The 288,358-nt window shown below is 38.6% G+C and overlaps 21 protein-coding genes and 1 long non-coding RNA gene across 28 annotated transcripts in view; 11 read left to right on the top strand and 11 right to left on the bottom strand.

The window, feature by feature from the left end:
• The window catches only part of LOC106083087 (probable serine hydrolase), a 3,630-nt gene extending 2,790 nt beyond the window's left edge, over positions 1-840 (bottom strand). Inside the window, exons 1-2 of the mRNA XM_013245931.2 lie at positions 289-840; positions 1-29 (exon numbers count right to left, since the gene is read on the bottom strand). The exon at positions 1-29 is cut by the window's left edge and continues 43 nt beyond it. Coding sequence (XP_013101385.1) covers positions 1-29; positions 289-421 — 162 coding nt within the window. The 5' untranslated portion in view covers positions 422-840. The remainder of the gene's footprint in view (positions 30-288) is intronic.
• Positions 841-1,656: 816 nt separating this feature from the next.
• Positions 1,657-3,486, top strand: LOC106083073 (ragulator complex protein LAMTOR3 homolog). Its single transcript, XM_013245903.2, has 3 exons — positions 1,657-1,816; positions 2,793-2,985; positions 3,048-3,486. Exons 1-3 carry the CDS (start codon positions 1,752-1,754, stop codon positions 3,183-3,185), a joined length of 396 nt encoding a protein of 131 aa, XP_013101357.1. The 5' UTR covers positions 1,657-1,751; the 3' UTR covers positions 3,186-3,486.
• On the bottom strand, positions 3,274-9,269 carry LOC106083072 (glucosidase 2 subunit beta). The gene is made up of 2 exons (XM_013245901.2): positions 8,005-9,269; positions 3,274-4,177 (listed from the first exon to the last, which is right to left on the bottom strand). The coding sequence occupies exons 1-2, from the start codon at positions 9,068-9,070 to the stop codon at positions 3,546-3,548; spliced, it is 1,698 nt and encodes a 565-aa protein (XP_013101355.1). The 5' UTR covers positions 9,071-9,269; the 3' UTR covers positions 3,274-3,545.
• A 1,259-nt stretch (positions 9,270-10,528) lies between these two features.
• LOC106083052 (protein cornichon) lies at positions 10,529-11,773 on the top strand. The gene is made up of 5 exons (XM_013245876.2): positions 10,529-10,635; positions 10,698-10,931; positions 11,073-11,185; positions 11,259-11,402; positions 11,501-11,773. Exons 2-5 carry the CDS (start codon positions 10,782-10,784, stop codon positions 11,526-11,528), a joined length of 435 nt encoding a protein of 144 aa, XP_013101330.1. The 5' UTR covers positions 10,529-10,635; positions 10,698-10,781; the 3' UTR covers positions 11,529-11,773.
• A 1,639-nt stretch (positions 11,774-13,412) lies between these two features.
• On the bottom strand, positions 13,413-19,418 carry LOC106083076 (serine/threonine-protein kinase TBK1). The gene is made up of 9 exons (XM_013245906.2): positions 19,076-19,418; positions 17,958-18,984; positions 17,742-17,893; positions 15,063-15,190; positions 14,648-14,723; positions 14,443-14,567; positions 14,192-14,369; positions 13,835-14,116; positions 13,413-13,770 (listed from the first exon to the last, which is right to left on the bottom strand). Exons 1-9 carry the CDS (start codon positions 19,157-19,159, stop codon positions 13,654-13,656), a joined length of 2,169 nt encoding a protein of 722 aa, XP_013101360.1. The 5' UTR covers positions 19,160-19,418; the 3' UTR covers positions 13,413-13,653.
• Positions 19,419-22,224: 2,806 nt separating this feature from the next.
• On the bottom strand, positions 22,225-61,885 carry LOC106083086 (conserved oligomeric Golgi complex subunit 5). Of its 2 annotated transcripts, none has more exons than XM_059365320.1 (4): positions 61,761-61,885; positions 24,516-24,675; positions 24,001-24,450; positions 22,225-23,938 (listed from the first exon to the last, which is right to left on the bottom strand). In XM_059365320.1, the coding sequence occupies exons 1-4, from the start codon at positions 61,868-61,870 to the stop codon at positions 22,271-22,273; spliced, it is 2,388 nt and encodes a 795-aa protein (XP_059221303.1). In that variant the 5' UTR covers positions 61,871-61,885; the 3' UTR covers positions 22,225-22,270. The 2 variants fall into 2 exon arrangements, with proteins under 2 accessions (XP_059221303.1, XP_013101383.1); XM_013245929.2 differs by lacking the exon at positions 61,761-61,885 and adding an exon at positions 24,727-24,802.
• LOC106083056 (WD repeat domain-containing protein 83) lies at positions 25,977-27,384 on the top strand. Its single transcript, XM_013245881.2, has 3 exons — positions 25,977-26,136; positions 26,374-27,096; positions 27,174-27,384. The coding sequence occupies exons 1-3, from the start codon at positions 26,058-26,060 to the stop codon at positions 27,302-27,304; spliced, it is 933 nt and encodes a 310-aa protein (XP_013101335.1). The 5' UTR covers positions 25,977-26,057; the 3' UTR covers positions 27,305-27,384.
• Positions 28,596-68,022, top strand: Adf1 (Adh transcription factor 1). Of its 3 annotated transcripts, none has more exons than XM_013245879.2 (4): positions 28,596-28,724; positions 29,125-29,493; positions 41,918-42,233; positions 66,526-68,022. In XM_013245879.2, the coding sequence occupies exons 2-4, from the start codon at positions 29,405-29,407 to the stop codon at positions 68,020-68,022; spliced, it is 1,902 nt and encodes a 633-aa protein (XP_013101333.1). In that variant the 5' UTR covers positions 28,596-28,724; positions 29,125-29,404. The 3 variants fall into 3 exon arrangements, with proteins under 3 accessions (XP_013101333.1, XP_059221305.1, XP_013101334.1); XM_013245880.2 differs by lacking the exons at positions 28,596-28,724; positions 29,125-29,493 and adding exons at positions 40,215-40,471; positions 40,558-40,680; XM_059365322.1 differs by having other exon boundaries at positions 28,596-29,493.
• A 54-nt stretch (positions 68,023-68,076) lies between these two features.
• LOC131996041 (putative uncharacterized protein DDB_G0272516) lies at positions 68,077-79,974 on the top strand. Its single transcript, XM_059365466.1, has 3 exons — positions 68,077-68,548; positions 68,684-69,057; positions 79,876-79,974. Exons 1-3 carry the CDS (start codon positions 68,077-68,079, stop codon positions 79,972-79,974), a joined length of 945 nt encoding a protein of 314 aa, XP_059221449.1.
• Positions 79,975-87,254: 7,280 nt separating this feature from the next.
• Positions 87,255-92,272, top strand: LOC106083088 (A-kinase anchor protein 10, mitochondrial). The gene is made up of 3 exons (XM_013245932.2): positions 87,255-87,377; positions 87,605-87,970; positions 90,205-92,272. Exons 1-3 carry the CDS (start codon positions 87,341-87,343, stop codon positions 92,142-92,144), a joined length of 2,343 nt encoding a protein of 780 aa, XP_013101386.2. The 5' UTR covers positions 87,255-87,340; the 3' UTR covers positions 92,145-92,272.
• An 11,636-nt stretch (positions 92,273-103,908) lies between these two features.
• Positions 103,909-105,417, bottom strand: LOC106083051 (probable cytochrome P450 303a1). Its single transcript, XM_013245874.2, has one exon. The coding sequence runs from the start codon at positions 105,415-105,417 to the stop codon at positions 103,909-103,911; it is 1,509 nt and encodes a 502-aa protein (XP_013101328.2).
• A 10,897-nt stretch (positions 105,418-116,314) lies between these two features.
• On the top strand, positions 116,315-116,940 carry LOC106083049 (uncharacterized). Its single transcript, XM_013245871.2, has 2 exons — positions 116,315-116,325; positions 116,397-116,940. Exons 1-2 carry the CDS (start codon positions 116,315-116,317, stop codon positions 116,938-116,940), a joined length of 555 nt encoding a protein of 184 aa, XP_013101325.2.
• Positions 116,941-123,650: 6,710 nt separating this feature from the next.
• On the bottom strand, positions 123,651-129,848 carry LOC106083082 (ubiA prenyltransferase domain-containing protein 1 homolog). 3 transcript variants are annotated; one of them, XM_013245923.2, is made up of 4 exons: positions 129,783-129,848; positions 129,135-129,725; positions 128,621-129,076; positions 123,651-124,928 (listed from the first exon to the last, which is right to left on the bottom strand). In XM_013245923.2, exons 3-4 carry the CDS (start codon positions 129,065-129,067, stop codon positions 124,290-124,292), a joined length of 1,086 nt encoding a protein of 361 aa, XP_013101377.1. In that variant the 5' UTR covers positions 129,068-129,076; positions 129,135-129,725; positions 129,783-129,848; the 3' UTR covers positions 123,651-124,289. The 3 variants fall into 3 exon arrangements, with proteins under 3 accessions (XP_013101377.1, XP_013101376.1, XP_059221766.1); XM_013245922.2 differs by having other exon boundaries at positions 129,135-129,241; positions 129,299-129,842; XM_059365783.1 differs by having other exon boundaries at positions 129,135-129,842.
• An 866-nt stretch (positions 129,849-130,714) lies between these two features.
• On the top strand, positions 130,715-153,324 carry LOC106083064 (uncharacterized). The gene is made up of 9 exons (XM_013245888.2): positions 130,715-131,420; positions 137,751-138,673; positions 138,738-138,914; positions 138,981-139,141; positions 146,465-146,606; positions 146,674-147,579; positions 147,643-147,802; positions 152,509-152,798; positions 152,869-153,324. Exons 1-9 carry the CDS (start codon positions 130,715-130,717, stop codon positions 153,319-153,321), a joined length of 3,918 nt encoding a protein of 1,305 aa, XP_013101342.2. The 3' UTR covers positions 153,322-153,324.
• LOC106083065 (ubiquinone biosynthesis monooxygenase COQ6, mitochondrial) lies at positions 132,103-133,706 on the bottom strand. The gene has a single exon (XM_013245891.2). The coding sequence runs from the start codon at positions 133,672-133,674 to the stop codon at positions 132,277-132,279; it is 1,398 nt and encodes a 465-aa protein (XP_013101345.2). The 5' UTR covers positions 133,675-133,706; the 3' UTR covers positions 132,103-132,276.
• LOC106083066 (E3 ubiquitin-protein transferase MAEA) lies at positions 134,048-135,544 on the top strand. Its single transcript, XM_013245892.2, has one exon. The coding sequence runs from the start codon at positions 134,145-134,147 to the stop codon at positions 135,324-135,326; it is 1,182 nt and encodes a 393-aa protein (XP_013101346.1). The 5' UTR covers positions 134,048-134,144; the 3' UTR covers positions 135,327-135,544.
• A 5,608-nt stretch (positions 153,325-158,932) lies between the features above and the next one.
• Positions 158,933-190,702, bottom strand: LOC106083050 (SET domain-containing protein SmydA-8). Of its 2 annotated transcripts, none has more exons than XM_013245873.2 (4): positions 190,246-190,702; positions 159,991-160,320; positions 159,693-159,919; positions 158,933-159,635 (listed from the first exon to the last, which is right to left on the bottom strand). In XM_013245873.2, the coding sequence occupies exons 1-4, from the start codon at positions 190,590-190,592 to the stop codon at positions 159,043-159,045; spliced, it is 1,497 nt and encodes a 498-aa protein (XP_013101327.2). In that variant the 5' UTR covers positions 190,593-190,702; the 3' UTR covers positions 158,933-159,042. The 2 variants fall into 2 exon arrangements, with proteins under 2 accessions (XP_013101327.2, XP_013101326.2); XM_013245872.2 differs by lacking the exon at positions 190,246-190,702 and adding an exon at positions 173,819-174,213.
• A 3,026-nt stretch (positions 190,703-193,728) lies between these two features.
• Positions 193,729-210,489, top strand: LOC106083068 (voltage-dependent anion-selective channel). Its single transcript, XM_013245894.2, has 3 exons — positions 193,729-193,835; positions 208,924-209,471; positions 209,541-210,489. Exons 2-3 carry the CDS (start codon positions 208,924-208,926, stop codon positions 209,839-209,841), a joined length of 849 nt encoding a protein of 282 aa, XP_013101348.1. The 5' UTR covers positions 193,729-193,835; the 3' UTR covers positions 209,842-210,489.
• A 1,323-nt stretch (positions 210,490-211,812) lies between these two features.
• On the bottom strand, positions 211,813-213,173 carry LOC106083067 (aurora kinase B). The gene is made up of 3 exons (XM_013245893.2): positions 212,898-213,173; positions 212,341-212,826; positions 211,813-212,277 (listed from the first exon to the last, which is right to left on the bottom strand). Exons 1-3 carry the CDS (start codon positions 213,029-213,031, stop codon positions 211,923-211,925), a joined length of 975 nt encoding a protein of 324 aa, XP_013101347.1. The 5' UTR covers positions 213,032-213,173; the 3' UTR covers positions 211,813-211,922.
• Positions 213,174-216,418: 3,245 nt separating this feature from the next.
• On the bottom strand, positions 216,419-217,427 carry LOC106083085 (probable elongation factor 1-delta). Its single transcript, XM_013245928.2, has one exon. The coding sequence runs from the start codon at positions 217,310-217,312 to the stop codon at positions 216,518-216,520; it is 795 nt and encodes a 264-aa protein (XP_013101382.1). The 5' UTR covers positions 217,313-217,427; the 3' UTR covers positions 216,419-216,517.
• A 1,491-nt stretch (positions 217,428-218,918) lies between these two features.
• Positions 218,919-229,766, top strand: LOC106083057 (leukocyte receptor cluster member 8 homolog). Its single transcript, XM_013245882.2, has 7 exons — positions 218,919-219,151; positions 219,267-220,862; positions 223,015-223,741; positions 223,803-224,004; positions 224,089-224,296; positions 224,401-229,160; positions 229,368-229,766. The coding sequence occupies exons 2-6, from the start codon at positions 219,511-219,513 to the stop codon at positions 224,555-224,557; spliced, it is 2,646 nt and encodes an 881-aa protein (XP_013101336.2). The 5' UTR covers positions 218,919-219,151; positions 219,267-219,510; the 3' UTR covers positions 224,558-229,160; positions 229,368-229,766.
• A 2,543-nt stretch (positions 229,767-232,309) lies between these two features.
• LOC131995827 (uncharacterized) lies at positions 232,310-233,306 on the bottom strand. The gene is made up of 5 exons (XR_009397641.1): positions 233,002-233,306; positions 232,798-232,882; positions 232,648-232,740; positions 232,463-232,572; positions 232,310-232,401 (listed from the first exon to the last, which is right to left on the bottom strand). It is a non-coding gene; the product is annotated as an uncharacterized LOC131995827 (long non-coding RNA).
• Positions 233,307-288,358: the final 55,052 nt, after the last annotated feature.

Here is a 288,358-nt window from a genome sequence, read left to right as displayed (position 1 = left end):
TGAGTCTTCATTGCGAGTTGCTTGGCCATCTGCAAATATTAATTAAAATATTATTAACATATAAATGATGAATGTCGACAATTTTAAATTTAGATGTTTAGTTTCTTTTTTACTTTTTTTTTACGCGACACATGTCTTACACTAAACATTCGTCAGTATTCAATGCCCCGTTTTTTTGACTATGCAAATAGGATGAAAGCACAAGTCACCTATAACAGGTTCACTATTAAACGAACTTTGTGCTTTAATTCATAGCTTCTTCATTACCTGGGATCTTCTCTTACTTACTTGCACGGTGGCCGATTAAACCCTTCAACACCGTCATTGTGTTATTTCCGTTTGTCATAGGTGTTTGTGATTTGTCCACGCCATTCTTCTCATTATCATCCCCAACAGTAGAAGCACGTTCTTGACTTTCCATATTGTATTGTTTACAATAATATATTATACTTTATATTATGTCGTTTTGCTTAGATCAAGATAATATAAATTGCTCGCTCGTTTTATATATATGTATATATTATTCGATCACAATAAGCGCAATTCAATTCCTCTAATCGCTGCACTAATCTATTTACACAACCATTTCAGCAAAATAAGGTATGACAAATTAATTTAGACAGCAACGGAGGGGACGAAATTGGTGACAATTTGTCTATTCCCACTTTGTTGAAAATATTAATACTAAACTGTATCGGGGGGGAAAACACAAATACGAAGACCAAACGTACACCCTCCTTGGTGTTCTGTTGCGAAATAAAAAGTTGTTAATAAATAATTTGAATGTAAACACAGCAAAACATATGGTTGCAGCTATTTTCTAAACAGCAGGGTATACCAAACAAGATAATAGACTGATTTGGTCTAAAGGTGGGTATTAATTTCATCAAGCTGACCGATTTGTGTGCGTATGTGTATACATCAGAAGAAAATATGCGAGAGAGAAGATAACAACAAAGAGAATGCAAACAAAAACAAAAACTGACATTTTAATACCATCAAACCCAGTGTTCACTATAGAAGGTTAAGTCGAATGCCCAGCAGCATGGCGAAACAATTAAAAGTGATCTCATCTGTACAACAAGCACAAATCATATGGTGCAATCCGGCATGTTGTCATCAAGCTGATCTACGTTTAGCCAACACACACAAAGAAAATTGTGTGAGCGTGTGTATAGGTGTGCGTACATAAGCAGAGAATATGCGAGAAAAAAGATAACAACAAAGAGAATGCAAACAAAAATCTGTCACCTTAAAACCGTCAAACCTGGCCGGCTGTTCGCGTTAGACCACCATTTCAAATCCGCCTTGGCCCAGCCGAAGAAATATAGCAAATTTCAGAGTTGTATCCAAATACACCCTTATGTCAAAATCCCCGTTTACACTGTTCGTTAAATCCGGATTTAAGGCTCTCGTCAGCTGAATTTTTTAAAGGAAAAACAGATGATCGATTTTAAAGTTGTTTTCCACATCTTGTTAATTTTTCACATTTTTAATGTTTTAATTAATACGTTTGTAATCACAAATCTTTTAATTTTTTGGCTGATTAATATGTCTATGCCTCAAAGAATCTGCCTTCAATTTGCCCCTTTTTATTTACTGTACGGTACGTTTACGAGAGTTTAACCAGGCATTTGCTAATCGTTATTTAGTAAAAAACATATGTTAACAAAACAACGTCAAATGTGTCATCAAATGGAAAATATTACTGAAATATTTAATTTTCTTTAATTTTACTGCAGAAATTATTTATGGATACACCATCGCTAGTAATGTCCAAGGATATCAATAATTATTTTGAGGGTCTTTTGAAAAAGTAAGTTCATATTTTGAAAAATGACTAAATATTATTTATACTTGCTAAGTTTTGTAGCTGAAGTTTTAGGAAGAAAGGTCCAATTTATCGCCTGAATTAACCTTATGACGATTTCGTTGGTAGATCTGGCTGTAATGGGGACTATTTGGTTGCTGTGGCACTGTATTGCGCCTTTATTTTGGTTCTGTAAATATCGAGATCAAGTATATCTGCAATTAAGAGGTGTTTCTAGAGTATAGATGGACAGCATAAACATCCGCACATAAATTCTTATGCTTGCGGGCATAGAACAGTATAAACAACTTTGTGCGGTTCGTTCGGCTGACTCTATTTCAAAGCTATTCCATTTAGTTAATGTTTAATGATACTCACACAAACACTGCTTGGTATTTTCAACAGTGTTAGTGTGTCCATCACTGATTCAGAGTGACGTTGAGTAAGTCCTGTAGGAAAGTTTCCCAGCACTTTAAGAGATAAACTTCAGGAAGCTCTACGTGCAACAGCAAAGTGGGCTACCGAAAGGGGTCTGGGTATAAATCCGTGCAAGACAGAAATAGTTCTTTTCGGCAGGAGATATAAGTTGCCTACAGTGGCAGACTGAAGGTTGCCAGCAACGACTTGCAGAAGCTGTAGGGACATCGAGGATGTAGAGACTATAGAACCCCTTCTGTGTATGTGTCCCGCACTAGCAATTAGGAATTCGTTCCACTTTGGGTTTTCATTTCTTTGAGAACCTGTCTGATTTAGCGGATGTGAACATTCGCAAGTTATTTGGCTTTATAAAGCGATCTGGATTGTTCAACGGTAGGAACTAGAAGGCATATTCCTTCTTCCTTCAACTTGCTTCTCTATACGTTGCATAGCTCTCATTATGGCATCTCTTTATTACCTCTCAATTCCCCTTAGGGCCTTAATATACTTCGCAATTCTTATTTAACGCGTGTTGTTGTTATTATTTTATTTAAATAAATTGTAGGATTAATGGTCTGTATATTATACAAATCACCGACCGCGATGGTGCTCCCGTGATGCGCGTAAGCCAGGATAAAAATGTTGACTTTACCCTGACGTCCTCCTTCATATCGACATTTACAACGGCAAGTGATCAAGCGGGGAAATTGGGTCTTGGACGCAACAAAACCATTATATCCATGTACTCCAATTACCAGGTGATCATGCTACGAAACAACGAACACATTATAGAAAGATGTATAACACATTTTCTTTTCAGGTTGTTCAAATGAATAAGTTGCCATTAATTTTGACTTTCGTTGGCTCAGAAAACTGCAATACCGGATTAATTTTAGCACTTGAACAACAACTAGATGGATATCTAGAGGATATGAGACTAGCTGTTAGCGAATCTTAGTGTTAAACTCATCCCTTATTAAACATAAGTCTAAAAAATAAGAAATTTTGATGTGAATCTTTATAATTTTCCTAGTAAGACAGAAAAATATTTTTTTTCCATTTATTAAAAAATCATTATAAATACATTGAAAAGGAATGATAACTTTGAAAATAATTTTCAGAATCTACTTTAAGTATATTTATAAAAAAATCAATTTCAGATCCAAAACAAAAACACGGACAAAAGTCAAATATAATAGAGTTACTAAATTGGCTAGTCGCTCAATGTAAACTTATATAATAAAACTTTAAAAAACGTTTCGGTCTTGTGTGAATAACTGCCCCTACACTTGTTTAAGCTTTCCAGTTTTTTTTTATTTTACAATTCATCCTTAAAACGCTGTTCTTCGGCATGGAATGCTTCTTCGTCACAAGCAGCTGGCGTCTCAAACTCAAAGAAATATTCACAACGATTTGGCTCACTAACCGATGTAATTTTCGATTCCAAAGCACATCTCAACTGTACTATTGCAGAACGCTGTGGTCCATTCCAGCACGATGCGCCATGTGCGTACTTTTGTTTTGTGTATTTTCGTTCGCCCTCGTGCAACCACTGATCCCATCTGCCAAGTGTCGTTTCGCCACCACCGCCACGACCCTGTTGCGATGCCCTTTCGAAGGGACACAATGTATAGACATATTCACGATCTTCAAACTTGAAGCATTCTCCTTCGAGTGTTGCATACTCATCGTGGGGTCCATAGTCTTTAGAATCTTGATCATCTATTTCTTTGATCTCTTGCTCAATCTCGCGAATACTTCGTTCAACTTCGGAAAATGCATTACGAGCTTCATTGGCCAATTGAATTAGGTGTTTGGTTCCCTCATCATATTCTGGTTCTGGGGTGTTGGTATTTTCTACAGTACCTTCGCCTACATCAGCCTCGTCATCTTCGTAGGCTTCCTCCTCCTCTTCTTCTTCTTGTTGGTAAGTTGGTTTTCGAGTAATTTCTAAAAATTATGAGAGAGAAATTTTGTTATTAAATGCAAATTTATTAACACTGAAATAAAAATGTATTTATTAAATTTTTTGATGGATACGCTTAAAGAAATTTATCTGCGTATTTTTAGCCATGCTACGCTACTGGAGAGCATTGCTAATACGTCCCTTTGAACAGTTTAAAAAGTTTGTGCGGTGGTTTTCAGGTAGATTATGCAATTCAGCCAGGCAGCCATTAAATCCCTTAAGAACGTATTTCTGAACAGAAAAACCGCCCTCGACTGTCGCAAATCTCTCAACGAGATGGCTGAACAGTTCAAAATTCACCTCTTCTGGGTGCCGGGCCACAGAGATATCCCAGAGAGTTGTAAAGCGGACGAGCTTGCGAGACTAGGAGCTACCTTACACATTCCAGGGATACTGTAATCTGTGGATATGCCTCTAGTGACATGTAAGTTAAGTTTTCAGGATCAGGCCCGAACGACAACGAATGATGGAAGGTCACCAACTGTAGGCTGTGAGCATTCCAAAACTATGTGGCCTAATCTAGAATTGAAAAGGTCTACTACAGACGTCTCAGTCATCGTGTCCGTCATGACAGGTCACTGTCTAACCGGAAAACATGCTGACAGACTGAAGGTTGCCAGCAACGACTATTGCAGTAGCTGTGAGGACATCCAAGAAGAAGAGACTATAGAACACCTTCTGTGTGTGTGTCCCGCACTAGCAATCAGAAGGAGTTCCACTTTAGGTTCTCATTTCTTTGAGAACCTATCTGTTTTAGCGGATGTGAACATTCGTAAGTTATTGGGCTTTTTAAAGCGATCTGGATGGTTAAACTATAGGAACTAGTAGGCATCTTCCTTCTTTTGTTCCTGTGGTATCGCAAAGGACGAAAACGTCTAAGTGAGTCCAACACCTAACAGCATTTAATTTTCCATGAGCCGACTAATGTCAAACCAGCAAGCTCATGAACCAAAGCAATTTTTTTTTATTTTCTGCATTTTTTAATTTTAAAGCTCTATAACTCTGCGAGCTTATATGATTTTAGTACCAAAAAAGTTATCAAACGTCGAGATGTCTTGCTTAATGAAAATATTATGCCTGGTGATGGTTTCAAAGAAGAAAATAAAGAGTATCTCATTTAATAATTGTCAAAATTCAAACAACAAAGATGTCATCTCAAATGAAAATTCCGTAGAAAATCTAAGAGCAAATGAATCTGGAGAAAATGCATAACCAGAAGAAAGTGAACTTGTCATTAACCCTTCTGATGAAGATAGTTTTACGACACCGTCTATCCGTCCGTCTGTTGAAATCACTCAACAGCCTTCAAAAATTGAGATATTGAGCTGAAATTTCGCACAGATACGTCTTTTTGATGCACTTCTTGTTCTTGAACGGGCCAAATCGGACCATATTTGGATATAGCTGCTATATAGACCAATCTGCCGGTAAAGTGTCTAATGCCAATAAATGCTTTATTTTCTGATGAAGATAGTTTTTACGACACTGAAAAGTTGCGTGGAGTTTCATCAAATGAGGAGGAGCAGATGGCAGAAGTAGATATCAGACGAAGCGCCGGAAGACCTCGCTTTCTAGGAAAGAAAAAAATTTGGTCGACCAAGAAAAATGTCAAAATGCAAAACTAATTGAATAGTGTAGTAGAGGAAAGTATACCTTTGAGTTACAAAGAAGCATTATCCAGCAAGTCAAGTCAAAATTGGAGAGACGCAATGGAGAAGGATATGCATTCATTAAAGGAAAAGAAAACATGAAATATGTAAGACCTCCTAAATGCAATTGGGTATACGCTTTGAAAACGAATCAGATAGGAGAAATACTCCACCATAAGGCAAGGCTTGTTGCAAAAGGTTGCATCCAAAAAATATATGGTTAATTATAAAGAAACTTTTTCTCGCATCGTTAGGTATGCCACGATCAGAATGTGGCTAGCACTGGCAATTCTGCACCAGATGCATTTGCACCAAGTATACGTCGTGAATGCATATCTAAACACGGGACTGACCGACGAAGCGTATAGAACAACAACCAGAACAAATCGAACAAAGTGCTAAAGTTACAAAAATCGTTATATGGAGTCAAACATGCAGGAAGAGAGTGGAACTCGAAATTCAACGATTTTTGGTGTAAAATTGGGTTACAAAGATATAATAATGAACCTTGTCTATACATGATGGCTCGAAACAACACGTGCAAAGAGAAAGCAGAAATCTTGCGAAATAGTTAACATGGATTGTTAAAGCATATTTTTGGTATTGAAGTCAGCCGCGAAGCAAAAACAGGTCAAATAGAAATTGACGCAGGCATAGATATTAAAGAACTATTAGAAGAATATGGAATGATGGATTGTAATCCTGCGTCATTACCACTGTCGCCTCTATTTCAAACATCCTGCAATGAAAGTTGTGGCAAAGTAGATCAAACGTGATACCAATTCATAATAGGTGCACTTGTATAAATGGGTATAACAGGTATTTCATTCCGTTTCCAAGTTTAAAAGGAACACAGCATGTTCAGTTGAAATTTTCTAAAGGTAATAGAAACCTAGTGTGGTACGCTGATGAAGACTGGGGAGGCTGTGCGATAGATAGAAAATCATGTTGTTGTTGTAGCCACATTTTCATGTGTAGGTGGCGATCCTTGTCAAGCTTTTGTAGGTGAACAAGCTTGTACTGGTCCAAAGGACCGATCGCCGCGGGAACAATGTTGCAAATGGTTATTTTTAAAAGCGCCAATAACTCGCCTTGTCATATCAAACATCATAGGCACTCAGTATTTGTGCACTGAGACTCTCCGCCCGATACCACTGATTGTTCGCGACTGCAAGTAGAGCTACTCCGTATTGAGCATTCCACTATCCGCAACCTGTGGACGCGCCCCTTAGCTCACAGATAAGTTCTCGTGACAGCAATGAACACCGCACAGATTGGAACTCAAAGTTCCTGCTTGTGTGGTGCTCAAAGCTCAAAGCCCGAGCAGATAAACAAAATAGAGAAAGTTGGGAAACACAACTTTGAGATAGTTAGCAACTTTACCTACCTATGCACAACCGTAACCAAAACGAATAAAACTAGTTTTGAAATAATGCGAAGAATAATGATGGTAAACAGGTGCTACTTTTGATGAAGCAAGTAGCTTAGAAAAAATGGCCACCCTTCACAGATAAAAATTATACCATCGATTTGCTACAAATACGTTCCAAGTATTTCGGGCCAAACTTGGAACGTATTTGTAGCAAATCGATCGAAAACTTTACATTGCTCTCATATAAACCGATCTCCCAATTGAATTCTCCTATGACCTTTACCCTACATGCCAAATAAGGCTTAATCGGTCCATAACCTGTTTTGGCCCCAAGTAAACACATTACCAGATTTTACTTCTTCTACCCTAAAATTTTTCTCAAAGACTTCTACTATGGTCTCCATCATCCAAACGAATACCGACCCAACGAACCGATATGGCTCCAATCTATGACAGCCGGTTGTACGTACCGGATTGACACGAAGAAGTGTACAGCACACTGATACAACAACCACAACCAAACACTTTAGCCAATCAACGGTTTTGAGTAAAGTTGGAGTCTGATTGAAGACGAATTCACTTTCCCGAAGTGACCAGGCCTATGGGTACTTTTACATGCGAATATGTGGCTACAACAGACTGCTATTGGTTTAGCAGTCTGTTGTAGCAAAAACCTTTCAACATTCCCAAATACCTTAATTAAATGGATCGAAATTCCCTTACTCTGTTCTCTTATTTTTCTATGGAGTATTAACATAATTTTTATGGTAGATGCAATTTATGTACATACCTTCACCACGTTCATTATATTCCTTTAACATGTCATCCAATTCGGCATTTTGGTAATGTTCAGTGTCTGTTCCTGCATCTGCTTCTTCTTCATCGTCGTCTTCCGAGGAATGTGGAGGCTTGAATATACCTTGAGCTACCATCAACATTGGCTTAATACGTGGCCATGATAATGCCACAAATGATTCGAGATCGATACGATCACGTTCATCTAAGTAGTATTTTGCCTCTTCACTACTAACCATTCCGTTGCGATCTCTATCTAAATTTATATCGACTTGCAGTTCAATTATTTCCACATAACCATCTTTGTTTGTATCGTAGCGCGAGAAGAGTTGTGCAGCTTCGCTTAGTAAAGAATCTTCGGGTTTTGCTGTAGCGCTTTCAGTTGGAGTGTCAACGACAGCAGCTTCTGATTCTTTATGGATTTCTTTAAAAAAGGCCACAGCCTCCGCTTCCATATATTCGGCATAGCTCTTCAATTCTTCCTTCTCTTTTTTTAAAGTCTCTTGCTCTTGACGACGTTGTTCCAATTCTTGGCGACGTCTTTCTCTTTCCGTCTTCAGATGTTGACCCTTAGCCACCATTTCAGAACGCTTAGCAGCACCCCTTCTTAACATTTCCGCTTGTGATTTCCTCTGCTCACGTTCAGCCCGTCCTAATTCATCACATTGGTTGGGACATCTAGTGACTTCATATTCGTCGCTACCATCACAGCAGTCGCATATGCCATCGTTAACACGTGAACTTGGTAAGTCTTGTGAACGATGACCCTGATTTACACAGTGGAATGTTGCTTGAGGACAAGCCGCAGTTCCTGGCTCATCGCTGCCATCCGTACAATCGCAATAGTCATCATTAATTTGCACATACTTTAACGTTTTGCTGCCGTCCAAACACTCCCAAGTATCTCCCGAACCTGGTTTATATAAAGTGGCTTTCGTCAAAGCAACGCCAAGCGGACGTGGTACATCAGCTTGGGATTGTTCGCACAAAAGAGTTCCAATCGCAATAAACCAGATGAGATTCGAGATACTATTAAATCGTCTTTTGGAACTAGTTAACATGTTTGGATATTTTCTACAGATCGGTGGTATAGGCAAATTTGGAAACTGAAAAACACACGCACTTACGTGGTTTTTTTCAACAAGTACACGGTACTTCTCTTTAGTGAATAAAGATCTATTGTAAATTGTAAATTTTCGTGCGAGTGGCTAAAGATAAAGAAGTGAATGCCGGTGGGTGCCGGGATCCAAAAGTCGACTTTTTGCGTAAAAAGTCGAAGAGTCGAAGTCGACTTTTAGTGGATTAAAAAATCGAATAGTCACCGGCATTTTAATATGAAATTAGTACTTGACGTAGCAACGTTAGTACTGCCAATGCGAGGTTTAGAAAGTGCATCCAAGGAGTATGGAGCATTCCACTATCCGCAACCTGTTAACCTAATCAAATTTATACAAGGTTAAGTCACAAGCACAGCAGATGGAATTTTCCAATATCAGAGTTGTATCAAAATCCCACTTGAACTTCAAATGCTTTGTTCGGTTTTTTACATTTTGTTTCTTTTTTCATATTTTTATTCATTGAAATATAAATTTAAAATTTTGTATTGATACATCTTTTAATCTTGTGGCTATAAAATAAAAACAACAATGTAAATTTGACAGTGTACATAAATTTGGCAGCCTAGTGGAAATTTAGGCAAATTTATACAAGATACTTTGATACTTGATTTCTCAATTCTACCAATCTTTTAACCTTACAGCTGCTGCCCAAACAACTGTCAAAACGCTTTATAAAAAAATTGTGACTAAGAAAATGCGAACACATTCCGTTGAAATGGTATTGAGTTCTAAGGGTTGATACTCTATTCGGGTTTTCTCTTGAACAACTGTCAAACTCCATATAAAAACCATGTGCAATTTAGGCTAATGATTTAAAAGGAGCACTTAAAAACAATTAATCCTAGTGTTATATGAGTGTAAGATTGAGTTAGTACAAAAAATTTAATGTTATTATGTTAAAAAATATAACATTTATAACAAGTTTTGCGCAACAATTCCGAAAGCTGAAGAATTTTCTGCTTAAATAAAAAGTTCAATGTCAATTTGACAGCGTACAGAAATTTGGCAGCGCAGTGGGAATTTGCGTCATCAACCCCACAAGGTTCTTTTGTCGATTTCGTTGTAGTATGGGAATTGACTTTACCTTCTTAAGGCTGGTACTATATTCGTTTTCTGTCTATTTTTCGCTGATTACTTTTTTTTAGAAAATAGATTTTAAAGCAAAAAGAAAACTTGCTGATATCATTCAGTAGGACATTCCCTCATAACTTATGTTTAAATTTTAACAAATATTTGTGAAGTGTTTCAAAGAAGTAATCTCGAAAAACATGAGTTTTCAACGAAAAACGAACATAATACCAGCTATTAGTTCTACCAGATGACAAGTTTGTGAATAAATTTAAGTTGTTAATAGCACAGAGTACTTGAGTACCCCTTTTACTGCCCACAGTCTCTGGTAAAGCAACCCTGTTATGTCATAACTGTCAAAAATCATGACAAACCTTCGGACGAACTAAATACAAGGGAATTTATAGAACAAAAAATAAGGTGTTTTTCTCCAGTAGGATGTAAGGCTTAAGTACTTTATTGTTTCCTGTTTATTTGTTAATGTCTCATTTGTTAACTTTAGATCTATTGAGTGTATTGCGAGGAAGATACACACCATCGTAAAACATTTTCATACCCGCCTTTTTATCTTGGTCAGGCAGTAGCAATGGCATTCAACTTCACGGCTTTCACATATATAATTGCTTTAATAGGAGATGCATTTTTGATATTCTTCGCTATATTTCATGTTATCGCTTTCGACGAATTGAAAACTGATTATAAAAATCCAATAGACCAATGCAATAGCCTGAATCCGGTAAGCATGCTTTTGCTGTCCATACAAAGGGGTTGGTTAGCTGAGTAAAGGGCGAACAAAACAAAAAAAATACATAAGCCAGAACCCTATACATATAAGTATGTAAATATTGATCAGTATATTTATTTGTTCTATATTTAGTTGGTGTTACCGGAATATATACTTCACATATTCCTTAATTTATTATTTTTGGTTTGTGGCGAATGGTTTTCATTGTGCATCAATATACCATTGATTGCATATCATATATGGCGGTAAGTGAGCTTTGGTCTTTTGGGTATGGCAAATGATGTCATTACATTAAAATTTGTCTTGTCTCAATTTCAGCTACAAAAATCGTCCCGTGATGTCTGGGCCTGGCCTGTATGATCCCACAACAGTTTTATCTTCAGATAACTTGACCAAAAATATGCGTGAGGGTTGGATCAAATTAGCTATATATTTAATTTCATTCTTCTACTACATCTATGGGTATGTATGTTCTTATACAAGCACGGTTCTTTAACAATCTTCCAATGCCATGGGATTTATTAATTATCACGTGTATTTATTTGTTTATCTATTTTTAGCATGGTATACTCTCTAATCTCAACGTAGATGCATAGAAAATTGAAAGATACCGTTCATCATAGCCTCGTCTCGTCCACACACATATTGAAATCACAAAAAAATCATCCTAGCCGTTTCAATGATTTGTGTGTAAATTCACAAACACACCTGTCTATGTCATTTTCCCTTTAATTTAATATTATAATTTCATTTATTATTAATATAGCAAACATATAATTAATATTTGTTTCAAGATCTAAAATAATAAAAGAGAGATATTTAATTTAAGACAACGCAAAAAATGCCTAGTTTATGGCGAAAACCTACTACTTTAAGATAGCGATATCTTAATAACATTGAGTTCACATGTTACCAGATTTTCTTATATCCACGGCAATAGGACTAATGAACAAGAAAAAAGATAACATCCTAAATTTTACGGGTCGAAGGTCAAATAATATAAACGCTGGTACTTTATCGTTTTTCATCGTTGAAGACCCATGTTTTTCGCGATTACTCATTTGAAACACTACACAAATATCAATAATAAACTTTTGCCATAAGCAATGGGGAATATCCTACTGAATGAAATCAGCAAATTTTTTGCATTTAAATTTATTATTTAAAAAAAGTTATAGACGAAAAATTTCACGGAAAGCGAAAATTTCAAAGAAAATTTTCAAATTTTGCCTGTACGAGAAAACAGACAATAATATATTGAGGTAAATCACTCGCCAAGTCAAGAACATGGTAGCACCAGATATCCACATCCTTAAATTTACAAGACTACATGGTTGTCCAGGAGGCCACCGTAGCGCAGAGGTTTGCATGTCCGCCTATGACGCTGAACGCCTGGGTTCGAATTCTGGTGAGACCATCAGAAAAAATTTTCAGCGGTGCTTTTTCTCCTCCTAATGCTGGCAACATTTGTGAGGTACTATGCCATGTAAAACTTCTCTGCAAAGAGGTGTCGCACTGCGACACGCCATTCAGACTTGGCTATAAAAAGGAGGCCCCTTATCATTGAGCTTAAAATTTGAATGGGACTGCACTCATTGATATGTGAGAAGTTTGCCCCTGTTACTTAGTGAAACGTTCATGGGCAAAATTTCCAAATTACATGGTTGTCTTGCTGTAATCGATGGAGAGGCATTCATCCAGCGTTTTAGACGTACAATCGATCAGAGTAGTGAACATAGATTCAGATCACTGCATGGTTGCAGCAAAGGGCTTGCACATAAAAAAAATTAACGGCATACTTCACTCGACTAACTCAACTGCTTGATGAAAGCAATTCTGGTCTCGATGATATTGCAGAATATTATACGAGATACAGATGTGAGTAGGTATGACATACTATGACCGCCTATGACCACATCCTGCTCGCCTACGCCGACGACATTGATATTATGCGTCGAAAATCAGCAACTGCAGCCTTTGAAAGTATCGAAACAGAGTCAGCGAAAGTCTGTGCCAACAGGCCTCTCACTGAGACTCTCGATACCACCGATTGTACGCGACTACCGTTGCAGGCTAAGCTTCTCATGAAAGCAATGAACACAACACCCGGTATGTATGCAGTTGCGTTGAAATTTTTCTCACTTTAGTTCAATATCAGTGTTTGAGCATTCAGATACTAAGTTAATTTGAAAAACCATAGGCCATTTTATACAGAAATTAGAATTTATATAACAAATTTGGACGTTGGCAACTCAACTGAAGTTGGGTTGCATTTCATAATCGACTCATATGGTATTTTTCTTTGTTTTGTCTTCGTCGTTTGAAAACTGAAGTCAGAATTTCAAGAAGCAACACAAAATTATGTATGAGTAACTTAATAAGGTATCCCTAAAACAAGGTAGGCAGAAGATAAAGAGTTTGAAAATTTTTGAGATTTTTAAATGCAAAACAATAGTTTTGTAAGCATTTCAATAACGTTGTTAAAATTTAAACATATATATTTTATCACATAAAGAATGTAACTTCATTTGCAAAAATCAGGCTTTTCAACAGTGGTTTCTCTTAACAATGTACACATTAAAACATACACTTAAATCTAAAATACCGTAGCCAATTATTTTTGGTATCTTCATAATGTAAAAAAAAAGCGAAATCGTGCAATTCTCGGTTTAACTTATGAATGACGGCAGATATAAAATATTATAAATAAGGTTTATGGTTTTAGCTTTTGATGGGGTGACATGCCTATACCCAATTCTTGCAGCATAGAAATCAACTGATTGTTTTGTTGCATTATAGCAAGAACATCCTGTTGTTGTTGCTGCATAAACTAAAACAAAAATATCATCTTATGAGAACGATTTCATTTCTAAGAAGAACTACTGATGGCTTACCCGTAAACGATTCTTCTGTTCTATTTTTGACAACTGATTACTGTTGTTCACCATCTTAGCATCTAAATCTTTTTGCATTTCAGTTTTCAATCTATACAAATCATCCCTAATTCCATGTAAATTACGCTCACACTCCCGAACATCTTTCTCCAAGATTTCGCTTTTTAAGTAAACAGTTTGGGCTAATTTATACCAATCTGCAAGGCATTCGGCCATTTGGGCAACTGCTGGCTTTGTATCATCCAAAAGCAACGACTTTAAACGTTTTCCATTGCGATCCACCTAAATAAATACACACGAATTATTATTGCAAATAATTGAAAGAAATTTGAATGTCTTGCAGTAAGCTTGCATTACCTTAATTTTTTCCAAGGCATGAAACTGTTCGTCATTATAGGTAAGTGTACGAGTAGCTCGATCCCGCAGCAGATGTTGCCAAGAGTCGCGCAAACGCTCAACTAAATATTTAGCTTGGGGACTGGCTCTTGTTCGGCAAGGACATTTTTTTCCATGCATTTGGGATGTCCATTGATCACTAAAACAATAAAAACACTTAAATGTTAGAAGCATATCTGTATTTATATGTGTTCTTAGTAATGTGATTTTACTTCAATTGATCTTCCAATATAAAGTTAGTATGCAGTTGCATTATGACATCGGCAGCGCCATCAAAATCACTTTTAAGGTTCTCCAAATTGTGTAAAATTGTTTTGAACTCTTGATCACCTTTAGTCTTAAAACAAATAACAAACATTATTTTTATACATGTACATAGCATGATATGTAACAATCATTGTGTATTTATATACATACCATTTTTGCTATACTTTGAACAGAATCTGCATAATCCATAACTGTCATAAGAAGTTTGTCAAAGTGTTTGGTTTTCCTTAAAGAAAGAAAAGTGAAAGTTACTTTGGTTTTTGTTCTGCCTAGTTTTGGCTTCCACAATAAACTGGAATTGTGCTTTTGTGAACTTAAGGCAGGAGGTTATTGAGAATCGAGGGTATATATATATACATAAATAAAATCTATCAATATTTTTAACTTAAACATTTCGGTTGATGATAAAACTCGGCTTTACTTATATGGCTGGCCTTGCATCAGCCATATGTGCTCTCAAAATTTTGTGAACCGGAATCCTTATACTCAATATTTGATTAATCAGGAATTTTAGCAAACGTCTAGTTAGGCTATCCTATATAATTATAAGCCTAGATCAACTTACTTTACAAGCAATGTTATGGTTGTCAACAATGTCTCGATGAATTGATGAACAGCTTTTTTGATTAATATGTCAATGGTTGTAAATGTATCCACACGCCGTTTACATTCATGTCCCACGCTGCATGCGGCCTGCAATTGTCGAATTAAAAAATAAATTTATATTTAAATTTATATTGGAACTTTAAAAAACAATAAATAACACGTAAGCCATGAGAGTAGCTCACGCACACAGGTGTACATTTCGGGTGGCCATATCGCGAAAACTCCTAGGCAGTGACTATTTAGGGCTTAAGATGTTGCTGAAAAGCAAACTGTCTAAAGTTGTTGGCAACGACTGAATCTAAAGTGATGGAGGAGCAAAATGCCCGATAAAAACTACCAATATGTGTAGGTTAAGTTCGGTTGACTAGAGGGTGCCACAGCCCCTTGCCACTTTGGACATACACCTAACACAGCATTGCATCTCCTGATCTCCTGAGTGACGTATCCTGGCAAGTCGTAATTTCTTCCGACCACCCGACTTTATAACCTCTGAGCGCTGGGCGTTAACCAATCATAAAAACCCGATCGGGTCGGCTTCATAAAGTACACCAATCGCCGCTTGCGTGATTGATTGATTCACCCTCCACAAATGTGCATGTTGCTGAGAGGAAATTCCGAGATATCGTTAATGCTGCAGCCTCTCGCTTTTACCAGCCGGTCGAATACACCAATTGCGGCCCAATTTCCCGGCTCAGGCAGTGGTATTCTCGAACGAGCGTATGGGATTCGTTGCACGGACCTCGTTGAACGAACCCAGAATCAGCGAGCTGAATATGAAAATGAATGGGATAGTCAACGAACATAAGTGGAATATGTGGCTGGAACACTTGAAGCAATTAACTTAGCTCACTCTCGAAGCCAGGAAGAACGGATGACAGGACCTCAGGAAGTTACGAATGTCATCCGTGGGTGTTCGTCCCCGACGGATTATCTACACTGGTGATGAAGAATCTACATTTGTTGTTGTTGTAGCAGTGTGTTGTACCACGAGGCGGCAGGCCTTGCAGATGAAGGACTCCATTGGTTCAATCCGGTACGTACAACCGACTGTCATGTTGTTGTTGTTGTAGTCAGATTTGCATATGGAGGTGGCGATCCTACTCAAGCTCCTGTAGATGAGCAAGGTCGTTCCGGTCAAAATGACAGATAGCCGCGGTAACAGGGTGGCTATTGGTTATTTGAAGGTGTCATGATTCGGTCTTTCGTACCTGTTCACTATTCCACAGTGCTACATGTGCTTTCGTTAGTCAAATGCGCCAATCACTCGGCTTGTCATATTGAGCATCATAAGCGCTCAGTATATAAGCAAGAGACAGTGCCATCCGGTCTCTCACTGAAACACTCCAGTCGCGGACTACTGAGTAAGGACCATTCCACCATCTCAGCTAAGCTTCTCGTTGTTGTAACCACAGTTTCACGTGGAGGTAGCGATCCTCCTCAAGCTCCTGTAGGTGAGCAAGCTCGTTTCGGTCCAAAGGACCGATCGCCGCGGGAACAGGGTAGCCATTGGTTATTTAAAGGCGCCAATAACTCGCCTTGTCATATCGAGCATCGTAGGCACTCAGTATTTGTGCAGTATTTGAGACTCTTCGCTTGATACAGCTGATTGTCCGCGACTGCAGTTACAACTACTCCGGATGGAGCATTCCACTATCCGCAAGCTGTGGACGCACCCGGTAGCTAGCAGCTAAGCTTCTAGTGACAGCAATGAACATCACACAGTTCTCGTTTAGACCATCTCTATCAAGAGACAGATATCTTACCAGTGCGTAGACCCAAGTACATCGGTATATACTATGTTATGACAGCATATAAATCACTATATTGTGGATAGGCAGCCACCGCCCAGACACCTCAGATTGAATATTCGTGATCTATAGTGAGAAATGTTGCTCAATATACGATTGTATAGTGGCATGAGTAGGTTCCTTGTCTTCCACGAAAAAAGACCTATTTTGCAGCTCTCGCCAATTTCATTTATTTTTTTTTTCATCTTAATTTTCATTTTTCCACAGGATATGAAGTACACAAATTTTGTATTTGCGTCGTAAAAATCTACTATAATTTAGAGATGTCCCAGTGACTGCCTATTGTTTTTACTATAAAGTCTTAGAAATGAAACTGGACACAGATATTTTTTGTCCATAGGCAGATTTAGTTCGAAGATGATCTATATAAGACTTTATTATTGTGATATTACTTTTGTTGTTGTTGTTGTTTCAGTGGGTTTTTACACACCGGTACATACAACCAGCTGACACGGGTAGCTTAGTAATTCGAAGATGCATAAGTATGTCAATTTGATTTATTTTCAATATAGACTGATACAGCCTTCATAGGAATCAAACTAATGTGGCTTCATCATTTATCACTTCACGGAATTCGTGGTTGCGTTTATAGAAAGTTCCACCTGGAACCACCAATTTGTAATCACAAATTTTATGTACAAAAATTTGTGATTACAAATTGTGGTTTATTTGTGGTCGTTAAATGTTCTTTAACACAAGACTAAACCAAAACTGATTTGAGTTCTCTCTCATCAATAATATAGCAAATGGTCTGTAAGCAAGCCTAGCTATTTCTCGATGTGCTAATATTTCAGAAACAATGCTTTTTCAATAAATTTTAACAATCCTACCTTTGCCAAACTCGCATCATTTTCCACCGAAACGTTGCTAGGAAAAACTGGAAATTTGGGTAACTCCAATTGTTGCGGCAATTGAACATTATTGTCATCATTACTATATAAAAATATGGGTGTCTCTGTAGTTGTTTCTGGGAATCCATTTGCTACAAGATCAAACTTGTGTTTACTAAACAATAAAATTTTATGAATAGTCTTTCGTGTACGGACCTGTGGTATGCATTGTTATACGTTTTTCCAAATGTTCATTATTGATTAATAGAATTTGTTTTTCCAAAGGCACTTTAGTTTGTACTAAAATCCTTTCGCGAAAATGTTCTATTTGTTCTTCAGGTTCTAGGAATACTTCAATTGATGAAGTACGATTTGTAAAAAATACATGTACCACACGTTTTCTCAATATAATTGTAACCTCCTGAAAGAAACGATCAAAGGACCAAGTTTTTTCACGATTCTCTTCCAAGAGACCAGCCAACAAAGGGGTAACCAGAGTTTTTAAGCCTTCACTAAGATGGCAGTGTTGTGGCAAAGTAGTAGACCATTCAATAGGTCCATTCTCGGACAATTGCGTTCCGGATATAACCCCAGAGGCTTTTTGTGTCGTAATTTGGTGCATTGTTTCTCGGTTTTTTCGCCCACCAAAAGGACGAAATGGTAAATTACCGGTTGCCACATGGAACAAAGTAACACCAATGGACCATAAATCAACGTTGGCGGTAAACGATCGATTAATGGATTTACGCAAAACTGCTCTTTCATATAAATCTGGATGTAAATATTCCTCTGTACCATAAAGGGATGCAAATGGTTGATTATCTTCCAACTCTCGGGCAGCACCAAAATCGGTCAATTTGTATATAGTTTGACCATCTTCCGATATGAATTTCATTATATTGCCGGGCTTCAGGTCTCGATGCACCAACTTATTATCTCTTAAATGTTTCATGCCTGCGCACAAATGTTCCAACACCAATAAAAACTCCTTTTCAGAGAGACCATATGAATTCTCTGGATCATCCAGAATATTAAACAAACTACCACCAGTACATAATTCCATGACAATTACTTTGCCTCGGCCTTCTTGATCTTCTTCTATGGCTAGTAATTTTACTATATTCTCATGGTTAACCTTTTTCAATGCCTCAAATTCACGCATTTGTACATCCGGTGGACGCATATGGCTATAGGGATTGAATGTCTTTACGGCAACCGATTCTCCAGTTATTTTGTTGACACCCTGTGAAAGAACACATCAACAATTAAACAAACATGAGTGGAATGTAGACACATCATATCAATATTTTTTTTTTTGTGTATGGGGAATTTACCTGAAATACAGACCCAGTCGCCCCTTTGCCAAGAACACTGGTCGTGCACCAGACATAATTTAATGAACCCCTTAAAAAGGACATTTTACTTTTACTAATCTTTACGGAGATTGTAGTTTTGGTGATTTCCCTCAAGTTGTTAAGCGGCTAAATGTCTACACTTTCACTTTATAGGAATCTCAACGTTTTGTTTTATTTTCCTCTACAAATTTTTAAACCAAAAAACTGATATATGCATTATATATATTTTATAGACTATATTTTATTTAAGCTGGTTTTTATATCGAATATTGTTATTTTTTTAACCACTGACTAATTATTGTTTTCACAGTTCAATAGAATAAACTAATTGACAGTAGCAAAATGAACAAAAGAGTTAGTATACAATGGGATGTTTACACATTTAGATTTCGATGGCTTAATATAAAAAGGGGCTAACTCATTTTTTCCAAAAAGACGTTTTTTGTTATTGGCTGATACTATGTTCGCTTTTCATAGTTGAAAACACATATATTTCGCGAATCCTTTTTTGAAACACTACGAAAATCTTAATGATAACAAAATGGTTTTATCATGGTACAAGAACGGTCATGCGAACAGTTGAGTGCAATTTTTCTAATTTGACGAATTTCCTAATGTCAATCATTGATGTATGTGTGTGTATGTGTGTTGTTTACACGAAAACAAAATACTTTGAAAACGAAATACTGAGCGTTAGTTGTATTTTTTTTTATTCAGGTTTGGTTTTTGCAAATTAAAAAAGTTTTGAGAAATTGGGAAAATGAGAGAAATGCATGTTCGTTTTACGGTTTTTTGTGGTTGTGTTCGTGGCAATAACAAATCGTCAGCCATCACAATTTTCACATGTGTATTTTATTGTTTTCGCAATTGATTCGGCTTCTATTTCTTGATGTGGTGTTACGTTTATGAAAGGTTGTTCGTGGTTATGAGTATAAAAAAGATGCATTGATTTGGTTCATCCACGTTTGGTTAAACTCTATGTGAACGATTATAAGCCTTGTAAGCGAATGAAATACTTGTTATTGTTGTAATCATAGTTTCATGTGGAGGTGGCGATCATCGTCAAGCTCCGATCGCCGCGGGGACAGAGTGGCGATTGGTTATTTAAAGGCGCCAACAACTCGTCTTGTCATATCGAGCATCATGTTGTTGTAGTAGCAGTGTGTGGTACACTGAGGCTGCAGCCCTTGCCGATGAAGGAATTCATCGGGTCAATCCGGTATATACAACCGGCTGCCATGGGATTGAGCATCATAGGCACTCAGTATTTGTGCAAGAGCCGGTGCCACCCGACCTCTCTCTGAGACTCTACCCTCGAAACAGCTGATTGTCCGCGACTGCCGTTGCAGCTACTCCGTATGGAGTATTCCACTATTCGCAATCTGCGGACGCGCCCGGTAGCTCGCAGCTAAGCATCTCGTAACCAGCTTATGTGGTGCACACAGCTATCCCGTGCCGGGAAATACTTTAAGAGGCCCATGAATTCTGTTAATCCCATTGATCTGAGGCTGCGCAGAAAATAATAAACCTTATTTTTGGATTTATAAAATTTTTTGAATTTGGGTGTTCTAACACAGTTGTTTTTGGATATTAGGCATAATGGAATGTTAAAATATCAAAATATCCCAATCCAAAACTTGGGGTTTGCCACATTCATTTGGCGTGCTAAAAAAGACCTGACTAAGGAATTATAAAATCGAAACCATTGGCCTAAAACCTAAATCAAGCTTTCGGGTTTTAAAAATAATGTCGGTTCGTAGCTTTCAAGGCCAAACAAGGCGGCTGAAGCTGGAATACAGATGGTTTCATGCATTTTGACTTCGTTTGGCGTAAGGGCAGAGATAAGACTGGTATTGAAATATTTGGCTTTATGTGGATTGTATCTAGCCTCTCATACACTGGTGCTTAAAATTAAGGACATTGTTTGTGGCAAAATTCTAGCATTGAGGGCGTTATTTTTGTAAAATTTTAACTTATTGGTGCCTATGTATTTGTTTCGGAGACCACCGTAGCGCAAAAGTTAGCAGGTCCGCCTATGATGCTGAACGCCTGGGTTCGAATCCTGGCGAGACCATTAGAAAAAATTTTCAGCGGTGGTTTTCCCCTCCTGATGCTGGCAACATTGGAGGCCACCGTATCGCAGATGTTAGCATGTCCGTCTACGACGCTCAACGCCTGCGTTCGAATCCTGGCGAGGCCATCAGAAAAAATTTTTAGCGGTGGTTTTTCCCTCCTAATGCTGGCAACATTTGTGAGGTACTATGCCATGTAAAACCTCTCTCCAAGGAGGTGTCGCACTGCGGCACGCCCTTGGGACTCGGCTATAAAAAAGGAGGCCCCCTATCATTGAGCTTAAATTTGAATCGGACTTCACTCATTAATATGTGAGAAGTTTGTCCCTGTTCCTTAGTGGAATGATCATGGGCAAAATTTGCATTTGCATGTGTTTGTTTCATAAAGGTAATAACGCGTGAAAGGCCACCGACGCAAAGTTGGTGGAATAGCAAAAAACTTTTACCATATAACAGAGTGGTGTCCAATCGAAGTTTTAGCTCAATAAAATACTTAAAGGACGCATTGTGGTGAATTTGTCCAAAAAGTGGCTCTTCATTGCACGACAAAATTTGTACCAAATTTAGTTTGGCACAAATCACAGCTCCATCTTAAAGAGTGGTACTGTTTGATTTTCGCGAAATTTCTTGGTGATTACTTTTTAGATTTTGAAACAGAAAAACTTGCTGATTTAATATTGGAAATCTTAATTTATGCAACAATTTTAATAAAAGTATTATGTCGTCATTGGCATTTTGTAGTGTTTCAAAAAAATTGGATGTTCCATATGAACAGACAGAACATATTGAGATCTCTTACAAAATGGAATGATCGCCCACTTAGCCGAGTTGGTAGCGTGCTCGGATTCCTCCCAGACTTCACTCGGTCAGTCGCTACTGCTGCATCACAAAATTGTCTGAGTTTCTTTAGAAAAACGACTGCTCATCTCACGTACAAATGAACTTTTTCGTATGCATAAAGAGAGAGTTGTGTCCCCATTTTAAATTGTGGTGAAATCTATTTTATACTGTACTCTGGGCAACATGCATGCCCTATCTATTGTAGAATGTTAATACTTAGTTATCATTATTTTTATTCAAGCAATTATAATTTTGGTTAAAACTAATGGTCAACCTTAGAGGCTTTCTCAAAATATTCCACCATTAAAGGATACACTTCATCATATTGTTCACTTTTCTTGCGACGAACACTGTCGCGATATCGCTGTAGGGCACCTGAAATCAGCTCAAGCTTCTCACGTTCGTTAGTATGTCCCTCCAGCCATTCAATGAAACGTTCATTAGACCAATTCACCGTTGTGTGAGGTGATTGAAGTTCCTGACCAGCATAACCGAATAGCAAAAGCAAAATGATATATGAAGGTACCAAAGAATCTGTACCTACAGTTTGTTTTACCAGCTCAGCTGGACGTTGCACTATAAGAAATGACATGGCTCGTAATATACGAGCTGAATTTCCTAGTTCAGATATATTGCTGCTAAGGGGTTTTAAGGTGTTCTCCATGTGCATACAGTCATTCTTCAATCGTTGCCGTCCAGCTTGACTTGGACGCACTATGCTCAGATTGTGAATAAAATAGTTTATACACCTTTTGGCAACTTCTTGGCCACATTTAGAGACAATTTCCTTGTCTTCGTAAGCTGAAATATGATTTTGCCAAACACGTTGTATAAATTCCTGTAATTCTTTCATATACATGGAAGGACCAGCTGTAGAGATTTTCTCGGTATTTAAACCGGGTTCACGATGTATACTAAGAATAATGATATTTATGGTTGATACAATGGAATCCATAATTTGCTGCAATATAGTTGTTATTAAAAGATCTGCTTGGTCCAGCGATTTGGCTATATCTGTTTTGGCTGATGTTTTTGTTTTTTCAAATTGTTGGCCCAGATCGGAGAGCATGCGTTTTACAGAATCCTTGAAGTAAAACAAAATATTGGCCAATAAAGAGTTTTGAATTTGTTGCGTATTGGGTAAATCTACAACTTGTACAGAATCCGGTCCCAATTTAATTTGTGCCTCTAATTTTGTGCAAAAGTCTTTGCTACAAGAAATAAAAACAGACGAAATAGCGTTTCCCAATCTTGCATCTACCAAGGCGTTACTCAATTCGGATGAAGCCACTCTAATAAAATTGTCGACTGTCTCATTGTTGGGTAAATCGACACCGGCCAAACATGCTTTCATATTAGCAGCACATTTTGAGACATAGCCAACCTCAAGCGGTGTAAAGAGATCTTCGTCGAAAATGAACTCTTTGTTGAGCTTTTCCTCTAAACCGCGTATAGAGCTTAACAATTTTGACAAACCTTCTTGCAGTGTTTGAGTTATATGAGCAGGACATTCATGGAAATATTTTCTTAAAAGCTTTTGTGTTGCTTGCCAGAACCGAATGCTTGTCAATTGTTCTGAAGTATTTGATGTAAGGAGGCCGTTAAATTGTTGCACTTGTTCTAAAGCTTTCTTCAGCAGCATTATTTGGGTACAGCATTCATAAAGTTCGTCATAAATTAGCCAGTGCAGTGACTTCCAAAATTTGGCTCTAAAATTTTGTGTTGTAGTAAGCTGCGGTGTTTTCCCGGGTCCCCTAATGGAACCCGAAGCTTTGGGGGATGTGGTTAATGGCTTGCTGGGGTCATTCTTACTTAGTACGGATATATCATTTCCGGCAAAGCATTCCTTCAGAGATTGTTCTAATTCGGCAATGAAAGTAGTCACCAAGTTATTCAGAGAGTTTTCCAAGGTATTAAAGTTCATAAAAATCTAAAACAGATAATAGGAATCTCGTTTTGTATTATAAAAAATTTGGGATATTTTATGCTTACTCTTAAGGCGTTACATATTTGCTGTTCATTTCTTTCCTGCAGTCCAGTCACTAACTGCATTTGGGTTAAATTTCGTATTTTTTGCCTTGAATTTATAACATAATTACGAGCCGCTTGAACAAACTCTATTTTCTTAAGATCTGGATCTTCAATTAATTCGTTGAGTTCATAATGAAGCTCCGCTTGTTTTAATATATCCTTTGTTCCCCTTAATTTTGTTGTTAAAGTCAGTAGGGTTTTTGAGGAACGTAGTAAATGCGAAAGTTCATGGAGTCGGGACAATACCTTCGTTCGATTCTCAATCAATTGAAATTGGTTGTCTACTTGGTGTTTCAGCCTATAGCCACTGGAGCGTATCTTTTGCACATCATCAGCCAACGAATTCAAGGCAGCATCGAAGCGTCCGGCATGTGTGGCTTGCTGCAATAGGGCGCCGTGCTTATCCCTAACCTAATGGACGAATTTTTTATGAGTAAAGAAATTCTAATAATATATAGAATTGAAGTAGACTTTACCTGTTGTTGAAGCTCCTCATTTACATTGTTCAAACGCTTGGAAAGCTCTTGGATTTGGTCTTGAATTGTAAGATTCATTGCGGCCAAGGAAGCTGTAATGTCTTCTTCTTCTTCCACATCGGAGTTAGAATTTTCGACCATCTTTTCTGTTTGTTGAACCCTAAAATGTATTTAAGTTAGTTTTTTTTCTGAAAATTTAAATATGAGCTACATTTTTTACGGACGACGTCACCAAAAATTAAAATTTATATTACGAAAGAGATAATCAAAATAAATAATAAAATTGATTTTAACAGGGGGACACAGTTTAATAATTGTCATTGAGTCGTCCCTAAATGTGCAACGTTAATGAATGTTTGCCGTGTTTTATTTACCCATTAATGGCTGGTACTAAATATATTCGATTTTCACTGTTGAAAATCCTTTTTTTTATCGCGATTACTTTATTGCAACATTACGTAAAATAACAATTTTATTAAAATTTTACCGAAAGTAATGAGGGAGTGTCCTACAGAATGAAATCAGCAAGCTTTTTTTGCTTTAAAATAAAACAAAAATAAAAAAGTAATCGGCGAAAAATAAAGCTAAGAACTAATATAGTACCAGCCTTGAGATGAGTATGCCCCTCTAGCAAAGTTTTCAGTTGCAACCAAGACATTTATGTCGCCACTGAGAAATAGTTGTGTAGAATACAAGATGGAAACAAACATCGATTTAAAATTTTAGACGAATTTTAATCACTTTTTGCTAATAAAGTACATATATGCTGTAATAAATCATTTTTATTTGCAAATAACTCTATACATGCTACATGGATCTATAAATATATAAATTTTCATTCGCTGTTGCAAGAAAAAATTCACCAATGCCTATTATGTCACCCTGTTACTCAAAGAAAATTTAGTTTGAGCTTCGTACCCAAGACATGTTCATTTACAGGTAGTGGCAGTTGTCCAACAACAAAATATGTCGACAGATAGCGCACTCGCGAGAAAAAATTGTACTCAGCTGTTTACGGTGCACTAGTAACATACACAAATCAAAGTTGCACTAAGTTGCCGTTTTGGAATGAGCGGAGATTCTCAGTGAGAGGTCGGGTGGCACCGGCCCTTGTACAAATACTGAGTGCCTATCATGCTCGATATGACAAGGCGTGCTATTGACTCGTTTAAATAACCAATGGCCAACCTGTTCCCACGGCGATCGGTTCTTTGGACCGGAACGAGCTTGCTCACCTATAGGAGCTTCATCGTCACCTCCACATGAAAATGTGGCTTGACGAAAATTTCGCCAGAGGTGCATGCAGTCCTTAAAGTCGATTTTGTAAATCAGCTTGATTATTGAGCCATGAGCTTTGGTTTACAGGGTGACATTGTTGGGCATTTTGTTCTGTCTGTCTTCATGTGTTCTGTTTATTTATGATTCGACAACGTCTTAACGTTTGCAAATATTTTGTTTAAAGGTATTTGTTTATTAAGCGGCCTCTATCCATTGAGGCCATTGGACCGGCTAGAGAAATAGTTTGTTAATTATTTGAAAGGAATGACAAGTTTCGAGGAGTTTAGACATGCACGAGTAATTGACTGCAAGCAGGGAGCTGTAAGAGCAGTGAGATATAATGGTATGGAAATAAAAAGCATATTTCGTATTCCTATCCGTTTTTTAGTTTACAACAAAAATTTGAAGAATTTTACAAGATATACATACTGCTTGGTCTGCTTATAAACCCACAATGTAAGTAACAAGCAGTTTGTATATCTTGTAAATTTCCTAAAATCTTTGGTTTACAATTTAGCAGCATGTTCTCTCCTTTCCCTTTATTTAGCATTTGGGTAATGAGATATTTATTGTATTTTAGTGGATGGTACGTACTGTTTGTCTTGTGGCTCGGACAAAAAAATAAAGCTGTGGAACCATAAATCGGGCCTCTTACTAAAAACCTATGGAGGACATGCCGATGAGGTTACGGACGCGGCTGGCAGTTGTGAAAGTAGCAACATTGTTTCAGCTAGTTTGGACAAAAGTATTATATATTGGGATGTAAGCACTGGAACGCCCGTTAGAAGGTTGCGAGGACATGCAGGTGGTGTTAAATGTGTATGCTTCAATGAGGACTCATCCATTGCCATATCTGGTGGTCGGGATAATGCTGTATTTTGTTGGGACATACGAACACGGCGGTTAGAACCAGTTCAAATGATGCGAGAAGCTAAGGATTGCATTACAACAGTATTGTGTAATGAAAACAAAATAATAACTTCGTCCTTAGATGGATGTATTCGCCATTACGATATCCGTGCCGGTGAATTAACCATGGACAAGATTGGTGTCCCCATAACGTATATATGCATGACAAGAGATGAACAATGTCTTGTGGCTGCTTGCCAAGATAGCGTTGTACGTCTGCTGGATTGCGAATCTGGTGGATTGCTATCCGAATATAAAGGACATGAAGCTGATGATTACCAAATTGAATGCGGTATAATGTCTAATGACACACACATCATATCAGGGAGTAGTCACGGAAATGTATTTGTATGGGATTTGTTGGAAAGTAAAGTGTTGCAAAACATTGAAATAAGTAAGAAACCAGCATCAATGATATTGTTGTTTTTTTTTTTTTGATTTTTATAGACGAATTGTTCTTTTTTTCTGTAGGTAAAACAGGAGGTGTGGTTCACTCCTTGGCCACTCACCCAAAACGTAATGAGATTTTATTTGCCCGCCGAAGAGACATTTATATTTATACTTCGGAACCTGACGGTGACGAATCCATGGATCTGACTTAAGTAACTCTATAAACTTCTAAGAGGTTAAGTTATCCAAACTAGTGTTAACAAAATATATAGGATTTGATTTTGATATCTTATATTTTCGCCTTCCATGATATGTGAAGAAATAGTGAAGGCATTATGGCAACTGTAAAGCTATACATTGTTTCAGAATATGTGCCTATCAGCGCCCATAAATCACCTTAATGCGAGATACATGGAGTGGGTGATCATGCTCTGGCTATACATTACTATGGGAGCGATCCCATGGCAGCCGGTTGTACCTACCGAATTGGCCCAATGGAGTCTTTCATCGGCAAGGGCTGCCGCCTCAGTGTACAACACACTGCTAGAACTACCAACAACAACACGGAAGTATAGTCACATTGAACATGTTGCAAGGTATTATGCTAACATTGACAGCAGTGGGTCACAAACGCCTTGGTTCATCTTGTTCACAATTTAAATTTCTCTTGTTCTCATATTATTGACATTCAATTATGGCATTTCCATTTTGAATATAAATGATGCAACGATAAATTATAAATAGATAAAGAATTTGAACTTCGCACATAGATGATGACTTGTCTAAGAACATGCCGCAAGCAGAATTCTGCTCTCAATGGCAAGCTTATAGGTGTCGGTAATTATTTTATTTTTCTTCAAAGCAGGCAGCTCTGGAGAAAAATTTAAAAAATCAACTTTACAGCAAGTTGGAAAGATATACAAGAAAGGAAGATAAACATATTGGAAGCCACGACTGGCGAAATCCTATATACGTGCATTGCGTCATTGTTTCCTTCACAGGAAAGGAAATCATGAATATTTAGAAAATAAAAACGACTCAAACTGAATGCCAATGAGAGCAGAATTCTCTTGCGGCATGTTCTTAGATGATTCTTATTTATCTATATTCACTAGCGACACCAACAAGTCTATGTGGGAAGTATAATTTCTTTATCTATATATAATTTATCTAAGTTCAGTATTTTCTCAGTGTTTTCATAAATAATATTGGTGGCGCTTGTGAATATAGATAAATTATAATTATCTAAAAACATGCCGCAAGCAGAATTCTTTTTTGCAAAAAGTCGAGATTTTAATTCACAAAAAGTCGTCTTTTGCAAAAAGTTGACGTTTCGACATTTGAAATTTTTTCTGAATAAGATACTTATATTTCCTACAAATTTTCGTAAACTTTTGCCATCAAGAAATTTTTATAAAATCGATTATTCGATTTTTATTCATTGAAAGTCGACTTCGACTTTTTTGCACAAAAAGTCGACTAATCGATTAGTGGAGAGTCGACTTTGGGATCCCTAACTCATTGCATTCTTGAGCTTCAATTAACGCGGTTGTGTGAAGGCGCTATCCGTTTTTTCCGTTTCTGAAAGTAGAGAAACTAAGAATCCATAGTCGTTTAAAATGAAATTTTAAGGTAAAAATATCAAAATAAAAGTAAATATCAGACTGGTGAAAGAAAAAAACCTAGGAAAAAGTTGAATGTGCAGAAAAATTGCCGCTAAATTGTGTAAGCAAGAAAAAACAGCTGAAAAATATCTACTATATAAGCAAATAAAAAAGTTGATATGTGTGTGTATATACGGCGAAAAGCCAGCTGTTAATAAGTACAAAAGGGAACGGCACGAAACGACAGCGTCGACGGCTGGACGGCGAATTCAACACCTAAAACAAAGAGAAAAATTTTGTAGTGAGAGCGTCACCTTTTTCAAAGTGTGTGCGTGTGTTGATGTGTGTATGGAAGAGATGTAAAAACAAAGCGACGGGTAAAACGTCATCTTGGATTTCAATTAACGTTCTTTGCTTTACATTTGCAGCAAGAGTTTATCATAGAAAACGTTGATTGCAGTGTGTGAAGAAAAAATAAAGAAAAGAAAAAGCTAAAATCAAAACAAAGCACCATTTAAAAATTGTGAAAGAATTGTATGAAAAAATCAAGTATAATGCTAAATACATATGTATACACCCAGAAAAAAAGAGTGAAGAAATAAAACCTAATCTGAAAATAAAGCTGAAAGTAAAAGCACGTGGTTTGTGCTGCTATACAAATAAAATTAAGAGCAACTTCTATTTAATTATTATCGGTACAAGAAAAACATGTCTTCAAACGTTCCAATAAAAACAGAGGAAGTGATATTGGAAAATGTTGAATATCAAAGCACAGAAGAACTGGATGAGGAATTGCAGTAAGTATATGTTCCCAAATTATTTTAATTTAATTAGATTAATGTGCTGGGGTTTTTGTGTTGTAGACTTCTATATAAAGTTTTACGTTTTTTCTTTTGTTGTCTCTTCCGGAAAAATACCTCATATTCCATATGTTTTTCTAATCTCCTCACATCTTTTTTTTTTTTATTTTGTCTGGCGTCTGTCATAAGTTTTTTTTCGCCACTATCGGATCAGCAGTAGTTTGTCAGGGAAAATGAAACATATGGCCTCCAGTCGTCGTTCGTTTTTTGCTTGTGTGTTTGTGCCTGTTGTGTAGTGGTGGTGTTGGAAAAAAAGTATGGCGCAAAAAGCAAAATGTTTTGTTTTCATCGATATTGTTTCATTTTCTCTGGTTCCTATGAAAAACTGCACAAATCTTTTTTAGTGCTAGGCCACAATAATAGTACTAAAAATCTCCCGAATTTTGAGGCATGAAAATCTTCATTGAGGCATTGTAAAACTCTTGTTTTTTATTATATTTTTCTTTATAAGATCAGCTGTTGTAATTTGGCTTTCTTCTCATCACATTACTTTCTCTGTTTCCTCCATAATAAGCCAAACCAACGATGACGAACGAACGTATGATTTGATTTAGCATATGTGTGTATGTGTATATGCGATGGTTGCCGTTGTTTTTAGTTACTCGCTTGAACAGCTGTACCGGCAAATATCTAACAGCAAAACCAGTCATACAATTGTTCGCTGCTATCTCACGGCAAAACGGTGGTTTTATTCAATAAAAACCCAAAATCATGTGTTTCTGTTGCTTATTCGTCTTTGTTAAACACACAGCTGTGTAATAGTATATGAACTTTAGATTTTTTTTTTATTTATTTTTAGTATGTACTTGCAAACGTTTAAGTATTAAAATAAATTTTTAAATTATATTTTCTAATATAATATATCTTAGGGTGTTTACATTTAATAGATGCTACAATTATCAAAATTTTTGCGAAGTATTGGGATCAGGCAGCGTGAACGCTATGGCGTGTGGACATGTAAAGTCGAGATGTTTTGGGGAAGGCCGTAAGGCTCTGCTTGTTTATCAAAGTGGGCGGGAAACGAAACGGCTGATGAGCTAGTCAGAAATGGATCATTGATGAATCCCGTAGAAAGCGCGCACCGTTTGTGGACCCAACAAGTCCAAACAGGGTGTAAGCTTTCCACGGTCTCCGCTTGAATGAGGTAAGGTGTCACAAGTCCCTGTCACCAAAGGATGGGAGGTGGAGGTATACTATTTTGTCCTTGATCATCTTGACATCAGGTCAGTCTGTATGTCGAAAGCACGCTAACTTTAGAATGAGTAAAGTTACACTTCCTATTAGTGTAGGTCGGGCCATATCGATCAATGTTTTACAGCTACCATATAAAGTGATCTCGGAGCCTCTGCATTTAGTTTTTTATTTTGACTTGCAACAACTGTGCCATATATGGTTCAAATCGGTTTATAACCATATACAACTGCTATATAAACCAATCTTCAGATTTGACTTCTTGAGACTCTGGAAGTCGCAATAACCACTGAAATTTATTTCGCACGTTAAGTTTTGTTATGACTTTCAACAAACGTCCCAAGTATGGTCCAAATCGGTCCTGATAGTGCTCCCATATACATGGATGGCTTCATTTAACTTCTTGAGCCCCAAGATGGCGCAATTATACGATTTGGGTGAAATTTTAAATGGTGACTTCTAAAAGTCATGACGACTACGGTCCATTTGGACCTACATATATGTGTAATAGAAAATGACATTGAAAGAACGTGTCAAATGCGATCCATTGTGGAGGGCCACCTGCAGTCCCGGTAATACCTCCTCAAGGTAATTTGTCAATCTTATATAGGGCTTTATTCTCATCTAGGGAGAATGTAGAGCACCAAAAAGATTTGCTTGACAATGGCATAGTTTGGAGTGTGACAGCCAAGGTTTTTCGTTCAAAAGGTAAATAAAACTTTAAGTGTTTTGTACCTATTCCTGTTAACATTATAATCACATTTAAATTACGTTATGATGTTGACGAAGTATAAAGGGATTGTTCAAATGTTAAGCAATATTGTTCCAAATGTTTTCCTTTAATTTCTTTGTTATGCGGCCATCATATGGTGATGGTTTATTTTAATCCAACAACATTTAACAGCGAGGACAAGAAAAAATGAGAGACCAACAACAACACCCAACCAAAAACAGCTTGTATAGTCGAATAAAAACGACACCGACGACGGCACATACGACAGCAACGAATGAATACTACTACGACGTTGGAACGAATGCAAATATTAACGAGACCGGTTGACGCAAGTGACCTTTGCGTAGAGCAAATTAAGCTATTTGATTTCATTTCACATTCGTTTGTATGTACATATGTACGTATACGTATACTCCTTCCCGTCATTTGCTGACACATCGACGAGAATACAACGGCGGTGGTACGCAAGTGTGGGTCTGTTTGTGAACAAGCAGCTACATGATGGTATTAGTTTTCTTTTGCATTTTCTTATCAGCAACACCAACAAGAGCCCCACTACGTTTTCTTTTCCACTCATCACCATATGATGTCAATTGTGGTTGTGTTTCTGCTATTCGGGGGCGCTCGTGCTGATTTATTAATAAATCGCAAGTAACAAACAAACCGAAAACAGCTGACTTTGTTTATTTTATTTTTTTTTTCAAATAAAACAAGTAGCACAGCAGCTAAAGTATGGTGAGCTAGGGTGTGGTGTTTAATTACTTGTGAAAATAGTTTCGATGAAAGTCAATGTACGTTGTTTTAGCACTGCTGCGCTACTATTTGTTAAACTTTGGTGATTTACAAAGCCTTGTAATAGAGCTTACAGAACAAAGTATCTGAAACCAAAATCTGTAATCTTTAATAAAATACAAGGGGTTAATTCCTTGAAATTGAGGTAATCGGTTATTGGTCAAACACCCTCGAGAACATAAGAAAAGGCTGCCTCTGCCAATGCTGGCTGTTGGCTAAGTATCAAATTAAAAAAAAAAAAGTTTAAATGAAGGAATTGGTTAAATTTTCCGGTCATTTTCATCTGGACGATTTCTTTCTGTAGAACTGTGGGTACCGTGTTGATGTGCCCACTCAACTGTGTAAAATTAAAATCTAAAAAAAAGAGAATAATATTTCTCTAGCTAGCACCTAATAAATTAAACTTTTGTAAATTCTTGATCGTATGTATATAGGGCGCCAAGGATTATTTACCAATGAATGAAATTTCGCATTTGCCGCAAATTTACACTTTCGCAATCTCAAATCCGAACCCGGGAATTCCTGAAAAAGTAGATCTCAGAAAAAGTTGTAGTAGCAGACGGTGTTATAATACTTCTTAGAGGTAAGGATCCGAACCAGCTATGCAAAAGGGCCGATAGGGTCTTGCATATGGCATATGACTGGGCTAGATCTAGCGGTCTTAATGTTAACCCAAAGAAGATTGAAATATGCCTGTTCACGAGAAAGACGAAGGTGGGCCAATTTGACGCACCACGTTTCCTCAGTAAAACGATTTCGATATCTGACAAAGTCAAATACTTAGGAGGGTTCTTGGATAGGAAACTTTTTTGGAAGTGTCACTATGTAGACCGGCCGTAGGCTCGAAATGGGTCCTGAATCCGAGGATAGTCCGCTGGCTCTACAGGGGCGTGATTAGATCAATACTTACTTACGCCGCAGTAGTCTGGTGGACTGCAATACAACAAGTTCGGAGAACATGTTGTCTTGGCATAGGCGAAGCGATGAGGGCCACGCCCACAAGGGCACTGGAGACTATCCGACTCAGTAATATATAGATTAAATGTAAGGCAGCCACTGCGGCTATGAGATTTAAGGCGATGGGAGCAGCTCATGCCATCGCGGTATAAACGAGGCAACGATAGGAAACCTGGAAAGAAGGGAAGAGGTTTCCGATCGGATACCTGAGACGACACTTGAGGTTGAGTGCGAGGCACTGCTGCCAGCGGCACAGTCTTGGACTACGGAAGCTTAGTATTGCCGTATGGAAGATCATGTTACACGGATGGATCAAAGCTAGGGGACAGAGTGAGTGTTTTAGACTGCCGGACCATAATACGGTCCTGCAGGCGGGGAACCGGGCGATCACGGAATGCGTTTGGTAGTGTGGTAAACAGTTACAGTGTAAAAAGAAGATTAACACCGTCTCTGAGGATGGCAAAATCCGCATCGTTTGGGTGTCGGTCCATAACGGAGTAAAGGGGAATGAAAGGGCAGACGATTTTATCGCACTGACGATCTCTGCTCGGTTTTCAGGTCACACTCTAAACAGACTTGATAAAAATTTTAAAAATGTGTTTTTTTTCATTCCCACATCCGAAGGGTGGAAGTGTTTCTATTTTGCAATTTATCGAAAATTTTATTTTCGTCCCTTAAAGATATAAAATTCTTAGTGGCAATAAAATGTTAAAACAATCCACCCATTTCTGTCCGTGCCCTATAGAAATCAATTTAAAGCCACTAAAATAAATATATTGAACTGAAACATGGCACAAATAATTACTTTTTGCCACGGGCATATGAAGATCGAAAATAGGCCACATGTTGAATTGACGCCCATATCAACTGATCTTCCTATTTAACTTCCTTCCTTCTTAACAAAAGGCGTATTTTTCATCCGATTCGCTAAAATTGGGTGCAAAGTTATATGGGTCCATTTTTATATAATTACCACAAATACAGGGCTCCTGATGACATTTTTTGCTTTTTATAGTCAAATTTTGACCTTATTTGTAACAATTTGTTTATTATACCGCTTGATAATTGTGTCGGCTACACCCAAAATCTGAAATAATTTAGTTTATTTGGCACGTATTTGGCCTTAATTTGCGAAAATTTGGTATATAGAATGGAATTAGACCCCGATAGCCACGCCAAATCTGGTCTAAACCGGACACTATTTCGACATATCTCCTGCTTGATCTTATGAATGATGCATTTTTATCTGATTTCGCAAAAAAAATGAAGATTGTGCTGTTTGGGAGCCCTCTACATTCGTGGTAAATATGATCCACGTTGGAGATCACATAAGGTGTATTTTTTACCCTGGTTAAAATATATCTATTATGGTCGGTCCATATGTGAATCTACAACTAATCGATGTTGCTAGTCGTGTGGTCTTCAATCTAAGAAACAACAGCTTCCTAGCAACGATCCCTCGATTTGACTTCTTGAGCCTCTTGAAAGCGCATTTTTTTTATCTAAATTGATTGAAATTGTGTATGATAAAATTGCATGTCAAATATATTTCCATTTAATTTCTTTGGGCCAAAACTTAACTTTCAAGTATGACGGAAATCGGTCCATAACCTGATATAGCAACGCGCAAATCTTATCCCATTTAGATGAAATTGTGCACAGTGACCTCTATGAAAATTTTCAACTCTCAAGTATCGATCAATTCGCTCTATAACCCTAACCGACTGGGTTCGAAACCTGGCGAGACCATCAGAAAAAATTTTCAGCGGTGGTTTTCCCTTCCTAATGTTGGCAACATTTGTGAGATACTATGCCATGTAAAACTTCTCTCCAAAGAGGTATCGCACTGTGGCACGCCGTTCGGACTAGGCTATTGAAAGGATGCCCCTTATCATTGAGCTTAAATTTGAATCAGACTCCATTCATTGATATATGAGAAGTTTGTCCCTGTTCCTTAGTGGAATGTGCATGGGCAAAATTTGCATTTCTATCGTATGCCATATGGAGGTGTACAATTCTTATTCGATGTCGGCAAGTAATTATGAGTAGACTTCGTCCAAAAACTTGTCAACGTCAATGCATAGTAGACTGTATATAATATTCGACCCAGTCAAACTTAAAAATGGAGGTCACCGTATCGCAGAGGTAAGCATGTCCGCCTATGACGCTGAACAAATGGGTTCGAATCCTGGCGAGAACATCAGAGAAAATTCAGCAGAAATAGTAGACTCCTTATCATTGAGCTTAAATTTGAAGCGGACAGCACTCATTGATATATGAGAAATTTGCCACTGCTTTTTAATGGATAATTTGAGCCAAACTTAAGCTTCCTATTCGTTTTCTCTTTACTGTTATTTCTTTATTTTGCTAAATGGTTGCACATGACTGTTATTATTGCTTGTTAATGCTCTATTTCCTCGCTGCTCACAACCACTACTCACTAAACTTCTTAAACCTAAATATGTTTTCATCTCTTTGATTATTCAATTCCATTTGTTTCGCCCGTACTCTGTTTGTTGGCGATTGTGGGGCTTTGGTAGTCTCTTAATTGCGTTTTAAGTAAAGTCGGCAACAACTGTGTGGCATATGGTTGCGAACTTTGAAATGCAAACGTGGTGTGTTGTGTATATTTTTAACTATTGACATTTCCGTTTCCACCAAGCATGTGTAGTACATACGGTCTTGGTTTGCGGCGAATACTGATGCCCCACCATTCATTTTTATAAATGGGTGTTGCTCTCTCTATCTCTCTTAAAGCAAAAAGAGAAGATAATGCCACAACATGGCGGTAAACGCAAATGTAAAAATTTTCGCAATTATTCGAAACGCAGCGAATATGCTGGGGTCGTTTGACATCATACTTCGTTGCTGCAGACGACAATGACTTCGTCGTCGCCGTTGTTGGCCAAGCTGGCTAGGCCACAAACAAAATACTATTGTTTGTGTATATGTTATTAAATGACAACGACAGTGTAATGCACTTAAAGTGGAGCTTATTGTCTGGCATACAGACCGAAGACGGCGACAATGACTAGTTTTGCATTCATTGCATATGTATATATATATTTGTATACGTTTGTACTTTTTTTTGTTTGTTTTGCTTTTAGCCGGCTGCTGGTTTCTTACCAATGGCTGTTTGCCTGGTTGATGGCTGTACATCGTATTTCGGTTTTTATTTTGTCTTAGAGGGAAGAAACTCTTTGTCATTGTTATTGAATGTATTGTCAGTTGCTCGGCAAGGATAGCTCAACATAGAATAAAAAGTTATTTTAAATCAGAAATAACTAGAAAAAATTAAGTAATAGGTGCCTGCCTATCTAACAATAGGTACTTAAGTAGGTAGTAGGTTTATTTGTTTTGTTTTAAAGTTTGCCTGATAGGTTTTTTTATGAAATAGTGTTCATAACTATTATTAATTTGTATATGTTTTTTTACTCATCCATCTATTCTACGTGTATTTTGGTTGAAATTTCACATTATATTGCATAACATCCATTATTTATCTGCGCGGTTTTCTGTTTCTCAGAAACTATAAAATATCATTTTTCATATATGTTTTAGGTTTTTACTTAGTGTGAGTGTTCTTTAGTGTGGCGCCAACAATATTAGTTCATACAACCATATTCAGCTGTTGTCAAATTCCCATCTCCACCCTCGCCCGCATATCTCATTGGTTTGATTTTTGTAACGTTAAGTCTCAGTGTGTTTTTGTACGCCTCCTCACTGCCCTCACAGATAACTAAGGCTCTCTCAATTCTCTTTTGTGTGCTAGTATATTTACAGTTAGTTCATGCAAATCAATACTAAAAACACCACGTACACAATTGCAAAAAGCTTTTGCGTTTTTTTTTTGTTTCTAAACATTTAGTGAGGCGCAGATGTTGCAGTTATTTGCCATGTTGAATGAGAATTTGTTGTGGACTAGTACAAGATTTCTTTGTTGCAAAAAGAATATTCTAATTATAGGATAGCAAAAAACTCGTTTGGGGTATTTGATTTGATTTTGGAGAAAAGGTCGATTTAAAATCATAGTTGAATACCTATATGAGCCATCTTTTTGAGCTTGATTAGGTTAAAGGAACCTAACCTAGAAGAGAGAAGAAGAGAAACAATTAAAAACGCGCTATGTTTCGGCTAGGCTGAATCTTGGAAATCACCACCAAAAATTTAAACTTTTTGGCGCTTTAGAAGTTTATTCAGGAAATTGATTTATATGGGAGATATATGAGATTAAAGAGATTAGCGCAGCCAGCCCAGATCTCAGTCCCATGCCAGCCGTCTGTACGCACCGGCTTGACCCGATAAAGTCCTTCATCGGCAAGGGCTGCCGACTCAGTGCTCAACACACGGCTACAACAACAACTATGCCCAAAATTTAAAGGACATCTGATAGTAATTAATAGCAGCTTCTAAGGAGTTCACGAGATCAAATGCATACACAAATTATATAGGCGGACGGACGAACATGGCTAGATCGACTTGAATGGCGGAGATTCAAGCGTTGCTTAATTTTCTCGTGGAGGCCTTTTAAATTGTTACATTGTTAGAATAGGGTTACCCCATGAATAAGCGCGAGCTTATCGTATAATTTTAGGTCATCCTTGACGTCACATTCAATAAATATCAAGGGTTTATTGTCCTACATTTGTTCTTCCTATGGTACATATGTACTCAATATCTGCTGGTAAAACTGGCATACCTATGTACAATGCAAATAATTGTTTATATCCAACATGGGTTTGTAATGTCTTCTCCAAACAGATTTAAATTTCTTGCAGAAATATCAGAAATGTTGTCGAGTGGCATTCCTCTGTCGACTTAATTTGGTATACCTATCATCATAACCATCTAGCTAGAAGTGCAGGATTGTGAGTGAACAAATTGCCCGGTCTTTGCTATTCAACAATGGAATTTGCAGTAGAATCATAAAGCTACACAGCAATGTGTTAGTTCGGCAAACGATGCTATGCATTTCTTTACAAGAATGTATTTTTAAACTTGTGCCTCCTATGGCCCACCACCCATCTTATTTTTTTTTCTTCTAAATCACGACATCGTAAACGATGACGAAAAATTTGTCGGGTATACATACGCTTTGGCTCAAGTTTGGAGCTGCAGCTGCTTCACACAACGCACACTTTGTTGTTTGTGGTTGTTGTTGTTCATGTTGATGTACAAAACCAAGTAGTAAAAATATTTCCCCACTCTTTAATACACACAGCTATTTTCAAACACTACATTTTCATGTTGCATTTCTTTTTCCCATTTCCCCTCATTCACTTTTATAAAAAAAAGAGTGATTTTACATTTTCCCCCCCAATAAACATGGGGCTGCGGCGAATTGATCTAATCGTGTATTTTCGCCTTGGAATGTTGAATGCCGCCGACCACATTACAATGCAATGCACAAAGAAACATAAGTGTACAGCATCATCATGTTGGGCTATGGGGCAAAAGACACAGCCATCTCCGCCTCCAACATGAACTGCTCAGTACATATTTTTCAACTCTGCTGCAATGCTTAAATTTGTGCTGCCGTTGGCGGCTTTCCATTTAATGTTTTTAGGCATGTGTGTGCTGTTGGACTACAGTGACATACAAAAAGCAGCTGATAAATAATAACAATCTACCGTTGAACAGCAATGGCGCAAAATAATAATCACTAATGTGTGTGGTTTTTTATGTTTAAAGCTTTGGTTTTGTATGGATGGTTGGATGGTGGGGCAATTGAAAGAATGACCAATTTTGCTTTTGTATAGGTCTGTGCCATAAACATGTATGTGGATGTGCGCTGAAAAGGTGAATGAAACTGCATTCCATTCCAATGAAAATTCCAATGCATTCTAGCACAGGTTTTATTACTCCTTTGCTGTCTTTCTCTCTTTCGCCATGTTCACTCGGTACTCTTTTGCTCTCCAAACGAATTGTTTGTTTTGAACAAGCCTGTACATATTTGTATGGATGTTTATATATGAATTGGACATAATGAATTTTTGCAAAATGTATGTGGTGTTCTGGGATGCCAAGAATATATGCTGCCGCGCAAAAAGTTCGAATGTTTTCGTACCGGTGGTTGTTGTTGGTAAATAATTTTTCGTGTGCGCTCTGAATGTGAAAGTTGTTAATTTTCTCGTTATATGACCCAATAAGTTCCAAAGTATGACGTCGCTGTACTGCAAGGTACTTGCGACCAATCTCCACTGTAACCAATACCTAACTAGGGTTCATGTTTTCCAAGGGGTTAAGCCCTGACTTTAGCCCCTCCACTTTGATTTTGACCCTTTTTATTTTGCTATTCGAACACTACAATTATTGCCAATTTTTGTAATCCCACTACTAAATCCAGCCAAGGATTTGGGAAAAGTGTAATAATGCAGACCAATTCCCTTCTGTTGTTAGTAGTAAAGACACTGTCACGAAAGTCAATGTCACGACCAGGTTTTTAACGAAGGTTTTCGATACTGTCAGCCATGTCAGTGTTTTTGATGCACCAATGGCGGAGGTCTCGATTAAGAGGTTTTTTTTTATGATTAGAGGAAATGCACAAGTAAGGGGTTTATCTCCATCTCTTCTTTTCATGACTTTGGTTATCAATGAGATTTCCAGGCCTTTCGAGAAGGATATGGTGAAATTTAAATTTAAACCCCAGAAAGATAATTTATGCAGGTAATTTTCACCAGGAAGCGTAAATCTGGGTATTTTCAGGGACTTGTTCTTCCAAAAAAATCTAGCCTACGTCCCCACTAAAACGAGAAAGGTTACGGCTTAACTAAAATTATAGGGCCTAAATCCCGCATATGTATTCGCCTAATTACGATAGCGACACTCGGCAAATCGATTTTTTTCTTCTCCGTAATCGATAACTTTTTTAGAAATTACGTTCGTAAGTCATAATCCAATTAGTATTTATGTAACTGAATTAATGCTTGAACAAAAACTCGTTTGACAACGGATGCGAGAATGAATTAGGCCCCTGATTTGACATACATATCTGTGGCCACTCATACACAGATTGGGGATCCGGATCGTGAGAGGACTGGGCTATTACTGAAAGGAAGTAAGGAGGAGGTCAGTATAGCTTTTGGTGTCATAACAGGACACATTGGACTCACTTATGCAAAATCGGTGCGGCAAGTGATAGCATGTGGGGAAGATGATGAGACCTTGGAGCATTTCCTATGTCATTTTCCGGCTTTCACGACTAACATACACCGGTACTTAATTGGGGACACGTATGGATAGGTATGGAAAAAAATTAAGGTTTTTCTAAGTAACAAGGAATTCCTAACTTTAAATTTTCTTTTACGAGGTTGCTTTTTATTTTTTAGCGCGCACAACAAACCGAACACTGGCTTAGGTGTATGTCCATAGTGGCATGGGCGGATTAAAATCTCCATACTCTCACCCTAATGAACAAGGTCCTAAAATGCCTTGCCGAGTAGAAACGCAATGTAAGCAGAAAATCCTTGTTGAATACTTATTAGGGTGATGACTTTTATACAACTCAACTTCCCTGTATCACATTTTGATGAGTTTTTATTAAGGTTAGAGAAAAACTTAGATATAAGGCGATTCGATAAAAAAAAACTCGACTTAAAAAAATTTAATTTCAAAGCGCTTTCTGCACAAACTTTTTCAATATTTAAATGGAATACATTGAGAAAAAAACTCAAAAAGTCATCACCCTAATGAATATCTATGATGGTGGGTACCCAAAGTTCAGTGTTAATGCGTTTTCACTTGTTCATCTTCAATATGTTATCTAAATAATAGAAAAAAAACTGGTATGAAGGAAGTACTTGGGGCCTGGCCAGGCACTGGCGTCCATTACAGAGCTGGCAAACTATCGATAGCCGCAACATTCGATATTTTTGATATTAAATATCGATAGTATCGATACTATCGTTATTTTCCGATCAACTATATTTCAAATGAAAATGAGAAGTAAATTTCAGGATATCGATTTATATAGATGCAAGACCGATTTATGCACAGACCAAAAAAAAACCAAATTTAAAATGGTCAGTTGGAAGTTGATGGAAATATACCAAGAGCTCAGTTCCAGTTCAGTTGTCTAAAAGTGTTATAGAGAAAGTTCAGTATGTGCGATTTCAAGGAAAAACAGTTTTAGTGATTCATTTACTTTGTGAGAATGACATAAAATAGTGTTATCGATAACATTAATAATGAGGTCTTTTGGCATACAATTTATGAACCGTGATGTCCACTATCAAGAATTTACTATGTGTGTCATAGCAAATGTTACCATGGAATACAATCAGAAAACAAAAGCGTACCAATATTCATGTTGTTAAAATTTATTGCGTATTCTAAACAAAGTGTATAATTTCTGCAGAAGTCATGAGAGAAATCATTGTACAAATGTTAACTAAATCGGATGAAAACCGCGCCCTCTATGGTGCAATGTATCTTATAGGATATGTTCATTGTTGGATCGATTATTTTTACTCAATTTTGCAAAAAAAACTTTTCCCATAGTATCTATAGAGAAAATATAAATCGATATTCAGAAAAAAAATAAAACATCGATTGTATCAATAGTGCCATCGATACTTTGCCAGCTCTAGTCCGTTAGTGTGATTTTGTCATTGGTATCCAATTATGTTTTTAAAAACAGATTTTTTTTGTTCGTTCTTTACTTAAGCTTTTTGATTTTTTTTTTTGCAGATTACAATTGGAGGACTCGGGAGGAGAGTCATATTTAATACAAGGAGAACAATCATATGAACAGAGTGTATCACCTTCATCGAAATCACGTCAACGTCACAACAGCGGCAACATGTCATCCCAAGGCGGAACAAAATTGGCATGTGGTACATTGCCTCCACCCCCATCTGTCAATAAGACTACATTAGAAAACGAGAAACGAATGCGTCGTGAAATTGCCAATAGTAATGAACGGAGGCGTATGCAAAGCATTAACGCCGGTTTTCAGAATTTACGTTCGTTATTACCACGACACGAGGGAGAAAAATTGAGTAAGGTAAGTGTATCCGATAGTGATTTTTTAATCATACTGTAAGTTTTAATGAAAAAAAAATTAACTTTGAATATTAACATCCAGCTAACTTTTTTTAGCTTTTACTTGCAAATCTACATTAAATCTCGTGATTTAACATAGGTCTGTCGCACGAAAAATGCTTATATTTTTTTGAGCCATCACTGAAATATATTTTACTTTTTTCTTAGAAAAATGGTCGAAGAAAGAAAATAGCACTTTTCGATCGACAGCCCTATGTTAAAATCACACATTTAGTGCATCTTTAAAATTTAAAAAAAAATATGGCTGGGCAGTCTTATTGATATGTGATAATACTTACAGAAGGACAACGTTTTTAAAGAAAAAAAAAAAAACAGAGTTTACATGGCACATCATGATCGTACTCATCGTGTGTACGTGTTGATTACAGCTTTTGCCTAAAACGGTACATAAATTTTTTCCTTTCTTTCTTTTGATTTTATTTAATTTTGCATATCCCAGAACGTGTTTTTCAATTTCTGTCAATTAATGATTACACATTTCTTTGTAAACGGTTATCGATAGACGTCATTCATCGAAAAAAATCGAATGATTTTGATTTTTCAGCCATGACTGATAGTTATGTGTAGATGTGACGAATACACCTTTGTTTTCAGCATTACTCAGGATTCACTGAATAAGGTTAAGCCAAGCGATCAGCCGATATACTTTTTTTTTAATATTTGGCAGTACTTGGCATTGAGGATGTCAACTTGTTCTCTTTTTACATTCATTCTTTGTTTACGTTTTCTCCTATATGATGACATTTTCAATCGTCAGATTTGACATCCTTAATGATGTTTATGGGGCCTATCCACTTTGTGTTTTTGCATGTGACCTAACCTATTAGTGAATCCTGAGCATTACTATTACAAAGACCATGCATCAGATGTGTTATGTTAAGTCTGCAGTAGGTCACTTGCGAAAACATAAAGTGAAAAGGCTCCATGCACATCATTAAGGATGTGAAATCTCTTGATCGAAAATGTCATCAAATAGGAGAAAACGTAAACAAAGAATGAATGTAAAAAGAGAACAAGTTGACATCCTCAATACAAGTACTCAAAAAAAAAATGATGTCGTCTGATCACTTGGCTTAACCTTATTTAGCAAATCCTGAGCCTAAGAATGAAAGAACCTCAACGGAGGACATGTTTATGCTATTGACGAAAACGCATTTTCTTCAGGATACGACGGGATTCATGCAGACATCGGAGTCTTGGAACAAAGGGGTTGATCGAAGTCTTTTTTATAACAGACTTTATGGTAAAAAGCGAACTGCTTGGTGACACTTCTGGCCGCTATATTCACACCGTACCTTGGACTTGCATATACTTCGAAAGCCTGTCAGAAGGCAAGGGTGGTATTCATACCCAAGCCCGGTAAGGCAACGGCCTACAGGCGTATAAGCCTTACGTCCTTTCTACTCACAACCATGGAGCGCATTGTGAATACTATGATAAAGAGTAGGACATGTACAAATTGGCGGCATGCGTTAACATCGAAGGCTTTTAACAAAGGTCGGACCGAGACACTAATGCAACTCTTAGACCAGTACCGGGTGGACCAGGTACTTAAAGTGTGGATAAACCATATGCTAAAGAATAAGTGGATAAATTGTGGGTCCCATGGCATAAAGATCACAGATGTCACAGGGCACGCCACAGAGGGGCATTTTGTCGCCTCTCCTATAGATGACCACTAAGAATAACCTATAACGGATGCTGATTAAGAATAGATTTAAACCCGCAGACGATATTGTAATATTGGGTTGCCCAAAAAGTAATTGCGGATTTTTCATATAGTCGGCGTTGAGAAAGCTTGTGACTCTGTAATTGCATTCTTTCTTCTGTCAGTTATCAGCTGTTACTTTTAGCTTGCTTTAGAAAAAAAGTGTAAAAAAAGTATATTTGATTAAAGTTCATTCTAAGTTTTATTAAAACAGCATTTACTTTCTTTTAAAAAATCCAATTACTTTTTGGGCAACCCAATACATCTAATGGGTAGGAATCCGAATCAGCTATGCAGGAAGGCCGAAAAGTCTGGGAGATGGTCCGTACGACGATTTTTAAGTTATAGATTGTCACAAAGTTGAAAACGTCGAAAACGTCTAATACTTGTATAAAAAGTACGTTATAAACCTCGAAAATGTTCTGAAATTTCTTTAGTTTCGACATACTATAGCGCCTATGTACGTATATGCATACATACATAAATATTCAAAAATAATCATAAATTCACGAAAGTTTAAATTAACTGTAGGATTTCCTTATTATTTTTTAACTCTGTCAAAAACTATATTTTTGCCTTGAATTACGACGTTTTCAAAGTATGTATTATAAGTCGAAAATGTATGTCAGGTGGCCACCGTAGCGCAGAGCTTAGCCTGTTCACGATTTCGATATCCGACAATGTCAAATACGTCGGAAACTAAACTGGAAGTGCAAGTCGAGTAAATGAACTGGAAGTGCAAGTCCAGAAACTGAACTTGAAGAGCAAGTAGCGAGTAGGCTCACAGATTTGGGTTTGAATCGGGAGAGGATAGTGTTCTGGCTCTACAGAAGTGCGATTAGACCAATTCTTACTTACGCTTCAGTAGTTTGGTGAACAATGGAGAAAAGGTGCAACGTAAGGATAATACAACAGGTTCAGAAAACCTGTAGTCTACCCGGCACGGGATAACTATGAGCATCACAAAGGCTGGAACATTGAGCTTCAGTTCGTGTGGAGTTCTTTGTTGTTATAGCCACATTTTTATGAGGAGGTGGCGATCCTCGTCAAGCTCGTTCCATTGCAAAGCACCGATCGCCGCGGGAACAGGGTAGCCATTGCTTATTTAAAGCCCCAACAACTCGCCTTGTCATATCGAGAATCATAGGCACTCAGTATTTGTGCAAGAGTCGTTGCCGCCCAGTCTCTTACTGAGATTCTTCGCTCGATACCGCGGATTGTCCGCGACTGCCGTTGCAGCTACTCCGTATGGAGCATTCCACTATCTGCAAACCTGTGGACACGCCCCGTAGCTCGCGGCTAAGCTTCTCGTGACAGCAATTATAACGAGAAGCTAGCTGGCAGCTACCACAGGTTGCGGATAGGAGAATGCTCCATACGGAGTTGCTGATTATCTGCGAATGCAGTTGCAGGAGTGGGGAGTCTAAGTGAGAGGCCGGGTGGCACCAGCACTTGCTTAAATTTTGGCGCCTTTAAATAACCAATGGCCAACCTGTTCCTGCGGCGGTCGATCCTTTGGACCGGAACAAGGTAGCGATTCTCGTGAAGCCCTTCCGATCACCGCTGGAGTTTCAAAGACTCGCCCGGTAGCTCTTAGCTGAGCTTCTCACAATGAGGCTGAACACCAAACAAATTGCAGCTCAGAGTTTCAACTGATGTGGTGCTTATAATCACCCTGTGCCGGGTCGAATGTGTATATGGCGGCTCTAGTACAGTGAGTGTGTGGAATACCTGAATACCGACATAAGGCTAACATAGAGTAGCGGACACGACAGCTCCGTACTGGCGTTTACCCCTACTTTCTTCTTGTAATTTCTTGTTATCACATATGTCTCACTTTTTCATTTACTTCTCATAACAGGTCAGACTGACCACCTTTTCATGGTGGGCTACCCATTCAACCTTTATTGTTAACAATAAATTGTGAATTTCACAGAGAAATAGAATTGTAGAATAGAAGTTTTCTAAACATACATTTTTAGTTTAGAAATTTCTTCAAGCTTCAAATTGTATCACCTGACACGAAAACTAAATTTTGTTTTTACTAAATTCTACTTTCCGTTTACGTTCGACAGACGTTCGGTAATCGTTTGCATGTGTTTTCATAAAGCAAAACAAAACAGCTGACACGTTTTCCTACATTTACGGTATAACCAGGCCTTTAAAATAGTTTTATTTGACAGTTCTATAAAGGAAATATATGCACGTGTATGATAAATAAACCTATTTCAAATCTATATTAAGTTTTGTGAATAGGGTCGTTGTATTTAATCGCCATTTAGCCTTGAAAAAAGGTTGTTTAAGTATCTATGACATAAAAATTTACCTCTAGACCAAAATAACCAAAACTGAAACATAGAAAGCATCAAATGCTATTTTTAGTGGTTTGACCAACTTTCCTTTTTTACTTGCTTCATGTCTTTAGTACTTGCTCAAGACTAATGTCAATGTTAGTAAAGTAAAAACGGCAACAATGTTTATAAAATTGCGTTCTTCAGCAGTTGAATTATACAATTACATATATTTTATATAAATATTTGATCGCTATTTGTCTTGTATACTACGCCCAATTGTTGTGACCTAGTTTTGACAATTGTACAAACGATTATCGATATTTTGGAATCGGTAACAACTTGATGTAACAACATAGCAACTGTCATCAAACACCACAGAAAAAAATATATATATCAACCCCAAAACACCCATTGTATGTATTCCTTGCATTGCATCAAGAGGTAACTAACGGCGACAAAACAAGGCAATTGCAAAAATTAGGTCGGTGTTTTATGTTTGAGGACAGCGTCGTACACACACATGTATACGCAACATTCATCGCCCTCTTTTTGGGAATATAGGTAGCATTTGTTTAGCAAACATATCTCATATGTTGGCACTATAGTAACGGCGAAGGATGTGTGTAGTAGGAGAAAAGATGAGTAAGGCTGTCGCCGCGCCCATATGTTTTTCTTTGAATAAAATCAAAGGAGGAGGTGGGAATATATGAAAATGCAATAATTTGTGTTTGTTTTTCATTAATTTCACTTTACTATTACTACTACTACTATATACCTACAGCTGCTAGTACTACCTCCCTATTTATAGTTCTTGGCGTGCAGCAACCCACATCTCCTACTCGACCTAAATTTTATTTGTTGGTTTTGCACGCGTTGTGTAGTTTAGCAAAAGAAATACGAAAGAAATAACAAGAGGACAATGCCGACGTCAACATGGTTGCGATTGTCATCATCACCATCATCATCTGTTGTGCACAAGTTAGCGGCATTGAATTATACACTGAGCGAAAAGTTAATTTTCAAACAACTAGTTTGTATTTAATACCAATATTACTTGAAAACGCAAAAAGTTTAACGAAAAAAGAACACAGAGCCAAGTAAAGGCGGTAACTGGATAAACAATATGCTTAGGAACAGTTGAATAAATTGTTGGGTTTACGAAATAAGGATAAGAAAAGAATAGTACTGGCGACGCCATAGAGGGGTATTTTACCGCCACTCATATGGGTGACCATCATAATTAACATACTACGGATCCTATAGGGACGTGAACCTGTCTGCTACACAGACAACCTTATAACACGCCTTAAGTGCAGGAATACGAATCAATTATTCAACAAGTAAAAGCATACTTAATTCGGCCGGGCCGAATCTTTGGAACCCACCACCATGGATTCTGCTAAAAATGTATACAAAATAAATTTAGTTGAAGGGCATAATTTTATTCTACATACCAATCTCTGTTAAACCAGGAAAATTAAAGCTTCTGGGAACCGAATAAGGTTAATCGAGAGACCGGTTTATATGGGAGCTATATCAGGTTATGGACTGATTTGGACCGTACTTGGCACAGTTGTTGGAAGGCATAACGAAACACTACGTGCAAAATTGTAGCTAAATTGGACACAAATTGCAGGTTCTAAGGGCTCAAGAAGTCAACTCGGAAGATAGGTTTATATGGGAGCTATATCAGGTTATAGACTGATTCGGACCGTACTCAAACGGCTAGCTTTACGCGTTCGACCGCTATCGCGATTTCAACAGAGGGATAGACGGACGGACATAGGAGTCGAGACGATCCAGAATATATATACTTTATGGGGTAACAGATCGTTATTTCGAGGTGTTACAAACGAAATGGCCAGTTTAGTATACCCCAACCCTATGGTGGTGGGTATAAAAAGGCTGAAAGCATCTTACAGACATTATATGACTGGGTTAGACTTAGTGTTCTGAACATAAATACTAAGAAGAAATCTGTTTGTTTACAAAGCACACTAATGTTGTCACCCCGATTTGATGAGCCACATTGTCTTAACAGAACGATTTCGTAATCCGTCTACATTGAGAATCGGGACCGAGTATTAAAGCTTTTTTCTATTCATACGAGTGTTTTAGGACCTTTGCAAAGCTTTTTCTATTGAATCAATCAAATTTTGGTTTGTTGCTGTTTTTTTTTCCAATTTTTACAGCTACTTAAAATGCGCGTGCACCGAATATTGTCTGTCGGAAAAAGAAGCGGAGGTGTGGCAAAATTGGGGATTCGCTTTGCATTTTATGATCATACGGTTCCAAAACCAAATAATAATAAAAACAAATAATGATAATGTATTGGGTTGCCCAAAAAGTAATTGCGGATTTTTCATATAGTCGGCGTTGACAAATTTTTTCACAGCTTGTGACTCTAATTGCATTCTTTCTTCTGTCAGTTATCAGCTGTTACTTTAGCTTGCTTTAGAAAAAAGGTGTAAAAAAAGCATATTTGATTAAAGTTCATTCTAAGTCCTATTAAAAATGCATTTACTTTCTTTTAAAAAATCCGCAATTATTTTTTGGGCAACCCAATAGCATAACTTTTTCGTAATTTTAAACCTTTATTCCAATTCAGATTAAAAAGTAATTGACACAAATATACGTATGGCGCATGCAATTAGGCAAAACGTTTAACACATTTCTGGTACAGCTGTTTAAGTGTTGCTAATGAAATAAAGTGAAAATCGCACGGAAATCGCAGAATCAACCTATGCACCGCACAAAGTGTAAACATCCGTGAAAATCGGAACAGGCTTGATAATGCTACTAGCATAAACGCATCTTCCAATTTCCCACCCCTGCTCAACGGTGTAATTTTTACTGCTTGCCACTTAATTTTTCTCTGTGTTCCAAATACGGTCTTTGCCATGGACCAATTTCAAACATTTTTTAACATTGGTATGTAGTTTTTATTTTTTTTTTCTAAGTGTTACTATTGCTGTGTTTTTGCACCCTAGATTGCTATGTAACAAGTATTCGCAAAAACGAATACCAGTTTAATGAACCCTGGCAACCTCGTTTTACCTTCGGTTCGTTCAGTGCAAATATTCTACACATACTTGTACATACATAAAAAGAAATACCTTTATTTTCTCTTTTGGGTCGACGTGTATTACGTATATCCCTGCATTATCATGGATGATGCTATGGTTTACTCTCTGCTTTCAATTTTTGTGTTTTATGGACTCTCTCTGTGTTCGTGCATAACTATGATTTTTTTTTACCGGTGGGAACCTGCAATAAATATGTGTGTTCTCTTGGGATACGAGCAAGTAAGTAGTACCACGACCCATTTGCTTTTGTCTTCTCCAAGAATTAGGACAAATATTCCAATAGGTACTTGTTAGTTAAGCAGAGTTCAAATATTTCGATATATCTAAAAGTCCTCAGTTCATTAACAGTGAAACTGTTCCTGTTATTCACTCGTGCTAAGGAGATATTGAGCAGCACTCACACTAACACATTCATAGCTGCTGGCTTGTTGTGTATGTATATTCTTGTTTGCCTCTATCAGCATACCTTTTTCCTCTTGCTAGTGCATTGTAGTCGTTGGCACTTGGTATATTGATCCATTTTCCACATTCCAATTCCAGTTGGATTGATGACTAGCTTGCCCAAAACATCCAGACATTTAGACATCCAACCACCCATCCCATATTCAGTTATGGTCTTCTTAATTTGTTTGGTTGTACCTCCCATACATGCAGTACGACAAAGCAAAACAAATGCCACAACCACAATGCAGGGCGAACAAGTGGAAAACAACCCTTTGGAAAAGTCACAAAACGAGCACTGTTCGTAGTTTTGTTGTGTTTTCCCCTCTTTTTTTTCAATATCATCGCCACCAGCCGTTATCTTTTATATTTTCTTGCCTCCCAAACAAAAACACATGACGCAGCAGCAGAACACAAGTAAAAATGTCAGAAAAATCTTTCTATAAGTCATTGGTGTGTACATATGTGTGTAAAAGACAATATTAATATTTGGTACATGCTATTTGTATAATATGGGAAATATCAGTCAGCCAACCAAAAAAAAGTAAATAAAACAAAATCTAACGGATTCGCTAGCTTATAAATAAATAAAACGCTCTTTTTGCTAATTGCTTTATACTTTAACGTTGGCAGCACTGATACCACATCTAAAATATTTAAATATCAACAAAATAAACAAATTTGATTTTATTAAAATCTTAAGCAATTTTGTCATTCCCGAAAGTCCAATCATTGAATAAATATGTTGCGTTCTTCCTCTTTTAGTTTTGTCATTCAAATTTAATTATGACACCATATGTTTTAGTAAACGGCGATAAGATTAGTCGCTTAGATAATCGGGGATAGAATTTTTCTCCACACAAACTAAGCGAGAAAATCCGTATAAAAGGTAAATAAAACACTTCTAAGGACACACAACATCATATCATTGGCAAATTTATACGAGGTAAAGTAGTCTCTAGCCCAGCCGATGGAATTTTCCAATTTCAGAACTGTATCCAAACCTCACTAGAAAGTCAAATGTTTAGTTTGGATTTTAAAGGTTTTTAAATTTTGTTTTTTTTCCACATATTTAATATATAATTTAAACATTTAAAATGATAATCTTTTAATCTTGTGACTGCTACATATTCAATAATGCAAATAAAAATAGAAAGTCAAATTAACCATGTACAGAAATTTTACAGGTTAAGGCTCTATTACACGGCATGTACATATATGTCTTTTGACATGCCATCTTTTGTATTCACATGTAGTTGAAAATGTTGTTAAAGTTTGTCAATTTACATACGATTCATTATTTTTGTTATCATACCTATTTGTAATTTTCGTATGACATAACCTAAAAATTTGAGCAAAAGCTGATTTTTTTATGCGTAAAAATTGTTAAAATTGTTAGAAAGCTGGTTAAATCATAAATTTGTGAAAACAATTTAATTTGGGATTGCTTTCATTCGACTAACAACAAAAACAGCTGATTTCTCTATGTTTTTGTCAGAAAGAATAGAGCACGCTCTAATCGAAAATAATTACTTATGCTATCTTGAATAGTGATTTTCATACGTTATTTCGTTTGTATCGCACGACATATACAACTCTACACGAGCTAAATTTGGCATGTCATAAGACAACTACATGCCGTGTAATAGAGCCTTTAGTGGGAATTTGCACCACCATCCATCCAAACACGGTTGTATAGTGGATTTCGTTGTTGGGGTATTGACTTTACCTTCATAATTCTACCAAAATCGTAGCCACCACAAAAGAAAAAGCAGGGCTACTACCTAAACTCAGATGTTGGATCACAATCACAGAAACGAAGCAAATTTCTCCAAACAAAACGTTTGTGTGAGTTTCTTTAAGTTTCGAGAAGTCTTCCTCCATCATGATTATTCCATCTTATGGTACAGAGTAGTCAAATATTTTACACAACATGTTTTATCATATTTGTCCGAAATATATGCAAACCGCCTTTCGTCAAAATCTGATGAAAAATGCAAACCTTATACCCCATAGCAAATATATCGAAATATGTTCCGATTTGGACCAAATAATACTAAATACAAGTCATTGTTCTATTGTGTATAACAAAATCTTGTTTATCTAAAAATAAACCGATCTGAACCATATACGACACGAATGTCAAAAAGCCTAGCATAAGTCACTGTGTCAAATTCCAGTGAAATCGGATTATAAATGCACTTTTTATGGGACCAAGACTTTAAGTTGAGATGTTGATTTATATGGCAGCTATATTCAAATCTGGACCGATCTGAGCCAAATTAAAGAAGAATGTCGAAGGGCCTAACACAACTTACTGTGCCAAATTTCGGCGACATCGGACAATAAATGCGCCTTTTATGGGCCCAAAACCTTAAATCGAAAGATCGGTCTATATGTCAGCTATATTCAAATCTGGACCGATTTGGGCCAACTTGAAGAAGGATAGCGAAGGGACTAACACAACACACCTTCCCAAATTTTGGCGACATCGGGCAATAAATGCGCCTTTAATGGGTCCCAAACTTTAAATCGATAGATTGGTCTATATGGCAGCTATATCCCAATTGGGACCTATCTGGGCCTAATTGAAGAAGAATGTCGAAGGGCCTAACACAGCTCACTGTCCCAAATTTTGGCAAAGTCGGACAATAACAGCCCTATTCTGAATAACAATTCCCTGGGAGTTTATTCCCTACTCTCTTTTCCCCTATTCTGAATAACAATTTACTGGAACTTTTTTCCCTAATCCCTTTTCCCTTATTCTAAACAAACTTCGAAAAAGGGAAATATCTCCCAGGAAAAAAATAGCTGTTCTGAATCGATATAAAAAGGAGAATGAAAGGGAGTTAGGATAAAAAATTGTGAATGTTTTTATAAAAAAATTGTATCACTTCTTATTACTTACGAACAATTTAAAATGTATGGAAATAATTTTTCCCTTTTTCATAAAAATCAAGTAAAAATTATGTTAGGTTCTCCCGGTTTAAATATGTCATGTATCCACCATAGAAGATTTTCTTAAGTTTTTCAATTTTATTAGCACTCCGTTCCGAGTCCGATACTAAAAGGAGGTCCCTTATCATTGAGCTTAAAGTAGAATCGGGCGGCACTCAATAATGTGCAAGAAGTCTTCTGCTTGTTTCTTAATGGAATGTTCGTGGGGAATTATTCAAAGATACTTGGCACCACAATTGGCAGCATTTACTCCACAGGAGTAGGAATAAATCCAAAAGTCGCTTTTAGGCAGCATTATATCCAGCAGCCGTCCCAACCACCATGAAAAGCGGCCGCCGCCTGGGAATGTCGATTAGATCTTCAAGTTCTAGCTCCATAAAAGTAGACCTTTAGATAAAGCGGCGCGCAGCATTTATAGCGACGAAGGAGAAGCAAACCTCTATATTACGATTCAGCCTCCTTAACTCCTTTTGGCAAGGGAAAACGCCAACATGCAGGATGTGTGCCCCGCATGCAGCCAGGGACAACATGACACAATTAATCTATTTATCTGGCCACCAGACCACTCTGGATGCATCTAATTTAGCCAACGACTGTTTGGATGAAGACGGAAAGTTGTTATCACAACAACAGAAGTATTGTGCATTATTAAAATGCAAAAATTAGAACAAACATTACAAAAGCAACACTAAACATGTTTGTAAACTTTTTTAGCAATCGTTATAACTAATTTTTGCTTTTTTTTTCATTTTATGTTCTTTTTTCCAAAAAATAACAATCAAATGTTTAGCCAAAATAAAACAGCTGAAGCAAAACAGCTGTTTTCGAAAATTCGAAATTGCCTCTACCATATTTTTTCTCTTCCCATTCAATGAGAATAGGAGGATTTTATTCGAATTCAGAATTGGGCTGTAAATGCGCCTTTTATGGGCCTAAGACCCTAAATCATCGGATCGGTCTATATGGGGGCTATGTCAAGATATAGTCCGATATAGCTCATCTTTGAACTTAACCTGTTTATGGACAAAAAAGAAAAAAAGAATCTATGCAAAGTTTCTGCTCAATATCTCTATTTTTAAAGACTGTAGCGTGATTTCAACAGACAGGCGGACAGACGGACATGGTCAGATCGTCTTAGATTTTTACGCTGATCAAGAATATATATACTTTAAAGGGTCGAAAATTTATATTTCGATGTGTTGCAAACGGAGTGATAAATGAATATACCTTAGATGGTGGGTATAAAAACAAACCAAGTAGAGTTAATAATTATATCAAAATAAGACTTTTTATTTGTCCTATATTCATTTACATGCTAAATTTGTGATCTACCTATTAACAGATATTCTAACGTATTCACCGACCTATTGGTTTAAAGCGAACAGCTGGTATCAGCCGACCAATTTTACGGTATTAAAATTTTTATTCACGTTCTCCTAGCTGTTTTCTCCTTTTTCGCATATTTTCTGCACATGTACACACACGCGCGCACAAATGTCTTTGTTTATATGGACAATTAAACTATTGGGCTCCCCAAAAAGTAATTGCGGATTTTTTAAAAGAAAGTAAATTCATTTTTAATAAAACTTAGAATGAACTTTAATCAAATATACTTTTTTTTACACTTTTTTTTCTAAAGCAAGCTAAAAGTAAAAGCTGATAACTGAGAGAAGAAAGAATGCAATTACCGAGTCACAAGCTGTGAAAAAATTTGTCAACGCCGACTATATGAAAAATTCGCAATTACTTTTTGGGCAAACCAATACAAAAATAAGTCAGCTTGATGACAAAATGATGAATTCTACGGATTTTTGTCATATAATTTGTATGTTGTACAAATGAGACAATCTTTAATTATGGAGCCATTGTACATGGGCTTCTATATCGATATTCCCTCAGGTTAAAAGATTTGATTTTAGTAGATGTTCTAGAGCTTTAAATAGCTTTGATTTGGCATCTGCTGGGAGTTTCCTTGCGTTCCCCAGGATATTGTTTTTCGCTTTATCTCCTACTGGGTACTCTCGACAAAATGGCCTGCACACCGTTTCGAGTACGTGATCTGATGTACATTGAACTTGTGTTCCGCAGCTTTCAGCAGCTTACTGGGTACGACAACTTTTTAGATTCATTTATCCTTCGGTTGATTGCCTTGGGTTTGTTGGGCGAAGCTCATCATGTCCACCGACTTATTCGCTAGACCGCAAAGAAGGTGCCGGCTCTTAGATGCGGACATTTTTAGATAAAGGTTTGGCTGCGGGAGGCCTCTATAAAATCGTACTTTCAATTTTATGAAATCTTGACCAGTAAAATCAGATTTCTTAAGAATTTTCCATGGAAACAAATGAAAAATACTACTAAAATCTGGGCTTCTGAAATTGAAGATGGGTATATTTTTATATGAATATCAAAATTTGATCCAATTTTGTATGCACATCGAATTCCAACGAAGTTTTTTTTTCTTGAACTTTTGGTTCTAAATTCGTTCAATTCTTCACTGGACGGTTACTTTAATCTGTGGTTTAGAAGAATTTTTGATATTTTTTATGTTATTTTATGTGTGTGTGTGAGTATTTGCTGCAATAACTTTCCAACAATTTTGAACTCTTACCTAAGCACTTGTTTTTTACTCCTGGTAGCTTTCCACCCATCTCAACCGTTTTTTGATGATGGGAGACTACAAAGACTTACATTGGCCCCCAGTAGATTTGCAACAAACTTTTCGCTCTCGAGCTTTGTTTTCACTACATACATAGTATGTTTTTCCCATCTGTTTACTAATGTATACAATATATACGAGAATACATGTATATTTTATATATACATGTATACATATACATACCCATTGTGAAAAGTAAATGAGCTTGTCCCGGTTTTTATATTCGCCTCGCACAATAACCCCAAAGTTGGTGTGGATACTAATATTGTGGAATGCAAGTACGTATGTACGTATATACATATGTACGACACATTTGTACAAATTGAGTTTACAACTGTTCTGTTGGTACAATACGCCCGTTTTCATAGAATTTTCGCACATGCGCTCTATGTATTTGTAGTACAGCCAACCATCACCTTGTTCCATTTGAAAGAAAAGGTTGTAATGATGCATATATGTGCAATATAATAAATAAATTAATCAACTGAACATTTTTAAACAGAAAAAGGTTTTTTTTTATCCTTATTCTGACCAACTGCAATATTTAACGATGAGTTATGAAATGTTAAATATATTGTGGAGTTTCTTGGCAATTTTCAAAAATATTATGATAATTTTTCCAAGAAGCTGGGAAATTTTAGTCGGAGATCAGAATTCACATAATTCGATAACAAAGAAACTAGAGAAGAAAAAGTGACACATACATACGTATGAATTTACTCTTCGGTTGATCAATAATATCTGAAAGTTTACATAAATATCAATTCAAAAAATGTTTAATGGGAAATGGGAGCCGGCCGTCAAAACAAGCACACGGAATCACTTCGATTTCTTCGGCATCCCTCAAACTTCCCTGGCGAACAATTCCCTCAAACACTCAACGAACTCCTTTGTCTGCTTTTGCAGTTAAGTAAGCTATATCCAGGAGACTTATAGTCTGCACCATAGGATGGGGGTATACCAATTTCGTCATTCCGTTTATAACATATTGAAATAATGATCTGAGACCCAACAAAGTATATATATTTTTGATCTTCTTGACATTCCCAAGTCGATTTAGCAAGTCCGCCCGTCTATCGAAAGCAAGCTAATTTTCAAAGCAGTAAATCTAGTCGTATAAAATTTTGCACAAATACTCCCTATAGTTATTGTAACAGTGTGTTTTACACTGAGGCGGCAGACCTTGCCGATGAAGGACTTCATCGGGTTAATCCGGTACGTACAACCGGTTGCCACGGGATTGCAGGTCGGTTGGGATTGTAAACCGATATCGGATCTTGACTTTGTGAACCATTAAAGAGCGCATTTTTATCCGATTTGGCTGAAATTTCGCATGATGTGTTTTGTTGTGACAACTAACAACTGTGCTAAGAATGCTCCAAATCGATTCATAACCAGATATGGCTACCATATGAAAAGATCTCGTATCTACTGTACTTGAGCCTCTAGATGGCGCAATTCTTATCCGATATGCCTGATATTTTCCACAACGTGTTTGATTTTTATTTTTAAGAACTTTGCCGTTTTCAAGATAAATCTAAATCAATTTATAACCTGATATATCTGCCATAAAAACCGATCTACAGATTTGACTTCTTGAGCCTCTAGAAGGCTAAATTGCTAACCGATTTGGCTGAAATTTGGCTCGTAATATTAATAGGTTTATAACCTCATATAGCTCTCATATAAAGCGATCGACTGATTTGATATCTTAAGCCTCTAAGGCGAGCAATTACTTGGCTGAACTTTTAGACATTGGATTTTTGATGACTTCCAAAATTCATGACAAGTAAAGTCCATCTGAACATGAATCTATATAAGATTCGGCCCAGCCGAACTCAAAGCACTTTTGCTTGTTTCCTTTATAACGCTAGCTTTAAGTTAAAGTGTATAGTTGAGTCCTTGCTCACAGCGTAGCAAATTCAGATGAATAAGGTTTCCTATGGGGAAAGCTTCTAAAACTGTATTTTTAAGGGGTAGTTCGCAAAAAAATATATAATTTTTTGCATCCCCCCTAATTTTGACCCCAGGAACCCGAATATGAAGTCCGTTTTTGGGGCTCGGGCCCGTGGACTCTCCTTGGGGTCAAAAATCCCCTTTGGAGGGAAGTAGTCTAACCAAGGCAATATGGCTATTAAATGAAAGGTATTGATTAGTAGATTCCAAAGTTAATAAAATATGCCAGTCTTCGGCCGGGATTGAGATTTTCTCCTCCTCCATATGTCCAACAGTGGGAAATAGACAAAAGTATTTAAAATAAAACTCTAATTGCCTTCCAAAGTTTGAAAAATTTGCCGGCCTTTATATTCGGATTCCTGGGGTCAAAATTAGGGGGTATGCGAACTATCGCGTGGGAAAACTTCAATTTAACTTGGTCATATCAAAGGTTATTCAGCCGTGCTGAATTGAAGTTTGAATCACCATTTTAATGATTAAGAAACTACATTTCTAACGATAACTTGGTGGTATAAGATTGTTTCTTTCTGTTTACTTACCTGCGCAATAAGATGATATTATTACGGATTGCTGCATTTCAATGGCACAGTTATTTTTGTTAACTTGCACAACAAAGAGAAAAGTCTAGTTAAATCGGTTAAACGTACTCCTCGAGCAACAAGAATGTTGTCGCGCCGGATTCAATTATTGCTTTGCAGTTTGCTTTTTAATAGTTTTTTGTTTGCAACTTGTGGTTTATTTTTAAACTTAAAAACGCTAGGCAATAATAAACGACCGATATGACCGTATAGGGAGAGAGTGTGAGAGGCAACAGACAGGTCTGTCTGGTCTGCCCCTGTAGTGGACTGTTGGTTGTGTGTGTGTACTAGTAGTAGTAAAAAACTAACTGTGTTTTGAAGTATTTTTTTTCTTAATGAATGAATGAATCGTCATAGTTTTGCAGCGTTGCCATATTGTCAGATGTATTAATCCATTCCAAATTTATGTGGTTGGGTTTTCTCGGCTTTTACCTTTCACAATCAGATAAACTTACTCCAGAGGCTTGACACTTCCTTTTGTTTCAAAAAAATATATATAAAAATTCAAATGCTTTTAACTATGTATCTGGCAACTCTCACAAATATCTGGTAAGCCACAAGATCTAAAGCATCTGGTGAATATGGGGGCAAATCAATAACTCTGACAACCAACCACAACGAATATTTTATGGCACATCAATATGAAGGCAAGTTTGCAAAACAAATGTTGGTTTTTAATTGGGGTCTCTCTTTTTCTATTTCTTATAAAGTGATAGTTGTCTGGTGGAAAGATCTGAACTATAGAAGGATAAATAAATGGTAAATTTTTCGGAACGCATGCAAGTGCCCTATTCATCATGAAACTTAAAATTAGATCAGCCAGCATTAATGAGTATTTGATAGATCCCAACTGCAGTCAGGTTTACATACCACCAGGATCGATCTCCAATAAATTCTTGGCAAGGACTGCTTTCCCTTTCCATGGGGAACCTTCTCAGTAAGCCTGAGTTGAAACCTTATAAGCTTTTAATTCAGCCTGGATGAAAGTAAATTTTCTCATAGGAAACCTTATTCAGCCAGGCTGAGTTTAAGTTTTCCCATAGGAAACCTTATTAGCCAGGCTGAATTGAAGTTTTCCCATGGGAAATCTTATTCAGCCGATCTGAATTGAAGTTTTCCCGTGGGAAACCTTATTCCTCCAGGCTGCATTTAAGTTTTCCCACAGGAAACCCTATTCATTCATTCATTTTTATTAATCAAACATCGCCCACCCGGGCTTTACATTGATAGATTGGAACACTTTCAGGTTTTTATAATACAAAAATCAATACTAAAATCTATCAGCCAGGCTGACTTGATATTTCGCTTTTTGTAACAGAAACTTAAACTATTTTGGGGCAACACTGCCACTGAATCAGAAATGTCAGATATTCAGCTGTAAACATAACTTTATAGAAATTTGTATTTATGCATTATCTAAAATTGGCGCCAGATTTATTTTAAGCGCCATAAAAAGTCTAGTTGTATATTTGTACCTAAATTTGTATTTGTGGTAAAAATTGCATTGATGTTCCTACAGCGCGATGAGTAAGAATATATTGTGCCATTAAACGAAAAAATAAACATGTGTCTTTTACCGCTTACCTTGCTTACCTGCCTCTGGCAAAAATGTGTGGGTGTGGTGATGTCGGGTTTGCACGACGCCACCGCTTTTATTTTAAAAATACAATATGTTGAATGATTCGTCATTGGATAAGACAACAGCTGCTTTGCAGGGTTATTATTAACCCCTCTGTGTGTTTTGACTTCGCTCTTTCTTGCTCTCACAGTTGATATTTTGTAGATTTTTTTTCTGATCATTATACGAAACGACATTGTATATTCATAAATACGAAGACATGTTCAAACTGTTCATGCCCAAGAACATATACATACATGTGTACATTGGCACACACATATATGAACTCACAATGCCATTCAGATCGGCATTCCATCACCTACTTCTACCCCACTCATCTAATAGCAAACCCAACGTAAATAAAGAAGAAAAACAGCTGTGAAATTAATACATATGTATGTATAATGTACTATTTAAGTAAGAAAGAAAAGAAGAAAGGAAATATCACTTTTTGTTTTCTATAACAGCTGCTTGCCTAATTACAACAATGATGTACGTGTTGAGTATATGGATACATGTATTATTATGTAGGACATTTCACGATAGCAAAAAAACGACAATTCAATTGAAATGTGTTATTATTTAAACATTTCCTAAATGTTAATTGATTTATCGAAAACATTCCGTTGGATATGTTTAAACCTCGGGTCGCTTTATATTGATGCTATCAGGACTGTTCCGATTTTCAGGGAAGCTTGCGATTACAAGTCGTTAGCAATTCGTTATATGCATAGGTTCTCCGGTGGTCCCTACTCGCAGAGACAAGTCTTACCGAATTGAAACCGGAAGTTTTTTCATATTTTTCATCACCGGAGCATAATGTTGAGTTCACAAAATTCTTGCGATTGCGGTTACCAGAACAGGCTGTATGCTGAAATTCAGGCTCCTTTAGCGGAGTGGCCCATAAGGTCAGTGAGAAATACACCATTGGTTTTTGTTGTTATTGTGGCAGTGTGTTGTAGACTGAGGTGCCATCCCTTGTCGATGAAGGACTCTATCGGGTCAATCCGGTACGTACAACCGTCTGACATGGGATTGATTTTCCTAGGCAGTTTGTCCTTATTATCTGTGATCGGTGGTGGGCGTCAATCTATATTTGGTTGTTATCGTAGACGTAGTTGCATTGGCAACAGCATTTCGGTGGATATTCTGCAGGCATTTTAAGGTTGTGAGTGAATCGATAGTGATGCCGCATCTCGTCCAGATGTCTCTCCTTTAATGTCTCGTGGCGACTTCCAGCTCTATGAATTTACAATTTCGTGAAATCTGTCATTCCAGGTTTATATAAGATCTCTTTTTACTCGAAAATGATCAAGACGTGTTATATTTTCAAAAAGCTGCCACAGATCGATCTCCCAATTTAAGGTTTTGATAAATGGCAAAATTTTTGCCAATTTCCCTATGATTTGAATCAATGCGTTGTAAAGATAGAGAGAGAGAGAGAGAGAGGGGTATGATACCCTCGGGACATATTTAGATATATATTCTTTTTATATGGATCTATCTCTAATAAAGTTTTTGGCCTCATAAATGGCTTATTCCCCGAAATTTTAGATAATTGTGTAGTATTGACCGTTTCTACATTTATTACCAATACGGTGCACACCAAATTTTAATATAGCCATTCTACACATTGGGTTGCCCAAAAAGTAATTGGGGATTTTTTAAAAGAAAGTAAATGCATTTTTAATAAAACTTAGAATGAACTTTAATCAAATATACTTTTTTACACTTTTTTTCTAAAGCAAGCTAAAAGTAACAGCTGATAACTGACAGAAGAAAGAATGCAATTACAGAGTCACAAGCTGTGAAAAAATTTTTCAACGCCGACTATATGAAAAATTCGCAATTACTTTTTGGACAACCCAATATATACCGTTCTCCAGATGAGAAATATAATCGTGGGTATCTAATTTTTGGGTCGGGCAAAAAGTGAGCAAGTTGGTTTTGGACATTAAGTGAGCAAGTTGGTTCCGGTCCAAAACACCGATCGCCGCAAAAACAGGTTGGTAAAGACGCCAATAACTCACCTTGCCATATTGAGCATCATAAAATTTGAAATTTTAGGTTAAAACATCTAAAAACTAAATTTCTAATTGTGAAGCACAAATGCCTGTCAACTGAATTGAACATTTTGCAAAATACTTAATCTGCCGACTACTAGTACACTTACCGTATGAACGTTTGGAATGAAGCAAATTGGCTGCTTGCGCGAATATTAGAACGAAAATATTTAATGTGTGGTCTCTTAAGCCAGAACGGTATTTTTTGCAGACTGATCATCGATCGCCATACTCTGATGTTATTAGATATTCGCTAATTATCGTAATGTCAGCAGATATTAAGGATATTTCGTCGGCTGTAATTCGTTGATTAAAATGTCTTCTTTATCACATTACAATCAAGTTCTAAAAATAATCTTAAAAATAGACCATTGAAAAAAGAATTAAAAATGGGTAGGCAGTTGTAGTATTTTTGTTTTACAAAATGCGTCTTCAATTCATAAATTACACTACAATTCTCACTTCACACCCATCAACAACCACAAAAGCCAGAACTCTGTGTTTGCATTGCAAGTAGTTGTCTGAATGACAACTGAAAATGTTCACACATGTTTCCATTTTAAAAACAAAAACTAAAAAGAAAAAAGACAGAATGGGTAGTGAGTGTTTGTCATATTGGGAGACCAGCTGCCCAGCTGCTGTGCGTATTTTTCGTTTTCCTTTCATTCGCATTGTATTCATTAATTTAACCTTACATACATATTGTTGGAAGTGGCATATATGTGTGTATAAATGTAAACAAAGCCCACCTAGGTTTTGTGCATTTTTGGAATTTGTGGAAGAATTTACGTACACATACACGCGATTTATATTCATTCACCCACTCTTGCCTTTATATTGGCAAATGCTGGGAAATCGTAAACAAGAAAAATATAAGAAAGGTGTGCGGCGTCCCCTAGTGTAATGAAAAGAGATAGTTGCGTCGTGTGGTTGTTTTTCTCTTCGTTTTATTTTTTTTAGTTATTCCACATTATCATGCTCTCTCACTTGTTACTTAATACATCCGTTCCCAAAGACAAACTCTCATATATTTTTGTTGGCTCTCCGGTGGCGGCGGCCGCCTTCCATTTCAAAGCAAAATAAAAACATGTGTTTTCAGTTTGTCGCCGTACCAGCCAAGTGTTTCATAAGTCGCTTCCACACCTAGCGCACTACCAGCTGGTTGGTTGATTGATTCGTGAGAGGGAATGGAATTGAAACAGTAATTTCAGCTGAACGTAGGTTGCGGCGAATATTGCCAAACACACCACGGCAAATCATATTGGGAGCGTACGGCAGAGAACACTTCGCCGGACGTAGACGACGCCTCTACCACATACTAAAAAAGTACAGTCACTACAAAAAGGAAAATTGAATGAATTTGTTTACAGAATACGATAAAAAAGGAACGGAGAAAAAATAACATAAAATGCCGCTAAAACATATGGGATTTGCTTGTTTTTTTTGTTCTTATTATTCAAACATACATAGGCACGTATACACCGCTGGTGTTTTGTGTGCTTATAATTTGTGTTGTAGCAGCGTGTGTGTGCCTCTTTAAAATTGCCGGCCTTACTAAAGCTTTTTGAGTTTTTGTTTTGATCACTTAATATAAAATGTTGTGTGAGATTGAAATTTCATTGATCAAAGGTGGCTGTGGCGGGATTCGACAAATAATCCACCGGCCTAGATTGTTGTCATTTATGGGGCGATTCTTTTTGAGATGCATAGAAGTTCAATTGGGCAAAGACTGCGTTTTGACATGATGTTTAGGAAATAGCTAGCCAAAAGTCTATAGGAAAAACAGTTTTTTATAAAACGCCTTCAATTAATTTACATTAGTTTGTAGTAGGCTTGCCAGATGTTTAAGGCGTGAAGTTGTCTTCACCTGATTGGCAGATGAGGTGGCTGCATTTGCGGTAACTACTCTGATTTGCCGATGAAGGTTAAATTCAATAGGTGCGATGGTTGGTATCTAAGAACAACATTCACCTAAATTTTTAAATAGAGGCTCCATTGCGGCGCTGAATCCCGCTCCAGGTCATGAAGATCCAACCTGGCCCCTCTGGGATGATAATTGCCTATCCACAAAATGGTGATTTGAATTGCTGCCACGATAAGAGCAAATTAGATAACACAAAACTGTGCCTTAGAGCAACAAAGAAATATTTTTGATAAAGGAACAGGAGATACACAGCAGCAACAAAGTTTCTTTATCAGCGCTCTAAGTTTCAGCATGTGGCTTAAGGACCTTTGTTCTACTTTTGGCTTTGCTGTCGGGATAACTAGTTTACGGGGTAGTTCGCGAAAAATTTAATTTTTTGCATACCCCCTAATTTTGATCCCAGAAACCCGAATATGAAGTCCGCTTTTGGGGCACGGGCCCGTGATTTTTTTTCAGATTTTCTCCTCCACAGTGGGAAATAGCAAAAGTATTTTAAGTAAAACTACTAAATGCCTTCCAAAGTTTTTTGAAAAAAAAACAATTTTTTTTTCAAACATTTTTAAGGGGTCCACGGGCCTGAACGCCAAAAACGGACTTCATATTCGGGTTCCTGGAGCCAAAATTAGGGGGTATGCAAAGAATTTGATATTTTGCGAACTACCCCGTAAAATACAGTTCAGCCTTGCTGTCAATTGTAGTAGAATGTGGGAGGAACTGCAAGTGGCTGTCAAATGTTACAACAAACATTTTGGGATAGTTGGCACATCGAGTATCACAGGCACTCAGTATTTAAGCAAAACCCGGTGCCGCCCGACCTCCCACTGAAACTACGTGATATCGCTAATTTTCCAACGGACTCCCTCAACGTTGACGACCCAAGCAAACGAAAAAGTACCATGATTTGCGGTTCTGCACCTGGAATGTCCGCACACTTTATAGAGAAGAGAAGTACAAGGCAGATATTACCACCTAAGATATTTTCTACGAGCTCCTAGAGAGAGAATATGACCGCTACCCCGCACATGAAAATTAAATCGTTCTGGGAGATTTTAATGCGAAGATGGAGAAGGAAGACATTTTTGGTCCAACAGTCGGAAAGTTTAGCCTCCACGAGATAACGTCCAGTAATGGGTTGCGGCTGATAGATTTCGCCGCGGCAAAAAACATGCTAGTTAGCAGCATCAGATTTCAACATAAAAATATTCACAAAGCCACGTGGCTGTCACCCGATCAAAACACGAGGGACCAAATTGATCATGTTGTGATAGATGCAAAGCATTCATCCAGATGTACGATCGATCCGTGGAGCAATTAAAGATTCGGATCATTACCTTGTTGCAGCAAAGGTTCGCACTCGTTTGAACATGGCGAGGAAAGTACTATCTGACACTGCACGGAAGCTGGACATTAAAAAGCAGTAAAACAACAGATGGCAGCGGCATATTGCACTCAGGTTGATGAAAGCACTTCTTGTTCCGATGATATAATGGCGCAGTGGCAAACTATTGCCCACTCCATGAAAAATGCCGCGAAATCCTTACTTGGGTACCGAAAGCCTCCTCCAAGAAACCCATGGTACGACCAAGAGTGTCGAGATGCTACTGAAGCCAAGAATGCTGCATATAGAGCAACCCTGCAATCAGTAGCAACGCGCCAGATGAAGGAGAGGTATCCGGGGAAAAGGAGAGAGGAGAAACGTCTATTCCGCAGAGAGAAAAAGGAAATGGAAAGACGTGAGTGTGAGCGAATTGAGATGTACAGGAGTCAGAATGAAGTCCGGAAATTTCACCAAAGAATTAAACATCAAACCGATGAACGGGCACAGATAGCATGCTGAGGATATGGAAAGAAGATTAAACCCAACTGCTAGTGTCCGACGTTGGCGGCGAAGAGGATACCGCAGAACCAATCAATGATGATGGTATAGAATCTTTACCTTCTAGTCAGAATGAGGTCCGAGTAGCAGTGACCCGACTAAAGAACAATAAGGCAGCAGCAGCCGAAGGGTTACCCGCTGAACGGAATGTGCCAACTACAGGGGAATAAGTCTCCTCCCCATCGCATACAAGATACTCTCGAACGTTTCAGACAAGGAGACAGCTTATCGTAATATCCTGCTGGAGAAGATTATACGAGATGCAGATGTGAATAGATATGGCATACTAATCACAAGAGAACACATGCTATGCCGACGACATCGACATCATAGGTCGGTCACCGGAAGTAGTAACTGCAGCCTTTGAAAGAATCGAAAGAGAGTCGGTGAAAATGGGTCTGGCAGTAAATGGAGATAAGACGAAATTTATGGCTTCAACTCCCAAAAAGCCTTGAAAATGGAGAAAGTTTGAGATAGTCAGTAACTTTATCTACCTCGGCACCGCCGTAACCGAAACGAATGACACCAGTTTTGAGATAAAGCGAAGAATAATACTGGCAAAGAAGATGCTACTTTGGACTAAGTAAGCAGTTTAGAAACAAGGCCACCTCTCGACAGACGAGGATTACGCTATACAAGACACTGGTACTACCCGTGTTGTTATATGGTTCTAACCACAAGATGATGATTGGGATGATCTCTTCGATGGCAGCCGCATGGAGTTGTGCCTTCGCACGGTTTGGATCTTTTATCACTCGGTGTAAATTCTGATGGTGGTTCAAAGGCCCGTAGAAAAAATAAATGGCATTGTATTACACAAAAAGTAGATCAGAACTTAACAGCGATCCGCCTACGTAGCTAGCTTGTCGTCCGTCTTATTGTTTGCCACATCCAAGGGGTCTCTCACAGAGGAATCCTCATTTGCGATCCATAAAAGCGTATTTTGATCAAATTTTACTGAAATTTAAAATAGCCTTGCCAAACATATTTTCACAAACTTTTTCTCTAAGTGTTGTCGTTTGCAACGTTTTGCTTAATTCCAATTTTTTAAAATGTATATTTTTTACACTTTCAGGCGGCTATATTACAACAAACTTCACAGTACATTTGCGATTTGGAAACTCAGAAGACTCAACTATTGGCACAAAACAGTCAACTGAAGCGACAGTTGGGACAGCATGAGGCTTCAGGTGGTGGCGGTAGCAGTGCAAACAACGGCGATAATACAAGTGCAGAAAATAACTCGGCAATTGCCATTAAAAAGCGCAAATTAACCGATAATGTTGCAAATGTACAAACAATAAGTGATTCATCCGACGAAGGCCTTGGATCAATGTCACCCGAGCCGATGACCCTTTTAAATGCCGGTGGTGGTGGCAGTGCCGCCGTAGCAGCTGCCGCCAATGCTGCTGCCAATGCCGCCAATACAAAAGCTCAAATCCTACTAGCACAGAATATCAAGGAATTGGGTGATTTGAAGGATCAACTGTTTAAAGAAAGACGTCTGCGTACTATGCTTGAAGAGGAATTGCAAATGATTAAACGACAGTTGTATTCGGTAGCGACAGCGCCGCAACCTTCGGCCGTTGTTGATGCAGATGAGACAGACGGAACCGCCACCTACATTCCCCGTGAGGTAATAGAACACACGGGAAATTTACTACGAGGAGAGGATGATTGTGGTGAATTTTCGTATGTTGAAATTGATGAACTAACAGGACAACAACAGGTTGTCGTCTGCTCCAGCATTGAAGAGTTGGATAGCGAAAGTGCTGCCGCTGAAATCATAACTGAAGATCATGTACATGAAGAGGTTGTTTTGTCATCTTCATCTACCGAATCTGAACAAGAGGTTGCTGTCAATGCCATAGCCAAAGCTTATGCTGAAGGTAATTCCCCTACCCCCGCCATGCTGCAGCCCATACTGCAAGCAGCCATAAAGGCGACTCCAAAAGTGGAGGTGGAACGTATAACAGATGCAGCATTAAAAAAGGTTAAGACCGAAAAAATTGAACAGACCAGTGGTCTAACGCGTTCACGGCAAAATCTGGAAACCATTGTGGAGGCAATACGTCATCTGGAGGGTGATCATCTATTTACAGATAGTAATGGGGAGCAACATAAAGTGCTGGTGCAGACACAAGCAGTGCGTACAGCTGGCGGTCAAGATGTTCCTTTGGCACTGACTACCAAACAGCATGTGGTGGCCCAACGTAAAACTTTGGCCGAATTGCGACCATTCCTGCAGTTAAAAGGTGGCAGTAAGATATTAACAATTGGTGGCGGTGGTGGAACTGCCTTGACTCTAACAAAAACTGTTGCCAGTAAATCGGCCATTGCTGCCTCAACGGCGGCCGGTAGCAGTAGTAGTTCAGGGTCTTCGTCGATAGTGTCACAGAATATTACGCCCACAGCAATATTCAAAGTTCAGACAAATTCATCAAATGCCGCGGGCGGCACCACAACCATAACACATGGCACAACATCCAGTTCGGGAACGACAGGAGCTATAACAACAACAGCGTTAAAACAATGTCGTCCTGGTGTTATTGTAGCTAAGAAACTGTCTTGATTTCGCGGCCTTAAGCAGCAACAGCAATAGCAACAGCAAACGCAATTCAATGCGATGAAGGACGATAATGAATTTATTCAACAACAAAATGAAAAGGCACACAAATATATGTTTGAGGATTTGCAGGAAGAGCTAGTAGTAGCCGACGAAGAAGAAGAAGCAGACGAAGACAATGATGTATCGGTTGATGAATTTGATGCTGTAGAAACTACTCTTACAACAGCAACAACAATAACAGACTCTATTATCACAGATCCTGCCATTGATGCAGAGAATTCAGCAGAGATGCTTATGATATATAAACTGAACGACGATAATGATAATGATGTTGATGAAGATGATGTGCTTGAGGAAATTTCAACCGATGCAGTTATGAAAACGAATAGTAAAACTTCAGCTACTACTACTACTACTACTTGTACGAGGAGACGACCGGAATTGGCAAAGTCTACTCCTAATTCTTTTGCTAATAATGTTGATAGTGATACTGATACTAATAGTGATGATGAAGATGCTGCCAATTGCAGTTACAAAACTTCAAAATCGAATACTTGTTTGAGAAAATACAACAACAATAATAAGAATAATAATAATAAGAATACCAGGCAACAACAAAAAATTATCATCAAACAAAATGATGATAATAATCATGCAAGAAGAGAGGAGGTGAAGATTTCACAAAGAAATGCACACCAACAACAACAGCAACAACAACAACAACACATCCTCACAAATAACATACCATACAGAAGTAGTAAATTTAGCAAAACGTCAAAGAAAACCAATTACAACTACAACAACCATCAAGTGTATCGAAATACAAAAGCAAGTGTTTCGAATACAGCAACTACTACTACTACTACTACTACTACTCCTTTATATAAAAAGTATAATATTTGTAAGTTTAGTAATAGTACTATAACTACAACCACCATCAACCATAAGTTGTTTGATAATGATAATGATGATGATGATAATATTTTTAAAAATAATTCTAATGATCATGTTAACTCTAAGTTTAGTATTAGTAAAAATGTACATTTTTTAAATATTACTAATGATAACAACAACAACAATAGTAATAAATTTACAACAACAAATTCTATTATTACAATGGCAAATAATTTTAGCATTCATAACAGTAATAATAATAATAATAACAACAACAAAAACCACAATAATAAAAATGATCACTTTATTACAACAAAATCCCGAAAAACAGAAACCCACCCATCAATACAAAAACATTTACCATAAACTTTTGTGTGAGAAAATTTGAAAATTACAAGAAAAACTACAACTAAAGAGGAGGTATAAATACAAGAAACACATCACATCAGCGCATGTGACTTAAAAAGGCCAGGCAATTTTTTTTCAAGTTTTTACGCGTCGCGAGTTGCGATTATGGATAGCAACTCATCTTGAATTGCGTTGCCAGAAGATAAAACTATGAAATAAAAATTATTATAAATAAGTAATCAGTCCTTTAAACGTTCAGCAAAAAGAAATAAAAATAATGGTAAAAAAGTACACAATACAATAGAGAAATTAACTTTGTATGACAAGATCGTCCCTTAGCAAGGCAATTGAAATTAAGTTACAATCCATAATCGTCCCATAAGATTCTTTGTTATAGTTGAAGTTTGCCAATATTACTGAAAACACTGGGGAATATTCTTGTAACCCTCAGGCGACTTATTGAAGCGGTCTTTTTGGTGCATTTTTCAAAAAAGTTTAAGAACTGCTTTAAATGGGATTAAAGCGGATTAAAATATTGAACAAAAATGTTTGGCCATAAAATTTTATTGTAGATCTGTGTAAGAACACAAGCTAAATTCAAACCAGTAAGGAGAGACTAAATTCGGGCGGAGCGGACTATATAATACCCTACACCACCGAGTCTATGTAATACTTTTAATCTATAGCACTTTTATCCAAATTTAGTCAGACTTTAATTTTGCATACCTATTGAAATATCGAATCGAACCTTCTACGATTTTCTTACGATGGTACACGGAATGTCAATTAAAACAATGTAGATATCGGATGCGAACGTCACCTGCAAAATTTTGTGACTACTACAGCTTTAAAAGGACATATCGGATGAAAGATATATATGGGAGCTATATATAAATCTGATCCGATTCTGATGATTTTGCACACATATTGGGACGCCACAAAAAACACTTCGTGGCAAATTTGGCAAAGATCGGATCAAAATTGTGCCTTCTCCAGACTTAATAGGTCAAATCGGATGAAAGTTATATATGGGAGCTATATCTAAAAATATATATATGAGGTATATCTAAATCTGAACCGATTTTTTTTCAAAATCAATTGCGTTCGTCCTTGGACCAAAAAAGAGACTTATGCCAAATTTTGTGAAAATCAGACAACAAATGCGGCCTGTACCTTGACTTTTTTAAAATGGGATTGTAGCGAATTAAAATATTTAACAAAAATGTAACTGAAAGGACATTTTAGGGTTCAAGTCGTATTAAAGGATCAATACGTCAATTTATGAAAATAGGGCAAATGACAATAAAATTATCAAATATTAACGTTTCGATATACCCCATAAAACTAAAACACGAATTTTGCCTCTACAATATTTGTACTAGGAAATTGAAAATATGTTTTTATTTAAGTTTGTAAAGTTTTCCTTTTATAACAAAAAAAAAAAAAAAAAACATTCACATAAACTTAGAAATATTATTACAAACGTAAGCTAAAAAACTTCAGCAAATTAGGCAAATTGAAAAATATATTTATATTTTTGATACTTAGTGGCGTATCATTTGATTTTGAATACAGCTGCGCAAATGTCGCCACATTAGAAGGGGATAATCATCACTAAAAAATTTTCTGTTGTTCTCGCCAGGATTCGAATCCAAGTTTCCGATGTCTGGAAGAGGGCAGACTGATCCCACTACTGGATCCTGGAAAGGGCCCCAGTAAAAAGGAGAGTCGTGCAGAACGACCTCCCTTCTTTCACCAGGAGCCAAGGGGCTTGAGGGACTTCTTCTTCTTTAACGGGAGAACTTTCATTTGCCCAAGCACGGACTGCATGACCGCTTTGCACGCCTGCACTACATATTTTAACCGTCCTCAGTCCTCGTGGCTCTGCATCTCTCGAAGTCTTCGATAAGGTCAGCCAATTTTTTGCAAATTTTGCTCATGAACATTCCACAAAGGAACAGGGGCAAACTTCTCACATATCAATGAGTGCAGTCTGCTTCAAGTTTAAGCTCAATGATTAGGGCCCTCCTTTTTATAGCCGAGTCCCAACGGCGTGCTGCAGTGCGACATCTCTTTGAAGAGAAATGTTGTCAAATGTTGCCAGCATTAGGAGGGGAAAACCACCGCTGGACCGCTTTTCTCATGGTATCGCCAGGATTCGAACCCAGGCGTTCATTATCACAGGCGGACATGCTAACCTCTGCGCTACGGTGGCCTTCAAGGTCAGCCATGGCAAGCTTTTTGAAGACAACATTAACACGTGCCTCCAGACGGGCCTATAACGTTGAATTTCGAACTATCTGTGAGAGTTGAGTGTAGAGTTGAACAGGGAGTTCCCCAAGGCGGGGTTTTATCTCCGACACTGTTTAACCTCTACCTCTTCTCTATTCCGCATCCTTTAGATCGCTTTGAGAACGTATCATATGCGGACGATTGCACGATCAAGGCTTCGACCCACTTCTATGATGACATCTGCCTGAGGTTAAACCAATACCTTGCCGATCTTGCGGTTTATTTCCCTGCTAGAAATTTGAACATATCCGTCACCAGATCTTCAGCCACACTGTTCACTCCAAAATCGGCGGCAATGATTGAGGAGTTGAACATGCACATTCCATTAAGAAACAGGGAATTAATGTTTAAGCTCAAATATAAGGGGCCTCCTTTTTCATGCCGAGTCCGAAGAGAAGTTTTAACATTCTAGGATACCTCCAAAAATGCAGCCAGCATTAGTAAGGGGATAACCACCGCTGAAAAATGTTCTGATGTTTCACGCCGGGTTTTAAACACAGTCATTTGGCGTTATAGGCGGGCCACATTGGCCTCACACTTGACAGCCTTTATAAATCATTAGCACATGCCACTGTAATTTGCAAGGTCGGCAACAAAGTCCTCAAGTCGCTTGTCGACAGTACGTACAAAACAAATCAAGCAAATATCCTGCACGTCCGAAGCCACACCTACATGCTGTCTTAGCAATCTATACTGGGCTGCTATCGCAGAGACCATCCCAATCACTATCTTGTGAATAGGCATTTGCTGTCCAGAGATATCAGGATGGATCAACATGATTAAAATGTAAGGTTAAGCGCTTTAAGAGAGTTCTTATAGATCATGCGGCGTTTCAGGCGGGTCTAGATACCATACACGCAGACACGGTAGCAGGAGCGATAAGAAGCAGAAGTCCTTGGAGATCGACCGCCACCCATCGAACCTGAAGAAGTTAGCCTCCCTCCACAAACTAGAGTGGTTCTGGCTCCGCCAGATGCAGCGGCCTCAATTGCTACAGCGATAGTATTGTTGCCATAGTGTTAGATGTATCTCCCGATTGTAACCAAAGTACAATGCAAGAATGAACATTTCTGTAACAAATTTGGCCGTTGGCAACGCAACTGCAGTTGGTTTACCATCCATAATCAACCCATAAAACAGCGACGTCGGTTTCTTTGATGGCAAGTCAAACGTATTCTTATTCCCTTTGTTTCAGTCGTTGAGACAGCAACGAATTTAACAATTTACCAATTAAACGTTTGGAAGGCATAAAAAAGTATTTAAGTTTTCTTATGGGTCGATTATGGATGGCAACCCAACTTCAGTTGCGTTACCAACGGCCAAATTTTTTAATTTTTGCATTGAATTAAGTAAAAATAATTATATTGAATGAAATTGACAAAAAATTTCCAACTTTATACTAATTTTTGCTTGGTGGTTTTGTCTCCCGGCAACGCAACAGTAGTCGAATTGCAATCCATAATCGACCCATTATTTTATGTTTATTTTTGCAAAACACTAACCATTCAGTCCAAAAAAAGAGACTGAATGATTGGTCTTTGAGTATTTCACACATACAGTTACATTTTCATTTTGGACATCGCTGCTCTAAAAGGATTTTCAGTTTTGACATTTAAGTTTTCATAGTAAATATTTTAATCTGTTGCACTCCCATTTAAAGTAGTTCCTAATCCTTTCTGGAATTAATTAGAGGGGTAGAAATGCGTAAATTGTTTTGGTTTAACTCACGATGCAAACTTGTAGAACGTCGAATCACCATTTTTAACTTCTCTTGCCTAAACTTAGATTTTCGTTTATTTGTTTTCACATTGTAATTCAAGAGAGAGAAGATGGAGAGAGAGAGAGAGAGAGAGAGAAATATCAATATGACAAAACTCATAATAGCCTAAAAAGCTTTTTGTTTATAAATTTGGGCAAATGTTAAAAGAAAGACAGTAATGTTATCATTCTATTAACTTTTGTCTAAATTTATAATCAAAAAGTTTTGTAGACTAAAGTGTTTTTATGGCAATATGACAAATCGAAGTATGAGGTTTTATTATATTTCCACAAATACAATATTAACAGCTAAAACTCCCAAGCTTTTCTTACTTAAAAAACGGATTTCGTTCGCTTGAATGTGACATTCAGTTGCATTTGTCAAGAAAATGCAGCATATTTAAATGATTGAGAGAACGAAAACCGTTTGTTTGACAGAATTGCGGTATGTATGTATATAGCAAGTCAAGTATCTATTATGACTTAAACCCTAAAACGAATTTTCAGTTTTGACATTTAAGTTTTGGTTAGCGACTCACAGTAAATATTTTAACCTGCTGCAGCAATCCCATTTAAAGTAATTCCTAATTCTTTTTTGAAATATATAAAGAGGGGTAGAAAATTTCCCTATTTTTTTGGGTTAAAGAAAATGGCATATTGGATAATAAATATTTTAAGTTGTTGCAGCAATCCCATTTAAAGTAATTCCTAATTTTTTTTTTAAATATCTAAAGAGGGGTAGAAATTTTCCTCTTTTTTTGGGTTAACTGTCGATGTAAACTTTCAAAACGTCAAAACACATTTTTACCTTCTCTTAGTTATTTTAGTTTAGTTTTTCTTGTATTTAAATTCACAGTGTTATTCAAGAGCGAAAAGAGAGAGAGAGTTATTGACAGCTAAAACCCCCCTAGCCTTTCTCACTTAACTAACGGCATTCGTTCGTTTGCATATGACATCCAGCAGCATTTATAAATAAATGAAATGCAGCAGATTTGAATGACTGAGAAAACGAAAACCGTTAGTTTGACAGAAGAGCAAAGTTTTGGTGGACTTGGTAGTATAAAACATCATCTCCTCTCTACTTCCACTCCAAGCATAATATACATAAATCAGAGCAATATAATATAAAAAACACATAAATTGAATATAATAATAATGGCAAACAATAGGTCTGTTCGCGTACTTTTCCAGTAAAAATTTGCCAGTAGAAATTTGCAGCAGAGTAAAAACAGCTTTTAGTCTCTTTTACTATTTATTTGAATTAAACAGCTGGTTTTATAAAACGGCTGTTCGATGCTGCAAATTTCTACGCAAATCTGCACAAATTTTTGAGTACACGAACACACTTATCAATATCGTTTATAAATCTTAATCAAATGATACATAAAAAAACTAAATACGAATTATATTGAAAACAATCTCAGCTTGCTTCAATTAATTATTCCTAATGAATGTATTACTACTCCCATACTTTTATTGTCTTAGCCTTATTTTAAGTTTATTAGATACCTAGGTGGTCATTGGGTCCAAGCTTCTATGCGAGTTGTCTGAAATTTGAGCTGATGGGAGGTGATGGTTGGAAGGTTTTTCCGATTTTACTTTTTGACGCCACAAAAGTCACGGCTAAGATATGTCTCAATCACCTTACTCTCCTTAGGGAACTCTATTAACCAAGCAGTTTCACTTTCACACTAAACCTTCTTCCACTTTTCGCCAAAAGACTTGAACAGTGACTGAAAATTCAATTTTTTTTTTGCCAATAAAACACCCATATGGGTTTGATGAAGGTTAGTGCTGCTACATACAACATTCTCTGTGCTTGTTGTATTCTATTACTTCAGACATTTTAGAAAATTGTCCAGCATTTTGATTTCACTGATGAAGATGTTTTGAGCCATGGTGTCAAATTTGATACTAGAAACGCGTAAGACTGTAAATTCTGAGTTTCACGTTTCCACTGAGTCCTATTCCCCAGTTACGTATAGTAAGTAAGTTGCTTTGTTCGTGATATAATTGTATCCTCCAAGACCATGAGCCATTATTTTAAAGCTGTTGACATCTGCTGTAAACACTGCTCTTCAATGGAAATAGATTTTGATAGTCATGTCATTGTTGTTGTTTTAGTCACTTATTTACATGTGGAGGCAGCATTCTTCGTCAAGCTCCTATAGGCGAGCAAGGTCCATAAGACTGATTGCCGCGGGGACGTAATGACCATTGGTTATATAAAGGCGCCTATAACTCGCCTTGTCATAGCGAGTATCATAGGCACTCTATATCATAGACACTCCGAGTATCATAGGCACTCCACTTGGTACAGATGATTATCCTATGAAGCATTTCACTATCCGCAAACCTTTTGACGCGCTCGGGTAGCTGTAAGCTCATCGGTTTTCCCTAAGTCATCAAAAAGGCGTAATCTACACCCACATTAGCTTTGAATGGTACTGGCGGCACATTGTCAAAGAGTGTCATACCAGACGTTTTGTAGCTTTTCAAAGCTATAACCCCGTTTACATTGCTCTTTAAAACCGGAATAAATAGCTCGATCATCTGTTTTCCCTTTATAAAATCAGCTGACGAGAGGCTTAAACGGGGTTTATAGCACTTGCATTTTTCAATATGCTTATATGGTGTATTGATGCAGCATGTCTTTGAATATGTGGGTAACATTGGCATGGGGGATGGGTCGGTGTTCAGAATTTGTTCGTAGTGTTTTAAGTACACGTTTGTTTTTCTACGGATGAGTGTAACGTGTTTATCATTTGATAATCGAGATATAAGATTAGTTGTTTTGTGATCCTGGGTAGGCCAGCAGCTATGTGGAGTTTATCAGCATCAGCAGTTTATTATCTGCTTTAGCGCTATGTAACAGCAGGATATTATAGGACAGCACGGTATAGGTCCTTGTTTCTTATTGCTTGCTTAGCTTTAAATTAATGGGTCGATTATGGATTGCAACTCGACTACAGTTGCGTTGATAGGAGACAAAACCACGAAGTTGGAAATTTTTGTAAATTTCATTCAATATCAGTATGTTTTTAAGTTCAGCTACTAAAAAATTTGTAAAAAGTACGTAATTCAATGCAAAAATTATAATTTCTGTAACAAGTTTGGCCGTTGGCAACGCAACCGAAGTGCAATTGCCATCCATAATCGACCCATAATATCTATTGGCAAATCTAACGGTACACAACCACAACCCGAATATGCAGGTTTATATTGGCTTTTTCCCACTGCCTTGATTTATTCTATCTTTCATAGTGCTTGGCTAAGAAGCTTTTCATTTGGGAATGGGATTCTGATCGTCTTCATTTACTTGAATACAAAAAAAAAATATATTTTTTTTTTAATTTTTGTGTAATCGTTTCATATTTTTATTATTTATTTATGATTAGCTAAACTTAATAGCAAAACTTAAGATTTTACAAAAAAAAAATAAACATTTTTTAAATTAATTAAAAAAAAAAATTCAAATTTATATAAAACATTTTTTATTCCTACAACATACAATTTGCCTAAACAATATTTGTCTTAAAAAAAAGTTGTCGGAACCAGAAAACCAACCAAAACAAAAAACAAACATAAAAGCAATAAAAAAAATCTCTTTTTCAATATGCCAATATTAAGTTTTTTTGTTTTTTTTACCAATAAACCAACCAATAACTAAAAGTACAAAACCCAAAAGAAATACAAAAAAAGAAATAAACGGCAAAACTACAACTGAAATAAATACCATGGAAAAATTTAAAAAAAATAATTTGCATACTATAGTTCAAACATTTGAAAAAAACGAAAAATATAAAAACATTTTGTTTAAAACAAAAAAATATTTTTTTATACAAAACGTTATTTTTTGCTTGTAATTATTATTTTTTAATATTATTTTAGTATGTAAGCACTCAAGACCATCGCATATTCTTTTTGTTTAATAATATAATTTTTCTTTTTTTTAAATTAGTTTTTGATTAAAAAACTATTTTTATTTTATTTCGAATATATGTCTAAAAATTATTGTTACAAAACATCAATTTGGTAATTTTTTTCTTTTTTTCAAATCATAAGACAGCGGGAAGCAATCAAATATCTACATGCAGTTGACCGTTACAATTTTCAATTTTAACGATTTTTGATTAGAAAAAAAAACGACAAAGTTATAAATGTTAAATTTGTAGGAGTGTTACAGGATTTCACTCCCACCAGAGGCATATGTATACTACAAATTGCCTAAGTAAGTCTGTAACGGACTGCAGCTATTTTTCAGCCGAACCTAACCTTAGGTTTACAGCAGTGTTGACATCTAGGGCGACATCTGTATTACACAAAACTTCTGAATTGTTTTTGTTGTGATATTATTTTGTGTTTTCATCCGTTCATCTGCGTCCAAAGCAAAGTGGTTCTAAGCACAGCTTAGCTAGTTTCAAATGGGACTCACATCCAATACGTTGACTTCAATCCTAGTCCAGTAGGAATTAAGTCAGAATTACTTTGGTTTACCTAGGGAGGTTAACTTTTTCATGTGCTATGGGTGGCGGTCGATCTTCAAGCACGGCATTCACTCGATAGACTTTTAATGCTTTCGCTTTCGTACCAAAGGCCTGCATAAAATAATTCATTGGTAACTGTTTTTGCTGGACTTGTAAACGCTAGACCCACATGATGTTGTATTTCAAGACTATTGAAGAGCGGGATACTGAAAATAGAGTTGTTGTTGTTGTAGCAGTGTGTTGTACACTGAGGCGGCAGCCTTCGTCGACAAATATGTGCTGACAAATATACCTTGGACTAACCCTATAATGCTTTTGGATATTGTGGCTAGAAAAAATGCAACGACCACTGATGTGAGGCTAAGGGAACTTTCTATTTGGTCATGTGGCGGCTACGGACACTTTGTTATCATTGAAGATATCTTGATATCACTTTGTTATCATTGAAGATATCACAATCACTTTCTGATTCGATTTAGCCATGTCCGTCTGTCCATCTGTGAGTCCATGTATTCTTGTAATCAAAGTGAAGGTCTTACGGGTTATTCATTCATCATGAAATTTTGCACATATCACTTTTTTGGTCCAAGGTGGAACGCTATTGATTTTGGTAAAAATCGGTTCAGTTTTAGATATAGCTCCCATATGTATGTATCGCCCGATTTGCACTTAAATGGCCGTAGTAACTACAATTTTCAAATGAACTGCACAAAATTTGGCATAAACTATTCTGTTTTTGATTTTAACATATCCGCAAAATTTCATCAACATCGGTTCAGATTTGGATATAGCTCCCATATATATGTACCGCCCGATTTGCTCTTGTCTTGGTGTCTGGAAGTATACAATGTTGTAATTTTTCAAGATTTTCCAAATAATTTTGCAAATTTTTCACTTCCCCCCCAGCCCTTCACTAAGACTCTCCACTCGATAACGCTGATTGTCCACGACTGCGGTTGCAGCTACTTCACAACCTGTGGACCATTCAAATGGATGCTCGGAGTTCCAACACGTGTGGTGCTCATAGTCTTCCCGTAATGCAGGCTTTCGTTGTTGTAGCCACATTTTCATGTGGACTTGGCGATCCTCGTTAAGTTCATGTGTGAGCACGCTCGTTCCGTTCCAAAGTACCGACCGCCGCAGAAGCACGGTGGTTATTTAAAGGCGCCAATAACTTGCCTTGTCTTATAGAGCATCATAGGTACTCAGTTTTTGTGCAAGAGCCGATGCCGCCCGACCTCTCACTGAGACTCTCCGTTGTAAACCGCTGATTGTCCACGACTGCTGTTGCAGCTACTCCGTATGGAGCATTCCACTATTCGCAACCTGTGGACGCGCTCGGTAGCCCGCAGCTAATCTTCTCGTGACAGCAATGAATATCACAGATCAATCCTCAATGTTCCAGCTTGTGTGGTGCTCACAGCTATTCCATGCCGGGACCCTGGTTTTCGTGCTATGCAATTTACGATTACGCAGACTTTCGTCGTTGTGCTATGCAATTTACAAAATACATGCTGATGCTCAACGAATAGAAACTGTCCAAAGGGGCTTGGTAACAGTAGTCCTTCAAGCATTTTGGCTACAGGCGATTTAAGGGAACTCGTTCCGTAGGATTCTCCTTTTCTCGTGTTCTTTTCAGGCTTAAGTAGCGGAATCACTCTGTCCATTTTTTAAACATCGGGAACTATGACGAAGATCAAAGACAAGTTGAGGATCTGTGTCAGGTATTCGACAACTAGCAAATTCAGATTCTTCAGCATAAATGCAAAGATTCCGAAAACCCATTAGAAATTATGAGTGTTTAAAACATGTATGTGACAAATGCCTCTCCTCCTTTTGCCCTCTTACTGTTGGGATAGCGCATTTCTTCGGATCGTTCACTGTTTCGTCGCCAAAAGTGTATATTAACATTGTATAGCTCTATCTGGGTAGTACCCGTACCTGACTGTTATCCACATACATTCCATGAAGAAGGGATCACTAGCCACAGTCGTTGGCAAGGAAGGTTTTTAAAGCAAGGAATGATGTATCAAGAAAATCAGCACTCACATCCATTCCATGTGCGATTCTTACGCAGCACATTGTAACTGTAACAAATTTGCAAGCCGCAAGTGTAAAACCCCGTTCACAATGCTCATTCAATCCGGATTTAAGGCTCTTCTCAGCTGATTTTTAAAAGGGAGAACAGATGATCGAGCGATTAAATCCGGATTTAAAGAGCAGTGTTACATGGGGTTTAAGTCAGCTTTGTCCCCAAGGCGGATTAAATAAGGTGGTCTCACGCGAGCAGCTGTTAAGGTCAGGTTTGGCAGTAATAAGATGTCAGATTTTTGTTTGCATTCTCTTTGTTGTTATCTTCTTTCTCGGATTTTCTCTGCTCATTTACGAACACGTAAACACACATGCACACAAATTTCTTTGCCTGTGTTGGCAAAACGTCGATCAGCTTGATGGCAAGATGGCGGATTGCACCATTCGATTTGTGGTTGTTTTACAAATGAGACCACCTTTAATTGTTTCGCCATGCTTTGCCTCCTGAATCGCTGCGACCATTAAATTCATCCGACTTTGGAGTCTACTATCTCATCCATCCTACCTCGGAGACCATTACTGTACTTCAGTTATGCCGTCAAGCCACTTTTATCTATGCACTGCTTACACCTGATTGACGCCGGCCGATGATAGAGGCGGTTCTGGCAGACCGAACAGAACCAAAGTTCGTGGTTCCTTAGGATCCCACCATGGACCACAAAACGTACCGCGCTGGCTTTCCGATATGTGCCTTTCCCCATGGTTACAATCACTCTACAGCCTTCAAAAATTGAGTTTTGAGCTGAAATTTGGCACATATACGTCTTAACCAAATGCACACTGGTTAAGTTCTTGAACGGGCCAAATCGGACCATATTTCGATATAGCTGCTATATAGACCGATCTGCCGATAAAGGGCCCAATGCCCATAAATGCTGAGTTATTTTAAGCCTCCCGACATCTGGCCTAAAAATGGTTTAGATCGGACTATGTTTGGATATAGCTGCTATACAGACCGATCTGCCGATATAGGGTCTGAAGCCCATGAAAGCTTTATTTTTCATCCGATTTCGCTGAAATTTGAAACAGTGAGCTATTTTAAGCCTCCCGACATCTGAACTAAACATGGTTTCGATCGAACTATATTTAGATATAGCTGTCATATAGACCGATAAAGGGTCTGAAGTCCATAAAAGCTTTATTTATTACCCGATTTCGCTGAAATTTGATACAGTGAGTTATTTTAAGCCTCCCGTCACCTGACCTAAACATGGTTTAGATCGGATTATATTTGGATATAGTTGTCATATAGACCGATCTGCCGATAAAGGGTCTGAAGCCCATAAAAGCTTTATTTTTCATCCGATGTCGCTGAAATTTGAAGCAGTGAGTTATTTTAAGCCTCGCGACATCTGACATGGTTTAGATCGGATTATATTTGGATATTGCTGTCGTATAGACCGATCTGCCGATGAAGGGTCTGAAGTCCATAAAAGCTTTATTTATTACCCGATTTCGTTGAAAATTGAAACAGTGAGTTATTTTAAGCCTCCCGACATCTGACCTAAACATGGTTTAGATCGGATTATATTTGGATATAGCTGTAATATAGACCGATCTGCCGATAAAGGGTCTGAAGCCCATAAAAGCTTTATTTTTCATCCGATTTCGATGAAATTTGAAACAGTGAATAGTTTTAGGCCTCCCACCATCCGACCTAAATATGGTTCAGATCGGACTATACTCAAATATAGCTGTCATATTGACCGATATGCCGATGAAGGGTCTGAAGCTCATAAATGCTATGTTGATTACCCGATTTCGTTGAAATTGGAAATAGTGAGTTTTTTAAGCCTCTCGACACCTCATCCAAATATGAGTTAGATCAGACTATATAGATATAGCTATCATAAAGATCGATCTTACAATTTATGGTCATAACCGCATAAAAATCAAATTTTTTGTCTGAAAATGTTACTGGTATATGAGTTCTCGGGACCGGAATAAAATATGATCGAGACCAGCCCCTATTAAGATATAACTACGGGTATAGTAGTGGAGTTATAACAAAGTAGGATGATTATTATATCCTTGTTTAATTTGGTTCATATCGGCCCAGATTTGGTAATAGGTGTCATATAGAACGATCTTGGCCCTTTAAAAAGCGCATTTATTATCCGATTTCGTTGAAATATGACGCAGTGACTTATGTTAGGCTTTTAGACATCCGTGTCCTATATGGTTCAGGTCGGTTTATATTTCGATATAGCGGCCAAAAAGACCCATATTTTGTTCTACAAAAGTGAACAGTGTTTTATATTTATTAGACCACTCAATGTTCGCTCCGAATTTGGGTGCATAAGTTATCCAATTTTCACCGGATTGTGACGAAAGGTGGTTTACATACATACCCCAGGTGGTGGGTATCCAAAGTTCGGCCAGGCCGAACTTAACGCCTTTTTACTTGTTTGTTTTCGTTTTGTTTTTTTTTTTTTCTTTGTATATTTCCCATCTGTTTTCTACTTAAAATCGATCGATTTAAGCGACATAACAAAATTTAGACAAAAATCATAAAAATAACTTCTAAAAAAAAGAAGAAAAGAAAATCTTGGAAAAAATAAAATATATATATTTTTGTTTGTTGTAAATTAAAAAGGAACAGAAAGAAAACAAAAATACAATTTTTGTTTTTTTTTCAATTTCTAACAAAAATATCTAAAATATAAGAAATATTTCTAGTAAAATGCATTATATTAATTAAAAAAAAAAACAAAAACATTCATATATTAAGGGAATTAATTTCTATGAAATTGTTTTGTTTTCTTTAAAAATAAAAAATTAATATATTGGAGAGGATTGATTAATTTATAAAGGTTTATTATTATTATTAAATAGGGTAAATGTAAATAAATTATTAGATGAATTTTGTTTTGTCGCATATGAAAAAAAAAATCCGAATACAGTGTATCTACAGATAATTGCACGTCGTAAAATTTTTTACATATATAAATTTCGAGAAAAAAATACCAAACAAAAATATTTCAAATAAAAAACGAACAATAAATCTTTGAAAAATAAAATAAAAATAAAAAAAAATTTTTCTTCGAAAATAAAAAAAAAACAAAAATTAATTAAAGGCAAATTTAAAATGCATTTTTGCTATGAATATTAAAATATAAGCAACTTTTCGTAATTATGCATATAATATATATATACATACATACATATATTGCAGTTCATATACTTAGTATCAAATTATGCTGGATCGATAAACGTAATGTATTTAATTAAAAACAAAATAATCCATAATTAAGATATAACATAATTATAATACACATACATATATTTATAAATATTGTATTGTTAATAATGAAATACTAACAATATACATATACACAAAGAAAAAAAAAAAAATAATAAAACCACATTAACATCATGCATTCTTTATAACTCATCTATACATACATAAATAAATATTCATATAAATAAAAAAAAATATAATAAAAACTAAAAACTTGCTATTATATATAATTATTTCCTAATATGTATTATTATTATAATTAAATTATTATCAATAAATACATAATTTTATGTTCTAAACCCTCTAAACATTGAATTTATTCCACATCCATCATAACGAAACGAGTTCCCTTAAATCGCCTATAGCCGAAATGCTTGAAAGACTACTGCTACCAAGGCCCTTTGAAGAGTTTCTATTTGTTGAGCATCAGCATGAATTTCGTAAATTGCATAGCACGACGACGAAATCCTGCGGCCCGGCACGGGATAGCTGTGAGCACCACACAGACCGAAAAATTGAGGACCGATCTGTGTGGTGTTCATTGCTGTCATGAGAAGCTTAGCTGCGAGCTACCGGGCACTTCCACAGGTTGCGGATAGTGGAATACTCCATACGAAGTAGCTGCAACGGCAGTCAAGGACAATCAGCTACCGGGCACTTCCACAGATTGCGCATAGTAGAAACTCCATACGAAGTAGCTGCAACGGCAGTCAAGGACAATCAGTGGTAATGGACGAAGAGTCTCAGTGAGAGGCCGGTCAACACCGGATCTTGCACAAATACTAAGTGCCTATGATGCTCAATGGGACAAGGCGAGTTATTGGCACCTTTAAATAACCATTACAGGGGCAAACTTCTCACATATCAATGAGTGCAGTCCGATTCAAGTTTTAAGCTCAATGATAAGGGGCCTCCTTTTTATAGCCGAGTCCGAACGGCGTGCCGCAGTGCGACACCTTTTAAGTGAGAAGTTTTACATGGTATAGTACCTCACAAATGTCGTCAGCATTAGGAGGGGAAAACCACCGTTGAACATTTTTTCTGATGGTCTCGCCAGGATTCGAACTCAAGTCGTTCAGCGTCATAGCCGGACATGCTAACCTCTGCGCTACGGTGGCATAGGTTAGCCCCTGTTCCTTAGTGGAATGTTCATGCGCAAAATTTTTAATTTGCAAATAACCATTAAATAATCTGTTACCGCGCCTATCGGTCCTTTGGACCGGAACGAGCTTGCTCACCTACAGGAGCTTGACGAGGATCGCCAACTCCACAGGAAAATGTTGCTACAACAACAACAAGAACGCATATTAGACGCCAGCGAAATCAATAAAAGTCCAAAAGTCTTGCAGGAGGATTGGTCAGAAAAGTTTTCCGAATAAGGTAAGAAATACACGTTATTTAAATATTGGGTTGCCCAAAAAGTAATTGCGGATTTGTTAAAAGAAAGTAAATGCATTTTTAATAAAACTTAGAATGAACTTTAATCAAATATACTTTTTTTACACTTTTTCTAAAGCAAACTAAAAGTAACAGCTGATAACTGACAGAAGAAAGAATGCAATTACAGAGTCACAAGCTGTGAAAAAATTTGTGAACGCCGACTATATGAAAAATCCGCAATTACTTTTTGGGCAACCCAATACAATACAAAAAGGCCTAGTTAGAGGCCAAACAAGGTCTCGGATCGTTTAACCAGCTGTACCCTACAAGCTTCATGCTCGCGGGCATAGAAAAAAAACGAACAGAATCACAAGTACAGTGTAAGCAACTTCGTTCGGTTGAGGCATTGTTGTTGTTCCACAAAGCTACTTCACTTAGATGAAGAAGGCGATAACTGGCTTAGGTGTATGTCGATAGTGGCATGGGGCGGATTAATATCCGCACACTCTTTTCAACCTAACCTTACGAGGGTCAACTGACAGCTCTATCGTAAAGTTTCACATTTTTGAGGTTATACGAACTAAGAACGTTTTGGCATACCAGGGCTATTTGTGTTGTTTACAGTACAGGGTCATTAACTTCTACCATATGTCCATACCATATGTGCTGTCCAATTTAAGTTTATGCTTAATGATTAAAGACCTCTTTTTTGAGGTCGAGTCCGAACGGCGTGCCGCTGGGAGTTCAGGAGACACCTCTTTGAGGAGAAGTTTCTACATAGCCAATTGTAGTCAGCATTATGATGGATACGAACCCAGGCGTTCAGCTTCACATGCAAACCTCTGGACCACGGTGGCGGCCTCCTTGAGCCACTCCCTACCCAAAATTATAGTGGGTCAACCCTTATCTCATTCTTCGTCTCAAAGACCTTGAGGAGACTACATGGCACGAGCACATGGGACTGTTTCCATCCTTCATTGGTATGTGGCGAACAACATACATACACCAAAGGTTGGTCGGGCCACCGCAACGCAGAGGTTAGCATGTCCGCCTATGACGCTTAACGCCTGGGTTCGAACCCTGGAGAGACCATCAGAAAAAATATTCAGCGGTAGTTTTCCCCTCCTAATGCAGGCAACATTTGTGAGGTACTATGCCATGTAAATCTTCTGTCCAAAGAGTTTTCGCACTGCGGAACACCATTCGGACTCGGCTATAAAAAGGAGACCCCTTATCATTGAGCTTAAACTGGAATCGGAATGCACTCATTGATATGTGAGAAGTTTGCCCGTGTTCCTTAGTGGAATGTTCAGAGGCAAAATTTGCAACACAATGGACCTTAGCTATTCAATATCTTGACATCAAGGGCAGATGAGACCATTTCAAATACTTAAACCAGGATTAGGAAGCCCAGTGCCTAAGCGAGGCATGTGTTGATCCCAAAACTGCGCTTATCTCTCAGGTCATTAGAGAAGGAAAAAGTGAAGGTCATTGCCTATGCAGATGGTGTCGTCATCTCTCTACTATTACGGTACTTATTCGGAGAGTATTAAGAAGGCTATCTGGATGACTTCGGACTGCGGATAAGGGTCCGGACATTGCAACGGCAGGTCCTTGATGACGCGATGTTCAGTTATTCATAATTGCAAGAAGAAGAGACAAGATAATGAGTGAACATCTCTTTCTGAGCTTGGATTTCCTTCAGTCACATATTTCTGTCATCGTTCTGGAGGCTTTACAAGGCTGAATTAGTTGACTGGACAATGCTGTTACCGGTGAGAGTTTCTTTCTGATCCGCAGGGTTTCCTATTTTTCTGTCAAATATGTTGGTGACACTTTCCTTTTTCTAATTGCTTTTCTCTTTTACTTTCTTCTTGGGCAAACACAATGGACCTTACCTGACCAATCTCTTGAAAACAGGGGCGGATGAGACTATTTCAAATACTTAAGTCAGGATTGGGAAGCCAGGTGCCTAAGCGAGACATGTATTGGTACCAAAAACTGCTCTTAGATGCATTATATACATTGTCAATAGATTATCTGCGTTCCGTTTTGAAAGTTCGTCGCACATCAACCTCCTTTGTCACAGCCTTTGTACGTTTTCAGCTTATAAAACAACAGTAGCGCCCTTTGAGTGTATGTAGAATTTAGCACTAGGTTCACCTTCATAACTGACACAAAGTAAAGAGTTTCCCCAATTTTTCCAAGTACTTCGGTCTTCTCGTTTCCCTTGATGTTGTTGTTGTAGTAATGTGTTTTTCACTGTCTATCGGCTCGAAGACTACGGATACGACGAGTGTCTTTGTAACCGGGCCAAGCCGGCTGCCTTGATATTCTTGTGTTCCAGTAAACAGCAAAGAGTCAAAGTGTGACACACCTGTAGACTCATCATTGACTTTCAAAAGCAGCTCAGGACTTTGGTTCTTACACACGTACCGTTAAATGACCGTTACAGTTTTATTACTTGTGTTACCTCCAAACGATAACATTTAAAAGAAACTTGCAGCTTGACAAACATGACAACTTTTCGTATTAATTCAAAACCGTTAAGGAGACGCAAAAAAACCTTTATATACACTGTTTTTACAACCAATATGTATGAGTTATTTCCTTTTAAAAATAAAAAAATCGATTCGCAAAATCGATTGTCTATCGATTTAAAAAATCGGTTTGTCTTGCATGTCTTGAAGTGTTAACGAACCATTACACCATCCAAATGTCAAAATAAAACTGCCGAACAACACATAAACAACACAGAAAAAGTCGGCCAATGAGAAATAATATTTTTTTTAGAAATTTAATTTAAATAAATGTAATCGAATGAGCGCAAATGAGCACAATGTTTAAATACTTTAAGAAACAAAGAAGTAAGTAAGAACTCAAGTTTTTTTTCATTATGCAGCAGTAGTGCGTTACAAAAACAAAAAAAAAAAACTTTCCAATACGTGACGTCTGCGTTAGCAGAACATGCTGCCTAATAAATAAAATTGGTGTCAAATTTTTATTTTGGGCTGTTGTTTCATCATTTGGTATTCTAATTCTAGTATGGATGGTATGTTGACATGATTCACTATGATTTTGTCTTTGTTTTTAGGTCGTCTGAATTCATCGAATGAAAATGACCCGCAGACAGATCAGGTGGACAATGCGGTGGGTGTTTCTGCTGGAAGCTGTGGACAAGATTTTCCCGAGGAAGTAGCTGGTGCTGCCTTAAAACGTCATTCGTTACGTTCCACAACATCCATTCACAGTTTCTGCGAAGAAGTTTTTCTCGAAGAACTCTCTAACCAGGGCATATTTACAGCTCATGGTCCGGGGGGCAATTGCGGTGGATCAGACAACGATGATGCTGTTAGTTATGGCGCTTTAAGTTTAGGTGCACTCAGCAGTTGTTACAATGGCACAGGTGGCTCTGTTTCGCACCCAATTAGTGTTCATTCAATGATGGGCTATGATGAAGGTATGTAACACAGACTATTGTTTTTGCGATTATAAATTAAAAACCAAAATGAATGCATAAATTAAATTTTTGGTGACAACATTTTCTGCTTGTACCAAATAGACATGGAAAAATGTAAAATTTAATTCGAAACTTGATTTTTTTATGGGCGAAAGTTAATTCTGCTTTTTCCTGCACAGTATTTTGCATTTGCAATATTACTTTGAGTTTTCGTCTTTAAATAGGCCATTCCATATATCAAGTGGCAGAATTATGATGAGATAATCTGAATCCAATAAAATAACGGACTGTCATGAAATGACCAGTCGAGGCAGTGTGCTGGCGAACGACTTTTCCTGCGAGCACCCTCATTTACCTTAAAAAACATGCCTAAAGCTATGGTATGCTTCTAATTATATGTTCCTTTGGTTGTTACGTAGAATAGAATGCCATAACACGTGAAGGGTGTTCAATTCTCTTCGAAACAAAACATTATTACCGGACTACTAACGCAGCAGCCGCTCGTTTTATTGCAAATGAAAATTTGCCCTGGAACATTCGATTAAAGAACTGGGGAAACTTCTCACAAATCAATGAGTGCTGTCCAATTCAATTTTAAGCTCAATGATAAGGGACCACTTTTTTAGCCGAGTTCGAACGGCGTGCGGCAGAGAGACACCTCTTTTGGGTGAAGTTTTTACATGGCAAAGTACATCACAAATGTCGCCAGCATTAGGAGGGAATAAACACCGCTGTAATTTTTTCTGATGGTCCTGCCAGGATTCGAACACAGGCGTTCAGCGTCACTTGGCCGAAATTTTGCACGAAATAGTTTGTTATAATTGACTATATTGGTCCCATGTAAAACGGTCTCCCGATTTGACTTCTTGATTTGGCTTCAATTTTGCATGTAGTGCTCTACCATGAGTTCCTACTGTGCCAAGTACGGTTTTAATCGGTCTATAACCTGATATAGCTCCCATATAAACCGATTTCCCGATTTGACTTCTTAAGCCCATAACAGACGCAATTACTGTCTGATTTGGCTGAAATTTTGCATGTAGTGTTCTGTTATAACTTCCAACATCTTTGCTCCCATATAAACCGATCTCCCGATTTGACTTCTCGAGCCTTTACAAGCCGAATTTTTTGTCCGATTTGGCTGAAATTTTGCATGTAGTGATTTGTTATAACTTTCAACAACTGTGCCAAGTAATTTTCAAATCAGTCTATAACCTGATATAGCTCCCATATAAACCGGTCACTCGATCATCCTTGCTCGGTTCCTAGAAGCTTTAATCTTTGTTGGTTTGACAGAAGTTTGGTATGTATTGGGTTGCCCAAAAAGTAGTTGCGGATTTTTTAAAAGAAAGTAAATGCATTTTTAATAAGGCTTAGAATGAACTTTTATCAAATATACTTTTTTTACACTTTTTTTCTAAAGCAAGCTAAAAGTAACAGCTGATAACTTACAGAAGAAAGAATGCAATTACAGAGTCACAAGCTGTGAAAAAATTTGTCAACGCCGACTATATGAAAAATCCGCAATTACTTTTTGGGCAACCCAATAGAATGACATTCAACTAAATTTATTTTGTATAAATTTTTAGTAGAATCCATGGTGGTGGGTTCTTTAGATTCGGCCCGGCCGAATGAGCACGCTGTTACTCGCTTAAAATAACAATGTAATGAATGCCATTAATTCACCTTTCCTTGAAGGACATCGTCGGCGATAACGCAAAATGCTGCAAGGGTAACAACTGCGTTGTTTATATCCTTTATCGGGCGTTCAGTCTATATAGCAGCGACATTCAAATATGGTCCGATTTAGCCTATACTCTGGAGTTTGGGTTCCATTTCATCTCACTGTTCCAAATTTAAGCGAAATCGAGTATTAAATGTTCATTTGTCCATATGCTTTAAATGATAGATCGGTCTATATGGTTTGTGGCAGATAGGTTTATATGGCGGTTATATTAGAAGTTTGCGTAACATTTTGGTCAGTTTTGGAAGGATTTTTTTTCAATTTTGATAGGAAATAAATTTCTTGAGTGGCAACACTCCTTAGAAGTCTACAATCTTGTTTTTCTTTTTTGTTGTAAGTAAATTGCAGTTCCAGGCCAACTAGAAGTTTCATCGGGTGCCACTGTATTGTTTCGTATTAGTTTATGTATTTTTTTGTGAAGTTCAGTTCTAGTTTGTTACTACTCTTTTATATAATAGGTGTATTTAACTTTTTTGTTTTTTTTTTGCAGAACTTTTCAAGTGCCATTCTCGTTTATCGATGAATTTAACATCTATTGTTTGTGAACCAAACTGCCTAAGCTACTTTGTCCAGTATTTGGATAAGAAAAATGCATTGCCTCTTATTAAATTTTATTTGGACACTGAAAATTTTAAAAATTCAGCATTGGCTCAATTACGAAAAGAGCTTAAATGTAAATTGATGTCACAACAAATTCCAGAAGAAGTTGGAGGTGTAACAGGCGCTGACGACGTTGATACTGAAATCACAACGACTGTAATCACTCAAAACGATACCGATGATGATCAAATCCAAAATAAACAGCAACAACAACAACAAGTTGATAATCAAACCAGAGGCGGAGAACGACATATCAATGTGCTGACGCCAGCAAATGTTGGAAATACTGGCACCGATATTGAAGCTGATGACAGCTGTCATGTACCTGAATTAAAAACCCTTTGTGATCTGTCAATGCGCAAACCCTTGACCGATGATGAAAAGTCCCAAATCTATGCGGAAACCAATAAGCATATTTATAAGACCAATGAAAGGCACAAACTGAAAGCTTCCTCTGAATTGTCTTTGTGCAGTTTAATGAGTAATTTCTCAGAAATCAATGAAAATGCCATCATCTCAATGGCCAGTGTAAAGGATGCCTTGGGCATATACACCAAGTATTTAATACAGGATTCCAAAGAGCGCATTGAATTACCTGTGGATATTTTATCAAAAATTTCCCTAATTATATGCAAAAAGGATGAACACGAAGATGCAGAAGAAGGCGGGTCAAGTACGACCATAACTGCAGACTGTTTCCTTGAAGCTCAACAATATGTTCTCAACAAATTGGAAAAGGATTTCCTAAGTGACTTTCTGCAAAGCACCTATTATGCTAAATATTGCGTAGATCTAATAGAGGGTCATTGCATCAATATAAACGATATACTACATAGTGAGGTTACTTTATTTTATTTTATGGAATACTTAGAGCAGCACCATGAACGAGATTGTTTGGACTTTTGGTCAACGGCCATAAACTATCGCAAGAGCTACGTTTCCAGCATAGAGATGAATGAGAAGGAGGCCCAATCCGATGCCATGATTATCTATGAGAAATTTTTCTCCTTGCAAAATGAGTCTAAACTTTGGTCTTCGAACAAACTGAGGGCCAATGTTGAGGCATGTATCTGTACGGAGGGCATGGTTTATCATTGCTTTGACTTGCCCCTTAAAGTGGCGGCAAAGTATCTTGAGCGTAAATATTTGGGTTCATTTTTAAAATCATCATTATTTTCCAATTATGTGAATGAACTAAAATCAAAAATCCAAGATGAAACTGATGCAAAAGATGGCCTTACTACAAACAAATTTCCCAAAAAACTAGCTCTAAGAAGATGCGTAAGTGATAAGTCATCGAATAGGCATCGTAAAACACTTTCCGATTGCACATTGGACAAAAAATTGACAATATCTCAGCACAATACATTATTGGCTTCAATGGACAATCATAGCCATAATCAGCATCAACAACGCAATCAGGCACAACAGCGTCAACAAACTTTACCCACTTCATCATCGGCAACAAATCTAGAGAAATTTCACATGAGTATTGATTCCTCACAGCTCACCAATCCGGATTTGCTATGGCATCGTTCCAATAGTAATAATTTAAAATTTGGTCGTGTCAATTCATTGGGGCGCTACGAAAGAGATTTTATTTCCCCATCAGATGCTCTGCATAAAACGGCCAACACCTCAAGCAATTGGTCTTTGTCCTTGAAGGGTACTAAACTGAAAAATGCTATGCGTAAATTGGTAAACTTACGTGAGGATAATGTGCAAGAAGAAATTGCTTGGCAAGTTGCGGAAATGATAGTTAAAGATGTGACCAGTGTTACAATGGCAGCACACTCAAATTGCACAAAAGACAAAACGCAACAACATTAAGTAAGTCGATATATAGTTATTGTTATTTATTTAATATGTGTATGTAGCATATATCAGTATAATCTGATTGGTTGTTAGCTTGCATATTTTCTCTTATTTTTTATAATATTTAAAGTGAAATTTTTGAATTTATTTTTTCTTCTGTTTTTTTTCGGAACGCCATGAACAAATGATCTTATCTATCGAATTTAGTTTTATTTTATTAAGCAAATTTTAACACAGTCCCATTGCTAGAGCTACTTATATTGAAATTTCCAATTCAAATGCGAAGAAATATATCTGGTTAGAGTTATTTATTTTTGGCATAAAATAAAATTAAAACGTTTCGATATTGGGTCTACAATATAATGCAAGATCATGTCTGCAATGTGCTATCGTAGAAGAGAATATGTATAATTAGTACGCTATCAAACATATTAAGTTTCCATCATAATGCAGAGTTTACATGGCACATCTGATGTATGGTCATTGTAATAGTATTGGTGCAAACAAAGGTGTATACATCACATGTACACTTAACCATCAGTCATGGCTACAAAATTAAAATCATTTGATTTTTTTCGATGAATGGCGTCTATCGATTACCGTTTACAAGGAAATGTGTAATCATTAATTGACAATCAACACGTACGCACGATGGCACATCTGATGTATGGTCAGTGTAATAGCATTGGTGAAAACAAAGGTGTATTCGTCACATGCACACATAACCATCAGTCATGGCCGAAAATTCAATATCATTTGATTTTTTTCGATGAATGACGTCTATCGATCGCCATTTAAAAAGAAATGTGCAATCATTAATTGACAGATATTGAAAAACACTTTCTGTGACAAATAAAGTTAGAAATTGAGAAGTAAAATATGAAAAATTAGATCAAATCAAAGAAAAGAAAAAATCGATGTACCGTTTTTGGCAAAAGCTGTAATCAACACGTACACACGATGAGTACGATCATAATGTGCCGTCTAAAAGGGCATTAAGAAACGAGAAGTACGATGATGATGTGCCGTCTAAAAGGTCCATAAGACCTAATGCTCATCCCATAAATTATGAATCTTACGATTACATAAATCTATCAAAAAACACAAAAAGTTGCCGCCATGTTGATGTAGCAGTGTTGTGCGCACTAAGGCGTAAGTCCTTGCCCATAAAGGACTTTATCGGATCAATCCAGTACGTACAACCGACTGTCATGGGATTGCCGCCTTTTTAAAGTGTATTATCGAATGAGGTTTGCACATTGCTTTTTATCTGTCAATTGTTGTACATAGACTTGAAAGCGTTGCCCTGGGCGTTGATGTATTATCTCGAATGAGGTACCGCTGGAAGTTATTCCACCATCTTTTTGATGGCCGTGAATTAAAGGCTAGTTAGGATAGTGAAGATTGATGTCCAGATCTTATTCTCGACAGCCGCGTAGGCCAGCATAAATCCCATTGTGATTTCTCAACTACCTTTCTATCTATTTCTGATGAAAAGGCGAACGTCTTTATCCTGCTCGGATTTACGCCTCCCAGTTCTAGTATCTGAAAGAAAAAAGATCCCAATATCAAATTTCTTCTAGTATCTGAAAGAAAAAAGATCCCAATATAGAATTTCAACTTTGACAAAAAGCAGGGCATTGACAAATAAAGTGAAAGCTGTCTTCCGAGACGTCTCCCCCATGACGCCACCGACAGATGTTAGCATAATAGCCTCGTCTTCTCACGATCTTGGCCCCCATAGGATTTTCGACGTCCTACCGACCGTTTCGCTGTTCCACAATGTTGCGACGTCCTCGCGTTAGCACCACATCACTTCACGGATTCCGTGATCGCCCGGATCGCCGCCTGCAGGATCGTATTATAGTCAGGCAGTCTAAAACAGATCTCAGTCCCTGGGTTCTCAATGTAGACCTCCAGGCCCACTCTGTCCTCTAGCTTTGATCCATCCGTGTAACATGATCTATCAGATGACAATACTAGAGTTCCGTCTCACGTTGCATACTCACCTCCGGTTCCATGAACACCTCTAGTTCCACATTCACAGTTAAATCCATATTCACTTTTTTGGGAAGAATACAGATGTTTGGATTTTGGTGTAGGAGCCTTAAGTAACGGCTGTAAATAATTTCCTTAATACTGGCAGGTTGCCTTATATGTTGTTGATTAGCTTGGCTATATCTCATCCAGTGGTTATAATGGTCAAGTATTCTACATAAAATATGGTCATAAGGTTTAAGAGCGGTCTTGGAACCTTTATCAGTATAAAGGTCCCAGACCGCTTGTCATAGTGCGCTTAATTTTGCAAATTTTCCCATTAACATGCCATTGAGGATCAGCGGCAAACTTCTCACATATCATTGAGTGCTGTACGATTCAAGTTTAAACTCAATGATAATGGGCCTCCTTTTTATAGCCGAGTTCAGCGTGCGGCATGCTGCGGCACTTCTTTATAGAGAAGTTTTTACATGGCTGCCGTATCAGTTGCTGCATTACTCTTACAAATGTCGCCAAATGTTTGGAGGGGATAATAAACACAGTTGAAATTTGTTTATGATGTTTTCGCCAGCATTTCAACCCAGGCGTTCAGCGTCATAGGCAGACATGCAAATCTCTGCACTAGGGCGGTTCCTCTTAAGATGTTCAAATAGAATTGCCTACTATGTAAATGCAAATTTGCCCATGAACATCCCATTAAGGAACAGGGAAACTTTTCACATATCAGCGGTAAAGGGCCCCTATTTATAGCCGAATCCGAACGGCGTTCCTCCTTGGGGAGAAGTTTTTACATGGCATAGTACCTCACAAATGTCGCCAGCATTGGGAGGGGATAACCACCGCTGAAATTTGTTTTTTTAATGAAGTTCTCGGGAGGATTCGAACCCAAGCGTTCAGCGACATAGGCGAACATGCTAACCTTTGCACTACGGTGGCCTCCAGAATTGCCTACTATACCCCAGATATATTTCTCTTCATTTCGGTATCCCAAATTTTAGGGAAATACATTAAACTCCTAGTGATATTAGTAATATTCTGTCTCAAAAATAGTTTTGGGTTCAGAAAAATACCGACAAGAACACCCAACATTACTCAAAAAAACTGTTTTTATAATAATTTATTATATTTATCTAACTATATTTTCTACCTGCCTCAGATATAAGTGTCTCATTTTACCAATAATATTAAAAATATTTAAAAGGCGTTGTGGTTGAAACACATTCAACTAGACGTCAAAGTCAATACTGTCGCAAATATAAAACAAGGAGAACGAAAATTGAAGTTACTTTTTCAAAAACTCGCTTTAAAAAACAATAATATTATTACATATGTGTACAAAAAAAATCAATATGATATAAAATGTTCTACTAATTTTATTTTATCTTTTGGTTCTTTAAAAGTCTATTGAAATTTTGACTCTCGAGGTTCCTTACAATATGTTCATAATTTTTTTTACCATCATATATTTATAAAAATATACTTATCATATTAATACCATCTTATAAATCTCAAATATATAAAGTCCTTAACTATTATAATCCACATTAAAAAGTTGCATAGACAGAGGGTTGGCCGCAATCGAATATCATGTACTCCTATATATATTTTTTAAGTATTAATCAAAAGTTTCAGTAAATATTCAATCTTGAGAGGGTTTTAAAAAAACGTCAGCTTATTGATCTTGCGAGTTAATTGTTAACCAATAGCAAAACTGTTCAGGCCTGGGGCCCAACGGCATTCGATAGCGGATTCGGGTTTGATTCGAGCAAATTTTCTATACGAATTAATATTTTGATCACGACATTCGATCGAATTTTACTACTTAAACCAAAATAAAACAATTAAAAGCTTGCTAAGTTCGGCCGGTCCGAATCTTGGGATACCACCATGGAGTCTGCTAAAAATTTATGCAAAATAAATTTAATAATAATAATTTTATTCTACATACCAATCTTCTGTCAAACCAGTAAAAATTAAAGCTTCTAGGAACCGAACAAGGATAATTGAAAGATCGGTTTATATGGGAGCTATATCAGGTTATAGACTGATTTATATCGTACTTGGCAGAGTTGCTGGAAATCGTAACCGCATGCAAAATTTCAGCAAAATCGGACAAAAATTGCGGCTTGTAAGGACTCAAGAAGTCAAATCGGGAGACCGGTTTATGTGGGAGCTATACCAGGTTATAGACTGATTTGGACCGTACTAGGCAGAGTTGCTCGAAATCGTAACCGCATGCAAAATTTCAGCAAAATCCGACTAAATTGCGGCCTGTAAGGACTGGTTGAAGATCGATTTAGAACCTACATGGCACAGTTATTGGAAATCATAACAGAAAACTATGTGCAGAATTTTAGCTAAATCTAACAAAAATTGCCGCTTCCAGGGGCTAGATATATTAAATCGGGAGATCGCTTTCTATAGGAGCTATATACCAGGTTATTGACCGATTTGGAAGTCATATCAGAATGCTACATGCAAAATTTCAGTTAAATTTAATAAAATTTGCTGCTTCCAGCAGCTTAAGAAGTCAAATCAGGCGATTGGTTTATATGGAAGCCAGGGACGTAGCCAGGACTTTATTTTTTTTTTTTTGGTGGGGGAATCGAGGGGTTCCCCACATTTTTTTCAAAATCGAAAATTGCCAAATTTTTCTTTTTCTGCGAAATTGGTAAAGATACCTCATTTTTTTTTTTTTTGAAAATTGTGGTCGCTATTGGTTGCCCTAACTAACCCATTGGCGGTGACATTTAGTCATAAAGCCAGAGCTGAATTTTGCATTGATTGCCAACACACAATTTATAGGCCGAATGTAATCTTTCAAAACCTTCAAAGTGTGGTTGAATTAATGGCTGCGAACGCTAGACAACGTCAACGGCTGCTACTCAATGTGCCATTCGAACCTCCGATCATTGAGCTCGTCTCGAAAGAGAAACAAAACGAAAAATTGTGAAATTAAATGATCTTCCCCCTAACAGGCAAAAACAAAAAAAAAATGGAAGCTAAGTGGTCGTAAAGAAAAAAAGTCTATCACTACAAAGAAAATACATGCGGTGGAAAAGAACTGCTAGTATAAAAGGTGTTAGACTTGTTTTAGAGTAGAAAACGTGTCATAGACACGTCGTAGAGTTCATCTCGAAAGAGAAACCAAACCAAATATTACTAATTATTCTTTGCGAAAGTTTTTCAGACTAACAAGCAAATAATTAATTTAAAGACATTATATAAAAATATTTTTCTCTACAGATAAAATTTCAATTAAAATAACAAAACAAGAATTAAGACAAAATTCCTATAGGATAATGTCTCAGAAAAATTTTTGTTAAATGCTCATCTTTGGGAACATTTTTTATTAATTTTTGTTTTGTATGTTTGCGCTCTTTTATTTTGATCTTTAAAATCTTTTCGTGATTTTTCAAACATCTTCCAGCTTGAGATCAATCCAATGCTTTCTATTCGAAGAATACAATAGCAAATAAATTTCTCGACTTAAGGTTTTGGAGCAATAGAAGGCCATGTATTGTCCGATTTCGTCGAAATTTGGGACAGTGAGTTGTGTAAGGCCCCTCGACATCCCTCCTTACTTTGGCCCACATCGGTTCAGATTTGGATATAGCTGCCATATAGACCGGTCCCTGGGTTTAAAATCTTGGCCCCATAAAAAGCACGTTCGATTTCTCTGAAATTTGACACAGTGACTTATGTTAGGCTTTTCGACATCCGTGTCGTATATGGTTCAGATCGGTTTATTTTTAGATATACAAAAAAATACAATACAAATTTTGCCCATGAACATTCCACTAAGGAACAGGGGCAAACTTCTCACATATCATTGAGTGCAGTCCGATTCAAGTTTAAGCTCAATGATAAGGGACCTCCTTTTTATAGCCGAATCCGATTTGGAGAGAAGTTTTACATAGCATAGTACCTCACAAATGTTGCCAGCATTAGGAGGGGAAAACCACCGTTGAAAATTTTTTTTCTGGTGGTCTCGCTAGGATCCGAACCCAGGCATTCAGCGTCATAGGCGGACATGCTAACCTCTGCGCTACGGTGGCCTTAGTTTTAGATATAACTATTAAAAAGGTCAATATTTTGTTATACACAATTGAACAATGACTTTTACATATTAGTATTTGTTCCAAATCGCAACAGATTTCGATACAGCTGCTCTGCCGCATAAGGTATGCATTTTTCACCGGATTTGGACCAAAGGTGGTTTACATATATACCCGAGGTGTTGGATATCCAAAGTTCGGCCCGGCCGAGTAAGTGTGTGTTGTTATTCAAAACACTTTGACAGGCTAGTGTATCATGATTTCGGCTACGCCATGTAACTTTATCAGCACTTTTGTCAAATTGATAAGGTGCCCTATATACCCAGAGACTTGAGTACGGTGTAGAGCACGCTTTTGTTTTGAAACAGGGCTTAATAACTGAACTTTTGCGTGTGCTTTTGTGGGATTTGTTTGCGGAGTTGCATTTTTCAGCACATCGCTCAAAAATAAAGCTCAACGCGCTTATTCTGTTTTGGCCTTAATTCTCTCACCCATTATCGAGCGACTTTTTGTTCGAAGATTAACTCCTTTCAGTAAATACTAATAGGACGATGGCTAACGAATGTAAAAGTACGTTTACATTGGCCACTAAATCCGGATTTATGGCCTTTTCGAGATTTAAGTGCGAAATCCTGTGCTTTTTCTCAGATTTTACCATACAAAAATAAATCCCATTTTTTAAGGATTTATTTCTAAATCCCGAAAAAACCCGATTTCATGGCTGCATAATCGATAAGAGTACCAAAATATGCAACTGTTTTCAATAATTGCGTATGGCTGTGTGTGATGCGCACATTCATGTATACGCATGTACGCTTGTCACTTGAATCCCCAAAAACGCAATGTAAACGGACAGTATTTATTTTTGGATTTAGTTAAATCCAGATTTAAAAATTTCAATGTCAGCGTGCTATAATTTGTCAAAAAGTTATAGATGAGCGAGAATATCTTACGCTGTAAAAGTTAAAAAACATATGGTGTTAGGTTTATTTGAAAGAGGACTAAAAAAATGCCTGGCATCGCCATTATCCCTGCCAACGGTGATTCTTCAATTGCAAACCATGATTAATCGTTTCTTATTATCAGATATTGCATGTTATCGATAACTTACCAGAACAACCAGCTATTTTATCCAGAACATCTGACTGGACCTGGATAGGACTAAAACAAAACACATTGCTGTAAAGTTGGAAGATTTTCACTAAAAAAATATTCTGCGCGTAAAATATGAGCCCTACACAGCTTAGAACTTTTAGCCTCGCTCTGTGTGTTATTATGAGAAGCTCAGCTAAAAGCAGGTACACAGGTTTTGGATGGTGAAATACTTCATTTTACAAATAAACCTATTTTAATACCATATTTTTTACCAAACTTCTTGAAAATAGTCGAAAATTTGTAGTCTACAATAGGAACATTGTTGCGGGCAAAAACTCCCCCATTTTTATTTGATGTTTCGAATAGAATTAAACGATAAAGCATGCTGTCATCCAAAAATTAATAAGTCGATTACCAGTGGGGGAATTTGGCCCTAAATTCACATTGCAAAAGGCACCAATTTTGCGTCCAAACAGCAACTCACTTGTATATACTATTGGGTTGCCTAAAAAGTAATTGCGGATTTTTTAAAAGAAAGTAAATGCATTTTTAATAAAACTTAGAATGAACTTTAATCAAATATATAATTGCCATTTTGTTCGATAACCTTTTGCCATCTTCTTGGCAAATTTAGTATCGCACGCTCATAGAACTTCTGGCCTTTATCTGCAAAAAACTGAACCAAGTGCGATTTTATAGCCTCATCATTGCCGAAAGTTTTACCATTTAAGGAGTTCTGCAAAGATCGAAATAAATGGTAGTCTGATGGTGCAAGGTCAGGGCTATATGGTGGATGCATCAAAAGTTCCCAGCCAAGCTCACTCAGTTTTTGGCGAGTGACCAAAGATGTGTGCGGTCTAGCGTTGTCCTGGTGGAATATGACACCTTTACGATTGACCAATTCTGGTCGCTTCTCCTTGATGACTGTATTCAATTTGTCCAATTGTTGGCAGTAAACATCCGAATTAATCGTTTGATTCCTTGGAAGCAGCTCAAAATATACCACACCCTTCCAATCCCACCAAACAGACAGCATAATCTTCTTTTGGTGGATATCAGCCTTTGAAGTGGTTTGAGCTGGTTCACCATGGTTGGACCATGATCGTTTTAGACTAACGTTGTTGTAAACAATTCATTTTTCATCTCCAGTTATGATTCGTTTCAAAAACGGATCGAATTCATTGCGTTTAAGGTGCATATCACAAGCGTTGATTCGGTTTGTTAAATGAATTTCTTTCAATACATGTGGTACCCATATTAAAATTGACGCCAAACAAACAAATGTAAACAAAATTTCGCGCACTTTTTTTCTAAAGCAAGCTAAAAGAAACAGCTGGTAACTGACAGTAGAAAGAATGCAGTTACAGAGTCACAAGCCGTTGAAAAATTTTGTCAACGCCGACTATATTACTACTACAATATATTACCGACAATTACTTTTTTGGCAACCCAATAAAAAGACAAACTACCACATATTTAGAATAAGGCCCTAGGAACTCTATGTAATGCAACTGTATTAATCATACGATCTCTTTCTCTCTTAATATCTGTGCTTTTTACATGACATATTTATATTGAAAGAAAACGTTATATGCTTATTCTCCCCAATGAGCTCTCTAATCTCACTATGAATTTCAAATGCGCTCTCTTAAAAGTATGACAAATACGGCCCTAGGAACTCAATGTAATGCAACTGTATTTATTATACGATCTCTCTCTCTCTCTCTCTTTTTTTTTCTATGCTTTTTACATGACATACTTATATTGTAAGGAAACGTTTAATTTTTATTCTCCCCAATGAGCTCTCTAATCTCACTATGAATTTCAAATGCGCTCTCTTAAAAGTGTGACAAATACGGCCCTAGGAACCCAATGTAATGCAACTGTATTTATTGTACGATCTCTCTCTCTCTCTCTTGTTTTCTATGCTTTTTACATGACATACTTATATTGTAAGGGAACGTTAAATTTTTATTCTCCCCAATAAGCTCTCTAATCTTACTATGCATTTTAAATGCGCTCTCTTAATAGTATGACAAATCATATTTTTATTTTTAACATTATTTCCTGTGCGATTTTTTTTAATTATTGTTACAAAGCTCAAAGAACAAACTATTTTTGTTAGCCGTTTAGTCATTCATTCCATTAATTTTCTTAAGTAACTTTTAAAATTATTTTTGTATTCTTTGTTATTTTCAAAAATACAAGAAGGGATAAATTATCTGCGTTAATCTATTTTATTTGCCTAAAAATAAAAAAGAATTATATAATACATATATACCTTTTAATTATTCACAAATATATATTAATAAGTAAATGAATAAAACATGTACTATATTTTATAAATCGTGGTTAATATTCTATTATGAAATCAAATGAAATGAATCAATTTCAATCTCAATAAAGTGGGGACTTTCCAATGTTTGCGAACTCATCTTTAATGTCGGAGTGCTGTAGGCTTCGGTACTTTAGCGCAAATTTGCCCAACATTTTTTTCAGATAATTGACCCATTACGTTTTGCCTACTAACTTGGTGGGCTGCAACATGAAAAACCCCCCAACGTTGTACAACCGGATTAGGGAACAGGTTATAGACATGCCGTTTGTGACAAATAGCGATTCGGTTAAAGCCTTGGACTAGAAAGTGTCCATCGAATGCTTTCTTTCGGATCTCTACAGGATGGTTTTTTAGGTTGAAAAGGAGAGAGGAGAAAGAAATACGTAAAGGAATCCGAGGAGAACAAAATGGGATAGTGTCAGGGAACATAGGAGTATGCAGATGCTTCGTCCCCTTATGAGGCCTATATTAGATACAAAGGAACTAGAGTCCGCAGTGGATCTTTTTACAGAGAGCCTTATGGGGCCTTTTGGAGGGCCGGAAACGGGTAACGTCGTTCCCGGCCTTGTCGGGTCCTGTCTCGACATCTGCCCCTACTGATCCGATCGTGACAGGGGGATTTAAAGTCTGCTGCAATCCGCCTGACTTTAGAGATGTTGTCGATAGTTCCTCACCCAAGTCTTCAGCAACAAAATTCTGAATCGTCTTCTGATTTCCCAACCCCACAAACACCTTCAGTCTCAAGGCCCATAAAAGATGTATTTACTCCATGATATCGCTGAAATTTGGAATAGTCAGCTTTTGTAGACCCTTGTCATCTTAGGCCAGTATGGTTCAGAGCGTACTTTATATTAGGCAATCTGTGGTCTATTGTTAAATCACTCTCGAAACACGGTAGACGGGATGGCAGGATCCCAGTCACTTTTGGCGACGTAACTTTGACTGATTCCAAGATATGCGCCAGGTTGTTCAAGCGTCAATTTATTGTGAATCCCGAGAGTGACTAGGAGGAGAGCCATTCATCGTATCCGTGGTCTCCGAGCAGATGGACAGCCATCCCAATTTACAGTGGGCGAAGTTACAAATGCTCCGACGGAATCTCTACACTGATGCTGAAGAATCTGGATCTATCTGGCGTTGAGTACCTTACTACTGTCCTCAATCTGTCTTTGAACACTCTTATAGTTCCCGATGTCTGGAAGATGGGCAGAGTGATCTCGTTACTGAGGCCACCGTAGCGCAGAGGTTAGCATGTCCGCCTATGACGCTGAAAGCCTGGGTTCGTATCCTGGCGAGACCATCAGAAAAAAATTTTCAGCGGTGGTTTTACCCTCCTAATGCTGGCAACATTTGTGAGGTACAATGCCATGTAAAAATTCTCTCCAAAGAGGTGTCGCACTGCGGCACGCCGTTCGGACTCAACTATAAAAAGGAGGCCCCTGATCATTGAGCTTAAAACTTGAATCGGACTGCATTCATTGATATGTGAGAAGTTTGCCCCTGTTCCTTAGTGGAATGCTAATGGGCAAAAATTGCATTGATCTCGCTACTGAAGCCTGGAAAGAACCCGAGTTTGAAGGAGCGTACGACTTCCTCAAACACGGTCCTTTCAAGTCTCTTCATCTTCCTTCTCTCTCACCAATAGCCAAGACGCTTGAGGCTCTACCCCTTCCGAGCATCGTAGGAGAATTTCCATTCGCTGGTCATCAGCATAGATTTCGAAAACTGCATAGCCACCGTAGCGCGCGCAGAGGTTAGCATGTTCGCCTATGACGCTGAACGCCTAGTTTCGAATTCTGGCGAGACCATCAGAAAAAATTTTTCAGCGGTGGTTTTCCCCTCCTAATGCTGGCAACATTTGTGAGGAACTATGCCATGTAAAACATCTCTCCAAAGAGGTGTCGCACTGCGGTACGCCGTTCGGACTCGGCAATAAAGAGGAGGCCCCTTATGATTGAGCTTAAATTTGAATCGGACTGCACTCATTGCTATGTGAGAAGTTTGCCCCTGTTCCTAAGTGGAATGTTCATGGACAAAATTTGCATTTTGATATTCAATACGAACTTAATGAGTTTTTTCTTCTTCCAATAAGGTTGAGAGAACCCCTATTAACCTGGTTCAGTTTACTTCCAACTACTTGATTATGCACTTACACATCTTGCTGGCTTAAGTGGATATGTATAACATTGAATCCCAACACAAAATTCTTATAATAAATAATTTCACCAATCACTTTTATTTAAAATGCATTTTGAGTTTTTCAATATTTCTCCTTAAATCTAAATTTAAACTATGACACTGTATGTCGTGGTATTATATACGCCATATAGGGTTTTACCGATGAAGTGACACCATCCAATGGCTCATCATCTGGCAATGGACCGGGTGGAGCTTCGAAACGGAAATTCTGCAGTACTGTGGTTATAAACATAAACATGGTTTGTCTGGCCAAAATTTCGCCCATGCAACGGTGTCGTCCATAGCCAAAGGGACTGTGAAATTCAGGAACTTTTAAAGATCCATCGACTATGTAACGCTCGGGCATAAATTTGTGGGGCTGGGGAAAATTGGCTGGACTCATTAGCATGCCACGAAAACAGGCCACCACCATGGTATTCTTGGGTATGTCATAGCCTGACAGACGTGTGTCCCGCAATGCACGATGTGGTATACCAAATGTATTGCCCATAAACATACGCACACCCTCCAAGACTATGCCTTCACAATAGGGCAACTTGAGACGATCTTTCCATTCGGGTAGGCGTTCAAAGCCAACCACCTCTTTGATCTCGTTGAATGCCCGCTCCTGTATCTCTGGATTACGAACCATATGCAGAAAAGCAAAGCCCAGGCTCTTGTTGGTGGTCTCAGAACCTGCCAAAAATAAGTCCAGACAAACTGCCAAAAGCTGTTCTTCGCTGAAGGTGGCTTTGTGATCGGGTTTCTCCAGCTCCCGCAGGTAAGAGTCCATCAAATCCCTGGGTATTTCGTAATTTTTAAATGTCTCCTTGTGTACTTGCACCTCTTTGCGCAGAAAACTATAAAAGCGTTCATGACTCTCCACAAAGGCATTGTAACCCGAATAGTTGGGGGCCAAATAACGCATAAAAGGAAAATGACTGAACATGGCGCCTATCATGTCGATATGTTGCAGTAGTTCGAAGAACATTTGCAACATGCTGTTGATATCTTTGCTGTATCTGTCGAAGCGTTTACCTGCCATCATGACCCAAAGATTATTAAGGACATGCACTGTAAACAAATTTACCATGGCCACCTGTGTGTGTTTGCCCTCCTTTTGGCGGATCATATTCGTTAGGTCCTCCACCAGGTGTTCAGATTCTTGTTGTATGCCATGTATCATTCCGCTACGGGCAAATCCAAAATCCTTAAGATGTCTTAAAATGAATCTTCTCTGCTCCACCCACAGCTCTTCATCGGTCACTAGGATGCCTATTTTGGAGTTGAAGGTGCGCATGCGATAAAATATGCCATCTGGTTTACCGTCCAAATCCTCGTTCGTCATCATTTCCTGTATGGTGTCATTGTAGTAGGCTATCACCAATTTATCGCGGCCAATCTTAATGCCATACACCCCATAGGGATTGACGTAATGTTTGGCAAGTTCATCAATAACTTTGCAGAAGAGACCACATTTTGAGCGCAATTGATAGATTTGTATGGCACAGCCCACAATGGGATACCATTTTGGACCGGGTGGGAAGCGGCTGGGTTTACGCACGTCCCAAAAGAGGAATATCAAAATTAAGATGGTAAAAAAAGTAACTGCATAAAACATGATGATGGTGGTGGCAACGACTACTGCGTGTATTGCGCACTTTAACGGTTTGTTATAGTTTTTGGAGTTTTCCCAAAAATTGGAATTAGGAGTAAATGAGCTGAGCTACTTATCACTTTCGTTTTTCACTATCATTTATGGCGATCCATTTTGTTGTTTATTCCTTTTCTCTTATATGCACAATCGCTTTTCACTTATTTTTCTTTTAAAAGTCGTTGGTTTTTGGTTGTTTGAGTTTATAAATCGAACTGAAGCGTTTTCTTGGGTTGCATCATAATTTATACCACTGATCAAGTGACCAGTCTTTGCTGATTGCCACCACACTAAAAAAAGCATGCATGTTGGTTGTCCAGCCAACCAATGAAGTGCTTTTCTTTCCATTGAAGAGTGTAGCTGGAGCGAGTTTACCTAAGTTTTTCACTTTCCACAACAACCTGTTGCTTACATAATTTTCATCAGTTGCATGTTAAATTGCAAATGTGTATGACGATGCTCCACTAACTGTCATTAAATTTCCAATTGGCCTATCTATATGTTGTTATGAAGGTGACTTAGTGTCTTGCAGTTCTTACTTGGCATAATTTTCATTACAAAACATTGGAAACTTTGTATTATAATCAAAACTAGGTAAATATTTCTTAAAGGATCAAAATCTCTTCAAAATGAAATACCAAAAAATGATTTTGTTAAAGGATAAAATTTTGATATTTATAAGAATTTTCCTCAAACTATGAATTTTGTAAAATATTTTGTGGTTAGGAAAGGATTAAAGCTGTTCCATATTTATGAACAGTTATCAAAACTACGTAATATTTTTTAAGTGAAAAATGTAGATTTTTACAAAAATTTTCATTAATCTATGATTTTTGAAAAAATAAATATGTTGTGGTTTTAAAGCAAACTTCAATACAAAAACTTTTCGATATTTATGAAAATTTTCTTCGAAATAGAATTTTAAGTAAAAATTGCCCTAATATGATAGGGGGATATTTGGTTGCCCCATGTACTTGGACCCTAATTTTACTATCAGATTCCTACTCTACTTCCTAAGGTCTTCTATATGAGTACTGTATTGTCCCGGTCAACCTCCAAACACTTGGTCCCTATTTTAGATGACAAATTTTGTGCTTTACTCCCTAAAATATTTCAATTTAGTTCCATATAAGAGCGATCGGATAAATTATTGGGTTGCCTAAAAAGTAATTGCGGATTTTTTAAAAGAAAGTAAATGCATTTTTAATAAAGCTTAGAATGAACTTTAATCAAATATATAATTGCTATTTTGTTCGATAACCTTTTGCCATCTTCCTGGCAAATTTAGTATTCCACGCTCATAGAACTTCTGGCCTTTATCTGCAAAAAACTGAACCAAGTGCGATTTTATAGCCTCATCATTGCCGAAAGTTTTACCAATTAAGGAGTTCTGCAAAGATCGAAATAAATGGTAGTCTGATGGTGCAAGTTCAGGGCTATATGGTGGATGCATCAAAAGTTCCCAGCCAAGCTCACTCAGTTTTTGGCGAGTGACCAAAGATGTGTGCGGTCTAGCGTTGTCCTGGTGGAATATGACACCTTTACGATTGACCAATTCTGGTCGCTTCTCCTTGATGACTGTATTCAATTTGTCCAACTGTTGACAGTAAACAACCGAATTAATTGTTTGGTTCCTTGGAAGCAGCTCAAAATATACCACACCCTTCCAATCCCACCAAACAGACCGCATAACCTTCTTTTGGTGGATATCAGCCTTTGAAGTGGTTTGAGCTGGTTCACCATGCTTGGACCATGATCGTTTTCGACTAACGTTGTGGTTAACAATCCATTTTTCATCTCCAGTTATGATTCGTTTCAAAAACAGATCGAATTCATTGCGTTTAAGGTGCATATCACAAGCGTTGATTCGGTTTGTTAAATGAATTTCTTTCAATACAAGTGGTACCCATATTAAAATTGACGCCAAACAAACAAATGTAAACAAAATTTCGCGCACTTTTTTTTCTAAAGCAAGCTAAAAGAAACAGCTGATAATTGTCAGAAGAAAGAAAGCAATTACAGAGTCACAAGCCGTTGAAAAAATTTGTCAACGCCGACTATATTACTACTATATTACCGACAACTACTTTTTGGGCAACCCAATATTAATTTGCAAGGGCTTAACTGCAAATTGGGTATCCAATTCATATTCTACAAACAATTACCTTTCATTGGAGTCCCATAATGTCCCAATTGGTCTTAAATTGTTATTTTGTAGGGGTTTTGTGTTTGGACGGTCCTAAGACCTGCCCCTAAATTTTGAATAAAAAATTTTCCTTCTAAAAATCTCATACACTATTGTCGCTATCGGTCTACCTCTTCGTTTGACTAGGGACGCTACGCCCCTTTCAGATGTCGAGAAACTATATAGTCTTTCATATTTCTTTCAGACCAAACTGCACAATCTGTGTACAGTGAAAGACAGCATTTTTGAGTGGGTGACACCCCCTGAGACTTGACAGCAAATTTGGATATCCGATTCGTATTTTAATTACAAATGCCTTTCGTCTGAATCCTTTATTGTCCCGAACGGCTTAGAAGCTTCTTTTGGAGGCTTTTTGGGGGTGAGCGACCCTACCTAAGACTTGGCCCTAAACTATTATTTAGGATTCGTATTTTACTCCCAAATATCTTTCGTTTGAGTCCCATAATGTCCAGATCGGTCTTAAATGGTCATTTTGTAGGGGTTTTGTGTTTGGACGGTCCTAAGACTTGCCCCTAAATTTTAAATTAAAATGCGTATTTTCCTTCTAAAAATCGTATACACTATTGTCGCTATCGGTCTATCTCTTCGTTTGACTAGGGTTTTTGGGGTTCGGGGACTCTACGCCCTTTCAGATGTCGGGAAACTATATAGTCATTCTTCTTTCTTTTAGACCAACCTACACAATCTGTGTACAGTAAAAGAAAACATTTTTGAGTGGGCGACCCCTCTGAGACTTGACAGCAAATTTGGATATCCGATTCGTATTTTAATAACAAATACCTTTTGTTTAAATTCCATATTGTCTCGAACGGCTTAGAAGCTTCTTTTGGAGGCTTTTTGCGGCTGAGCGACCCTCCCTAAAACTTGGCCCTACATTTTTATATTAGATTCGTATTTTACTTCCAAATATCTTTCATTTGGGTCCCATATTGCCTAATGCCTTTCTTTCTTCCAGACTAACCTACACAATCTGTGTAATTTTAAAGAAAAACATTTTGCGTTTAAGACGGCCCCTCAGACTTGGCGGTACATTTCGACATCCCATTTGTATGCTACTCGCAAATACTTTTCATTAAAATCACATATTTCTTGAAAAACTTGAAAAACCATTCTTGTGAAAACTTAGTTTATATGACGTCCCAATACGAGGGTTGCCTTTTATATTTCGGGATTAGACACAATATTGTATTTCAAAATATTCCTCATTAAGATCTACGCACTTTTGCATGTTACAATGCCCGATGTTCCAGCCAGTGTGGATTAAACATTGCTATTACACTATTCCTGATAGAAGCTTTTGGAACTACAATACAATAGAAGTTATATAGAATTCTATACAAATAGTTCCGAACTAGACGACCAGATGGACATTGGGTGTACTCTTAAGAAGTAGGAGCGTTGTTGTGTTCTATCTTTCGTCTACTTGATTCCGTTGAGTGTCCAGATCCAGGAACCCTGCGACTAAGATGGGGTGCCTCCAGAGGGATCTGGGTCTGAGTCGAGTGGGTCTGGCTTGGCAGTTAAACAGGTGACGTCTGCATCAATCCTTGCTCTGTAAGAATTGAGGCGGCTGCATCTGCCGGAACGTAATTGAGTCGGAACCACTCTGGTTTGCCGGGGAGGTCAATTTCCTCAGGTGCAATAGGAGGCGGTCGTTCTCCAAGGACGACATTCACCCGGTAGGTATTTACCGCATCTGCTACCGTATCTGAATGAATGTTGTCTAGACCCGATATGTCGCTTGATTTAGAGATTATCTTTTGTAGCGGTGAAAGCTTCTGGGCGGAGAATACCTATCCACAAGATGGTGATGTGGATGGTCTCTGCGATAACAGCCCAGGGGCCTGGGGTCTACATTGTGAACCCAGGGACTGAGATCTGTTTTAATATGATCCTGCAGGCGAAGATCCGGGCGAACCCGTTATGCGCGTGGCAGTGTGGTGTTAACGCGAGGACGTCGAGTATGTACATCTTTACGGACAGTAAACAGGCCATAAAGGTAATAACAACCAGGACGGTAAGATCACGAACAGTCTTGGAATGTAAGAAGAAGATTAACGCCTTCTCTGAGGATGGCAAAATCCGCATCGTTGGGGTGTCGCGCCATAACGGAGTAAGGGGAAATGAAAGGGCAGACGATTTGGCGGTGAAGGCCAGAGGACTGCCGTCAATAAGCCGAAGACCTTCAAGTCGACGCAGTCCAAGTTAAAGACGTGGGCGACGAATGCGCATGTAACCCTGTGGAAAAGCGAGACATTCGGTAGGACGGCAAAAATCCTATGGGGGGATCCAGATCGTGAGAAGACGAGGCTATTACTGAAAGGAAGTAAGAAAGATAATTTTCAGTATAACTTTCGGTATCATAACAGCACACACAGGACTACGAGCTCACTTATGTAAAATCGGTGCGGCAAGTGATAGCAAGTGCAGGGCATGTGAGAAAGATGATGAGACGTTGGAGCATTTCCTATGTCATTGCCCGGCTTTCGCGTCCAACAGATACCGGTACTTAGGTGGAGACACAATATCAGACATGAACGGGCAAAGCATGGAAAACAATTAAGGATTTTGTAAGTAGTACGGAATTCCTAACTTAGACTTTCTTTTTTGAGGTTACTGTTTTAGTATTAAGAGCGTACAACAAGCCGAATACTGGCTTAGATGTATGTCCATAGTGGCATGGGGCGAATTAATATCCGCATCCTCTTTTCAACCTAACCTAGCCGCCATGCTTTCCTCTATTATCCGTGCAACACTCGCATTTTTTATGTAAAATACTGTGATTCTCCTTTTTATTTTAAGTTAACGTTCAGTATCCGTAAGTTCAGCGTTTAATTGAAGATTAACCGTTCAAGGTGTTTGTTCGAAAAAGGCTCCAACTTCAAAAGAAAGAGGATGTAACGTTCTTTCAATACAGGACAAATTAGAACTAAATAAAAATTACAGTGAATACACATCATCGCCTGTTCTACAAAACATTGTAAACAGTGATATCTGAAAAAGTTATAGTAAAATTTTTTCCACATGCTTAATTCAGCCTATTGTTCAAGGGACAATCCGAAACTTCAACCAGCAGACCTGATTTCGCCAAATCTTTGAATATCAAGACAGCTTTGTAGATAGCTGCTGCATCTTGAGACAATGTAACACCACAAGTTAACATAATGTTTGGAACAACCTGCTGTTCCACGATAACGAAAAGGGGAATTATGCTGCTGTTATACAATCAAACATTGCAATAACGCCTGGATGTTCAATTAATGACCTCTCAAAGTAAATGGAGGTCGATGGTGATGTCACATCCTGCGTTATTGTATCTGATGGTATAATTCATATGACTAACCAAAGCGAAGAATACGAGATTAATGGGGATTCCGAAGAATCAGATGTATGTAGAAATCCCCATAAGGTAAAGCAATAAAGGCATACAGTGTTCTACTGGAATGTCTTGAAAACATGAAACTAAAAAAATATTAAGAATACACGCGCAAAAACCAACATCAATCCCATGGCAGCCGGTTGTACGCACCGGATTGACCCGATGGAATCCTTCATGGGCAAGGGCTGCTGCCTTAGTGTACGTGTTCGCCTTTTTTCATCATGGGAGAGGCACATCCGGGAGTGCCTTCTCCGCACGCTTCTGGTCCGTGCCGGGATTGAAAAAACCTCGGACCCTGGTTCTGTTTGGTTTGCCAGAACCGCCTTCACCACCGGTCGGTGTCGGTGAGGTGTAACCGGTGCATGAAGTGGGTACATTTCCGATCTTGTCATGGCCTCACTTCACTACGGGAGTATAGTCACACTGAATATGTTGCAAGGTGCCGTGCGAACATAGACAGTAGTGGGTCACAAACGTCGACGTCGTCGCCTTCTGCGTCCTCGTCGTCGCCTTCTGCGTCCTCGTCGTCGCCTTCTGCGTCCTCGTCGTCGCCTTCTGCGTCCTCGTCGTCGCCTTCTGCGTCCTCGTCGTCGGACTATGTGACCCCCTGACCTCTCCAGTGCAACAGCAACATCCCAGCCCCAATAATAAAAAATGATTGATTCAATTATTATTTTAATTGAAAACATTTTTATTTTCAATTAAATTTTTAATTGAAAAAATTTTCGATATATTTTTTTCTGTGTACGCCTGCATTTTGATGGAATTAAGCAATTGGGGAAGTGTTATAATAATATTGTTGTTCATCCACAACACTATGAAATTCCATGTAATTTGTGAGACCTCAACATTGAAAAGACACACAAAGTTTTGCATCCCAGCAATGATGGCTATCCTCTCTCTATCCCAAGCTGCCTACATCATAGTCTAACTGATGACCACAACCCACATCCAGGACCTGTTTTCAAATAGACCAAGACGACTAATAAGACTGGTTTAAAAGCATTGAAGCCTATTATGTCACACAGGAAAACTGGTTGGGCTCTTGATCACCAAAAGCCAAATTCGGAAAAAGAAAACAAAATCAGTGAAAGAGTTTGCTTGGCCAACCACCACCGGAAAACTAATGAAAAAGTTGTATTTTTTTGTGCCATAATGATGCTTCTATGCACCACAAACATGAAACCGATGGTGTAGTTCCTGTTTAGTTATTTACCAAAATGCGTATACGTTGACCAAAAATGCCAACATATGTAGTCGCAGTCATACATTAGGGTTGACATGTACTAAACATGGGGATTGCGAACAAGAAAAGAAAAGCAGTCAAAAAATAAGATAACGTAAATGAAAAAGGATAGGGGATTTCTTAAAAGAAACGAGAGAATCGGTTAACAAATGATCACTTTATTGCAATATTTCGCAAAATCGGACGAACATATGTATGGGAGCTATATCTAAATCTGAACCGATTTAAAACAAACTTCTCAAATAATGTGGTAGTCGTCGGGGAAAGCGTTGTGCAAAGTTTTAGCAAGATTGATCAAAAAATGCTTTTGCAGTGGCTCTAGGAGTAAAATTTTCATGAAATTCACCATTTTTGTCGAAAGTCAAGAGAAAATCTTCCTGCTAAATTTTGAGAGAATCGGTTAACAAATCACCATTTTATTGCAATATTTCTCAAAATCGGACGAACATATATATGGGAGCTATATCTAAATCTGAACCGATTTTTATGAAAAACCGGTAGTGTCGAGAGTTATAAGAAAATCCTTCCTGCTAAAATTCGAGAGAATCGGTTAACAAATTACCATTTTATAGCATTATTACTGTAAATCGGACGAACATATATGCAAATGCAAATTTTGCCCATGATCATTCCACTAAGGAACAGGGGCAAACTTCTCACATATCAATGAGTGCAGTCCGATTCAAGTTTAACCTCAATGATAAGGGGCCTCCTTTTTATGGCCGAGTCCGAACGGCGTGCCGCAGTGCGACACCCCTTTGGAGAGAAGTTTTACATGGCATAGTACCTCACAAATGTTGCCAGGGGAAAATCACCGTTGAAAATTTTTCTGATGGTCTCGCCAGGATTTGAACCCAGGCGTTCAGCGTCATAGGCGGACATGCAAACCTCTGCGCTACGATGGCCACCCAATATATCTGGGAGCTATATCGAAATCTGAACCGATTTCCAATTTCAATAGGCTTGGTCTCTAGCTCGAAAAACATGCCTGTACCAAATTTAAAGGCGATCGGATGAAAAATAACATGGACAGACGGACATAGCTAAATCGAATCAGAAAGTGATTCTATCTTCTATCTTCCTTCTGGGTGTTACAAAAAAATGCACTAAGTTATAATACCTTTTACCACAGTAGTGGTGTAGGGTATAAAAACCAAGAAAGAAGTAGCTGAATTGGACTCCGCATTAGAGCAAATGCATGTATCAAACTTTGAGAATCCATGAATCGATCTAGCGGGAATAACTTTGTTGTTGTTTTTGTAGCCTCATTTGTATGTGGAGGTGCCAACCCCCGCCAAGCTCCATATGTGAGCAAGCTCCTTCCTGTCCATAGGAACGTAATGGCCATTGTTTATTAAAAGGCGCCAATAACTCGCCTTGTCATATCGGTTATCATAGACACACAGTATTTCAGCAAGAGCCGGTTCCGGCCGGCCTCCACTCGATGCCGCTGATTGTCCTCGACTGCAGTTGAAGCTACTCCGCATATGGCGCATCCCCGTAACCTGTGGACGCGCTCGGTAGCCCTCTGCTGAGCATCTTGTAATGACGATGAACACAACACAAATCGAAACTGAGAATTCCTACCCGTGTGGTGCTATACTCATCCCGTGCCAGGAATTGCTTTGAGGTATCCCCATGCTATCCCCATACTATGGGAAAATGGACTGAGGATGGGAGCAGCTCATACCATCGCGGTATAATCGAGACGACGATAGGAAACCTGGAAGGAAGGGGAGAAGTTTCCGATCGGATACCTGAGATGAACCTTGAAGTCGAGTGCGACGCACTGCTGCCATCGGCACAGTCTTGGATTGACGGAACCCTAGTATTGCCATCTGGAAGATCATGTTACACGGATGGATCAAAGCTAGAGGACAAAGTGGACCTGCTGGTCTACATTGAGAACCCAGGGACTGAGATCTGTTTTAGACTGCCTGACCATAATACGGTCCTGCAGACGGAGATCCGGGCAATCACGGAATGCGTGAAGCGGTGTAATGCTAACACGAGGACGTCGAGTATGAACATCTTTACCGGCAGTAAAATTGCCATAAGGGCAATAACAATCAGGACGGTAAGGTCACGAACAGTCTTGCAGTCTAAGAAGGAGATTAACGCCTTCTCTGAGGATGGCAAAATCCGCATCGTTTGGGTGCCGAGCCATAACGGAGTAAGGCGAAATGAAAGGGCGGACGATTTGGCGGTGAAGGTCAAAGGACTGCCGTCAATAAACTTGATTAACCCGGCCTTTCGGGTCGACGCAGTCCGAGTTAAGGGAGTGGGCGACGAATGCCTATGCAACGTTATGGAGCAGCGAAACGGTCGGTAAGACGGCGAAAATCCTATGGGGGGGATCCAGATCGTGAGAAGACGAGGCTATTACGGAATGGATGTAAGAAGGAGGTCAGTATAGCTATTGGTATTATAACGGGACACATAGGACTACGAGCTCACTTATGCAAAATCGGTGCGGCAAGTGATAGCATGTGTAGGGCATGCGGGGAAGATGATGAGACGGAGCATTGCCCGGCTTTCGCGTCTAACGGATACCGGCACTTAGGTGGAGACACAACATCAGACATGAACCAACTTGGGGGAGTGATATTGAAAACAATTAAGGATTTTGTAAGTAGTACGGAATTCCTAACTTTTCCTTTTCTTTTTCGAGGTGACTTTATAGGTTTTAGAGCGAACAACAAGCCGATTACTGGCTTGGGTGTATGTCCATAGTAGCTTGGGGCGGATTGATATCAGCACTCTCTTTTCAACCTAACCTAACTTAATTTGGGCACGTACCTCACCTTAACCCGGAAAAGTCATCCTTATTTTGTTTACAATAATAATAGCCGTAGCGCGTCGTCGTTTTAACGAAGCATGATTATCCAAGGTTAAAAAACATCTGAAAGAATTCTCTCGTATCAATGTACTGTATAATGTTCTGTCCGATTTAGATTTTAGCTCACTGATAAGTGGCCTCCTTTTTATGCTTCAAGTCCGAGCGGTATGCCGCTGAGTGACACATATTCTCCCCAGCTAACCGCTAGATGGGCCATTCAATCAACTGATACGTAAGTGTAGGTGAATTTTATTGCTGAACCGTGTAGGTGTACTATCCTAATCGGGGAATGTTTATGACGTTTCCCAATTGACATCCCTAATAACTACTGTCTGCAGTGGTTATATTATGGTACTTGTCTTGTCGCAATGATACGCGGGAAAGTTTAATTGGTTTGGTATCATCAAATCCTTTGAAGTGATACCAATTCTAAAATTTTGGGAAGAAATGTCGTTATATATTACACACATACAATGACAAAACTAACACCAGAATCTCCCTTTTTTATGCAGTATATTAGCTTTTTTCGCCAACCAACTTAGAGCTCGCAAAATATCGACGGCACTATCGATACTTAATTTTTTGAATGAATATCGATTTATATTTTTCCGATGGATACTATCGCAAAAGTTAAACAAAAATAAGCAATCCGACACTGAATGTATTCTTTAAGATACATTTCGCCTATAGGGGGCGCAATTTTCATCTGATTAGACTAACATTTTGTACAATGATTTCTCTTATGACTTCCAACTGACTTCATTAACCATGGTTTTATTTAGTCTGTTCATTGATATTGCAACTATATAAATCGATCTCCTGATTTTTAATTCTCTTTTTCGTTTGAAATATAGGTGATGGGAAATTAACGATAGTATCGATACTATCGATATTTATTATTAAAACTATCGAAAATATCGAATGTTGCGATTATTGATAGTTTGCCAGCTCTAAACCTACTGCGAATGACTCGAGATTTTTTTCACTTTTCCACATTAGTTGTTGAAGGCATCTTATTATCTCCCCTCGTATTCCAAAAAAATGTTCATGATCTCTAATGTTTTGTTACTTGATTATGGTGTTTGCAAGGCTTACAGCCGTTGATATGTTTAAGCAGGAATTTAGCTTCATTTTAAATTCAAACGTTCAAGGCTGCGGTCTAAATTTCGCAAAAAATAATTTTAACACAGGAAAATGGGTTTTAGGTAAGTTCAAACTTCTGGGGGAAAAAAAAAACTAAACAGAATGTACTAAACAATCGTTTGTTTCGTTAAAGACTTATGATTGTAATGGTCATGGGACTGGGAGCAATGTACATGTTACATCTGTTAGCTCAGGATTGGGATAAAATACGACAGCCATTGCCTCCACGTGTCTCACGTCTACTCACCGGTGCCAGTGCCAGCCTTAACAATTACATAGTGCGTGGCAAACGGGACCTAAGTCTCGGCCAACAAAGGCAACTTCGACAAATGCCCCACCAATATGTGGCTAAGCGGACAAATGCCACTGAAAATGTTATCGATTGGAAACGTATCCTTTCGCGAGATCCCTTCGAGTGCTTACAATCGTTGGTGTGCCAACTTTTGTCAGGTGCTGAAACAAATGCTAAGGAATCGGTAATAATTTGTGATTTCCTGGAGGAAAATATCAGCTTAGCTCCGGCAAAAATAGGTCGCGCTTTTAGTCTGGGACTCGCATTTCGTGGCCAAACGGAACGTTGCTATGACGAATATCCCTTCTGTTGGTATTCAGCTAAGACAATGCTGAAGATGTTAAGATGGTTTGCCGATACAGTCAACGATAACGATAAGGAGTAGTTTTGAAGCTATCAAAGAATCAAAAGTCATTATTGCTAAATAATTTTCAGTTTTAAATAAAATTAAAATTAAAATAAAATTAATTAAAACAATGATTTTTCTATTTATTAACAAAACTTTAGGTTCCCATTTCTTTGAGAACCTGTCTGATTTAGCGGATGTCCAACTCGCAAGTTATTGGGCTTTTTAAAGCGATCTGGATGGTTCAACGGTAGGAACTAGAAGGCATCTTCCTTCTTCTGTTCCTGTGATATCACAACGGACGAAAACGTCTAAGTGAGTCTGATGGCAGATTGCTACTTAAACCTATTTATCAACAAAAAATATACACATAAGTTTCGGAATTGATTTCGGAATTTAAAATTTTCCCTTTTTGAACATTTTTATGTCATGAGTTTCTTTCGGATATTCCGTTTACATTCCAACTTTTTCAAATAAACTCATGCAACTCTTAGTTGGTTAGGACAGAATCTATGCTTCCATAGTCACACGAAGTAGATTTCTGCTAATGTCTTTGGCCTTTGTGGCTGCTTTTTCAATTGCTAACACCGTAGCGCAGAGATAAGCGTGTCCAAATATGATGCTGAACGACTGGGTTCGAATCCTGGCGAGAACATTCGAAAAATTTTTCAATGATGGGTATCTGCTCCTAATGCTGGCGACTTTTGTAAGGAACTATGCCATTTTAAACAACTAAAAATAAGTTAAGTTCGGCCGGGTCGAACTTTGGATACCCACCACCTCGGACATATATGCAAACAAATAAAAAGGCGTTATGTTCGGCCGGGTCGAACTTTGGATACCAACCACCTCGGATATATATACAAACCACCTTTCGTCATAGTCCGGTGAAAAGTGTATTATGCCCCCATAGCAGCTATATCGAACTATGGTCCGATTTGGACCAAATTCGGCACGGACATTGAGTGTTCTAATAAGTGCAAATCATTGTTCAATTTTGTAGAACAAAATATTGTTTTTTTTGGTAGCTATATCCAAATATAGACCGATCTGAACCATATACCACACGGATGTCAGAAAGCCTTACGTAAGTCACTGTGTGAAATTTCAGCGAAATCAAATTATAAATGCGCCTTTTAGAGGCTAAGACTTTAAATCGAGAGATCGGTCTATATGACGACTATATCCAAAACTGCACCGATCTGGGTCAAATTGAAGAGGGATGTCGAAGGCCCTAACATAACCCGCTCTCCCAAATTTCGGCGACATCGGACAATAAAAGCGCCTTTTATAGGTCCAAAATAATAAATTGAGAGATCGGTCTATATGGCAGCTATATCCCAATTTGAACTGATCTGAGCCAAATTGCAGAAATATGACAAAGAGCCTAACACAACTCACTGTCCCAAATTTCGAAGAAATCGGACAATAAATGCGACTTTTATTGCCTCAAAACCTTAAATCGAGAGATTGGTCTATATAGCAGTTATATCCAAATCTGGACTGATCTGGGCCAAATTGAAGAGGGATGTCGAAGGATCTAACACAACTAACTGTCCCAAATTTTCGAGAAATCGGTCAATAAATGCGCCTTTTATAAGCCCAAAACCTTAAATCAAGAGATCGGTATATATGGCAGCTATATCCAAATCTAGACCGATCTTGGCCAAATTGAAGGGGGATGTCGAGGATGTCGAATACAACTCACTGTTCCAAAATTTTGGCAAAATCGGACAATAAATGCGCCTCTTATGCGCCCAAGACCTTAAATCGGCGGATAGGTCTACATGGCATTTATGTCCAAATCTGGACAGATTTGGGCCAAATTGAAGAAGGATTTCGAAGGCCTAACACAACTAAATGTCCCAAATTTTGGCTAAATCGGATAATAAATGTGGCTTTTATGGGCCTTAAACTTTGAATCGGTGGATCGGTCTATATGGGGATATATCAAGATATAGTCCGATATAGCCCATCTCCGAACTTAAGCTGCTAATGGACAAAAAAGAAATCTGTGCAAAGTTTCAGCTCAATATCTCTAGTTTTGAAGACTGTAGCGTGATTTCAACAGACAGACGGACAGACATGGCTAGATTGTCTAAGATTTTTACGAAGATCAAGAATATATAGGGTCGGAAATGGATTTTTCGATGTGTTACAAACGGAATGTCAAAATGAATATACCCCCATCCTTCGGTGGTGGGTATAAAAATGGTATGTAAGCCATATAAAGGGTGATTTTTTTGAGGTTAGGATTTTCATGCATTAGTATTTGACAGATCACGTGGGATTTCAGACATGGTGTCAAAGAGAAAGATGCTCAGTATGCTTTGACATTTCATCATGAATAGACTTACTAACGAGCAACGCTTGCAAATCATTTTCAGTGAATGGGCCCTAGAAAAGTTGGCAGAAAATCCGCTTTTTTATCGACAAATTTTGTTCAGCGATGAGGCTCATTTCTGGTTGAATGGCTACGTAAATAAGCAAAATTGCCGCATTTGGAGTGAAGAGCAACCAGAAGCCGTTCAAGAACTGCCCATGCATCCCGAAAAATGCACTGTTTGGTGTGGTTTGTACGCTGGTGGAATCATTGGACCGTATTTTTTCAAAGATGCTGTTGGACGCAACGTTACGGTGAATGAACACATTTCGAACCGAACACTGATTTTGGTAATAAAATTCAATGATTTGCAAGCGTTGCTCGTTAGTAAGTCTATTCATGATGAAATGTCAAAGCATACTGAGCATCTTTCTCTTTGACACCATGTCTGAAATCCCACGTGATCTGTCAAATACTAATGCATGAAAATCCTAACCTCAAAAAAATCACCCTTTAAAAACTTCTCCCCAAAGAGGTGTCGCACTGCGGCACGCCGTTTGGACTCGGCTATAAAAAGGAGGCCCTTATTATTGAACTTAAATTTGAATCGGATAGCACTCTTTGATATGTGAGAAGTTTACCCGTGTTCCTAAATGAAATTTGAAAACACTAAGATACGAGATGCCTTCCTGGGCTTTACGTTTCCATCGAAGTTTCAATCTTCTCTTTTTGCTTGCATAAACCCGCAAAAGACTGCGGTACAAATGTTTTTTTTAGTCGGAGTTTCTATTAATTTATTGTTGGCGTATATCTTATATTTACTTCTCGATGCTCATACTAGAGGTGTGAACAAATCCTGGGTAGAATTCTGCAGCTCCGTGGAGGATACATCTGAGGCCTCTAGGCTAAGGTAGATTCCGTCCTCGAGACCTATTACGGTGGGGTATATTCAGAAGTCAGAGAATGTATGGACAAAGTCTAGTGAAGAAACAATAGAACTACTCGTTGATACACATTTCCCGGGAAATTCTCCAAAGGACATCGTGGCACCAGAAGAGGTTATCACTGGTATACATTCGTCGGAGGTTTATAGGGAAATTGTGTCTGAGCTGAAAATCCTTTGGACTATAAGAAGTTTCGACTCCTTTAAGTCGCCAGGCTCCGATGATGTATCACCGGTTGAATTACAAGCTGTGTCTGATAGACTGGTTCCTTGGCTTAGGGAGATGTACTCTGCTTGTATAAGAATGTCATATATACCTGTGGGATGGAGGGACACGAGGGTCATTTTCATTCCGAAAGCAGGAAAACCCTACCATACGAAGGCAAAAGATTTTCGACCTATTAGTGTGTCATCCTTTATGCTGAAGACTCTTGAGAGGTTGATAGAAACATATCTTAGGGCAAAGATCCCTGGAGATTTTCTGTGGCGACCGCAGCATCCATATGTTGGGTTGCCCAAAAAGTAATTGCGGATTTTTTAAAAGAAAGTAAATGCATTTTTAATAAGACTTAGAATGAACTTTAATCAAATATACTTTTCTTACACTTTTTTTCTAAATCAAGCTAAAAGTAACAGCTGCTAACTGACAGAAAAAAGAATGCAAATACAGAGTCACAAGCTGTGAAAAAATTTGTCAACGCCGACTATATGAAAAATCCGCAATTACTTTTGGGCAACCCAATAGTAAAGGTCAATTCACGGAAACAGACCTTCACAACCTAGTCGGCTACATAGAGGGTTCTTTCGCTGTCAAGGAATATACAATGGTAGCATTTTTTGACATTGAAGGTGCTTTCAATACTGAAGGAGTTGGAGTTTCTAGGCAACAATTCTACAGTAAGAAAGTTTATAAATAGCTTACTTACTAAAAAAATGCATTTCGGCAGGCTTGGGATCTGTGGATCTAAAAAGATGGGTCAGCAGCGGAACTCCTCAAGGAGGTGTACTGTCTCCTCTATTTTGGAATATAGCCATTAACAATATATTATTGTCTCTGGAAGAAAAATGTGTAAAAATGATCGCGTTTGCTGATGAATTGGCAATTGCAGTTAGGGGAAAGTTTTCCAGCACTCTAAGAGATATACTTCCGGAAGCTCTGCATGCAACAGCAAAGTGGGCTACTGAAAGTGGAACTATCTAAATCAGTCCATGTTTTGATATAGCTGCCATATAAACCGATCTTGGTTCTTGACTTTTTGAGCCTCAAGAGGGCCCAATTCTCATCCGATTTGACTGAAATTTTACACGTGTTTTGGTTTCACTTCCAACAACTGCGATAAGTATGGTTCAAATCGGTCCATAAACTGTTATAGCTGCCATATAAACCGATCTGGGGTCTTGAATTCTTGAGCTTCTAGAGGGCGTAATTCCTATCCGATTTGCCTGGAATTTTGGAAGAAGTGTTTCGTTATGACTTCCAACAACTGTGCTAAGTATGGTTTAAAGCAATCCATAACCTGATATAGCTGCCATATAAACCGATCTTGGATCTTGGCTTTTTGAGCCACTAAAGGGCGAAATTCTTATCCGATTTAGCTGAAATTTTGCATGACGTGTTTTGTTATGATTTCAACAGCTGTGCTAAGTACGGCCCATAACCTGATATAGCTGCCATATAAACCGATCGGGGGTCTTGAATTCTTGAGCTTCTAAAGGGCACAATTCCTATCCGATTTGCCTGGAATTTTGGACGAAGTGTTTCGCTGTGACTTCCACCAACTGTGGTAAGTATGGTTCAAATCAATCCATAACCTGATATAGCTACCATATAAACCGATCTTGAATCTTGACTTCTTGAGCCACTAGAGCGCGCAATTCTTATCCGATTTGGCTGAAATTTTGCATAACGTGTGTTGTCATGACTTTCAACAACTGTGGCAAAATTAGTATATAACCTGATATAGCTGCCATATAAACCGATCTGGGATCTTGACTTCTTGAGCCTCTAGAGGTCGCAATTATAAACCGATTTGTCTGAAATTTTGTACGACGGATCCTCTCATGACCATCAGCATACGTGTTTATTATGGTCTGAATCGGTCTATAGCCTGATACAGCTCTAATATAAACCCATCCCTCTACTTACTCCTTGAGCGCCCAAAAGGCGCAATTCTAATTCGAATTGACTGAAATTTTACACAGGTCTTCAACATAAAATTTAAATATGGTCCGAATCGGACCATAACTTGATGTCGCTCTAATAGCAGAGCAAATCGTTTCTTTTATCCTTTTTTTTGCCCAAGAAAAGATGCCGGGAAAAGAACTCAACAAATACGATCCATAATAAGATTCGGCCAGGCCGAGCTTAGCACGCTTTTACTGGTTTATCCTTACTTGCTAAATTTGTCTTTCGCTGTTGATAACAGTTTTAAATTATTTGTGGTACAAAATATTCAGCCATGATTCCTTTTTAGTGCATGCGAGTCAACTAAAAGGCATGCTCCACAAAATTTAAGCAAGAGCTCCCAAAAGTAGGCAAAAGCTTGCTTTTATGCATATGAGAATGAGAACAATCTCATCTAACTTCAACTTTTAAGTTCACACTGAGCAAGAAGAGATCAAACGTGAGCGGTAAGTAAAAGCAAATACATCAAATTTTATTATTGTTGTTGTTGTTGTTTTAGTAGCAGTGTGTGGTACACTGAGGCGGCAGCCCTTGCCGATGAAGGAATTCATCGGGTCAATCCGGTACATACAACCGGCTGCCATGGGATTGCAAATTTTATTATGCACACGACAAGCACCTTTTACTCAAAAAATCGAGTCCGATCTCAAGCCTACGTTTTATGCATGAGACCCACTATGTCCACACCATATTTGTCGCTCATGCTCATCTTTGAATTTCGTATGTGATCATCTATTAATGTATTGTAGTAAGCTTGGTTATTCCCATCTCTTGTAATCGCGAAAAAATAATGATTTTCAATGGCAAAAGCGAACATAGTACCAGTCTTTAGGTAGGGTCATAGAGTTGGGTAATATCCCGTGTCTTCTTCTTCTGCCTAACCAAACTCAACAAATTGAAAATAGATTACGATTTTCCTTAAATATGTTAAAGAATGTTACAGAAATCCAAGAAACTTCGCTTTTTATAGAAACTTGTAACTAAGCGAAAGTTATTGAGGGGTACACTTGAAACCACTGGAATCCAAATTAGACCCACGTGGCCCTAAAATACCCTCTTAACTTTTAGAATAGAAAAAAGTTGTGTAATTTAGATTCACTGCTTCCTCTTTTTTGCGAAATCGTATTTCTGAAAGAGCCAAAAAAGGCGCAATGATATGAGCCCGACCTATGATATACAAATAGTGAAACCAATGTCAACTCAATAAATTTTTCAAAAATTTGTTTCTTTTCCTTTATTGCACACTACAAATATTGTTGGTCAGTTTTTTTTTTTGTTTTTTTTTTCTTTTAATTTTTGTTAATTATATGTATCTTCGATCTTTTTTTTCATATTGTGTAACAACATTTATATTTCGTTTTAATTAAATAGTGATTAAAATAAAATAAAAAAAATGAAACTAAATGAAACATAATAAAAAGAAATGAATAAAAACTATGAAAAATATATAATGGAAAACTTATAAATTAGTACTACCTACATGCATACATCAATCATTGATTCAATACAATATGTATTTTATTGTTTTATTACGTTTCATTTGTAGGCTCTTGCGATACTTCTTTTCATGGATTTGTTAAAAAAAATTCCCTAATTTTTTCACTAATGTAATATTTTATATACTCGTATGTATGTATGTAAATGATTTTTTTTTATCGATCATGCATAAGTTTTTTTCACTCGAGTTTTGTTTTTTTCTTAGTTTTTTGTTTGTTTTTCTCTTTTTTTTTCTGTGTAACAAAAGTTTTGTAATAATAGATTTACAAAATTGATATCATTATATAATATGAAATACCTTAAGAACAATACAAAAGAAAGCATATAAGGAATTTGACATTCTTTCTTCCACATGCCAATTGTATTAAGTATATTGATGTGTTTTTGTGTTAGACAAACAAAAAATGAACAATTTGAAGTATGCAACTCCACCCCACCCCTCAATGCTTCGTATAAGTAAAGCTGGGCAGCTGAGAGGCACAACAACAGGCCACCACATACAGAATGCCGAAAAAGAAATTCAGTTTTGCTGTCTGCCTTGGCACATTGTGCATTGTATGTTCGTTGCGGAATTGTTTTTCTATGCGAAAAGCTTGCGGTACTGTAATTAAAGGCAGCAGAAACCACAAGGAGTATTTGAGGGCATATACCACAAACACACTGTATGGTGTGAATAGCAGTAATGCATATAGGACATGTGAAGCAGTGCGCCCAATTAAAATAGCCAACGTTACAATGCCAGCTTTACGATCATTTTCCACATCTCGAGTATTATTACTGTGCAGAATAGCTTCGGTATTTAATGCTAATGGTATGGCATAGTATATGGTAGTCCAGTCGACATGTCCAGTTTGTGACATAAATGCGAACAGCACCGATATGGGACCGAACAGCACAAGTATGACCAAATCGCCCAAGGCAATGTACTTGAAGCCAACACCACCAGTATACAGGAAACTCGATGAAAGACCGCCAAAATATATCAGTGCTAGATGTTCCATTTTAGCCGGACTTAGTATGGCCAAACAGATGAAGCCTACACATCCAGCCATATAGAGAATAGCACCAAGAGAAACTACCTGAAAAATAGAAAGAAAACGCTGTGTTAATAAATGGTAATTTTTTAAGGGCTGTAGGAAAGTTTTTCAAAAAAGAAAAAACATAATATTCAGAAAAATGCATGAATTCTTGATTTGAATCGATAGTAAAATCCGTATAAATAAAAGTTTGAAGATTATTTCATGCAAATGTTGACCGCGACTGTACCTCAAATGGTACATTCGCTTAGTCCAATTTTGGCATACTCTTTTCGGCCGGTATCCCACGAATAAATGCTTCAATGTTGTCTTTCAATGCGTCAATTGAAGCGGATTGTTTGTATAGACATGCGCTTTAACATAGCCCCACATAAAATAGTTTAAAGGCGTTAAATCGCACGATCTAGGCGGTCAATTAATAGGTCCCGAACGTGAGATATAATGTTTACCGAACTCGGCTCTCAACAAGTCCATTGTTAGGCGTTCTGGGTGGCATGTGGCACCGTGTTGTTAAGTTGTTATCAGGCAAATCAAGCTCTTGAATTTTGTGGAAAAAAGTTGGATATCATCTCACGATAGAGCTCATCATTCATAGTTTCATTACGATTCGCATCTTCTTTGAAGAAGTACTGCCCAATGATGCCACCAGCTCATAATCCGCAACAAACTGTGACTTTTTCTGAATGTATTGGTATCTTTTGCGATGCTTCTGGCTGATCTTCACACCAAAATCGACAATTCTGCTTATTTACATACCCATTGAGCCAAAAATGAGATTCGTCGCTGAACACGATGTTGCTGTTTTTGGTAGCATCCTACCAAAATGGGTAGGTTTTTACTCACTTGGTAGGTTGGTAGGCTGACCTTAATTTTTGATAGGCTTTTTCAATATATCTGTACCAAGTTAATTATTGAAAAATCACTGGGGATAACTTAAAATTATTTCACTTTTTGTCGTTTCTGTGTATTAGTTTAAAGTCCAGAATAAAACCATGGATGCCAAATACTGAAAAATTTCAGGAATAAAAGTAAGTTCGGATGTTGACTTAACTGGTACGTCTTTAATGGGAAAACAGGGTAATATGGGATCTGAGATGAGATCATAAAACTTACTGTATGGCTCACAAATGGCTAATAAAAGCCCATTTCTGGGCTCAAACCTTTAACTCGAACCCACCATCGATCTATAGAACTTGGTTCACATATGTTAAGCTTCTGGAATACAAATTTGAGGTTTATGTTTGGGTCCATTATTATTGTCGTCCGAAAATAATGGACCCATAGAGGGTGCAGGACCCCTATGGGTCCTATGTTAAGAGGCATAAAAATATTCACTGTTTCAATGCTTTTATGCCCTTTAGCGGCAGATCGGTCTATATGGCGGCTATATCTAAATATAGTCCAATTTAATCCATATTAGTGTCAGATGTCGGGAGGCCTTAAACTACTCATTGTTTCAAATTTCAATGAAATCGGATAAAAAATTTTTTATGGGCTTTAGACCCTTTATCGGCAGATCGGTCTATAAAACGGCTTTATGTAAATATAATCCGATCTGAACCATATTTGGGACGGATGTGAAAAATATCGTCAGCTTAAGATTAGCATTAAGGGCACACGACTAGGGACTAGCAAATTGCTAGCCCCTTTACTTGGAAGCCCTAGATCCATGGTGTTTGCCCTAGAAAAGATTAAGACGAAGACGAAGAAAAGCAAATGTAGATACACCAAAGTAAGGAATACAGCAGACACGGTAGAAAGTCAATCAGTCAACCAATTCATTCTTGTAGAATCTCCAGAATGGCGAAAGGAATAAACGCCTGAAGCGAATCCAAGCTCGGAAAGAGATGATCGCTCATTATCCAGTCTTCTTCTCACTATTGTGAGGCTGTGACATAAAAAGTCTCCAACTCCTCCTTGTTATCGACATCAAGAACATGAAATTGCAATGACCAGTCAGAGCTCTTATTATTAGCTGTTTAAGGTCACACTTTCCAGCGAAATTCTCAGCCGTTGGGTATTTGCCAACTTGTAATCCAAAGCGAAAGCCGACGCCCCATTCGTGCGGTTATCGCAGAAAGTGTCACGTTTTCACCAAAGCGCTAGCCCGAAGGTATGATCATACAATCGTCCCAGCACAGGGTAGCTGTGAGCACCACACATGCTGAAACATTGAATTACCTTCTGTGTGGTGTTTATTGCGGATAGGTTGCGGATAGTGGAATGCTCCATACGGAGCAGCTGTAATTGCAGTCGCGGAAAATCAGCGTTATCGAGTGGAGAATGAGAGGTCGGGTGGGACGGGCTCTTGCACAAATACTGAGTGCATATGATGCTCGATATGACGTGGCGCGTTATTGGCGCCTTTAAATAACCAATGGCCACCTTGTTCCCGCGGCGATCGGTCCTTTGGACCGGAACAAGCTTGCTCAACTACAGGAGCTTGACGGGGATCGTCAACTCCACATGAAAATGTGGTTACAACAACAACTTACAATTGTTCGCAAATGACACGATTTCGATATTGTTTGGATAGGGGGGAATAGAGGATAGTTAGAGGTTCAATAGTGCCGGAGATTTGCCGCATTTGGGAAGCTCTTTAGGGGGTTCATTTCTAACATCCACAAACGACTGGCGACCACACAAATAATTAGACTGGATTCATATATTGAGGATGTCCCCAAAAAGTCCACCAGAATAATTTTATCGCATAGTGTGACCAAATTGAGATCTCAACAGTGATGGCGTGCAAATCATAAGCCAATGAATTGCTTATGATCAGCGAATTGAAATTCTCCAAAGGGGCTCGGGAGAAGATTTTTCTCATGGGTTTTAGCTACTGGTGAGAGAAGCCAATTCGGTCTGTACGATTCGTCGTTGCTCGAGTCCTTTGCAGGTTTCATTGCGGGATCACTCATACCTTTTTCCAGACATCGAGAAATATGAGACTACTCAAAAACAGGATGAGGATCTTAGTCAGGTACCTCGAGTACCCTGACTACAGCAAATTACAGATTACCTAAGGACCAAGCGTCTTAAATGACATTTATAACTTGGTCCACGGAAAATTGTGATAGTTGTTCATCAAATCGGAGATGCGACAGTCGCCTCTCTTTCTTGCCCTGACACTTTCGGTATGCTCAATAACTCGACGGTTGAACTTGTGCATTTCTTCGATTCAGTCTGAGACTGCGTTATAGTGAGTACCAAATTTTAAGCGAATTTCAAAATTATCCACATTCAAATGAAAATTGTGTAAATCGAAACTTATTGTTTAAACAAAAATAAATTCCATATACACAAACATCATACAGTAGCGTATATCTGCATAATTAAATGTACATTTAAGTATTCAATTATTTAAACAAATAAACATGAAATTTTTTCTTTAAAATACGAATATAGGTACATTAGAGCGGGATGATTTGTGTGGATGAAAAAAAAAGTAGAAATCCTATAGCAAAAGCTCAAACTACATAAAATACCCCGAAGACACAATATATATGTAAAATAAAATCCTAATTCTCGTCTGTCGAATTGAAAAAAGCTATTATTTCTAGTATTTATTTTTTAGGCAAATGCGGGCATATACATGTTCAAGACGAGAGGCGCGGATTCGGATTTTATTTTAGATACATAGCTTTTTCGGAGAATTTTCTTAGAATTTTATGTAGTTTAAGTAAATCAACCCGCCCTAATGTGAACGTATGCCTACGTACATGAGTAGTACTTACCTCATCTTTTGTTAAAATGTGATCAACTAATGTGCGATCATCAGCCTTTTGTTTATCAATTCCTTTGATAAAATCAAAATACGTATTGACCACGTTACCGGCGCAATGCACTGTAACAACGGTAAAGATGGTAAGGAAAAGTGTAATGAAGGAAAATTCAGCTGCCCACTGTGAACGAAATGCCAAGGCTGAGCCCAAAAGTGTTGGTACCAAACTTGCCGAAAGCGACCAGGGTCTCAATGCAAGTAGATACGTTTTTAATTTCATAAATGTTCCGGTGGTTGAAACATTAACCGAAACATTAGATGAAGTTTTTGTACTTTTGATATCCTTGACACTGGCATGTAATTTGCCATTGGCAGCACCATCTGACGGCGAACCATTTATCATAGATGATATTGCAGCCCGTTTCTGCAGCAGACTTTCAGTCACTGAATCGCTCTCCATGTCTGAGATCTAAATAGTAAAATATTTCAATCGTTTTCCTTTACCCAAATCTCATAAACATACTTACTTGTAGAATAAGCCAATTAATACTAATGCCTCCAAAAAAAATTTAGATCAATCGGCGAACCTTTAGATTTCAATGTCCAATTCTCTAGTTTCTAAGTTATGTATCTTCTAGAAATTCATTTAAATTATTCCAACTGTTTTGTGTATTTCAACTTTGTTGTTTACTTTAGAAGTGTGGAAGTATTGTTTGCCTGCTGCCTATGATGCTCTTTATCACCCCCAAAAATCAGCAGTAAGTTGGGGCCAAAAGTTCTCTTCGTTCTTCTCACACCGCACTGATGGGCAATGGAATTCGTATAGTCACAGCACAATACAATGCTTTTGTTTATTTTGTACTTTTCAAAATTCCAATACCATTGCGCTTGTTTATTGATGATGTTATGCCCCTCTCCAAAGATTTCGATTTATTGCAAAGATGCTGTAGCTAGCTGCCTATATGCTCCTTTTTAGTTCTTTCAGTGGTCCGCTCTAATTTTTTATCCAAAGTGCTTGTTATTACTTCTTAGTTAGATTGATCGTTGTAAATTATGTTTCGTCTGCCTTTTTTGTGTTCGGAATTGATAGTTATATCTTTGTATTGATTCACATAAATCTACATGTAAACAATATTTTATCATTAAACAATTGAAGAAATTAGGAATAATCCTACAAAACCCAATTTTCCGATTTTCACTTATTTTCAGGTCTGCGGCCTCTCTCCGGCACAGTCGTTCTCTCTCTTATGTCACGTCACTTAACTGTCATTATTGTTGCCCCTCTGGCAAAATTCATGTTTTTGGGAATTTTGAAACGGAAAATATTAGTTGTACAACAAATCGATGCCCAATCTAATGGGCTGTTCACATTAGAAGGTAGGATATTAAGTTCAGTTTTCACAGCAAAACACCATATAAAAATGTGGTAGTTGTTGTTGTAGCAGTGTATTGTAAACTGAGGCGGCAGCCCTTGTCAATTATAGACTCCATCGGGTCAATCCGGTACGTACAACGGGTTGCCATGGGATTGCAAAAAAAGTAGTGAAATAAATCTGTGGAAAATATTTCATTTCCTAAGTTCTTCACTAATATCTTGTTTACATTTGGAGAAAATCTAGATTTGCGACGAGATTTTGGTAATCTCGTGATTTGCAACGAGGGTTCCCATACATTTTCATTAAGAGCAAATCTTATTTGAGGAGATTTGCAGTAAATCTCCCTCGAAATCGAAATGCAACACTGCGTTTGTGTTGAATACCGGTTATTGTCTCATAGAAATAATAAAAATGTTGACAAAAACAAATCACACGCACATGTGTGCTGGCAAAACGTTGATCAGCTTGATGACAAAATGGCGGATTGCACCATATGATTTGTGGTTGTTGTACAGATGAGACCACCATTAATTGCTTCGCCATGTTATTCACCAAACATTCGTTGAATGTGATCTCTTTGATCGGCTGTTCTGTAATCTTACCTATTTAATTGTACCCTACTCTATTTCTTATAATGCTAACCTTCCAATGTGAATGCCAGTCTGGGAAGGAAGAAGATTGTGATTGTTTACAAAAAAAAAAAAATAAGAAACAGAAAAGAAACCGCTGAAATGAGTGAACTTATTAAAACTTTTCAAAAATTGAGTGAATATTTTATAAAGGGTTTGGTCTGGGAAGAAATTGAAGACTTATTTGAAAATTTCCAAAGAAATAAGAACTCAAATGAACCTCAAAAGCACTCTGATTTTCTCCAGAAAATTCTATGCATTCCTTTGGTTCAACGATGCGGTTTGGACAACGAAGTACAATCACTTCTACTGGAAATCTGTGTATCCATACGAACTTTACGATGTGATGGAGCCAGTTATGATAACACCTACGATTGCTGGGATCAAGTAGTTAAAGTTGCTCCCCGCGATGGCTATTTGGCATTTATATACACATTAGCTGGTCTAATACAAATCGATCCAAGTGCTGTTGTTTACATTAAGCTATCCTTGCTGGCAGTCAATGTATATTTCTTGTCGTTGACAATACCGGGAGCTAAAGGATTTCATATATTCGAGGAAGAAATTATAACACATTGTTTGCAAGTCTTCTCATCAATTGAACGCATACAAAATCCTGACGTTGTTGGTCGTATGTCACGTCATGAACCCATACAGATATGGGTTCAGTTTTCGACTTTTTTCGATGATTTGAAATTGGTATTACGCTATGTCCATTTTAAGGATTACCAATCAGCAAGAGATGGAATCTTAAAGAAAATTATTGATGTGCAGTATTTAAATCATGATCGGGGATATGCAAACATGTGTAAGTACCTAGTTTAAGATAGTTGATCGTTCTTTACATGCTGGTTTGAACTTTTAAATGTGGAAATTTTTCTGTTTTGATACCATGCGACAAATTTCATGAAAATCGGTTTTAATTTAAAAATAGCTTCAGTATATATGTATCGCTCAATTCCAAAGCAAGCAAATTTAGTAGCCGATATTTTTAAAATGTTGCTCAATTATTGTTTACTTATATGACTACTAAAAATCAGCTGAATTTTGCCATAATCGGTTCAGATGTTCATTTGCAACACCAGAGCAATCGCATTTTTTATATCTGAGCTCCGATTTGTGTGGTGTTCACCGTCATGACGAGAAGCTGAGCTGTGAGCTACCGGGCGCATCTACAGGCTCATTATACGTAGTATTGAGTGAAGTCTCCGTGAGAAGTCGAGCGGCGCCGGATCTTGCTCAAATACTGCATTACTCGATATGGCCACAACTTCCTGCGTCGACCGGTGCTATGGCCGAACCTATGAAGGTTGACGAGGATCGTTATCTCCACTTACAAATTTGTGGCTATAACATCCGTTTTTTTCTAGAACTTTGCACCAACAGCTGATTAGATTTAGATATACAGCAGCTTAGCTAAGATATAGGGGCACTTTGATGAGATTGCATCTGCCAGGCCTTCCATTGATTTGGGATAAAATCAGTTTAAATTTAGATATAGTACCACCTTTATTCCAAAAAAATTTATAGACATTCGTGTTTGTTATAAAATAGAAAATATCGATAAATTGATCGTTAAACAAATTAATTTTATATATATGTATATGTAGTAATTATTTTAATATAGCTGAGCAGAGCTTTAGCTCTTTATATCCATTTCCCTTTCAGCCCATGGCTCTCTTCATGAAAACATCTTTTATTTGCGGTATATTATTGGTCAATTGTAAACCCAAACTCCTTAGAAAGACCACAGGGCTAAAGGTGGTAGTGTATAGTGTATGTAGACCATGAATACCCACTAAAATAGGTACATTTTTCATTAAGCTGCGCTGTTCATATTTCATAAGATACTGTTTATCGCCCAATTTGGCTCCTGCGTAGGCACCTTCGGCTAGGCACTCCACCAAAAAGGAGACATCACTAAAACCAAGATTGACACCTTGTCCGGCCAAAGGATGTACGCGATGGGCCGCATCTCCAATTAATGCTGCACCGCTACATATGTACGAGGACGCGTGTAAGAATCCCAGAGGAAATGTGGCCCTAGATTTGTCTAAGACCCCACAGACACGTGGAGGATATTGGCGCAAGGTATTTGTATTGCGACCCATCATTGAGTTCAGAATATCAAGAGCTTTGACTGCCGCCTCATTTTTGGGATATTCCTTGCAAAAAGCCTCATTCAAAGCATCGACGAAGTTTTCCGACGACATATTAAGCAATTCCTTGGCATGAGGTACTGTTGTACTCCACACCAGTGAACTTAATTTATCCGTTAATGGTAGTAGAGCAACTGGTCCGGTTGGTATAAATCTTTGCCATGCAACAGAATTATCTCCAGCATCGCCTAATTCCAAAGTCGCTACAAGCCCCATGCGCTTGTAATCCATGGAGTAAACATCAACCCCCATTTCTTTACGCACCATTGAATTGGCACCATCGGCTCCAATTAAAAGCTCACAAGAGAATTTTTCACCACCCTGCAGAGTAACTTCCGATACATTTTTACCAGTTTTGCTGGGTAATTTAACGTCAGATATTCTTGAAAGATTGCGCACCATGACATTAGGTGCATTCTCCTTCAATTGGCCATATATGGAGTCTAGCATTAAGTCATTTTCAACTATACAAGCCACATCGTCGGCAAAATGCTCGTGTTGGAAATTTATCAGAGCATCACTATTTGCATCCCAAACTTGCATTTGCTTAACCGGCTTAACACGTGCATTTGTCATACGTTCCCAAATGCCAATAGATTCGAATAAAGAAATGGTTTTCTTGTTAATGGCGGAAACACGATTACCATATGGTTTGCTGACATCGAAGCCCTTGAAGGGTGGGGCTCCTTCCAGTAGTAGTATGCTTTTATCGGCTAAGGTCTTATTTTTAGATAAGGCTGCTGCCAATGCAGTTCCCACTAGACCACCACCGCCTATGATTATATCATAATGTTCGTCTGTTGCATTGCTTTCCTTAGCACTAGATGATACGCAGAAGGAACGCAGTAAAATAGATGGATTTCTGAGTCCCACACGGGTAGAGTTTTTTAACAATAAGCTCATTGCACTCCCGAAATTTCGTTCGTTCGCTCAGGTTAATATCTAGTAATCGAATAAGTTCAAATGTAAACATAGAACAGCTGAAAGTTTAAACAGGGAAGTGAGTTTGGCAAACGTATTGACGTAAGACGACGGAAACAACAAACATGGCAAATTCGTAGCCATGTTTAACAACTGAATAGGCAATTTCTGCATAATCTTTTCTGTGGATTGAAATCACATATGAAATAAAAGCATAGAATTGCAAAATACATCCTTTAAAAGTAGTTGCCATAAACAAAAAATAACAATTTCACCAAATTGATTTTAATTCACGCGTTTTTTCGCAATTACGCATTTTTGTGCCATGGCAACTCTGTCAAAACGTCATTTATTTTTCTTTGATGGAAACAAAAGAAAAACAATACAACTACCAAGAACGTAATTACGACGCATTATTTCTCATTTAATTAACAAAAAAGAAAAGCAAGACCATGTCCGAAATTAAGTCCATGGAGCATTCCACCTTAAAGGTGCCCTATGAAGTTATAAATAAGAAATTCAGGGTGGCCCAGAAATCCGTCGACAGAGAGGTGGATCAAATACAAAATTTTTCCAAAGAAGTTGAAAAGGCCTTGATGGTTCGCCCAATTATTTCAGACGTCAGCAAACTGGTGGGCAGTGTGGTTCAGCGTCTCCAGGTATTGAAACGTAAATCGGACGAGGCCATTGGCGATGAATTGAATGCTAGTTTCATCTGTAAGCGAAAATTGGAGCATCTGAAAGAAATCGTTAATCGAGACAATAATGCCAATGAAGAGGTGTGGCAGGCTTCAATTGACCAATGGAAGCGTGTACGAATGGACCGTATGGTCATAGAACATTTACTTCGCATGGGCTACTATGAAACTGCCGAGCGTTTGGCTAATTATTCCGATATACGTCATTTGACCAATCTGGACATATTTCACAATTCACGAGAGGTTGAGGAGGACTTAGCAGCTTTCAAGACCACAAAATGTATTTTATGGTGTCTCGATAATAAATCGAAGCTCAGGAAAATCAATTCGAACATTGAATTCGATCTACGAGTGCAGGAGTTTGTTGAACTTATACGCAAAAATGAACGAACAGAAGCAGTAATTCATGCCAGAAAGTATTTCCCAGCGTTTGAGAAAACCCAAATAAAAGAGATATGCGAATGCATGGCCCTTTTGGCCTATCAGCCAGATACAACTATAGAGCCATATAGAAGTCTTTTTGATATTAATCGTTGGAATAACCTAGTTTTGAAGTTTCGCAACGAAAACTACAGATTGTTTCAACTATCCTCCCAGTCCCTATTGAGCATTGCTGTCCAAGCTGGCCTTTCTTCATTAAAAACACCACACTGCTATTCATTCAATTGCAAAAATCTAAACTGTCCAGTATGCCAAGAAGATTTTAATCGTATTGCCAAGAGTTTGCCATACTCCCATTGTGTACAAAGCAGACTGATATGTCGCATTACGGGACTACCTTTAAATGAACACAATTTACCAATGATGTTGCCAAATGGACAAATTTTTGGGCAATTAGCTATTCCTGAGATAACAAAAGAAAATGGCACTGTTCTTTGTCCCATAACGAATACGAAATTTACAAATCCTAAAATTGAGAAAGTTTTTGTGATGTAAAAACTCGACCAAATTTTACATACATATTTATTTCGATATCATTTATAAAACCTTGTAGACTTACATACATAATACATATATATAAAGGGCCATCAATCTCATGAAATATCACAGACCCCATTAATCGTATCCCTAGAATAACATTAAAGTATCGACTTCAAATCCTTAGTTTCTAAGAATTTACTGTTTTTTTTTTAATAAATATAACATGAATTCAATCGATATGAAAATAAAAATTTATTTTTCCGTCTGTTGAAGATCTTGACTTAGACAATGTACTTGTAAAGACTGACCAATTTGAGGCCAAGTATTTTTGGTTGTGTGGTAGTCAGAATTTTGAATTCACCGACACTCGCATTAATCTGACGTCGTACGCCCGCTATCCTTGTAGTGGGAAAGGTGGACGAAGATTCTAGAATATAAGTAACAGACAAAGTCTGTTACTGCAGATCCCATCAACAATAGAGCCTGAAATCATAATCCTATAATTATCCGCATATGATATCAATGACCGACGAAGGGGGTGATAGAGTTAAGTCCAGGGTCATTTGTAATACGACTGCTTGAGATGATGTTTAGGAGCGGTGTTTTGCTGTATTACGTTTGTGGTTTTTAACCCCAAGGAGGAAAACCAAACCACACTCTGCCCAAGGAATACAGGCCAATCAGTTTCTTTGCCTCAAGGCACTGGAGCTACACTTGTGTAATGATCCGTCTCGATTACTTTTCATGCCAATCACATGGCTACATCAAAGAAATTTGGGTGTGGTGGAGTTCACTTTAGCGGCCTTCTCTAACGTAAAGTTGGAGTTGGCACTCTGGTGGACCTGGAAACCCACCTCTTTTGGTTAATTTCTTTGATACAATGCTGAAAAGCCGAATTATTTACATATCACTGGCGGAGTATCCAATTAGTGGTTCTATCCCTTTTTTGGCGCTTCTGGTTATCGATAGGATTCTGAGAGGTAGAGGTTTAAGGTAGTTGCCTGCCCGGATGACGTCGAAATCATTTTGGGGTGACCGATTCCTCTCAACTTTTAGGGACTTCGTTCGGTAGGTGTTTAGGAAGCTGTCTGGATGAGTGAGGGCTAGCGGGACACCAGCTAGCGAAAATTGGGCCCAGATACTGGAGCGCAAGTATCTGGGCGTAATTCATGACCAGAGACTAAGCTGGACAAGAAACTTCGAGGAAAAGGTAAAAAATGGATTTCGTGCGCCCAATTTCTTAAAATGTCAGGTTTTGATGTCTCGGCCGGGATGAGTGAGGGCTAGCTGGACACTAGCTGGCGAAAATTGGATGTTTTATGGGGACCAGTTCGGGATGAGTTGGAGGTGCAGCTCTCACTGGAAGACAAGCAACGTCGAGGAAAAGGCAAAAATAGGTTTGATGCTTTGGCCCCGTACGGTATACAGGATGTTTAAGGGACTTTGTTCGGGAGGTTTTTAGCTGTCTGAATTTGTGAGGGCTAGCGGGACACCAGCTGGGGAAAATTGGGTGTTTTATGGAGACTAGTTCGGGATGAGTTGAAGCTGCAGCTCTCTCTGGAGGCCAAGTATCTGGGCGTAATTAATGACCAGCAACTAAGCTGGACAAGAAATTTCGAGGAAAAGGTAAAAAATGGACTTCATGCGCCAAATTTCCTATTATATCAGGTTTTGGTGTCTCGGCCGGGTACGGTATGCTGGATGTTTAAGGCGGTGCTTCGGCCGGTTCTATCTATGGGTGTCTACAATGTCATCAGACTCTGAGCAGCTGTGTCCTCCGCAGGATGATCGGAAGCGAAAACGATTACTGCAAGGGAAGCGTAAACTGCCATGCTCAATTTTGTCTTTGCAACTTTATGCGGTGGCGACGAAGATCATCCTTAGACTAAGGAAGTTTTGAAACTTGAACTATTAGCATTCCTCTGAACTGCTGATGGCCGGTTGTAGTTGTTATAGCCTCATTTTCGTCGTCAAGCTCCTGTAGGTGAGCAAGAACCTTCCGATCCAAAGGACCGATCGCCGCAGGAACAGGGTGGCCATTGGTTATTTAAAGGCGCCCATAACTCGCCTTGTCATATCGAGCATCATGGGCACTCAGTGTTTGTGTAAGAGCCGGTGCCGCCCGGCCTCTCACTGAGACTCTCCGCTCGATATCGCTGGTTGTCCGCGACTGCCGTTGCAGCTACACCGTATGGAGCATTCCACCATCCACAACCTGTGGACGCGCCCTGTAGCTCGCAGACAAGCTTCTCGTGACAGCAATGAACACCACACAGATTGGACCTCAATGTTCCGGCCTGTGTGGTGCTCGCAGATTTGTTCTATATGATAAGGTACTGCTAGCTATGTATCATCTAAAGCTCCAGTTCGAAATGGGATTCAACTGACTATTTTTCTTACCTCCTAACATATCGCTTCTTTTCTCTGATTTCATTGCAGATGCCGCTAATTTACATATTAAATGTTTTGAGATCTATGAGGAGATGATTAATGCACACAATGGGGATCCCGAACAGACACTCTTGAAGCTAATGAATCTAACAGTATTCCTGCATACATATCCACAAAAACCAAAATCCAATCAATCTACAGCTAATAACATTGCTAGCGAATGTGAACACATATCAGATTGGTTCATAAAGTCCATATCGAAATACCCCAGACTATTGGTTAAGGTATTAAAATTTTACATAGAGTGTATTGTAACCAATCCTATTAGAACATGGAAGAATGAGCAAATACAAAAGGCTTTGGAATATGCTGCTAAATATGATGCTGCCTTGTTTACAAAATGCAATGAGTCTTGTGTGGAATTTCTCTGTGAAGCTGTATATGCTGATGAAGTTATGATAAGATCTCGAGTTATTGATTTAATTTCGAAAATTTTGCAAATGGAATCGCAAGTGGATTGGCAAATGTTTCGGCATGAAGTGTCCAATATACCTCGGGAAATCTATCTAATAAAGGAATTGATTGATAGTTTGCAGGATCAAAATAATAATATTAAATTGAAATCTGTGCAAGCTCTACATGTAGCCTTGACAAAGGGTTCGCCTAATGCCAGAAAAATTTTAACCGAATGTTTGCAGTACACACAGTTTTGTGATATCAGTGTTGTGCTGCCCGATGAGCCAAGATTGGGGAAGAATGAAATACGTTATGAAAAACCAAATGCCCAAGAGGCCAAGTATTCATTTGAAGGACACGGAGTCATACAGTTATCCTTTCTTAATTTGCCTTCCTACATATACACTCATCTGTATCAGAGTCCTTTGTCATATATCCGAAGAGCAGGTGTCATGTTAATGGAACAGCTAGTTAAATTGAATCCCCTTATTATATTCAATACAAATTTTGTAACGGTATGCATGTTGCTTATATGAAAAATGTAACTTTATCAATTATAACAATTGAAAAATTTCACAGGAAACCTCGCGTTTGGTGAATGAGCCAACAGCTTTGGTACGCAAACAAACTTTACTTTCTATTGATTCGATTTTGGATTGCTATCCTAATTGTTATCCAGTTATATGGGTTTGGTGTAAAATTTTAACGCCTATGTTACAAGATGGTGATGCAAAAAACATAGATGTCGCCATGGAGGTATGTATAAATGTGCAAGCATTATTTGGATCAATTAGTATTAACACTTATGGATTTAAAACATAGTGCTTCCGTTCAAGAGTCTTAGCAAATCTGAAGAGCATAGAACAAACAAATAAGGCAGAACATTTTATGCCTTGGGCCATCATCAAAACTCTGCTGTCCACACAATCCCGTTTTTACTTGCAAAATTGTTTTCATTTGGCATTACAGCAGCGCATGATAAGGTAAGTTTAAATAATTGAAACCAGCCAGACAACTTGTGAGTGTTAAAGAACCCCGCCAATTCGGGGAAGTCTTCGAAGATATGACAACCTAAAGTGGAACTTATTCTGCTTGCCGGAGTGGGCACGCATACAGTAGATGCTTAATAGTTTACTTTTTCCTTGACGGCCTCATATTTGCCTAGGTTTAGGTTTTAGAAGAGTATAGGGCATTTATTGGGTTGCCCAAAAAGTAATTGCGGATTTTTCATATAGTCGGCGTTAACAAATTTTTTCACAGCTTGTGACTCTGTAATTGCATTCTTTCTTCTGTCAGTTATCAGCTGTTACTTTTAGCTTGCTTTAGAAAAAAAGTGTAAAAAAAGTATATTTGATTAAAGTTCATTCTAAGTTTTATCAAAAATGCATTTACTTTCTTTTAAAAAATCCGCAATTACTTTTTGGGCAACCCAATATATGGGCTCATACCCTAGCCGATGTGAACCTAAGCTTCAAGTGATTTTGCGTTCACGCTAACGAAACAATAATTTTACAGACCAGTGTTGCCGTTTTTAGTAGGTTCCTAACAAAATTGGTTAGTTTCTATTCGCTTGGTAAGTTGGTAGGCTGCCCTCAATTTTTGATAGGTTTTAATACCCTTCCCCATAGGATGGGGGTATATTAATTTCGTCTTTCTGTTTGCAACTCCTTGAAATATTCGTCTAAGAACCCATAAAGTATATATATTCTTGATCGTCATGATATTTTAAGTCGATCTAGCCAAGTCCTTCCTCCTGTCTATCGAAAGTACGATAACTTTCGAAGGAGTAAAGCTAGCCGCTTGAAATTTTGCACAAATACTTCTTATTAGTGTAGGTCGGTTGGGATTGTAAATGGGCCTAATCGGTCCATGTTTTGGTATAGCTGCCATATAAACCGATCTTGGGTCTTGACTTCTTGAGCCTCTAGAGGGCGCAATTCTCTTCCGATTTGACTGAAATTTTGCACGTGGTGTTTGTTGAGTTATGACATCCAGCAATTGTGCTTAGTATGCTTTAAATCGGGCCATAACAAGATATAGCTGCCATATAAACCGATTTGGAATCTTGACTTCTTAAGCCACTAGAGGGCGCGATTCTTATCCGACGCTAACTTTCGAAGGAGTAAAGCTAGCCGCTTGAAATTTTGCACAAATACTTTTTATTAGTGTAGGTCGGTTGGGATTGTAAATGGGCCAAATTGGTCCATGTTTTGATATAGCTGCCATATTAACCGATCTTGGCTCTTTACTTCTTGAGCCTCTAGAGGGCGCAATTCTCTTCCGGTTTGACTGAAATTTTGCACGTGGTGTTTTGGTATTACTTCCAACAACAGCGCTATGTATGGTACTAATCGGTCCCTGTTTTTATATAGCTGCCGTGTGAACCGATCTGGGGTCTTGACTTCTTCAGCCTCTAGAGGGCGCAATTTCTATCCGATTTGGCTGAAATTTTGCACGACATGTTATGTTATGACATCCAACAATTGTGCTTAGTATGCTTTAAATCGGGCCATAACTAGATGTAGCTGCCATATAAAACGATTTGGAATCTTGACTTCTTAACCCACTAGAGGGCGCGATTCTTATCCGATTTGGCTGATATTTTGCATGAGGTGTTTTGTTATGACTTCTAACAACTGTGTCAAATATGGTTCTTCCATGAGCATCAACATACGTGGCAAATATGGTCCGAATCGGTATTTTTTGGCTGTCTTAATCAACTTATTGACGTGGTCTCTTGCTGAGCGAAAGGCATCATGTAACTCAGGCGTCCTGAAATGTCTCCACCTGAGATGCGACATATTCCTCTCGTGAATAGCCGGTCGAATATCCCGGGAGAACCACGGCTACGTTCTAGAGGACTCTTCTCTAGTCTTGAGTGGAACAATAAGTTCCTGTTGGTCAAGGATATTCCTCTGTAGAAAGTCAGTTTGTTCATCGATACTTTCCTTACGAAATATCAGATCCCAGTCGATAAGCACAGGACTCGAAAGCAAAAAAATCATGGTCGAGACTGGCAAAATCTTTATATGAATAAGTTTCCCTAGTCCCGGTGAGCTCAAATTCATAACATAAAAAGATCAATTCATATGGGAGGACTTAAGAACTTGTCCCAATTGTGAGAAGGGACCACACTCGTCACACACGTCACTTGACCACCCACTCAACTCAATTCTAGATCCCTCTGGACGCACCCCATCTTAGTTGCAGAGTTCCTGGATGTGTATACTCAACAAAATCAACTAAGAACATTTAATTCTGCTACACTAGTTTTATTTCACCTTTGATCTTGGATTTAAGTACATTTTTTGTTCGGAAGTTGGTCGTTCTATTCCATCTTTGCCAGCAACTAGGCTCAGCTGTGATGGAGCAGTCTGTCCAGCTTCTCCACTATCCGTCACTTGGGGCCGCACCTGATTGACAATTTTGCCTACAGTTTTCTATTTTTTTTTAACTTTTAATACTTGAAGCGAACATCGCTCTTTGATAGAAGAGAAGTCTGCCCACCGCCCCTTAATGGAATGTTCAAGTGTAAAACAAAATCTATTTTACTTTAATTGGCTATAACAGAATCTTTCTTTCACTAGCCAAACGTAGAATACAGTTCCAAGCGCCTCCATCTTCTGCGCTCATTTTATAATCTCTGACACCAAGTTTCAAGGTGTCTCCCACCACTTGATCTTTCCATCGGGCTTTTGGTAGTTGTTGTCGTTGTTGCCACATGTCTATATAGGGAGGTGGCGATCCTCGTCTAGCTCGATCTTCTGCGCTCATTTTATAATCTCTGACACCAAGTTTCAAGGTGTCTCCCACCACTTGATCTTTCCATCGGGCTTTTGGTAGTTGTTGTCGTTGTTGCCACATGTCTATATAGGGAGGTGGCGATCCTCGTCTAGCTCTTTTAGGTGAGCAAGCTCGTTCCGGTCCAAAGGACCGATCCAAGTGGGAACATGACGGTCATTGGTTATTTAAAGGCGCCAGTAATTCGCCTTGTCATATCGAGCATCATAGGCACTCAGTATTTGTGCAAGAGCAGGTGCAGCCCGGCCTCTCACTGAGACTGTTCGTTCGATTCCGCTGATTGTTGTTGTTGTTGTTGTAGCAGTTTATTGTGTACTATCTTTCGTCTGCTTGATTCTGTTGAGTGTCAAGACCCAGGAACTCCGCGACTAAGATGGGGTGCGTCCACAGGGATCTGGGTCTGAGTCGAGTGGGTCTGGCCGGGCAGTTAAACAGGTGACGTGTATCGTGCGGTCCCTGGTTACAGTCGGGACATACATCTTGCACGTCGGCATCAATCCTAGCTCTGTGGGAATTGAGGCGGCTGCATCTGCCGGAACGTAATTGAGCCAGAATCACTCTGGTTTGCCGGGGGAGGTCGATTTCTTCGGGTGCAATGGGTGGCGGTCGTACTCCAAGGACTACATTCACCCGGTAGCCAGTTAACGCGTCTGCTACCGTGTCTGCATGAATGTTGTTCAGACCCGCTTGATATGCCGCTTGATCTAGAGGTTCTCTCTTATAGCGCTGGACCTCACGCTCTAGATCATGTAGATCTACCTTAAGGCTTCTGGGCGGTGGGTATCTATCCACAAGATGATGATTTGGATGATTTCTGCGATAACAGCCCAGAAGGTATTGCTTAGACGGCATGTAGTTATGTCTTCGCACTGGTAGGATCTTTGTCTCCTGGTGGAGGTGGTCCACATGAGAACTAAGGAGGCAGCCCGTCGCAGTTCGGAGGGCGGCATTCTGACAGATCTGAATATTATTCCACTGCGTGTCACAAAGCTGACGTGACCACACTGGCGCTGCATAACTTACCACAGACCGGCCAATTGCTTTGTACGTGGTCAACAAGGTTTCTTTGTCTGCACCCCAAGTGCTGCCAGCGAGGGACTTGAGGACCTTGTTTCTACTTTTGACTTTATTGCAGATTGCTGTGGCATGTGGGGAGAAAGTGTAGGAGCTGTCAAATGTGACGCCAAGTATTTTGGGACACTTGATGGTCGGAATCAATTCTCCATCGACCATCACAGTCAGCTCAGAATTCACCTCACGCGTATTTGTAGTGAACAGTGTGGCTGAAGATTTGGTGGCGGATATCTTCAGATTTCTTGCAGCGAAATATGAGGCAAGCTCGTTGAGGTAGACGTTCAACCTATCGAAGATGTCATCAATGGGTGGGGGGCCTGATGCCAGGATCGTACAGTCGTCCGCATATGATACGATCTCTATGCCGTCTGGAGGAGGTGGGATGGAGGAAAGGTAGAGGTTAAACAGAGCCGGAGATATCACCCCGCCTTGGGGAACTCCCTGTTTCACTCTACGGTGTTTTGACTTCTTATCCCTAAATTCCACAAATGACTGGCGGCCACACAGATAATTCGCGACCCAACGTTTAAGGCCTGGCTGGAGGGACGTGTTGGCGATGTCCTCAAATAATTTGGCATGGCTGACCGTGTCGAATGCCTTCGATAGGTCCAATGCCACGAGGACCGTCCTATCACATGGCCTGGGTTGATTGAAGCCACGGCAAATGTGTGTGGTGATGGCATGCAAAGCTGTTGTTGTGCTGTGCAGTCTCCGAAATCCGTGTTGATGCTCGGCGAATGGAAATTCTCCTACGAGGCTCGGGAGGAGTAATGCCTCAAGCGTCTTAGCCACTGGTGAGAGAAGGGAGATCGGTCTGTACGACTCCCCCAAACTCGGGTCTTTACCAGGCTTCAGTAGCGGGATCACTCTGCCCATTTTCCAGACATCGGGAACTATAAGAGTGTTCAATGACAGGTTAAGGACAGTGGTAAGGTACTCAACTCCAGGTAAATCCAGATTCTTCAGCATCAATGTAGAGATTCCGTCGGGGCCCAACGCCTTGGAAGATTTGGCGCCACGGATGACATTCGTAACTTCGCCCACGGTAAATTGTGATGGCTGTTCATCGGCTCGGAGACCACGAATACGGCGAATGGCTCTCCTCCTTGCCCTGTCTCTCTCGGGATGCATGATAAATTGACGGTTGAACAACCTGGCGCATCTCTTCGGATCAGTCACGGTTAACTCGCCAAAAGTGACTGAGGTCCTGTCGTCCCGTCTACCGGGGTTCGAGAGAGACTTAACAGTGGCCCACAATTTGCCTGCACCGGTGCCTAAGTTACATTGCTCCAAGTGTTCCAGCCACAAATTCCGCTTATGTTCGTTGACTACCCTGTTTATTTCCAGATTCAGCTCGCTGATTCTGGGGTTAGCGGGGTCCATAGCACGAATCCCATCACGCTCGTCTGCGAGTACCACTGCTTGCGCCGGGAAATTGGGTCGCACTTGCGGTATTCGACCGGCTGGTATAAAGCGAGCGGCTGCTGCGTTGATGATGTCTCGGAATTTCCTCTCGGCCACAAGCACATCAGAGGGGGGTGGCAGTTCATTGAAGCGGCGATTGGTATACACTCTGAAGCCAGTCCAATTGGCCTTCTTATAGTTGATGAACGTTCGGCGCTCAGAGGTTATGAAGTCGGGTGGTCGGTCGATGGTGAGGATTATGGGGAGGTGGTCTGACCCCAAAGAGATGACGGCTTGCCAGGATACGTCACTCAGGAGATCAGGGGATGCGATTGAGATGTCTGGCGAGCTGCTGCACCTCCTCGTAATCCTAGTGGGGGCATCCTCATTCACCGTGCAAAACGTGGAGCTATCTATCTGCTCTGCCAAAGCTATGCCACGCTGGTCGTTGCCTAGGGGAGAATGCCATGACGAGTGATGTGCATTGAAATCCCCCAGAACCAGACGACTATGGCCAGATAGCAACCCACTTATGTCGGGGCTGTAGGCCTGGCCATTAATCGGGACACAGCTGCCAACCGGCGGTATATACACGTTGTATATCTCTATCTCGGCAGTACCAGACTTGACTGCTACCCCCATACATTCCATGTATGGGTCACTAGCGTCAAGCGCAGGCGAGATAGGTCTATACTGCACGGAATGGTGTATAACGAAGGCCAATCCCCCACCTCCATTCCTTGAGCGATCCTTACGTAGCACATTGTAGCCGTGACAACTGTGCAAGCTGCAGGTGTTAGTCAGCTTTGTCTCCTGGATCGCTGCGACCGATATGCTCTTCCGACTCATAAAATCCACAATCTCATCAATCTTGCCTCGCAGTCCATTGCAGTTTAACTGCAGGAACGATACATTTCCCGACACTGGCCTGGCAATAGTAGGGCTAGGGTGCTGTCTTTGCATAAATTGCCGTACGGGAGAGGTCGGGGGGGTCACATAGTCCGACGACGAGGACGCCGAAGGCGACGACGGCGACGCTTGTGACCCACTGCTGGCTGTGTTCGCACAGCACCTAGCGACATAGCCAGTATGACTATACTCCCGTAGCGAAGTTAGGCCAGAGCAAGAACGGAAATGTACCCACTCCAAGCACCTGTTACACCTCACCGACACTGACCGATGATGAAGGCGGTTCTGGCAAACGGAACAGAACCAGGGTCCGGGGTTCTTTTCAATCCCGGCACGGACCAAAAGCATACGGAGAAGGCACTCCGGGATGTGCCTCTCCCATGACGAAAAAAGACGAACACGTACACTGAGGCGGCAGCCCTTGCCGATGAAGATTCCATCGGGTCAATCCGGTACGTACAACCGGCTGCCATGGGATCCGCTGATTGTCCGCGACTGCCGTTACTGTTACTCCGTATGGAGCATTCCACTATTCGCAACCTGTGAACTCGTCCGGTAACTCGCAGCTAAGATTTTCTTGATAACAATGAACACCACACAGATCGGAGCTCAAAGGTCCAGCCTGTGTGGTGCTCATAGTTATCCTGTTCCGGGGGGCACTTGGTCGTCTCAGTTTGCTTGTACCGCCGTGTTTGCCTTCACAAGACTTCTTTGCTGGAGCTTCTTCATCCATTCTGACAACATGACCTAACCAACGCAGCCGTTGTAGCCAATGCGGTGTCGTAACCAAAATACAACAAATACGAAGCGAATGACACCAGTTTTGAGATTAAGCGAAGAATAATACTGGCAAACAGATGCTACTTTGGACTAAGTAAGCAGTTTAGAAACAAGGCCACCTCTCGACAGACGAAGATTACACTATACAAGACACTGATACTACCCGTGCTGTTATATGGTTCTGAAGCATGGGTACTTGTGAAAGCAGATGAGGCAGTGCTTAGAGTATTTGAGAGAAAGATTCTTCGATTCGTGGGCAAAATTTGCAATTTTAAGTACTAAGTACAGTACTAACATGGTTCCTTATGTTGAAAACTAATTGTCATTGATTTTCTTAGCCCTCAAATGGTCAGCATTGTTGAATCTCATCTACTGACATCAAATTCAACAGAGGCCTGGATTATTCTCAATTTCATATCCAGTAAAATGAAATGTAAGGAACCGGATGCTTTACTTCATCAATTTCTCACTTTACAATCGGTTAGTTCAAATCTCTAAAAATATCCTTTAAGTGTTTTTAAATACATAAACTTTTTTCTCTTTTCAGTGGAATAAAGAACAAAATATGTTAATAGCTTTGGAAGTCTTGGCTAGCTGCATTAAGGATTTCTCACATACTGCACTGAATCATGCATTCAATCATATTTTGGCTAAAATAAAGCAAGGCTCCTTACTACCTGCCATAATAGGAAAAGCCTTTGATTTTCTAGTGCTGATTACAAATCGATCTCATACAACGGGTAAGAGTAAAAATGCTTCCATTGATCCGGCCACCAGCATGCAATGGATGATTGAGTTGCATCAACATCTGGAACATGAAATCTTAGACGGCATACAATATTTTCCCGAAAATCGGGATACCTTCATATCACATTTATTCGCCTATTCAGAAGTTAATTTACAAACTCGCATTAGGCCAAATCAGACCGTCATATTGTTTCTTCACAAGTATATGAATGAGTGCATTAGGCTGAGAGAAATCGAAATGGACTCAGATAATGCACGCATATTTAATTGTATTATTCAAATAACTGGACGCTTGTCCCTACGCGATGGCAGTGTGGCCTCCACTACCTGTTCTCTTTATGCCAATATTTTAGCCATAAATGATCAGCCACCGATTGTCAACACCATCATTGTAGCATTGACAGATTTGTGTAAGAAACACACACAAATTGTTGAGAGGATTGTGGAGAGAGTTTTACGCAAACTTAAATCTCCCTACGATGTAAATCGGCTGGAGACATTTAAGTGCTTTGAGAAATTGGTACTTCAGGATCAAATAAAGCTGAGAGGTTCATTACTTTTGGCGCTGCTGGCAGCACTATTGGACGAATGCGACGATTTGGCCAAAAGAGCGGCAGATTTCTTCGCAGAGTTTTTGTCGAAGAAAAATCCAACGTTATTTCAAAAGTGTCTCATCGAATGTCCATTTGTCTTCAATGAATATAAGGTAATAACTAATGTGCTGTGTTTATCATTTTTTAATTGAAGGATTTTTTTCCTGATATTTCAGAACTTTGATGGTTTGGATAGTTTTTCGGAAACCTCAATAAAATCACCTCTAAAAGGAGAATCTCAGCGCAAACGTCGCCAGCAGTTATATAAACATTTAATGGAGGATATGGATGACATAAATATGATTTTATATTTTGGTCAATTAAAATTGATTTCTGGTAAGTTTATGTTTTATTTGAATGCATTCCAACTCGAGACTATTTAGTCCATTATAATACCACTGTTGCCCCAGTGCTAAAAAAATGAGTTATAATTCCTTCCAATGACCCAAAAAGCTTTAGAATGCATAGTAACTTGCAAATCTTCACATCTGCTTATTCAGACTAGTTTTCGAAAAACTTTGAACCTAAAGCGGCTACCCATCGGTGCGGGATATGTTTTCCAATTTTTTCTTCCTGGCCTTGCTATAAATGTGATGCTATCGAAAAGTGCGTTAAGGTAAGGAATCATCGTTTGCTCCCTACAAGTCTGGGGGTCCTTACTTTACTTTAATTGGCTATGACAGAATATTTCTTCCACTAGCTGAACGTAGGTAGAATAGCGTTCCAAGCGCCTCGATCTTCTGCGCTCATTCTAAAATCTCTGACACCTAGTTTCGAGGTGTCTCCACAACTTGATCTTCCCATCGGGCTTTTGGTCTTCCCGGTTTGCGTGTACCACCGTGTTTGCCTTCAAAAGACTTCTTTGCTGGAGCTTCTTCATCCATTCTGACAACATGACCTAGCCAACGCAGCCGTTGTATTTTGATGCGTGTAACTATGCTATCGTCGTCATACAGCTCATTTTCTTCAGGATCCTAAAGTCAAGGAATGAGAGACCGATTGGCCTGCAAACCTTGAAAACCCACTCTAACCTTCCGGAACCCAGTCGGTACGTAATCCAGAGAACGCAGCTACTACAAATCGCTTCCATCCGGACCCCCAGACTAAACATAGGAATAGTCTGGGGGTCCGGATGGCGTATTACCTGCTATGTTACAGGGCAGGACTGTATGCTATACGATTCCTGGAAGCGATTTGTAGTAGCTGCGTTTTCTGGATTACGTACCGACTGGGTTCCGGAAGGTTAGAGTGGGTTTTCAAGGTTTGCAGGCCAATCGGTCTCTAATTCCTTGACCTTAGGATCCTAGAGAAAATACTTCACTGAAAAGCGAATATCAGCATGCTTAACCTATGGATCGGTCGGTTGGTAGTGCGCTTCATGATGTGGTCTGCTACATCTAAAGGAATTTGGAGATTGAACGAATTTACTTTGGCGGCCTTCTTGGACAAAGAAGGGGCTTTTAAAAACGACGTTGGTTGTTGTTGTAGCCACATTTGAAGGTAGAGGTAAAGATCCTTAAGCTACATAGGTGAGCAAGCTCATTCCGATCGCCGCCTGAACTTTATGGCCATTGGTTATTTAAGGGCTCAAGTAACTCATCTTGTCATATCGAGTATCATAGGAACTGAGTATTTAAGCAAGAGCAGGTGCCGCTCTATCTCTGACTGAGACTATCCACTTGTTATCGCTGATTGTCCAAGACTGCAATTGCAGTACTATCCGTCACCTATCTTAATGACGATGAACACCACACAAATCGTAGTTAGAGTTCCAATCCGTGTGGAGCTCATAGTCATTCCGCAACCTCTCGTAATGACGATGAACACCAATCCCAAGGCAGCCGGTTGTACGTACCGGATTGACCCGGTGAAGTCCTTCATCGACAAGGGCTGCCGCCTCAGTGTACAACACACTGGTACAACAACAACAAAGATGAACACCACATAAATCGGAGTCAGAGTTCCAATCCGTGGGGAGCTAATAGTCATTCCGTGACGTTGGTGTCAATACATGGCGATGTGGAGTTCATAGCCATTCCGTGACGTTGGCGGTTTGTTGGACATGAGGTTGCCCCACTTTTGTTTAATTAGATTGATACGATGATGAAAGACCGGATTATAAACGCATCACTTGCCGAGGGCTCGATTACGAAGATTGTAACTAAAGGACTGCAGCAAGGGTGGAGGGTTTTTCTCCCTTTTTGTGGATTTTGGTTATCAATGGGATTCTCAGGTCTTTCGAAAAGGGGAGGGTGAACGTTGTTGCCTACTCGGATAACGTCGTTGTTGTTGTTGTAGCAGTGTGTTGTACACTGAGGCGGCAGCCCTTGCCGATGGATAACTCCAGCGGGTCAATCCGGTACGTACAACCGGCTGCCATGGGATAACGTCGTCTTCCCGTTGGGTGGTCGATTTTTCCCTACTATTACGAACCTCGTTCATTAGGCATTGAGTAAGTAGTCCGGATATCTATTAATCTCTGAGAAACTGAGCTGCTATTTTGTGCCAGTCCCGGATGGGATAGTGCTGCCGCTTTCTCAGGAGGACAGTTGCCTAAGCTGGAGATGGAACGTCGAGGAAAGAGTCAAAGGGGAACTGAATTCACTCTTATTTTGTCGCAACTCGATAAGAAAAGTTTGGGGCTTAGGGCGAGAACGGTGCACTGGCGGTGGTTCGGCCGATTCTCGCCTATGGATATCTGGAGTGGATTGTTGGATGTTGGGTGGTCAATTTTCTCCTACTATTAGGAACTCCGTTCAGGGGGCGTTGAGGAAGCAGACAAAGCTGATATTTTATATAAGTCTCGAATGGGATAGAGCTACTGCTTTCTCCGGAGGACAGTGCCTACGCTGGAGAAGGGATGTCGAGAAGAGGGTCACTGGCGGTGGTTCGGCCGATGCTCACCTTTGGATATCTGGAGTGGATTGTTGGATATAGGGTGGCCTGTTTTTCCCTACTATTACGAACCTCGTTCAGGGGACGTTGAGGAAGCAGTCTGGATAAGCGTCGTCTAATAAGCTTGGCATTAACCTCTGAAAGACTGAGGCGATATTTTGTACCAGTCCCGAATTGGATAGAGCTGCCGCTTTCTTCGAAAAACAGGTACCTAAGCTGAAGATAATCTGGAGGGGATTGTTGGATGTTGGGTGGCCAATTTTCTCCTACTATTAGGAACTCCGTTCAGGGGGCGTTGAGGAAGCAGACAAAGCTGATATTTTATATAAGTCTCGAATGGGATAGAGCTACCGCTTTCTCCGGAGGACAGTGCCTACGCTGGAGAAGGGATGTCGAGAAGAGGGTCAAAGGCGAACTGAATTCACTCTAATTTTGTCGCAGCTCGATAAGAGGGCTTGGGCCGATAATTGTGCACTGGCGGTGGTTCGGCCGATGCTCACCTATGGATATCTGGAGTGAATTGTTGGATGTTGGGTGGCCTGTTTTTCCCTACTATTACGAACCTCGTTCAGGGGGCGTTGAGGAAGCAGCAGAGGAGCTCTAACAGCTGTGCCCACCGACGAATGATCGAGATTGTACGGCATACCGCGTAGTGCTGATCTTTGGAGCAAGGAGTAGTGCCGCGAAAGAGGCGCACTGAATGCCAATCTCGATCTTAGTCCTTTGCATCTGTATGTTGATGAGAGGGTTATGAACCTGGCGCTTCAAAAATTTTAGCCATTCTTCTGCTAGGAGATGGCAATGTGACATGGCGCCGTACTGAACGCAGTAGACTGATTTTGCATCGTTTCCTTAAAAAAAGATTTCTGGGCTAAATTTACCTCGCGATTCCCGAGGATCGTAACCTCCACATGCAAATATGTAGTTTCAATCCCGGAACCTTCTGTATACACGGATTGCTCTAAATTTGTTGGGGTACCGAGACAGGTTTCTTCATTGTATTCCTTGGATTCTGTTGTGTTTGTAGCCACATGTCTATATGTGGAGGTGGATGCATCATGGGGAAGCCTGTCAGATTCCGCTGGGTCGCGTCCCATCAAGGTATAGGGAGAACGAATCGGCCGACAAGCTGGCCAGAATTCTAAGAGGTTGTTGGAAAGGCAGACGCTTTCTACGATTACGGCGCGAATACGTACGAACACTTACAAGCGGCAGCAGATGCGGTGAATAACTACCGGGTGAATTGTTGTCCTTGAAGAACGTCCGCCTCCCATTGCACCTGAAGACCTTGACCTCTCCCGGGAAACCAGATTACGATCCGGTAGATGCAGCCGCCTCAACTCTTGCAGAGCAAGCATTGATGCCGAGGTGCAAGACTGGGACCACACGTCACCTGTTCAACTGCCCAACCAGACTCACTCGACTCAGACCCAGATCCCTCTGGACGCACCCCACATTAGTCGCATAGTTCCTGGATCTAGCTGTTCAACAGGATCAAGCAGACAAAAGATAGAAATTCACACACTGCCACAACAACTGCGGAAATTAGGCGTGAGTTGGTTCTTCGGGTTGCAGGGTAGCAATTTTCGCGGTAATGGCGGTCTTTGAGGGTATATTTGACAAAACAAAAAGGCCGATAACTAAATCTTATTGCTCGTATACAAAGATAAAATGGAATCGGTTTCTCAACCAGGAGTCTTTGTCAAAAGTGTCTGCAAGCCAATTGCTTGTCGGCTTGTGGAGCCTGACGACGATGTTTCTGTAGCAGACACCATGCTAGGACCATATAAATCGTTGATGGTCTTTTGGTTTCTATTTTAAATCTATTTCCGGGTTTGAAATCTGCCGCCAGCTAGATTACGCGAAAGAAGTATCTGTGGGGAATTTATTAAAAAAATGCTTCCACTTCACTCAATAGTTCAAAGCAAGTTCTCAACTCCACATTAGGTGCCTTTGTTGCCATAAAGCGTTTCCCAGGCAATCGGTTCATAGCACTAGACTATCCAGCTAAACCCAAAAAAAAGCTGAGAGGCCGCTGTCTCCAAATGACACCAACTACTGAGAATGGGGATATTTTTAGACATTGGAAAAAACACAAGCAGGTTTAGGCTTCAAGGATTTTTTTTTGTTTTTATATCGCATTCCAGAAAAGTCAAAATTGGATCCTTTAATAAAAGAGCCCGAAGGCATTGCTCTAGTCAAAGATGTACTATACATTCTGAAAAAGGTATGCCAATTGACCAAAGAACAAAAACAGAATTCAGAAAACAATGAAGCGGATAATAAGGAGGAGGATGCTATGGCCGAAATGAACGAATTAACCAATGAGGGAAATAATGAGGGTAAAAGTAATGCCAATAATGGGGGTAATAAAAACCCATCTACCACTGGACCTGGTAGAGGAAGAAGAAAGCGAGAACTAACCATGCCAGAAGCAGTAAGTTTAAGAAAACCTCGGCAAGACATAAAGCGGAAACCAAAACTACTGCAACATTTTATATTTTTAGATGACTTTACTCGAAAAATCCCTCATATTCATACCAACCATATATCAAAATGTAAAAATCCATGATACCTCTGTGGAAGCATCATTTGACGATTTATGCAAAGCATTATACAAACGATTTCCCAATTTAGTTGATTATGCGCAACCAGCCGAGTTTTGGAATAAATATCGTAAATCTAAAGTGGCAACAGGTAAGAAAGTGCCAAAACGAAAAACTCCCAAGAAAAAGAAGAGAAGAGTTAACAAGGATTCTGAAAACGAGGATAGTAATGAAGAAGATAATGATGAAGAAGACGATGACGATGTGGATGGAGCAGAATCTTCAAAGTCAAATGAATCTGATACCGATGATGAAGTTTTACTATGTAAAAAATCGAGACTGCAAAAGACTACTGATGCTGCCTTTACACATTCACAATTATCTATGGATTACATATTTAAGCCAAATCTATAGAATCAAAGTAATATCAAAACAGTTTACAATACTCTTATAAGATATACTAAAAATGTATGACATTTTTTTTTTTGATTATTAATATTAACTCTAATGATCTCTAAACCTCTTTTTAGCCTTAAGTGCCTTAACGGGCATTAATCTGGACACTAATATAGTTACCATATTTCAGAATCACACATACTTGTTACATAAGCCCATCAAGAACTTGACAATGACATGGTTAATAAAATTTTCATCTTAATATTAGGTTAGGCTGAAAAGTGAGTGTAATTATTAATCCGCCCCATGCCACTATGGACAAACACCAAGAACTGTTTTACTCGTCGCAAACAATGTCAACCTTTAGGCCACTCGGGTTTGATGGCACTTTACCGGATATAATCCTTGCGTCCGAAGAAATCATCGGGTAGATAACCACCAGTTTATTAATCCCATGGCAGCCAGTTGTACGCAACGGATTGACCCGATGGAATCCTCATCGGCAAGGGCTGCCGTCTCAGTGTACGTGTTGGTCTTTTTTTGTCATGGGAGAGGCACATCCCGCAGTGCCTTCTCCGCACGCATCTGGCCCGTCCCGGGATTGAAAAGAACCCCGGACCCTGGTTCTGTTTGGTTTGCCAGAACCGCCTCCATCATCGGTCGGTGTCGGTGAGGTGTAACCGGAGTGGGTACATTTCCGATCTTGCTCTGGCCTCACTTCACTATGGGAGTAAAGTCATACTGAATATGTCGCAAGGTGCTGTGCGAACATAGCCAGCAGTGGGTCACAAGCGTCGTCGTCGACACCTTCTGTGTCCTCGTCATGGGACTATGTGACCCCCCAACATCTCCTGTACGGCAATTTATGCAACGACAGCACCCTAGCCCTTCTATTGCCAGGCCAGTGCCGGAAAGTGTATCGTTCTTGCAGTTAAACTGCAACGGACTGCGTGGCAAGATCGATGAGATTGTAGATTTTATGAGTCGGAAGAGCATATTGGTCGCAGCGATCCAGGAGACAAAGCTGACCAACACCTGAAGCTTGCACAATTGTCACGGATAAAATGTGCTACGTAAGGATCACTCAAGGAATGAAGGTGGGGGATTGGCCTTCGTGATACACCATTCCGTGCAATATAGACCCCTCTCGCCTTCGCCTGGCGCTTGTGACCCCTACATGCAGTGCATGGGGATAGCAGTCAGATCCGGTTCTGCCGAGATAGAGTTATACAACGTGTACATGCCGCCGGTTGGTAGCTGTGTCCCGATTAATGGCCAATCTTACAACCCCGACATAAGTGGGTTACTATCTGGCCATAATCGTCTGGTTCAAGGGGACTTTAATGCGCATCACACTTCATGGCATTCTCCCCTAGGTAACGACCAGTGTGCCATAGCTTTGGCAGAGCAGATTGAAGGCTCCAAGTTTTACACGGTGAATGACGAAGAGGTCCAGCAGATCGCCAGACATTTCCATTGCATCCCCTGATCGCCTGAGTGACGTATCCTGGCAAGCCGGCATCTCTTTGGATTCAGACCACCTCCCCATAATTCTCACCATCGACTGACCACTCGATTTCATAACCTCTGAAAGCCTGACGTTTATCAATCAGTAGAAGGCCGATTGGGCTGGCTTCAGAGAGTATACCAATCGCCGCTTCAGTGAACTGCCACTCCCCTCGGATGTGCTAGTTGCCGTAGAGGAATTCCCGAGACATCATTAACGCAGCAGCTGCTCGCTTTATACCAGCCGATCGAATACCCCAATTGCGGCCCAATTTCCCGGCGCAAGCAGTGGTACTCGCAGACTAGCGTGATGGGATTCGTTCTATGGACCCCACTAACCCCAAAATCAGCGAGCTGAATCTGGAAATAAACAGAATAGTCAACGAACATAAGTGGAATTTGTGGCTGGAACACTTGGAGTAATGTAACTTAGGCACCGGTTTAGGTTGTGGTCTACTGTTAAATCACTCTTGAACCCCGGTAGACGGGATGACAGGACCTGAGTCACTTTTGGTGAAATAACCGTGACTGATCCGAAGAGATGCTCCAGGTTGTTCAGCCGTCAATTTATTGTGCATCCCGAGAGTGACAGGGCAAGGAAGAGAGTCATTCGCCGTATTCGTGGTCTCCGAGCCGATGAACAGCCATCACAATTTACCGTGGGCTAAGTTACGAATGTCATCCGTGGAGCCAAATCATCTAAGGCGTTGGGCCCGACGGAATCTCTACATTGATGTTGAAGAAACTGGATTTACCTGAAGTCAAGTACCTTACTACTGTACTCAACCTGTCTTTGAACACTCTTATAGTTGCCGATGTGTGGCAAATGGGCAGAGTTATCCAGCTACTGAAGCCTGGAAAGGACCCGAGTTTGGGGGAGTCGTACAGACCGATATCCCTTCTCCCACCAGTAGCAAAGACGCTTGAGGCATTACTTCTCCCGAGCCTGGAAGGACAATTTCCATTCGCCAAAAATCAACATGGATTTCGAAGACTGCATAGCACCACAACAGCTTTGCATGCCATCACCGCACACATTTGCCGTGTCTTCAATCAGCCCAGGCCATGTGATAGGTCGGTCCTCGTGGCACTGGACCTATCGAAGGCATTCGACACGGTCAGCTATGTCAAATTATTTGAGGACATCGCCAACACTTCCCTCCAGCGAATTATCTGTGTGGTCGCCAGTCATTTGTGGAATTTAGGGATAAGAAGTTGAAGCACCGTAGAGAAAAACAGGGAGTTCCCCAAGGTGGGGTGATATCTCCGACACTGTTTAACCTCTACCTATCCTCCATTCCGCCCCTTCCATATGGCATAGAAATCGTATCATAAGCGGACGATTGTACGATCATGGCATCAGGCCTCCCACCCATTGTTGACATCTGCGATAGGTTGAACGTCTACCTCAACGAACTTGCAAGAAATCTGAAGATATCTGCCACCAAATCTTCAGCCACATTGTTCACTACAAATACGCGTGAGGTGAATAATGAGCTGACTGTGATGGTCAATGGTGAAATGATTCCGGCCTTCAAGTGTCCCAAAATACTTGGCGTCACATTTGACATCTCTTACACATTCTCCCCACATGCCACAGGAATTTGTGATAAAGTCAAAGTAGAAACAGTCCTCAAGTCACTTGCTGGCAGCACTTGGGGTGCAGACAAACAGACCTTGTTGACCACATACAAAGCAGTTGGTCAGTCTGTGGTAAGTTATGCAGCGCCAGTGTGGTCTCGTCAGCTTTGTGTCAAGCAGTGGAATAATATTTAGATCTATCAGAATGCCGCCCTCCGAACTGCGACGGGCTGTCTCCTCAGTTCTCATGTGGACCACCTCCATCAGGAGACAAGGATCCTACCAGTGCGAAGACATAACTACATGCTGTCTAAGCAATACCTTTTGGGCTGTTACCGCAGAGACCATCCAAATCATTATCTTGTGGATAGATATCCACCGCCCAGAAGCCTTAAGGTACATCTACATGATCTAGAGCGTGAAGTTCAGCGCTACAAGAGAGAACCTCTAGATCAAGCGGCATATCAAGCAGGTCTAGACAGCATGCATGCAGACACGGTAGCAGATGCGGTAAATGGCTACAGGGTGAATGTGGTTCTTGGAGAACGCCCACCTCCCATTGAAGAAATTGACCTCCCCCGGCAAACCACAGTAGTTCTGGCTCAATTACGCTTCGGTAGATGCAGCTGCCTCAACTCCTACAGAGCACGGATTGATACCGACGTGCTAGATGTATGTCCCGATTGTAATCAGGGACGGCACGATACACGTCACCCATTTAACTGTCCAGCCAAACCCACTCGACTCAGAACCAGATCCCTGTGGATGCACCCCATCTTAGTCGCAGAGTTCCTGGGTATTGACACTCAACAGAATCGAGCGGATGAAAGATAGAACACAATAAACTGCTACAACAACAACTGCAGAATCTGGCCTATCCGATCCAAAGCTAGAGCTAATGCTAGCTCGTGCTTAAGGCTATAACCGAGTCAGAATAATTCCAGAACAAAACTATTTCTACACTTGTAGCAATCGCAGCTACAAACACAATGTAACAGGATACAATAAATCATCATAACATACTGCATAAGGAAATTCTAATATGATCTTCCCCACAACTTTTCTCAAAGATGAGATAAGACTCTGACCTCCCGAACGAATTAACCGATAGACATCCAACAATATGACGGGCGGCTTTTCTTATACAGATATTATAGGGTCACAGTTCAATCTACAACACAATAAATAAAGCGTAGAGTGGCTATCCTCGTCAAGCTCCACTCGGTGAGCAAGCTCGTTCCGGACCGATCGATAGGGTGACCATTGGCTATTTAAAGGCGCCAATAACTCACCTTGTCATATCGAACATCATAGGCATTTAGTACTTGTACAAGAGCCGGTGCCGCCCGATCTCTGATTGTCCGCGATTGCCGTTGCAGCTTCTCCGTATATATTGGGTTGCCCAAAAAGTAATTGCGGATTTTTCATATAGTCGGCGTTGACAAATTTTTTCACAGCTTCTGACTCTGTAATTGCATTCTTTCTTCTGTCAGTTATCAGCTGTTACTTTTAGCTTGCTTTAGAAAAAAAGTGTAAAAAAAGTATATTTGATTAAAGTTCATTCTAAGATTTATTAAAAATGCATTTACTTTCTTTTAAAAAATCCGCAATTACTTTTTGGGCAACCCAATAGCATTCCAATATCTACAACCTGTGGACTCGCCCCGGTAGCTAAGCTTCTCGTGACAACAATGAACACCACACAGATCAGACCTCAATGTTGCAGGCTGTGTAGTGCTCACAGCTATCCTGTGCTGGGATAAATTAAGCGTATCATAGGAATGTCTTCTCGTTCCATTTCTTTTTAACTGCTACGTGGCTAAGTCTCTTTCAATTTCCGTATATCTGAAAATAATTGCATATGCTGAGCACTTCACCATTATTATCACCGGAAGGCAACCCTATGGCAACCGTTTGTACTTACAGGATTGATCCGATGGAGTTCTTCATCGGCAAGGGCTGCCGCCTCAGTGTACATTGTCACACATCTGAAAATAATTTCATATGCTGAGCACTTCACCATTATTACCACCGGAAGGCAATCACATGGCAGCCGGTTGTACGTACCGGATTGACCCGATGGAGTCCTTCATCGGCTACAACAACAGGATTGATCCAATGGAGTTCTTCATCAGCAAGGACTGCCGCCTCAGTGCACATTTCCACACATCTGAAAATAATTTCATATGCTGAGCACTTCACCATTATTACCACCGGAAGACAATGCCATGGCAGCCGGTTGTACGTACCGGATTGACCCGATGGAGTCCTTCATCGGCTACAACAACAACAAACTACCGGAAGAGATGTCGCTTTATTGGTCAATGGATCTACTTCCAAATCATTTTCAACAGCCGAATTAGCAACTCTCTTCAACGACCATCTTTATCTCCATCTCCAGGTGAGTGCCATCTTTATGCCTTATAAATAAATTCAATATTTATCAATGGTGGCCATTTTCTCTCTAGATGGCGCACACCTTTGAGTATTTCAGCATCAACAATTTAACATTTCCATGGCTGAAAAGCATAAAATTTCTCAATTTGATGAATATATGAAAATTTCTTATTTATTTATTTTTTTGCGATAACTATTAAATATAATCCTTAATATATAAAAACTTAAGTATAAAACAAAAACTAATAGGTGTGTTCAAGCCCCATCTAGACCTTCAACACTTTGCATTAATTGCTCCATTGCTTGTTTAGCCACCAAACCCAAAACACCCTCATGTGATTGCTGATCTTCATATTTAAGGATATTCACACATTCTCTCAGAATGGCTATGGCTTCTTCGAGTTTCTCCTTGAGTTTCGCACCAGCCAAAACACCCGCAATGAAACCACTTTTGGCCAACAACACCACAGGAACATGTAATTCGTATAGAATTGTAGCCTTAGTTCTACTTAGACCAGGTTCAAATACATTTAACACCCTCAAAACATGACGGCAGATTTCTTCCTTCCGTTCCAGCAGCACATCGGGTAGCTCAACCATTTCATAACCCGCTACACGACCATACATCTCGACAAGATTTTGTTTTAGGGAGATTTGAATGAAATGTAGGGGATGTAAAACAGAACGATATTTTTTCAAAAGTCTCTCAGTCTCTTGTAGGCGTTCACCAGACATATCCATAGATTGTACTTGGGCCACTTCGGCTTGCATGACACTTGTGGCCTTTTGGACAGCCTCATTTGAGGTTTTAAATTCACATAATGTACACTTCCACTCTGTGCTGGCATCTAAATGGAGAAGTATGTTATTTTAAGTTTATAAACTTGAAGTATCTGTGCGCTCACCCAAGGGATCTTGACATAGCAGCCAACCGTCTTCGCATTTGCTGCATTTAAATGTGCTGAAATTGGTGCCCAACTCAGCAGGATCTTTACAACGTTTGCAATCGCAGGTAAAATATTTGCCAGCCTTTAAGTGTTCTTGTCTCTGTGCGGTACCATACAAGGTATAGCTGTACGAATGTTGCAACTGTTGTCCAGATTCCAAATCGACCATTGCTCGTAAGCGTATTCTATGTGATTGGGCCAAAGACATAAGATACTGTTAACATTTTATTATTATTTCGTTTAGTTCCATATTTACCTGTAATCTTCGCTAGGATAAATACTGCGCATTGTATTTGGCACACAGTTGTGTGATAAAATTCCCGTTACAGGGTATAAGGCTCGAAAAGCATAGCCTTGCAGTGTGCGTCCCTCGAAAGCGTTGACTTCCAAAATTCCCACAACTTGCATTATTAAATCTTCCGAGAAACGATCACCCAATTTACAAGGTCCCCTTAGATATTGGGCTATATTCACCAAATCGGCATTCCACAATTCACTATTTTCCCGTCTCTCTTTGTCATGGTATTCCATGGGGGCCACTTCTTTTTCCCATCGTTCGGGATCGGCTTCTTTGGCTAGCAGAACTCTGAAATAGAAAGAAGAGAGATGGAAGTTTAAAAAAATTATAGAACCTGGAAAAAACATTTTTGAACTACATTTTAGATTTCTGTCTATACTAACATGACGCAAAGTTGAAGATTTATTATCCTTTCATTTAGGGATAATAAGGAGCAGGGGATATTTCTCTCATATCAATGAGTGCAGTCCGATTAAAGTTTAAGCTCGATGATAAGGGGCCTTCTTTTTATACCCTTCACCAGAAGATGGGGGGTAAACCAATTTCGTCATTCTGTTTGTAACTACTCGAAATATTCGTCTGAGACCCCATAAAGTATATATATTCTTGATCGTCGTGACATTTTCCATAACCTGATATAGCTGCCATAACCTGATATAGCTGCCATATAAACCGATATTGGGTCTTGACTTCTAGAGCCCCAATTCTTATCCGATTGGAATGAAATTTCGCACGACGTGTTTTGTCATGATATCCAACAACTATGCCAAGAATGGTTTAAATCGGTCCATAACCTGATATAGCTGCCATATAAACCGATCTTGGGTCTTGACTTCTTGAGCCTCTAGAGTGTGCAATTCTTGTCCGATTGGACTGAAATTTTGCACGTAGTGTTTTGTTATAATATCCAACAACTGTGCCAAGTATGGTTCAAATCGGTTCATAACCTGATATAGCTGTCATATAAACCGATCTGGGATCTTGATTTCTTGAGCCTCTAGAGGTCGCAATTATTATCCGATTTGCCTGAAACTTTGTACGACGGATCCTCTCAAGACCATCAAAATACGTGTTTATTATGGTCTGAATCGGTCTATAGCCCGATACAGCTCCCATATAAATCGATCTCTCTATTTTACTTCTTGAGCCCCCAAAGGGCGCAATTCTTATTCGAATTGGCTGATATTTTACACAGGTCTCCAAGATATAATTTAATTGTGGTCCAAACCGGACCATATCTTGATATCGTTCTAATAGCAGAGCAAATCTTTTCTTTTATCCTTTTTTTGCCTAAGAAGAGATGCTGGGAAAAAACTCGACAAATGCGATCCATGCTGGAGGGTATATAAGATTCGGCCCGGCCGAACTTAGCACGCTTTTACTTGTTTTTTATTTTGAGTCCAAACGGCGTCCCGCATAGCGACACTACTTGGTAGAGAAATTTTCAGGATACCTAGCAAATGTATTGGGTTGCCCAAAAAGTAATTGCGGATTTTTTAAAAGAAAGTAAATGCATTTTTAATAAAACTTAGAATGAACTTTAATCAAATATATGTATGCCTTTTGAGTGTATTTCGAATTGTTTGTGTAGTAACTTCCTTCCCTAAATATTCCATAGTGTTTTTACGAAGAATGGTCGCATTTGTCTTCGGAGTTTTCTGAACTTGCCGCACTAGCCAACGCACATCTCCAACTGAAAGTGCTTTTGGTCGACCAGATCTTGGTTTATTGTCAACAGTTTTCGTTTCTGTCGACTTTCTGATGATGGATTGTATAGTAGATCGTGGTCTATTTAATATTTCACTGATAGTTTTTTGAGTTAAACCATTCCTGTGGTGTTTTATTATCAAAACTTTTACCTCATCAGAAACCTCGTTTTACTTACGACCCATTTTGACAAAAAAAAAAGGGGGATTCCCAAATAATATTTGAATTTGACTTTGATGATAGCACATCAATGATGAATACTTTTTTTGTTCTGTTTTTGGTGTTATTATATAAAATTGCATTTTTTGCGCTAATTAAATTTATTTTTTGAATTTATTTTAAAACATATTACGAAAAATAAACTATTGCATAAAACTGCATTATTTGTTTACTTTAAATTTTCTTCAATTACCCAAAATAAGTGAATTTATTATCAATTTTGCTAATGATGAATACTTTTTTTACACTTTTTTTCTAAAGCAAGCTAAAATTAACAGCTGATAACTGACAGAAGAAAGAATGCAATTACAGAGTCACAAGCTGTGAAAAAATTTCAGTAAGGAGATAACCATCGCTGAAAATTTTTCTGATGTTCACGCCGGGATTTGAACCCAGGCGTTCGGCGTCATAGGCGGACATGCTAACCTCTGCGTCACGGTGGCCTCCATGCACATGGTCGAAGCCATAGATAGTTTGATAACTGGGCTTATAAAGGCTCTCGAAATGAAAATCGGACGATACATACAAATACTCTGGAGCGGATATTAATCCGTCCTATGCCACTATGGACACACACCTAAGCCACTCATCGGCTTGTTGTCCGCTCTAAGTACTCAAAAGAAAATCTAAGTCAGGAATTCCGTGCTACTTATAAAATCCTTAATCATTCTCCATATGGCGCCTCCAAGTTGGTTCATGTCTGAAATTATGTCCCCACCTATGTGCCGGTGTCTGTTAGCCGCGAAAGCCGGGCAATAACATAGGAAAGCTCCAATGTCTCGTCATCTTCGCCACATGCCCTACACACGTCCATCACTTGCCGCACCTATTCTTCATAATTGCGCCCCCTTATGATACGGAAAGCTACACAGACCTCCTTTGTATTTCCTTTCAGTAATCGATTCGTCTTCTCACTATCCAGATCTCCCCATAGGATTTTCGTCATCCTACCGACCGTTAAGCTGTTCCACAGAGTTACATGCACGTTCTTCGCCCATGCCCTTTGCTCGGTGAGTAAGCTCGATCCGGTCCAAAGGACCGATCGCCGCGGTAACACGATGGCCTCGCCTTGTCACATCGAGCATCATAGGCACTCAGTACTAATGCTAGAGCCGGTGCCACCCAGACTCTTCGCTCGATCCCACTGATTGTCCACGACTGCAATTTCAGTTACTCCGTATGTAGCATTCCACTATCCGCAACCTATGGACGCGCCCGGTAGTTCGCAGCTAAGCTTCTCGTGATAACATTGAGCTAAAAGGTCCAGCCGGAGTGGTGCTCATAGTTATCCCGGTTGTAAGACCGTATTATGGTCACGCAGTCGAAAACAGATCTCAGTCCCTGGGCTCTTAATGTGGATGCCCAGGTACACTCTGTCCTCCAGCTTTAATCCTTCCTTCCCAGATGGCAATACCTGAGTTCCGTCAATCCAAGACAGAGCCTCTGCCTTGGACCTCAAGTGTCATCTCAGGTATTCGATTGGAAAACTCTTCTATTCCTTCCAGGTTTCCTATGGTCGCCTCGATTATATCGCGTGAGCTGCTCCTATCCCCAATCCATTCTCCCATCGCCTTTAGTCTCATAGCCGCAGTGGCTGCCTTACACTTAATCTGTATGTCTATAAGTCGGCTATCTAGAATAGTCTCCAGTGCTCTCATCGTTCTCCCTATGCCAAGAAAACATGTTCCCTGAACCTGTTGTATTATACTAATGTTGCATTTTTTCTCCATCGCAGTCCACCAAACTACTGAGAGATAAATAAGTATTGGTCTAATCACACTCCTGTAGAGCCAGTGGACTATTTTCGGATTCAGGCCCCATTACGGCTCGTCTACACAATACCCAACATCTGTGAGCCTTCTCGGTACGCTCCAGAATGTGACACTTCCAATTCAGTTTTCTGTTCAAGATCACACCTGAGTATATGACCTTATCAGATATCGAAATTGTTTTGTTGAGGAAACGTGGTGCGCCAAATTGGCCCACCTTCGTCCTCCTAGTGAGCAGGCATATTTTAGTCTTCTCTGAGTTAACATTGAGACCTCTGGCTCTAGCCCAGTCATATGCCATATGCAAGACCCTTTCGGCCTTTCTGCATAGCTGCTTTGGATCCTTTCCCTTCGGCAGTATTATAACATCGCCTGCGTAGCAGACGGGTTTAAATCCCTCCACAGTCGGCATCCGTAGTAGCCAATTTATGGTGGTCACCCATAGGAGTGGCGATAAAATGCCCCTCAGTGGCGTGCCTTGTGCCACATTGTCCCTTATATTTATGTCATGGGACACACAATTTATCCACCTGTTCCTTAGTATATGGACCGGGTCCACCCCGGTCCGTACATCGTTAAAAGCCCCCTCGATGTCAATATATAACGCCAGTGTGTACGTTTACGTGCAGTGCAGTCTCCACCGACCTGCCCTTGACAAAGGCTGCTGTTTTTATTTGAGCAGTTCGCTGGATGTCCTACTCTCACTCATGGTATCCACAATACGTCCCATTGTTTTGAGTAGAAAGAACGTAAGATCTATAGGTCTGTAGGCCTTTGGTGTTGCATAACTTGCCTTGCCGGGCTTGGGTATAAATACCTCCCTTGCCTCCTGCCAGGATTTCGGAGCATATGCAATTCCTAGGCACGCTGTGAAAATATTGGCCAGGTGGGGCGCCAGCTAGTCCGCCTCCTTCTGTAAGTACGGGTGTCTAAAATGGTTTGAAATCCACCTCAAGGATTCCTTCACCTTAAATTCCGTAATTATAAACCTTCGATCAACATCATTATTCCAAGATACCGGTGTCTTCGTGAGTCCCGTCGTATTCTGTGGAAAATGGGGTTTCTTCAAAAGCCTCAGCATGTCCTCCGACGTCTCTGCTCTCACTCCCATGTAGTCTACTAAAGTTTCAATTTGGACATGGAGAAACTTTTTCATCTTGGCGACGTCATTAACGATATCGATCTGTTCGCAGAATCCTGTTGACATTATCGTCAATGTCTTCTATGCTAGGACAATATAGATTATCTTGCCCAAGCCTTTTTCTGAGTAGTCTTCCGAATTTTATCCATTTGGTTTACAACTTATTACGAAAGCTTATCGGGATTCGGCGCTGGCCAAGTTATTTTAAACCTAATGTAGCGATGGTCAGAGAAGGAGTGCTCCATGGAGACCCTCCAATCCTGAACCAAAATCCAAATCATAGTTTTTCCTATTCATAGTTCACAGTTTTCGGCATCATCTATCGTTGCAGACAATATTTGAATATTAATTTAACTAAATTTTAGTACAAACTAAGTATAGCATATTGTATATATGCATGTTGAGATGTGTGCACCTAAAATGTGTATGAATGCCTGGGATTCGTAGCAAGAACTTATGACGCTGGGCTATAAAATAAACAAAAGCAATTGGCTGGTCGCAGATACCTTTACGCGTTTAAACATTTTAAAAGCGGCATTTGACATTTGAAATATAACAAAGCATGTGCTATACTGATGTTGCGGTTAAATATAGAGTTAATTATGCACTTAAAGAAAGCAAACAAACTTAGGGTATCTGAACATAAACATATGAACATACATACAATCCTATGCGTTCATTCATCGCTCAGATAAAAATATAAAATAAAAGGTTTAACGCAAAGATTAGTTGACCCCACTAATGGATATTCTGCAAACCTTATGTTAGCGCTAAATTGTAGGGGTCAGCCCACCAAATTGCATTTTGGTCGCGCCACCATAACTTTGTTTTGAAATTTTGTCTTTAGAGAAAATTTCACTGAAATTCTGTCTTTATAGAAAATTTCACTGAAATTCTGTCTTTAGAGAAAATTTCACTTAAATTTTGTCTTTAGAGAAAATTTCACTGAAATTTTGTCTTTAGAGAAAATTTCACTGAAATTTGTCTTTGGAGAAAATTTCACTGAAATTTTGTCTTTAGAGAAAATTTCACATAAATTTTGTCTTTAGAGAAAATTTCACATAAATTTTGTCTTTACAGAAAATTTCACTGAAATTTTGCCTTTAGAGAAAATTTCACTGAAATTTTGTCTCTCGAGAAAATTTCACTGAAATTTTGTCTTTAGAGAAAATTTCACTGAAATTTTGTCTTTAGAGAAAATTTCACTGAAATTTTGTCTTTAGAGAAAATTTCACTGAAATTTTGTCTTTAGAGAAAATTTCACTGAAATTTTGTCTTTAGAGAAAATTTCACTGAAATTTTGTCTTTAGGGAAAATTTCCCTGAAATTTCGTCTTTAGAGAAAATTTCACTGAAATTTTGTCTTTAGAGAAAATTTCACTGAAATTTTGTCTTTAGAGAAAATTTCACTGAATTTTCGTCTTTAGAGAAAATTTCACTGAATTTTCGTCTTTAGAGAAAATTTCACTGAAATTTTGTCTTAAGGAAAATTTCACTGAAATTTTGCCTTTAGAGAAAATTTCACTGAAATTTTGTCTCTCGAGAAAATTTCACTGAAATTTCGTCTTTAGAGAAAATTTCACAGAAATTTTGTCTTTAGAGAAAATTTCACAGAAATTTTGTCTTTACAGAAAATTTCACTGAAATTTTGTCTTTAGAGAAAATTTCACTGAAATTTTGTCTTTAGAGAAAATTTCACTGAAATTTTGTCTTTAGAGAAAATTTCACTGAAATTTTGTCTTTAGAGAAAATTTCACTGAAATTTTGTCTTTAGGGAAAATTTCCCTGAAATTTCGTCTTTAGAGAAAATTTCACTGAAATTTTGTCTTTAGAGAAAATTTCACTGAAATTTTGTCTTTAGAGAAAATTTCACTGAAATTTTGTCTTTAGAGAAAATTTCACTGAAATTTTGTCTTTAGAGAAAATTTCACTGAAATTTTGTCTTTAGAGAAAATTTCACTGAAATTTTGTCTTTAGAGAAAATTTCACTTAAATTTTGTCTTTAGGGAAAATTTCCCTGAAATTTCGTCTTTAGAGAAAATTTCACTGAAATTTTGTCTTTAGAGAAAATTTCACTGAAATTTTGTCTTTAGAGAAAATTTCACTGAAATTTTGTCTTTAGAGAAAATTTCACTGAAATTTTGTCTTTAGAGAAAATTTCACTGAATTTTCGTCTTTAGAGAAAATTTCACTGAATTTTCGTCTTTAGAGAAAATTTCACTGAAATTTTGCCTTTAGAGAAAATTTCACTGAAATTTTGCCTTTAGAGAAAATTTCACTGAAATTTTGCCTTTAGAGAAAATTTCACTGAAATTTTGTCTCTCGAGAAAATTTCACTGAAATTTCGTCTTTAGAGAAAATTTCACAGAAATTTTGTCTTTCGAGAAAATTTCACAGAAATTTTGTCTTTACAGAAAATTTCACTGAAATTTTGTCTTTAGAGAAAATTTTACTGAAATTTTGTCTTTAGAGAAAATTTTACTGAAATTTTGTCTTTAGAGAAAATTTCACTGAAATTTTGTCTTTAGAGAAAATTTCACTGAAATTTTGTCTTTAGAGAAAATTTCACTGAAATTTTGTCTTTAGGGAAAATTTCCCTGAAATTTCGTCTTTAGAGAAAATTTCACTGAAATTTTGTCTTTAGAGAAAATTTCATTGAAATTTTGTCTTTAGAGAAAATTTCACTGAAATTTTGTCTTTAGAGAAAATTTCACTGAAATTTTGTCTTTATAGAAAATTTCACTGAAATTTTGTCTTTAGAGAAAATTTCACTGAAATTTTGTCTTTAGAGAAAATTTCACTGAAATTTTGTCTTTAGAGAAAATTTCACTGAAATTTTGTCTTTAGGGAAAATTTCCCTGAAATTTCGTCTTTAGAGAAAATTTCACTGAAATTTTGTCTTTCGAGAAAATTTCACTGAAATTTTGTCTTTAGAGAAAATTTCACTGAAATTTTGTCTTTAGAGAAAATTTCACTGAAATTTTGTCTTTAGAGAAAATTTCACTGAAATTTTGTCTTTAGAGAAAATTTCACTGAAATTTTGTCTTTAGAGAAAATTTCACCGAATTTTCGTCTTTAGAGAAAATTTCACTGAATTTTCGTCTTTAGAGAAAATTTCACTGAAATTTTGTCTTTAGAGAAAATTTCACTGAAATTTTGCCTTTAGAGAAAATTTCACTGAAATTTTGCCTTTAGAGAAAATTTCACTGAAATTTTGTCTCTCGAGAAAATTTCACTGAAATTTCGTCTTTAGAGAAAATTTCACAGAAATTTTGTCTTTCGAGAAAATTTCACAGAAATTTTGTCTTTAGAGAAAATTTCACAGAAATTTTGTCTTTAGAGAAAATTTCACTGAAATTTTGTCTTTAGAGAAAATTTCACTGAAATTTCGTCTTTAGAGAAAATTTCACAGAAATTTTGTCTTTCGAGAAAATTTCACAGAAATTTTGTCTCTCGAGAAAATTTCACTGAAATTTCGTCTTTAGAGAAAATTTCACTGAAATTTTGTCTTTAGAGAATATTTCACTGAAATTTTGTCTTTAGAGAAAATTTCACTGAAATTTTGTCTTAAGAGAAAATTTCACTGAAAATTTTGTCTAAGAGAAAATTCCACTGAAATTTTGTCTTTAGAGAAAATTCCACTGAAATTTTGTCTTTAGAGAAAATTTCACTGAAATTTTGTCTTTAGAGAAAATTTCACTGAAATTTAGTCTTTAGAGAAAATTTCACTGAAATTTAGTCTTTAGAGAAAATTTCACTGAAATTTAGTCTTTAGAGAAAATTTCACTGAAATTTAGTCTTTAGAGAAAATTTCACTGAAATTTAGTCTTTAGAGAAAATTTCACTGAAATTTAGTCTTTAGAGAAAATTTCACTAAAATTTTGTCTTTAGAGAAAATTTCACTGAAATTTTGTCTTTAGAGAAAATTTCACTGAAATTTTGTCTTTATAGAAAATTTCACTGAAATTTTGTCTTTAGAGAAAATTTCACATAAATTTTGTCTTTACAGAAAATTTCGCTGAAATTTTGTCTTAAGAGAAAATTTCACTGAAATTTTGTCTTTAGAGAAAATTTCACTGAAATTTTGTCTTTAGAGAAAATTTCACTGAAATTTTGTCTTTAGAGAAAATTTCACTGAAATTTTGTCTTTAGAGAAAATTTCACTGAGTTATTAAATAAATAAGAATTAATGAAAAATAAAGACGGAGCGCCCCAATGTTGACGTCCCCCGCAAACGTTTTAAGGACCATGATTTGCGTATCTGCATCTGGAATGTCCGCACTCTATATAGAGAGGGTACAGTGTATGCACTGGCGGATTTATTGGAGAAGTACAGGGCAGACATCACTGCCTTTTAAAAAGTGCGATGGCTCGGGAAGGGCTCCACAACAATAGCAAGTGGTGACGCCCTGTATTATAGCTGACATGAGAGGAGGCATGAATTTGGTTGTGTATTTGTGGTTAGTCGGAGACTGAAACACCTTGTCTCCAGGTTTAATCCGGTGGATGAGAGGCTAGCCACAATCCGCATATAGGCCAAATTCTTCAACACCAGCCTTATTTGCGCCCATGCCCCGACGGAAGACAAGGACGAACAAACCAAGGATATTTTCTACGAGGGCCTAGAGAGAGAATATGACCGATGACCTGCCCGTGATATTAAAAGGAAGGAAATATCTTTGGCCCAACAGTCAGAAAATGTAGCCTACACGAAGAAACTTTTGATAATGGATTAAAGCTAATAGACTTAGCCGCGGCAAAAACATGGTATTCAGCAGCACCAAATTCCAACATCAAAGGATTCACACGACCAGATGATGTTGTGATAGTTGGAAGGCAATCAACCACCGTATTAGATGTACGATCGATCTTAGGGGCGAACTTCGATTCGGATCATTACCTTGTTACAGCAAAGATTCGCACCCGTCTTAGTTTAGCGAGAAACGTACGATCTGACGCTGCTCGGAAGCTGGACATTGAAAAGCTGCAAACACAACAGATGGCAACGTCATACTCCACTCGACTGACCCAATTGCTTGATGAAAGCACAGCGCAGTGGTAATCCGTTGCCCACTCCATGGAAAATTCCGCAAAATGCGTACTTGGGTACAGGAAGCCTCCCCCAAAAAACCAATGGTACGACCAGTGCCGAGATGCTACTGAAGCCAAGAATGCGGCATATAGAGCAACCCTGCAATCAGTAGCAACGCGCCAGCTGAAGAAGAGGTATCGGGAGAAAGGGAGGGAGGAGAAACGTGTATTCCGCAGGAAGAAAAAGGAAATGGAAAGGCGTGAGTGTGAGCGAATTGAGATGTACAAGAGTCGGAATGAAGTCCGGAAATTCTACCAAAGAATTAAACATCAAACCAATGGCTTTGGTGCAGGCACATCTTCCTGCAGAGACGAAGAAGAAAATCGGATAACTGCTGAGGATATGGAAAGAAAATTTTATCAAGCTGCTAGTGTTTGACGATGGCGGCGAAGAGGATACTGCAGAACCAATCCCTTATGAGGGCACAAAATGTTACCCTTTAAGTCAGAATCAGGTCCAAGTAGCTGTGACCCGACTAAAGAACAACAAGACAGCAGGAGCCGACGGGTTACCCGCTGAACTATTTAAGACCGGAGGCGAAACGCTGGTATGCATCAGCTTATCTACTCGATCTGGCTAAAAGAACCCATACCCGATGACTGGAACCTCATCTTACTATGTCCCGTACACAAGAAAGGAGACGAGACGGAATGTGCCAACTACAGAAGATAAGTCTCCTCCCCATCGCATAGTAGATACTCTCGAGCGTACTTTGTGAAAGGTTAAAACCTTAAGTCAATGAAATAATTGGGCCCTATCAATGCGGCTTTAGACCTGGTAAATCCACCTTAGACCAGATACTTCGAGAAGGACAAATTAACTTTGTTGACTACGAAGCCGTTTTCGATAGTCTTATACATTCAAAGGTATTTCAAGCCGTGTCTGAGTTTGGTATCCCTGCAAAATTAATAAGACTCTGCAGGATAACACTTGCTGAATCGGTCACACGTTCCTCAGTAAGAATAGGAAAGAATCTCTACGAACAATTCAAAACCAAACGAGGTTTCAGAGAAGAAGGCAGCTTAGATGATTATACGAGATGCAGATGTGAATAGATATGTCATACTACTCACAAGACAACACATGCCGACGACATTGATATCATAGATCGGTCACCGGAAGTAACTGTAAAACTGTAGTAACTGAGCCTTTGAACGAATCGAGAGAGAATCAGTGAATATGGGTCTGGCAGTAAATGGAGATAAGACAAAATGGATGGTATCAACTCCCAAAACGCCTTGCACAACCGATCAGCTAAAGAAAATGGAGAAATTTGAGAACTACAACTTTGAGGTAGTCAGTTACTTTATCTACCTCGGCACTGCCGTAACCGAAACGAATGACGCCCGTTTTAAAATTAAGCTTAGAATAATACTGACAAACAGATGCTACTTTGGATTAAGTAAGCAGTTTAGAAACAACCCCACCTCTCGACAGACGAAAGTTCAACTATACAAGATACTGATACTACATGTGTTGTTATATGGTTCTGAGGCATGGGTATTTATAAAAGCAGACGAGGCTGCGCTTGAAGTGTTTGGGAGTCGTAAAATTCTAAGACGATTAAACGATGTCCGTGTGTCTGTCCGTCCGTCCGTTGTAATCACTCTACAGCCTTCAAAAATTGAGATATTGAGCAGAAATTTGGCACAAGGACGCCTTTTTGATGCACGCTGGTTAAGTTCTTGAACGGGACCAATCACACCATATTTGGATATAGCTGCCATATAGACAGGACCTAAAGGGTCTAATGCCCATAAATGCTTTATTTTTTATACGATTTTGCTGAAAACAGTGAGTAGTTAAAGGCTTCCCTACATCTGACCCAAATATGGTGCAGATCGGACTATATTTAGATAAGGCTGCCATATATACCGATATGTCGATAAAGGGTCTGAAGCCCATGAAAGCTTTATTTTTATGCGATTTCGCTGAAATTTGGAAAAGTGAGTTGTTTTAAGCCTCCCGTTATATAGGTGTCATATAGAAAGAACTCTCGAGCGCATTTATTATACGATTTCGTTGTCCGTGTCCTTTATGGTTCAGATCGGTTTATATTTGGATATAGCTGCCAAATAGACCAAAATTTTGTTCTACAAAATTGAACAGTGACTTATATTTGTTGCTCAAAAAGTAATTGCGGATTTTTCATATAGTCGGCGTTGACAAATTTTTTCAACGGCTTGTGACTCTGTATTAGCATTCTTTCTTCTGTCAGTTATCAGCTGTTACTTTTAGCTTGCTTAAGAAAAAAAGAGCGCGAAATTTTGTTTACATTTGTTTGTTTGGCGTCAATTTTAATATGGAGCCCACAAAGGAGCATTTTCTTCATATTTTACTTTATTATTTTCGTAAAGGAAAAAACGCGGAGCAGGTTGCTAAAAAGTTACGAGATGTGTATGGTGATAAAGCCTTAAAAGGAAGACAGTGTCAAAATTGGTTTCGCAAATTCCGTTCTGAAGATTTTTCACTTAAAGATGAGCCACGTTCAGGTCGGCCAAATGAAGTTGATGATGACCAAATCAAAGCATTAATCGAATTGGATCGTCATGTAACTGAGCGTGAGATAGGAGAGAAGTTAAATATACCAAAATCAACCCTTCATTATCACATAAAAAGTCTTGGACTGGTGAAAAAGCTTGATATTTGGGTACCACATGTATTGAAAGAAATTCATTTAACAAACCGAATCAACGCTTGTGATATGCATCTTAAACGCATTGAATTCGATCCGTTTTTAAAACGAATCATAACTGGAGATGAAAAATGGATTGTTTACAACAACGTTAGTCGAAAACGATCATGGTCCAAGCATGGTGAACCAGCTCAAACCACTTCAAAGGCTGATATCCACCAAAAGAAGGTTATGCTGTCTGTTTGGTGGGATTGGAAGGGTGTGGTATATTTTGAGCTGCTTCCAAGGAACCAAACGATTAATTCGGATGTTTACTGTCAACAATTGGACAAATTGAATACAGCCATCAAGGAGAAGCGACCAGAATTGGTCAATCGTAAAGGTGTCATATTCCACCAGGACAACGCTAGACCGCACACATCTTTGGTCACTCGCCAAAAACTGAGTGAGCTTGGCTGGGAACTTTTGATGCATCCACCATATAGCCCTGACCTTGCACCATCAGACTACCATTTATTTCGATCTTTGCAGAACTCCTTGAATGGTAAAACTTTCGGCAATGATGAGGCTATAAAATCGCACTTGGTTCAGTTTTTTGCAGATAAAGGCCAGAAGTTCTATGAGCGTAGAATACTAAATTTGCCAGGAAGATGGCAAAAGGTTATCGAACAAAATGGCAATTATATATTTGATTATAGGTCATTCTAAGTTTTATTAAAAATGCATTTACTTTCTTTTAAAAAATCCGCAATTACCTTATGGGCAACCCAATATTAGACCACTCGATGTGTTTGCCGAATTTGGGTGCATAAGTTATCCAATATTCACCTGATTGTGGCGAAAGGGGGTTTACATATATACCCGAGGTGGTGGGTATCCAAAGTTCGGCCCGGCCGAACTTAATGCCTTTTTACTTGTTTTTGTCTCAAAATATATCACAACGAGGGCTCTGTTTGCCCAATCACTTTGTAAATATTTTTTTCACACATTGTCCATACATTGGAACAATTATAACGTTTTCTGTCTTAAAGTTTAAGTTAACCTTTTTATTCTTTCGAATAAACCATCCAACTTAAAAAGGGTGATGTAATGAAATCAAGCCCCTATCATTCACAGAAAATCCATATTATATGCCATAATTTCTTTTGATACTTGAAACATTTTTTTTGCGCACACAAACTTGTTGCATTGAAATGTATATTGTCACATTTTTTTCAAAAATACCTTAGCGGTGTTATACAATCCAATTGTGGGCACCAGCCCTTGGCATTACTTGGCAAATTGTAAAATTTCACTTTATTTTTCGAAAATAAACTACACTCATATTTTTTATGATATACGATATCATTCTCATTATTTTGACACTCCACACATAGGGGCCAACCACATTGTGGACAATGCTCATCCTCGTAACTTTCACTATCCTCCGGCAAAGGAATAAAACATACAAGACACAAAACAGGACCATTACACTTTGGTCCCAAGGCGAATGGCAATTCTTCAATAAGAATATCTGACGATTTTATTGCTTCTCGGCCATTTATTAAATATCGACCCAAAAGCGGGCTGTGACGCACTTCGGTACGATTTATTATGACTTGTGGTTCGGTGTATGTCATATTTGAAACTAACGTCTGATAGAATATTGCCTTTTGGTGCAAAGTGTTTGGTTTGGTTTGGTTTAGTGAAAAATGGTGAAAAGCAAAATACTGGGAAATTTAAATTTTACCATTCATTGTTTAGTTGGTCTTTTTGTTATTGCTAAAATTTGTTTACAACTGCGGGGAATTCATACATTTTTTGCCTAATGGCCCCTTCATCAATTGTTGATAGCTGTGTGAAGGCATGCCATTACTTGCTATGTAGAAGTTTTCTTTACATCTTAGTGTGTTTTGATACCCTTCACCTTGGTATGGGGAGTAAACTCACTTCGTTAACCCATTTGGGACTGCACAAGGCACATGTACATCTGATTTTGATGGTTATGAAAAGGGGAGAGGAAATAGGCAGGATGTACTGCATGCTACCTTTGTATCGGAGAATATTAGCGAAAGGATATGTAACTGGAAAATCTTGGGTGATGTTGTCATTCTCTTTGATCACCAGTTACATTCAGCCTTAGCTACGTGTAAAACGTGCATAGTTTGGCAGGACCGAATCTTGATTACCCAACACCATAGATTCAGCTAAAAAATTGCTCATAATAACTCAGTTTACATCTGAATGAATTTGTAAAAACAAAATCGGGTAATGATTGACTCTACTAGGTCCTTAAAAAAGGAGTTAAATCAGGGCACTTTGGGGCCAAAGGCAAGGTTGTGAGGCAACAAATCATAGGAGCAGGTTAGATCTTCAAAATTCCGTACAGATGTTTATAATGGGTCTAGAACTAAATCTGCCAAATTTGGTTCATATCGGTTCTGATACAGCTACCATATATATCATTCATCCGATATGGACTTTTAAAGCTGTAGTAGCCACAATTTTGGTTCGGTCTTTATAATGTTTTATTGGACGTCCCAATCCGGATATAGATATTGCTTCCATATATAACATTCATCCGATATGTTTTTGATGTTTTATTGGACATCCAAATCCGGATATAGATATGGCTTCCATATATAACTTTCATCCGATATGAAATTTTAAAGTTGTAGAAGCCACAATTAATGTCCAATCTTTACAAAATTTAGCATTAGGTGTTTGATTTGACGTCCCAATATGTGTGCAAAATTTTATTGAAATCGGTTGGGATTTAGATATAGCTACCGCATACTTAAAAAGGGTGTTCAAGATGTTCAAGTTCAAGATGTGTGAAAAATGTTGTCAAAATCGGTCCAGATTTATATATTGCTCCTATCAGGGACGAAGCCAGGATTTAATTTTTTTTTTTTGGGGGGGGGGATTACCCCAGGTTTTTTCAAAATCGGCTATTGCCAAAGTTCTTCTGTTGCTGTAAAATTGGTAAAGATACCTCTTTTTTTTTAATCGTGGATGCTATATTGACCGGTGACATTTGGTCATAAGTCAGCGCTGAATTTTGCACTGATTGCCAACACACTATTTATAGACCGATCCTAATCTTTCAAAGCATGGTTGTCTGTCAAAGTATGGTTGTCTATGCGAATATCTTTTGAAAATTGTATTAATTACTTCGAACGCTAGACATGTATTTGAAGTGCCGAAAGAACCATTCAAGTGTTTAGGCTTCCTTAAACGGTGTTAGAATTACTTCACTCCCTCTGATCTTCTTAACATCTACACCACTTTCATAAGACAGAAAATGGAGTACAACTCATATGTATGGGCTGGAGCTTCAAAATCATCCCTGGAGCTACTGGACCATGTACAGAGGAGAGCGATGGCGTTGATTGGGGACGGTGGGGTATCGAACTCTATTGCTTCCCTTAATCATCGTCGCAATGTGGGTTGCTTGGCGCTGTTCTATCGGAACTTTTATGGTGTGTGTTCGTCTGATATTCGTCTTCTTATTCCTGATGTAAGGATGTATGTCAGGGATACTAGACATTGCAGGAACTCCACCCGTTTGTAATAGATTGGCCAGCGCACCGCATAATTCATTATAGAGAGAATTCTTATTTCGCCCGAACCCTTCGTATGTGGAATCGACTTCCGGCTAATGTGTTTGCAACCCACTTTGCCATTCAAAGATTTAAGATAATTGTCAATAATCACTATATAATCACTATCCGTTTGGGACTGCACAAAGCATATGTAGATCGAATTTTGATGTTTGTGAAAAGGGGAGAGGAAACAAGCAGGATATACTGTACCGGATAATATAAGCAAAAGGATATGTAACTTCAAAATCTTGGGTGCTGTTGTCATTCTCTCTGACCATCAGTTACATTTGCTTCAGCCCTAGCTACGACTAAAACAAGTCAAAACGTGCTTAGTTCGGCCGGACCGAATATTGAATACCTCCCACCATGGATTCTGCTAAAAAATTGCCTATACTAACTCAGTTTATATCTGGATGAGTTTGTAGAACTAAAATTGGGTAACTATTGACTCTTCTAGGGCCTCAAAAAGAAGTCAAATCAAAGGATGGGTTTTTATGAGTGGCTACAATTACTTGGAGATAAAAAAGCAAATTCTGAATTTCAAATAGAATTTCGGAATTTCATATGGAATATCAGAATTACAAATGGAATTTCTGAATTTCAATTGGAATTTTCTCAATTACAATTGAAAATGAGGTAGTTGTCTAGCATAGCTCGGCCCTTCTACATAGCTCGTTCGGATCCTTACCCCTTAGCAGTATTATAAGGTATGTAATCTAGCATATCCAAAGGTATTTAGTCTAGCATTTAATTAAATCTAGGTTTAAAGTTTTAACAACCAGGACGGTAAGTTCACGTGCGGTCTTGCACTGTAAGAAGAAGATTAACGCCTTCTCTGAGGATGGCAAAATCCGCATCTTTTGGGTGCCGGGCCATAACGAAGTTTGGGAAAATGAAAGGGCAGACGATTTGGTGGTGAAGGCCAAAGGACTGTCGTCAATAAACTCGGTTAACCCGAAGCCTTTCGGGTCGACGCAGTCCGAATAAAGTGAGTGGGCGACGAATGCGCATGCAACATTGTGGAACAGCTAAACGATCTGTAAGACGGCGAAAATCCTATGGGGGGATCCAGATTGAGAATTTTCAACTTTAAAAACTGAAATCGAGCGTCACTCTGTGTTTGCGCTATGCTTTTTTGATATTTGTTTGCACAGGTGCTTTTTTTAAAGCAATGCTCTTCAACGCGTTCATTCTGTTTTGGCCTTTAGACCGCCCTCTACTCCCGCAGATCTGAACATGAGATGACTTCAAAATTTTCCTGTTGTGGGTGCCGGGTCGCTGAGATGTTCCGTGGAATTGTAGAGCAAACTAGCTTAGGAACTAGACTAGAAACTACTTTGCATATTTCATTGTTATTGTTGTAGCCATTTGTATGTGGAGGTAGGTCCACCGGCCTTGTCATATCGAGCATCATAGGCACTCAGCATTTAAGCTAGAACCGGATCCACCTGACCTCTCACTGAGACTCTACACGGCTCTATATTGCTGATATTCCGCAACTTAAATTGCAGCTACTCCATGTACAGATCATTCCATTATCCGCAACCTATGGGCGCGGCCGGTAGCTCTCAGCTTAGCTTCTCGTGTTAACGATGAAAACCACAGAAAGCGGAGCTAAGAGTTTCAACCAGTGTGGTGCTCACAGTCATCCCTTAACTGTAATCTGTGAACAAAAATAAGTTCGCCGATTCTGTCCGCCTAGCCTAACATGGAAAAAGTAATCACCTTCCTTCACTTAGGGTCTATGATAGCCGTTCTTACCAAATTTTATGCTTTTACCACTTTTTCGCACACAAGTGTGGAAACACATACTCATGCTCTGTGTGTGATTTACTGCAGTTGTCACAAATCATCGGTTTTGAGACAAATTACCTATCAAAGTGATGAATGTGTTTCTCAAGTGCTTGAATTCATTACATATCCGCCAAAATGTTGACTATACATATTTGTATACATACAGTCGCTCAATAAAGTTTACGTACACTTGTACCTAGCAAATAAAATGGCTATATTCCCACCATTAATATATAGATATTTCACTTTTTTTAAGGAAAAACTAGATTTATGAATCCCGAATTCGCGTTCTTAACCAGAATTTGGGTGTCGATTTCCCCTGCATAGGCTCATTCTTCTCATAGGGTAGGTTTTAGGCCTTCTTTAGATGAAATCTTGTGTATTTGGATACTTTTCTCAAGTAATTCCCCGATTTGGTCCATCGGATTCATGCCATATGCTTTTACGAGTGTAGAAAGCACTTAACAGTAAATTTATTATAATTTTTTAGGTCAACGTTTGATTGAAAATAAAATTTGCTTGAATTATGCCACGTTTTTTTCCACACTTGGTTCCAAATTATTACTGAACAAGTAAAAACGTGCTAAGTTCGACAAGGCCGAACCCACCACCATGGATTCTGCTAAAATATGGTTATACACTCTACTTGGCACAGTTGTTGAGAGTCATAAGAGAACACTATGTGCAAAAATTCAGACAAATCGGAAAAAAATTGCGGCTTTCAGGGGCTCAAGAAGTCAAATCGTGAAATCGGTTTATATGGGAGCTATATCAGGTTCTTGACCGATTAAAACCGTACTTAGCACAGTTACTGAAAGTTATAACAGAACACCGCATCCAAAATTTCAGTGAAATTGGATGAAAATTGAGGCTTCCAGGGTCTCTCAAATCGGGAGATCGGTTTAAATGGGAGCTATATCAAGTTATAAACCTATTCGGACCGTACTTGACACAATGGTTGAAAGTCATAACAGAACACTATGTGCAAAATTTTAGCCAAAATGGATGAAAATTTAGTCTTCCAGGGGTTCAAGAAGCCAAATGGGGAGATCGGTTTATATGGAAGATATATCAGGTTATCGACCGATTCGGACCGTACTTGACGCAATTGTTGAAAGTCGTAAAAGAACGCTATGTGCAAAATTTCAGCCAAATCGGACAAAAATTGCGGATTTCAGGGTATCAAGATGTCGGGATCGGGATATTGGTTTATATGGGAGCTATATCAGGTTATAGACCGATTCAGACCGCACTTGGTACAGTTGCTGGAAGTTATAACAGAACACTATGTGCGAAATTTCAAATCGGACAAAAAGTGCGGCTTCCAGGGGCTTAAGAAGTCAAATCGGTAGATCGGTTTATATGGGAGCTATATCCAAATATGAACCGATAAAGCCCATTTGCAATCCCCAACGACCTACATCAATATTAAGTATCTGTGCAAAATTTCAAGTGGCTAGCGTTCGATCGCTATTGTGATTTCGACAGACGGACATGGCTAGTTTGACTCTGAATGTCCAGACGATCAAGAATATATATACTTTATAGGGTCCTAAATCAATATTTCGAGGTGTTACAAACGGAATGACTGGATTAGTATACCCCCATCCTATGGTGGTGGGTATAATAAGTCAAATTAGGTTTAAGTGAATATGTTTATCCGTTTTTTCTAGCATAAAAACTAGTCAACTAAAGCCAGTGTACCCCCAATCCATGTTCAGGTAATGTCATGGCTTAGTTTTGAACCATGACATTACCATCCGACTCAAAAATGTTCTATTTTGATCCATCACTTAACCCTACATTATCTGAAAAGTATGTCGACTACCCTAAGTGTGGTGTAGCCAACTCCAAACAATTCATTGTGTTGCTTTAGAAAGTACAAGTTTTTGACGTGGTACACAACCAGCCTCACAGAATATTTTGAACAGTATGGGAATTTAATTTTTTATTGCAACATTCGTACACATATAACGTCAACTTAACCGAAATTTGTGGAATTTGGGACATAGCGACCAAAATGGAGCATTCTTCTCTGGACGATAGCAAATAAGCTCTTAGTGATTTTATGACTCCCTGTACCTATAGATATGATTTTCCGACAAGTTTTTTTTATTTTCATATATAGTATTGGGTTGCCCAAAAAGTAATTGCGGATTTTTTAAAAGAAAGTAAATGCATTTTTAATAAAACTTAGAATGAACTTTAATCAAATATACTTTTTTTACACTTTTTTTCTAAAGCAAGCTAAAAGTAACAGCTGATAACTGACAGAAGAAAGAATACAATTACAGAGTCACAAGCTGTGAAAAAATTTGTCAACGCCAACTATATGAAAAATCCGCAATAACTTTTTGGGCAACCCAATATAATAATTAATTTTCGCTTTTACAAAGAAATTTCTGCACCTTCACATATTTGAATAAACGATGTCTACGTAAATTTATTTGACTGACTGTACATACTTACTATATCTCATCAATCATAATATTGAACCATGATATAAAAATCGAACCAATAATTAATGTTAGATGCACTCGATTAAAAAAATATGCAACAAGTAAAAGCGTGCTAAGTTCGGCCGGGCCGAATCTTCTATACCCTCCACCATGGATGGCATTTTTTGAGTTCTTTTGCCGGCATCTCTTCTTAGGCAAAACAGGATATAAGAAAAGATTTGCTCTGCCATTAGAACGATATCAAGATATGGTCCGGCTTGGACCACAATTAAATTATATGTTGGAGACCTGTGTAAAATGTCAGCCAATTCGAATAAGAATTGCGCCCTTTGGGGGCTCAAGAAGTAAAATAGAGAGACCGATTTATATGGGAGCTGTATCAGACTATAGACCGATTCAGACCATAATAAACACGTATGCTTATGGTCATGAGAGGATCCGTCATACAAAATTTCAGGCAAATCGGACCTCTAGAGGCTCAAGAAGTCAAGATCCCAGATCCGTTTATATGGCAGCTATATCGGGTTATGAACCGATTTAAACCTTATTTGACACATTTATTGAAAGTAAGAATAAAATACGTAATGCAAAATTTCAGCCAAATCGGATAGGAAATGCGCCCTCTAGAAGCTCAAGAAGTCAAGTCCCTAGATCTGTTTATATGACAACTATATCAGATAATGAACCGATTTGAACCATACTTGGCACAGTTGTTCGATATCATAACAAAATACTACGTGCAAAAATTCATTTAAATCGGATAAAAATTGGGCCCTCTAGAGGCTCAAGAAGTCAAGACCCAAGATCGGTTTATATGACAGCTATATCAAAACATGGACCGATATGGCCCATTTACAATACCAACCGACCTACACTAATAAGAAGTATTTCTGTAAAATTTCAAGCGGCTAGCTTTACTCCTTCGGAAGATAGCGTGCTTTCGACAGACAGACGGACGGACAGACATGGCTAGATCGACATAAAATGTGGCGACGATCAAGAATATATATACTTTATGGGGTCTCAGACGAATATATCGAGTAGTTACAAACAGAATGACGAAATTAGTATACCCCCATCCTATGGTGGAGGGTATAAAAATATATGAAAAATCTAACCCATGTGTATTAGGGAGAATAATTATTTTACTCAAAGTATTGGGTTTCCCAAAAAGTAATTGCGGATTTTTTAAAAGAAAGTAAATGCATTTTTAATAAAACTTAGAATGAACTTTAATCAAATATACTTTTTTACACTTTTTTTCTAAAGCAAGCTAAAAGTAACAGCTGATAACTCACAGAAGAAAGAATGCAATTACAGAGTCACAAGCTGTGAAAAAATTTGTCAACACCGACTATATGAAAAATCCGCAATTACTTTTTGGGCAACCCAATATATTTAAAGAGAAACTAAGACAAAAATTTGCTATTTTCGCTCGGAACTATTTATATCTCGAATATGGTACACGGTTATTATTATTAAACTCAATCTCAAACTCTATCTACCGCAAAAAATCAGTAAAGATGCTTCAATTTAACCCCATATCGCCCTATACGAGGGTTGCCTTTTATATTTCTGAATTAGAGAACAAAAAGAGAACAAAAACATTAAGATCTATACATTTTTACATGCATTCTGAACGCATCAACCGCTTCTTCAGGTGTCGAAAAACGTTGACCTCCCATTTTATTTTTTATGTACGGGAATAAAAAGAAGACATTCGGTGCCATGTCAGGACTATACGGCGGATGACTTATCAAATCGATGTTTTAAGTGCTTAAAAATGCTGTTGTTTTAAGAATGGTGACGAATGATCCGTCTTCGGCGATTGGTTTTACTGATTTTTTGGAAGACAACTAGCAAACAAATGGTTGTATACCACTCAGAATTGACTGTTCGGTGATGTTCTAGTGGTACGATTGCGACAGTTCAGTTTTTTCGAAAAAAAAACAGGCGATCATTTGCTTGGAAGTGTTTCGTGCGCGAGCAACTTTTATTGGATTTGGCTCATCTTGAAACACCCATACAGTGGACTGCTATTTACTTTCAGGCTCATACGCATATATCCACAATTCATTACCTGTCACGATGTCGTAGACGTGTTTCGAAGAACCGCGATTGTATTTTTGGAGCATTTCTTTCGACCAATTGACACAAGCCTTTTTTTGAGCGATTAAAAAAATTGTGGGGGAACAAACTTTTTTGACGGTCAAATGTTCATGCATGCGATTGTATTTTTGGAGCATTTCTTTCGACCAATCGACACGAGCCTTTTTTTGAGCGATTAAAAAATTGTGGGGGAACAAACTTTTTTGACGCTCAAATGTTCATGCAATATTGTATGCTTGTCCCACTAATACCTAAGGTTGTCTCAATCTCACAATACACGTTACATGACGATCTTGCAACAACTGATTTTGGACGATCTTCACGAAATTCGTCTTGGAGTGAACTACGACCTCGATTGAATTCACCATACCATCGGTTAACATTGGTCCTTGATGGAGCTTCATCGCAAAAAATTGAATTAAGTTCATTGATGCACTGTTGTTGAGTTAATCCACGTCGAAAGTTGTAAAAAAAAATCGCACGAAAATGTTAACGATTAAATTCCATATTTAGGGCGAGATGAATCTTTTATGTTACTGTAAACAACACAAATAGCGCTCGTATGTCAAAACGTCCTAAGTATGTATAACCTTAAAAATGTCAAGCTTTACGATAGTACTGTCAGTTGGCAGATTGCAATACAGAGGATTGCCCAATCCCGAAATATAAAAGGCAGCCCTCGTAATAGAGAAACAACCCAAACTATAACTTAACATTTTGTACCACTCAGAACAATAGATCAAAAAATGTTTGTTTGAGTGTTTTGTACACAGTTTTTTTTTCTTAAATGACTCGCTGAAGAGATTTTTTTTATTCTTTTTTTTAGAAAAAGAGTTAAAAACTGTATAAGAAGGGGATACATTTTACTATAAATCCAATACACCAAAATCCCAAAAGTTAATTAAACGCCTGAAATCTATAAAAAATTAAAGCTCTTTTCAGGGTAAGGTTAGGTGGCACGCGACTAGCAGCATCGATTGCTAACCGCTTCACCCGGAAAACTTAATCCATTACGTTCGACCTAGTTGAAGGTAGAAAACAAAAAAAAGCGGATAGAAATACACCCTAGTAAGGTGCCAAACAGCAGAAATTCGCGGTTCCGTAGAAGCTCGCATAGAGGAGGGTTAATAATAATCGAATAATTTAGAACGGTTAATCGATTAATCGTTTTGACGTATTTTGTCCGCATTTTTTTCAATCATTTGGTACCGTCTTGGGCAAAATGTCATTCGATAGGCGTGGGAGTTTTTTTTTTTAGTTTAAAGAAGAAGATCAAATAAACCGGATCCATTTTACCTATTTACAATTCAAATCGACACACATATATGAGAAATATTTGAAGTATAAAATATATCCCGTTTTGTTTCAATAGAAACATTAATCGATTAATCGACAATAGATTAATCGAACAAAACCGAAGTTCGATTAATCATTATGAGAAAAAGAGTGGCCATGGAAGCGAATGACGTATGTGGCCATAATTACCAAATAGTAATAATACGCACCCACAATAAAATGAGTAAAGAACTAATTTTAAATGATTGATGCTGTTTCGCAAATTACTTTACGAACTTTATGTTATCTTCTTTTCACTGGACCATAACCGTACACATTTATATCTAAGTTACAAATTTTATATCTAAGCTATAACTCAATAAGTTAATGCGCGCTAAGTTCGGCCGGACCGAGTTTTATATATCCTCCACTATGGATAGCATTTGTCAAGTTCGTTGCCAGGTATCTCTTGAAAGGCAAAAAAAGTAAATGGATAAGAATTGCTATGGTATTGGCGCTTTTCATGTTGTGGACCTTTTCGGGCCATATTTGTTTTGGATGATGGAGACTCAAGGTGGTGATGGCTCAAGAAGTGCAATCGAGAGATCGTTTTATATGGGAGCTATATAAGGCTATGGACCGATTCAGACCATACTTTGCACGTATGTTGAAGGTGAAGAAGCTATTATGCAAAATTTCCGCCAAATCGGATAAAAATTGCGCCCTCTAGAATCTCATGAAGTATAATCGGAATATCGGTCTATATGGGAGCTATATCAGATTTTTGACCGATTGAGACCATGATTAGCACGTATGTTGAAGGCCATAGGAGAAGCCATTGTACAAATTTTAGTCAAATCGGATAAGATATGGGACCTCTACGGGTTCAAGAATTATAATCGGGAGATCGGTTTATATGGGAGCTACATACATCTAAACATGGACTGATTTAGCCCATTTACAATCCCATCTGACCTACATTAATAGGAAGTATTTGTGAAAAAAATTTCAAACAGCTATCTTAACTCCTTCGTAAATAAGCATGCTTTTGACTGACTGACGGACATAGCTAGATTGACTTAAAATATCATGACAATCAAGAATATATATACGAATATTTGGAGGTGTTACCAGCGGAACGCCAAAATTATTATACCCCCATCCTATGGTAGAGGGAATAAAAACATTTTTGGAGAAAAACTGTTGCCGGATTTGAAAATAATGCTCTAAATTGTGCCGACGCCATAACGCAGCTTCATGCCTCAGCCGAACAGAAGAACGTCTAAAGATTGAGAAGCGAGTGGTTGCAGACTACGCCAGTCCAATGGCGATCTTCGTTGCTATTAAACTAACTTACAGGTGCAAAGACTTTAGGTCGGGGCACTTTTACTTGCTCTAGAGGTAGGTGCCGCCTCTGTACTCTGTAAAATGCAAATTTTGCCCATGAACATTCCACTAAGGAACAGGGGCAAACTTCTCACATATCAATGAGTGCAGTCCGATTCAAGTTTAAGCTCAATGATAAGGGGCCTCCTTTTTATAGCCGAGTCCGAACGGCGAGCCGCAGTGCGACACCTCTTTATAGAGCAGTTTTACATGGCATAGTACCTCACAAATGTCGCCAGCATTAGGAGGGGAAAACAACCGGTGAAAATTTTTTTCTGATGGTCTCGCCAGGATTCGAACCTAGGCGTTCAGCGTCATAGGCGGACATGCTAACGTCTGCGCTACGGTGGCCTCCTGTACTCTGTATGTTCACGATACCACATCAGACATCCACAGGAGAGAATCCCTCCGAACCACGGCCATAAACATTTAAGGTACGTTTAAGATCCTTGAGTGGATAGAAGATAAGACCGATCGTTGTGATCGAAGCGACAATATGAAACATGGATGGCTTGAAAGAGGTTTCACATCGGATACCTCAAACGAAACTTAAGGTTGAATTCGAAATACTGTTGCCAGCGGTATGATCTTGGATTGACGAAACTGTGGTATTGCTACACGTGTGAATCAAAGCTAGGGGACGCGGTGAGTCTGAGAGTCTAGCTTGAGGATCCAGGGACATCTATTTCCGACTGCTTGACCATTACCGGGCGATAACAACGTGGGAAGTGGTACGGAATTAAAGCGAGGATGTCGAATGTGAACATCTTTACAGGCAGTAAACAGGCTATAAAAACTAGTACGATGAGGTTACGGACGGTCTTGGAATGTAAGAAGGAGATTAACGCCTTCTCTGAGGATGGCAAGATCCAATTCGTTTTGGTGCCGGGCCTAGCGGTGTACGGAGGAATGAAAGGTCAGACGAGTTGGCCGTGAAGGCCAGTGGACTGCCATCAGTAAACTTGTTGAATTCGAAGTCTTTTTTCCGATTGCCTGACCATAACCCTGGCGATCACAGAATGTGTGAGGTGGTACGATCTTAAAGCGAGGACGTCAACATCTTAACAGACAGTAAACTGACCATCAGGGCTATAACAACCAGGACGGTAAGGTAACGGATGGTCTCGGAATGCAAGAAAGAGATTAACGCCTTTTCTGAGTATGATACGATCTGCATCAATTGATTGCAGTGCCTTGGCAACGTAAAGGAGAATGAAAAGGCAGGCTTTGCCCATAAAGGCCAAATGATTGCCATCAGTGAACGTGGTGAGTCTGAAGTCTTTCCTTGCGACGCAGTTCGAGTGTAGGACTTGGGATACGAACGCGCACTGTGAAGCAGTGAAACGGTCGGTGGAAAAACGAAAATCAGTATTGTGAGAAGACGAAGCTAATATGGAAAATATATTACAACGACCCATATAGACAGAATAGGATGTTCTGCTATAGCTGCCATATAAACCGATCTTGAGTCTTGACTTCTTGAGCATCTAGAGGGTAAAATTTTTTATAACCTCCAACATAGGATGGGGGTATACTAATTTCGTCATTCTGTTTGTAACTACTCGAAATATTCGTCTGAGACCCCATAAAGTATATATATTCTAGATCGTCGTGACATGTTATGTCGATCTAGCCGTGTCCGTCCATCTGTCTGTCCAAAGCACGCTAACTTTCAAAAGAGTAAAGCTAGCCGCTTGAAATTTTGCACAAATACTTCTTATTAGTGTAGGTCGGCTGGGATTGTAAATGGGCCATATCGGTCCATGTTTTGATATAGCTGCCATATAAACCGATCTTGGGTCTTGACTTCTTGAACCTCTAGAGGGCGCAATTCTTATCCGATTGGAATGAAATTTTCTACGAAATGTTTTGTTATGACTTCCAACAACTGTGCCAAGTATGGTTCAAATTGGTTCATAGCTTGATATAGCTGTCATATAAACCGATCTGGGGACTTGACTTCTTGAGCTTCTCGAGGGCGCAATTCTTATCCGATTTGGCTGAAATTTTTAAATCGATCTCTCTATTTTACTTCTTGAGCCCCCAAAGGGCGCAATTCATATTCGAATTGGCTGACATTTTACACAGGTCTCCAACACATAATTTAATTGTGGTCCGAACCGGACCATATCTTGATATCGCTCTAATAGCAGAGCAAGTCTTTTCTTTTATCCTATTTTGCCTAAGAAGAGATGCGGGGAAAAGAACTCGACAAATGCGATCCATGGTGGAGGGTATATAAGATTCCGCCCGGCCGAACTTAGCACGCTTTTACTTGTTTATTTTTGTTTTCATTTTTCAGTAAATCTAAATGTCAAGGGCTTTATATCACAGCGGTGATATTTTTCTAAAATCTTAAAATTATTTATGTTATATTTGATCTGATTTTCCACACATATGCAAAAAAACAGTGTTATAATGATAAAAATACAAATATTTTCTCAAGGTAGTTTTATGGGGGTAGATTTTTGTTGTTGTGCATATGACATTACCTCTTGGTTGTACCACTTAAAAGGTGAGGTCATGCAAACAGCTGAGTAAAATTTTTTTATTTGATTTGATTTTGTGGTAAATCTATATGTCAAAGGCTTAGTAACACAACTGTTATTTATATTTATTTATTATATAAAACACATTTGAAGAAGATAAGCTGTAAAACAAAATTTATTCTAAAACCACTTTGACATTTCAATTTACGGCATTTGCCACTCAAGGTAGTTTCGTTAGGGGTAGATTTTCGTTGTTGTGTTAATGACACTACCTCTTAGTTGTACCATGCTATTCGCCCAAGAAAGTGTGATCCAGACCTTGTTTTTTAGATTTATATTCCCTTTTTTCTCTCTGCATTCTATTTATATTCATACAATACAATACAATTATATCAATATCTGCACTTCAAAAATAGAATTCCCTTTTTCTAAAAGTTTAAACACACACAAACTTGCATGTGGCCACAAAGCATACAAAGAGTTGTTGTTTGGAAATCTCCACACAATTTTCAAATAAAGATATCTGTATTCATTAAAAACAAGTAAGAGCGTGCTATGTTCGGCCGGGCCGAATCTTATATACCCTCCACCATGGATCGCATCTGTCGAGTTCTTTGCGCAGTATCTCTTTTTAGGCAAGCAAAGAATAATGAATATGGACGGAGGAGGAGGAGCTATATCAAGTTATAGTCCGATTCGGGGCTCAAGAAGCAAAATCGGTAGATCGGTTTATATGGGAGCTGTGTCAAGCTATAGATCGGTTCAGACCATATTGCACACGTATGTTGAAGGCCATGGGAGAAGCCGTTGTACAAAATTTGTGCCTAATCGGATGAGAATTGCGCTCTCTAGAGGCTCAAAAACTCAAGATCCCAGATCGGTTTATATGGCGACTATATCAGGGTATGGACCAATTTGGACCATACTTCGCGTAAATGTTTTAAGTAATACCAAAACACCACGTGCAAACTTACAGCCAAATCGGATAGAAATTGCGCTTTCTAAAAGCTCAAGAAGTCAAGACCCAAGATCGGTTTATATGGCAGCTATACCAGGTTATAGACCGATTTCAAACATACTTAATACAGTTATTGGAAGTGATATCAAAACGCCACGTGCAAAATTTCAGTCAAATCGGACTAGAATTGCGCCCTCTAGATGCTCAAGAAGTCAAGACCCAAGATCGGTTTATATGGCAGCTATATCAAAACATGGACCGATTTGGCCCATTTACAATCCCAACCGACCTACAGATAGGCGGACTATCAAGAATCTATATACTTTATGGGGTCTTAGATGCATATTTCGAGGTGTTACAAACAGAATGACGAAATTAGTATACCCTATCGTGGAGGGTATTAAAAACATTTTTTTTGCTTATTGCCCTGTGCTTTGCAGGTTCATAGATTGAAATTCGGCAAATCTTGAAAATAAAATGGTTTTACAAATGAGTGAACTATTTTTATACTCACCACCGAAGGATGGGGGTATATTCATTTTGTCATTCCGTGTGCAACACATCTAAATATTTCCGACCCTTTAAAGTATATATATTCTCGATCAGCGTAAAAATCTAAGACGATCTAGCCATGTCCGTCCGTCTGTCTGTTGAAATCACCCTACAGTCTTTAAAAATAGAGATATTGAGCTGAAACTTTGCACAGATTCTTTTTTTGTCCATACGCAGGTTAAGTTCGAAGATGGGCTATATCGGACTATATCCTCATATAGCCCCCATATAGACCGATCCGACGATTTAGGATCTTAGGCCCATAAAAGCCACATTTATTATCCGATTTTGCTGAAATGTGGGACAATTAGTTGTGTTAAGCCTTCCGATATCTTTCTTGAATTTGGCCCAGACTTGGATATAGCTGCCATATAGACCGATCTTTCGATTTAAGGTTTTGGGCCCATAAATGGAGCATTTATTTTCCGATGTCGCCGAAATTTGGGATAGTGAGTTAAGTAAGGCCCCCCGATATCTCTCTGCAATATGCCTCAAATCGGTTCAGATTTGGATGTTGCTACCATATAGACCGATCTCTCGATTTTTAAAGTCTTGGCCCCATAAAAGTCACATTTATAATCTGATTTCGCTCAAATTTGACACAGTGACTTATTTTAGGCTTTTCGACATCCGTGTCGTATATGGTTCAGATCGGTCTATATTTGGATATGGCTACCAAAAAGACCAATTTTTGCTATACAAAATTGAGCAAACTTATAAAACGAATTTGGCCCAAATCGGACCATATTTCGATAAAGCTGCTATGTGGGCATAATTTATACAATTTTCTCCGGATTATGATGAAAGGTGGTTTACATATATACCCGAGGTGGTGGGTATCTAAAGTTCGTTTGGCCGAACTTACGCCCTTTTACTTGTTTTTTTTTTTTTTTTTTGCTATACATGCACCCTGCTTGTGGTGGCTCTTGTGGACTGAAAAATTTATTGATTTGCCTACGGAAAACTTTTAACATATTCCAAGTGTGGCGCATATATCCCAATCAATTACAAGTCAATTCATCAATTACATTTTACAAATACTAACCTCAAAGGCGTTATGCAATCCAATTGGGCACAGACACCATCTTCTCCAACATTACCAGCAAATCTAACATTGGCTTCGGCAAAAATTTTACACTCATCCTTGTGAACCGGCGACTCTATACATGAACTGCATAAGGGCCAGTCACAAGTTTCGCAGCGATCCATAGAGTCTCCATCCTCGTCGAATTGTAGTGGCATATAACAACCCAAGCAGACAATGTCACTGTTTTGCTTGGGTCCATGAGCAAATGGTAGCTCATCGACTACGATTTCACCTTTAGCCACTGGCTCGGTGGTAACCAGGCTGCGACCATATTTTTGATCAACTTCGATGCGTGATTTAAACATTTCGACAGCGATGTTATGATGTTTGATTTGCAGTTACTGACTTTGCATGAAACTTTAAAAAACAACGCTTTGGTATTCAAATTCCCGATAACGGATTTAACTGATTTTTTAACAATTTTGAATTATTAAGCCTCTATAATTTAAAAACTACTTGTTCACCTTTTTTGTTTTCTTTTTTTTAATATCGTTCTCGAAAAGTTTTTCAATTAAACACCTTGTTAATGGTTGTTTTTCTTCGATTTTTTTTTTTAATTTACTTTCACCAGATTGAGATGTGCCTGTAGCGATAGACCAAACCGAATTAATTTAATTGCAAATTGTTTTGTGTTTAGCTCTCTATTCGATTTTTATACTTGTTCCTCTCTTCTATAATAGATGTTTTATTTTTAAAATGTTCTTAATTCTTATATTTGTTTTGGTTTTCTTTTTTCACAAAAATTCTCTGTTGATGTTTCACACACAGATTTTGTTGGCTGATTGAATGTTTGTGGGTCATTGTTTTCTTTGTATGACTGCACGTGAGATGGATGTCTTTTAAGAAAGATCGAGTTATTTCTATGATACATATATTTAATTTTTCATTTTTGTAGAAATTTCCTCACGGTCTTAATATTCATATAGAGAAATATTATATATTTTTTTTTAATTTTTAGGAATTCTTCAACCACATGTCTAAGTGAAGATCTATAGGTTATTGAAACCCCCATCCACCATAGGATGGGGGTATACTAATTTCGTCATTTTGTTTGTAAGACCTCGAAATATGCGTCTAAGACCCCATAAAGTATATATATTCTTGATCGTCATATTAAGTCGAACTAGCCATGTCCGTCCGTCTGTCTGTCGAAAGCACGCTAACTTTCGAAGGAGTAAAGCTAGGCGCTTGAAATTTTGCACAAATACTTTTTATTGGTGTAGATCGGTTGGGATTGTAAATGGTCCAAATCGGTCCATGTTTTGATATAGCTGCCATTTAAACCGATCGTGGGTCTTGACTTCTTGAGCCTCTAGAGGGCGCAGTTCTCGTCCGATTTGACTGAAAATTTGCACCTGGTTTTTTGGTATCACATCCAACAACTGTTCTAAGTGTGAATCAAATCGGTTCATAACCTGGTATAGCTGCCATATAAACCGATCTTGGATCTTGATTCTTGAGCCGCTGGAAGGCGCAATTCTCATCCGATTTGGCTAAATTCTCATCCGATTTTGACTTCTTGACCCTCTAGAGGGCGCAGTTATTGTCCAATTTGGCTGAAATTTTGTGCAACGGCTTCTCCCATTACCTTCAACATACATGTGATACATATGGTCTGAATCGATTTATAGCTTGATTCAGCTCCCATATAAACCGATCTCCCAATTTTGCTTCTTGAGCCCCTAAAGGTCGGAATTCTTACTCGAATTGGAAATTTTACACAATGACTTTTTCTATGGTCTCCAACATTCAATTCATTTATGGTCCGAATCGGACTAGAACTTGATATATCACCAATGACAGTTCTTATTCATTATTCTTTGTTTGCCTAAAAAGAGATATCGCGCAAAGAACTCGACAAATGCGAACTATGTGGGGAACTATGCAATTTAACTCCCCATGGTACAACTAAGAGGTCGTGTCATTAGCACAACAACAAAAATCTGCCCCCAACGAAACTACCTTGAATGGCAAATGCCGTACATTGAAATGTCAAAGTGGTTTTAGAAATAAACTTTGTTTTACAACTTATCTTCTTCAAAGGTTATTTGTATTTGTATTTTCATCATTATAACACTGTTATGTTGCTTATATGTGCAATATCGGATCAAATAGAACATCTTTTTATGATTTGAGAAAAAAAAATCGCAGATGTTTTATCAAGCCTTTGACATTTAGATTTACTAAGAAATCAAAACGAAAATAAAAAAATTATACTCAGCTGTTCGCATGCCCTTACCTTATAAGTACATACTGACAACTCCCTTAAGGCCTAAAAAAATATGCGCTACTTCATGTGTGGCAACACAAAATGACCTTCGCATTCAAGCGCCAAAGTTGAAATTTCTCCGACTCTCAAAACCAAAACTCAACGCGCTAATTCTGTTGGCCTTAACTGATGTTTGCTGATAAGTTTACAATACGCGTTTTTAGATAAAACTTGACTTGTGTTGCACATTTATGTTTATTTATTTCCATGTTCACTTATGTCTACGTTTACAAGATTTCTCCTATAACTATGCTTTCGTATGCTCTAACTATAAAAAATATTTTCTAGAGATATATAATTCTTATAAAATAATGACCTGAGCAAGTCCAGCCCATTTACTTTCGACTACCTACATATCTGGGGTAGTAATCCATTAAATTATCTGTATCCCCGAATAAAAAGAAAAAATCGGGATCCTCCTATTTGACCGACATTTGATAGCATGTATAATCTGAGTTTCCTTGTTTGATTGAACAAAAAAATTGTTATATCAGACATGGAAACACAAATTTTACATGCAATCGAATGTAGGACAAATAAAAAGCCTTTTTTTAATATAAAGCCTAGTACTGACTTCATTTACAACGAAAATGCCTATTAAGTTATTGCGAAATGTGACAGACTCTTTTTCTTTGGCAGAACACAAACAAACCTCAAACAACAAGACAACATTATTGAAGCAGAGTTGATTCAGCCTATTTCGTTAGCATTTAATTACATTCACAATTATAATTGTGCGAAATTTATCCTGCTGCAGCGACATGTCACTACTTTTTTGCTTATAGAACTCCGTACCACTTTTACGGAATGTGTTCGCATTATCTTCGTCACCATTTTTTATAGTGCATTTTGACAGTAGTTCGTGTGAAAAGTCAAAGTCAGTACTAGGCTTAATGATTAACGCTATTTGAGTTGATTTTGGACATACAAAATGCGTCCAATTTGAATACAAAATCAAGAATCTATGAATTTGACATATTTTGGGCGAAAATGGTAAAACAAGCTGGGTCAAATAATCATACTTAAACATTATTAAAGCAGTCAAAAGATGTTTTAAAGAATGGACAACTTTCATTTAATTGGTTTATTTAATTTTTAATCCACTAAAAATCGTCTTCGACTTTTTGCACAAAAATCGACTTTTTATCGTTTAATCGATTAGTCGATTAATCGATTGGATCCATATCCAACCATCCATCCAAAAATCATTGTTACATTATTTTGTGGTGTTTCGTGGTCGTACGTGTTCCTCGCTAGCAGAACTTATTCTTCTCAAAAAGTAAGTAGTGGAAAAAAAGAAAGTAATAATAATAACAGCAAAAAGTAAATAAATTAATTCAAAGTGACAATTACCAATTCAATAAATTGAAAGCGGAAAAATAAAAACAATTGAAAAATTAAAAAAGTGTTTCATAACCTACAAAAAAAATTTTTTTCAACTCTCACAAAAGAGGAAAATGTGACGACGACGGTGATGTATACGGCATGGTGGTGTATATATATGTGCGCATGTATGCATGTGAGAAGAGGAAAATTGAAAATGAAAAGAAACTGGCTGAGCCACAATGTGTACAATTTTCTTTGGGCCCAAAAGATATGTAGAGCATAGTATGAATGAGATGGGGGGCTAGATGAACTTGAATTGCCAGTGTTATCACAAAGCATACTGATTAAACATAAACCGGTCTATTTGGCTGGTGTCGTCCGAGCTTTATCTTTCAATATATTCACCTACTAATCTTTATCTAATGATTTGTGCCGGAACACAGCTAAACGCATGTTAGCCGGTCAATCACATTGGCGTGTTGCGTCGCAGCAGCAGAAACGCTTAGCTGTGCAGTCGCAGCTTGCAGCAATTCATTGAAAATATACCAATGCTGCTAGTGTGGTGGTGTGCTGCAAATTACGTAACATGTCTTTCCATATTTCATCAGACCCCAAAGAGAATTCTTCTGTTTCTTGCATTGAGTTAGTAATCAATTAATTGTTTTTTTTTTCTTTTGCTTTCTACATACATATAACAAAAACATTTCTCCTTTAAAGTTATTCTATTAATTCTAGAAATGTATTTATAGCTCTCCAATAGTAGGCTGACTGAGATTGTGGTCAGATTTCCATATTTGCATTTTGTGGTAATTTTGTATAAATTGATGACTTTCTATACAAGTGAAAAACTATTTCTTTATAGTTTTTCCTGTTTTTCTTAAAATGCATAACTTTTACAAGTATCCTCAATATAAAACATTTTGAAACTTTTGTATCAGATATTCTCCAAAATCATGTGAACATTATTTGATTTCACACCTTTCGTTCCTTGCTTGCTTTACATTACTCATTTTCGTCTTTTCGTTGCTGCAGCTTATCTCTTGTTCATGCGACTGCGAACGCCGAGTTTAACTTGTTTGCTTTTCTTTTATCATTTTGTTATTTTTTTTTTATCAGTCTCGGAACAATTATTAGTAAATATTAACATATTCTAACTATTATTGCTCGTCAGTCGACACTCAGCTCTGCAGTCTGATAGTCTGTCCATGGATTATGTTTTTGGGTGAGCTAGTGCCCTATAAACGACTTATGATGGAAGATAATGTTGGACAAGCACTCGTAGGTTTTTTTTTTATTATTTTAAACTAGCTGAAGGTTGGTAGATTTTTTTAGCATTTTTTTTTCATGCATACCCACATTCATATGTGTATGAATACCAAACGGAAGAATTATTATGTAAGTCAAGATATCCATGGGTTATATGAGTGGGCGAAATGGAGAAGTGTTTGCCATGTTTTTGGTAAATAAATGATTATATAATTAATAAATTTATGATTGACCAAATATATGAAAATAATTATTATCGAATAAACTAAATTGGAAGTGCGAATATTAGTAAGAACCCTTATCAGTCCGCTTAACTAAAATCTATCCGCATTTATAACCTCTTCACATTTTTAATTATAGGTATTCGAAATAAATTTCAATGGTTATGCATGGTTGATAACACGATAAATTGAAATATTATTAGACATTTAGAACATTTTTTTACATTAAAATTAAAGATATCTCTACATGCGCGTCACCTTCAGCTGACAAAAATTAAATAGAAAAAGAGTGGTATAACGATGTCGGCATTACCGTCCTTATGTGGTTGATGTTGTAGCCACACTTTTGTATGTGGAGGTAGCGATCCTCGTCAAGCTCCATTGGTAAGCAAGCTCATTCCAATCAATAGGACCGATCGCCGCGGGAATGTTATGACCATCGAGTATATTGTCAAGTCCCAATGGTGTTTAATGCAGGCACCTGCCGTGTTAGCTCAATCCTGCAGGGCTCTTAACCCCGGCGTCCACCAACGCCCTCACTCGTAGCCTAGGCTGTGCATGGGTTTCATCTGAACTTCTTATGATAACGACGAACACCACACAGATCAGAGCTAAGCGTTCCAAGCTGTGTGGTACTCGTAGTTATCTCGTGTTGCAAGAAGGTCTGCTCTACTATTTCCTGGTGGATCTGCCGTTCGGTACCCTGTATTCAAAGCATACCTGTGAACAAGGGGTACCTGTCAGCTGAACTTCTCCTAATGAAAATGAACAGCACACAAGTCGGAGCTCAGAGTAACAGCCTGTCTGGTGTCTATAGTAGTGTTTCCATTTTTGGTAGGTTCCTGCCAAAATTGGTAGGATTTTATTTTCTTGTTAGGCTGACCTCAATTTTTTTTTGGTAGATTTTTCCATCATATATATACCAAGTAAGTTACTGAAAAAATCGTCGATGATAACTCAAAATTCGTTTCTTTGTAATCGTTAATATTAAGGGTTTTCTTCCAAATTTCGTAAATTCTTGGTGGAAAATGCTGTTTTTGTGCGTTGAATACCTTCAATCGGAAATCAGGGCTATGTGGCAGCTGCATACATATATGGTCAGATCTAGTCTATATATATTAGATATATCTGCCATATAGACCGATCTCCCGATTAAGGGTCTGAAGCCCATAACAGCTTTTTTTAACCGATTTCGCTGAAATTTGAGACAGTAATTTTAAGCCTCCCGACATCTGACCTAAATATGGATTAAATCGGACTATATTTAAATATAGCTCCCATATAGACCGATCTTCAAATAAAGGGTCTGAAGCCCATAAATACATTTTTTTTAACCGATAGCTGTCGTACAAACCAACTCATAGAAGCTTTATTTATTGCCCGATTTTGTTGAAATTTGAAATACAAAATTCACCAGTAAAATTTTTTATTAGACCACTGTTTATTAGTCCCTGCCGAATTTGGTTGCATAAGCTATCCAATTTTCACCGGATTGTGATGAAAGGGAGTTTACATATATACCCGAGGAGGTGGGAATATAAAGTTCGGCCCGGCGAACTTAATGCCTTTTCACTTGTTAGATCTGCTATAGATTCCACCAATAGTGATTGTTCCACAAACTGATATAGTTTCTATAGATTTTGCATATTGAGTTTTGTTTCTAACTCCAATTTGACCCTTTCAGTTACTCTGACCGAACTTTAAGCATTTTTACTTGAAATTTACGCTTCGCTATAAATATTTATTTGTATATTACATTTAGAAGAAACGTAATTGATTAATTTTTTTTTAATTTATATGATCACCTTTATTCCCGTTTTGTTTTTACCAATTTTTTGTTATTCTACAAAAGCATAGAATAAAATAATTAGTATATACCGCCCAAGCAAATGAACCTTTTTTTGAACTGAAAAAGACCACACAAAACCACTGCCGCCAAAACTATTCTTATGCTGTTTATTCGTCATAAACATTTATTTTGATGGTGTTGCCTGCATGTCCCTATGAACAAAGCAAACGAATTGCCAAAATTTTGCTTTGCTATTATTATTTTAGATTAAAAAACAACGAAAAAAAATAATTGTTTTTTTTATAAGTAAACAAAGACAAGATGTAAATCAACTCTCACTATTATTGACAAATACTTGGTAACATGTGACGTCACAAAGAAAAATCAATACAACCTGCCAGCTTGAACGAACACCAACAACATTTACAAATTTCAACACCTACGTCTCGGAAGTGAATATACATTCTGTGTGGCGACCTGCTGCCGATGGTGATGATGGTGATGGTGTATTCGCTGCCAGCTGTTATCCCCCTCGTAACATGGGGTGAAATTTTGACAAACCCATACCAACCCCTAAAACGTGTGAGCGAGCAAAAAGAAAGGGAATAAAACAAATGCAAAACTGAAAGCGCTTTCATATAAACATTACGAATAAAATTGACTTCTCTTGTGGCCAGTTGTTTAGCTTAAGACCTAGGAAGTGGAAGGCTGTGCTCTTGTGTGGTGCTGTGCATAAAAAATCTTTCTGAAGAAACTTAATTTTTACCAGTTAAAAAAAAGTATGTTTTACACAATTAGTTGTTGTTTTTTCTCAATCAATATTTACCCTTGAAGTTGGAAAATTTTGTGTTGTGACAAGGAATTTGCCTCATCATAAATTTCCAATTACCTTTAGACTCTAGTCAAATTGCTCAGTATTGTTTGGTGATTCAAGACTACGGTTGTGTAATCATATCCATCCGTTTATTGCTTTACTTAACTTTGTGTGTCCATGGCTAATCAGGATATCAGGCCAAACGATAATAAAGGCCAAGCGCCTTTACGTGTTTTAGCTACTTTCTATTTTCAAGCTTCGTGGCTTTTTAACAAAAATGAAAATAAAACGAAAAAGGTGACAAGTTATTTATTGATTTATGAGAATGAAGGGGCTACCAGGCAAGTGTCTGGATGCCCTATAAAAGTACTCTATTGTGGAAAATTTAAAAGTATCTTTCTTTTTTATTAAATGTTTTTTTTTATCACTTTTTTGTTTTTTTGAAGATTACATCATCATCTGCTAAACTATGCATTATTTTTATTTTATACTCTTGACAATTGTCCGACTTTGTCTCACAATTTTCGTTGTATGCAATGAAGGATAGAATTTTATTCTTGTTGCTGTTAAATATTGTCCAACACCCCTCCCTTGTGTTATAATATACTAAGTGTAAATATGCATTAACCTTTAAAATGCTTTTCCTCTGGCATTTTGTTTTGTTTTAGCAAAACAAAAGAACAGAAAACAATGGCATTTTAATTCTTCTTATTAATTTTCTAATTGCATTTATTTTCAACATGGCAAAACAAGTAAAAAGGCATAAGTTCGGCCGGGCTGAGTTTTGGATACCCACCACCTCGGGTGTATATATAAACCCTATTTCGTCACAATCCGGTGAACATTGCCGATAACTTAAGCACCCAAATTCGACACGGACATTGTGTGGTCCAATATATATGCCACTATTCAATTTTGTAGAACAAAATATTGGTCTTTTTGACAGATATATCCAATTATAAACCGATCAGAACCATATTAAGGTCGGATATCGTAAGGCTCAGAAAAACTCACTGTTTCAAATTTCAGCGAAATCGGGTAATAAATAAAGCTTTTATGGGCTTCAATCCCCTTATCGTCAGATCGGGGATCTGTATGGCAGCTATATCTAAATATAGTCCGATCTGAACCACATTAAGTTCCGGTGTCAGGAGGCTAAAAATAACTCACTCTTTCAAATTTTAGCCAAATCAACTAAAAATTAAGCTTTTATGGGCTTCATTCCCCTATCGGCAGATCGGTCTTTATGGCAACTATATCTAAATATAGTTCGATCAGAAACATATTTATGTCGGGTGTCAAGAGGCTAAAAATGTTAAAAATTTTTGCCAAATCGGATAAAAAATAAAGCTTTTATGGGCTTCAGACCCTTTATTGGCAGATCGGTCTATAAGGCAGCTATATCTAAATATAGTCCGATCTGTACCATATTTGGGTCGGATGTTGGGAGACTTAAAACTGCTCACTATTCCAAATTTCAGCGAAATTGGATAAAAAATAAAGCTTTTATTGGCTTCAGACCCCTTATCGGCAGATCGGTCTATAAGGCAGCTGTATCTAAATATAGTCCAATTTGAACCATATTTGGGTGGGATGTTGGGAGATTTAAAACTGCGCACTATTCCAAATTTCCGCGAAATAGGACAATAAATAATGTTTTTATGGCTTTCAGACCCTTTATCGAGAGTTCGTTCTATATGACAGCTATAGCTAATATAGTACGATCCAAACCATATTTAGGTCAGATGTCAGGAGGCTTGAAATAACACCCTGTATGACATTTTAGCCAAATAGGTTAAAAATAAGGCTTTTATGGCCTTCAGACCCTTTATTGGCAGGCTGTCTATATGACAGCTATATCTAAATATAGTCCGATCTGTACCATATTTGGGTCGGATGTTGGGAGGCTTAAAACTTCTCACTATTCCAAATTTCAGCGAAATTGGATTAAAAAAAATAAAGCTTTTATTGGCTTCAGACCCCTTATTAGCAGATCGGTCTATATGGCTGCTATATCTTAATATAGTCGGATCTGAACCATATTTAGGTCGGGTGTCAGGAGGCTAAAAATAACGCACTTTTTCAAATTTTAGCCAAATCGGTTAAAAAATAAATCTTTTATGGCCTTCAGATCCTTTATCGGCAGATCTGTCTATATGACAGCTATATCTAAATATGGTCCGATCTGTACCATATTTGGGTCGGATGTTGGGAGGCTTAAAACTGCGCACTATACCAAATTTCAGCGAAATTGTATAGTGCGCATTGTATTGTTGTGTATATGGCAGCTATATATAAATATAAGCCGATCTAATCCATATATAGGTCAGATGTTGGGAGGCTTCAAAAAACCCACTGTTGCAAATTTCAGCAAAATCAGATAAAAAAATAAAGTTTTTATGGTCTTCAGACCCTTTATCGGGAGATCGGTCTATGTGGTAGCTATATCTTAATATAGTCCAATCTTAACCATATTTGGGTCAGTTGTCGGGAAGCCTTAAACTACTCACTTTTTCCAAATTTCAGCAAAATCGGATGAAAAATAAAGTTTTTATGGCCATCAGAAAATCAGTCTATATAGCAGCTATATCCAAATATGGTCCGATTTGACCCGTTCAAGAACTTAACCAGCGTGCATCAAAAATACGTATCTGTGCCAAATTTCAGCTCAATATCTCAATTTTTGAAGGCTCTAGAGTGATTACAACAGACGGGCGGACAGACACACGGACATCGTTAAATCGTCTTAGAATTTTACGACGATCCGAAATATATATACTTTGTAGAGTCGGAAATTGATATTTCGATGTGTTGCAAACGAAATGACTTAATGAATATACCCCCTATTCTACGGTGGTGGGTATAAAAAGAAGAAATTAAAATCAATCCTAAAAAAAGTAGCAAAAAAGAACAATCAATATCACAGTTCATAGTTTTATGTAGTCACGCCATAGTTTTTATATTTTGACTTCAAAGTACTGGGAATGTAGTGCTATTGGAGTTAAAGTGTTTACACACCTACACCACAATTACAGTAAAGAAATTTGTTTTTTTTTTGTACATGATGCAATATGCAAAAATAGAATCAGAAAAAATATTTTTTTTGAGGTAACCACATATTTCTGTGGGTATGCCTATGGCAACATTCAAGAAGGGCACGGGGTGGCATATGTTCATTAGATGGGGCTGTGAAAGTTATTATGTGGTCCAATCTAATATTAAGGATGTCTGCCGCTTGCTGTTATTAGCTAGAGCAGAAGCCTCATTCTTTATTATAAGGCTCTTCGCAGACATCTGACTAGTTCAACCATGGGAATTTCCATTTCCAGTTTCTAGTATCACAGTGGACTAAAATATCAGACCGCAGACTTTCACTGAAACCTAAACTTTCCAATAACAAAATTGTTGTTTTGTATATAATCCAGGATGCACTAACAAGGTGAAGTCATGCGAACAGTTGAGTACAATTTTTACGCTGTTCACCATAGGATGGGGTATACTAATTTCGTCATTCTGTTTGTAACTAATCGAAACATTCGTCTGAGATCCCATAAAGTATATATATTCTTGATCGTCATGACATTTTATGTCGATCTAGCCATGTCCGTCCATCAATCCCATGGCAGCCGGTTGTACGTACCGGATTGACCGGATGAAGTCCTTCATCGGCAAGGGCTGCCGCCTCAGTGTACAACACACTGATACAACAACAACAAAATGCCCGTCCGTCCGTCTGTCTTCGAAAGCACGTTACCATTCGAAGGAGTAAAGCTAGCACAAATAATTTAATTAGTGTAGGTCGGTTGGGATTGTAAATGGGCCAAATCGGTCCACGTTTTGATATAGCTGCCATATAAACCGATATTGGGGTCTTCTTCGTGAGCCTCTAGAGGGTGCAATTCTCGTCCGATTTGACTGAAATTTTGCACGTAGTATTTAAGTGTCACTTCCAACAACTGTGTTAAGTATGATTCATCGGAATCGGTTCACAATCTGGTATTGCTGTCGATCTGGGGTCTTGACTTCTTGAGCTTCTAGAGGGCGCAATTCTTATCCGATTTGACTGAAATCTGCACGACATATTTCGCTATGACTTCCAACAACTGCGCTAAGTATGGTTCAAATCCGTCCATAACCTGATATAGCTGCCATATAAACCGATTTGGAATCTCGATTCCTTGAGCCACTTTCCACCACAGCAATTCTTATCCGATTTGGCTGAAAATGTGCATGGCGTGTTTTGTCATGATTTCAAACAACTGTGCTAAATATTTTTCAAATTAGTATATAACCTGATATAGCTGCCATATAAACCGATCTGGGATCTTGACTTCTTGAGCCTCTAGAGGTCGTAATTATTAACCGATATGTCTGAAATTTTGTACGACCATCAACATACGTGTTTATTATGGTCTGAATCTGTCTATAGCCTGATACAGCTTCCATTTTACTTGTTGAGCCCCCAATGGGCACAATTCTTAATCGAATTGGCTGAAATTTTACATTCCATGGTTGAATCGATTTCGCGAACTTCGTCAGCGTCATTCAGATGGTAATAACAATTCGTTGTATTTCCAAGCAAAATTTTTGGCATAACGTCCTTATAAATGTAAGATTCAGCTTAACAGTGTTATGTTTATGGAACCTGAGTTTTGGCACAAATGTATTTTATATCCTTCAAGCGTAAAGGACTATATTTTCATTGTCCCAGTAAAGACCGGACTCTAAATTTGAAATCTTCAGCTCCTAAGGGCTTATTAATGTCCGATTTTGCTGTAGTTTTGAAAAATTTGTTATAATTCACTCACCCCAATCCATATTTTGATATAGCACCATATAGATGGATCTCCAGATTAAACATCTTAAGCCCATAACATGCGAATATGGTCCATATGGATCCAGCTTTAGTTGTAGGCCCCGTACTAATGTACCCACAATTTTTGGTTATTTTTGCTCTGAAACTCACATTTTAGTTTCAGTTTTTCTAAAATTTGGTTAGCGACATATTCTTGGCATAGGGAGGATGGTAAGGAAAGAGTGGCAGTCCTTTAAAGACTGAGAAAGTCCATTGTGATACCACAGTAGCGACAGACCAGGGTTTCTGGCGGGCTATCGGGACGCCCTCTCGACATGGTTGAAGTATATTCCAATCCATGAACGAATCCAATAATCATTATCTATCACAAATAAAGATTTTTGCACCGAATTTGGCAAAGTCTAGATGGAATTTAGAAAAGGTCCTACTCCGATTTGGTGAAGACGGTATGTTTTCTCATGTTTTATTTGCACCTGTTTAAGATCTTTTTCAACAGAATCTCTTTCGATTTACTACACTACCTGCTAACCTCTGAGCTAAGGTGACCTCCAAGCAGGTATGATTATTGCAAAAAATCTATTTAAAATTGACTGGAATTGAAATGTTTACCTAAAAAGTAGGAACATTTTATTTAGCTGGAAGTGGCGACAAGCAATAGAGGAACATTATAAAACAGGCGAAAACTTTAACCACAAATCACAGAACTTGAATCACGTGCTGCAATAATTTGCTTCCATACAATTCTACGTCATTTTTATGGCATTTTACATAACACAGCAAAGATTATTTATAAACACATATCTGTCATACGATGTCAGCAGCTATTGCGTGCGTGTAATTTTCTTGGCAACAACTTCTAACTGGCCAAGTAATTGGAAATGACTCGCTAATGTTGGTAACAGTCTTGATTCAAACAGAATACCAACTAACATTTAGTCTAGTTTCATGCATTGCTTATAGAAATTTAGGTGCCTCTTTAAGTAAACAACTGTTTCTACCTCTTCCTATCTCATATGCTTTCTTGTACACTGCAATGGCCGGCCAGAATTTGATTTTGTCTATGGTAGGTGTGTGCGGCTATTCAAATCAAAACAAATTAGCCAGCTAGCTATATATACACATACATATATATGTATACTATGTGTTTTATTTTTAAAACAGAATATTTGGCCATCTCACATTTACTGCGACCGTTCAATGACCTGTTGTGTTAGTACGTCATCAATGTCTACATTCCTTCTTATGTTTAAAAAAAAAGTCCCATATGCGTTTTGATGTAATTGGGAGAAGTTTTTACCTTTATATGAATTGTCTGAGTAAGGTAATAGTGTAGCCATTACTCCTCAAACGTTGGTACTGAACTAAATTTCCCATGAACATTCCATTAAGGAAAAGGGAATACATCTCTCACATCAATGAGTGTTGTTCCTTTAAGTTTTCCGGCCGTGTTCACAAAACTTAATGAAGCCTTAAAGTAGGCTATGTTTGACAGTTCTATAAAGTAAACATGTCAAATAAACCTATTTCTAATCTACATTAACAGCCCAATTCTGAAATCTCCCTGGGAACAAATTTCTCCCTCGAATAAAATCCTCCTATTCTGATTGAATGGGGAGAGAAAAAATATGGGAGCGGGAATTTCGAATTTTCGAAAACAGCTGTTTTGCTTCAGCTGTTTTATTTTGGCAAAACATTTGATTGTTATTTTTTGGAAAAAAGAAGATAAAATGAAAAATAAGCAAAAATACGTTATAACGGTTGCTAAAAAGTTTAGTGTTGCTTTCGTAATGTTTATTTTAATTTTTGTATTTTAATAATGCGCAATTATGGCCTACAGCTTGTCACCATATTTCTGTGTTGCGATAACAACTTTCCATTTTCATCCAAACAATCGTTGGCTAAATTAGATGCTTCCAGAGTGATCTGGTGAACAGATAAATAGATTAATTGTACCGTGTTGTCCCTGGCTGCATGCGGGTCAAACATCCTGCATGTTGGTGTTTAGCCTTGCCAAAAGGAGTTAAGGAAGCTTAATCGTAATATAGAAATTTGCTTCTCCTTTGTCGTTATAAATGCTGTGAGCCGCTTTAACTAAAGTTCTACTTTTATGGAGCTAGAACTTGAAGATCTATGATAGCTGCTGGTCATAATGCTGCCGAAAAGCGACTTATTGATTTATTCCTACTCCTGTGGAATAAATGCTGCCAAATGTGGCGCCAAGTATCTTTGAATAATTGCCCACGAACATTCCATTAAGGAACAAGCAAAAGACTTCTTGCACATCATGGAGTGCCGTCCGATTCTACTTTAAGCTCAACGATAAGGGACCTCCTTTTAGTATCCAACTCGGAACCAAGTGCAAATAAAATTGAAAAACTTCCATGGTGGGTAAATGACATATTTAAACCGGGAGAAGCTAACAAAATTTGTACTGATTTTGATGAAAAAGTGAAAATTAATGTCCATACATTTTAAATTGTGCGTTAGTAATAAGAAGTGGTACCATTTTTTTTATAAAAACAATAAAATTTATAATTTTTTTATCCTAACTCCCTTTCATTTGTTTGGGGGATTTTTTCCCAAGTTTTTTCGCCTCATTCTCCTTTTTATAACGATTCAGAATAGCTGCTTTTTTCCCTGGGGTAAATTTCCCTTTTTCGAAGTATGTTTAGAATAAGGAAAAGGGATTAGGGGAAAAAATCCCAGTAAATTGTTATTCAGAATAGAGGAAAAGGCAGTAGGAAAACATCTCCCAGGGAATTGTTATTCAGAATAGGGCTGTAAGTTTTGTGAATACCAGTGCTAAACCCCGTTTACATTGTTCTTTAAATCCGCATTTAATGGCTCGATCATTTGTTTTTATACCATCCACCATAGATTGGGGTATACTAATTTCGTCATTCTGTTTGTAACTCCTCGAAATATTAGTCCAAGACCCCTTAAAGTATATGTATTCTTGAACGTCATGACATTTTTTTAGTCGATCTAGCCGTGTCTGTCTGTCGAAAGCACTCTAACTTTCGAAGGACTAAAGCTAGCCGCTTGAAATTTTGCACAAATACTTCTCATTAGTATAGGTCGGTTGGGACTGTAAATGGGCTATATCGGTCCATGTTTTGATATAGCTGCCATATAAACCGATCTTGGATCCTGACTTTTTGAGCTACTAGGAAGCACAATTCTTACCCGATTTGTCTGAAATTTAGCATGAGGTGTTTAAATATCACTTCCAGTAACTGTATTGAGTTTGATTGAAATCGATCCATAACCTGACATAGCTGTCATAAAAACCTATCTGGGGTCTTGACTTCTTGAGCGTCTAGAGGGCTCAATTCCTATCCGATTTGGCTGAACTTTTGTACGACGTATTAAGTTGTGACGTCCAACAACTGTGCTAAGTATGGTTTAAATCGATTCATAACCTGATATAGCTGCCATATAAACCGATCTTGAATCTTGACTTCTTAAGCCACTAGAGGGCGCAATTCTATTTCGATTTGGGTGAAATTTCGCATGACTTGTTTTGTTATGACTTCTAACAACTGTGCCAAAAATGGTTCAAATTAGTCTATAACCTGATTTAGCTGCCATATATACCGATCTGGGATCTTGACTTCTTAAACCTCCAGAGGGCGTATTTATTATCTTATTAGGCTGAAATTTTGTACAACGGCCTCTCCCATAAACATATACGTGTCAAATATGGTCCGAGTCGGTCTATAGCCTGATACAGCTCCCATATAAACCGATCTCCCTATTTTGCTTCTTGAGCCCCTAAGGGACGCAATTCTTATTCGTATTGTCTGAAATTTTACACAATGACTTCTACTATGGTCTACAATATCCATACACTTATGGTTGGAATCGGACCATACCTTGATATAGCTCCAATATTATAGCAATTCTTTTCTTTTATCCTTTGTTTGCCTTAATAGAGATATCGGGAAAAGAAATCGACAAGTACGATCTATGGTGGAGGGTATATACGATTCGCCCCGGCCGAACTTGGCAAGCTTTTGCTTGTTCCTTTATAAAATCAGCTGACGAGAGCCTTAAATCCGTTGAAAACGCCATTAATTATTTTAAGGCGCCAATAACACGTCTTGTCATATCGAGCATCATAGGCACTCAGTATTTATGCAAGAGCCGCCACTCGACCTCTCACTGAGACTCCGCTCGATACTGCTGTTTGTTGTTGTTGTTCTAGCAGTTTGTTGTGTTCTATTTTTCGTCTGCTTGATTCTGATGAGTGTCAAGACCCAGGAACTCTGCGACTAAGATGGGGTGCGTCCACAGGGATAGGTCTGAGCCTAGTGGGTCTGGCTGGGCAGTTAAACAGGTGACGTGTCTCGTGCGTGTCTGGTTACAAACGGGACATACATCTTGCACGTCGGCATCAATCTTTGCTCCGTAGGAGTTTAGGCGGCTGCATCTGCCGGAACGTAATTGAGCAAGAACTACTCTGGTTTGTCGGGGGAGGTCAATTTCTTCAGATGAAATGGCAGGCGGTCGTTCCCCCAGGACTACATTCACCCGGTAGCCATTTACCGCATCTGCTACCGTGTCTGCATAAATGTTGTCTAGACCTGCTTGATATGCTTGATCTAGAGATTCTCTCTTGTAGCACTGAACCTCAAGCTCTAGATCATGCAAGATGATGATTTGGATGGTGTCTGCGATAACAGTCCAAAAGGTATTGCTTAGACAGCATGTAGTTATGTCTTCGCACTGGTAAGATCTTAGTCTCCTGATGGAGGTGGTCCACATGAGAAATGAGGAGACAGCCTGTCGCAGTTTGGAGGGTGGCATTCTGACAGATGTGATTATTATTCCACTTCGTGTCACAAAACTGACGAGACCACACTGGCACTGCATAACTTACCACAGACCGGTCAATTGCTTTGTACATAGTCAACAAGGTCCCCAAGTGCTGCCAGCAAGTGACTTGAGGACCTTGTTTTTACTTTTGACTTTATGGCAAATCGCTTTGTCATGTGGGGAGAATGTGTAAGAGCTGTCAAATGTGACGCCAAGTATTTTGGGACACTTGATGGTCGGAATCTTTCTCCATCGACCATAACAGTCAACTCAGTATTCACCTCACGCTTATTTGTAGTGAACAATGTGGCTGAAGATTTGGTGGCAAATATCTTCAGCTTTCTTGCACCGAAATTTGAGGCAAGTTCATTGAGGTAGACGTTCAGCCTATCGCTGATGTCAACAATGGGTGGGGGGCCTGATGCCATGATCGTACAATCGTCGGCATATGATACCATCTCCATGCCGTCTGGAGGGTGTGGAATGGTGGATAGGTAGAGGTTAAACAGTGCCGGAGACATCACTCCACCTTGGGGAACTCTCCCGATTTCACTCTACGTGCTTCGACTTCTTATCCCTAAATGCCACAAATGACTGGCAACCACACAGCGTTTCAAGTCTGGCTGGAGAGACGTGTTGGCGATGTTCTAAAATAGTCTGGCATGGCTGATCGTGTCGAATGCCTTCGATAGGTCCAGTGCCAGGAGGACCGTCCTATCATATAGTCTGGGCTGATTGAAGCCACGCAAATGTGTGAGGTGATGGCATGCAAAGCAGTTGTTGTGCTATGCAGTCTTCGAAATTCATGTTGATGCTCGGCGAATGGAAATTCTCCTACGAGGTTCAGGTGGAGTAATGCCTCAAGTGTCTGATTGTCCACCACTAAATTTGCAGCTACTTCGTAAGGAACATTCCGCAACCTGTCGACCGATAGCTCGCAGCTAAGCTTCTCGTGATAACAATGAACACCACACAAAGTTCCAGCCTGTGTGGTGCCCATAGTTATCCCGTGCCGGGGCTTTGTACGAAATTTAAACAACGAAGTGGAACGGTATCCAAACTTTGCATTGATACATTTTGGAAGTCGGCCTTTATGAACCTGTCCTTATGTGCATCCCCTGAATGTGCAAAGGGCAACACTCACCAAGTAGTGTACTCCGTGCGTGCCAATTTGTAGCTCTGCAAGCCTACGCGCACATGATCGCGTATAGAAACTCAACGCCTACCCTTACCGTTACCATACCGTCGTTTATATTAAAAACAAACCTTGTGGTAAACACTTTTTATCCTACTCTGTTTTTCTTTTTTTTTTTGCAGATGGCTCCTCCATCATTCTCCGATTTGGGTAAACAAGCTCGTGACATCTTCGGAAAAGGCTATCATTTTGGCTTGTGGAAGTTGGACTGCAAAACTAAGACTCCATCTGGCATTGAATTCAGCACAGCTGGTCACTCCAACCAAGAATCTGGCAAAGTTTTCGGTTCTTTGGAAACCAAGTACAAAGTTAACGACTACGGTTTGACTTTAACCGAAAAATGGAACACAGACAACACCCTCTTCACTGAAGTTGCTGTGCAAGACAAATTGCTCGAGGGTTTGAAATTGGCCTTCGAAGGTACCTTTGCCCCACAATCCGGCAACAAGACTGGCAAATTCAAGGTTGCCTATGGCCATGAGAATGTTAAAATCGATTCCGATGTTAATGTTGATTTGAATGGTCCCTTGGTCAATGCCTCAGCCGTTTTGGGCTATGAGGGTTGGTTGGCCGGTTACCAGACTGCTTTCGATACCCAACATGCCAAGTTGACAGCCAACAACTTCGCTTTGGGTTACACCACAAAAGACTTTGTCTTGCATACAGCTGTGTAAGTTGTACAGTTGAAAAGTTGAAACATGTACCGTTATTCATTTCTCTGTGCCTTCTTTATCTCTAGCAATGATGGCCAAGAATTCAGCGGCTCCATCTTCCAAAAGTGCTCCGACAAATTGGACGTTGGTGTACAATTGTCCTGGACTTCTGGCAGCAACAACACCAAATTTGGCTTGGGCGGCAAATTCCAATTGGACAAGGATGCTGCTTTGCGCGCTAAGGTCAACAATGCCTGCCAAGTTGGTTTGGGCTACCAACAAAAATTGCGCGATGGCATCACACTCACCCTTTCCACTATGATCGATGGCAAGAACTTCAATGCTGGCGGTCACAAGATCGGTGTAGCTTTGGAATTGGAAGCCTAAACCAATTGTCTGCTACATCATTTTAAATTTACTAACACTACCAAATAATTGTAACAACTGCAGCCGTTCACAAACAACTCTTACAGCAACAACAACAACAACAAATTAAGTGTGTAAAAAAAAAATATCAACCACAATGCGACAACAACATCATCTCAGCAGAACAAGAGCAACAAATTACACTTATAAATAATAATAATAATAATAATAAAATATGTATTATGTTATTAAGACAACAGAGATCGTAAAATTATTTAAACGATTATAAAACAAAAAAAGTATCAGTTCATTTTTTGAGAATTTCAAATGAAAACAAAAATAAAGGGTGAAAACCATTGTTAGCCATTTGGTTTGAGCCAGTTAAAAACCAACAAAAGAACATTACAAACAAAGCAATCTTTAGTTTCTAACAAGTATTTCCTTTAAACATTAGAACGCCCATGCCTTCCAGTGTTTTGTTTCTCTCTCACTCCCACTCTCTCTCTCTCTCTCTCTCTCTAACTGCCCTTGTCATAAAATCCGGAAATTTAAGATTTTTATGTTTATTTACTTTTAAAGAAATTAAACATGTGTTAAGGCCAGTAATTCAGACGAGCAAATATAAAGAGAATATGTTTCAGAGCATGGTCTTTGTGCATTTAAAATTTATTTGTGAATTTGTTTTTCTTCCTCCTCATAAACGGATGATGCTTGCTACTGTTGTCTTTGTTGTACTAATGGTATTGTCGTTCACTTTTCGGATGTTTTGTGTCACTAAAGGAAGTCATATTGTATCGCTTGGTAATTCAGCTTATAGTGGCAGTCTGCAATCTTTGTCTCTATGTTTTTAAAAGCCTGACTAAATAAGGTTTCCTTTGGGAAAACTTTAATCCAGCCTGCCTAAAGAAGCGTCACTACGGAAAAACTTTAATTCTACCTGGTTGAATAAGGTTTCTTTTGGGAAAAGTTCCTTTTCAGACTGGCTGAATATGGTTTACTACGATTAACTTTAATTCTGCCTGACTGAATAAGGTTTCCTGTGGGAAAACTCCAATTCTGCCTAAGATTTATTTTTAGTTTTTAGAAGATTAGTGAAGTTGAAAACAGAACACACTCGAATAACAAATTGTTTTTAATGAAAAAGTGAAACCCAGAACTCTCCCGATTGTCAACCATTTCTGGAAGTACCCCTATCAACCGGACGTGGCAGTCACAGTTATATAGTTTAGATGCATCTTTTACGGAGCTACCGATTCAGGATTTGTTCTGAACCTAATTGAGGCCACCGTAGGGCAAGGATTACCACGTCCATCTAAGACACCTGGGTTTGAATCCTGTCGAGAAGTTCAGAAAACATTTTCAGCGGTGGTTATCCCCTCATAATGCTGGCAACACTTGTGAGATACTATGCCATGTTAAAAATTCCCTCCAAAGAGGTGTCGCACTGCGGCACGCCGTTCGGACTCAGCTATAAAAGGGAGCACCCTTATCATTTTGCTTAAACGTGAAACGTTCCTTAATGGAATGTTGGAATGGGAAATTTTGCATTTTTAATTATTTTAATATTCCTAAAATTTCAAATACGGCGAGAACATAGATAGCATTTTCTAACCAACACTCCTCCTAATGCTGGCGACATTTGGTACTATGCCATGTAAAAACTTCCCTCCAAAGAGGTGTGGCACTACAACACGCCATTCGGACTCGGCTATAAAAAAGGAGCACCCTTATCACGTGAATAGGAGAACACACATTGATATGTGAGAAGATTGTGCCCGCGTTCCCTAATGTAATTTTGGAATAGGCAAATTTATATTTTTAATTATTTTATAATTCCTTAAATTTCAAATTCGATCAAAAATTGGTTGCTATTTATGACTTTGCGAAAAAGGGGATACATTTTAAAATTGGGAGATAATAAAGTTTAATAATTTGCAATACGGGGCTCTGGCTGAAACAATACATTAAAATGAATAAGACGAATGAAAAATATTCCATAATGCCATAAAATAAAATTATTTAATTTAATGTTACAGGCTTATTCACATTACAATAAAACAAGAAAATAGAAGATGTAAAAACGCATTTAAAACGATTGACAATTATGCCTCCAGTCTATCCATGTCGGCCAACTGCTTATTGCGCTTTTCCATATTCTTCTTAACCCATGGATGTTGCATGACGTCTACTAAAGTGATTCGAGAACTACCAGTTTTTCTCAACAAATTTGCTATAACATCTTTGGCGCCTGATGACAAATATGATGGGTAGTGAACTGCCAAACGTCGAATTTTATCATAAGTCATGTCGGTATCGTTTGACTCGAATGGTGGGCCACCAGTCAAGAACTCGTAGCATAAAATCCCCAAGCACCACTGATCAACCGAATCATCATAAGTACGGCCATCGACCATTTCAGGAGGTAAATAATCTAAAGTTCCACAAAGTGTCTTGCGTCTAAAGAGTAAAAAAGTATTAGAATAATTACGCATAGCATTAAAAATAACAAAAAAACATTACTTATTTGAAATGGTGTGAGCCGACCATCCAAAGTCAGCCAATTTCACATCGTCCGCAGCGGTTAACAAAATATTTTCTGGCTTCAAGTCCCGATGTATGACATTATTCAAGTGGCAGTAGTGTAGAGCATCTGCCACTTGGTATGTGTATTTAGCTGCTCGTGGTTCATCAAATCTACAATTCGGTGAGCGTCGCAATATCTTAAACAGTTCTCCCTGTGATGCCAACTCTAAAGCAAGATAAATACGAGTTTCATCATGAAACCATGTAAGTAGGCGCAAGATATGTGGATGTTTTAGACGCGATTGAATTTCAATTTCTCTCAAGACTTGCCGCTGCACATTGCCCTTTTGCAGCTCTGCTTTAAACAAAACCTTCATTGCCACCATATAATGGCTGGTTCGTTCACGGGCCAAATATACACGGCCGAATTTACCACGACCCAAGGGAGCACCCATTTCGAAATCACGCGTTGACCATTCATAGCTAAAAATCCAAAACAAAAGAAATGTTCTGCTTACTCTCGGGTTCAAGCAAACAAAGTCAACAATACTTACGGTTGTCCATATGCAGGATGTTGCAACATTTTGAGGCACAAATCTTTCACATAATCCTTATGTTCTGCGGGAACATGTTCTATTAAATTTGGCAAATCATGTCGATTTGGAGGCTTTTTCTTCGATTTATCCATTTGTGCAAATAATAAACAGAAAATCTATAAAAGAAATATCGCTCCACACAAAACACAACCACGACAAACAACAACAAAAATAAGCTTGTGAATGATGAGGTTAGCCGCGCAAAGCCGTTGCGTCCTTTGAAAAATATTATGAGCGATGCCATACTTATTTATGATAAAGTAATCTGGCATTACTGAAATGCCTGATCATGGTTGAATTAAAAAGGTAAAGTCCAGGGTTCACTAAAGAGGTTAGGTCACATGCCCAGCTGATGGAATTTTCCAATTCCAGAGTTGTATCCAAATCCGAATAGAACGACAAATAGTTTGTTTGGATTTAAAATTTTTTCACATTTTGTTCCTTTTTTACGTTATAAATTTTTTTTAAACATATATCTTTTTTTTCTTTTATCCTGTGGCTGCTTTACATGATAATGTAAATAAAAACTAGAATGTCAATAAGGATGTGTAAAGAAATTTGTCAGTCTAGTGGGAATTTGCGCCACCATCACCACAGGATTGTATTGTTGATTTCTTTGTTGTTGGGCAAGTGTCCCAACCTTCTTATGACCCTTTTAGACGGCTCATCATCATCGTACTCATTGTGTGTACGTGTTGATTACAGCTTTTGCCAAAAACGGTACATCGATTTTTTTCCTTTTCTTTGATTTTATTTAATATTTTATATTTTACTTCTCATTTTATAACTTTATTTGGCACTGAACGTGTTTTTCAATATCTGTCAATTATTGATTAGACATTTCTTTGTAAATGGTAATCGATAGACGCTATTCATCGAATAAATCAAATGATTTTGATTTTTCAGCCATGACTGATGGTTACGCATACATCTTTGTTTTCACCAATACTATTACAATGATCATGCATCAGATGTGCCATATAAACTCCGCATTAATTCCATCATGGCCTAGTGGGAATTTGTGCCACCATCCCCACAGGGATGTATCGTTGTTGTTGGGCAAGTGACTTAAATGAATAGAATCACACGGATAGTACAAACCTTGTGTGGGTTCGTTGCTTGCCATTATTTCAATTAGTTAATGTTTGATGGTACTCACACATACACAGTTTGGTGTTAGTGTGCCCATCACTGTTTTAAATAAAGAAAAGCACAGTGCGGTGTGAGACAGTAAAGTTAAAAAATTAAAGAAATCTGAGTGATTACTGGGGCTGCAGAGAGCCCAGACACGTAAGTTCACCCCTAATCTTCGCATTTTAAAAAAAAAGTGGTACAAAATCTAAAGAAGCAACCGCGGTTGTCAGCATCTTTTTTGGAGATCTGAAACCCCGTTTATACTGCTCTTTAATTCCGGATTTAATGGCTCGATCATCTGTTTTCCCTTTATAAAATCAGCTGACGAGACTTAAATCCGAATTAATGAGTAATGTAAACGGGGTTTTAAGGTCATTATGTGGCTGAACTGTATTTTATGGCGTAGTTCGCAAAAAATCTAATTTTTTGCATGCCCCACTAAAATGACCCCAGGAATATGAAGTCTGTGAATACTCCATACGAATTAGCTGCAACTGCAGTCACGGACAATCAGCGGTATTGAGTGGAGAGTCTCTGTAAGAGGTCGGGTGGCGTCGGCTCTTTTCACAAATACTGTGAGCCTATGATGCTCGATATGGCAAAGCGAGTTATTGGCGCCTTTAAATAAACAATGGCCAACCTGTTCCCGCGGCGATCGGTCTGTTGGACCGGACCGAAGGAGCCTGGCCTCCCACTGAGAATCTCCACACGATACCGCTGATTGTCCGCGACTGCCGTTACAGCTGCTGCGCATGGAGCATTATACTATCCGTAACCTGTGGACGCTGCCGGTAGATTGCATCTAAGCTTCTCGTGACAGCGATAAACACCACACAGATCAAACATCAAAGTTCCAGCCTGTTATCCCGTGTCGGGATGTGTCGCAAGTATTTCGGCCTTCGACAAACACATTCAACACCACACAGGCTGGAGCTTTGAGGTCCGATCTGTGTGGTGTTGGTCGTCAGCCCGAGAAGCACAGCTGAAAGCTTCAGGTTGCGGATAGTGGGTATGCTCCGTATTTATTGTTGTTGTAGACACATTTGCTACAACAACAATCTCTTATAGGCGAACAAGCCAGTTCTAGGTCTATAGAACCGATCGCCTCGGGAACATGATGGCCATTGGTTATTTAAAGGCGCCAAAATCTCACCTTGTCGTATCGAGCATCATAAGCACTCAGTATTTAAGCAAGAGCCGGTGCCAACCTGCCTCTCACAAAGACTCTCCACTCGATACCGATGATTATCCGTAAATGCGGTTGCATCTACTCCGTACAGAGCATTCCACTATCAGCAACCAGCGTACGCGTCCGGTCACAGCTAAGCTTCTCGTGATAACGAAGGAAACCATACACATTGGAGCTCAAATTTCCAGCTTGTGTGATGCCCAAAATTATCCCGTGCCGGGTCTCTTTATTTATACGGAGTAACTTCAACTGACAAGGCTTGTTATTGGCGCCATTAAATAACCAATGGCCATAGCGTTCCATAGGCGATCCATAGGTCTTATGGACCAGAACGAACTTGCTCACCTATAGGAGCTTGACAAGGGCCGTTACCTCCAATGCAAATATGTGGTTACAACTAAAACAAAATGGAATAAGCAGTGTAGGTAAAGATTTAGAGACGGATATCATCAAATTTCTAGCAGCAATATAAACGGCAAAGTAGAAGTTCAATCTTACTCAGATGTCATCGACGAGGGGCCCTAAGTCATGACCGCACAAACGTCCGCATATTATACGATCTCAATGCCGTCTGAAGGATGTGAAATAGAGGAGAGGTAAAGGTTTATTAATGCCGGTGGCATAACTGAACGTGTATACGGTTTTCGAGTGGTCCAGAGGCACGAGTAGGATAATAATGCGGACCGTGAAATGCTACATCAGTGAGAGGCATGATGGCACCGGCTTTGTTTAAATACTCGTTGTGACAAGGCGAGTTATTGACATCGAAAATGACCAATGGCATAATGGACAAGCGGCAATCGGTCTTATGGATCGGTAATAGACTTGCTAACCTACAGGAACTTGAAAAGGATTGTTACCTAAAGATGCAAATATTTAAAAATTTGGTTACCATTACAACAACAATATGTAATACGATACAATTTCACTTCAATAAGCAGCTCCGTAAAAACAGCCTCATTTGCTGTTGATTTTATTAAAATTTAAGAGTCGGCAGTTTTCAAGTATTAAACCCTTAAAGACTGCAATTTTAGGATTTCTCGGGTTCTATGTTGGACTACTCGTAGACGAAGACACAAATCTTGGCGCCATCCCCTTCCAATCTAGATTCCCATGTATGTTGGTCCAATAGAGTTGTCAATACTAACAAAACGCATTTGTAAGTGGTAAAAAATTCGAACATTCGCATTTTTTTTATTGAAGTTTTAATTTCACATTCACGCTTAATATGTATCCAAAGAGTTAAGAAATGGCTTTAAATTTTATTGAAAGCGGCAATGTCAACACTCTGGACAAAGTCCTCGTGTTTCTCAATTTCTTCGGTCAGCCAATCGATTGAAACCTTGTCATCTTCGACGACGCAACTAATGCTCAACTTTTTAATGCCAAAGGCAACTGGAACTAATTTGGATGCGCCCCACAAAAGGCCATCTGTAGTAATCTTTCTTATTTCGGCTTCCATTTCACCTAAATCAGTCTCATCGTCCCAGGGCTTAATATCCAACACTAAACTGGATTTGGCAATAAGTGCGGGTTTCTTTTCCTTCTTTTTGGCATATGCTGCTAGGCGTTCTTCCCTAATGCGTGCAGCTTCTTCGGATTCTTCCTCGCTGTCGGAGGCAAACAAATCGACGCCATCGTCATCGTCTGACTTTTTGGACTCCTTTGCAGCTGGAGCTGGTTTGCTTGTGGCAGCGCCCGCCGACTTGTTGCATAATGTAGCTTCCAAAGCTTTGATTCTCTTTTGTGAATCCAAGCAAAGACCGTTCAAACTGGCCACCAAACTCTTTAATTTGGAGTTCTCGTCTTCAAGTTGGGCCAAACGGCTCAAAATTTCCGACTGTATTTGGCACGATCCAGCATCGGAGATACCGCCCATCTTTTCCAAAGAGATCTTGATTTGTTCCCTGGCCTTTGCAATTTCCGATACCAATATGTTTGTGGGGTTAGCAGACGATGAACCCTTGCTCATTAACTCATAGTATTGACGTTCGGCGTTGGCATACCGGGATTTGTCCCAGACTTTTTCTTGACTTAAACAGGCTGCCATTATTTGCAAATTTCCGGGTATATCGCGTATATCTCTTTGTTCCAATCAACACGCAAGCAAATTTCGCTATCCGTGCAACGTGCTACTTTCAATGATGCTAACTCGAGAAATTAATGCAATTGCTACCAAATATGGCCCATAGGTCGCGTCTGTGAAAACCCCTATGTCAAGAAAAAAATGTATTCGAATTTCAATTTCAGTTTAATCTGTAGATGGCGGTCAAAGTCAATGTTTTTGTTATGTGGTATACACACGCTCTGATTTGCCAACATCCACAAATCATATTGTGCAATCCGCCTTTCCGTGGTCAAGATGTCATTTCAAAAATGACATTGTTCTCCACACATCCAAAGAATCTTGCGCTCGTGTGTGTACGTGTGGATATAAATTGAGAGAAAGAGAACGTCAAAAAAATGGGGTGGTTTGCTACGAATATAAACACAGAACTGACATCTTAATTCCGTCAAACTGGTCGGCTGTTTTCAGCTTTTCGCTTGAGACCACATTATTAATCCACATTGGCAAATAAAGAATGATAACATATTCAATCGGGAGATTTAACATCCTTAATGATGTTCATGGGGTCTATCCACTTTATGTTATCGTAAGTGACCTAACCTTCTATTAGAGAATCCTGGTGTGTGGTATGGTTCTTAACTATAATACACACACACAACTAAAACTCGTTGAAAGATAGTGTGCTTCCCGAGAAAAAAATGTACTCAGCTGTTTGCTCTACATTACCTGATAGGCATATTTAAGAAGATAAAGTCATAAGCCCAACAACAATAAAATCAACGATACAACTTTGTGGGAATAAATGTAGAAATTCGCACTCTTCTGTCAAATTCATGTACACTGTCAAATTGACATTTTCGTTCTTATTTGCATTGCCACGTGCAGCAGCGAAAATTAAAATATTTGTGATAAGAAACGTATAAATTTTAAATTGAAATTTATAAATGTGAAAAATAAAGAAAATGTTGGAAAAAGGCTTAAAAGTCTAAACAAAACACTAGACATTAGATTAGATAAGAGTGTATTTGGATACAACTCTGAAATTGGAAAATTTTATCAGATGGCTAATGACGTTACCTAATACCCATGGCGAAACAATTAACAACAACAACGACAAATCATATGGTGCAATCTGCCATCTTGCCTCAAGCTGATCGACGTTTTGCCAACACACACACAAAGAAATTTCCGTGCGTGTGTGTATATGTGTGCGTACATTAGCAGAGAATATGCGAGAAAGATGATAACCACAAAGAGAATGTAAACAAAAATCTGACAGGTAGCGACAGCTGCCAAAAACCAATATTGAGTGCAATTGTTGTCAAAATCGGTGATTAGTGCAACTCTGATTTTGAGAATGCTACTAGTTCGCGCCATATTTCGTTGTTTGTGTGGTATGGTTCTTAACTATAACACACACACACAACCAAAACTCGTAGGCAGATAGTGCACTTTGCAAGAAAAAATTGTTAAGTGTACATTACCTTGTAATTATGCCATGCACGAGACGATGAAAACGATGGCGGCGCGGGTGATGAAATATAAGTCGGCGACGTCGCGCCGCCGGTCAAAATAGGTTTGGCTTCGTAGTCTGTTTTCCATCGCCATTACAAAGTTAACCATCGTTATAGCATAGCGTGGATATTAGCAGAACGTCTTGGGAAAGTTTTATTAATTTGTTTTTATTACCATACCATACCAAGATATAATAAATAATGTTCTTAGAATATATAATTCATATAAAGATATAGAAAATATAAACTTATGTTGAATTTCTTAGTGAAACTGATCAAAATATAACGCTCAAAATATATAGAAAAGGTAAGAAGAGTTGATAAGAAAAAACAAAATGGCGACCGCCAGCAGTGAAAAAAATGAGCTGGATGAGATGGTTTTGTAATTGATTGTTCTATTTTATGTGGTATACCTTTTTTAGACAAATAAAAAAGAAAAAAATCTTAAGGTAAGTTTTTAAAAGAAAAAAAGGGATTTCAACGCATACGGAGCCTTGTTTTTGGAGTGCTTGCGAGTGGGAAAATAAAATCCTCTAAGGTTATACATACACACTACATAGAAATCTGCTTCTTGGGATTGTCATATCGTGTGAAGAGTAGTCATCTTTGATTTTCTGGGCCAATACGTCTGGTGTGGTTAGTTGAACGACCAGCAGCATTGGTGTTATGTCGGAAACGATGGCGGCACCTTTAATACCCCAACTTCAGGAGATGCAACAACAGAATGGGACTGGCAATAACAGCAGCCAACAACAGCATCAACAATGGGCAAACTACAATGCCTGGTATCAAAGTTATGGTGATGCCAGTGCTTATCAACGTTACTATCAATATTATATGCGTTATAACATGCAGCAGCAGCAGCAACAACAACAGCCAAACCCCCAGGCGGGAGGAGTAACATCGACGGTCTCTTCCTCTAATGCCCCGCCAGGTTTTAGCAATGCCGTTGTTACTCATAATGGCGATATGCCACCTTTGCCTTCGGGACCTCCTCCTCCCCCAGCGCTGGGCAAAATGGGAAATAATCAACAGAAAAACTTTGGGGGCATCAAATTCAATTTGAATCAACAAAATCGCTTGGCAAATGCCCCCAATCCATTACAACAGCAGCAAAATGGAATTCCAAATTTCAACACAAGTTTCAATGATGGCAATAATGTGGCCAACAACAATAACAACACAAGCGGCGGAGGCAAAAAGAAACGCAAGCGTAATAAGAACAAACAAAATCAACTTCAGCAACAACAAATGATGCAGCAGCAACAACAGCAACAGCAACAACATGCTCATTATGAAGGACATTTTGAAGACATTAATGGCGGGCATCAGCTGCAACAAATGCAAACTGAGGATGGCGGCTTTGCAAATATTGCCATTCCACCACCACCACCAATTATCTCTAATGTGGACTTAAGTAAGCCACCACCACCTATAGGAGGCAACGCAATGCCTCAAACTTCGACCGACGGCAATATCACAAACCCAGATGCAGCGGCTGCCGCCATGGCCGCTGCCTCTTGCACTAACAGCAGCTTTAAGAAACCCAATGCATTCCATAATCCCAATGATGCTTGGCCAGAGTCTTTAAATAATTATGTGGCTCGTTGCTATGCAAAATGTAATACCGATTTAGACAAGGATCAAATTGATATTTGTCTAAAGGGTAAAATAATACTAGCAGCCAATCGCAATGAATTGTGGACCCGGGATTGGGATAACGAACCAATACCGAGTGTTTACAGCGAACGCAATACCATAAACATAAAGTTGCAAAAGCCAACACCATCGCATCTACAACATCAACAGCACCAACAACATCAGCATCATCAACGTAATCCATTCCAAAAGAACCACCAACAATCACCTGTTGGTGGTATACCAATGGATCATTTGAAAAATAAACCTGGTGCCGGCGGTGCTGGTGGCTTGTCACGCAATTTAAATGCTCGCTTGGGTCAGCGTAACTCTTTTGGTGGCAGCAGCGGTAAATTGAAAAATTCTCGTAGCCGGTCGCGGTGAGTATTTGTTTTACTTTCATTGCCTTATATGCTTTATTCTGTAGAATAAAATTGATTATTATTATGTTGTAGTAAAGTTGAAAAACTGAATTTATGCAAAAAACTTTATTATAAATATAGGCACCACTCTTCTGGTGATCATCTTGGTAATGTACTAGCTTGGCAAATTTTGCCTATGAACATTCCATTAAGGAACAGGGGCAAACTTCTGACATATCAATTTAGTTTAGGTAAAAGTGGTAGTCCTTTAGAGACTCATGACAATTTTCAGACCATTGTGATACCACAGTAGCGACAGACCAAGGTTTCTAGCGAGAATCGAACCCATGACCCCCTACACTGGTAATCCAAGTACGCTACCAACTCGCCTACGGGGGCGCCTCATATCAATTATTCAAGTTTAAGTTCACTAAAAGGTGGCCTCCTTTTTATAGACGATTCTTTTTTAGGAGGGGATAACCACTGCTGAAAATTTTCTGATGTTCTCGCGAGGAATGTGCTAGCCTTAGTTGTGGAAAAACTAATTACCAATAAGTATATAAGGGGTTTAATTTAATTCTGGACCAAGAACTGGAGTCTTAAAACTGATAGGCGGCTATACATGGTACCAGCAGATCATTGGGGGAGTGTCCAAGCATCTAAAGACTACTTTGGTAGTTTTTCTGGTCATAGAAAGCGCTTACAAGCCGTATAATCGAGAGATTGATAATGCAAATTTGCCCATGAAAATTCCATTTAAGAACTGGGGCAACCTTCCCACATATGTCGCCAGCATTTGTAAGAGGATAACCACCGCTAAAAAGTTTTTTCCTGATGTTCAAGAACTGGGGCAACCTTCCCACATACCAATGAGTGCAATCCAATTCAAGTTTTAGTTCAATGATATGGGGCCTCCTTTTCGATGCCGAGTCTCAACGACCGGCCGCTTAGCGACTCCACTTCTTAGAGAAATTTTAACATGGCTGATATCTTACAAATGTCGCCAGCATTTGTGAGGGAATAACCACCGCTACAAAGTTTTTTCCTGATGTTCACGCTGGGATTTGCATCCAGGCTTTCGGCGTCATAGGCGGACATGGTTATCACAACGCCGCGTTGGCCTTCACCTGTCGAGAGACTGTTAGAGAGAAAACCAAACCAATAGGCGAATGAGTCCCTTTTGAAGACTTATTAGAAATGGTCGAAAAAATGGCAGTGTACTCTATGTTCAGGTGCAGGTACATATCCTCTGGCTACCTATCTAGAGAGAAGGTAAGCCATTGGCGGACATGTTAACCTCTGGGCTACGGTGGCCAAGGCATTCGGTTTTAAAGGCGTACGCCCTAGAAGAGCGTAAAGGAAGGAAAGAGAACGAAGAGTACAAATAGAGATCCAACAAAACAAGGGAAGCTCTCATCGACGGAATTGATCTATTTCAGTCCACTAAAGTAGTCCAAGATGACGGGATAGATACAGCATGGAACCACTCTGCGCATGTAAGGAGATGTTTACCTTTTATCTCTTCACGAAATAGCAAACCAGCCTTAACAAGGTGTTCGCCCGTCTCCAAATTCTCTTCTTAACAAAAAACACTGCATAAGACTATCTCCACTGATGTGACGATGACCAGTCAGCACTCCTATCGGCAGTCCGAGGCAATGCCCCCTATTCCCCAGAAGGGTTAATGACAATCTTTGTCGCGAAATGCTATACACAGAGCCTTGGTCCCCATGGTTTCAGCGTAGAAAGAGTTTACCTTTGCCAATAAGAGTTATGGTGAGGTCCGACCATACCGAACGATCAGCGAATTACTCTTGGCTAGATCGTCACAGACTGCGGGTCAATTTCACGATTTAGGCTCGCATTGCGGCACGCCGTTTAGAATCGGTAATAAAAAGGAGATCTCTTGTAATTGAGCTTAAATATAGATCGGACATGGAATGTTTATGGGCAAATTTGCAGGTCTCATTAGGAGTAAACAGACTCGATCTTAAATAGTGTTGTAATATAATAATGGTTAAGGTATATGTAACATAAGAGGTGCAGAATTTATACAAAAGTTATTTTGGGTATTTTCTTTTTGGGACTATTCGTAATTTCAAATTATTTTTTAAGCATTTAACTCTTGTCAATGTTGTTTGAAATTATTCTTGTTTACCTTCCATTACAGTTCTCCCTCGAAATATCGTCATAAACGTGCCTCGCGTTCGCGTTCATCGTCGTCGTCACCATCACGTCCACGCAAAATTCGTCGTTCGTCCTCATCGTCTAGCTCTTCTTCTGGTTTTATACCATTGTCCTCCTCTAATTCATCATATTCTAGTAAAAAACAACAAAAACTACAAAATAAGAAAAACAAAAAACTCGATTCCAATGTCTCAAATGACATCAGCAATGGTGGTAGTTCTTCTTCTTCCGGTAAATCAAAAGTACCCTTCTATTCATCCTCGATTGGTGGCGCGGTGGACGATGATTCGGCACGTCTTCAACAAAGAGCGGCACGTTTCTCACAAGCTAGTAATTCAAAACAGGTTGTAGCAGTTGCAAGTTCACCATTTGGTGTTGCCAGCAATGCTACAGCCCATCACTCTTCGTCGTCGCATAAAGGCAACAACAATAATAGGAATAATAAAAAATTCAATAATTCGCGCATGTTCATCGATGATACGGACCCAAATGCAGATAATGGTCTTGATTTGATGGATTTGCATATAGTGGGAACTTGTCATGATTTGGAAAAATCATTTTTACGTTTAACCAAAGCACCCATGCCCTGTGAGGTACGACCTTTAGAAGTGTTGGTACATTCTTTGGAAAATGTTAAAGAGAAATGGCGTACGAATCAGGATTATTTCTATGCTTGTGATCAATTGAAATCAATAAGACAGGATTTGACGGTAGGTTATGAAGTGATGAAAATGAATACATACATTAAACACGCTTTCTTTTATTTCTTAGGTCCAAGGTATTCGTGACAAATTTACTGTGGAAGTTTATGAGACGCATGCTCGCATAGCCATGGAAAAGGGAGATCACGAGGAATTTAATCAATGCCAAACGCAATTAAAGATGTTATACAGTGAGGTGGGATCCAGCAGTAACACCTTGGAATTTACTGCCTACCGTATACTATACTATATCTTCACGAAAAATACCTTAGGTACTTTTGTTATACTAATCAATGTTAAGAGCTAATCGACTAATGTGTTTTATTGATCGTCTTGTCTTTTCTTCTTGGCTGCAGACACCACAACTGTTTTACGCTCGATTACACAAGCACAACGGGAGAATCCTGCCATAGCTCATGCCTTAGAATTCCGTTCCGCATGGGCAATGGGAAATTATTGTAAATTATTCCGACTATACAAAACCGCACCACTGATGGCTGGACACTTGATTGATTGGTTTTTGGAAAGAGAGCGCAAGTCTGCACTTCGAACCATATTAAAGGCGTAAGTATTAGTCAATCTTTTGACTATGACTATTTTGGCAGTCTTTTATCAGACAGATTATCATATATTTTTAACTTCGACTTTTTCCCCCTCTTTACTTTTAGTTATCGTCCCAACATTACCGTCGAATATATTACCGACTTATTGGCCTTTGATTCACGCGACAAATGCAAAGAATGGCTAACAGGCTTCAGTTTACCTTTTGTGGGGGCTGGGGAACTACAAATTGACTGCAAAAATGCAGCCGCCATAGCAATATGAAGCAATTAAATCGAAAACAACAAGAAACAAATGCTTTCATTAAGCGTTTGTGGATGCGTGTCCATAATTTACAGCCAAACCGAACAAAACACAAACACATATTCAAACAAAAGAAAAGATTCAAACTGTTTTTGCTTTATAATTGATGGCCACCTATGGTTATCAATATAAGCTTATACAGTTAATTTCTATATTTTGTGTGTAAATCGTGAAAGAAGAAGAGAAAGAAGATGCCTTGCCGTTATCGAATTATGCGCTGTGCTCTCTTGTGTAACCAAAAATCCATATCAAATCAAAAGAAACTGCCATCAACAACTCTCAATGCAATGAAAAAAAAAAAAAGAAAAATTCACAACAAAGTACTTGTTTTCAAATGTGGGAAATGATTTCTTCGATGTTTAGTTCTTCGTCCCTAACATCATTTAATCTTTCCCCGTTTTAAGGACCATAACAAAAATAATAACAGAGACTTAAAAGTGCCATAAAGCAACAGCTAAGGGATCATACGGACCTAATTGTAAAATTCCCGTTCTTGCCAAATATTCTGTGGTGGTTGAAAATTCTTCAAAATCTGAACATTTCCTTTTGCACAAAAATTGTGATTCGATTTTTTCACGAGTTTTTTTTCTATAACGCGTTCCAAGTTTAAATCATTTAACTTAGTATCGTGTAAAATATAAAAAATTGTCGGGTTTACTATGATCATAGTATGCAACAACTGAACATTTTACAAAAATTCATCGGCGGGTCTAAACAACACATTCGGTTAGTACGGTCTAAAAGTATTCCGTTGTTCATCGTAACCGTTTAAGCAAAAACAACAAATAATCTGAGTATAACAGAATAATAACCAAAGAATTGTCGATAACGAAATTATCGAAAGAGAAATTAACACATCGATAATACTTGCTAAAAAACACTAGGAAAATGTAATCGGAAAGATTGTTTTCATGCTGATCTGCGGAAGAATATTACAGACCCTTGGGAGGCTGGCAATTCGCAGGAATACTACACTCAATTGAAAAAGGAAGAAAAATTAACAATTCTACAGATTGCCCCAAAATTGTTTTTAACAATTCAAACATAACAGGAACAACGTATGAATACGAGTAAATATTCAAGTAGAGTGAAGATCGAGCAAAAATTAGACAGGAAATGCCTACGAATTGACTTCGATTCCATACTATCATTGTGCAGAAATCCTCAATGCCAGCAAAACTAGTTTCAGACAGAGAAGGTCAGCTGGCAAGTGAAGCTTGTACTTTTTGGATTCCTTCGTTGGAAGTTCTGGAATCGACAACAAATGAAACTAACGCCCTATGCAAATTCTGCCAAGAATCAGTAAAATACAGAGCTGTTTCGGTCTGTTACAATGCAAAAAGTCGTTTCGAGACTTGCATGTGAAGTATGCGATTATTTGCGTAGAGGGAGAGCTGAACGCTGAGAGAGAGAGAGCCGGTCGATAAGAGTTATAGAGAGAGAGAGAGCTGGTCGATAAAAGTTATAGAGAGAGAGAGCTGGTCGATAAGAGTTATAGAGAGAGAGCTGATTGCTCGCTGCACTTTATCTGAACAAAATGAAAAAGAACCTATTGTGGAAGAAAATAATCAAAAGAGTCTTTATATAGAAAATTCTCAATATCTTCTTGCAGTGATCATAGATCCATCTGTAAACACCTTAAGTGGCTGATCTCAATTCCGGCGAGCATCACTTAATTCCATATAAGTTTCTTATTTGAATTCTGCAGGGTCGCTTGCTATATAGAAATGACGGCTTTGTAAAAAAGGTGCCAGAAAGAGTATACAAGGCAGCATATGCAGAGCATTTCAATTGCAGATCTTGACTCTGTAAAAAAAAACCGATTGCTGGCAAAGAAACTTGGTAAAAACCAAAAATATTTGAAGTCAAAAATATTTTAATTAACTTGTTATCATCTTTGCAACCATGTTACGTGGTTGATATTAACTCCGTCAGTGATCTAAGTGCAGAGAAGGCTGCAATTCTGGCTCTGTCAGACGGAATCCACATGGTTACGACAACTACCATCTTCCAACGTGATTGGTCTCAGTTCTGTCAAGCGTCATTTCTCCGGTATTGTCGGCTCATATGTTAAGTAAAAAACTCATGCCTATATTTGCTTGTGAAGTTTGAAGTTTGGATATCGTCGTTAAAAGAGCTGGTACTCTCCGCCAGATAATGCCAAGCGCTGAGAAAGAAGGATAAAAAAAAAGAAAATTCCGGCAGAACATTTTTAAGATTTAACTTCGATTCTTTACGTTTTTTTTTGATTCGGGTACAGACCAATCCACCTGAAATCCTGTTCTAAGTTCGAAGAAACTTCAGCTTCGTTTTAGAAACAGTTCATAATAACACTGGCGTGTGCATCTTTGATTGATCATAATCGCTGGCAGAGCAGAACAAAAGGATTGACTGCTCTGAAACGGATCGACTGCTCTGAAAACTCACCGAAATTGTTATAGATACCATGGAAATGTACAACAAAGGCTTTAATTTCGTGCCGTTGTAAACTTAAGAAGTAATTGAGAGCCCATAAAAATTCTAAACCTCGAGCGTTGCATCAACCAGCAACACTTATATCATCAGAAAGCAAACCAACCAGGAACGATTCGGAATAAGTTTGCGAGAGACTTAAGAATTTTCATATTCTCATACACTGGATTAACGATTAACAAATCTGTCCAGAAAGGAAATAACACAATGCGTTCGTTAGCCCAAATATGTATTATAAAGCCATTAAAGAGGACCAGCTGCGAAAGGAAAGAAAGGAAGTTGAGAGGGTCATTGATTGGGAAGTGATGTCAATGTGGTCAAACACATCAAGAGCAGAATAAATCTTAAGAAGGTGAAATAGGTCAAGGAGAAGGCGAAAACCGGGAAAAGGTTTCCTCAAAATGTCACCAACAATTTTGGTACTAAGACTTTAATGAGGACCAAACTATGTTTATACAGCCACGGAAGAATTTGGAACCCTATTGAGTAGAAAAAATAGGAACTTTATGTTGTTATAAAGTCTAAAAGTATTATTAAAGTCCTTCGGAAATGTTAACTCCCTCAGATCATGCCGAACATGAGACACTGAAGATACATTATACTCGCCTTCTCTACAACCAAATCCATGTTAGCTGGTTGTACGTACCGTATTGGCTCGATGGAGTCTTTCGTCGGCAAGGGCTGTCGCCTCAATGTACAACACACTGCTACAACAACAATAAGAAACATAAATTTCCCAATTTACTACTTGAACCAATTTACTCCTGATACCTCACACACAGAAGCTCACAATAGCTAGATAGGAATTTATAATAATCACCCCGAGCTCATCGTAAAAGACAATTTACAAAGGCAAACTTCAGCAAAGCGGATTACTTGCTAATTACTTTAAAAATTCGGCTCACTTGGATTCAATGTTTAGTTATCGCAGTGGTAACAGACTAAGAAATCAGCAACAAACCAAAATCAGCAGTTTTATAATAAGCAAATTTAAACCCTAAATATGTTTAGATCCATTCAACACTTCAAATGAAATCACAGGATTAACAAGCGTTTGTTCAAGAGACCCAGCAAAGAGAGCAACAACTTCAATACCCAATCTTCAAAGATTCTATGTGTTCGGAACCTCGCTAAATTTTTTCGAAATTTTTCGGTTACCAAAAAAAAATTTTCACAAGCATACTTAAATAAATTCGGTTAGAAAAAGAGCCATCCAGAAATGAAGCAACACAGGAACGGAAATCCCAAAACCTTCCAAGTTAAAAAAAATCAAGAAAAATTAACAGTGATATTAAAAAATGAACATTAAAAAACCAGAGGAATAGCAATCACAAAAATCCGCAAAAAAATTAAAAAAAATATCGAAAAAAATACCAACAAAATCAAAATCCCTTGAAATAAAAACTGTTGTTCCCACTTCGGCTTATTAAATCTTTTCCACTATTGGATTTGATTATTTTCTCCAAAATTTATAGACATTTTTCCCCTACTCGCAACATGAACAAAAAGAATGAAGCTTGTGGTTGTGCAGATATGTTTAAAATTTCTTTGTAATATAGTTTTTCATTTTCATTTTAATTTTTTATTTATTATTTTTCTTTTAATCTAATTGTTGTGTGTTTGTCTATTTTTTTTTTAATTATTATTGTTAACAAAAAAATCAAAAAAAAATGTAATTTTTTAAACACATTTCTAAAAACAACATACATGTTATTCAAAAACAAAACACAATGTTTACAGCTCAAGCAACTAATAATTTTGTTTTTTCTCTGAGAAACAACACCTCAAAGTGAGAGAGAGAGAGAGAGAGAAACACCTAATATGGCATAGAACGCAACAATGGAATCACCTAGGGAAAGCTACCGCAGAAATATGGGACCAGGCACTACATAACAACTACCAAACAAACATCACATCACAATGCAACAGGGTCCTCCTCATCCCTAGCCAATAACAAGAGAAAAATCTAACACCACCCACCAAAAGGAAGATAGCACAAATAGAATAATTTATCTTCAACATCATTGAATTGTAAAGGAGTATAAGGCGCCCAACAAACACTCTTCAATCATTCAAGCAGCCAGCAAGAGTCGTAAGCATGTAAAATATTTACATAATTTATCCCCTAGAAGATTTTTATTTAATTTCTTATATGCGGTGGTATCAGAAGACTTTGCTCTTCCTTACACAAATAAGCTTAAATATTAAGAAATTTTTAAAACAAAAAAAAAAAACTAAGCTTACAAATTTTCTCTCTTCTTTTCTCTTTAAAAAAAAATAATCTTAATAATAAAATAAGGAATTATGTAAATTTTCATAATACCATCCCTCATACTTAGCCATCATCTCATTTCATTCCACATCGCATAAATTTAAAACTTTTTCATGGGTTTTTTAAATAGTCTGTAAGTTTCAATATGTATATATAGGTTATATATATAATTATTCTTATTATTATTATTGTTAATTATTTTTAATGTGTTAAGAATAATTGAATTGAAAAAAAAGAAAATTAACACCTCGAGAGGAGTTAAACCGTGTGGAAAACGTCAAGAGCTGCCGCCTTAACTAAGTACTACCTAACTTCATATAAAAAAAAGAAAAACAAGTTTAAGTACTTGCGCTCAGATTCGCCCTTCGGCTGGCTTATCTGAAATAAAAAAAAAATCGTTCAATAAAGAAATTTAATAAAGAGCAACATTTTTAGTTTTATTTAAAAAATTAATTGAATTCTACTTTAGATAGTCAAAGGATTACCATCCTTTTGCCTATGTCGTATGACTAGGGTCTTTCGCAAACGTTTTTGAAAAGCATTCTGGCATTCACTTGGGATTAGCCAGAAGTGATTACTATTTGGCCAAAATTTCCAAGCAGCTCACTACTTACGATCTTAGGTCAAATATTCTCAGCAAAATCCAACTGGAACCGTTGGTAAATCTAACACGAATTTGTTATTTATGATGTAAATTTGTTTATTAAGATTAAGCATTATTCAGCAATGACATGGCATCACAGTTATTTATCATTCGAAAAGTATGTAGCCATGTTTTTTATTTATAAATTTACGTTTGTCTTTACAAATTTCATAAATTAACATTTTTTGCAAGAGCCGGGTAGATGTTTGTTTTTTGTGTTGCTTTGTTATGCCTCAAACATATGTTCAAGTCAACTCTAATGCAAAACTAATCGATAACAATTTAAAAATTGCGATACGACAGCTTTCGAATGCGATAATATATCCATTCGATACGTATCGAAATCTCTTTCGCTACAAAAGCAAACTCGATCACGTATGCGGATCGGGAATAATCACTTTGTCCTAATAAATTATTAAGGCTTTGTGCTCTAACGGATTATTAAGGCTTCTTTTGGATTTAATCGCAAGCTTTTGTGCCCGCTTTTGTTACTGTACTTGTGAAAATAAGAGTGTGATTGATGAAACACATCATACTCAGTGAAATTCGAGGGACAAAGAAAACAATAAAATAAAAAGAGATTCCGTTGCAAACTAGTGTTGTCTTGTGCAGGCCTTTTATGTATAAGACCCGATTGGCTCAGCTTTAGACCGACACCAATAGTCAAATAAGTTAGCGGGATATTGCCCGCAGAAGTGCTAGTTGTAATTCCTACACATCATTAACGCAGTTGACGTACATTTGACTGACCCGAAGAGATGCGGCAAGTTATTCAACTGTCAGTTTATTGAGCTAGTATGAGAGTCACCCGTTGTTGCTGGGATCTCCGAGCCAATGGATGGCCATCACACTTTGCCGTGGACGTAGTTATGAATTTCATCCGTGGCGCCAATTCATTCAAGGCGTTGAATGAATCTGCATTTACCTGGAGTGTAATACTTTACAACTGTCCTCAATCTGCCTGTGAGCACTCTTATGGTACGCGATGTCTGCAAGATGGGTAGAGTGATCCCATTACTGAATCCCGGAAAGCACCAAAGCAAGGGGGAGTCGCACAGACCAATCTCCCTTTCTAATCAGTAGCTAAGACGCTTGAGGATCTACTTCCGAGCCTCGTTGGAAAATTTCCTTTCGCCGAGCATCAGTATGGATTTCGTAGACTGCAAGCACAACAACTGCTTTGCATGCCATTACTGCACACATTTGCGTGGTTTCAATCAGCTCAGGCCACAAGGATCGTCCTATAACGATCCTTGTGGCACTGGACCCATGCCAAAATATTTGAGGACATCGCCAAATCGTCAATCCAGCCAGGCTTGAAACACTAGGTTGGGAATTATCTGTGTGGTCGTCAGTCATTTGTGGCATTAAGGGATAAGAAGTCGAAACACCGTAAAGTGAAACCGTAAAGTGAAATCTAAATCTAAATCTATCCTCCGTTCGTATCATATGCGGGCGATTGTATTGTACAACACATTGCTGCAACAACAAAAGCAACTGTTGAAATTGTTATTTGATTCTAGTATTAGTATGTGTTCGTGTTATCAACAGCTATCCCATTATATTGAAAGCTTTTTATTACAACTTTGCACTGCATTTTTATTTTGTAAGTTCACACTAAAATAAATTTGTACCTATATATGAATGTAAGAGGCCACCGGCACGGGATAGCTGTGAGCATTGAGAAACATTGAGGTCCGATCTATGTGGTGTTCATTGCTGTCACGAAAAGCTTAGCTGCGAACTACCGGGTTGCTGATAGTGGAATGCTCCATACGATGTAGCTGCAACGGCAGTAGCGGACAATCAGCGGTATGGAGCGGAAAGTCTCAGTGAGAGACTTGGCGGCATCGGCTTTTGCACAAATACTGAGTGCCTATGATGCTCGATATGGCAAGGCGAGTTATTGGCGCCTTCAAATAACCAATGGCCATCTTGTTCTCGCGGCGATCGGTCCTTTGGACCGGAACAAGCTTGCTCACCTACAGAAGCTTGACGAGGATTGCCACCTACGCTTGGAAATGTGGCTACAACAACAACAACAACAACAGAGGCCACCGCAGGGCTCAAATCATGACAATAATATCAGAAAAATCTTCAGTGGTAGTTATACATTCTAATGCTGGCGACATCTGTAGGTAATTTTCCACGTAAAAACTTCTTCCCTTATTCTTCCTCCAAAAACTTCTTATAAGAAGGAGGACCCCTTATCAATTAGCTTAAACTTGAATCGAACAGACCTCTTTGATATGTGAGAAATTTACCCCTGTAAATGGAATGTTCATGGGCAAATTTGCATTTACATAGAGACTGGAACTTACCCTTAATGGAGTCAGCATACCCGTCGAATCCAAAGTCAAATATCTCGGCGTCACATTTGACAAGCTGCTTAAATTCAACCCACACGCCAGAGGATCACTGCAAAAGTCAAAAAAAATATTAGGTTCATTTTCCTATTTATTTAATAGCAAATACTTACCACAATCCACTAAGTTACTGCTTTACAAAGTGGCCATTAGACCCGTGCTGATATACGGCTTTCCAATCTGGTTCACTATCTCTCCGACAGTGGCCAAAGAAATGGAAATCCTAGAGAGGAAAGTGTTAAGGAAATGTATAAATAAGCACTACCAAAGCCGCACAAAAAAATATTCCAACTCTTACATCTACGATATTTCAGACATCGAACCATTGTGTTCTTATGGTTTCAAGCTTCTAGAAATATTCGTCAAAAAAATGGCCACGCACGAAAATGACCTGATAAGAGACATTTATGAATTAGAAGAACGTTCATCATGGGTTGATTCAGCTTACCTTTCACCAGTTGCCATAATCAATGAAACTTTCGACAATGAATCAGCCCCTTCCATGTTGCCAGAATTTTTCCGCAAGACGACACCTGGATCACATCGTGGATGAGAAATAAAAAAAAAAAATATAATATAATATTAGTTTTATAACGCAATTTTTTACATAAATTTGCTTTTAATTGTTCTTTATGTATTTCTAAATACTTACCATGAGCACAGCTCAACTCGTTTTCTAATACTCTTCTTTGATGATTGAGTCGAAACATATAAACATATGTCATATACATTATATTTTTATACATACATACATTCGTACAAACTGTGATATTTACATTTTCATTCATAACTGGTTATGCCAATTCGCTCTGTTAGCTATAGTAATTGCAGAACATTTTGTTATTTCGTTGTAGTTGTTGTCTAGTTATAAGTTATTTATTATACAGACTCTCTTTGCTCTGTAAGCAACAGTAAAGGCCGAGAGCAAGCCTTTTGTTTTCATTTCATTTTGTTATGTTATTCATATTCATAAGTATACTCTATACTTTCAAGCGCGTAGCAATTATCTATACTAATCGTGTAATAGAACGAGACAACAATAGTTCTAAATATTATTAAGAAATCGAAAACCACATTCACATGTAATCGAAAAAGAAGAAGACTCAAATAAATATATACATACATACATACATACATTTGCATTTACATATGTATGTATGTGTTATGTGCGAGTACATTTGTACTGTATAAAGCAAAATAAGCCAAAGTTTCACAAGACGGTCATACAGTACAATAAATCTACAGACTTTTTGGCGCCTTTGAATTAAGTGGTGTTATCGATATCGATAACTGCCCATAGCAATTTTGCAACAGAGAGCTTAGTAGTGTAACTGACTTGCATTGTACAACAGCGGAATGATAAAACGGATCGTCTTTGTAAATAACAAAAGAAAATGGATGTTGCAAAAGTTAAAATATGTTTTAGAAATGTCAGAAAAAGACTTTGTGTTAAATATATGTTTTGTACATACATAGAAAGTGAATCAATCAGTGTTACAATAATTTTTTGTTGTGTGGCTATCAACGGATGACATGCGATGTACGTGCGTTCTATTCCAATTTCTTTGAGCAAAGGTAAGTGCTGATTTATGTATATTATGTTTATTATTATAAACATATGTTCATATTATATACATTATATGATTATCCCCAGTTTTGTGAAGACAACTCCTTGTAAACATCACGATAGGCAAGTGCGCAGTTTACAGGGCGCACCACGAATATCGACAAAGTTGTTCACGCTTAATGTTAAATGCAAAAAAATTAATCAGTGTTTCTTATGTGCAAAATCCAGTGGGCTTCACTCAGCTCCTGTTGTGATACTTTCGTATAGAGGTTGTCGTTCGTTAGAAACTTGAGGACAGGTCCCTTGGTGGTAGCGAGTTTTTTTTTATTGAACTTTGCGGCAGCGAGAAGCAAAGGGGGTAGCCGTTCTTCCATCCCCAAAGATACCTACATAGCCAAGCATCTTCCACATTCGAACGTGACTACAACAGCAACATCATCAAATGGTGTAGCGCCGTGTTTATCTTTCCTAGGTAATAACTGGGTACTTGTGTCATTTTTCATTTAAACATAGATACTTACTTTTAATAGGTAAAATATCGGAGCCAAGAGATGTAGTTGTAGGCACATATGTATGTTGTGGAAGTAGCGAACAGCTATTTTGTTCTTTGTTCTGGTCCATAGGACCGATCAGTTGCAATTGCAGCTACTCCGTATGGAGGGAGCATTTCACTATTCGTAACCTGTGGACGCGCCAAGTGGTTCTCAGCTGAGCTTCTCGTGATTACGGTAGACACCACACTGGTAGAAGCTTATCCCGTGCCGGGGGAACCCAGAGTTTATTTATGTTACTTGGTTTCAAAAATCGGCAGTGTTGTAGCCACATTTGTATGTGGAGGTAGCTAACAGCTATTTTGTTCTTTGTTCTGGGCCATAAGACTGATCAGTTGCTGTTGCAGCTACACTGTATGGAGGGAGCATTTCCCCATCCGTAACCTGTGGACGGATAAACACCACATTGGTCGAAGTTTATCCATTGCCAGGGGGAGCCCAGAGTTATTTATGTTATTTGGTTTCATAAATCGGCAGTGTTGTAGTTTAATAGACAAAATATTAGAGCCCTATAAGACGCAGTCAGCTTCGCAGTTGCGCAGTTTATAGGTCGCAAACTTGCTTTATAAGTGCTGCGCCCGCACACAAGCACTCTTCTGCGAGCAATGACTATGAGGCCCGAAAACGATTACTGGGGCAGGAATCATTATTGGCTTCTTAGGAACTAGGGAAACTTACAGGCTTTTAGCCCATTCTTTAGGCTCCAGGGACGATTTTGAAGCAGGAGCGTTTACCAGATAATAGTTAGGCGGAGAGTGCAAGTATTATCTCCAGACCTTGGGATGGGCTGTAAGGCTATGAGTCCCTGGCCAGACATCGATAGTGATGAAGAATGAAATTGCTGATGAGTTGGTTAAGTATGGACTACTAATTAACCAAATAGATACTGCGTAACCAGTGATCCAACATGCTCCCAGGTTACTGATACGGATCCTGACTGACCATTGCAATGTTAAATCTCTTAAATCAAGTCATCAGATTGAAAGCAGAAAGATGCGGAGTTTTACAGGGTGATGTAAATTTCCGTGGGGTTTGTAAGCATTAGTAGGTGAGAGAGTCGATCCATCACCGTTTTTTATTGTTGTTGTAGCAGTGTGTTGTGTTCTATCAATCGTCTGCTTGGTTCTGTTGAATATCCAGATCCAGGAACTCTGCGACTAAAATGTGGTGCGTTCAGCGACATCTGGGTCTGAGACGAGTGGGTTTGGCTGGGCAGTTAAACAAGTGATGTGTGGTCCCAGGTCACAATAGGGACACACATTGGCATCAATCCTTGCTCTGTAGGGGTTGAGGTGTCTGGATCTGCCGGATCGTAATTGGGCTAGAACTACTCTGGATTGCCAGGGGAGGTGAAATTTGGATGCAATGGGAGGCGATCGTTCTCTAAGAACTACATTCACCCGGTAGCTACTCACCACATCTGCTACCATGTCTGGATGAATATCTCTTGTAGCTGGATGAATATCTCTCCCACTACATCATGTAGATCCACTTAAGGCTGCTGGGCCATGTATACCTATCCACAAGATGATGATTTGGATGATCCCTGCAATAACAGCTCAGACGGTATTGCTCAGACAGCATGTAGTTATGTCTTCGCACTGGTAGCATCTTTGTCTCCTGATGGAGGTGGTCCACGTAAAAAGGAGACAGCCCGTCGCAGTTCGAAGAGCGGTATTCTGACAGAACTGTATATTATTCCACCTAGTGTCTCATAGCGGACGAGACTCTACTGGCGCTGCATAACTTACCACAGACCGATCAATTGCTTTGTACGTGGTCAACAAGGTTTCTTTGTCTGCAACCCAAATGCTGCCAACAAGTGACTTGAGGGCTTTGTTTTGTACCTTTGACCTTATCCCAAATGGCTGTGGCATGTGGGGAGACTGTGTAAGAGCCGTCAAATGTGACACAAGTATTTTGGGACACTTGATGGCCGAAGTTGTTGCTCGACTATCACTTTTAGCTCGTTATTCACAGCACGCATAGTGAACAATGTGGCTGAAGGTTTGATGGCAGATATCTTCAAATCTTTTGCAGCTAAATAAGCCGCAAGATTGTTGATGTAGAAGTTTGACCTATTGCAGGTGACAACAATAGGTTGGGGCCTAATACCATAATCGTACAATCTTTCGCACGGCACGGGATAGCTGTGAGCACCACGCAGGCTGGAACTTTGAGGTCCGATCTGTGCGGTGTTCATCGCTATCACTAGAAGCTTAGCTGTGAGCTACAGGGCGCGCCCATAGGTTGCGAATAGTGGAATGCTCCATACGGAGTAGCTGCAATGGCAGTCGCGCACAATCAGCGGTATCGACCGGAGAGTCTTCTGTGAGATATCGGGCGACACCGGCTCTTGCACAAATACTGAGTGCCTATGATGCTCGATACGACAAGACGAGTTATTGGCGCCTTTAAATAACCAATGGTCATCATGTTCCCTCGGCGATCGGACGAATAGACCGGAACGAGCTTGCTCGCATATAAGAGCTTGACGACCACAACAGTATCGTTCGCATATGATACGATCTCAATGCCGTGTGGAGGGAGTGGAACAGAGGAGAGGTGCCTAGTCAGATAATGTGTTTCATCGTTTCAGAACTGGATGGAGGGACGTGTTGGTGATGTCCTTAAATAGTTTGGCATGGTTGACAGTGTCGAAAGCTTTCGCTAGATCCAGTGCCAATACGATAATCTTTTCACGTTACTCGGGCTTACTGAAATCACGGCAAATGTGTGCGGCGATGGCATGCAAAGGAGTTGTGGTGCTATGGAAATTCTCCAGTGAGGCTCGGCAGGAGTAGTCCTTCAAGCATCTTGCGGTAGCGGGACTAGCCCACCCATCTTCCAGACATGGGATACTATACGAGTGTTCAAAGCAGTGTTGTGGAGTCGAGCAATTTTGATTCGACTCTGACCTCAGGCAAATTGCTCGTCTCCGACTCAGACTTCGAAGTCAACTATCGGCACTCAAAAATGCTATGTTTTCTACTCATCACGAAAGAATGGGGGTGATACCCAACCTAGGCAATATGGGTATCAAATGAATGGTATAAGTGAGTAGATTACGGGAATTAAGACGTAGATTATGACAACGTAATTTTTATTTTTAGGATAAAGAGAAGGAGGATGAGGATGATGATGAGTATGAAGACATCACATAGTGGGTGTAAAGGGATCCCATATTAAATTTACTCCTGAGAGCATTAAAATGTGATTGCCACATCCATAGCGCATATGAAAATAATAGGGAACATGTCCTCCCAAGAGGGCATTTTGGGGCGGACCCTCCCCCTTACCCTAATTTTCATAAACGCCAGATCTCGGAGATGGGTGGTGCGATTTAAGCGAAATTTTTAGCAAACTAAAAACAAAAATTTGGTATCCTAATTTCGGATAGGGTACCTAGGGGGGCCGACCCACCCCCAAAACCTACTAAATATATATATAGACCAATCAAATGAAAAGTAATTAAGATTAGAACACGTATCTGATATCCAATGGTCGGACCAAGTGTTTGAAGGACCACCCTAACCCCCAAAACACCCCACAATCAGACATATTTACCAACCATGACAATATGGGACTCAAATGAAAGGCATTTACGAGTAGAGTACAAATCTGATATCTAAATGTGGGACCAAGCTCCTGGGGTCCACCCCTTCCCAAAAAAGATCCCCCAAAAAGGACAAATGTACGACCATGGCAATGTGGGGCTAAAATAAAAGGTATTTGGGAGTAAAGCACGAATCTGATATCAATATTCGGGAAAACGTGTCTATGGGGCCACCCCACCCCCATAACACCACCAATATAGGAAGTATTTGCTGACCATTGCAATATGGGGCTCAAATAAGATGTATTTAAGAGTAGAACACTGAGTCACTGAGTGGCCACCCCATCCCCCATAACAGCCCCCAAACCGGTAATTTTTGCCGACTATGGAAATATGGGGCTCAAATTAAAGGTATTTGAGAGTAGGCCACGAATCTGATATCAACATTCGAGACCAACTGTCTAGGGGATGTCCCACCCCAATAACAACCCCCAAATAGGACGTATTTGCTCACCAAGACAATTTGGGTCTTCAAGACAATGCGGCTCGATATTGATAGTTATTAGGGCCCATACCCCAAACCGGACGTATTTGCTGACTTTTGAAATAAGGGGTTTAAATGAAAGGTACTTGAATTTAGAAAACGAATTTGATATCCAATTTCGAGGCCAATGGCAATATGGGGTTCATATGAATGCTACTTTAGATATATGAGAATAGAGCACGATGCTGATATATTTTGTTGTTGTTGTTGTAGCAGTGTGTTGTACACTGAGGTGGCAGCCCTTGCCGATGAAGTCCTTCATCGGGTCAATCCGGTACATACAACCGGCTGCCTTGGGCTAAGTGTGTGGGGGACCACTCCACTCCCTAAAACACCCCTAAATCGGCCATATTTACCGACCATGTCAATGTGGGTCTCGAATGAAAGGTACTGGAGAATAGAGCGCGAAATTGATACCCACTTATGGGACCAACTTTCTGTGGGGGGAGCCCTTGCACTAGATAGCCCACAAACCGCAACTATTTACTAACCATCGCAATATTGGGCTCAAATAAAGGTATTTGGGAGTAAAATACGAATCTGGTATCCAAATGTGGGACCATGTATTGGGAACACCGCCTCTTCCCCAAAAAAACCCCAAAAGGGTAAAAATTTACCCACAATGTCAATATGTGGCTCAAATTGAGATTAGAAAACGAATTTGAGATTAGAAAACGAATTTGATAACTATTTTTGGGCCAAGAGTTTGGGGACGCCTATCATTATATGGGATACAGATGAAGGCACTTATATTGTTATACTGTTAGTCAAGCGATATGAATATACTATTTTCGTAGCATGCTATTTCACTAAAAACTCTTTAAGTGTCGAAAATAAATATTCAAAGGATAATTTTGTTCATGTTAGTTAGTAACCTTTCTTTCATTTCTTGTTCGGATCAAGTACAATGTCCCTCCGTTTCTGACCATTCTCCTATATTTGCATCTCTTCATTAGAATTTTCAGCAGCCACCTGAGTTTTTTGAGTTTCGTGACTACAAAAATATTGATTGGGTTGGTTTGTTTGCCTCTTTGCAAGATTTCGACCGTTATGCTGTCTTCAACTCCAGGGATGTTGATACTAAATGCTCACTAGTTTCCTCTCTCCTAGATAGTTTGTTCTCTTTTGTTCCTACATTCAAGAGAAAGATAGATACGTGATTGTAATGACAAGTGGATGGAGTCTAGGAAGATTGTTCTTGCTAGATCTTTAAGAGATTTGTCTTATTCTGCATTTCTATCTTGTAGAACAGATGAGAATTGGAAAACGTATTGCAAGTATAGGAACAAGGCGAAGTCTGTTATTCGTTGGATAGGACGCAACCATTTTTCTAAACTATTTTGGGGTCTTGATGCGACTGATATGTGGAAAGTTCTCAAACATTCTGGATATGTTGGTGATGATAGCTTCAATGATGATTTTGATGCGATCGAAGTTAATGAGTTTTTTGTTGAAGGTGGTGGAACGCACGATGATAGGTCTCAATTCTCATGTGATGGAGAGACTGACTCTTCCTTTTCGTTTTGCTGTGTGAATGAGGTCGAAATCATTGAAGCTATAAGTAGGGTGAAGTCTGAGTCAGTTGGTGTGGATGGTATTCCAATGCGTTTTGTCAAGACCGTCTTTCCTTATGTTTCCGATGTTATTTTGGATCTGGTTAATTTTATTCTGATGTCTTCTTCTTTTCATTGGCTTGGAAGATTGCCAGTGTTATACCGATTCCCAAAGCGAAGCAGGTTCGAAGGGTTGATGATTTACGGCCTGTCTCCATACTTCCTGCAATGTCTAAGATTGTTGAACACATAATGAAGAATCAAATATTACAATCATCGCAGCCTCGAATACACGATATGGAATATGCCTTTCGCCAAGGACTCAACACCACTCATTTGCTGCTTAAGCTAACTGATCCCATCCGAGTGAATGCCAATAACGGAAAACACAGCGTGATTGTTTCTCTTGACTTGTCAAAAGCCTTCAATTCTATTAATTTTGTTCGATTACTAACTAAATTGCGTGATTTTTTCAATTTTTCTACATCGGCCTGCAAACTGATACTTTCTTACTTAAGTAACAGAACTCAGTTTGTGGTTCTGAACGGTGCAAACTCAAGCATGCTTTCTCTTCATTCTGCTGTACCACAATGTTCCATCTTGGGTCCACTTTTATTTATACTTTACGTGAATGATTTGCATCGTTTTACATCTTGCAGGAGTTGTGAGGCGTTTATGGTTGCTGATGACATTTACTTACTATTTAATGGCAGTTCTACAACACCGGATATTCTTGAGAATGATATATTGGGTTGCCCAAAAAGTAATTGCGGATTTTTCATATAGTCGGCGTTGACAAATTTTTTCACAGCTTGTGACTCTGTAATTGCATTCTTTCTTCTGTCAGTTATCAGCTGTTACATTTAGCTTGCTTTAGAAAAAAAGTGTAAAAAAGGTATATTTGATTAAAGTTCATTCTAAGTTCTATTAAAAAAGCATTTACTTTCTTTTAAAAAATCTGCAATTACTTTTTTCAGGTACTATTCAGGCTAACTTTACAAAATTGAGGCGAATTGTAAATTCCGTTGTGCGGGTTGTCTAAAATGTCCGAAGACGAGATCGTATATCTTGCTTCGTAAAACGTTTTCTTAATTGCTCATTTAAAAGGTTTATCGAGTGTAGGAATTTACTACTTTTTCATAACGCTTTTGCTAATATTATACCTGTTCCTCTAAGGAGGATTTTTGTGTTCTCTCGGGCGCAGCGGAGCGGGCCCGGTTCAGCTAGTTCAAGATAAAATTTAATTGATATTTTCCCAAAATGTTTCTAAAGGAAAACTTTCAGTAGGATTATTTCTAAAGACAAAACTTCAATAAATTTTTTTCTAAAGAACAAAATGTCGATAAAATTTTATCCAAAGACAAAATTTTGTTAAAATTTTCTCTAAATTCAAAATTTCAATGAAATTTTTTTAAAGACAAAATTTAAATAAAATATTTTTAAAGAAAAAATTTTACCTAAACTTTTTCTAAAGACAAAACTTCAATCAAATTTATTCTGAAAACAAAATTTAAAAGAATTTTTCTTTAAAAACAATGAAGTTATTTCTATTGGCATAATTTCAATGAAATTTTTTTTAAAGACAAAATTTCAATGATGTTTCTTTCTAAAGAGAATGGTTAGGTTAGGTTAATGTGGCAGTCTGCCATCAGATTCACTTGAGACGTTTTCGTCCATTGTGATCATCACAGGAACAGGAGAAGGAAGATGTTTTCTAGTTCCTACCATTGAACCATCTAGATCGCTTTTTAAGCCCTACAACTTGCGAATGTTCACATCCTCTAAATCAGAATGTTCACATTCTCTAAATCTAAAGAATTGAGAACCTAAAGTGGAACTCCTTCTGACTGCCAGAGCGGGACACACACACAGCAGATGTTCTATAGTCTCTTCTTCCTCGATGTCCTCACAGCTTCGGCAAAAGTCAGCATATTTTCCGATTAGACAATGACATGTCATGACGGATACATTGACTGAGACGTCTGTTCTAGCCAGTGACAGCAAAGCGGTAGACCTCTTCAAGTCTAGGCCACATAATTTTGGAATGCTCACAACACCCCACTTTGTGACCATCTATCATTCGTTGCTCTTCGGCCCTGATCCTGAAGACTTAACGTACATGTGGCTGGAGGCATACCCACAAATTTCAGTTCCCCTAGATTGTGTAAGGTAGTTCCTAGACTCGCAAGCTCGTCCGCTTTACAATCCCCTGGGATATCTTTGTGGCCCGGCACCTAGAACAGGTGAACTTTGAAATGTTCAGTCATCTCGTTGAGAGATTTGCGACGTTCCCCAGGGATTTAATGGCTGGCTGGAGATTTGGCTTACATATCGCTAGAGAAATATCCACAGATTCCAGTTCACCTGGAATGTGTAGGGTAGGTACCAATCTCGCAAGCTCGCCTGCTCTACAATTCCCTGGAATATTTCTGTGGCGCGGCAACCCGAAACAAGTGAATTTTGAACTGTTCAGCCATCTCGTTGAAAGATCTGCGACAGTCGACGGCGGTTCTGGAATTCAGAAATATGTTCCCCAGAGATTTAATGGCTGCCTACCTTCTCGATATGAGCAGTTCTAGTTTTTCAGAGTACACCCCAAAGCCCGCCTGGTCGTCTAGTTTGGAACCATCCGCGTAGAAGTCTATGTAACTTCTATTACCAGAGATATAGTATTTCCAATCAGTTCTATCGGGAATAGTGGTACATTACTTTTTATCAAATAGCGGCTCAGGCAGGGTATAATCCACACTGCCTGTAACATCGGATATTGCATCAAGGATAACACAGTGTCCGTAGCTGCCACATGACCAAGGAGAACACTTCCTTAGCCTCGTAGCAGTGCTCGCAGCAATTTGCCTCGCGACAATGCCCAGAGGCATCAGGTGTAGCATTAAATTCAGTGTATCAGATGGTGTCGTCCTCAGTGCGGCTGCGATACGCAACCAATCCATCCTTTGGATCCGGTTGAGTATTGAACAGTAGGTGGACTTTTGCAGCGCCGTCCACCGGACCACAATACCATATAGCGTTATAGGTGTGACAACTGCAGTATATAACTAGTGCGTGAAACGCGGTCCTCTGACTATGCCACTCCAATTGTTTCTAGGTAAGCAGCCCTGTTCTTCTCCCTTGTCATCACCAAGCTGTCCTTAACGACATTAGCAAAGGTATTTGGATCCATATTACTATTGTTCGCCTTAGTTCTTTTGGCTGACTGCGGTGCCGTTTTCGAATCTAGCCGTGTAGCCTTTGGCATAGGCCGTTCAGCGAATCTCGAGCCCAATGAAAGGAGTCTCTCTCCTTTTCATTCTCCAATTCAAATTTTAGCTCATCTTTTTCTAGAGAAAAGGCCGAAGGTCATTATTAGGGAGAGGAAGATTACCGCTGATTATGTTTCTGATCTTCTCGGTATAAGCACACCTGGTAATTTATGCGCCATGACAGCCTCCATGGCACTTATGGTATAATTTCTTTTATTAGCTGTGGCATGTATCCTTCTACTCAACATAGACTATTACAGTGCAACTGTCTCTCTGTCAAATCTTTGATTGGTGTTCTAAAGTTCGTTGGAATAACACATTTGGGAGTTTATAGTCAAGCTTTATCCTTTTTTACCACCTTGTTATCCTTTTTTACCACCTCTGTTAGCTAAGTGTTAAACTAGTTCAAATAAGGTAACTCAACAACATTACCAATGGTGCTATAACGACTACTGAGCTTTTCTACCACATTCTGTAAGCTATAAAATCTTATGTTTTGTTTTGATTATCAATGGTGCCAAAATGCTGCGACTACTGCTGCCGTTGAGGCCGCAGTCGCTGTTTCTGTTTACGCACGCACCTGTATGAATGAGTACCCTGCAAACATTTTTGATCGTCAAACAATCTTCAGCGAATCTTTTATCAGAACGATTGGGGACGAGCTCGATTGAGAATTGTAGGGGATTCCCCCGTAGTGAGGAGTTGTGTCATCTAGACGAATCTTCTGAAAGATTGTTCCTCGAATCTTCCATATGAGTTGCTAAAGAGTAAGTCAGAAGTGTCTTGGAAGAATCGTGTAGGCGAGTTACAAATGAGTGTTTTGGATGACTAATAAACCTGCTCTTCTAGAAGAGTTGCGCTTTACTCGCCTAGACGAGTAACAAATAGGTGTTTTGGAATATTTATTGAATATCGCTCTAAAAGGGTTGCGCGCTATACACTTAAAAGGTCAAGATTAGTTGTTCAACAAAAAACTCAAAAAAAAAGTTCGAATTACTCGTCATATTCGTAACAATAGTTGTTTTGGAAGATTAATAAAACTACTCTTCCAGAAGAGTTGCGTTTTACTCGCCTGGATGAGTAACAAATAAGTATTTTGAAATATTTATTAAATATTACTCTGAAAGGGTTGCGCGTTATTCGCTTCAAACACGTAACATTTACGAAAAAACTCAAAAAAATGTTTGTATTACTCGTCATATAAGTACCAATCGTTATATCAGCCAAGTGAGAATTCTGTTTGATGTTGTGGAAGTTATCCACTCAAAACAAAACATCGAATAACATAATTCAATACAACTCTTAAACGCACCAGGCCTGCAAATAAAAACAATCGCGAAAAGTTAACTCAGGTGATTAATAAACAAATCTTCTAGACGAGTACAACCCAATGGGTTGCGTAATAAACGTCGAGAAGTGCTGCTAAAACTTCTGCACACGGAATGGATTGCCCAACGGTAGCCTAGAAGAGTGTTTCTCTTAGTCATACGGAAGATTATAACGCAATGGGTTGTAAGAGAATCGTCACGAAGAGTTGCTAAAACTTCTGCACATGCAATGGTTTGTTCAATGATATCGTAGAAGAGTGCTTCGCGAGTCATACGGAAGATTATAACGCAATGGGTTGTAAGAGAATCGTCGCGAAGAGTTGCTAAAACGTCCGCAAACGCAATGGTTTGTCCCATGATATCGTAGAAGAGTGTTTCACGAGTCATACGGACAATTCTAACGCAATGGGTTGAAAGAGAATCGTCGCGAAGTGTTGCTAAAACTTCCGCAAACGCAATGGTTTGTCCCATGATATCGTAGAAGAGTGTTTCACGAGTCATACGGACAATTCTAACGCAATGGGTTGAAAGAGAATCGTCGCGAAAAATTGTTAAAACTTCCGCACACGCTATGTTTTTCGGTATGAGTCGCGAAACATTCTTCTACGATATGCCCAATGATATCGTAGAAGAGTTCTTCTCGTAAAAATTCTCCAAAAGATTGTTTTATTCATCGCGGGGACGAATGCTCTTTCAAAATGATAAAAAATGTTTGTAGGGTAGCTGGTTGGTCGAATAAATGAATGAATGAATTGGATGACTGGCAGCATGTACGTTGTGTATGCGTGCGTACGTGTGTGACTAGAGGAGGAATCCAATGTTTTACCAAACTAACAACACAAGCACACAGCAGCATAAGTAGTAGTAGTAGTAGCAGCAGCAACAGCAACCGGAGGATTTTCGGGTATTTAAGGATGCTGCATTTGTGGCAACACAACAGTTGCTGCGCGACATTCGCACGTTAAGGATATCTGCGGGAAAGTTGTATTGTGTTAACCAACGGTAAAAAAAGTGTTAAGAAATTCTGAAATTCTAAACTAAAGTAACAACATAGTGCTAATACAGATGAAGGAAAAAAATTTAAACTATAAAGAAAAAATTAAATGAAAAGAAAGAGAAAGTGAAATAAATTAAAAAAAACAGCAAATAAATTCCAAAAATTTACATAATTTCGTAACTAAAAGTGAAACATTATAATGTAAGAGATATAAAGAAAATTTATCGAAATTTTATAAATTTAATAAGCGCTTTAGGAAAGGTTAGTGTTTTAAGCATGGTAAAATAAGAAAAAAAATTCCTAAAAAAGGAAATAATGTGCAAAAATTTTTGTAACAGAAAATTTGTTAATAATTTTTAAAATGAATGTTTTGTTAAAGGAAAACTTTTTTGTATTTTGTGTGTAGAGAGAAAGAACCAAACTATATTAAATTAAAATAAAAGTTATAAAAAAAAACATTTGTGTGTATAAAGGAAACAATTACAAACCAGTCAGGAAAGGCTAAAGTCGTGCGGTGCCGACTGTATAATACCCTACACCTATCCTATAAGTACAAAGTGGGAGCTATATCTAATTCTGAACCAAATTTGGTAGACCTCGGCGGATGTTTTTAGATGGGTTTTTAAAGAATCCGTATCAAATTTCAAGCAAATATGTCCAAGCTTTAATAACTATGATTGACACATGACAACATTATTGCGAATACCCAAAATCTGACGAACATATATATGGGAGCTATGTCTAAATCTGAACCGATTTCGACCAAACTTCATAGATATAGTGACAATTGTCGAGGAAGGCATTGTACGAAATGTTGGTTAGATTGGTCAATAAATGCGCTTGCAGTGGCTCTAGAAGTAAAAATCGGGCGATATACATATATGGCAGCTATATCTAAATCTGTAGCGGTTTCTACGAAATTCACCAGTAATGTCGATAGTCACGAAAAAATCCTTCGTACCAAATTTCAAGGGATTCGGTTAACAAATGACCATTTTATTGCATTATTACTGCAAATCGGACGAACATATATATGGGTGCTATATCTAAATCTGAAACGATTTCGACCAAACTGCTTAGAAATTGTGGTAGTCGTCGAGGAAGGCGTTGTGCGAAATTTTTGGCAAGATTGGTCAATAAATGCGCTTGCAGTGGCTCTAGAAGTGAAAATCGGGCGATATATATATGAGAGCTATATCTAGATCTGAACCGATTTCTATGAAATTCGTCAGTGATGTCGTAAGTCGAGAGAAATTCCTTCCTGCCAAATTTCGACAGAATCGGCCAACAAATGAGCACTTTATTGCAATATTTTTCAAAATCGGTCGAACATATATGTGGGTGCTATATCTAAATCTGAATCGATTTCGACCAAACTCCTTAGATATTGTGGTAGTCGTCGAGGAAGGCATTGTGCAAATTTTTGGCAAGATTGGTCAATAAATGCGTTTGTAGTTGCTCTAGAAGTGAAAATCGGGCGATATATATATGAGAGCTATATCTAAATCTGAACCGATTTCTATGAAATTCATCAGTAATGTCGAGAGAAAATCCCTCTGCCAAATTTCGGTAGAATTGGTTAACAAATGATCACATTATTGCAATATTAGTCCAAATCGGACGAATATATATATGGGGAGCTATATCCAAATCTGAACCGATTTTTTTTTCAATTTCAATAGGATTCGTCTCTACGCCAAAAAAAAAAATATGTTTCAAATTTGAAGACAATCGGAAGAAAATTGCGAGCTGTAGTTTGTACAGAAATAAACATGGACAGACAGACGGGCATAGCTAAATCGGATCAGAAATTGATTCTGAGTTGATCGGTATACTTATCAATGGGTCTATCTCTTCCTACTGGGTGTTACAAACAAATGCATTAAGCTTTAATACCCTGTACCACAGTGGTGAGGGAAGGGTTTAAATCAAAAGAGAAACAAACCAAAAATTGTAAAATTTAATGATCTTCGCCCTAACAGGCAAAAAAACTTCAAAATGAAAGAATACGGCAGAGCCCGGCCAGAGCAACAGCGAGAGCCGTTGCCATAGTCTAGCGTGTACCACGGAAGTCGTGTAATTGTCGCATAAAAAAGTCTGTCATTACACAAAAACACATGCATTGTGAAAAAGTACAGCTCATAGACAAGGTTGTCGAGCGTGGTTAAAGTGGTAATTGTATCATAGAGGCGTTTTCGCAATTAATACGATTCAAATATATCATACGAACGCACGGCCTTTGAAGCCATCACACCTAATATGGATGAAAAGTCTTTTAACCAAAAACGAAACGCGTCCCATATTGGTTGGTATGTGTTGCTATAGAAAATCTCCGATCATTGAGCTTGTCTCGAAAGAGAAACAAAAAAAAGGTATAAAAATAGTTGACAAAATTGGTGTTATATAGGGGATTCTTCGCGCGCTTCTTCCACTTTACGACGAAGTTAATTTTTGGCTCAATGGGTATGTAAATAAGCAGAATTTCTGACTTTTGAGTGAAGATCAGCCAGAAGCACTGCAAGAGCTACCAATGCATACAGAAAAAGTCACAGTTTAGTGCGGTTTATAAGCTGGTGGCATCATTGGACGGTACTTCTTCAAAGATGTAGCGTATCGTAACGCAACTTTGAATGGTGAGCGCTATTGTGAAATGATATCCATTTTTTTTTTTTTGCTCCAAATGTAAGAGCTTAACTTGCATGTGGTTTCAACAAGACAGTACCACATGCCACACAGCACGCGTAACAATGGACTTATTGAGAGGCGAGTTCGGTGAACATTTTATATCACTTTCGGGACCGGTCAATTGGCCGCCTAGGTCGTGCAATTTAACGCCTTTAGACAATTTTTTGTGGGGCTATATTATTGGGTTGCCCAAAAAGTAATTGCGGATTTTTTAAAAGAAAGTAAATGCATTTTTAATAAAACTTAGAATGAACTTTAATCAAATATACTATTTTTACACTTTTTTTCTAAAGCAAGCTAAAAGTAACAGCTGATAACTGACAGAAGAAAGAATGCAATTACAGAGTCACAAGCTGTGAAAAAATTTGTCAACGCCGACTATATGAAAAATCCGCAATTACTTTTTGGGCAACGCAATACATTGTAGGGTTGAAAGTGTATAAATTGATGTGCATGCAAATGGAATGCCATAATGGGCAACTTTATATTGGCGGGTATAAAAACATATACCGCATTCTTGGCTTGTAGAACATTTGATAGGTTTTGGTCGGATTTGGTAGGATTTTCTTAAATTTTGGTAGGAAATAATTTTCTTGATTGGCAACACTGGTCGTGGGTACGATACCCACCAGAGGCCTTGGTTTGTTGATACTGGATTTAAAAATTGTCTAAGTGAGTCTGTTAAGGACTGCCACTCTTACCTAACCTAACCATAGCCTACACCACTGCTGACGTACAAGGATGAGAGATAGACCCTTTAACAAGCATACTGAATCAGTATCACATTTTGATTTAATTTAGCTATGTCCGTCTGTCTGTCCGTCCGTCTGTCTATATGTCTGTGTGTCTTTCTGTCCATGTTAATTTGTGTAACAATTTATTACGGGCATCTTTTTAAGACGAAGCCTGTTGAAATTGGAAGGAATCGCTTCAGATTTCGATAAAGCTCCCATATATATTGGGTTGCCCAAAAAGTAATTGCGGATTTTTTAAAAGAAAGTAAATGCATTTTTAATAAAACTTAGAATGAACTTTAATCAAATATACTTTTTTTACACTTTTTTTCTAAAGCAAGGTTAAAGTAAGAGCTGATAACTGACAGAAGAAAGAATGCAATTACAGAGTCACAAGCCGTTGAAAAAATTTGTCAACGCCGACTATATGAAAAATACGCAATTACTTTTTGGGCAACCCAATATGTTCGTCCTTCTTGGACTAACACTGCAATAATATTGTCATTTGTCAACCGATCCTCGCCAAATTAGTCCCTAAGGTTTCTCTTATGACTCTTCTGATCACTAGTGAAGTTCTGAAAAATCGGTTCAGATTTAGATATAGGTTAGGTTCGGAAAGGAAAGCTCCATACGGAGAAGCTGCCTGCAGTCGCCGACAATCAGCGTTTTCGAGCGGAGAGTCTCAGTGAGAGGCCGGCATCGGCTCTTGCACAAATAATGAGTGCCTATGATGTTCGACATGACAAAGCGAGTTAATGGCGCCTTTAAATAACCAATGGTCACCGTGTTTCCACGGCAATCGGAATAAGCTTGCTCACCTTCAGTAGTGGATAGAACAACAAAACCGACGTCGCTTGTAATCCACTCCTATCTATGTTCGCACAGCACCTTGCAACATATTCAGTATGACTATACTCCCATAATGATGTAAGGCCAGAGCAAGATCGGAAATGTACCCACTCCATGCACTGATTACACCTCACCGACACCGACCAATGATGAAGGCGGTTCTGGCTAACAGAACCAGGGTGCGGGCTACTTTTCAATACCGGCACGGACCAAAAACGTGTGGAGAAGGCACTCCGGGGTGTTCCTCTCCCATGAGAAAAAAAGGACGAACGGCAGTCCTTGCCGATGAAGGATTGCATCGGGTCAATCCGTTGCGTACAATCGGTTGCCTCTAGCAAGTGTTACAGACAAGTATTGCTCTGTTCGTCTCTGTTTTCCAATTGTTGAATTTGAAGTTCAATCTTCGTCATCCAAGTATTTTGGGCATTTCGGTAAATGGAAATTTCCCCTCTATTCAAGGACACCCGAGGCCATCGTAGCGCAGAGGTTAGCATGTCCGCTTATGACGCTGAACGCCTGGGTACGAATCCTGGCGAGACCATCAGCAAATATTTTCAACGGTGGTTTTCCCCTCCTAATGCTGGCAACATTTGTGAGATACTATGCCATGTAAAACTTCTCTTCAAAGAGGTGTCGTTCGGATTCGGCTATAAAAAGGAGGCCCCTTATCATTGAGCTTAAAACTTAAATCGGACTGCACTCGTTGATATGTGAGAAGTTTGCCCCTGTTCCTTAGTGGAATGTTCATGGGAAAAAATTTGCAACATTTTACTCAAGGACACCCTGGCTATCCTATAAGTCCTGCTAAAAAAACATTTTCTGTCTTAGACCGATTTAAACGAAGATAATTCTTCTTAGACAACTTCGCCTTAGTGCGGGAGCTTTCTAAAGGATGTTTTAATGGTTCCACAGCATCGATGGATTCCGGCATAACAATTGAAGTTTGAAACTGAATTCGTTGAACCAGTGTTTTACAAAGATTTTGATGATAGTCGTTTTCTTTGAGATTATTCATTTCGAAGAGTTAAAATCAATGATATTGACGGTGTGCGCCCTTAACAGGAAGACGCTTCCCAAACATGTCCCCACACAGGCACAGTCAATGTTAGAATTGATCTGTAGCCTACTGTTTTCGAAAATCTTTGAATTATCCAAAAATGGCAATGACAACTGGCCGCCTTGCAGTTGCGATTATACTCCGATAAACTTCTTTGCATGGGGAGGTGCTGGCTACCCGCAGAATTTTGAGATATTTTACTTAAAAATAAAATGTCATTACGACGATTGGCATAAATATCTTCTCAGACAGCCATTAAATCCCTGGTGAACATATTTCTGAACACAAAAACCGCCCTCGGCAGTCGCAGATCACTCAGCGAGATGGCTGAACAGTTCAAAATTCATCTGTTATGGTTGCCGGGCCACAGAGATATCCCAGGAAATTCTAAAGCAAACGAGCTTGCGAGACCAGCAACTACTTTACACACTCCAGTGACACTGGAATCTGTGGGTATGCCTCTAGCGGCATGTAAGCTAAGTTTTCAAGACCAGGCCCGAAGGGCAACGAATGATAAATGGTCACAAAGAGGGGGATGTGAGCATTCCAAAACTATGTGGTCTCATCTAGACATGAAGAGGTCTACTGCTTTGCTGTCATTGGCTAGAACAGACGTCTCAGTCATTGTGTTCGTCATGACAGGTCACTGTCTAATCGGAAAACATGCTGACAGACTGAAGGTTGCCTGCAACGACTTTTGCAGAAGCTGTGAGGACATCGAGGAAGAAGAGACTATAGAACACCTTCTGTGTGTGTGTCCCCTAGCAATCAGACGGAGTTGCACTTTAGGTTCTCATTTCTTTGAGAACCTGTCTGATTTAGCAGATGTGAACATTCGCAAGTTATTGGGCTTTTTAAAGCGATCTGGATGGTTCAACGGTAGGAACTAGAAAACATCTTCCTTCTTCTGTTCCTGTGGTATCACAATGGACCAAAACGTCTAGGCGAGTCTGATGGCAGACTGCCATTTGAACCTAACCTAACCATCTGTGAGCATTCCAAAACTATGTGGTCTCATCTAGACTTGAAGAGGTCTACTGCTTTGCTGTCATTGGCTAGAACAGACGTCTCAGTCATTGTGTTCGTCATGGCGGGCCACTGTCTTATAGGAAAACATGCTGACAGACTGAAGGTTGCCAGCAACGACTTTTGCAGAAGCTGTAGGGACATCGAGGAAGAAGAGACTATAGAACACCTTCTGTGTGTGTGTGTCCCGCACTAGCAGTTAGAAGGAGTTCTGTGTGTGTGTCCCGCCCCTGCAGTTAGAAGGAGTTCCACTTTGGGTTCTCATTTCTTTGAGAACCTCTCTGATTCAGAGGATGTGAACATTTGCAAGTTATTGGGCTTTTTGAAACGATCTGGGTGGGTTCAACGGTAGGAACTAGAAGGCATCTTCCTTCTTCTGTTTCTGTGGTATTACAATTAACAAAAACGTCTAGGTAAGTCTGATGGCAGACTGCCACTTAAACCTAGCTTAAACCTATACTAACTTAAAAATGCATTAAACCTAGCATACCGAAGACACCTTTTTGGGACGAACGGACTTAATAAAATCAGCTTACAATCAAAAGAAGAAAATCGTAAAACCCCTTTTCTTTCACTTAAAAAAACAAATCTTATATCAAAATAGGCTGAGTACCCTTTCTCCTTAAGTTTTAATAAATGTTTTTTTTACTGTATACATATACAATTATACATCAAAGTATGCCTGTGTGTGTGTGTGTTTTTGCCAAATTACCTTAACATTATGCGGTCTATTAGCACTTAATTTATATTTCGATGCGTGACTCTAACCAAAACTGTTGACTAAGATCAACTCATTTGTAACCCACATCTACAATTCGCCCAAAGCTTCCAAAGCCAAAACAGATAAATCAAATTCTTAAGTAGATATTCACATGTGGATTGTTAAAGTGCGTGTGTGTGTGTGTGTGGGTGGGTGTTTGTGTGTGGGTGTCTGCTTGTTATTTCACCAAGAGAGTTCTACACGTCTTTCCAACATCAAATTTTTAATCCCCCTGCCCTCAGGGTTAACTGCTACGATTATAGCATGTGTTGGCATGTCCTGTTGGCATGAGTTGTAGTTGTAGTTGACTTGGTGTTAAATAACCTCATGTATCTAATGAGATCCTTAATCAGCAATAAATCAAATGAAAAATCAAGACCAATTGCCAATGCAACCAAAATATTTAATCGGAAAACCCCAAAACGAAATCAAACGAAGGGGAGATAGCATGGAAGAGTCTGGTCAAGGATATTAACATATGCGTAGGACCCACATACAGTAATGAAAACTTCAGGCCAAAGCAAATGACATACACAATGGGAGCCAGATGAGACCTAACTAGACCTACTTGAATAGCTCTTCATACAGAGAGGAAACCAATAAATGTTCCCTGACGTTGACCCATCTATTGGGCAAAAATTGCAAATTTTGCCCATGAACATTCCACTAAGGAGAGGGGCAAACTTTTCACATATCAATGAGTGCAGTCCGATTCAAGTTTAAGCTCAATGATAAGGGGCCTCCTTTTTATAGCCGAGTCCGAACGGCATGCCGCAGTGTGACACCTCTTTGGAGAGAAGTTTACATGGCATAGTACCTCACAAATGTTGCCAGCATTAGGAGGGGAAAACCACCGCTGAACAGTTTTTCTGATGGTCTCGCCAGGATTCGAACCCAGGCGATCAGCGTCATAGGCGGACATGCTATCCTCTGCGCTACGCTGGCCTCCGTATCTATTAGGCCGCTGCCCAATATCTAACCATATTCGATTAACATATGCATATGCAAAGATATGTGAAAACACAAGTTTATGCTTCCAGCTAGTATCATAACTGTTGTCCATGTTAGGTTAGGTTTAAGTGCCAGTCTGTCATTAGACTCACTAAGACGTTTTCGCTCGCTGTGATACCATAAGAACAGGAACAAGAAAGATGCCTTCAAACTCCTGCTGTTATATCATCCAGATCGCTTTAAAAGCCCAACAATTTGTTAATGTTCATCCAAGATCTCATGTTTTCGCCAAGATTTGAACCCGCGCGTTTAGAGTCATAGGCAGACATGCTAACCTCTGCGCTACGGCAGCCTCCTTGACGTGCTCACAGCTTCTGCAAAAGTCATTACATGCAGCCTTCAGTCTGTCAGCGTTTTTATGCCCTACACCACTACTGTGGTACAGGGTAACTTAGTGCATTTTTTTGTAACACCCAAAAGGAAGAGAGATAGATCCATTGATAAGTATACTGATCGACTCAGAATCAATTTCTGATTCGATTTAGCTATGTCCGTCTGTCCGTCCGTCTTTCTGGCCGTCTGTCCATGTTAATTTGTGTTCAAAGTACAGGTCGCAGTTTTTATCCCATCCTCTTCAAATTGTGTACAGGCATGTTTTTCGGCCTAAAGACGAAGCCTATTGAAATTGAAAAAAAAAGAAATCGGTTCAGATCTGGATATAGCTCCCATATATATGTTCGTCCGATTTGCAGTAATAATGCAATAAAATGGTCATTTAATAACCGATTCTCTCGAAATTTGGTAGGAGAGATTTTTTTGCGACTCTCGACATTACTGGTAAATTTCATGGAAATCGGTTCAGATTTAGATATAGCTGTCATATATATATCGCCCAATTTTCACTCCTAAAGCCACCGCAAACGCATTTTTTGATCAATCTTGCGAAAACTTTGCACAACGCTTTCCCCGACGACTACCACATTATTTGAGAAGTTTATTTTAAATCGGTTCAGATTTAGATATAGCTCCCATATATATGTTCGTCCGATTTGCAGTAATATTGCAATAAAATGGTCTTTTGTTAACCGATTCTTTCGAAATTTGGTAGGAGGGGTTTTTTTGCGACTCTCGACATTACTGGTCAATTTCATGGTAATCGGTTCAGATTTAGATATAGCTGTCATATATATATATATATATAGCCTAGAGCAACAGCAAGCATATTTATAGACCAATCTGGCCAAAATATTTCACAACGCTTTCCCCGACGACTACCGTAATATACATAGAGTTTGGTCAAAATCGGTTCATATTTAGATATAGCTCCCATATATATGTTCGTTCGATTTGCAGTAATATTGCAATAAAATGGTCTCTTGTTAACCAATTTTCTCGAAATTTGGTTGGAGCGATTTTTTTGCGACTCTCGACATTACTGGTAAATTTCATGGAAATTGGTTCAAATTTAGGTATAGCTCTCATATATATGTTCGTCAGATTTTGGGTAATTCGCCATAATGTTAGCATTTGTCAACTGTAGTTTTTACATTTTAAACATATTTGCTCGCCGAGGTCCAACACAATTGGTTCAGAATTGGATATAGGTCCTACATTGACCTTATAGTGTAGGTGTAGGGTATTATACAGTCGGCGCCGCCCGACTTTTGCCCTTCCTTACTGGTTTTCGATCAGACAGTGATCTGTCATTGCGGACACAGTGACTGAGACGTTTTTCTAGCCAGCGATAGCAAAGTCGTGGGCCTTTTGAACCCCCACTTTGTGACCATCTGTCATGTGTTGCCCTTCGGGCCCACGCTACAGCTACAACATTCCCCTGGAATGTTGTAGCTAGTTCCTAGTCTCGCAAGTTCAAGTGGCAGTCTGCCATCAGACTCGCCTAGACGTTTTCGTCCATTGTGATACCACAGGAACAGAAGAAGGAAGATGTGTTCTATTGGGTTGCCCAAAAAGTAATTGCGGATTTTTTTTAAAGAAAGTACAATAAATAAATTTTTAATAAAACTTAGAATGAACTTTAATCAAATATACTTTTTTACACTTTTTTTCTTAAGTAAGTTAAAAGTAACAGCTGATAACTGACAGAAGAAAGAATGCAATTACAGAGTCATAAGCTGTGAAAAAATTTGTCAACGCCGACTATATAAAAAATCCGCAATTACTTTTTGGGCAACCCAATAGTTGCTACCATTGAACCATCCAGATCGCTTTAAAAAGCCCAATAACATGCGAATGTTCACATCCGATAAATTAGACAAGTTCTCAATGAAATGAGAACCTAAAGTGGAACTCCTTCTGACTGTCAGTGCGGAACAACACACAGCAGATGTTCTAAAGTCTCTTCTTCCTCTCAGCTTCTGCAAAAGTCGTTGCTGGCAACCTTCAGTCTGTTAGCATGTTTTCCGATTAGACAGTGACCTGTCACGGCGGACACCGTGACTGAGACCTCTGTTCTAGCCAGCGATAGCAAAGCTAGAACAAAGCTAGATTGGGCCACCTAATTTTGGTGTATTTACAACCCCCACTTTCTGACCATCTGTCTTTCGTTGACCTTCGGGCCAACGCTACAGGCTTGGCCACAGATTCCAGTTCCCCTGTAATGTAGTAGGTAGTTCCTAGTCTCGCAAGCTTATCTGCTTTGTAATGCTCTGGTATCTCTCTGGCCCGGTACCCAGAATATGTAAATTTTAAATAGTTTAGCCATCTCTCTGAGAGATTTGCCATGGTTAGGTTAGATTCAAGTGGCAGTCTGACCACAGACTCGCCTAGACGTTTTCGTCCATTGTGATATCACAGGAACAGAAGAAGGAAGATGCCTTCTAGTTCCTACCGTTGAACCATCCAGATCGCTGAAAAAAGCCCAATAACTTGCGAATGTTCACATGCGCTAGTGCGGGACACACACACAGAAGGTGTTCTACAGTCTCTTCTTCCTCGATGTCCTCACAAATTCTGCAAAAGTCGTTGCTGGCAACCTTCAGTCTGTCAGCATGTTTTTCGATAAGACAGTGGCCTGTCATGCCGGACACAATGACTAAGACATCTGTTCTAGCCAATGACAGCAAAGCGTTAGACTTTTTCATGTCTAGATTAGGGCATATAGTTTTGGAATGTTCACAGCTCCCTATTTGTGAACATCTATCTGGTCCTGAAAACTTAGCTTACATGTCACTAGAGGCATACCCACGGATTCCAGTATCCCTGGAATGTGCAGGGTAGTTCCTAGTCTCGCAAGCTCGTCCGCTTTAGAATTCCCTGGGATATCTCTGTTGCCCGGCACACAGAACTATCCCAGGGAACTGTTAAGCGGACGAGCTTGCGAGACTAGGAACTACCCTACAGATTCCAGGGGTACTGGAATATGCCTCTAGTAACATGTAAGCTAAGTTTTCAGGATAACGAATGATAGATGGTCACAAAGCGGGGGCTGTGAGCATTCCAAAACTATATGCCCTAATCTAGCTTGCGAGACTAGGAATTACCCTACACATTCGTTGAGAGATCGGCGACAGTCGAGGGCGGTTTTTGTGTTCAGAAATACGTTCTAAAGGAATTTAATGGCTGCTTGGCTTTCTGAGAAGATATTTATGTTAATCATCGTTATGGCATTGTACCTTAGCCACTTCACCACTACTTTATTTGTAGGGATTTCCGCTTGCTACACACTGCAGTGGTCGGGTAACCTTTTCGATATGACCAGTTCTAGATCTTTATAGTACACCCCAAAGCCCACCTGGTCGTTTAGTTTTAAACCATCAGTATAGAAATCTATGTAACTTCTGTCACCAGGGATATCATTGTTGCAATCCGTTCTATCAGGAATAGTGGTACATTAATTTTTTTATCAAAAAGTGGGTCAACTAGGGTGTCATCCACACTGCCTGGAACATCGGATATTATATCAAGGATAACACAGTGTCTGTATCCGCCACAAGACCAAAGAGAAAGCTCCCTTAACCTCACAGCAGTGGTCGCAGCAATTTGTCTAGCCGCAATGTCCAGAGCAATTAGGTGTAGCATTAAATTCAGTGCATCAGATGGTGTCGTCTTCAGTGCGACTGTGAAGCACAAACAATACTTTCCTTTGGATCCGGTTAAGTATTTGGCAGTAGGTGGACTTTTGAAGCGCCGTCCACCAGACCACAACACCATATAGCATTATAGATCTGACAACTGCAGTATATACCCAATGTATGACACGCGGTCTAAACCCCCCTACTTTTGGCAATGGCCCCCTTGCAGGTGTATAGGGCAAGAGTTGCCTTTCCCAAAATGTCGAATTTGAAGTTAAATTTCCTGTCCAGCAAAGCACCCGGGTATTTTGCGCTTTCAGTAAATGGAATATTCTCTCCACCCAAGGAGACAGTTTCCGCTGTAGGCAACTTGTAGAGCTTCCTGAAGTATATCTCTTAGAGTGCTGGGAAACTATCCCATAACCGCAATTGCCACGTCATCAACATACGCGACCACTTTTACGCCTTTTTCTTCCAGAGACATTAATATATTGTTAATGGCTATATTCTAAAGTCTTCTTTAGAATATAGCCTACACCTTGAGGAGTTCCTCTGCTGACCCATCTTTTTTAGATCCACAAAATTTCATGGAAATTAAGTCTTCAGAGCAAATTTCATAGAAATTTTATCTCTAGAGAAATTTCATAGAAATTGTATCTCTAGAAAAAATTTCGTATCCTTGAGTAACATAAAGTTTTTTGTCTTTGAAATAATTTCATGGAAATTTTGTCTTTAGAGAATATTTCTTAAACATTTTTTTAGTAAAAATTTCTTGTAAATTTTGCATTTAGAGAAAATTTTATGGAAATTTCCTTCTCTGAGAATGGCAAGATCTGCATCGTTTAGGTGCTGGGCCATAGCGGAGTAATGGGGAATGAAAAAGCAGATGGTTTGGTAGTGAAGGCCAGAGGATTGCCGTTAACAAACTTGGTTAACCCGAAGCCTTTCGGGTCGACGCAGTCCAAGTTAAGAGCGTGGGCTACGAACGTGCATGTAACTCTGTTTAACAACGAAACAGTCGGCAGTGCGACGAAAATCCTATGGGCAGATCCGAATCGTGAGAAGAGGAGGCTATTACTGAAAGGAAGCAAGCAGGAGGTCAGTAATGCTTTCGATATCATAACAGGACACATAGGAGAACGATCTCACGTATGCAAAATCGGCGCGGCAAGTGACAGCATGTGTACGGAATGTGGAGAATATGATAGACGTTAGAGCAACAATGCCAATAGCAACAAACACAAACGTCTTTTGCAAAACTCTTTTGCTCTTCGGACGGCCATCGCCCACGGTTGATGCTGTCAGTGCTGTTTTTGTGTATAGGCAGTTAAAACCTACACCACATGGGACGTGCCTTTCGTTTGGTTTGTCTGTTTGCGCTTCCTTTTTTTTTTGGTCATAAAATCTTATTGAGATTCCATTGCAGGGTATTGTCCGGCTTTAGACCATTGTTTAATGCTTTTTATTCAAAGAATAGCATGGCAAAAAACATTTAAAAGTCAGCAAAAGTGTTTTGTTGCTAGAAACATTTGACTGGCAATCCATATCACGATTTCATTTTCGACCAAGAAAAATCATCAGCGGACGATGTCAAATGGATCATGGTGCTGTCTGTTTTGATTGAGAAAAAATTGAATGGACATTTTTTTATTTAAGGAAAATTTCATGGAAAATTTCCCCTAACAACGCGTAGATTTCAGGCCAATGAGGCTTTTTTTTTGTTCTTTTGATTATCGCACAAAATTTTGGCAAATATAATTTCTCATTGAAAACGAAAAAAATTCGGAGCATATTCGAGATTTTTGAAATTTCCATTTTTGGCCCAAAATCTAGGCGTTTTAAGTGCAAAGACGAGCGATTTTGACGCGCTGATGATGAATTTCGAAATGTTGTCTCACCGTCCATTCGTATTGTCAAAAAACTTGAGATTTTGAAAAATTCCTTATTTTGCTGATTTTGAAAAATTTCCTTGTCTGAAAAATGGTCAAAAAACTTTTTTCGATTTTCTTAGAAAACTTTGGCGAATAAAATTCTTCTTCGAAAATATTTCATGGAAATTTTGATTCAGTAAAAATTTCATGGAAACTTGGTTTTTAGAAAAAATTTTATGGAAATTTAGTTTTTAGAATATTTTTTTTTTTGAAATTTTGTCTTTAAACAAATTTCTTGGAAATTTTTATTTAAAGAAATAATTTCATAAAAAATTTTTCTTTAAATAATTTTATGCAAATTTTTCTTGAAAATTTCCCCTTTTGAAAAAAATTTCATTCAAATTTTTAGAAAAAGTTACGTAAATATTTTTCCTTTGGAAAAATGTCTTATAAATTTTCCCTTTAGAGAAAGCAAGCTAAATATTTCCCTTTAGACTAAATTTCTTGAAAATTTTGTCTTTAATTGTTTATAGGCATTAATTGTTTTAATTGCTGATTTCATCCGCTTAATTGGTCATCCCTCCCCTCCATACTCATTTAAAATCGCTCATACATACGGTTGTGCTATTGTTCAACTTTAACCTTCTATCAGTAAAAAGTTTAACTCTACTAGCAAGGGCTTAAGGAAAACCCTCTTACCCCTCGGCCCAACAAAACACCCCCAATCAGCCAGTAGACTTTTTTTCTATTAGCCCGCACCACGTGCCGCCCTTCAAATGAACAAAAGTTGCTGCCATAAACACAAACTCGTCATGTACAGAACCAAAAAAAAAAAGCGAAAAGATTCCATATTTCCACTGCCATTTTGCCAGGAATCCAAAGCTGGCGGCGGCTCTTTTCAAATCATACCTTATTAATTATTAACAACACAAAAAATGTAGCTTAATTTTTAAACAGAGCAGATTTCTATCATAGGAATGTTAACTGCAGAGCATGAAGAAAATCAAGAAGAATAAGAAGGAGTACAATGCCCTCCTAATCTGTTCATGTAAGGGACAAGGAGCTGAGGTTTGCAGCAACAAAGAAGGATGGTGCGCCTTTATAAAAAAAAAACAAAAACAAGCTATATTTTCCTTGCAGTACTGCCACTGCTTTCCCATAGACTACCCGTTATAAGTGAAAGGCCTAGTGAAAGGATTTTCTGATGGCTATAATGCGTTATGAGCTGCCTGGTCCTTCTTTGCCTTTCATTGACCAACGACGTAATCAGGAATTGTTCATTTTTTGCTTAATTTTTTGTTTTTTTTTCTCTCCTTTTCTTGCTTTGGTAGAAAAAATGCTTTCAAGCATTATATTTAATTATTTACTTTAGTTCAGGCCTTATTTTTTTTTGTGCGGGGGAAAAAAGAAAATAATTTGTTTATTTAGGATTTCCCTTTGATTAATTGTGCTTGTGGGAAAATGTGGAGCTGGTCCCAAAGTTGACCAAAAATGTAAAAATGATGTAACATGCCATTATAGAATGCACCCACAGAGAGACGACAAAGCAAATGGACATGATTTCTTCCAACGAACTGCCATATTTTTTAATTGATTACTAATTTTCTTCTTCTTCCGATGCTAAGAACAAAAAAAAAATGGATTTTTTGTGATTCCCCTACCATCTTATGTTTAATGTGTACTTTGGGTTTTTCTGTGTGCTGCTGTTTTTAAACATTCTGAAACACAATTAAGAATGTCCCCAAAAATAACAGAAATTCAAATCAAATGTAATCTCATTATTTTTCTATTTAACAAAGCCCTTGTCAAATGATCAAAAAAAGAAAAAAAAAAACGTAAAGAAACAAAGAGAGACTGTCATTTGATTTTCCTATTGGATTAGAACTCATCCAATTACCCAGCAATCAGAATAAATTGTCTTTAGTTTGACATGCCCCGACGTACACGGTGACGTATACGTGTTCGAATAATAATTGAATTCAGTTCAGATTACTCATACGTCACAATGGGATGGTAATTTGATCAATTATCCATTTTGTTCACAAAGCAATAGACAAAGACAAAGAAGATGCGGCTATCAACACTTAGTATGACTACTGATTTATTTTTCTTTTGAACTTGGATATGTTAAAGTCTAAAATCTTAGATAGTATGGCACGGAAATAAGTTTCAACAATTAAAAGCGTGCCAAGTTTGTCCCGGTCGAATGTTATATACCCTCATGGATTGCATTTGTCGAGTTCTTTTCCCGGTATCTCCATTTAGGCCAACAAAGGATAAAAGAAAATCTGAATGGTTCAACGGTAAAAACTAGAAGGCTTCTTCCTTCTTCTGTTCCTGTGGTATCACAACGGATGAAGAGGTCTAAGTGAGTCGGATAGCAGACTGCCACTTAAACCTAACCTTACCCAACCTAACCATGGACGAAAACGTCTTAGTGAGAATTATTAACACTTAAACCTGTGAAGATTATTTTCACAAAATTTTTCTCCAAAGACAATATTTGAAGACAAAGATTTGATAACTTTTTTTTACCCTACACCACTACTGTGGTACAGGGTATTATAACTCAGTGCATTTGTTTGTAACACCCAGCAGGAAGAGAGATAGATCCATTGATAGTATACCGATCAACTCAGAACCCCTTTTTGATTTGATTTAGCCATGTCCGTCCGTCTGTCCGTCTGTCTGTCTGTCCGTCTGTCTGTCCGTCTGTCTGTCCGTCTGTCTGTCTGTCCGTCTGTCTGTCCGTCTGTCTGTCTGTCCGTCTGTCTGTCCGTCTGTCCGTCTGTCTGTCCGCCTGTCCGTCTGTCCGTCTGTCTGTCTGTCCGTCTGTCTGTTCGTCTGTCTGTCCGTCTGTTTGTCCGTCTGTATGTCCGTCTGTCTGTCCGTCTGTCTGTCCGTCTGTCTGTCCGTCTGTGTGTCCGTCTGTCCGCCTGACTGTCCGTCTGTCTGTCCGTCTGTCTGTCTGTCCGTCTGTCTGTCCGTCTGTTTGATCCGTCTGTCGGTCCGTCTGTCCATGTTAATTTGTGTATAAACTACAGTTCGAAATTTTCATCCGATCATCTTCAATTTTGGTACAGACATGTTTGTCTGTCCGTCTGTTTGTCCGTCTGTCGGTTCGTCTGTCCATGTTAATTTGTGTATTAACTACAGTTCGCAATTTTCATTCGATCATCTTTAATTTTGTTACAGACATGTTTTTCGGCCTAGAGACGAAGCCTATTAAAATTTGAAAAAATCGGTTCAGATTTAGATATAGCTCCCATATATATGTTCGTCCGATTTACGGTAATAATGCAATAAAATTGTCATTTGTTAACCAATTCTCTTGAAATTTGGTACGAAGGATTGTCTCTTAACTCTCAACATTACTGGTGATTTTCATAGAAATCGGTTCAGATTGAGATATAGCTCTCATATATATATATATCGCCCGATTTTCATTCCTAGAGCCACTGCAAGCGCATTTATTGACCAATCTTCCCAAAACTTTGTCCAATGCTTTCCTCGACGACTTTTACATTATCCATAAAATGTTCTCGAAATCGGTTCAGATTTAGATATAGCTCCTATATATATGTTCGTCCGATTTGCAGTAATAATGCAATAAAATGGTCATTGGTTAACCGATTCTCTCGAAATTTGGAATGAAGAATTTTTTTACGACTCTCGACATTAGCGGTGAATTTCACAGGAATCGGTTCAGATTTAGATATAGCTCCCATATAAATGTTCGTCCATTTTGCAGTAATCATGCAGTAAAATTGTCACTTGTTAACCGATTCTCATGAAATTTGGCAGGAGGAATTTTCTTATGACTTTCGATATCACTAGTGAATTTCATAGAAATCGGTTCAGATTTAGATATAGCTGCCATATATATGTTCGTTCGATTTGCAGTAATAATGCAATAAAATTGTCAATTGTTAACCAATTCTCTTGAAATTTGGTACGAAGGATTGTCTCTTAACTCTCGACATTACTGGTGATTTTCATAGAAATCGGTTCAGATTTAGATATAGCTCTCATATATATATATCGCCCGATTTTAACTCCTAGAGCCCCTGAAAACGCATTTATAGACCAATCTTTCCAAAACTTTGTCCAACGCTTTCTTCGACGACTTTTACAATATCCATAAAGTTTTCTCGAAATCGGTTTAGATTTAGATATAGCTCCCATATATATGTTCGTCCGATTTGCAGTAATAATGCAATAAAATGGTCATTTGTTAACCGATTCTCGTGAAATTCGGCAGGAGGAATTTTCTTATGACTTTCGATATCACAGGTGAATTTCATAGAAATCGGTACAGATTTAGATAAAGCTGCCATATATATGTTCGTCCGATTGGCGGTAATAATGGCAATAAAATTGTCATTTGTTAACCAATTCTCTTGAAATTTGGTACTAAGCATTTTCTCTTAACTCTCGACATTACTGGTGAATTTCATAGAAATCGGGTCAGATTTAGATATAGCTCTCGTATATATATATCGCCCGATTTTCATTCCTAGAGCCACTGCAAGCGGATTTATTGATCAATCTTCCCAAAACTCTGTCCAACGCTTTCCTCGATGACTTTTACAATATCCATAAAGTTTTCTCGAAATCGGTTTAGATTTAGATATAGGTCCCATATATATGTTCGTCCGATTTGCAGTAATAATGCAATAAAATTGTCATTTGTTAACCGATTCTCTCGAAATTTGGAATGAAGAATTTTCTTAAGACTCTCGACATTGCTGGTGAATTTCATAGAAATCGGTTCAGATTTAGATATAGCTGCCATATATATATATATCGCCCGATTTTCACTCCTAGAGCCACTGCAGTCGCATTTATTGACCAATCTTCCCAAAACTTTGTCCAACGCTTTCCTCGACGACTTTTACATTAGCCATAAAATTTTTTCGAAATCGGTTCAGATTTAGATATAGCTCCCATATATATGTTCGTCCGATTTGCAGTAATAATGCAATAAAATGGTCATTGGTTGACCGATTCTCTCGAAATTTGGAATGATTAATTTTCTTATGACTCTCGACATTACTGATGATTTTCATAGAAATCGGTTCAGATTTAGATATAGCTGCCATATATTATATATATATTGCCCGATTTTCACTTCTATGGCCACTGCAGTCGCATTTATTAACCAATCTTCCCAAAATTTTGTACAGTGCTTTCCCCGACGACTACCACATTATCTGAGAAGGTTGCTCGAAATCGGTTCAGATTTAGATATAGCTCCCATATATTTGTTCGTCCGATTTGCAGTAATAATACAATAAAATGGTCATTTGTTAACCGAATCCCATGAAATTTGGTACGAAGGATTTTTTCGTGACTATTGACATTACTGGTGAATTTCGTAGAAATCGCTTCAGATCTAGATATAGCTCTCATATATATATCGCACGATTTTCACTTCTAGAGCCACTGCAAGCGCATTTATTGACCAATTTTGCCAAAAATTTTGCACAACGCCTTTCTCGACGACTACCACAATATCTAAGAAGGTTGCTCGAAATCGGTTCAGATTTAGATATAGTTCCCATATATATGTTCGTCCGATTTAGGGAAATTTTGCAATAAAGTGCTCATTTGTTAACCGTAGTTATTAGAGTTTGAACATATTTGCTGTAAACTTGATTCGGGTTGTTTAATAAATAAATTGCAAATTTTGCCCATGAACATGCCACAGGGGCAAACTTCTCACATATCAATAAGTGCATTCCGATTCAAGTTTAAGCGTGCCGCAGTGCGACACCTCTTCTGAGGGAGTTTTTACATGGCATAGTACCTCACAAATGACTCAAGCATTAGGAGGGGAAAACCACCGTTGAAAATTTTTTCCGATGGTCTCGCCAGGATTTGAACCCAGGCGTTCAGCGTCAAAGGCGGACATGCTAACCTCTGCGCTACGGTGGCCTTCGATAATTGTTGTTTAATAAACCATCTGAAAACATTCGCCGAGGTCCATCAAAATTGGTTCAGAATTGGATATAGCTCCCACATTGTACTTATGGGGTTGGTGTAGGGTAGTACACAGTCGCCCCCGCCCGACTTTTGTCCTTCCATACTGTTTTTTTTTTAATTTCGTATGTCACTATCCAAGATTTTAGGTCTCTGAAAAATAACCAATTTTCCAATAGGGGTATTTTAGATATTCCTTGCTCACAAATTCGTGAGAAATGTATACTCGTACTTATATCTCATTTCTGTTTTTAATGGATCTTAAATTTATCTAAACCTATCTCAAATGTGCACATATCTTCTCGCTTTAAAAAAATTGTTCATAAAATATTTAATAATCTTAGAACAATCACTCACAATTTAGAATGCAATCACACTGAGCGGATATTAAGGTTTAACCACACCATCGTAGTGCTATTTCGGAAATATTTCTTTGCTTTCATTTCATTTTCATGGTAATTTTTATTCGATGATGGGTGATGATTAGGGTCCGGATTTTTGTGCAAAATTTAAATTTTTTACATCTATTATTTGGCAAGTGTGTGCTGGTATTTTCCATAAAATTTTTTTGTAAGCTTAAATTCAGCTATTAAATATTCAATATACAAAAGCATTTGCCCAATAATAGATGGAAAACTTTCGATTTTGCATAAAAATCCGAACTCTAGTGATGATGAAGAGTCGATTGTTGTTGTTGTTGTTGATTTAGAAGAGTTATTCATTGTTTGATATTTCATCCAGCTGTGACTGTGGTTGAGTATCTCTTTGTTTTGTTTGAATGACAAGAACAAAGTTCAATGGATAATGGATTCCTATCTGCAATTGGCTAATTTGCGGATATATGGTTGTGACAGAGTTATTATTTGTTAGCTATTTGGGGACCATAACATCAGGGCTATTCATACATACATGTGTCACAATATCCTTTGCAAACAAGTGGAAATGAAAATAATACAGCGCATAGATGCAGGAAGATAAATTGAAAAAATTAATTGAAATTAAGGGAAAAATGTTGTCTTTTGAAAAATTTACAGAAAATTAGAAATTTACAATGTTCGGAGCAAATTTCTTTAAAATTTCTTGGCAATTTTGCTTTAGGAAAGAGTTCCAACAAATTTTGTCTTAAGGAAATATTTCCTTGAAACTTTGCCCTTTGAGAAGAAATATAAAATTTCTCAAAAAATTTGCCTTAAAAAACAAATTTCTCAAAAATTTTATCTTTAGAGAAAATTTCATAGGAGTTTTGTTTTTATAGAAAATGTCTTCGCAATTTTGTCTTTGGAGAAAATTTCTTAAAAATTTTGTCTTTAAGCCATCACACATCAATATGGTTGAAAAGTCTTCTAACTAAAGACGAAACGCGTCCCAAAGTGGTTGGTGTGTGTTGCTATCTTTGGCTTTCCTTTTCCATTTGCATCTCCGATCATTGAGCTCGTCTCGAAAGAGAAACAAACAAAAATTTAAGGAAAAATTTCAAGAAATTTTTCCTTTAGGGAAATTTTTCTAAAAATGTCTTTATGAAAAAATAATAATCCTAGAAATTTTGTCTCGAAGAAAATTTTCCTAAAAATCTTCCTTTAAGAAAAATTTCCTATAAAAATTCATAAAAATTTTGTCTTAAGGAAAAATTTCATAGAAGCTTTGTCTGTAGGGATTTTTTTAGTAATTGTGTCTTAAGGAAAAATTTTCTAGAAATTTTGTCTTTAAAAAACATTTGTTTAGAAATTTGCCTTAAGGAAAATATTTCTTAAAATTTTGACTTTAGGAAAAGTTTCATACAAATTTTGTGCTTATGAAAAATTTACTAAAAATTTCCTATTAAGGAAAAAGAAATTTGGTCTTTAGGAAAAATTTTCTAGAAATTTAGTCCTTAAGAAAAACTACCCATAAATTTTGTGTTTATGAAAAATGCTCTCGACATTTTGTATTTAGGAAAAATTTCAAGTAATGTTGTATTGCGAAAAATTCCTAGAAATTTTGTCTTTATTTCTTTTTTACAAATTTCGTCTAAGACAACATTTCTTAAAAAATTTTGTCTTTAATGAGAATTTCTTTGAAATTTCATCTTTAGGGAATATTTCTTCGAATTTTTTTTTTTGGAGAAAATTTTTTTGAAATTTTTTCTTTGGAGCAAATTTCTTAGACATTTTTTCTTAAGAGAAAATTATTCCTTTATCCTAAAAATTTCTTAGAAATTTTGTCTTGAGAAAGAATTTCCAAGAAATTTTGTCCTCAGAAAAAATTTGCAAATATTTTGTCACTTACAAAAATTTTCTAGAAATTTTGTTTGAAATTTTGTCTTTAAGGAAAAATTTCAAAAAAATTATGTAAAGGAAAATTTCAACAAATTTTTCCTATGGAGAAAATTAAATTTTCACATTTTGTCCTTGGGCAATTTTTCTATAAATTTTATCTTTAAGGAATTTGGTTTTAGGGAAAAATTTTCTTAAAATTTGTCTTAAGGAAAAATTTCCTTAAAAATTTTGTATTTAGGTAAAATTTCTTCGAAATTTTGTCATAAAAAAAAATTTGTCCTTAATTTTTTTTCTTAAAAATTTTGTCTCTAAGCAAAATTGCTTAGAAATTTTGTCTAAAAGAAACATTTCCCAGAAATTTTGTCTTAAGATAGATAGATAGATAGATATTTGGTTTCTAAGAAAGTTCCTAGAAATTTTGTCTGTAGGAAATTTTTCCAAATTTTCTCCAAAGACAATATCTTTAGAGAAAATTTCTAAGCAACATCGGTTTAAGAGAAAATTTTTAAAAAATTTTGTCTTAGGAGAAAATATCTTAGAAATTTTAAATTTACTCCAAAGACAATATCTTTCGAGAAAATTTCCGAGCAAAATTATTTTAAGAGAAAATTTTTATTTAAGGAAAAATTTCCAGAACGTTTTTCTTAAAAAAATTTTTTTGAGATTTTGAAATTTCCTAAAAATTTATCTTCAGGAAAAATTTCCTAAAAATTTTGCCTGGGAAAAATTTCTTAGAAATTTTGGGCTTAGGAAAAATTCTCCAGAAATAGGAAAATTTCCTAGAAATTTTTTCTTAACAAAAAATGTCATAGAGCTTTTGTCTTATAAAAAATTCGTAGGAATTTCTTTGGAAAAAATATCTTAAAAATGTTGTCTTCCTATCAAGAAATTTTGTTAAGAGAAAATTAGTTAAAAATTTTGTCTTTAAAGAAAAATTTGTTGAAATTTGTCTTTAAAGAAAAATTTCAAGAAATTTGTTTTTTCTCTAAAGACAACATTTTTAGAACACTTACGGGAAGACAACATTTTAAAGGCATTTTTCCTAAAGACAAAATTCTGAGAAAATTTTCATAAAGGCAAAATTTCTTGAATTTCAAGAAATTTTGTCTTGAATTTCAAGAAGTTTTGCCTTTATGAAAATTTTGCTAAGAATTTTGTCTTTAGGAAAAATGTCTTTAAAATGTTGTCTTCCCGGAAGTGTTCTAAAAATGTTGTGTGTAGAGAAAATTTCTAGAAATTTTCCTGGAAATGTTGTATATAAAGAAAAATTTCCTAGAAATTTTGTGATTTATGGAGAATTTTCAAGAAATTATGTCTGTAGCAAATTTATTCTTAAAATTTAATCTTTAGGAAAAATTTCCCAAAAATTTTATCTTTAGCAAAAATTTCCTAGAAATATCGGAATTAGAAATAAGATTTTAAAAATGTTGTGTTTTAAATCAGCTTGTTATAACTTTTTGTAGCAGGCAATTAGCGTTTATATATAAATTTTGTTAGCAAACTATAAAAATACTTATGTTTTCCAGGCATCCCTTTGAATTCTCCCCAGTTTTGTGAAAAATCTATTGCAGCTGAGGTTTGCATTAAAACAATAGCAAGGAAAAAAAATAAAAATGAGCAACAAGGACCTTATTTGTCTGAAGTTCAAAAGAAACCCACGGAAAACAATCACAACAATGCTCTTATTTGGATTTTTATAATGATAGGGGGCCAGAGTGAAATACCATGTTGCGGAGAATAGAATACATAGGGTGAAGAAAAAATATAGGCAAACATTTAAGGCACCTAATAATAGCGGTACACTAGGCCACGTCACAGCATAATCACACAGCCGCCTAAGGGTTTCTCAGCAATAGAGCATGGGGAGAAAATGTTACTAGAAGCCATTGTGTCATGTTGCATTATAGCGCCTAATTATCAATTAGTTTAAACAACAGAGGATTCACTTCTATTCAAGCATTTGATTCTTAAATATCTTTATCTTTAGGTAATAGCTCAGGGGACTTTAGTGGTGTACACACACTGGCACTTAAACTTAAATTTGGATGGTAGATTCGCATTCTACTCTCAAGTGCTTTGAATTTATGACTCATCTGCTTTGAATTTAAGACCCATATTGTCGTAATCGACTAACATGACCTCTCCGGAAGTTTTGGGATAGGACGCCACTTTAACACACTTGACACCATATGTGATTGTCAATATTGTTTTTTACTTATTTTACCGTATTCTATTTTAAAATACCTTTCATTTGATACCCATATTGTCCTAATCGGTTGACATGCCCTCTCCTGAAAATTTGGGATAGGACGCTCCCCCTCTTGCAATTTACATCAAATTTGAATGCCAAAGTTCATTTGTACATTTTTTTTAGAAATTTCTATACAAAACTTACTATGCTTGAAAAATGTTGAATTTTATGGTTTAAACCCTATGGCCTGGTGTGCTACATTCTAAAGATGATTTATCAAATTAATTTTTGCAGGTTCAAGACTTTCAGTTGTCGGAGCAGCCTACAGTGAATCCACCTCTATTCAACCATTTTCCATTATGTTACTCTTAAAGATTTCAGTGCCATATTGTCTTGATCGACCTATATGGCCTTACATAGAACTTTGGTGGTGTCGTCGCCCCCAGACCTGTAATCATAATTTGAATAGCAGATTCGTATTCAGCTCTCAAATACCTTTAATTTGAGACCCATATTGTACAAATCTGTTGACATGCCCGCTCCGGAAATTTTGGGATAGGACGCTCCCCTTCTCACACTTGACACCAAATGGGAATGACAAAATTGACTTTTAAAGTAAATCGTTGTATGTGATGATTTGCGCCATACTAAGCACACTTGTTGGAAATCATAACAAAACACCTCATGCAAAAGATCCAAGATCGGTTTATATGACAGTTATACAAGGTTATTAACCGATTTAAACCGTACTTGGCACTTGGAAGTGACACCAAAACACCACGTGCAAAATTACAATCAAACTTTAGACGCATATTTCGAGGTGTTACAAACAGAATGACGAAATTGGTATACCCACATCCTATGGTGGAGGGTATAAAAGACGAGACGAGAAAGACAAAGACGAAGGTGGGCCAATTTGATGCACCACGTTTCCTCAATAGAAGGATTTCGATATCTGACAAGGTCAAATACTTCGGAGTGATCTTGGTCAGGAAACTGAATTGGAAATGTGACATTCAGAAGCGCACCAAGAAGGCTCACAGGCACTATGTAAACGGGCCGTATGCTATTTGGGGCCTGAATCGGAGGACAGTGTACTGGCTCTACAGAAACGCGGTTGGACCAATACTCACTTACGCCTCAGTAGTTTGGTGGACTGCGATGAAGAAAAAGTGCAACTTAAGGATAATAAAACAGGTTCAGAGAACTTGTTGGCTTGGCTTGGGCGGGCCATGCCCACTAAGGCACTGGAGTCTATTCTAGACCCGTCCCGTAGACATACAGATTAAATGTGAGGCAGCAAATGGCCGAACTCTGGTATTGCGATATGGAAATATCATGCTACACCGATGGATCAAAGCTAGAGGGCAGAGTGGGCCTGGGGTTTTACATCGAGAACCCAGGGACTGAGATCTGTTTTAGACTGCCTGACCATAATACGGTCCTGCAGGCGGAGATCCACGCGATCACGGAATGCGTGAGGTGGTGTGGTGTTAATGCGAAGACGTCGAGTGTGAACATAGTTAAGGACAGTAAACTCACCATCAGGCAATAATAATCAGGTCACGAACAGTTTTGTAGTGTAAGAAGGAGATTCACGCTTTCCCAAAGAATGGCACGATACGATGGACCGATCTGTCGACTTAAAGTCTTGAGGCAAAAAAATGCAAATTTTCATACGATTTCAATGAAATTTGGCATAGTGAGTTGTGGTAGACCCCATCACACTTCTGTGAGATGTGGTTCAGATTGGACCACATTTAGATATTGCTGCGATTTGGATGAAATTTGACGCAGTGAGTTCTGGAAGACCCCTACCCATTCCTTTCAAATGCGGTCAAGATCGGACTATGTTTGGATATAGCTGCCATATAGACCGATCTCCCGATGTATGATATTGAGGCCATAAAAAGAGCCTTTTTTATCCGATTTCGATAAAATTTGGCACAGTGAGTTCCGGAGGACCCCTACCCATTCCTGTCGAATGCGGTCCAGATCGGACCATATTTGGATATAGCTGCCATATAGACCGATCTCCCGATGTAGAGTGTTTAGCCAATAAAAAAATGCATTTTTCATTATATTTCAATGAAATTTGGCACAGTGAGTTCTGGTAGGCCTCTACACCATTTTGTTGAATCTTGTCCAGATCGGTCTATATTTATTTATAGCTGCCATATAGACCGATCTCCCGATATAGAGTTTTGAGCCTCTAATAGAAGCATTTTTGGCACAGTTAGTTCTGGTAGACCTCTACACCTTTATGTAGAACGTTGTCCAGATCGGTCTATATTTAGATATAGCTGCCATATAAACCGATCTCTCGATATAAAGTGGTGAGCCTCTAAAAGGAGCATTTTTGATCCGATTTCAATGAAATATGAAACAGTGAGTTTTACTAGACCTCTACATCTTTTTTTTAATGTGACCCCGATCGGACCATAATTGGATATTGCTGTCATATAGACCAATCTCCCGATGTAAGTTACGGAACACAAAAGGTGCATTTCACATTCGACAAAAAGATGTAGAGGTCTACTAAAACTTTCCATTTTAAATTTCATTGAAATCGGATGAAAAACGCTTCTCTTGTAGGCTGATTTATCCAAATAGGGTCCGATCTAGAATTTGACAGGAAAAGGTAGGGGTCTTCCAAACCTCACTGTGCCAAATTTCATCGAAATCGGGTAGAAAATGGGTCATTTATGGCCTTAATACCCTATATCGGGATATCGGGCGGTCGATCTATATGGCAGCTATATCTAAATATGGTCCGATCTGGACCACATCTCACGGGAGTGTGAAGAGGTCTACCAGAACTCAGTGTGCCAAATTTCATCAAACCGGATGAAAAATGAGACATTTATTGCCGTGCCGGAGCGCATGGTCCGACTCCTGTTAAGGTACTCATTGACCTCTTTTCGAACACCGGCAACTCTCTCGTCTTCCTTCGGTCGATGGCAGACCAGAGCGCTCTAGCGGTCAGGCAACCATCCACCGAGTCCCATCTCGCCAACAACGCCGCTCTGGCCATCTCTTCTACTGTGTTCAGTAGCTCGATAAAATGGCACGTAGGCAAGACCGGTAGCTGGTACTGCAGGCGCAGACGAACCCCTTCTGGCATATTCGTCCGCCCCTCATTCCCTGGAATTCCCTCATGTCCGTGAACCTGCGAGACCATCAACAAATTTTTCAGCGGTGGTTTTCCTAATGCTGGCAATATTGCCATGTAAAAACTTGTCTCCAAAGAGGTGTCGTACTGCGGCTCGCCGTACGGACTCGGCTATAAAAAGGAGGTCCCTTATCATTGAGCTTAAACTTGAATCGGCCTGCACTCATTTTGCTCGATTCAAGTGAAATGTTCCTTAGTGGAATGTTCATGGGCAAAATTTTCATTTGCTGGAAACCTATGTCAGCGCTACATCGTGGACTCGGAGCCTATCCAGGGACTCCAAACAGCCCGCCACGCACCGCGACCTCACCGTCCTCGACCTCAAGTTTTGAGGACGATAAATCCCTTAGCAGAATTTCTCTTTCGGCTACTATAATGGCACAGACCTCTGTTTCAAAAACCGCACACTCGTCCGTCAGAGGCATACCGATATTGAGAGCATCGAAGTAGACCCCCAATCCAGTCCCTGACAGGAGCTATCGGTGAAGATCGAGGTCTCATCCTCCTCAAACACAGCATTCGCCTTCTAGTCATCCCTTCAGGCAAAAGAATCCTAAAAGCCTTTATCCCAGTCGGTACTGGTGCCAGGAATTTTATTGGGTGTTTGGGTAGAGGTCTACCACCCAACGCCTTGGGAATTTACCCCGTAGAATCGCATCTCTAGAAATGAAAGAGCAGACAATTTAACAGTGAATGCCATAGAACTGCAGTCGATAAACTTGGTTAACCCGAAGCCTTTCCGTGGACGACGAACGCTCATGTAACACTGTGGAACAGCGACACGGTCGGAAGGACGAATAAAATCCTATGGGGAGATCCAGATCGTGAAAAGACTAGGCTATTACTGGAAGAATGTCAGAAGGAGGTCAGTATAGCCTTCGGTATCATAACGCATAGGACTACGAGCTTACTTATGCTTACGGCGCAGCAATTGATAGCATGTGTAGGTCATGTGGGGAAGATGATGACACATGGGTGCATTTCCAATGCCATAACCCGGTTTTCGCGCCTAACCGACACCGGCACTTCAGTAGGAAACAATACCAGATATGAACCAACTTACGGGCGTGGCATAGGAAACAATTAGGGATTCTTTTTAAGTAGCACGTATTTTCTGACTTAGATTTTCTTTTCATACCCTCCTCCATAGGATGGGGGTATACTAATCTAGTCGTTTCGTTTGTATCACCTCGAAATATTGATCTGCGACAACCATAAGGTTTATTTATTCTGGATCGTCTCGACATTTTGAGTCTATCTAGCCATGTCTGTCCGGCCGTCCATCCGTCTGTCGAAATCACTGTAACGGTCGAACACGTAAAACTAGCCGCTTGAAATTTTGCACAGATACTTCTTATTGATGTAGGTCATTGGGAATTGCAAATGGGACATATCGGTTCAGATTTGGATATAGCCCCCATTTAAAGCGATCCCTCGATTTGACTACTTGAGCCCCTAAAAGGCTCAATTAACATCCGATTCGGCTAAAATTTGGAACAAGGGCTTGAGTTATGACTTTCAACATCTATGCCAAGTATGATCCGAATCGGTCTATAAACAGATATAGGCCCCATATAAACCGATCCCCGGATTTGACTTCTTGAGCCCTTAGAAACCTCAATTTTCATTTGATTCAGCTTAAATTTGAAACAAAGCCTTGAGTTATAACTTCCAATATGCATGCCAAGTATGATCCAAATCTGTCTATAAACAGATATAGCCTCCATATAAATCGCTCCCCGGATTTGACTTCTTGAGCCCTTAGAAGCTTCAATTTTCATCTGATTTGGCTGAAATTTGAAACAAAGACTTGGGTTATGACTTCCAACCTCCATGCCAAATATGAACCGAATCGGTCTATAAACAGATATAGGCCCCATATAAACCGATCCCCGGATTTGACTTCTTGAGCCCTTAGAGGCCTCAATTTTCATCCGATTTGGCTGAAATTTAGTACAAAGACCTTAGTTATGATTTCCAATATCCGTTCCAAGTATGATCCGAATCGGTCTATAAACAGATATAGCTCCCATATAAACCGATCCCCGAATTTGACTTCTTGAGTCATTAGAAGCTTCAGTTTTCATCCGATTTATCTGAAATTTGGAACAAAGACTTAAGTTATGATTTTCGACATCCATGCCATGTATGATCCGAATCGGTCTATAAACAGATATAGCTCCCATATAAACCGATCCCCGGATTTGACTTCTTGAGCCTTTAGAAGCCTCAACTTTCAATGGATTTGGCTGAAATTTGGAACAAAGACTTATGTTATGATTACCAACATCCATGCCATATATGATCTAAATCGTTCTATAAACATATATAGCCCCCATATTAACCGATCTCCAGATTTGACCTCTTGACCCTTTAGAAGCCTCAATTTTCATCCCATTGGGCTGACATTTGGAACAAAGACTTGAGTTATGATTTCCAACATTCATGCCAAGTATGATCTGAATCGGTATATAAACAAATAAGGCCCCCATATAAACCGATTCCCGGATTTGACTTCTTGAGCCCTAAGAAGTCAAAATTTTCAACTGATTTAGATGAAATTCGACCCAAAGTCCTTTCTTATGACTTACAACATCAGTGCCTAGTTGTATCCGAATCGGTCAATATGGTGATATAGCCTCCCTAAGTAGCGATATCCCGATATAACTTCTTGAGACCGAAATAATTCAAATACCAACTCAGTTAATAAGGTAAATTTTTAGCGGAATCTATGTTGCTGGGTAGCCAAGATTCGGCCCGAACGAACTTGGCACGCTTTTACTTTTCCGAGTTTGTTTTTTTAGTTTTTAGAGCACACAACAAGCCGATTACTGGTTTAGGTGTATGTCCATAGTAGCATGGGGCGTATTAGTATCCACATTCTCTTTTCAACCTAAACAAATCTTTTTCTCCTCTTGTTCTTGTGATATCATAATGAACTGAATTTGTTGTGTAAGCTTGATATCAGACTGCCACTAAAATTTAGCCCAAGACTTTTAATTAAACATAAAATATACCATTATACTACAACATCGAAACGAAAGCTCTTTAGTTTTAAGACAAATCGAAAACAAACCCACAGTCCTTAGGACCTCATTGATTTAGGTAAAAACTTCAATATTTTTCTATCTCCCCCCTAAGTTTAACCACATTCAAATACCAATATCGTTATACCAAATAAACACTAAACCCCCCCTAAATTGACAATCATGCTGAGGTTATATTTTACAATTCAACATTTTATTTACTTACAATACAAACAGCTTCGAAACACAAAAAAAAATACAAATATTTGCTTCATTGTTGTTGACTAACCAGTAAAAAGGATACTCTTAACACACAGACACACACACACAAGCATAACAAGGTGGCGAACATAAAAACGTGCCATATTAGTTAAAAACGTCTAAACAACCACAACAAAAGCTTCACACGTAAAGGGTGATGGAGGGCTCAAAGAAGGAGCTTCTTCAGCATCAATGCCATAAACAACCTTAGAGTTGTGTAAACGCAAAGAGGGGAGTGTGAGCATCCCCTCACTCACTCCTTCAACAACACTAAGTAAAGAGTGTCTGTTATTGTAGCAAAAACCCTTCGTCACACACGACCAATCGCATGTGGAGCATGTTCATATGCTTCAATCGTATTCGTACACAATCGTACAGACAAACAAATGTATGTAAATTCTCGACTGTTCACAATGTTCGATTGCTAAAGATCTGTGTGTGATGTGTTTTGAGTGTTTGCATTTGTAAAATTCCTAATCCTATGAGAGTATCAAACCTTTACACAAAATATTTTAAAAATATTTATATGGCTCACATGTCTATTGGAGATGAGTGGTTGGAAAAGATGCTGTGGTACAATTTTAACTTTAAAAGAAGATGTTATTGAAAAATGGCTCGTTGTATATTCTAATCGGAGTTAAGTTTGGCATTAGAAGTCGAATTTACACCACTTAGTAATTTAAGTGTATGAAAGATACATAGGAGATGTCCCCCCATATACGCAGTGTTGTGCTTTGGAGAGTGGATAGTTAGAAATGGGAGAGGAGGTAGTAGTGTTTGTTGACATTACGCTTAACTATGTCACTGTCATCGCAAACAGTTTATAATGCTTTATAACGCCGCCAAAGCCTATATGTAGACTAGAGTGTACACTCGATTAGTCGGTTATTCATGACCTCCCTAATAATCATTTAGGATGGTTAATCGATTAATTGAGGCCACCGTAGCGCAGAGGTTAGCATGTCCGCCTATGACGCTGAACGCCTGGGTTTGAATCCAGGCGAGACCATCAGAAAAAATGTTCAGCGGTGGTTTTCCCCTCCTAATTCTGGCAACATTTGTGAGGTACTATGCCATGTAAAACTTCTCTCCAAAGTGGTGCCGCCCTGCGGCATGCTGTTCGGACTGGGCTGTAAAAAGGAGGCCCCTTATCATTGAGCTTAAAACTTGAATCGGACTGCACTCATTGATATGTGAGAAGTTTGTCCCTGTTCTTTAGTGGAATGTTCATAGGCAAAATTTGTATTTTGTATCGATTAATTGTTTGAATGTTAAACCAGTTAGGAAAGACAAAAGTCGGGCTGTGTCGACTAAATAAAAGGTGATTTTTTTGAGGTTAGGATTTTCATGCATTAGTATTTGACAGATCACGTGGGATTTCAGACATGGTGTCAAAGAGAAAGATGCTCAGTATGCTTTGACATTTCATCATGAATAGACTTACTAACGAGCAACGCTTGCAAATCATTGAATTTTATTACCAAAATCAGTGTTCGGTTCGAAATGTGTTCAAATTTTGACAAATTTTGTTCAGCGATGAGGCTCATTTCTGGTTGAATGGCTACGTAAATAAGCAAAATTGCCGCATTTGGAGTGAAGAGCAACCAGAAGCCGTTCAAGAACTGCCCATGCATCCCGAAAAATGCACTGTTTGGTGTGGTTTGTACGCTGGTGGAATCATTGGACCGTATTTTTTCAAAGATGCTGTTGGACGCAACGTTACGGTGAATGAACACATTTCGAACCGAACACTGATTTTGGTAATAAAATTCAATGAATGAATGAATAAAATGCAAGCGTTGCTCGTTAGTAAGTCTATTCATGATGAAATGTCAAAGCATACTGAGCATCTTTCTCTTTGACACCATGTCTGAAATCCCAGGTGATCTGTCAAATACTAATGCATGAAAATCCTAACCTCAAAAAAATCACCCTTTAATACCCTACACCTACCCTTTAAGTACCAATAGGGGGCTATATCTAATTTTGAACCAATTTTGATGAACCTCGGGGGAGGTTTTCAGACGGGTTATCAAATTTCGGGCTAATATTCACATAAAATTTCGGGTTAATATGTTCGAAGTTTAATAACTATGGCTCTTTAAGTGCAAATAGGGCCCTGCATATATGAAAATCAATCCGAATCAATTTTTATAAAATTAAACAAAAATTTCAACTGTCATTCGACAAATATATTGGGTTGCCCAAAAAGTAATTGCGGATTTTTCATATAGTCGGCGTTGACAAATTTTTTCACAGCTTGTGACTCTGTAATTGCATTCATTCTTCTGTCAGTTATCAGCTGTTACTTTTAGCTTGCTTTAGAAAAAAGTGTAAAAAAGTATATTTGATTAAAGTTCATTCTAAGTTTTATTAAAAATGCATTTACTTTCTTTTAAAAAATCCGCAATTACTTTTTGGGCAACCCAATATATGTCAAGTTTCGTGGCAATCGGTTGACAAATGACAACATTGTTGCAAATTACTTAAAATGGGACAAATATATATATACCAGCCGATCCGGACCCTCTCCGTTGCGCCTATCTATATCTCTCTAATACATTTTTAGGGTGGGGACACTTCGCCCTATATGCGGATATCGAATTCGTGCCATTGTAGCCTACGACCCTGAATGCGTTCGAATCCTGGCGAGAACATCGGACAAAGCGGTGTTTATCCCCTCTTAATGTTGGCGACTTTTGCGAGGTACAATGCCATGCATGGTCATTTTCCCAAAAGAGGTGTTGTACTGCGGGACGCCGTTCGAACTCGGCCATATTTGTTATCTACTGCCTAAGACTTTCCATTTGAGTCCCATATTGACATGAACTTGACGAATATATCTGCTTAGAGAAATATTGGGGTTGGAGGGGCCCGCTGGGTACTTGGACCCAATTATCGGGTTTCGGGTCTCCAATACCTTTCATTTGATACCCTTATTGTGCTCATCGGACCACTTTAGGATATGGGTGGCGTTTTTAGGGTAAGGGGGAGGCTCCGCCTCTACCCGATATCTAAAAATTATATAGCCTATGTTTCTGTATCGATGAAAATTTTAAGAAAATTGGTTCAGGCAAGTATCATATAGTCATAATGGGTCTAATGGCGTTTTTGAGGGGTGGCGTGACCCCTTATACTTCGATCTGATTTTGTATGCCAGATTAGAAATCTACGCCCTATACTTCGACATGAATTTGTATGCCAGATTCGTTATCTACTCCCGCGTACTTTTCATTTGATACCCATATTGTTCTTATCGGTCCACTTTTGATTTTGGGTGGTGTTTTTGGGGTAACGGTGGAGGGTCCGCCCCCTTCCGTTATCAATAAATTATAAAGCCTATTCCTACTTCCTGACCATATTCGTAATTTACTTCCCAATACCTTTCATTTCAGTCCAATATTATCATGATGGTCAAATAAACCTATTTTAAGGGATTTTGGGGTTGGGGCAGCCCCTCAGGTACTTGGACCCAACTTTTATTGTGAAATTCGTATTTTACTCTTGAATAACTTTCATTTGAATCCCATATTGTCCCGATCGGTTCACTTTTATTTTTGGGTAGTACATTTCGGGTAAGGGGGAGGGTCCGCCCCCCTCCAGATATCAAAAATTATATAGCCTATGTTTGCTTCCAGACCAACATACACAATCTGTGAAAATTTCAAGGTAATCGGTTCAGCCGTTTTCGAGTCTATACGGAACAAACAAACAAACACAAATTGAATTTTATATATAAGATAAGAGCTTTATCTAAATCTGAACCGATTTCGACCAAACTCCTTAGATATTGTGATAGTTGTATAGGAAAGCGTTTTGCATAATTTTGGGAAGATTGTCCAATAAATGCGATTACAGTAGCTGACTGACTGACTGTCCCCGGCCCAAACGGCTAAAGCTAGAATCTAAAAAATTTGCACGAATGTTGATGTTGGGACATAGGCACGGAATAAGGCTGGAATTGGTGATGTTCGTACGATTAGGCACTAAAAAGTACTAACAAGTAAAAGCGTGCTAAGTTCGGCCAGACCGAATCTTATATGTCCTCCACCATGGATCGCATTTGTCGAGTTCTTTTCCCGGCATCACTTAGGCAAAAAAAGGATAAAGGAAGAGATCCGAATCGTACCATAATTAAATTTTATGTTGGAGACCGATGTAAAACTTCAATCAATTCGAATAAGAATTGCGCCCTTTGGGGGCTCAACAAGTAAAATAGAGAGATCGGTTTATATGGGAGCTGTATTAGGCTATAGACCGATTCAGACCTTAATAAACACGTATGTTGATGGTCATGAGAGCATCCGTCGTATAAAATTTCAGACACATCGGATAAGTGGCTCAAGAAGTCAAGATCCCAGATCGGTTTATATAGCAGCTATATCAGGTAATAGACCGATTCAAACCATACTTAGCACAGTTGTTGGAAATCACAGCAAAAAACACGTCGTGCAAAATTTCAGCCAAATCGGATAAGAATTACACCCTCTATAAGCTCAAGAAGTCAAGACCCCACATAGTTTTATATGACAGCTATATTAGGTTATAGACCGATTTGAACCAAACTGAATTGCGCCCTCTAGTGGCTCAAAACCATCTCTTTGTTGACTACAAAGCCGCCTTCGATGTTCCTTTACGTTCAAAGGTACTTCAAGCCATGTCTGAGTTTGGTATCCCTGCAAAATTAATAAGACTTTGCAGGATGACACTTGCTGATACGCGTTCCTCAGTAAGAATAGGAAAGAATCTCTCCGAACCATTTAATACTAAACGAGGTTTCAGACAAGGAGACAGCTTATCGTGTGATCTCTTTAATATTCTGCTGGAGAAGATCATACGAGATGCAGATGTGAATAGATATGGCACACTAATCACAAGAGAGCACATGCTACTCGCCTATGAAAGAATCGAAAGAGAGTCAGTGAAAATGGGTCTGGCAGTAAATGGAGATAAGACGAAATGGATGGTTTCAACTACCAAAACGCCTTGTAGAACCGAGCAGGTAAAGAAAATGGAGAAAGTTGGGAACCACAAGTTTGAGATAGTCGGCACCGCTGTAACCGAAGCGAATGACACTAGTTTTGAGATAAAGCGAAGAAGAGTTGTTTTTTAGAGATTAGTTTCTTGCAGGGAAGTTAAACGGGGCCACCGTAGCACAGATGTTAGCGTGTCCGCCTATGTCGCTGAATGTCTGAGATCGAATCCTGGCGAGAACATCTAACAAATTTTTCAGCGGTGGTTTTTCCCCACTAATGCTGGAGACATTTGTTAGGTACTGTATCATTTGGTATGGCAGCCATCTAAAAAACTTTTCCCCAAAGAGATGTCGCACTGCGGCACACCGTTCGGACTCGGTTATAAAAAGGAGGTCCCTTATCATTCAGCTTAAACTTGAATCGTATAGCACTCATTGAAATGTAAAAAGTTTGCTCCTGTTCCTTAAGGTAATGTTCATGGGAAAATTTGCATTTACAACATACAGCGACAAATTAAAAATGTCCTCACTAGTCTATTGGAGTTCCACTCTATAAGCAAATATGCTTACCTATAGACCATGTATCTTAAACCAAATTGTTGGGTTGTAATTGTATTCCGTTCATATTTTCAAGGACGTCCTTGCAAAAACTATTCCAATCATTCTCTACAGTTAGAATTTGCCATCCCTAACATGTAACTGAAACGATTGATATATCGTAACGCCAAGTTGAATACGACTACACTTTGTAATGTGTCCTTTTTGCAACTGTTGCTCACTTCATTTGTTTTATTTATTTGCACTTTCTTATTCCAATATGTGCACATTTGTATGGATAATTTAGGAGCTTTGTTGTGAAAAGTTCAACTTACCTTTACACTCAAAAAAATGCAATGGAAATGTTGTCCTCAAAGAATATTTAACATTTAAAAATGGTGTCATAAGAGAAAATTTCTCAGAAACTTTGTCTGAGGATTGTGACACTTATGGTCGGTCGATGGTGAGACTTATGAGAAGGTGATTCGATCCCAGAAAAGTTGCGGCTTGTCAGGATACGTGACTTAGGAGATCAGAGCATGCAATGGAAATGTTTGGCGAGCTGCTGCATCTCCTCGTTATCCTAATGGGGGCATTTTCATTCACCGCGCAAAACTTGGAGCTTCCAATCTGCCAACGCTATGCCCCGCTGGTCGTTACCTAGAATGTCATGAAGTGTGATGCGCATTAAAGTCCCCTAGAACCAGGCGAGTATGGTCAGACAGTAGGCCACTAATGTCGGGCCTGTAAACTTGGCCATTGTCTGGGTCACAACAACCAACCGGCGGTCTGCACACGTTTTATAGCTCTATCTCGGTTGTACCGGACCATGTAGGGGTTACTAGTGCCAAGCGCAGGCAAGCTGGGTCTATGATGTATCACGGCCAATCCCCCCACCTCCACTCCTTTAGCGATCCTTACGTTGAATAGGCTTGTATCCGCCACAACTGTGAAGGCGCAGGTGTTGCTTCAGCTTTATCTCCGGCATCGCTGCAACCAATAAGTTCTTCCAGACCATCCAACACAATCCAGGCCCCCTTATACAAAAGGGGGCGGACCCTCACCTTTACCCCAAAAATAAAGCCCAAAAAAATTAAATTAGACTGATCGGGACAATATGGGACTCAAATGAAAGGTATTAGGGAGTACATTACGAATATGGTCTGAAAGGAGCAATAGGTTATAGAATTTGTTCATATCGTAAAAGGGCGGACCCTACCCCTTTCCCCAAAAGCACCACCCAAAATAAGAGTGGACCGATCAGCGTAATACGGAACTCAAATGAAAGGTATTAGGGAGTAGATTACGAATATGGTCTGGAAGGAGAAATTGGTTATAGAATTTGTTGATATCGTAAGCGGGAGGACACTTACCCTATCCCCGAAAGTACCGCCCAAAAATAACAGTGGAACGATCAGGTCAATACGGGATTCAAATGACAGCTATTAGGGAGTAGATTATGAATATGGGCTGTAAGGAGCAATAGGTTATAGAATTTGTTCATATCGTAAAGGGGCGGACCCTCACCTTTATCTCAAAAGGACCGTCCAAAATTTAAAGTTGCCCGCTCGGGACACAAATATAAGGTATTAGGGAGTAGATTACGAATATGATTTGGAAGGAGCAATAGGCTATATATTTTGTTGATATATTTGTGGGCGGACCTCCCCCCTTACCCCAAGAAAACAACCCAAAAATAAAAGTGGGCCGATCAGGACAATATGGGACTCATATGAAAGGTATAAGGGATTAGTTTACGAATTTGGTCTAGAAGGAGAAATTGGTTATAGAATTTGTTGATATCGTAAGGGGGCGGAACCTCACCCTTAACCCAGAAACACGGCCCAAAATAAAATTTTGCCGATCGGGACAATATGGGACTCAAATGAAAGGTATTCGGGATTAGAGTCCTAATTTGATATTAAACATTGGGTTCAGGTACAAAGGGGGCCGCCCCGACCCCAAAACCCCCTCAAATCAGCATATTGGACGATAATAACAATATGGTACTCAAAGGAAAGCTATTAGAGTGTATATTGCGACCCGATTTGCGAAACCTCCCCCTTGCTCCAAAAAAAACCGTCCAAAAATAGAAGTTTACTGATGGTAACAATATGGAACTAAAATAAAAGGTATTCGAGAGTACCAAAGGGTCGGCCCCAGATCAAAACCGAACCAAAAGTACCGCCCAAAATCAAATGTAAATATGTCTTGATGAGGGGTTTTGGGTTGTGGGGAGGCGTCTCAGACACCAAGGAATACATTTTTATATCAAATTCTTACGCTATTTTTAAATACTTTTCATTTAATATAAATATTGCACCAATTGGTAAATATGCCATGCTGGGAGGTCTTGGAGGGTGGGGAGGCTCCTCAGTCACCAATGAATACATTTTTATGTCAGATTTGTACTCTTCTTTTAAATACTTTTCATTTGATCCCCGTATTGCCTCAAGCGGTGGAAGTGTTCTGTTGGGGTTTTTTTCGGGGGTGATGAACCCCCTCCGCACACTTAGGGTGAATTTTGTATACCAAGTTCGTACTCTACTCTTAAATACCTTTCATTTGATACCCATATTGTCCCAATCGGTAAACATGTCCGTTCGAGTGGGTTTTGGAAGGGGGCGTCCCCCCAGATTATTTGACCCCAAAATTTCATACCAATTTCTGTTTTTTTTGGGGTACCACAAGGTGGCATACAAAATTTCGCTTAAATCGGTGCACTTAACTCCGAGGTCTTAAGTTTGTGAAAATTGGGATAAGGGGGAGGGTCCGCCCCCCTTCGGATATCAAATAATCTAGTACCCTATGTTCAACTCTACCATCTTTGAAAATTTCATGAAAATTGGTTCAGCTGTTTTTGACGGGGGGCGAACCCTCTCCCTTACCACAATTTTTAAAACCGCCAGATCTTGGAGATGGGTGCATCGATTTAAGTGAAATTTTGTATGCCACCTTATGGTAAACCAAAAACACAAAATTGGTATACAACTTTGGAGTCAAATAACCGTGGGGGACGCCCTACCGCGAAACCCACCCAATTGGACATGTTTACCGATTGGAACAATATAGGTATCACATGAAAGGTATTTAAGAGTAGAGTACGAACTTGATATAACAATTTGGCTTCAAAAGTTGGGGGGCCCGCCTCACCCCCAAAAACCGCCAAAAATTAAATGTTTACCGTTTGGGGCAATATGGGTATCAAATGAAAGATAATTGGAAGTTAAATACCAAACTTATATAAACATTTGGTTTCAAGTCCCAGGAGGGCCGCCCCTTCCAAAAAACACCTTAAACCGAAATGTAGGTCGATCGGGCCAGTATGGGATTCAAACAAAAGGTACTTGGGAGTAGATTACGAATAAAGGCGGGTCCTTCCACACCAAAATAATGCACCAAATGGACATGTACACCAAACGGGACAAGATGGGACTAAAAAGAAAGGAAGTTGAAAGTAAAATACGAAAATAATATTAAAATTTGGTGTCAAGTGTCAGGGGGCCGTCTCTCCCTTAAAACCACCCAAACGGACCTGTAGGCCTATCGGGACAAGATGGGACTCAAACGAAAGGTAGTTGAGTGTAAAATACAACAACTATATAAAAATATTCGTCGATTCCCGGGGGAATTCCCCGAATATTATATAAAAATTTGGGGTCAAGTCCCAGGGGGGCCGCCCCTCCCTTAAAACCACCCAAACGGACCTGTAGGCCGACCGGGACAATATGGGGTTCAAACAAAAGGTACTTGGGAGTAGAATACGAATGTAGGCGGGTCCTGCCACACCAAAATAATGCACCAAATGGACATGTACATCGAACGGGACAAGATGGGACTCAAACGAATGGTAGTTTAAAATAGAATACGAAAATTATATAAAAGGGTCAAGTTCCACGGGGGCCGCCGCTCCCCAAAACCACCACAAACGGACCTGTAGGCCGACCGGGACAATATGGGATTCAAACGTACGGTATTTGAGAGTATAAAAAGAAAATTATATAAAAATTTGCACCAATTCCCGGGGGAACGCCTCGAAAATTATTTACAAATTTGGGATCAAGTCCCAGGGAGCCCGCCCCTCCCTAAAAACCAACTTAACGGGCCTGTAGGCCGACCGGGACAATATCGGGTTCAAACGAAAGGTATTTGAGAGTAGAATACGAATGCAGGGGGTCCTCCCACACCAAAATAATGCAGTAATCGGACATGTACACCTAACGGGACAAGATGGGACTCAAACGAAAGGTAGTTGGGAGTAGAATACGAAAATTATATAAAAGGGTCAAGTCCCAGGGGGGCCGCCCCTCCCCAAAACCACCACAAACGGACCTGTAGGCTGACCGGGACAATATGGTCATGTACACCGAACAGGACAAGATGGGACTAAAACCAAAGGTAGTTGAGAGTAGAATACGAAAATTATACAAAAATTGGGGGTCAAGCCCCAGGGGCCGTTCCTCCCCAAAAACCACCCAAACGGAACTGTAGCCCGACCAGGACAATATGCGGTTCAAACGAAAGATATTTGAGAGTATAATACGAAAATTATATAAAAATTTGGGTCAATTCTCGAGAGGTTGCCCCACCCCAAAATTATGCACCAAATGGACATGTATACCAAACGGGACAATATGGAATTCTAATGAAGGTTATTTGAGAGTTAAATACGCATATAAATAATTTTCAAATTTGGACCATGTCAAAAGGAGGCCGCCCTCAAACACTTTTGGTTGTAGCGAAGCACACCTGGCCAGCTAGGTTTTAATAAATTTTGTCTCTAGCTAAAATATTTTTCTCGAGTGTAAGCACTATTACTAAGTTTTATTAAGCGTTTAAGTTGAAAGTAAAAAGAAAGGTTTTGTCTTAAATCCATTCATGTGTCAAGATTTTTCTTTGGTTATAAAGTTTAGGGAACCCTAAATGGCAAAAGGATACATTTGTCACATCGAAGTCAATATTTATTGAGTTACAATAAGAGCTTTTGAAGAAACACCAACACACACACACACTCACACATAATCATCCTTTTCACCCATATACTATACATTTGCAGACATTTGTAATATAATTTTACATTCAAAGTGAAAGGATTTATTGGAAATTAAGTGCTATACTCTGCTTTGACTCTTCAAAGACTTTTTGAAGATGGCATGAAAATGGTATGAAATAGACTAGCATTTCCCAAATAGACCTCATTTGGCAAGGCCCCCAAAGTGTCCCATTACCATGTTTGTGTAAATAGAGATGTATGTTGGGCGACCTTGATTGGGATTTTCTTAAAGACATTTCAATATTGAAAGACTCTTTGAGTAGAGCATTCTAAATGACCATAAAACCACAAAAGGCCATAGACCTTAGGAGCATAGACCATCTCATCGGGGGTTTGTAATAGTTTTAGTTGTGTAAACATTTTCAAATAAATGTTTGGCCATACAAATCTAGACAACAAGAGATTTACCACAAATGCCAGCCACCCGATTTGGGGATTGTTATTAATCGTACAAATGTTTGTGATATTTAAATCATTAATCTTTAATGGTATTTGGTAGATGGGTGTTATGGAATGCTGAGGGGCATATCGAAAATAGGATTGAAGGCATTAAATGTTTGGCCTAAAACCACAATTAGTAACTGTAAATGGATTGGGAAAAGTTTGAAACGATTTTTGAAAAATACAGAAAAAAAATTGGAAAAATTTTTCCATAAAGAAAAACAATTTTTTTTAAATATCTCTAAAGATAAAATATTGGGTTGCCCAAAAAGTAATTGCGGATTTTTTAAAAGAAAGTAAATGCATTTTTAATAAAACTTAGAATGAACTTTAATCGAATATACTTTTTTTACACTTTTTTTCTAAAGCAAGCTAAAAGTAACAGCTGATAACTGACAGAAGACAGAATGCAATTACAGAGTCACAAGCTGTGAAAACATTTGTCAACGCCGACTATATGAAAAATCCGCAATTACTTTTTGGGCAACCCAATATATAAAACAAGTAAAAGCGTGCCAAGTTTGGCCGGGCCGAAACTTGGGAACCCACCCCCATTTCTCTAAATACATAATTTCTGAGAAAATGTTTAAAACAAAATTTTTGAGCAATTTTTTCATGACATTGTTTTTCGAAATTTTTTTTTCGAAGAAATTTTCTCGAAGGACAATATTTTTAATTTAATTTTCATGAAATTTTCTCCAAAGACAAAAATTTCTATGGGCTTATGGTAAAAGAACATCTGCTGTGAGTGTGTCCAGCACTGGCAGGCAGAAGGAGATCCACTTTAGGTTCTCTA

This window comes from Stomoxys calcitrans, chromosome 3 (genome assembly GCF_963082655.1).
Source record: "Stomoxys calcitrans chromosome 3, idStoCalc2.1, whole genome shotgun sequence".
In the NCBI taxonomy this organism is placed as follows: Eukaryota; Metazoa; Arthropoda; class Insecta; order Diptera; family Muscidae; genus Stomoxys; species Stomoxys calcitrans.
The sequence above is the reverse complement of the archived record's forward strand: the minus strand, read 5'-3'. Positions and strand labels throughout refer to the sequence as shown.

What these genes read in the sequence shown, in the direction of transcription:
- LOC106083086 (XM_059365320.1), bottom strand. Translation starts at nt 61,870, where the DNA reads ATGATCAGTCTGCAAAAAATACCGTTCTGGCTTAAGAGACCACACATT. An exon ending in ATGAGGAGCTTCAACAACAG is followed by an intron (nt 24,451 to 24,515) that starts GTAAAGTCTACT and finishes TTCGTCCATTAG; the next exon opens with GTTAGGGATAAGCACGGCGC. An exon ending in AAATATGTAACGCCTTAAGA is followed by an intron (nt 23,939 to 24,000) that starts GTAAGCATAAAA and finishes TATCTGTTTTAG; the next exon opens with ATTTTTATGAACTTTAATAC.
- LOC106083057 (XM_013245882.2), top strand. Translation starts at nt 219,511, where the DNA reads ATGTCGGAAACGATGGCGGCACCTTTAATACCCCAACTTCAGGAGATG. An exon ending in AATTCTCGTAGCCGGTCGCG is followed by an intron (nt 220,863 to 223,014) that starts GTGAGTATTTGT and finishes CTTCCATTACAG; the next exon opens with TTCTCCCTCGAAATATCGTC. An exon ending in CTTCACGAAAAATACCTTAG is followed by an intron (nt 224,005 to 224,088) that starts GTACTTTTGTTA and finishes TCTTGGCTGCAG; the next exon opens with ACACCACAACTGTTTTACGC.
- LOC106083050 (XM_013245872.2), bottom strand. Translation starts at nt 174,213, where the DNA reads ATGACATACACCGAACCACAAGTCATAATAAATCGTACCGAAGTGCGT. An exon ending in TATCCTAGCGAAGATTACAG is followed by an intron (nt 159,920 to 159,990) that starts GTAAATATGGAA and finishes CCAATCACATAG; the next exon opens with AATACGCTTACGAGCAATGG. An exon ending in GCTATGTCAAGATCCCTTGG is followed by an intron (nt 159,636 to 159,692) that starts GTGAGCGCACAG and finishes TTCTCCATTTAG; the next exon opens with ATGCCAGCACAGAGTGGAAG.
- LOC106083056 (XM_013245881.2), top strand. Translation starts at nt 26,058, where the DNA reads ATGACAAGTTTCGAGGAGTTTAGACATGCACGAGTAATTGACTGCAAG. An exon ending in AAGAGCAGTGAGATATAATG is followed by an intron (nt 26,137 to 26,373) that starts GTATGGAAATAA and finishes ATTGTATTTTAG; the next exon opens with TGGATGGTACGTACTGTTTG. An exon ending in GTTGCAAAACATTGAAATAA is followed by an intron (nt 27,097 to 27,173) that starts GTAAGAAACCAG and finishes TTTTTTCTGTAG; the next exon opens with GTAAAACAGGAGGTGTGGTT.
- LOC106083085 (XM_013245928.2), bottom strand. Translation starts at nt 217,312, where the DNA reads ATGGCAGCCTGTTTAAGTCAAGAAAAAGTCTGGGACAAATCCCGGTAT.
- LOC106083082 (XM_013245923.2), bottom strand. Translation starts at nt 129,067, where the DNA reads ATGGAGAGCGATTCAGTGACTGAAAGTCTGCTGCAGAAACGGGCTGCA. An exon ending in ACATTTTAACAAAAGATGAG is followed by an intron (nt 124,929 to 128,620) that starts GTAAGTACTACT and finishes TCTATTTTTCAG; the next exon opens with GTAGTTTCTCTTGGTGCTAT.
- LOC106083067 (XM_013245893.2), bottom strand. Translation starts at nt 213,031, where the DNA reads ATGGATAAATCGAAGAAAAAGCCTCCAAATCGACATGATTTGCCAAAT. An exon ending in CATCCTGCATATGGACAACC is followed by an intron (nt 212,827 to 212,897) that starts GTAAGTATTGTT and finishes TTGGATTTTTAG; the next exon opens with CTATGAATGGTCAACGCGTG. An exon ending in GCTCACACCATTTCAAATAA is followed by an intron (nt 212,278 to 212,340) that starts GTAATGTTTTTT and finishes TTTACTCTTTAG; the next exon opens with ACGCAAGACACTTTGTGGAA.
- LOC106083088 (XM_013245932.2), top strand. Translation starts at nt 87,341, where the DNA reads ATGAGCACAATGTTTAAATACTTTAAGAAACAAAGAA. An exon ending in ATACTTTAAGAAACAAAGAA is followed by an intron (nt 87,378 to 87,604) that starts GTAAGTAAGAAC and finishes CTTTGTTTTTAG; the next exon opens with GTCGTCTGAATTCATCGAAT. An exon ending in AATGATGGGCTATGATGAAG is followed by an intron (nt 87,971 to 90,204) that starts GTATGTAACACA and finishes TTTTTTTTGCAG; the next exon opens with AACTTTTCAAGTGCCATTCT.
- Adf1 (XM_013245879.2), top strand. Translation starts at nt 29,405, where the DNA reads ATGTCTTCAAACGTTCCAATAAAAACAGAGGAAGTGATATTGGAAAAT. An exon ending in GAACTGGATGAGGAATTGCA is followed by an intron (nt 29,494 to 41,917) that starts GTAAGTATATGT and finishes TTTTTTTTGCAG; the next exon opens with ATTACAATTGGAGGACTCGG. An exon ending in AGGGAGAAAAATTGAGTAAG is followed by an intron (nt 42,234 to 66,525) that starts GTAAGTGTATCC and finishes TTACACTTTCAG; the next exon opens with GCGGCTATATTACAACAAAC.
- LOC106083052 (XM_013245876.2), top strand. Translation starts at nt 10,782, where the DNA reads ATGGCATTCAACTTCACGGCTTTCACATATATAATTGCTTTAATAGGA. An exon ending in AATGCAATAGCCTGAATCCG is followed by an intron (nt 10,932 to 11,072) that starts GTAAGCATGCTT and finishes TTCTATATTTAG; the next exon opens with TTGGTGTTACCGGAATATAT. An exon ending in ATTGCATATCATATATGGCG is followed by an intron (nt 11,186 to 11,258) that starts GTAAGTGAGCTT and finishes TCTCAATTTCAG; the next exon opens with CTACAAAAATCGTCCCGTGA.
- LOC131996041 (XM_059365466.1), top strand. Translation starts at nt 68,077, where the DNA reads ATGAAGGACGATAATGAATTTATTCAACAACAAAATGAAAAGGCACAC. An exon ending in TGAAGATGCTGCCAATTGCA is followed by an intron (nt 68,549 to 68,683) that starts GTTACAAAACTT and finishes ATGCAAGAAGAG; the next exon opens with AGGAGGTGAAGATTTCACAA. An exon ending in AGTTTAGTATTAGTAAAAAT is followed by an intron (nt 69,058 to 79,875) that starts GTACATTTTTTA and finishes ATTCTTACGCAG; the next exon opens with CACATTGTAACTGTAACAAA.
- LOC106083064 (XM_013245888.2), top strand. Translation starts at nt 130,715, where the DNA reads ATGAGTGAACTTATTAAAACTTTTCAAAAATTGAGTGAATATTTTATA. An exon ending in TTACAGCAGCGCATGATAAG is followed by an intron (nt 139,142 to 146,464) that starts GTAAGTTTAAAT and finishes TGATTTTCTTAG; the next exon opens with CCCTCAAATGGTCAGCATTG. An exon ending in TCAATTAAAATTGATTTCTG is followed by an intron (nt 147,803 to 152,508) that starts GTAAGTTTATGT and finishes ATCGCATTCCAG; the next exon opens with AAAAGTCAAAATTGGATCCT.
- LOC106083072 (XM_013245901.2), bottom strand. Translation starts at nt 9,070, where the DNA reads ATGTTAACTAGTTCCAAAAGACGATTTAATAGTATCTCGAATCTCATC. An exon ending in ATATAATGAACGTGGTGAAG is followed by an intron (nt 4,178 to 8,004) that starts GTATGTACATAA and finishes CATAATTTTTAG; the next exon opens with AAATTACTCGAAAACCAACT.
- LOC106083073 (XM_013245903.2), top strand. Translation starts at nt 1,752, where the DNA reads ATGGATACACCATCGCTAGTAATGTCCAAGGATATCAATAATTATTTT. An exon ending in TTTGAGGGTCTTTTGAAAAA is followed by an intron (nt 1,817 to 2,792) that starts GTAAGTTCATAT and finishes AATAAATTGTAG; the next exon opens with GATTAATGGTCTGTATATTA. An exon ending in CCATGTACTCCAATTACCAG is followed by an intron (nt 2,986 to 3,047) that starts GTGATCATGCTA and finishes TTTTCTTTTCAG; the next exon opens with GTTGTTCAAATGAATAAGTT.
- LOC106083066 (XM_013245892.2), top strand. Translation starts at nt 134,145, where the DNA reads ATGTCCGAAATTAAGTCCATGGAGCATTCCACCTTAAAGGTGCCCTAT.
- LOC106083068 (XM_013245894.2), top strand. Translation starts at nt 208,924, where the DNA reads ATGGCTCCTCCATCATTCTCCGATTTGGGTAAACAAGCTCGTGACATC. An exon ending in TTTGTCTTGCATACAGCTGT is followed by an intron (nt 209,472 to 209,540) that starts GTAAGTTGTACA and finishes CTTTATCTCTAG; the next exon opens with CAATGATGGCCAAGAATTCA.
- LOC106083076 (XM_013245906.2), bottom strand. Translation starts at nt 19,159, where the DNA reads ATGTCCTTTTTAAGGGGTTCATTAAATTATGTCTGGTGCACGACCAGT. An exon ending in ACCATAACATTGCTTGTAAA is followed by an intron (nt 14,724 to 15,062) that starts GTAAGTTGATCT and finishes TCTTTCTTTAAG; the next exon opens with GAAAACCAAACACTTTGACA. An exon ending in ATGCCTTGGAAAAAATTAAG is followed by an intron (nt 14,117 to 14,191) that starts GTAATGCAAGCT and finishes GTATTTATTTAG; the next exon opens with GTGGATCGCAATGGAAAACG.
- LOC106083051 (XM_013245874.2), bottom strand. Translation starts at nt 105,417, where the DNA reads ATGTTTTATGCAGTTACTTTTTTTACCATCTTAATTTTGATATTCCTC.
- LOC106083065 (XM_013245891.2), bottom strand. Translation starts at nt 133,674, where the DNA reads ATGAGCTTATTGTTAAAAAACTCTACCCGTGTGGGACTCAGAAATCCA.